The sequence below is a fragment of the Cygnus olor genome, chromosome 5 (assembly GCF_009769625.2).
Source record: "Cygnus olor isolate bCygOlo1 chromosome 5, bCygOlo1.pri.v2, whole genome shotgun sequence".
NCBI classification, from domain to species: domain Eukaryota; kingdom Metazoa; phylum Chordata; class Aves; order Anseriformes; family Anatidae; genus Cygnus; species Cygnus olor.
In genome coordinates, this window is record NC_049173.1 from 6999632 (window position 1) to 7241211 (window position 241580).

Genomic DNA, 241580 nt, shown 5'->3' on the forward strand with positions numbered 1-241580 from the left:
ACCCTGGCCTACTATATATGCAATGACTGATCAGTTAGTCTGTAAGGAATCTACACAGGCTTATTGTGTTTGCATATAGAAGTGAGAAAAAACAGGGCTGAATTATTGAAGGCAGCAAAACCCAAAGTTGTTTATCAGGTGGATCAATTCAAGGGGGAGTTGCAGCTAGCAATTCCATGTTTTGTTTTGTTTTAAGTCTATCCTTTTGTGCAGATTGCTGCACTTCACTGTCTTCTTCTAACCTGCAATACTTAAAAATTAATTTAGATTTCTTGTAAATCATTGCTGATAACAGCCACTGAGGTACTCTTTGCTGGTCTCTGTACATGGTACTGAAAGTAATCAACTCCATGTAGAAGTAATATACATGGAATCCAATGTTCCTTTGGGGAATAATTCATCTTCATGTGCTGTCTTGCCCATACACTTCAGGTATATTTTCTTTAGCTGCTATTGCTTTGCAAATAAGGATATTGGCTTTCATATTGCTGCATAAATGCTGCTGTGTATTATGTGTCTGGGGTGGCAGTTATTCCAATAGATTGCTTTAGTGATGAAACATTCTTTCAGACCAAAACCTGGAAGAAGTCCTCCCGTCCTTTACCTGCGCTCGAGAGCATGGAACAAGATTGGAGACTATGACCCTTTTGCATTTGATGTTGTTTTACTTAACCTTGTACATGAGGTGTGCAGGGATCTCTCTCTTAATTTAGAAATCCATTTGCTACTGTGAAGAGATCTTTGTGCCTAAGTTTGCTCTAATGTACTTCTGAAAGACATCCTTGATTGTCAGATATTTTTCCATAAATACCTAGAGACCTTTTCAGACACGAGAATGGGCAGGGACAAGCTGCACTGTGTGTACTCATAAATGCTCTTGCTAGCTCTTCATAGGAGTTGAGAGGTCCATCTGTCTAGAGGCTTCTTTGGCCCTCATTTTCCTGGTAGCAACTTGTAGTCTTCTCTGGAGTTCAGCCTTGCTAAGTCCTGCAAGGAAGAGAAGTGGAGTGATTGCCCCCACTTACAGTCAGGGAAGCTGAGATCCCAGGCAGATCCAGACAATTTATGTGAGTTTGTGCAGCCCATCCAGAGCTGAACTGTGATTTGAACTAGACCTCTGGAGTCTCCAAAAGCGTCTGGTTCTCTTGACACCAGTGAAGTCTTTCGCATTTCAAGAATCTTTTGTAACACAGAGAACAGCTACCATGCTGAAAGCTGTTCTCCTGGACTGGTCACATCTGTTTCCAGGTTTATATGGTCTTCGCTTGCCAGAATACGGAGCACTTTCCACCTGCCACCTCTGTTCTCCTGACCTTTCTCCAGCTGAAATTCAGGCTATGTAAGTTCAGACAAAGCACGATTTTTACCCATGCCAAACAGCATAGCATCACTGCATAATCTTGAGCTGGCCTGTTTCATGTTCCCATGTCTGCTCTGCATGGCTCTCCTCCTTTCCTGTTTTGTTAGGTGCTCATTCTCCCACTGAGTCATGGCCTCATCAGGGCTGCTTGCATGCTCTCTCTGCTTTTGAATGGGTGAGCCTTGAGCAGTGACAGGTGAATTCTTGGCTGCCATTGCTCGATGTGATAGTGATGTTCTGCACATCAACAGGGGGGAAAATCTGGAGTGAGGTAATGACTCCAAGGTTCAACGCGTTTTCTGTCCCATTTCTGAAGAATCAGAACCTGAGGGTGTTTCTTACACGAGGCTTGTTAATGAATAACAGCATATCCCAGAGCTGCTACTCTGCCCAACCTTTAATCAAACATCCTGGAGTTGAACTGCGTAGAATAACATGGGTGACTTGATAGCTGTTTCACTCTGCAAAGCCGAAGCATGAGTTAATCTGTGAATATGACTAATAGTACTCATAAAAAGGCAGGGGAAGTAAATTTCAGTCTCTGCACTGAAGAACTGATAGTAGGGCTGACTAACGGCAATTAATTATGTCCTGGAGTCTTGCATCAGAACCCCTTACAATTATTTTTCATTTTTTACACTGTGACAAAGAATGTATTGTGCATTCAATGTGCTATGCACTTTGAATGAATTCAGAGGAGATTGGCTCAGATTTCAAGGTAAAGAAATATGGGTTCTGCTTTTTTAGATTAAGTCCCAATAGATTTGAAAATCTTCCCCTGGTTTAAAGAGTTTTTATCTTTCTAGTTCCTCAGTATCCTGCCTGTACATAAGACATTCAAACCACCCTGTAAGGATGCCCAAGTTGCACTGGCACACTTGGACATTTCCTTTCTCTAGGCAAGTTCCACATTGCATGAAGAAACTAAAAGCACCTGGAAAATGTAAAGTGTGAACTGTGAAAATGGACAAATGGACTCAATAACAGCTCATCTGGAAAATGCACCCACTCCCAAAAGCCATTTAAATGCTGTCTGTCAGATGCTGGAAAGGCACCACAATGCTAATTCAGCAGGGATGGGATAGCCGTAACCAAAATGTTAAGTCAAAGGCGTTACAAACTGGAAATTTGGGCTTCTTAGTAATATAGACAGCCTTCTAGGATCTCTCTTGCCTTGAAAAAGTTTATAGGTTTTTAGGGAAATGGCTTTATTTCTCCACAATAGGGAAAATCCACTTAGGATTTTACCTAATATCTGGATGTGTAATGAAGCAGTGTTGAATACAGACACCAAGGAGTCAGGGCAGTAGAGGCAGGAGATTTCAGCATGAAAACCGTGCATCTTTTGTCACCTGAATAGCAAAAGCTATTCATTAAACAGAAATACCATAGCAGACTACTGCTATAACTTGCAGCCAGTTGCAAGCTTATTAAAGCAATGCACAGGTGTTCTGGCCTCTGTGCACACACTGCGTATTTGTTGTGATTTTATTGTGCCTCTCCTGAATTATAATAAAGGTTGATTGAGTTGCACTAGCTTCTTCTGGAAGTCATCTGACTCAGTGCACTATAAAACTAATATAACTCTGTAAACCTATTTAACTTTCCCATTTGGGAATGCATTTCATTGGATATAGCAGCTTGACGTTCATTAAAATTAAAGACAGAAAATAGTATTAGGTAATGCGGCGCTTTCCCCCGGCAATGCAGGACTGGCACCTCCTTTGTGTACCAGTGTGACCCTCTATGCTGTTATGCGAAGCAGTCATTTATTTTCACATGCTATTGGGATGTTTTCTCCCATTGCTCCGTGTGATTCTTGTACACAGTCGTCACTCAGTATCTCTTTCCTCATTCCTTTGGGAGCATGGATTACCTACATAAATAGTTTTATACCTATTGATGCTCTATCTAGCATATAACAATAGTCAATTCAGGGTATTGGACTCTATCATTTAACTCCATATCCTAAGCTAAAGAAAGGAGAGGTAGCTGTCAAGGTACAAATAGATATTTCTTACGTGGTGAACATCACTGCGGCTGTTTAAGTCTAAAATAATGTCAGTGACATTCATTTTGCAAAAACCACGTCTGTGAAAGCTGCAGAAGTCCGTTTCCAATGTTGTGCACACGGGCTGGCTGGTTCAGTAACTACAGTTTTTTTCAACCCAGCCCAAGTCTGATGTACCTCAAGTTCTGAACTGAAAAGGAACAACTGGAAATCAGTAGTGGTATTAGAAAAGTTGAACGTGGAAGATAGTGTTTATGAAGCTGTAGCCCCAGGGCTAGAACTATCACAGATGCAGAGAGGCAGTACTTAAATACTGACATGTAGAGACTCTTTACAGAACATCAGGATTAACATGGACCAAATGCGCCCTGGGTGTTAAGCTGGCTGATGGTGGGGTTGCACCAGAGATGCATCTGATGCATAACATGAAAGAAAGAAAAAATGCAATTTTGTTTTTCCTTTCTTTCTGGAGATTTGTTGCTAAGCAATTGAGGAAACAGTAAGGCGAAAGATATGAGAGCATAATTCACTTTGTAAACAATGAAAATCTTTGCAATTTTGGAAGCTGCAGCAATAATACATAGCATCAGAAAGGAGAAACTCTACAGAACATCAGTAGAACATTATGCAGGTGTTTTTTGTTTGTTTGTTTTGTTTTTAAGAGCACCGGAAGACTGACGACTATGCGGATGTGGAATTGAGTTACCATCACTGATATCAGTCATTTCCCCACCATGGCATGCGGGACCTATAACCACAATAAAGTTAGAGAGGTGAACACATGCACTCTCACAGCACAGATTTATTTCATCTGTGTAACTTTATCACATCAAAACTGGTGATAAAGTCTTACAATTTGCAGGGGGGGATATTTCTCTTAATCCAGTTTCTATGAAGTTAGCTCTTTGCAGGATGGCTTTTTTTTTTTTTTTTAAGAGTGTTGATAAACACATATGTTGTGGTGGCTTTTGCCTTTGAATTAGCATAGCAAGCACTGATTTTTCAAGGACAGCAGAAAATTAGTTACTGCTTGTCCCTACAGACAAATAGATTTGAGAGAAGAAAACAGTCACAGCTATTCTTTCCCAAACGTAGCGATAGCAATTTCTTGTTTATGACTTTTCCAAATGGTGTTGACACCCCACTGGGGCAATTCCAACTAAGCACCTACCTCGGGGACCTGCAGCATTCTGCTCAGTACCAATCTTAGTCCGATTAGAGTGACATTACTCTTTTGAAATCAATGAAATTAAGGCATTTTACACTGCCTGAGGAATGGTCCTAATGCAGAAATACTTCCTTTGCCATCAGTTCTGCAAGTTTCAGTGGAGTTTTCGTCTAGCTTGGAGCTGGGCCTTAAGACTGTAGTAAACTTTTGTCTTTTACATCCACTACCAGTACATCAAGAAAGGGTGGCAGAATGTGTTCTATTATCTTTACAAATATGATCCAATCCTTTCCTTTGAAACTCCTCATTTTGGGAGTTCAGATGTGCTCACTGCTTCTGGGTACTTTCAGGCAGGTTGCTCAAGCAAGACCATTCACGTTTCATACGTGGAGATATGGGAAGAACACATCTGGATATATGAAAATGATTGCACAGAAACTTCTTTCTGCTCATGCTTATGTTCAGCTGTGTCTCTCCATGAACTCTTCTCCTTCAGTAACTATAAGGGAGAAAACCCTAACCCATCTCTTTAAGTGTGGACTGCGGCACCCAGAAGGAGCTGTTTTATTTTAGATCAAAAACTTCTCTTGCTCACTTTTCTAAATTGGCCAAAGGACTTGGCTGTGAAAAACCTTTTCAGCAAACCGTATTAAGCCTTTTTAGCTGCCAAGAGAGTGGAAAGTTTTTGAGTTAACATTTTATCCTGCTTGCCAGCGTCTCTCATTTGCACTTAGCTGAGGAAAAAAAAAAAAAAAAAAAACATCCCAAAGCCACTCTAACCCTCCTGCGACACCTCTGGATTGCTGCCAGCTGATGCTGGCAAGTGCAGTGTTCCACAGCTTATCAGGTCTGTTGTCCACGTTATGAAAGCAAACACAACACAGTTAGTGCTCAGCACGCAGTGCCTCACCTGAGCAAGCCCACGTTGCTGCAGCTTTTTTCCTTTGCTCCGTTTCTGCATCAGCTTTCTCCAGCCATCTGCCACACCTCGGCAGGGTGGGATGCTGGACCTTGCTGATCTGGGCTCTCCTGGCATCTTCAGGAGAGCTTTTGTCTTCACAACAGCAGAAAGGAGAAGTGCAAACATGATCATAAATCGTTAGGAGAGCAGCAGCTTTCAGTGTCTGCTCTGAGCAATGGGACCTTTGGTGCTAAGCCCTTAATTAAATGTCTGAAACTAAATTCTAACAAGTTGCTAAGAAGCCTTGTGATCCTTTGAAATCAATGGCCTGAATCTTGTTGATTGCAGTGGATCTGGGCTTTGACCTGAGGTCTTTTTGCTTCATTTGCGTCCTCAGAAATGCTAAGGACTCCGTGGTGTTCTGTCCTTTTGTTGAAAAGCTCCGCAAGTTCATGGGGACATGTCTGAAAACATAGTGGGCATTTGACCTTCTGCAGAAAATACAATTTATTTATTTATTTATTTACAGTTTTGCTTTGGGTTTTACATTTTCATTAAACTGCAGCAATTCAGATTTTATTTCCCATGCAAGTCTGGTAATATAAAGAGCCTGCTTGATACGTAGCTGAACTCATCCATGACAAATTACATGGAAGCTATGGAAACACTCTGCTTAATGGGGAGCAAGGTCAGGCTGTCTAATGCTAAAAAATTAATAATTCCTCTGCTTTTTTGCATAGGGTTTCTTGGGAGATGAGGGAAAGAGATCCAGATTAGTAGGACGCTGGAAGACTAAATAATGGAATTGTTTGGAGTTAGTTGAATTAATCATTGAGAGCAAATTACCTGACAAATATAATCTTTTCTTTTTTAATTGCTTCCCCTTATGCAAGAGGAAGTGTTCATTTCTGTACATGTTGATCAAGTGATTTACCCAAACTGCAGCATACTGTTCTTCATTACACTACAAACATTAAGCTGGAGTTACATCTTTCTGTTTTGGTGCTGGTGTATACCAGCAACCCAAGTTGTTCTTTCCAAAACTGCATGCTTCAGACACCAGCCTTGAAAATGCATTTACCTTACTGGATTACTGCAGGAGAGGTCAGATTCTTTTCAACAGCCAGAAAGGTGTATAGATATACTGACAGGATCTGGACCTATTAAATTAATATTTACATAGTGGGTGCTTGGATTTTTTCTTACAATGAAATTTTGTATTTGCCTTCATGACAGCAATTAGCTTCTCTTTTCCAGGTAGACCTCATCACACCATCCAACATGTCTATATCCAGCAGGTGTCCTGGAATCATTGTTAGTTCTCAGTGGAACAAAGATAATCTTGGGTAGATCTTATCTTTGGGGATTTGATGAGACTTCTAGTTATTCCCCCTCTTCCCCCATACTATATTTCAGATTCTGATAAAAGTAAAAGGAAGTTCATTATTTTAAAACTGAGATAACCCAAATGTTTGTTATTTAATTTAGCATAATAACATACATTTGAACTCATATCACATGAAAATTATGTCTACTTTCTGTATTATTCTTGCTTGGTCTTTCTCTTGAGCAAAATGTGAAAACTCAGATCTGTTTAAAAGCATGAATCCTGAATGCTGAATGGGGAAGTCTTTTACAGATTTCAGAAAGAGGAGAAATGAGTTGCCAGACATATAAGCTTGTCACCCTTAGTCTAATTTTATTTAATGCAAATATTTAAGGTATTTCATGCAACAGTGTAGGCTGTACTGAGTAGTTTGACCTCAATACGATTTCAGCATCTACTTGAATGTTATGCTGATTTGAAATTCACAAATAGAGTTAATTTTGAACATTTTGATTAAATGGTATGCCTTCATAACTACAGCATACCATGGAGGTGAGTTATTTATAACGATATTTTCTTCTGAGAGGCAGAAAGGGAAGGAAGGACTAAGACTCCACAAACAGTAGTTGGGACTCTGGCTGAGCTGGAAGGGACCAGGTCTGTGCCCTGCCCAAGTCAGAGATCTCTCATGGGAGCAGCTGGGCTGAGAACCAGATGGACTCAGAGTGTTGAACCTCGATATTTTTTCATCCTTGCTTGAGAAGGATAAATAAGCAAACCAGTATTTCTGTGGCTACACTTGCATTCAGAAAATTTTCCCTATGGGTCTGTCATTATCGTTGTCCTTTATCCATGAAGATGAGTGACACAGCTTCTAGCACAGGCCCAGGTACCACCTTAGTGGCTCTGTGAAGTGCCAGGGCAGAAGATGTGTTCATAACTATTTCATGGCTCATTGAAGTTGCTGTATGGGTAGAGACAGAGCTCAGCTTGAAACAAGAGTTTGTCTATTCCTAAACATGCAAGGGGCAGAGGCTGATGGAACGGGGTTTGGTCTGTGTATTATGTCTCTCTGAACCATCAGCTTGGTTGCCATCTGGAGGGAGGCAATAAATAAATAAAACTTTTCATTTTTGAGCTTTCCCTTTTTTCACCATGTAGGAAAGATTGTGGCAGGCTCACCTGAGGCTTCTGTCACAACACTGCTAACTTCCTGTCTGGGAATTGTCATTTTTTGATAATGCTGAATGTTCTGCAGCTCCATAATGGTTCGTTGTTATTGTTGTTGTTTTTCTGACATTAATATCTCAGTTTTGTATTAGAACACTAATATTCCATTGAATATTTTGGACGGTCATTGGAAACATCATTTTCTCCATCAGTCGCTTCTGTGAATTTGGCTTCCTCTTCACCCTGCTCTTGTTCCTGCATGGTCTGTAATTGTGCATTCCTCAAGCTTGTGTTATATTTGGTATTCTCTGAGTGCTGACTGTGTGGAGACCATTGCTGTAAGGCCAGAAAACTTACAAAGATGTGATTCTTACTAGCCTTCCCCTTTTGGGTTATAGATGCAAGGGTGTTTGATGCTATTCTCTCTGACACTGCTTATACTGGGATGAATGATGCATACAGGGAAGGAATAACTTCAACCTGGGAATGAATCTTTGGTTGCAATTCAGGTTCCTACAATTAGACCCTCTGGCAGGAATACCTAGAAAGAGCATGAGTCATCTACTTCAGGCTTTTTGTAGCTGAAATTCACTTCCCTGCAGCTTTATTCAGTATTTCCACAGCCTTGTGAGGCAAGGCAAATGCTAACTTCCTTAGAGTGGGTTCACCCACCTTTTGTTCAATGAAAGGAAGCTCCTATTGAGTGGCATTAATAACTTCCCTCTGCTGGATTAGAAATGGGTCCACATTCACCCTACTCTCAAACTAAACCAAAGTCTTTCTGAAATACTGCACAAACTTGTTCTCCTTCTGCCACCTCCTTTACCTCCGTCTCAGCAACCTCCTTCTCCAGGCAGATGGTTACCACCCCCTCTCAGCCCCCCTTGACACCCTGCCAACACCATGCCCAATCACCCTTGTCATCCGTCTCTTGTCTCTAACCCAGTTCCCCAAGATATGACAGACTACGGTCTCCTCCTTTTCCCTAAAAAGAAACACTGAACTAGTATGCCAGTACCCAGCAAATCTGGTCAAACAAATATGGTCAGGGATCAGAGAGGGGGCGGAAGGGTTCCCTATGGAAGATTTTTGACTTTTCAGCCAATGAAACTAGAAACTGTCAATTCTGGGGCTATTTTTTTCTTTCTGTCCAAAAAAAGCAACCACGCCCTGCATACTTTCTTCCCGACTCCCCCAGTCTGGTGAGAAATGCTGCTGAGACACAATGTGGGAACTCTAGTTCAATGCCTTGTGCATCATTCTCCCTCCAGGTTTACTGATCTCGCCTCTTTCCAAAGTCTTCCTCCCCAAGCCTCCCTAATCCTGCCTCCGCACTTCCCATAGGAAACACAGCCCAGAGAAATGGAGAGAGCATGTGGCATTTTAACACCTTGCCAGTCACATGTCATTTTTTTGGCTGAAATCTTAGAACTTTTCAGAATACTAGTGCCTTGGTTTTCCATTTTCTCTAAAAAGTGGAAATTTTTCAGGGAAAGCAGATCTTCTCTTTTTAAGACATCCTCTCTCCCTAGATTTCTGCTTAAAAAGGTTTTGATCAGCTTCAGTAACAAGCTGTCTGCTGTAGTGTGTAAGGTAGCCATGAAAAGCAATTTTTCTTAAGACATATGTCTAAGAGCTGCTCACTCCAAACTCAACAGATGTTTTATCTTTGGTGAAACTGAAGTCATCTGATCATAGTACTCTGGTCAGGTTTTCTTTGCGTATTAAAGAACATTGTGTTCTCATCTCCCAGCATTAGGTTTGCACATAAACCTTTGTAAATTGGCCCCAGAAGAGTCTAGAGAATTTATAATCAGGATCATAACATAACTTCAGTAAAGCATCTTCAGATAAGATTTCATGTGTGAAGTTAGACACATGACTTGCTGATGTGGGGATCAAAATGGGACCATATCAGCTCCCAAGCTATTTGGCAACACCTTGTCCTTTCTCTGTGCTGATGCCTTGTTTAATGTATTTTGCATTTCTTACCACTATAGTAATGTTGTTCCTAGGCTGTGTTTGGGTAAATGATACTGGAGGTGACGTATTTAAGAAAAACTTCTGATTTTCCTTACATTTTTAACATCTGATTTTATATATGGAACCTCTGTCAGTAAGATAGGGCTAGTACTACTAAAGAAGAGCTTTAAGAAACTCTTGGAGGTTTCTCTGCCCTTAGTTATCATATATAGATAAAAAAGATACAGGCCTACATCTGATGCTTGGGTTGACATGGTTGTGGGGTGACAGTTGGTGTGTAGGGCAATAGAAAACTTCCTGCTTCTGCACAGATGTGTCTCATTTATGTGTTACAAAACAAAGCTTGTGGAAAGTTGCATCTTCTCACTATTTAATTCCAACTGCACTTCTCTACTTGTATTCTTACTCTACTCCTCAGTGTTATGGTGTCTGTGGGTATGGCTGTTCTCTGAGTTTTCATTTTGCTTTACTTTTATATCATTTGCACAGAGTTCTCAATGAGAAACACGAGCTTAGCTTTTGGTGATGAGTCTGTGGTAACTTTTGAAAACTTCACTAATTCCATTTAAAAGCTTAATAGAGGCCTTAGAAGTGGTCACTGGCAAACTGAGCGAGTTGCTTTCTTCTGAGACAATGAGCTGTTATCAAAGAGTGTGTATGGCTGGAAATCCCTTTGTGTAACAACACCAACATGCACTGTATGACTTTCAAAAGCAGCTTGGTGTCCTGGATGACAGCTGACACATTGAAAATTAGTGTGACTTTTGCTCTTAGGTCATTTAGGTAAAAACTTCTCTCCTGTATTTCATTTGATGCTAAAAGTAAGATGAGCAAGTTCATGAATGTGAGAAGTGAGTCAAGAAGACAGTACTGTTGCTGCCATGAAGCTGAAACAATGATTGACTAGGCTGGGTTCCCACTTTCTCTAGAACCACTGAAGGTCTGGAGGAGAGCACTGCATGACAGGTCTTAAAACATTTGCCTTTGTCTAATTCACCCAGAAAGACTTTCAAGATGTTTCTGTCTCCTGATGATTTTTACCACTGATTCTGGTTTTGCATTTGTTTCAGCATGGATAATGGAAATTTCATTGATCTGTTTCTAGCAACAGAAGAGTTTTGGTTATCAAGTTGCAGCCTAGCAATACCAGTGGGAATTCAGAAGAAATTTTAATTTACAGGACTTGATAAATCTGAGCAAACAAAACTGCTTGTGTTTCATATTTCAGTTGCCTAAAGGGGCACAAATCTGTCCTCCTTAGCTTTAACAAAAAATGTGTTAAGCATATTTCTTTCTTAACATAGGTGTAAAATCCAGAAAAAAAAAAAGAAGAAAAAGAAAATGGTATCTGTGGTCAGGGTCTTTATCTTTCCTGAACCTCTTTTCTGAAGAGTTAAGTGCACGATGCTGTTATAAAACAGGTGAATAAATAAGCACTATCTTTCAGCAGAAGCAGCTTCTTCTGGGATGCAGTCTAACCAGCTTTGTTTAGAAAGTTTCAGGCTCCGTGATGTAATTTTAATGACATTTAAATTTAGCATTCATATTGCAGAACAAAGAGAGTTGCCCCTGTGCAGCAAGGTTTCCCGTCTCCATGCAGGGGTGAAGTCAATAAGCATTCTGCTCATGGCACCAAGGATCGTGCCAGGGAGACAGTCGTGACTGGAAGTGAAAACAAGTCCCTGCTCACCACCCTGTCATTAAATAAATATTTGGCCAATTAAAAAGTGCTCATTATTTTGAGCCGTTAGGTTAGCATAAAAAAAAAGGAGAATAGAAATCAATTTGTGGTTGCTGGGAAAGCAAAGCCAATGACTACCTGAGTGTGATAGACAGCAAGGGCTGAAGAGGGAACAGACATTCACACTCATCCTCAAAGAGTGCAAGCATCCCTGAACCCATGTGGATAAAACATTCATTATTGTTCCACTGAGGAACCAGGGGGCCAAGAATTCAATGGGAATCAAGATTTAGGTAGTCTGTGGAGCTGGGGCCTGGTAAAGGGGTGACAGGGTGGCCTGAGGGCAGGAACAGGCAGCTGGGGCCTGTGGAGATGTGCTCCAGAGAGGTGGCTGTGGAGTCGCAGGCCAGGCGCAATGGTGACTCTGACCATTGGTATCAGTGGCATTAGTGAAATTGTCACTGGAATGTTCAGTTCTGGTGGCTGTCCTAAAAACTGAGGTGGGAAAACTTGGAAAAGAGCTGCAGAAAAGGGCCTAGGCCTGGGAAATGTGCCCTAGAGAGACCAAACTTGAAGGAGGCTTTGGTGTAGCAGCTCTATAAATGGGTCATCTCTGAAATTGAGGGGATGGTCTTCAAATTAGCAAAGAAAAAATGTGATCAAATGGGTGGAATGGGAAATTCAGCCAAGGCTGTGCTAGAAAAAGAGTGATTTTAACAGTGAGGATAATTCCCTACTGAAACGTCTTATGAGGAGATATATGAGATCTTATGAGATTTTCTCTGCCCTAGACTTAATGGAACAGACTTCTAAAACAGGGGCAAGAGATCCGAAGAAACTGGGTTTGGTGTTGGCATTGGGGCGTAGGACTGCTGGTCCACAAGCTGTAAGATGGTACAAGGCTGCGAACAATTCTGTGTGCTTCTTTAGAAGGGAGACTTTGGCCACAGTATTTTTTCTTTACATACCTGCGGTATTTCTCTTTGTCTTGGAATGAATAAAATGTTAATCTTCATGTTATGCTGTTTTTCATTTAAAATTGCAACATTTGAGAGTTTTTTTTTTTTTTTTCTCCTTAGAAACTTCTTCCCTTTCTCTGTTTTTATGGCCTGGAGGTTTTTTCTCTATTTTTTATTTATCATCTCATATTACTGTGGTTTGAAGATATATAGCAATGACGCAGGCTGCTGTTGAGTTTTGGTTCTTTGACTGTTTTCTATTTTTAGATTGTTCTTAGTTGAACTGAAAACAAGGAGCAGCAACTGTATTGGCCCCAATATACAACACGTGTTTTGTGTTGATTTTTCTTTTTCTTTTTTTTTTTTTTTGTCAGGAGATACAACGTGAATAAAATAACTTGCCCTATATTTGGGGACTATGCAGAACATGAGCCTTTTAAGGAACATACTCTACCTATATAAGTAACAGGTCTTGCTGTGACTGCCCAGATCTCCCCTGGATAATTGAAACCAGACTAAATAACCTTGTCTCGGTGTCCTCAGCAAGATACGGTGCTGTGGCCAGCTGCAGCGTGAGCACCCTACAGAGGGTGGTAAACTATAGCTCTTCTGCTGTTTGGCCATGAAACACTCAGTGGGTCTGGAGCACAGATGCCCCACTTTGCAGGTGGATGCAGCCCAGGGGATCAGTCTCCTGGTCTCTTCTGCCCAAAGTTTGATTGAAAAGTGGAACATCTCCTCCAAGACAGACAGGAATAGTCTGGCACTTACATCTTCAAAGCAATCAGAGGTGACAAGAACCAGGATTACTCCTTCAGTCTGAGTTGGCAGAGCAGTGCCTGTCACTCCGCCACCCCCGAGCCCAGTTGAGCATCCCTCGTGCAATTAGTTTGTCTCTCTTCTTTGCCATAGGAAAAAATGTTGAACACGAATTTTCTCCCAAGATATGTTGGCAACACTGAGTAGACCCCAAAATTTCCATGGGTCAGAATTAAAAAAGAAAAAAAAAAGATAAAAATCCTTGTTATAACTTTTTATCAGTGTTTGTACTTTAAGGGAATCAGGAATTCCAAGTTCTACCCTTTCATGTAGCCAACTCGTATCTAGCTCAAACTCCTTATAGAAAAAAAATCCATTTAGGACAAATAAAAGGAAGTATTCTTGTTTGCAGTTTCCTGTAACAATAGTCTGTGAAAGACTTGTTAAAATGTATTTTTCTGATATGTGATTTCCTTTTTTTTTTAGCTTGAGTTTCCTCTGAGGTATTGTCTCTATAATTTTGCCCGGATTACATGATGTATGAAAGTTTTAGCCGAGCTGCCTGAGCTGCTTTTGAGGAAGGAACACCACTATTAAGAAAGAGAGAGTCTGTGTGAGATTGTCATTTCTACCATTAAAAAATATTACTCAATTTTGCATTATAAAATCTTAACTGTGGTGTGCTGTTTGACTACATTAGAAAAGATGCCTTTTCCCAGTTAGTGTGAAAACATTACTCACGCCAAGCATTTAATGCTAAGGCACAATCCATTAACTATATAAAATTGCTTCAGGTAGGGTAAAGCTCTTGTATAAGCTACATTTTTTTTTTTCTCATAATTTCATTTGATTCCTTTTCCCAGTTGTGTTCCCCGGTCTTGCCTTCATAATGTAGATATTTTGACCAGTGAATACCACTGAGCAGACCGCGTCCATGCTGCAAGGTGCTGGCCCAAGCCCTCTCCTGGGCTTGAGCTGGTGGCCATCTGAGACTCCTCCAGTCAGCCACCACCAGATTTATCTGAAGAGAAAGCCTCAGCAGAGACACAGCTTTCTTCACACCACATGGATAAATCAGACACAGTCCAGGCAGTGAACTCTAGTGTCTGTCCCTAGCAGGTATCTTCATAACTGTTTTAAGTCAAACCTACTTAAATCTGGCAAGATCCAACTATGAGCTTAGCATTTTCATAGGGTGTGGCTCCTGATATGTTTTATTCTACTTGACATCTTGGTTTTATCATTCTTTCTCCCTCACAGACCAAGCCCATGGGCAGACATATACAAGGCAGAACCTTACTGTCTTATTTTCCATCTCAAATCAGGTCTTGTGAATATTTGCTTTGTGATTATTCTCAAGTATTTCTGTCTAGCATCTGATTTAAAAATATCTTAGTCAAAGTCAAGCTTCGTGTAAGATCATCTGTTCAAGGCAACACCTAAGCTGAACTGTAACTGTACACCCAGTGCTCCTGCTTGGTTCTGAGGAGGAGTGTGTTTGATCCAGGAATGGAAGGATTTCTGCACTTTCCGTATCCATTGCTCTACACTTTTAGCTTTGGATGTTTTCTTGACTTATCCTTGCAAAAACATGAGACCTCTTTAATTTTCCACCTGTCTGCAGTTTCCTTTATTAATTACTCCTTTTCGTTGCCCATCTTGAAATCAAAACGCTAAATGGCGATATAATTTGTCCTAACTAAGGACACTTTAAGAAGCTCTTGAAAGCTGTTTGGTCATGGTTTTGAAGCCCATGTTTTGGTGAGCCCCAAGAAGAAATTCTAAGTACCTGGAATTTCATGGAGAAACCCTTCTCTATACTACCTCCACATCATAAGCCTTTATGACTTGTAGCCAGTATTTTCCCTCTTCACATCAGTCTGCACCAGCTTGAATTGTTCATTTGGTTTTTTTGTTATTGTTTGTTTGTTTTCTCATATTCTTTCACATGCATCAGCAGTAGATGAACTTGATCCTGAAGTCAAGGACATGTTTTACTCTCTCCTGCCTGGGACCCCCTTCCGTAATGAAATCTGTTTTGAAGCTCCAGGGGAGTCTTCTGTTACCTGGAACGGGCACCACATGGGGTTAGGTATAGTAGTACCTTGGTAATCATCGAATAATTTGGATTGGAAGGGACCTCTGGAGGTCTTCTGTTCTGAAAATGGACCCAGCCCAGTCTCGCAGATGCTGAATAGAGGAGAAGGATGATTTCCCTTAACTTGTTGGCTATACTTAGCTGGTCTTTGCTGCAGGGAAAAACTGATGATAAGCTATGGCCAAATGTGATAAGAGGCTTACAAATAGCCCAAGAGGGTGAGGCAAACTGGTGCAAATGGTACTGAGATCTAAGAGTTTTCATAGCTCATACACCCATGGCCCCCGTGGATCTGAGTAGTCTGTGCATCCTGTGGTCTCCACAGAGACAACTGCATCCTCTCAGGCAGAGCTTGTGGGATTTACCACAATGTTACAGAGAAATTCCCAAGCGGATGTTAAAGGCACAGATGAGAGTGGGAAGTACTTGTATCCTGATGATGTACCAGATTGCAAATGAGTGCACAGCACAGACGTACTTCCAAGCAAAGGCAAGATGTGCCTGCTTAGCATGTCCTGTTATAAACATACCTCCCTTTTCTCTTTTCTTGGTGTGTCATGGGCGTCTCCTTTTCTTCTCTCCTAAGTAGCTTTTTTTGTTTGACCTTGCACTATGCAGGTACTCAGGGTCTGCTTGTATCATCCCTTATTTTGTCTTAGACCTGAGTTTAGTGCCCACCCTCTGTGTTGGTCACATCAGCTTCTGAGACATAAAGATTTGGGGCAGACACCCCGAGGGAGTGTGAGTGTGCAAAGGGAAGAAGCATCAGCGTTTCTTCCTTCTCCAGTGCTTTTGCTGTTGTGTAGAGCCACAAATGGCCAGGATGGGGTGTGATTGCATCTCTGCTGAGGAAGTTTATTTAATGCTTCCCTAGCCATAGGCTGGAGCTGTGGATCCAACAGAACACCCGAGAGCAGGGTAAAGGGTCAAAGCCTGTTCATCCTCCCTGGAGGCTGCATCCCTTGAGTCCTCACATGTGCAGGGAGATGAAGTTTGGACTGCCCTGCACAGGAAGGCAGTGGACCAGAAAGCCATAATTTAAGTCCAGAAGAGGCTGTTTATAATCCTCCATTCTCAGCTTCTGCCTAACACGGGCCAGAGAATTCCTCCCAGTAATTCCTGCTTTGTGTGTTGCATCCCAGCCTGTGTTTGAGCTAGAACAGATCTCTCAGATATAGGCATTTAGTCTTGTTTTAACAGCACTGAGATGCAGAATTTGCTGCTTTCCTTGGTAATCTTTTTAGTCTAACCATGCCCTTGAGTGGGAGAATAGGCCTCAGTCTGCTCCCTAATAAACTGGGAGTTTAAATCCTTTTATGAATTTTCCTTTTTTTTTTTTTTTTTTTTTTTTAATAGATTTTCTAACTACTAGGAGCTCAATCTTACAATTCTTCATCTGGATTTTTTTTTTTTTTTTTTTTTTTTTTTTTTTTTTTTTACGTCAGAAGCAGACCTGGCAGGCACTGTAAGTCCATTTCATTTCACCTTTTCCTCTGGATAGCTAAGGAATACTATTACTTATTGCTGCACTATATTAACATTATTCTTGCAGCCATTAGCTTTTCCAGTAATGCAAATATGTGACTGGTGTTGATGCTGTTAATTAATCATATTTATTATTTTTATCTTCTTTGGTAACATAGAGTCCAGCTGCTTATGCAGATGCCAGTCAGGCAATAAACCCCCCCGGCCCCACACGACAAATTGATGATGGATGGCTCTGTCTCACTGTGCTTATTGCGTATGCGTTTGCTGATAAATCCACTGCTTTTTCTGCATCGTTGACCAGCAGCTTGAGACTCCTGTTCTTTTTCATCAGTAGCTTGTAAAATGCCATTTCAACATTGCTTCCTCAACATGGCCTGTGAGCTGGGCGAGGCTTTGGCTGTCCGGGCAAAATAAATGACTGCTCTGAAATTTGGGAGCAGTTATGGAAGGGAGTCAAAATGCTGATAATGTCTTCCTGGGCCTGTCTGCCCAGCCACAGGATACTCTTCAGGGCTGTGTGAGGTATGAACACACTCAGCCCAGGCCACTTCAGGGCCAAGAATTTCACTTCTTGGCTCCCCTGAGAGCAAGGTCTGTACAGTTCAGGGGATCTCCAAATGAGTTACTGTGACTAGCAGGTCCTGTTGGTTATCAGGGTAACCTTGTTAAGCTCTGAACCTTGGGGATAATGTGCTGAAATTCCCCCTGCATTCAAGAGAAGCAGTATGGGGTTGAGGAGGTAGTAATTCATCAGTCCCAAGCAGCAGCAGCAATTACAAACAGCCAGGTGAAGGAGTTTCCTGAGAAGCTGTTGAGCTGAGGGGACAGGGTTAAGCCTGTTAGAAGGATTTCGTGAGCCTTGCCCAAATTTAGAGATCATTTACCGGTCCAGACATACTGCAAATGTGCTGATGCTGTTTTGTGTGTGTGGAGTTCAGCTGCATGACATGTGAATGCTGAACTCTGGGTGCTCCTGTGATTTATCTGTGCACCCACAGAAGTCAATCTCTGATCTCTTCCTGTCTGAGGTCTGAGCTCTGTGGGTCTGTGGCACAGAGCAGCACTGAGCCGGGCACAAGAACTGAGCAGTGCTTGAGCTGCATAAGCAAAGAGAAGGCAAGGGGTGGAAGGAAATTTTTGTACCCAGGTATAGCCCAGAGCCAGAGAAACCAGGGTTACTGTTCTTTTGGAGAGATTATTAAGTCCTCTGTAGTGTTTCAATCCCATGGCTGGTGTTTCATTGTAATTTCTGCTACATGTTGGCACAAAGCTGCTTGCTGTGAGCAGAGGGCTGGCTGCAGCACACCCACGATTGCACTGGGGAGCATGATGTCCACACCTACAAGAATCTTTCCACTTGAGTTAGCTGTATCCCTGTAAACTTCTGACCTCACATCTGGGAATTGCTCACGCCAAATTAAGATGTGGCTTGCAAGATTGCTGATGAGATCACAGCTGAAAAGCAGTGAATGTTTGCTTCTGGGGATAAGAGTGGGATCTGAGATGATACCAGGATCTCTGCAGTATCTGTTTCCTAGTGTAAGCTGTCATGGTGGTAGCAATTGCACCTCCGTGCTACATTATTTTTTCCACCTATTTTTAGGAACTCAAATGTTTAGTAATTTTTCCAGCACAGCCAACCTGGTTACAGAGTACGCCCTTGAATTATGGTACCTGAAGTATTTACAAGCAATGCCACAAGTGTTTCCCAGAGCCTCTGTCACTCCTGTAAGCCTGCATGTCTCTCCAGCTTTCTTACATTAAAATAACCCTCCCCAAGAACACTTCTTAAAAACACATTGCAATGATTTTGGAGGAAGCAGTTTGATCAAATAAGATCTATGCCTAACCTCCCCTTCCTAGTGACTTGTTCCTGGAGCTGCAGGATGGTCCCACAGCTGTTTCTGCTGCAGGGCCATGCCTGGTGCCACACGTCCTGCATGTCTGCCTGGGGAGAGGGAAGACAAATGTTCTAGCTCAGAAATCACTTCTGCAGGGTCTGTAACTTGTTTTGCAGCAGTAACATGCTGTGCAAGTCTTAGAGCAACCTCTAAACTTCATTGTGGATCTGGTTCAGAGCAAACCCTCCAAAATTTTTATACCTACTCATCTGTTAACCCAGAAGTGACATTCCACTCACAGCACCAAATTCACTCAGGTAAGTCCCACGCTCTCCAGTATGCAAAACTGGTCCAGCAAAGAGCATTTCCCATCAACATGTAGTATACATATCCTGACAACACATATATCCTGCTATGGCATCTCATTGAGTTTAAGCCATTGTAATTACCTGCTTTTGCCTTCTTCACAGAGAAGCTTATCCTTCTTGGAGCCAGATACTTTATGATTGAAATAGAGTATACATTTTAATAAAACATATAACTTTCACTTACAAAGGTCAGATAGATAATGATACACCATATTACCCTCTCCTTCACATTCTGCTCCAATGCTTAGTTATTTTTACTATTCAAAATATCTTATTCTGTATTTGGACTTTGTGGACTTAAGCATCCAAGCATTGGAAATTATCTTTGTTGGTTTAAAGGGTCTTTTGCACAGGGCGTGTTTCCACTCTTTCTGTCTCATGCTTTCATTTAAATCACATTTTAATTTTCTCTTGGATGAAGGAAATAGCATAAATGGAAATCAGAATTTCTGTTCCATAAAAGATAATGGATTGTGACATTTATTTTAATTGGGTCAGAGAACATCCTCAATTAAACTATATTGCAAAATGCAGGTAACATGTTGGAGTCACCTCAGACTGGAAAGTTCTGATATGAGTCAAATACTTAAGTCTGTGTGTTTTTGAGAGAAACTTCATTTAAAGTGACAATTTTGTGTTGAAAACTTTCTTTATTATGGAAGGATAGTTTTGGGTGTTGGATGACGCTCTTCAGTCTCGTCTTAGTCTCTTCTTTCAAGATATGTCTGTAAGACATGCAGTTGACCAACATCCTTTCAGAAGCGTGGACATTGCCTCATTGAGTTCATTATGCCACAATCAGGGGAGACATAAACAGAGTGTATGAGACCTCTTTATAAATATGTATAAAGATATTTTAGGAGTTTTTATTTTTATATTTTTCTCCTCTTATTTCATTTTCTTGCTCCACCTTCCTTTTCAATATTTTCCCTTATTATTTTGATCAGTTACACAAACAATTTGCTAAGAAAGACGTTTACTCTCTCCTCATGTCATTGCTGTGCATAGCTGGACTTGATTAGCTGTGCCATGCTCCTTTGCTTTGAATCTTTCTTCCAAATGCAACGCTAATCTATTTTTAATAAATGTAGTTTAGTGATCTTATTGTTGTCAATTTTATTAGACGATAAATCACCTCACAACTACTTGCTGCCTTCAGCTTCCTAATATGATCCACTTGGGAACCAAATTACTACTACTTAAAGAACTCTTATTTCTTTTACAAAACATAGACATCTGTATTTTCTGTATACTAGTATACATACACAGAGGTCAGACCATTCACTCAGCATGGAGCTGCTGAGAACTTTGTCCCAGATAAGTTCTCCCCTAAACTTTGTACACTTCCATTTCTACTTTTCTGGCTTTAACAATGACTCCCTCCTGAAAATGTTCAGGAAAACATTTATTTTCTTGTTGACTCACTGTTAAGCCTCCCTGTGGATGGAAATCTGCAGGGGATGATTCCAGTAGGAATTATCAGATGTGGATGCCAGGAAAGATGAGGTCTGCGCAGACCACGGAGTATTGAAGTGTTCTTTGCCCACAAATCTCATGTGTAGACTTTGGGAAGCTGAGGTGCATGACACATCATTGTGGTCTTCTTGTCGTGTCCCTCTGTTCTTGTGGTGGTTCTGCTGTCATGTGAGAGGCCCCACAGCCATATGTGCCCTATAAACAGGTGTACTGTGGTTACTGTTTTCTTTTGTAGGAAAACCTTGAAATTCCATTTGATAGTCATGCTTGCCTTATTATTGTATTTATGACCAAGGGGCAGAGCCTAAGGGCTAGGACTACTCTGCCCTACTGGGGCTGTGATCTTTGTTTCCTTCTGTTTTACATCCTAGACAAGGTTCATGTCCTTGTGGATAAAAAACAAATAAACAAACAAAAAGTACCTCAGTTCCTTGGGAAATCAAAATGTTTTGATTTGCAATTGCAGATGATAACTGTGAAGCGTCTGATCAGAGGGGAAAAGGACTCGGGATACTCAGGATAAAGCCATGACCATGAGACAGCATTCAGACCAAGAGCTTTTCCTGCTCCAGAGTGTATTTCTCTCTCTAGTTTTATTCCTCAGTTGAATTTATTCAATTTCTAAGTGACAAATGTTTACTTCCGGGTGGTTATTAGTTTCTTTTACATGCCTGCTCTTTTAGTGACATATAAACTTTAGTTTAGAGGAGAGTAAACTGTTCCCTATTCTTGGAGGTGAATGCCCTCCCTAAATGTCAGTCTGTAGAATTGCTGCCTTCCCCACTGCTCTTCATTTACAATGCAGAAGGGAAGAGCTCCAGCAGAAGTTATGTAGAAAAGAGATGGACTGTTGCAGTGACCCCAATACTGGATTGTAAGGGTATCTGCCTAGATTGTGGGATATCTGGGTTCAAAATCTTTACCAGTATTTAATACGTCTGTAACTGGCATAGTCCTGTTTGGGAATACTGTTCTTATTAGCAGCCCCTTTCCTATCTGGCTTGGGTGAAACACTGTGTCCCTTTTGAGTCCTTAGTTCTGTTCTGATTTTTATAAACCTCGTCTGACCAAGGTTGCCATTAAAATGTGTATATGTCCCTGAAAGGGTTTGCTTTCACTGAATCAGCAGTTTTTGATGGTCACTTAAACTATTTTGTTCCCTCCCCACTCCCCCCCCCCAAAAAAAAAAATCACTTTTTTTTAAATAGATTTTTTTTTTTGAAATCTCTTCGAAATCTATTTCAAAAAAGAGGCAGGCATACTAATTATATGTTCAGCAAAAAATTAAAAATAGGGTTAAATATGCAATAAGAGCAGACAAGCTCAGAAACTTTGAAAGCTCCTCTGTTCACCCAAGTATCAGGATGTATAGACAGGTATTGTATACGTTCATAGGTTATTGGTTCCAGAGAGCCTAAAATAGATAGAAATATGTCAAAAATTATATGTTAGCAAAATCATCTCCAAGCATATTTCAGAATTTTCCATCAGGGGATCTTTGACCTAAGCTCGGAAAATATATTCTGCTTTTCGTTATGTTTCTTAGTCACAGAGTGACACTTTAGGTTCGTTTCAGCAGCCAGTGCCATCAGAATCAGGCGTGAGTTCTCCTGTGACAGCATTAGATCAATCATGTTTTAAAGAATGCAAGTAATTGCTCCTACTCCTTCTTCCTAGATACTCCAAAACTGACACTTTGGGTTCGTGGCAACCTGAGTTGCTAACACGGGTTGAAAGGTGAGAGAAAAGTATCTCAAACTTGTGATTTTAATATTCTTTTCTAAAACAAGTTGGTTTCGAAGAAAAAAAGAAAAAAGAATATTTTGAAAAGTGCTACGAAACTTGGGGACTTGATTGAACTCGGAGCACTGTTGGTCCTTACTGAACATACACTAAGGTTATAATTTGAATAGGTAAGTCAGGATACTTGAAGTTCAGATGTCTGTAATAACCTCTGTGAGCCAGGTCTGTAAAGGGTATCTTTCCTACACTGATAGACCTAAATGGGCAGTAGAAAATGCCACGTAGGTGTGCCACCCTAGTAAATTCCTTATGAAGGGCTGGTACGTGTACTCTGTGAAAGAAATGAGTTACAAACCCAGTGAATGAGATTTTTTACATGCTGTAGGTGTTCCTAAAGGCAATCGTACTAAACTTTGCTAAACTTGCACTAAAATTCCTCTTCATAATCTCGTACGCAGGCACTGGAAATTCAAGCCAAGCTAAATCCAGACTAGAAACAGTCTGTGTGTTTTTCATAGCAATGGCAAGTAATCACCAGAGCAAATGTAAGGAGTTCTTGTCAGCTGTCTGTTGCTGGCATCTCTTAAACTGAGATTAGACATTTTTTTTCTAAAACAGAACTGCAGTTTAAATGGGGTGAAGTCCCAGGAAGTCCTAGGTTCTGCATTACACAGAAAGTCACACTAGACATTAGCAACATTTCCTCCTGACCCGGTAGCCTCAAGACATATTATTTACCACGTGGTAAAGCTGCACCACCAGAGAAGAAAGGCTGTGGGACAGTGGGAATTAAGACATTTTGTGCTATCAGTATGCATTCAGAGAGCATCCTCTCTAGCTTTACTGCTGCTGTCCTGCTAAGAGGAATGTCCTACACATTTCTCCTCTTCCAGTGTCCCTCAAGAGGCCTTGAGGAATGAGAAGGCCCTCTGAGGGCATCCTGTGGTGGCACATCCTGAAGGCTTAGCTGAATGCTCTTGTAGATGAGGGGGGATAAGAAATGCTAGGACAGCTCTCCCTCACTTCATGCTCAGATGAAGCTTATTGCTGGCATTTTGCTCAGGTGGCAGGAGGGTAGACATTGAAAGCAGTAAGGATTAAATCTTCTCCCTTCTTTGGGTTTCTTTCAGGTAGCAAGGCAGGATGGGCCAGCACAAATCCCACCAGACACAGATAGAGACACAAAAGGTGAGGGAGTGGTACAAGCACTGAACTTTCTCCCTCCTGCTTGAAAATGCTCCAACTAGCCCATCCCAGGCTTCATCCACAGGTAAACACTGATAATTGGTAGTCACTGTGTGTGATTAGGTCATGAGTGTAAGATCTGCTGCAAGGCTAGAGGTAGGGAAGATGTACCAGGACAGTTCTGTCTCTTTTCTGTGCCTGAAACCCTGCAGTGCTCTACAGAGAAATGAGAAGCGAAAGGTTATATTGATAAACTTAATCATCTGAATCTGTTTTTCATGTGCCCTTGATACTGTAAAATCAAAGCACCGCACCCCTGCCAGGCATTAAAATGCCAGATTTGAGGGTCATTAAAAGCAGCAGCACGCTTAATCAGGAGCCCTTACAGAGCAGCACAAAGCTGCTCCTCCCTTTCTATACATGATTTATTTTTTAATAAGGATGACCAAGATGGCAGCCCGTGCAATGCTGTGTGCTGTGCAAGCTCCTCGGCAGCAGGTTGTGATGATTTGCAAACTCTCTCTGCAGCATTAATGTCTATTCGAACAACTTGGAGGAAGCAGTGCCTTCTTATTGCTTTAAATGCTTTCCCCAATTATATGGGACTTTTGCATCCTTGGTTAAGAAGGGAGTTGCAGGACTCATTATGTAGATATGAATTTTTAAATGGTGTATCTTTATTACCTTCTGGTTTCCTCCACAGACTCCCAAGTACCCAAGGTACAAAAGCTCATTCCCTGGGTCTTTGCATTGCTGTCTGGCCATCACCAGAAGGTGCTAACTAGCCATTTTGGTAGGCCTGGACTATTAGCTTCATTCTCAAATAGCAAGGAGATTGGGTGTGGGACCAGATAAATCTTCAGCTGAGTTCTTAGGAAAAAAAATGCAATGCATTGGAGGCAGCAGAAAGTTGAGCCATTGTCCCAGCTCAGTGTAGCACCAGGAGACCCCCGGGGTGGGATTCAACTCCCAGGTAAAGTCTGGAGCCTTCTGGACAGGTGCTTTGGACCTCACAGTGTCAATGTATTCAGAGAGGCTTGGTAGTTAGCCCCACATGCCAGCTATCCACATGTTTTATACAGGAAAAGATGGCTTAATGTGTTCCCACCTGGGGAAAAAAAAAAAAAAAAGCCAAGTAACCAACCTACCCTGTGTGGCCTGGTAGTGGCTCTTCACCCTTTCAGACAAGACTCACCATCCCCATCCTCACCACCACAGCCTCCTTCCTTGGGGGTTGTCCCCTCTCCTGCTCTGCCATCTCCATGTGGAGCATTCAGCAGTCAGCTGGGGCTGCAGCCAGCAGAGCCCCAGTGGAGGGGGACTGGTGGTTGGCAGCACACAGCCCTCATAAGGGTGTACACCCAAACTATTTCTTCCTGCAGCAGAAATTCTGCATTTAGACCAAGCAGTTCAGGGCATAGACCTGTCACAGGTCAGGCTGGGATATGGCTAGCGTGTACCAGAGGATTGCAGATCCTCTGGCTTCCCACTTCTTTTCCTTTGGGAGACAAGGCTATTATGCTAACCTTTATGGAAAGGTGAGGTTTTAAAGTAGGAGAGGACAACCACAGGGAAGGCAGGCAACAATGTGTGAACAACACATGAGTGAGGAAGGCACCCGCTGTCCTGAAGCATTTTCAAATGTTAAGAAAATATAATTGGGGGCATAAGTTGAAAGAGTGCACAGGGAGCTTTTAAAGTGGAGGGCTGGTGCTTACATGAAGGATTGCCTTTTTGTCTCTCTGATCTTGGCAGCCTCCAGGAGTTGTCGTATTCAAATGGCTGAAGGATTAGGAAAAGAAGTTCCATGCAGTGGACAAAATAAGGATCACATTTACCCTTTCCTTTCAAGTCCTCATCTGTCATTCTGAGTCTGCTAAATAAACAAATCCTCACAATGTGAGCTACCATTTATTTGTCTGTATTTCAGACACAAACCTGCCTCTTTTATGTTCTATTTTGTGAGCCAGGGAGACCATTCTGAAACCCTGGGGAAATGCAATTGTGCATCTAATTTCCTACGTGGCGAAGGCAAAGGTTTTCAAACAGATCTGATGACTGTGGGCAACCACTTTGTGAGAAACATAAAGGGAACCTGCAACTCGGAAAATGCTGAGCCCTTTGAAAGCTGTCTGCTTAGACAGAACTTGATGGAGGGGGGAAAAAATAAAGGGTTGCTTGTTTTTTCCTTTTTTAAGCTTTGCAGATGGAGCTCAGCTCTTATGAGAGCAAGGGATGAGTAGCATGGATATGAGCCAGACGTAGGACTGGTAGGCTGTGTTGCGACTGCCCCAGATAGATGTGTTGATCCCTTGGCGTGAAGCATCCTCTGCTGTTCCCATCCTAAACAGCTCCTCATCACGGGCTAATGGTGGAGCTGTGGTGTTGATTATCCTAACACACAGGGAAGGTTATAAAGGAGCCTGGTTTTCATCAAAGATTGAACTGGGAGAGTTCATTTCCCACTAGTCAAGCCAAAGTTTTCAGACCAGTTGGGTGTGTTTTCCTGATGCTCTTGTACAAACTCACCCCACTTGTGTGGCCCTAAGACTGAAATATTTGAAGCCTGCCCTGTGTTTGCTAAGGGTGCATGAGCTGCTTCAAGGAGCAATGAAGACAGAAGCCTCAGATTCCTCTGCTTTTTGTGCTGAAGGATCGAAGGGCATCTCCCAAGTTACAAATACCCTCCACCACTGAAATGCTACCGTTTTTAGGATGCTACATGAATGTCCTGAGGGATGGAAAAGGCTAGGAGTGACATGTATTGTATAGCTTTGGGTACTGGGATAAGTAGCCAAAGGTCCATGTCCTTATGACAAGATGTTCTATGAACACCTGAATGACCATGTGGCATAAGCAGCATTTAGCTCTCATCTGAGGGACCAAAGTATTCCTTCTCTGTGTTTAGTAATACTGAAAGGCTCAACAGACCCTGAGAGGGTTTGAACTGCTGCCTAGAAGACATTGATAAACTTCAAATGTGAAGTTTTATAATGACACGGTATTTTGCCATATGTGACCTTGTGTAGTTAGAAAACAGATTTCGTGTTTCTGTCACTGTGGTAGTTCTTTCCCTGCTTCATCTCCTTTTTTTTTTTTTTTTTTTTAATTTATTATTATTATATATTTTTTTAAAGAAACTAATCCTGTCCCAAAATCAAGCCCATATCTCCAACAGACAGCACTGCCCACAGCATATGAGAAGCCTCCAAGGGAAATATTTTGAAAGTGTTGCAATTTGTTATCAAAAAAAAAAAAAAAAAGAAAAGAATATTCACTGTGCTTCAGCCAAGACTGCTTGGCTTGGCTTGGCTGTACTCCTCCTTTGTATGCTGATCCACAGCTCAGAAGGGAAACTGAGACCAGACAACCCAAGCCAGCAGTTCCCCATGCTCCCAGACATCACCTGCCCCACTGCAGGCACAATCTGGGGACATTGGCCCAGGGAGGCTGATGGCATGGAGGGCCATGAATGGGGAGTCCTTGTCTGGTCCCATCACCAGCTTACTTAGAATACTTTTGGCACGCAGCTCTATCTTTCTGTCCATATTGCACTACTAATGCAATGCAGGCAATAACCTGCAGTTTGTGAAGTGCTCTGAGCTCGGTTTATCTCATTATAAATGTGGTAAATGTGATTGTTTTCTCCCATGGAGATGAAGCTCAAGGTTTATCTCAAGGCAGTGAGATTACAAGGGGTGGTGTAGCAGATACAAGCTGTGTCTTGCTTTGATAGCTTCTCCTTGAAGAACACATGAAGAGGGCAGCCACTATCTGTTGAGAGTGTGTTTTTGGAAGGCTTAAAGGTGCTTTCTTCTCTCCCTCTTAGAAGCCATTAATTTCTCTGTTTTTTTCTAAATTCTGTATTGTTTGGCATCACTTATACTACAAACGTGTTTGTGTGTGTATTTTAAAGCATAATAAAAAAAGGGCAGATCGGTAATGTTGAGTAAAATAATTCAAAAGGATTTTTGACTGTGGTGAAGGTAGAAAATTTTAATTTTGTTTGGAATGGTCTTTGCATTTCATTAACTTATTCTGGACCTCCTCTTTATTGGCAATGCAAACATAAGCGGAAGAACATTGTTACGACTACAGAAGAGTTTTTCTTTGAATTAGTGCTGTTGCATGGCCTGAAACAGCACTAGCTTTATGCTTAAGACACAAAGCACCAGTGGGGATAAAAACAGACCAGCGTTTGCTCTAATGGACACAGAGAATATGCATATTCCCTGGAAGAAAATCTCCCAGCAAGGTCTGGCTCAGTGTAACATGTTCTGACTGTTCAAACAGCTTTTCATTATTTTCCAGATATTTTTTTTTCCCTTTACAATATTTCTGCTTCTTAAAGAGCCTGCTGTCGTGCTGCTGAGACCCTCCAAAACATGAGCACGTTGGCGCTAGCTGGCCTGTTTGATGCATATTCACAATTAATGAATACGCCATAATTCATATTCACTCAGCTGTCCCCTAGTATGGTGGCACCCGAGTGGATACAGAGGTTTTAAATGTGAAGGGCTGATTAAGAAGAGAGGGGAAGGCAAATTTCACACTTTGGTTAGTGCTTCTGAGTCAGTCCCTCTGCTGCAGATTGCCTAATGCAGTCGGCTGCTCCCCACAGCTGCTGCGAACACGAGAAGCAATCCTGCTTGCCCTGAAGTCTCTGGTTAACAGCAAAGGTCATGGGAAAGCAATATTGTGGTATTTGACAAGTTAACGCTGCAATTAAAGAGAGGTTAGGAAATAAAATCCTGCTGATGGTTGGCTTATAAACATTGGATCTCTGCATTCTGGGCGATATTCGGGACAGATGCCTATGAAAAGCAAATGAAATCCATCCCTCTTGCCCAGCCTGCAGAAGGAGTGTGTTTTCACACCAGGAAGGGCACAGACAGGATCCAGCACTGTTCAGCTGCTTGCCTCCAAGGTGGCACTTGGCCATTTGTTCTTTTCCTCCACCCCAAGGCTCACCCTTTTGGTCTCTTTCACACTGTCCAACTTCACCTCTCCCATTTCCTACCCAGTTTCAGCTCAGTTGTAACTCGGCAAGGAGACAGAAAGCACAGGCACTTTGCTGCCAGTGGCAGGATCTGCAGAGGGACAGGTAGCTCCATGCTGCGCAGAGGTGTGCGGGGTATGGAGGCAGGATGGGGACAGAAGGATATTGCGTGCACTGATGTTAGCGTGTTAGCAGCCACCTCTACTTTGGTCCCCCCAGAAGTTACCATTTGGATTTCATGGCAAGCAGCCCACTGCAGGGACTGAGTAGGATGCTGTGGCCTCTGGGGGCAGCAGAAGTCTTCACACAGCACTTTGGGGCTTTTACACCAATGGGGGGACAGAGGCCATGTAGGAGCAGCCTAGACCTCCCTGTTGTATCTCTCTCTTGGGGCAGGGCTGTGTGTGACAGCAAGGGGATCTATCTGGGTCCCAGCCCGATCCAAGACAGTTTTCTTATGGTGCTCAGTGGCTGGCGTGGAACAACAGCTCCTGGTTCTGCCCCAGTGCAGAGCTGTGCATCAGGGCCTGTGCATGTGCATGCCTCCTTCTCCCCCTTCTCTTACGAAAATGTCCTTGAAAAAAATTTCAAGCTGTGTGTGATGCTCATCCCTGGAACCCTCTGTGTTATTCCCCAGCTGAAAGACCAGACTTCTGAGATGTGACATTTATCAGGAAAAGGAAAAAAAAAAAAAAAAAAAAAGAAAGAAAGAAAAGAAAAAAGAAAGAGACATTTGAATGCCCTCAGATTGTGCAAGCCCTTGAGCATGTTGGAGAGAAGCAATTCCTCAGATAAAGCTCTCTGCAGAAATCCCCCAGGGTGCTTCATCTCTCTTGCTCCCACCACCCAGGTGGGGGGTGGAGAGCTTGTGCAGGCCAGAAGGGACCACAGAAATACCTGGTCTGATCTCTGCAGAAAAATACTTTCCAAAGTGCCTTCCCATAGGGTACAGGAGCATAATGCTGACCCTCCGAGAAAAGCAGCATCTGCTTAGGGAAGAAATGTGCACCGAGTAGGTGAGTGAAGGGGGTGCCTCTACACACAAACTAAAATTCCTAGAGGTGTCTCTTACCTTTCCTGCTCAGACACAGATCACTTTTTTTCCCTCTTTTTTCTTTTTCTCTCTTTTTGTCTTTCATTTTGAATTAGTGGAAGGTATGAGACGAAGTTACTTAAGTTACCAAGCACGGGGACAAAACATGCGTGACCCATTCTGTCTGCAAATTTTGTGTGAGACCCACTGAAGCCTGCAGTGGGTAAATGGATTCCCATAACTCTATCTCCCCTCCCTTTCTTCCCTTCTGCTGCTCTCTGAAATAGCTTTCCTTTTCTTTGGTTTATTAGATTTGCCTGAACCTGGCTTTGTAACATTTTGAAGTGGCCAAGACCTCTCCTGACCATTATTGCGGGCTGATGTGCTGTGCGCAGCTCACTGCTGCTGCCCACAAAATACTCCTGAGGGCTTGCAGTGTGGTTTTTGTAAGGCAAAAGGCCAGGAGAAAACTGGAGCAGTGCCCCATAGTGGTCTGTGACAATAGGTCCATTGTAGTCCTTCATATTAGATTTCAAATGCTGTTATTGAAGATGGCTGGTCAGAAAATGGAATTTTCATTCTGCAGAAAACTCACAATTTTAGTTTTCAACCTGGCTCAAGAAGTCAAAATTAAATACTAGCTGAAGTCTGGGAAATTTTTTGTTCCTGAAAAATTGAAATGGCTTTCTTGAAATGCTTCGTTATAGTAATTTAGAACATTTTGCTCTTATTTCTACTGTCATAATAGTAGCTAAAATTATTCTATTGAAACAAAATGATTTGAATGTATCACAATGAAATGTAATTTCTCAGTGAAAGCACTGATGGAATTTGATACTTTCCTGGAAAACTTCCCAATTTTGTCAAGAAAACCACCACTTACTGTTGTAAAACCGAATAAGCAGCCTTTTCGGACTTGTTTTTATTCCATTGTCATTTGAGATATTTTGTGTAAAAACAGCAAAAAATCAAAGCCAAAGAACAGAAAGTCAGATTTGGATGTTTTTGCTACAGATAACTAATGTGGAGAAAAGGGATCATAGTTTTTTTGGTCTGGGTTGCCTCTGACTTTCTGTTAGTTGCCCTAACAATTTAGTCCCATTGGGTTCTCTTGCTCCTTAGTGGTACTTGTCTAATCACGGAGACATCAGTCCAGCACCTGATGACAGGAAAATCCATTAAAGCCTTATGACGACCATCTTCTTTCTCTTTTTCCTTCTGAAATGGAAGATGCTGCATTACTGCAGCACCAGGCTGTACCAGACCTGAGAAGTCATCCTCCCTCGGTCCCTGCTGGACAGACGGCCACGTGTGCTGCACGCAGAGCAGTTGGCAGTGCCTCGTGTCTGCGTCTGCACAGGACACCTCCATTCCCTCTCTGCAACGTGCTTAATGTCTGCTGGATGCTCTGTGATACAGGCTGTGACTTTATTTATTTATTTTTGGAACAGAGCTTGAAGGGCTGTGATGGCTAGACAAAGATGTGTGTGGGGTGCAGGAGATGATAGGTATTAGATGCTGTCTCACAAACTGCTTCTCTTTCCGGATAAACACCTTCCCATCTGTGTTTTCTGAAGGCCAGTCATCCTTTGCACCACTTGGGGACTATAAATGACAGTCTTTTGCATCATGTATGCAGAGGGGCACCGTTAATGCTTACAGGGTCTCTCGGGTGGGAAGATCCCACCCACACTGAGTAATTCACAGCATGGCAGCTCCCTGTAACACCAATACTCCTATTGCTTCTAACATATCAGCTTTTAGGCAGGGGCATAAAGCCCACATTATTAGCATCCAAGACACATTTCTATTAATAGCTGTTCACTGGTTCTAAATTAGATCAGCATATATTAGAGCTATGTAACTGAATTAAACTAGACTGAATATAGAGCTACTATCAGAATTTCTACATTTTTAACTGGATTTTTCATTGTCTTCTTGTCTCTGTAACTACAACAAAATTTTCCTTAGGATGCTGCCTTGACAAAATACAGGGCTCTTACAGAGAGATAATAAATAACCTGGCATACATTTCCCCCCACCCCACTCCCTGCTGCATGATTGAATTTTTCAGCACCTAATAACAGTTCTTGCCAGCACAGCAATATAATTTCTAAATCTCAACACACAGGAAAAGAAAAAAAAAAAAGGTAAGTTTAGACAATATTGAAGTGAAGCAACTAAAAGTTGGAATTGAATTCTTGGCACTGAGTGTGAAGTCTGCCATTTATTCAACTTCTAAAACATCCCAGGCTCCATTTCAGAACAGGCTATTGTGGATATTTTAATTCAACGTCTGAGGACTTTGTGACTTCATTCCAGGCTTTTAAAAAGTCTATTAAATGTTCCAGTTGCTTTTGCAGAAATCACAATTGTCCTCTATGACTGACTGCTTTTTTGTTATTGGGTGTGTGTTTTTTTTTCCCCCAGCCTCAATAATTCAGACTTGTTAAGTGCTGACTTTTTTTTTTTCAGCATCTTGAAGACATAACACCAGCACTGAAATTTCAGCCAGGTTCTGTAGATAACCCTTTCTCACTATGAAAATTCATAGGATTTCCAAAAGACCCAGCTTGTTCCCACTCACAGTGCAACTGTGCCAACTAATTCTAACACTTTTGACAGAGATACGGTGATTGGTGAAGGCAGGCGAGGGAGAATAATGTATCACCAGAGTATAGGATCATTCAGCTTTAGCAACAACAACAAAATCCAGCAAAGCTGTCCTCAAACTGAAATAGAAAGTAATGTTTTCAAAAGTAGCCACACTCCTCCAGTGGGAGTCACTTGCTCAGGATGTCATATGCCCGCAGGTCCATGTACCTGATAGGGTTATCACAATATAAACTATATAGCCAACAGGTGCTTCTTTAGCACCCATTGCTATCTATAGCACCCACTGCTATTTATAGTACCCACGACCCTCTATAGCACTATCTACAGGACAATGCTGCAGAAATGCCTGCATGGCCATTAGCTGTACTTGGGCCAAGGGATTTTATTTGTTTTTCTTACTCACACTGGTCATTGAATTCACCTAAATGTGCCAAATCAGAAACACGGGAGTGAGTTTTCTTCCTGTCTCTTTGAGAGGTGCCCGCACCGAGCTGGGGACAGGAGGTTAGTGAGGAGGTTTGATGTGTCATTTACATTAACGAGAGGAAATGAATAATGAAGTGACTTGATGTCTGTGCTGTTAAAGTTAAATGCTGTGACCAGAAATGGAGAGTGCTGGAAGTGAAAACACAGTTCAGGAAATGGTCAAATACATGAAAAGAAAACTTGTCATTTGTCTGCAGGTATTGATTTTGGAAAAGCCTGGGTAGGTGGAGGTATGGTAGCCATTCTAGTGATAGACCATTAGACATGTAAAAGCAGTTCACCTAGTACCCAGCCTTTTAGTCATCTTCAATTAAATGTGTTACCATTCCTGTTGCATATCCTTCGTAATAAGGTTATCTGGGTTTCACAGTGCTGAATAGAGCACTGTCCTTGTGCAGCTAGCAAATGGAAGAGAGAGACGGGGCTTGTGTTGTTCAGCAGTCCAACAGCAGACCTGAAACTAGACAGCAGATCTTCTGTTTGTTTCCCTAACCACAAGGAACTGGTGCTTTTTTTTACTGCTTGCTATCTTAGGAGATTTACAGCCTAAAACACTAAGAAATTATACCATAATAAATGTACAAGTTGGTTTATTATATGGTAATACACAATGAATATTTTAAGACAACATTATTGATCATAAATAACTTAATATTATGAAGATACTCAGTTGCTCATGGACTCTCAGTTGTTTTAGTGCCAATCTGGATTAATTAAGCATATGAGAGAATTTGCCTCAAATTTATTGTGATGTAATTAAGCTTGATAGTTGTCCATTAATGCTGAATTCTTGCCTGAGTCTGCAGTGTTTGAAATACAGACTTTTACTCTGAAGCGGACCGCTGTATGCTACTCTTGGTACAGCTCTAGCAATGTACTAAAAATCAGTGTAAGTCTAGCTGGTATGTATTATTTTCTGAACAAGAAGATACAAAACTTGGAGCTGTAGTCCTGGTTGTTAGTTGTGAATTTGTTCCTAGCCTGGTGAAAAGAAAATAGCTGGGGTTGGCTGCCCACTCAGTCTATCTTTGTGGACAGCTAACAAATGCTGTTCTCCTTCAGCACATGTTCTTCAAACTTGGGGGGAATGTGCAATAGCGGAAAAGAGCATCTATAATTACAGTCCCAATTTCTTTTCTTCAGCAAGTGCATGGCCCAGTAGAACACCCTTGTCTAATGGGATCCATCTGCTTGAGAGCATTTTGGTTTTCTTTCAGAAGGATCTGAATATTACTCAGCATTGTATGTAACAGTGATGTTGGTGTAGTGAGTGTTCATTCAGACACATTGAGGTTTGTTTTTTTTTTTGATTTTTGAAATCCAAATGAATATGTGCCTGTTTAAAGTGGGATCAGTTCAAGAAAACTTTGGTACTGGTCTATGCAAGGACTCAAATGTTTGGATGTATGGCATGATGTATTAGCCTCTCAGCTTTAAGCCCTTTAGATCCTGGGAATTCATAGCATAGCATTGGGATACATGGAGAAGAACTAGATGTTTGCTAGAGTACACCATACAGTACTGAGGCCACCACTGATTTTCTGCTTGTGGCAAAATAAAAGGTTCTGCAGGTGTAATTTTGCTGGGGTGAGCTTGTTGCTCACCCCAACAAGCAACTTGCTCAGAGGATAGAAGGCTGCTGGTAAGGATTGCTGAAGTTTCTTAATTTCTTCTCTCCTGGTCTTTGATTAACAGACTGTCAAGGCTGTTCTTCATTTACAGCACTGCAGCAGTGGCAGGTATAAGCAAGACAAATGTTGCTTTGATTGAACTTGACTGGGACAATGCAGTCAATCGTGACCCCAAGAACTTATTGGATGTGTCATTGTCAATGTGTTTTCTCAGAGCATGAGCACTTCAATCCATCACGGTGGTAGCCCAAATCTAATGGAGGCAGAAGACCAAGTGGTGCCTTGCTACAGGATATTTTCAAAGACTGGAGACCAAATATTTTTAGTTTTTGTTCACTCTGGCTTCTGACTAGTAGTCCTTGAAAACACATGTGGAGTATGTCACCTACTGTGCAGAAAACAAACTCTTTGCTGACTACAGGGCCAGCTGGTTGAACTGATTTCTAGAGTGTTTCTCAGCCCTTCAGCTGGAATCTTAAATCATTTATTAAAGGAACAATTAATGAACTGTGGCCTGTCTGCTCTCAGGACAGCCCTGGCACAGCCAGTGGTCCACAGAGGATGAGCAATAGCACACACTGTTGTGACTGTTTTGCAGTCATGTTGTTTGGTTTGTCATTTCCACAGAGCTCAGTACTGGTAGGCTGGACAGGCAGGGGCTGAGCAAGGCAAAGGCAGACAGAGCTCTGCTAGACACAGCCCCTGAAGAGAACAGCCCAAGCACCAGAGGTGCCATTTTTACAGTGAGTAGCAGCTTGACCTAAACAGGACCTGTGATTCTTGTCTGACTGTCTCTTTGTCATTTAGTTATTTATTTGCTTCAGATTCTGTTTCTGAGCTGAGAAGCCTTGGACTAGGCCTTGAGGTCAAGACCAACTCACTTGGCTCCTCTCTTGCAGTAATACAGGGCAGCATTGTGCTGCTTCTGCTGCCCCTGGTCCTACTTGTCCTCTCCACTCTGACCAGAAAGGTGTGAGCAGCCCCACCTCAGCATCCCACATGCCAAGGAGATGTGTCCAAGGGTGTTTCCCAGCCACAACCTTACACTCCTGTCCTCAGGTGAGGGTTTCCTTGAAAGAAGAGACCTACAAAGACCCCTCCCAGTCTCCTTCCTGTGGTCATTGCCTTAGCTTTGGGCTTACTGACATCTGTCTGGGACACAGGTTTCAGCTTCACATGAAAATCTTGCCTACTGAAATGTCCTGTATGGTCTATGTTAGCTAGTAAAAAGCTATTAATGCTTGTCCACCTACTTACAGTGAGAGGTGAATACTCAGACTCTTAATGCTGTTTCAGCATACCCCTCTCCCTTAACCTATCTACCATGAATTAGGTACTTCCAACTGCAAAATGGAAAAGAATATACACCTGATTCAATACCTTTATTTTGTGACTGAAGGGTGTAAGTCACATCCTTGATACTACTTAAGTAGTATGGCATATATTTAATGGAGACGACATATATCCTGCCACTAAAATTCCAATATTATAACTAAGTACTTTGCGTTGATATTTATGTTTCCAGAGCATTAATATTTTATTTTCTACAGGGTTCAGACATTTGGAAAGATTCAAATAGTTGCTGGATTGTGTATAATTCAGCACCCAAGAACTATTCCCAATGCCTATTAACAAATCAATCCACCATGTTGGAGAGTATCTTCAAAATCAATTACTACAATATCTCAAGTCATCAAGGACATTTTCTTAAAAATCTTTCAGCTAAAATATAGTGATATAGTTAAAGAATTATTTTAAAGAAAATTTGTTAGTGTCTTAAGTGTGTGCATGTAAGAAAGTTTGTTCTATTATCTATGACATTAGTTTATCGTTAGTTAACAGTTCTAGGAAGATTTCAGTTATGGATCATAGATGATTCTCCTAGGCACTGGAGAAAGCATAGCAGAAAAGATTTTTAGAAGATGGTTGTTACCATGAGGAGCTACTCAATATATGTATATTGAAGTGTCACTACACCCACACACTGACCTCGTAGATGCAGTATGTATCCATACATGATACAAAAGCAAATGGAAATGTATCAGACTAAAAAGCCAACACTCTCACTGCACCATTTTTAAGTGCAAAACAAGTGAGACATTTTTCCATGCAATAGTTGTTCTTGTTTTCAGTGGCTGAAACTGAATTGCCTGTAAAGCACATTATGTAAACTGGCATTGCAACATTAGCCATTGCTCTAGAGAATCTGCAAGGTAGGAGGTGGTAATCAGGATGAGTGGGAAATAGTCCTCATAAAAGACCATTGCTCCTAAAAGTGGCTCTTTAACCACATGGTTAAAATGCTGCATGAAATTGCTCTTGTACTAGGGGAGGCCTGATGCTGCTAGCATGTCCTGAGGCGAACAGTATCTGGACATTTTTAGCTAAGGTTTTGCCCTCCTCCTCTCTCAACCCTCTGAGAATTCATGGGTTCACGGCACTGTCAGAAGAGAATGATCACAGGAAAAGCTTAGATATTATGGAGCATTTTTGTAATCCACAGAGCCCAGTTTTTAAGCAGGCTCACTTGATGTACTAGAATTGAAAGGTTCATGTATAGCTTCAGTATAATCTTTGTAGACTGATAACCTCTCAGCTGTGAATATTTTTTTGCATTTAATGAAGGATGAGTGAAATAAAACCTTTGTCTTGGAAGGGGTCATCCAAGGCATTGAATGCAGACATTTGCAAGAGCAGGATATCTAGCAGTAGACAGTTGGCTGAGAAAAGTCCACAGAACAGCTACTGTTCACACCAATAAGCACTGTAAAACATGTCCCATTTATGGTCGATGTAAGACCTGAAGTAAGTGAACAAATGCCACAAGCGTATGACAAAAAGAGGACAGAAGTTGTTGAGGGAACCACCAATGTCATACATCCCTGTGATGCCAGAACAATAAGTAAACAGATTTCCCTGAAGACTGTGGGAAAGAGAGAAGGTGCATGACAGAGGCAAGCCAGCAAAGCCTCAAAATTTCCTGCCAGTCCGACCTGGATGGAAAATTCCCTCCTAGCCCCAAACCTGGCAGTTGAGTGTAAGCACTGCACACTTCAGAGAGCAGAACGTCATTATGAGACTCAGAAAAGCACTCTCCCTCGTGTTGAAATTCAGTTGGAAAAGAAAAAAAAAAAAAGGAAAAAAGAAAAAAAAATCAACCAGAAAATACTCTGCATTGAAGGAAGAAAGAAATACGAAATCCTTGCTGTCCATAGTGTACAAGCAGCAGCAGCCCTGAAATATGAGATTTGTATCATGTGGGTACAGAGCTAAAAAAGAAGTCACCAGTCACCCTCTCTCCTTACGAACCTGCTCAGATGTATTAACAAATCAGACAAAATGCTTTATGCTCAGGGACGTTCCAGGGTGATGAAAATGGAGCACAAGGTAGTGCCTTAAGGTGGTATAAGGCAGAGACATCCTGGCTACTGTTTCAAGAAAGAATCTGCAAAACATTGCTGGTTCTGCTTTGTGTTAAGACAATCAAGTAATTGTCTTAATTACTTTTAATTTTACCCAGACTGTAACTTCCTCAGCGCAACTGTAATTAAGTAGATGTTCTGCTACCTGATTAGGACTGTCTGTCTTTTTTAGGCTGTTCTGTATTTTCTCCCTTTAACAGGAAATATTATGGGCCAGGCTGCAAGTCCAAGAAATTTGCCTGCTGGAGCTACTTCTTCCAAAAATAATTAATAGAAGATTGGTTACAGTCAGCCATAGCTTCTGCAAAAAAATCCCCTCAAATGGAATGGGAGCCCTCACGTGTCTGCTTGGAGGTTTTAATCCCAGCATAAGGTTTTGGACCTGCATTCGTGACTTCAACCACCAAATACTGCAAAAGTCCAGTCAGACTCCCTGTGGTTGAGGTCTGCTTTCAGCTGCGCTACAAGAAGCACTTCTTCTCCAGGCCTTTTACAAAGAAGAGTGAGATTCAATGTGGAAAACAGTATTGCATTATACGTCCCCTGGGAATACAATTTTCCTTTCATACTTGAATAATAAAACTGCAACAGGGCTTCTTTCTAAGACAGGTTGTCCCACTCCTCCAGCAACCACACTGCAGAGAACAGCTTCATTTTCTCACAGCTGTCATCTTTTAACCTCTTTGGTAATAAGCACCTGCTCCTTTAGCAGCTCCTGTCAGTGGGCTTCAGGCAGAGCCAGGGGGTACATCTGCCTGGCTTCCAAATTTGCAGATAGATTGGCAGCAACTGTATCAGCTGGTCCTTGGATTTTGGTATAGATACCAATAACCCTGGCTTTCTTCAAATCTTCCCATTTGTAACAGACTTGCTCGAAGCCATATTTGATATGGTCAGCTGTTTTTCTTTTGGGTAACTGAAATCCCTAATGCTTCCTTTGGGCAGCACAGGGCAAGAAGTGATCGACTAACCTACATTGTTTAGAGCCAAGCAACTTGGCAGATGCTTGTGTCTTCAGCACCTTCACTCTTTTTGTGGTCTGTGTTGGATAACTTCAGCCTCTCAACAGCCCCATAGGTGATTTATCAGCGGAGCTTCCTTAGCACCCAGCTCCTTGTTTCCCTGCAGGGGCTTTGTGGTGAAACCTATGAAGAATGGCATTGCTTCTGCCACCTTTGCCTGTAAGAAAGTAGCTAAAATGGGGAGAGATCGTGCCATTGGGGTGACTGCACATGTAGCCTTTGCTCTACCCATGTCAGAGATGACAGAAGGGGAGCTGAGGGCCACTCCTATGAGAGCAGCTATTGGACTCACAGATGCTTCAAACAGATGTCAGAGGTGTTCAGGACCCTCTTGCCCAACACCCATCCACTGTACAGCAGTTACCTGTTAGGCTTGTACTCAGACATCCAACTCAATAAAGGCTGGATTGGACCCAGGAGGAGTCTTCAGTTTAGAATACAGCCCATGCAAAACCTACCTTCCATGGCAAGTGTTTGATAGCCCCAAGGGGCAAGATTTTAGTGTAACTTAGTTTTAGCCACAGCTGTGAACTATGGCAAAAGTACAGAAGAGTGAGTAATGCTCGAGGTGAAACAAGACTGAGTGGCTGAAGCAGCAGGGCACAGCACAAGTTGATGCGCTGAATGGTGAACTTTACACACCTCGATTGAAAAATCTGAAAAATTTAATATATAAAACTTAGCCCTAGGTTTTTTTTTTTTTCTTCTGGTCTAGGATTAATCCCTGTTGAAATAGCCTTCTCGTTTGAAAATGAAAAATACACTTGCTGGTGTCACCTTATAAAAATTGCATTGGAAAAGGCATAGATCCAATTTAGAGGCCTCTGGCTGAATTCATCAGTACCCAGCCTGACTTTATGGCCAATACAGGCAGGGAGCCAAAACAATATGAGATGTGTATCCTCTTTGTTTGTCCTGGACTTGGAAGGGGCATACAAAAAGACATTGAATCCGGGACCCTCAGACTACATTCATATGAGCAGATTTGGCCTTTTGGTGGTGTTTCTGTTTCACTTCCTTTCCCTCTTTCTCCCCCTACCTCTGTGCCCTTCGCTGTGAAATCTCACCTCCTACTGCTGTCTCACTGGTGTCATAACGTACGCTCATTATTTAGGCTGAGTATCCAAAAGTGGCTGCTAGGTGGTTGCAGGATCACAAGCTTGCTTTCAAGGTGGATATCTGAAAGAGAAGACAGCATCTGAATGGTAGAGGAATTGGCCCCATCTCCCACTGTTGTGGTTTAGCCCGGCTGGCAGTCAAACACCACACAGCCGTTCGCTCACCCTCCCCCCTCCCTCTCCGGGATGGGGGAGAGAAACGGGAAAGTGAAGCCTGTGAGTTGAGATAAAGACAGTTTATTAAGACAGGGAAAAGAATAACAACAATAATAATAATAATAATAGTATTAATAGTAATAATGTGTACGAAATAAGTGATGCACAATGCAATTGCTCACCACCCGTTGACCGATGCCCAGCCTATCCCCGAGCAGCCGGCCACCCCTCCACCCCGGCTAGCCACCCCTATATATTGTTCAGCATGACGTCAGATGGTATGGAATACCCCTTTGGCCAGTTTGGGTCAGCTGTCCTGGGTCTGTCCCCTCCCAGCTTCTGCTGCATCCCTAGCCTGCTCGCTAGCAGGACAGAGAGAGGCTGAAAAGTCCTTGGCTTGGTGTAAGCACTGCTCTACAACAATTAAAACATCAGCATGTTATCAGCGCTGTTCTCATCCTAATCCAAAACATAGCACCCTGCCAGCTACTAGGAGGAAAATTAACTCTGTCCTAACTGAAACCAGGACACCCACTCACTGAGAAATGGATTTTCTTTAATGAAAATCTGACTCCTTTGTGCTAAGAATTTTAAATGTTTTCCATTTACATAAGCAATAGGCTAAATCTTGAAAGTTAACGATTTTTCTAAAAGGGAGAAGAAGAATCAGCACCTAAAGTTTGGAAACCAAGCCAGACAGCTTGGTTATGGGGAGAGGGATGGCTGGTAAGTGATTAGAAGGAAAGTGAGGCATCAAGACTTGCAAGTTCAATACCCAGCTCTGATTCGGTTGGTAATGCATGAAAAGTTGCTTAACCTCTTTAAGCTTAGGTTACCATAATGGTACACCATAGTACTTAGTTGTCTTCTGGGCATTTGAAAGATTTATGAATACGAGGCTTGAAAAGTACATTGCCATCAGAGGATGAGGAATATCACTATCTACAGATGCCAAGAAGTACTTGTAGTCTCAGCACTTCTGTTAAAGGCTGAACAGAGGAAGTGTTCAAAAATAACAGCAGAAAAAGGAAGCTGTTAGACTTTCCTGAATCTCCAGCAACACGTGGTGCTCATCCTTGTAGGATTTATTTTACTGGTGCTGGAGAACAACCATATATTATTATCTCTTGTTATACGCCATTTGCAATGCAAGTGCACAGAAACGCAGCACATGGCGAGGTGCCATGCAAATCCCATCGGAGCCCCTGGAACAAGAGATGGGGGAGCAGCACTACTTGCCTCACAAGACAAGCTTGACCCTCAGCAACCTGAGCTAAAGAATTACATGTTCAAGTCTAAAAGTCTTTAAATGAAAAACCATCCCTTTAAAGCTTAGAATTTTAGGCTCTAATTTTAGGTTTGACTGACTTTAGTCAGTACAGTACTCCGATTTTAGGTACTGCAGATATTGTAAGTCCTATACTCTTCTAACACCCTGTTGCTAGGAAAAGCTGCATTTGATTTCTTTTCAGACAGTTCAGATTGCAGTGAACAAAGTCAAGCAAGAACCAGATGCTTACAAAGCAGAACTTAACTGAGAAACATTTCCTGAGTCGAACTTGTGCTCTCTGTCCTTTTTTGACTCATAGAAGTGGGGAACAAGCCTAGCTTGGGCTGCAATGGGAGAGTGAAGTAACAAAGAATAATGTGTGGCTTTGATTACTGCTGGCTGAACAGTACAGATGTTCAGGCCTGACTGTCTGCACAGCAGCAGGCTGCTACTGCAATACGAACAGTTCCTCTTCCAAAGCGGGCAGGTGGAGAAACACACAGACCTGCAGGCAGGTAGGTGTGCAAGAACAGATCCACTGCTGTAATGGTCCTGCAGCTCTAGGCTACCAAACAAATCTGGGAAGGCAGGACTGCCTCCCAGTTCCCATGGAGAGATCTCCTCTCAGGATGCAGGCAGGCAGCCCAGGTGGTCGAGCAGACCACAGCCTGGCACACAGAATTCATGCTGCACGAGCTAACTGAGCATGGTGGAAATTCTGCTGACATTAATAATGTAATGCAGCGTTAAGGGAAGCTTTTGGCATAATCCTCCTCATAGGTAGACACCAGAGACATGGAAATAAAAACACACATGGAAAAGTCAGAAATTTCTTGTTGCTTTAGACTTATTTTAATTTGTTTCTTGGTAAGGGATGTACCAGCCCTTCATTTTGCTGGTGTAACTAAAATTACTAGTTCCTCAGCTTTTTTTTTTTTTTTTTTTTTTTTTTTTTTTTGTGGTGGCTCTGGGGCTGAGGAACTTAAAATAATGAATGTGCCATCTGTTAGCAAGTTTAACTACTATTATTTAGATTATAAACAGGAGTGTATGTGACAAAATGAAACAGTCTTCCTAAAAAGGAAGGGGTGGAAGGGATGGAAAAATTGAGCAGTGCAACAAAAAGAAATAGGACACAGAAGTTGCAGATCCTCTGAGCAAGGGGAGATGCTAAAGTTTTTAAACAAAGATGAGTGTTTGCTTCCTGCATTTACCCTGGTGCAAGGCATGTGTCCCAGCAGGCTGCTTGTGAAGGGATTTTTTCCATCACACAAACTTACGTGAAGCCCACGTGTCCATCATGTAAGTTGATACTCATTATGCACCAGAAGACACTCTTCTCCCTTCCCTCCCCTGGGACAAGTCAGCCCCAGGGCCCATTAATCCTCTCTTACCCCATACTGAGAAAACGAACAGCATGAGAAGGGAGGGAGGGGGAAAATCTTAAGTCTTGCTTCAGGAATCCAGGAACAGAGATCATGTTATAAAGAATATGTTTGTGAACAGGAGTGTCACCAAATCCCTATACACGCCACTTATCAGATCTCAGTTTTTCTCCCTATTTCAACCTGTCAGCTCCACCATTCCCAGAGGTGATCTCTCACCATGCTGTGTCAGGCAATGATCCAGCAGTCACCCAGCAGCTCTGGCTTTTGGTCCTCTGGAAGCGCTAGACAAATGTTCACGGTGCGCACACAGCAGAAATTCTACAAGCAAGGAGAGATTGGTGCTTCGGGCTCTCTTCTCATGGCACAAAGCCAACCTGTGCAGAGCAGCAAGTGGGGCTAAACCAGCAGCACGTGCAGAGGTGGTCTGCAGCACAAATGGCAGCAAATCTGACATTCCTCATAGCCAATGTATTACCTACAAGCTTCTCCAGTAGCGTCAACTGGCTAAATCAATTAGTGTCCAGCTAAATCAACATCCTCTAGTGCTTCTCTTTCCAGTTTGTGCAGTGAAAATCAGTCTGTGTTTCTTCTTTGTGTTCTTGGAGAGCAAATTGCTTTATGCATTATAATTGCAGAGGACCTCTGGCTGAGTAGCAGAATATTGAGGGTGATTTGCTAAAGAGCTGGGGCTGTCAGTTCAGGCTTTGCACCAGACTGGGTGGTCATTTGGGCTAGGAAGCCAAAAGTGGCTTGGTTATCATGCAACCTATTTCCCTCCCTCATGTCCCATCAGCTTCAGGACACAGGAGACATAATTGCACTGTTGTGATGAACTGGCTCAAGTTGATCTTGTTGTATCATTAGTGCTGAGGGCCATTCAGAGGGGAAAAAAATAAAAAGGTGTGAAGCAGAGGAAGCAGGGACTTGATGAGCTGATATCCAGATCAGTAACTGATAGTTTGGGACCACCTGCCCGTCTGCTTTTTTCTCCAAGACCAAGGAGCTTGGTGAACATGTTTGCAATGGGAGAAGGTGATTTGACTTTGATGCAATTCCATGTAATTGATGATGTTTTACCTTCTGTAATTCTGGAGAGCGAAACATCTCATCTGGCTGCTGTGCCCTGCTCTTAAACGTCTCCCTGAGAGACCTCATTCCTTAGATCCAGGAATGTGTGTCTGGAATCAGAAACAAGACAAACCCAAGGGCTAGTTTGGGCCTCTGGGTTGCTGGAAACCAGGCCCAGGCTTGTCATCTCTGCTGCATATCTTCTTGATTTGTAGAAGGAAAGATCAGTCTTAGGTGCACACTTGTCTGTTTATTCCTTGACAAAGCCTTTCTCAAGTGCCCATACATTTTGTATTTGGTGTGTTTGTGCATTTCCAGCAGACTCTCCCTGGCTTCTCTTGTCTGGAACAGGCTTTTCAAATTCCTCTGCTCCTGCAGTCATCTTTTAGAGTAAACACGGGTTTTGTGTTAATGTTGTTCACTAGGCAAATAGTGCACAACTTACATGCTCCCTTCCTGCCTCTGGTAGTGGACATCTCTTCATGTACTCCTTTCCCATTCTACTGGGGGCCACAAGCTTCCCGAGAAGGTACTACAGCTGGAAGTGGTTTAACCACATCAGGATGATGCTTCAAGGACCAGAACTTGCTGGCTGGGAAATGACGATGTGCCAATGCAGCTCCTAGTTGACGTCTCCGTGTGGTGCTGCCCTGTGACTGTAACAGTGTAAGGCCCCAGTGCCACTCTGCCTGGTGACTGCACTGGCTCTTCACACAGTGGGGTCTGACCCTGGGTAGCAGACCACAGTGCTGCTGACTCTCTCCAGGCCTAGACGATGAGCACCTTTTCAGAGCAACTTTGACTTCGGACAATGTCTACCATCTACAGGTCTACCAAAGCCTCTGGGCTAGGTGTCATCAATCTGTCCATCCCTGCATCATGTCAGCTCCCACAGATCTCCTTCCCTTCCCATCCTATTATGTCTCCCAGAACATCCTCAGTCCTGCAAGGGTATTGAAGCACATTAGGAATACTGGAGCTGAAAAAACACCATGGATTGGAAAAAGAGCATAAGGTATCTTATTTGTATCTCGTTATTGATTTACGCTGTCACTTCAACAAAAACTTTTTTTTTTTCCTCCACTGATCCACTTATTTTAGTGGTGCTGGGAAGCCATTAAAAAGAAAATTAATTCAGTTTAATGTATTTGATGCATTTGTTAGAAAACCCATCACTGAGTTTTTGAATAATTAGAAATAATTCATTTTATCACCTCTTTCAGGTCTTGACTCTATCAATATGAGTCGATTATAGAAATCTAAAGGTAAAGTTTAAGCCAGTATTGGGCTATATTCTTGTTGGAGCCAAAGCTTGGTGATAAATTGTTCATAAACTGCATCACAGAAGACTGCTTATTATGTCTTTGAGTTACATCACTGTCTCCCTAATTGGCTTTGATATTGCTGTGCTTATTTTAGGACACTTCTGATGAGTGAAGAATATTCTTTCTTCCACTTTGATACAAATGTTCTATCTGAAGATCTTTTTGCACTCTGTTCAAATTTTATTCTGATGCTGCATAGGACATTAAACCAATTCCATTGCGTTAATTTTTGCCTGTCAGATTGCCGCCCGATTTCTGTGGGCATGAGGCGAATCATTAGTCAAGATTAAAATGAATAAATTTAACTTATGTGTTAAAACGTGCTGAAAATAAACATCAGGTTCGTACAGCTATTTTGCCCTCATCTGGTTCAGTGGACTCTGCTCCCCTGAACAGTGAGGTTTGGCCTGGCACCAGCCAAAGATGTGGTTCAGCTGTCAGCATCTGACACAAGGCCTTCATGGACTGGATTAAACGCAGCCAGGAGAAGATTCGACTTGATCGGTTCCAGACCACACACATCCATCTGAGTGCCTGCACTGGGAAGTTGCAGGCTCTTTCCCTCTAAGGTGCTCCTTGGCTGCTCTGTAATTCCTCTGCTCCTGGCTACAGAATGTCCCAGGGAAATCAGCCAAGTGTCCCCACAACCTCACCCCACGAGTGACCCCATCCCACGGTAGCCAGGTGGCTCTGGGACTCTTTCACAGGCAGCCGAGACGGACTGAAAGCCCTTCAAGCAAAGTCCTACACTTGAGGTTATTTCAGGTTAAGTCCTCTGGCTGTTAGGCTGTTATGTTATAAAGAAAGTGACAACTGTCCTACTGTGAGCGTGTCTTTCACTGAGCATAAAAGTCTGAACCCCTGCAAGCCCAGACATGATAGTTTAGCCGAGAAAGTGTTGTCTTTTCCTGTGGAAGCCCAAGGAACTCGCTGGTCACCTCAGAAGACACCAATTTAAGGACTAAGCAGTGCTGGAGAGCAGACAAACTACATCAATACTGGGACCTGAGCCTGGCTGTCACCTGGAGGATCTGATTAAGGAGATAAAAGAAGTGTGCTCCCCATCCATCTCCGCCTCTTCCAGGAGCAAATGCCTTCCACTGGGTCATGGGAGGCGATGACTGAAGTCTCAGTGTACTTCAGAGTATTTGGGGATTGAGTCATCGCATGGCAAAGAGATAAAATATTCAAAAATGAACATAAAAAACATAAAATAATACTGAAACTACTGCAGCCAACAAGACAGCTGCATCCAACAACTCCTTAAAAGTTACGGGAAAGTAAGAAAATCCTTCTTGTGTCTGGCTGAAAGTGAGGATGTTCTGGAGACAGCTCAGCCTGCTGAGTTTAGCAAACAACAGAGACCAAGGAGGGAGCAAGGAGGCAGGAAACCCATGGGTGCCTGAGTTCAATAAGAATCTCCTCTGTCCTGTTGCTTTTGTCACCATTTTCTATGGTCGATGGAGAGCATGGCTACCTTAGCTCTTAGTCTGTGGTGCCCCCTGTCCTCACTCTTTCACCTGCTGATTCACTGCAGGGTTTTACATGTGCTTTATGTCTTTTAAGGCAATTTGAACTCCTAAATATGGAGAGCAGTCCTATTCTCCTGAGCCTATTTGGCTCAAATGGTTTGGACAACTTGGTCTGGTGGGAAGTGTCCCTGACCACAGGAGGTGGGTTGGAGTTAGGTGATATTTAAGGTCCCTTCCAACACAAACCATTCTGTGATTCTGTCATTTTATAATTCTATGATTCTTGGTTTTATGTGATGTTTTGTGAAAGGACAGGAACAGGCTCTTGCACTGTTTCCTGCTACCTTTAACATCCCTGCATTACAGATGCTGCAGCTCATGAAAAGCTGAAGAGATGTCCAGTAGCCCACCAAAGGGACAAATGTTGTCATACCTTGCATTAACCAAGGCCAATGAAACGTGAGCAGGTTTTAGAGCCCAAAAATGAGTGGGCAATTGGGAAAGTGAGAGCAAAGTGGGACAAAAGATAATTCTCCAGGGGGCCAGGAATAACATTTCTCTTCGCTCTCTAGAAGAGTAGCATGTCTGTTATGTTCATAGTGCTTTTCTTCATTAAACTGGTATTCTGGCTTCCAAACACCCTCTGTAAATTGAATCTGTGCTGATGTGTGCCCTAGGAAAGCACTCGGGATAATAAATAGGTGGTTTTCAGTGCATTCTTCCCTGTAAATACAGACATCCTGCATTTTCCTTCTGAAAATGATATAGAGTTCAATAGTTCAAATGAATCACAGTGACACTCTCAAATTATTTCTTTCAGCGATGTGAGATGAGCTTGACACAAGATATTAATTACTGAGATATATCTTCATGTCAAACACATAATCAACAAAGAAATCTGACAAGGGAAAAATGGAAACCATTTCTGGACTGCTCCTCCTCAAGCTGCCTCCCATGGTGGTTTATGGATGTCATTTCCAGTCTGCGTTTCTCACAGCCTCCAAAACTTTCTGGTCAAAAATTCTTGATTATAAGGAGAGTGTAGTTAGGGACAGTTCCAACCCATCACTCTTTGTGGGGAATGGTGTCTCACTGAGGAAAAAAACCTGGGGACACAAAAGTGTGTTGAGAGCCATGGCCATTTCAGGGAGTGTTGAGGATCTCAGCCTTCTCGCTGTATTTTAAGATGTACAGAACATTGCAGCACTGCCTGTGTCGTCCACTCTTTCATAACTGTAACATATGACTACTTATTGCACAAGCTAGTCCATGAAGATGTTGTACAGGTCATTTCTTGAGCTACAGAGACAGGAAGAAGAATGAGAGAAGCTGGTTTCATTATGCTCAGGCTCCTAGCTTTGAGGGAGCACTTCAGTAAGCTATTTATTTTAGTTTTCTTTTTTGCACTGCCATGTCACTAGACAGACAGCCAACAGACCCTTAGATTAGCTCCTGGTGAAATTTGTGTTACAGCTGTGAGCCGTTAGCTTGCGGCACTCTGGAGGTCTGCTCTGTGTCATCGCAGAGTGATTAATGCACCTCTTGGGCACCTCCCATTCTGAAATTCTGGTGGAGTTTTGCTTGGAGAGGGGGAATCTCACAGACCAAACTGTGGTTACATTTGGTCAATGCCAGGTAGGACTCTGTATGGCATTTCCTGCTCTCTGTCTCCACTAATTGGCTATGCATGTTGATAGGAAGTTTTAGCAAGGATTTTGATGTGAGAAGTTATAACGTAAACATTTGCAGGGAAGTTGTCACACATCCTGGACTCTAATGAAATACCTGTGTGCCTTCCTGATGCCTCTGGGTGGAAAACTGGAGCATATCGAGTAAATAAATTACTTTCCACAATTGCCTTCAAGTCTATCTCCTTTAAATGAGCATGGACAAGAAACACAGCTGTGAACCTATGCCACAACATTTTCTTTTTAATTTGTGATATAATCCAAAGCAGTAGTCTTCTGGAAGCTGGCTTCATCTCTGTTCAGAGGTATTCAGCAGAACATTAGCTCTTGCTAGTGTAACTTGTCAGGTTTTCAGCTTGCTGGGAGAGCTGCCTGTTGCTGTTTTGCATTCAGGGCTGCTCAGGCTCATTCCACTTCCTCCAAGATTCATATTTAAGTGGGGTGATCTCTCAGGAGGAATGCTAAGTTGACTTGCTGAAAAAGCAGAGATTTCTTTTGTTAGAACGAATTGCAAGTCTCCTTCCATCTCAGCTGTTACACCAGGTGGACACCTGATTTACAGTGCTGCCTGATTTACAACTCACTGAGATCATATTTAGCCCAAAGACTTTCTTGACTTAAAGCAAGTGGAAACATAGCTAAAAAAAGACAATGGAAATGGAAGTCCAGTGTAAGGTTGCTAATGAGAGGAGTAATTAAGGGTAACTGTCAATTCAGGACACAACATGAATGAAGTAAAACATTGACATTTAGATTTGCTAGGAGGTACACTGTGCCTAGGTACAGCAAAGAGAGAAGGGATGTACTCACCTTTAGATGTGTGCTGTGCTCTCTGCTACAAGCTAAGATCCATGAAACCAGGTTGTCCTTTTGTAGTGTCATGAAAAACTTGGCAGTCAAGTACAAACACACCTCCTTTCATGTTGGTAACCTGATGAGAGAAAGGGAAATTCTGTAGTTCCGAAGCTGGGTAATTCTTGCCTTTCATTGTTGCTTAAGATTACAGTGAATTGGCACTAAAACCATGATGTTGGGATTCCCAAATTAAGCAAATACATACACTTCAAACACTTTTGTCAAATTTTACTTAACAAAGTCTTCTGCAAATATGTTTTTCTATGAGAACAGATGGTTTCATCTTTCCTGCTTCTGCAGAATGTTTTGTTTTGGTAAGACATAGGCATTGTCTTGGTTGTTTTTTTAAGCTTTTGCTTTATGTCTGTTTTCACCCTTACCAAATCTCTGGGTGCATTAGAACCCAACTCTGTAACTGCAATAAGGAGAAAGTAGCTTTACCAATTATTTTCATAATTTCTTAAAGTAATTGTTTTTCATTCCAATTTGGAAAAAAATATCACAGTTTCCTGTCCCTAGAGCTTCTAGTCAACTTTAATTTTAAAGTGAGAGGGCAAGGGACACAGTTTAAAGTGCTAGATGAATAACCTGCATGCACTGCATGCACTGAAAGAAGATGGATTGCATGTAGTTCCCTGTCTTACCTTTCTCTTGTAGACCATCTTGTTTGATGGACAGCCAAGCAAAGGCTGAAATGTGCTAAGGATAGGCTTCAATACTATTTTTTTTTTTCCTCCTTCCTGACCAGTGGGATTTAACTTGCAATGTTTAGCATGGAACTGTACAGTCTGGTACAAATTCAACAGCACAATAATTACAGAAATAAATCACCAATATCTGCTCAGTGCTTGTAGAAATTAAGATTATAAAGCACTAGAGAGCTCTAAGTACTAGCAGCTGGAGAAGACGGTGCTGGAAAGTAGTTTGTCTCTAAAGTTACCTCCCTAAGGAAGAAAGTTAATTATCTTAATAATATTCCTATTCTTTGGGAACCAAAACTTTGGAAATGGGTCTGAACTGAGGTATAGGTAGAGAAATCAAGATATGTCCATGAATATCAAAACTGCAGTCTTATATAGGGCATTACCTTCCAAAGAGAGGAAGAGATACTCTTCAGGCACCTTTGAATCTTGATCTTCAAAAATATTCCAGCTTTTGTTTTTTTTTGGAAAACATCTTGGCTCTATGGTAAGCTTATTATAGAAAGTCTCTGCATCTTGTGGGATGCAGAAACCTGCAAGTTTGACCAAGAAGTCTTCAATGTTCTCCGTCCTTAATGCTGGAAATGTCTCCAGCACAGTTCTTTGACCTGCTTGCCCGTCCTTTTCTTTGTGAAGGGTGCAGTGACATCTCTCCACCCATGGGCTTTCTGGTCTAGTTGAACATTCTGCCCTTTGGGACAACCTGGCTGCTCCCAGTACCTGTGAAGAGTCTCCCACAATAAGGTCCTGTGTCAGACAGTCTCCAGAGATTAGCAAAAACCAAACCAACCATGCTCTTCTTCTGCAAGGGCTGAGGCTAAGGCAAGACATGGAGTTAAGTATATCCTCGTCCTCTTCCCAACCCTCTTTATCTTGTCCTAGATATAAGCATGGCAATACTCAGTATTACAGCAATACACATTTGTGTACACTGTCTCCCATGTTGCAGCTCCATACTGTATATAAACAAAGAGCTTTGCAAAAAAAGACTTTCTAATGTGTATACAGACACTGAAACACTGTGTTTTTTTTTGTTGTTGTTGTTTGTTTTTTTTTGTTTATTTTGTTTTTGGCTTGACATGCACTAAAGCAAGTGGGAGCCCAGCTATTGAGGAGAGGCAAGTTTGTTACAGACAGTTGTTGAGTTCAAGTGCATCACTTCATCAAGCTTGAAGGTTTTTGGAATAGATCCACATTTCCCCACCATTTCTTGGAAGTCCTCCCAAAAGGATGAACCATAGGTCCTGCCAGCCCCTGTATGTGGTCTGACCTTGGTGCTGACCAAGAACTGAGGGTCAGGGTGATAGCTAATAAGGCACAATCGTAAATGAGATACCTGGGGAGTTTTTAAGCAGTTCTTGAGTGTAAGGATTAAGTTTCTGCAGCCTTCAGTTGACTTTCACCACATGAGTAGTGCAAATATCTTATTGGTATTGATTTAGATTATTTTGCTAAGGAAAGTCTTCTTACCTAGGTGGAAGCCTATATTCTGCGAGTAAAACATTTCATAAATGAGAGCAACTGTCTAATATTTATATTAGCAGGCTGGCTTTTTTTTTTTTTCTGTGCTAAATGCAGATGTTGAAAGGAAACAAGCAGAATCCTTTCCATTCTTCAGAATTTTGGGTAATAGGGATTCCAAACCATTTAAATTTGGAACCACTGAAATGCTAAAAAAAATACCACCCACGATCAAAAGCAATACAAAATATTTTATAAATATGCTTCAACACCACTCATTCATTTTGCTTTGATTAAAGCAAGAACAAATCACTTCTGACATTTTCAAAACAAAATGGGACAACCTCAATAAGTCATTTATATTTTTTTCTATCTAATAATAGTTTGAAAAAGGTATCCAGAGAAACATTTCATGTTCAGTGAAACTTCAAGGAAGTTCTCTTCTGGCTAAAACAGTTCCATCTGCCCTGGGATTTAGAATATCCTGGGTTAACATTTATTTTACAGACAGATCTATTTCCTGGCAAGACCACCTGGCTGGTGATTACCAGAAACTAAAGCCAACATACACAAGTCTCAGGATAAAGGTTTCTGTCACAGATAAATCAGTGTCCCAGCAGTACATAAGCAGAAAGTAGGAGAGGAGAGACTGTAAAGCTGTGATCATGTGAATTTATTAGAATTCAGGTCATGCTGATGTATGAAAAAGACTGTCAGGGAACAGTAATTCACTTTTATTTTGGACTAGATAGGTTAGGAAATGTGGTATCTTGCCTTCGTTTTCAGAGCTGGTAACTCATATGCATGGGAAATGTGAAATTCACTATTGGTGAGGAATGAATCTGTAGTGGAGAGAAAATCTGAGGCTTAGCCAAAACTTTCAAAGTGACTAGTGGCACCAGATTACTTAATGGAGTCTTATTTTTGGAACAGTAGTCTAGAAACATCTGTATCTGTTTGATGTCTCTTCAAACCTGGACACCTAATAATTGAGAAACACAACCTAACTTAATAAATCTTGGTCTTAGTGATTAATTTTAGACTCTCTCTGGAAAAGAGAACTGGTACCAATAATTCTGTGGACAAAAAGAACTGTGTATTTGTAAGTAATTTAGCAGTTGTCAACACTGGTTTGCAAGAATTGTAGGCAAACCTGAAAAAATTAAATATGATCTTTTCATAGGACTTTTTTAGCATCTTGGTTTCCCATTTTCAGACACCCTATTCTAAGAACATTTGTTTATTGCCCAGAAGTGGGCTTGATCAAGTTTATTAGCATGGTGTCAAGTGACATCAAGTGGTCATTTGAAGAAATCATTCAGAGCAGTGGCCATAAAGAGTTCTGCAAACCCCAAAGGGCTGAGGTGCGCAGACCCGTAGTAAGAGCTCAGTATTGGTCCATGCTGCTGTACGAAAAACATTAATAAATGTGTCATTGTCATCTCTGAGCAATCACCTTTTACAATCCATGAAAGACTAAAGTCTTCCCATGATGCCAGTAAATCAGATATTTGAGAAACAAAGTCTTGAAAATTACTTTTTCAGTCAGCTGTATCTACTGGTATCGGTCAATGCATTCCTTAAATATATTGAAACAGAGCTAGTTTCAAGAAATATTGTATTTGAACCTTAACAAATCCACGGTCCTGACCATCAATGGTCATCTCACAAGCATCCGAAAACTTTTGTAAAATGCAGGTGGGCCATGTTCTTGGAGAATGGATGAGTGGAGAACGACAGGTGTATGCTATCTCCCATTGCATTAGGAGACACACCTGGAGCAGATCAAAGCAGGCAGGTGATCCTTACCCTCTGCTCAGGACTGGTGAGACACATCTGGAGTTCTGGCTCCAGCTCAGTGCACACCAGCATGATGGAAATGTGGACATACTGGTGCAAGTCCAATGAAGGACCACAAAAATATTGAAGGACTGGTGCATCTGTAATATGAGGAGGGGCTGGGACTCAGCCTGCAGAAGAGAAGGCTTGCTGGGATCTTATCAATGTTTATAAATACATTATGAGTAGGAGTAAAGATGGAGCCACATTTTTCTCTGGTTCTCAGTGAAGGAACAAGAAGCAATGGGCACAAACTGAAACATGGGAAGTACCACTAAAACATAAGATTTATTTATTTATTTATTACTGCAAATGTTGTCAAGCACTGGAACAGGCTGCCCGGAGATCTTGTGGAGTCTCCTTCTCTGGGGATATTCAAAGCCCAATTGGAAATGGCCAAGTAACCTGCTCTAGTGGACTCCGCTTGAGCATGGGCAAGGACCAGATGGGTGGAACTAGATGATCTCCAGGGGTCCCTTCCAGCCTCATCCATTCTGTGAGCCTGCAGCTCTCTTTGATTGCACCAGTATTGAAATACTTGTTTTGAAAACACTTTCATCTGTTGTTTTGTTTTAGTTTGGTTTGTGTTGTTTGTTTTCCCTCAGTTTGTTCCAGTCTTCTAGGATGTAATTTTCTAGTCTAAAGCCATTCTTTCACAAAACTTTCAATTGGCTGTAGTTCCCAGAGTTGCTGTGTGAAAAAAAATAAATAAATTCCAAATCCATAATTATTGGCCTGGCTTTGGGGGCAGAAACACCAGTACTTGAAACCTTTTAGTCTAGACTAGTTCTAGATTCCTACCAGGTCTGATGTATTGCTAATAGATGCACAGATTATGTACCTGAGGACAACACAAGTGCTGTAAATTCAGCTCAATTATTCTTATGCAGGTTGCTGCAGCCTCGAAGTCTCAGAGTTCTGTTGATATTGAATTACAGAAACTTTAAAATTTTCATCTCTACTCTCAGGAAGTACTTTAGATTTTAAAAAATTAACTAGATTAATGTCATCTCATCCACTTCTCTGGCTAGCCTTTTGATGCTCTGGTGGGATTATGCAGCTTCAATCTTTTTTCTGTTGCTAAGGCTGTATTGATAAATATTGTTCACAGAAGTGAATGGTGTACTAAATGTGTTGTAAAGAAGTTGTAAATCAAGATCACTTATAGTACCTGTTGGACTATAAGTTTGATCTGTTCAAAGTGATTTGTTTTTCCTCAGCATTTCAGTTAAGGAATACTGAAATCTTTTTAGTTATAACTATCAGACAAGAAACATCTCTCTCCCTTTAGAGGTATTTACATACAGAGAGACAGACAAAAAAAAAAAATCTGTTTTCCTCAGTAGGAATATGGACACATTCAGACAGCATTTGTTACTTCATAATGTTCATTTTTATGTGCCTGAAAATTTAAAAGAAATGAAGGCAAAAATTTCCCACAAATTTGCAAAAAAAGTATGACAGAGTTTGTTTAATGTTCTGTGGTGATGGCACGGCACTAAGCCCATCATAAAAAAGTGTTTATACCTTTCTACTGGACCTTGCTTCCAGGCCCTGTGAGAGGGACTCATAAGTGTGAGAGGCTAGAGGCAAGTCATAATGTTCTTATAATATCCCATGATAGAGTCTGTTTCCATCATACCAACGTACCTTCTCAATCTTACTATCCTATAGTGATGATCAAGAACATCAGAGGATGAAAGAGCTTAATTCCCTCCTTGCAGTGGAGTTAGCTATGACAACTCCCCGGTTCCTAACATGTTACAGATTAAAAATAATAATAATAATAATAATAATGATAAATTGTTTTATTTAAAGGAAAAACAAAAAATGGCCAGAGAATTATAGAATGGATCGGGTTGGAAGGGACCTTAAAGATCATCTAGTTCCAGCCCACCTGCCATAGGCAGGGACGCCACCCACCAGACCAGGTTGCTCAGGGCCTAATCTAACGTGGTCTTGAACACCTCCAGGGATGAGGCACCCACAGCTTCTCTGGACAGCCTGTGCCAATGCCTCACCACCCTCTGAGTGAAGAAGCCATGCCTGGAAGTATGTGTTAGGTGTGGTTCTGAACATAGCAGGTCTTTCCGGAAAGAGTCACTACCCCCACCTAATTTCAAGATACCTCTTCTAGGTATTTCAGTCTTTGGTAGGATTGAGAAGTCCAGCAGTGAGAAGAGTAGTTTTGGTACTGGGCAGAAGATGTGTCAGAAGGTACCTGGAAGAGGCTGACAGCATGGGGTTGCTGCTGAGCAGAACTTTTCTGACTTCCAATTTTGGACTTTGGCACAGCTTTGAATTTGTCTCCTGCTCTGCTCACCCTCTCCCATAGGAAAGAAGCAACTTTAGAGGTTATTTGAAAACTAGCAAACTCACTTGAGAAATTTCCTTCTTTTACACCATGCAGATTCAGACTGTGGGAAGCTTTGGGTCTGTCCCAATGCTACAGTATGTTTTCATACATCAGTACTTTTATTGCATCTCATCCCATTTCAACGTGGGTAACCAGCTACTGAATCAAAACTCCATAATGTTCCTGCAGTGTTTCCTGTACTGGTGTACACATATTTCCACGTAAAATTATATTTGTATCAGTCATTGAACACTCAAAATATCACTGTCATTTAACATTTTTACATGGTCTCTCTCCTGCGTATTTTCCCTTCCCATCCTTCTCAGACATGAAATCAATGAAACCTTTAGAGGTGCGAAAGGTTCCAGACCTTTCGATCTCTTTGTTTTTACAGCAGTGGTAGTGCTTTTCCCTACAGGTAAAACTATTGCCATTCTAGGAATGTATTTGCCAAGCAGTTAATGACTACATCCTAAAAGTCAAATGACCTAGAGCTTTCTGAAAAGCAATGGAAACTTCTTCATCAGTGAGAATGTGTCAGTATTTTCATTAAATGCAAAATAATACTCATTACATCTAACAATGCAAGTAGAAGAGGTTTACATTTTATCCAAATAAATGAGCAAACAGACCAAGTTCTGAAAGCAACAGGATGAAATGGAATTAAGCTGCCTGAAAAAGTTTCTCCCCTAAAATAATCATTCCTGGCCACTGTATCTCAGGTGCTTCCGTTTTTCAATTTATTTCTTAATTACATTTTCCTATCAGAATTTTCTTTCTCACTTCAAGTGCCATAATTCATCTATCTCTTTTCCTTCCTTTCTAAAAGTTACCTTAGATTCAGTCAGAAATGAAAGTGGAGGAGCAAACTGGAACACTGATTGAAATGGAAAATAGCATAATTTTATCAAGGTACAAAATAACAAATGGAAAAGTTTCCAAAAGGTAAAGAAAAACAAAACCAAAAGCCGGCCATGTAAAAAATTGCCGTCAAAATATGCATGGTTGAGACAATTTTGTCCTATACTTTAAAACATTTCTACAGAAGGGTCACCAAAAGGACTGGCATGTGAAGGGGGTTTGACATGCTTTCAAAGCACAAGGGGATGCATGACAGAGCACTGCTGCATGGGACTGGTGAGCTGCCCAAGAAGGGGGATCCAGGCTCTGAGATCCAGCCTGCTGGCACCTGGTCGGGGCTGCAGGCAGAGGATCCACAGCCAGAAATTCTCTTCTGCAAGTGGAGTCCTGCAGCAGCCCTATGCCATGCCACCACCCTGTGCAGAGGCTTTGCATCACAAGGCACTCTGTGTTTTTGGAGTAATCCCACCACACAGGAGCAGCTTATCAGTTTATCCCTTGCCAGGATTCTAGGGTATATCTATGCTGGTAAATGGAAGATAGCCAGGGAGCCAACTTAAATCCTGGACCCCTATCATCCACACTGCTTAGCTGATAGCTCACTCTCCAACTCTGTCATAGACCTCTTCAACTCATTTCTAGACAAATCTGGGACAGGGAAGGAGAGCTCTAAACAACACAGATGTGAGCCAGCTCATTTCCCTTGGTCTAGCTGTCTGAGGCTGTCGCCTTTGCCAGTGCAGATGTGGCCCAGGCAGCCCTCCGGAGGAGCAGCATGGCTGGTGTTTGATCCTCAGGTAGTGCCTGTAGTTCTGCAGGTTGAACAGTTACTGGTGAGGCATTGAGTTTGGGATCTCTGTCAATTCAATGGCTTCACAAGGTGATGTGCGGAATAACTTCTGGTGTCAAAAGGGCCTGGAATGATTGAAGTGAGTGGGAGAACTTTCCCAGGCTCCAGGGTCCCCGTGTCTGACCAGGGTCGCAGAGCAGCGCCAGGGACTGCTGTGGAGACCAGTGGTGGGCTGGCTGTGCACGTGTTTCTAGGAAAGTGACCTCAAGGTTTCTCTACATCAGCAACGGACTTCTGTGAGCTGGCTGTGTTCTGGCCAGTGGGAGGAAAGCAGAGTTTCCGAGCAGTCCGTCATAATGTGTTAGTGCCCCTGCTGTCTTGTTTGCATCCCATAGGCGCTGTGCTCTATTAAGATGTATTTTTGCTAACAAAATCTGAAAGCCTATTAGGAGTGAGTTTTGTGTCTTTATCAGCAAAAATGCAGATTTAATCTGATATGAAAACTACAAATCCATTAGGACTTGGACATTTCATTAGCATGGAGAGAAGCTTTTATGGCCTGCTCAAGCTCATAAACTTGTCTCCGACTGGAAGGGAATGGCATGTAGTTTGAAATCCCAGAGTTGCGTAGTACTTCTACCGAGGTGCCATGTCAATCTCACCGGCCCCAGGGGATGCTTGCAGCAGTTGAAGTCTATGCTTAAAGGTTGCATGAGGAGAGGCTGCTGCTCATCATGTGGCTCTGCAGGCAGGAGCTTTGCCTCTGCAGTCACTGTGCTGGGAGCTGAGAGGTTTCTTGGGAAAGTGCTACTTGAATAGGGATAGTCATTAAGCTACTGGCCAGCCAGCCAAGTTATCCCTGTGCAAGGAAAGGAAAAGTCATTTATTGAGAGTCATAGGTGAGGACTTGTATGGGATTTCCACTCAACAGCATCAATTCCTGTCTTAGAAGGATGAAATAGTGAATGACTCACTGGAAGATGTCCTGCATCCTTTCTTCCCAGTGTCACTCTGTACTGTCTCACCATGCTCTGCTAATGGTCCCTTTGGCTCCATATTACCCTCATCAGTGCTCTGCCTCCCTGTCTTCCCCTTTCCCCTTCTCTCTCTGCCTCTGTATATACTGAACTGGACTTTCCTACTCCAGTACTCTTCTTCCATGGTTAAGCTAGGCTGGTCCTCCCTTTCCTTTTTCCCAGGCTTAGGAAGAGTATTTCTGTGCTAGCTCTTCTTCATAAGCTGTCAACAGAATAGATTTGAGCCTTGGATGATGGCATCTCTTCAAATTGCTCCTGGAGGGGACAAGAACATTTCAGGATGACTCTACTGAAAACAAAAATTCAGTTTACTGTTTTCTTCCCCTGAACCTGAAATTTCACCCAACATTAGAAAAGATTATACATAGGCTATTACTGTCACAAACATGGTGTAGATCTGCTGCAGGAAAAATGTTGCATAGTATAGGTATAAAGTAGCAAGAAGTGGTCCCTTCTGCATCTTCTGCCACTATTACTCGGGTGATGGAACTGCATTTAGGCTGGCAGGGGAATTTTTATGAATATTGGTGCAACCCCACCACATCAAAATCTAAATATTTATGCTCTAAGAGCCCCAAGGATGAAAGGTTATTCAGAGAACCATGCATTAAGCCCCTAGATTTGAAGTCCTGTCCCCTGTATTGCCAGTATCCCTGTACTGCCAATGAAGAGACATTTCCTCCCCTTGAAAGAAATCCACGGAGCTGATGTTACCCCTAAAGACCTGCCAAACCCCTGCTTACTATCAGAATGGAAACTGAGAGTTGTCTGTTGTCTCTCAGCCTTGTAACTGACTGCCTCATAAATTGAACTTTTAACTTGTCTGCTGAGCAATCTGATAGCTGAAATATGTCACTGAAGTAAAACTCAGTAACCTGATACAGCAAAAAATGGTCCTGGACCACAATATATGATTCATTAGAAGAAAGACAAAATAATCAGTGTGTTTATCTGACCACTTCAGCTGTTACACAATAGCTATTTGCAAATCCAGGGTTATGTCTCACAGCTGGCACAGCCTGGCTTAGATAAATATAAAACTTGCTGTAAGGGAATAGCTCGTAATTGGGTTATGCACAATGTTTTAATTAGATTTACGTAAATGCATACAATGCATTGCAGAAATCAATAGCTTGAAGAGCTTCTTTGCTTTTATTGTTTCATTCAGCAACATCAAGTCAGCTGAATTTAATAGCGTGCTTACACTTACCCCAGCCCTTCAAAATCTGCACTCCTGATATGACTGATGCTATGCTTGAAATGCTCAGTGCTGTGCTGCACAATCAGCTCCATGGAGCGGGTCCATTGCACGGTGCCTTTTTATTTAACCGTCTGGGCACTTGCAGACGGTACCTCTCCAGTACAAAGGGAGGAGGTAGGAAATACTTTAATTCTAGGAGGAATTTAAGAATGAAGCAAAAGCTGTGCCATGCAATACAGTACAGGTTAACAGTAATTCATCTGACTTGGTTGCCTGACATGGGCTTGCCAGGTGTTGAAGCCACGAGCATCTCTGCAAATGGTAAAAGTGGTGGAGAATGAAGCCAGGCTTTTTGTTGTGACTAGAAGAGCCTATGAGCTGCACATACATTTCATACTCCATGCCAGTTACGTGTAAGAAGGATCACACGCCTCAGAGACTGTGCAGTCTTCTGAGACTGAAGCTGCAGCCTTCAACAAAGTCAGAGAAATCCACTAAATTGGGTGTTATAACTTGGTGGATTTCACAGCAACAGGAAATGGCAGAGAAGAGGTCACCCCTTCATTAAACTCTAATATGCTTGTTGTTTCTACCGAAACTAAGCAAAACAAAACAAAACAAAACTCAAAGGGTTGCCAATATTATTTTAAGAGAGCAAAAGAAATATGTTTCCTGTACTCTTTTATCCTTGTTTTGGAATTATAAACCTTGTTCCCAAATGGTTTTGACCAAAAAAAAAAAGAGAGAGAGAAAGAAGAGATGAAGCCTAGGCAATCCCTGCCTCATACGAATTCTCAGAACGGAAAAATTTAGTTATGGTGTGGCAAAGCTATAAACAATTGAAAACAGGTTCTTTTAAAGGAAGTGTTTTTTAATCAGGCCTTGGGTGCCTGCACACACATATCCTAAATGGCTCTAAGAGTATCTTGCTTTCAGTAAGTAAACAATGGAAGTTGGTGTTGATAAATGTATACCATTAACTGAATTCAAAAAACAAAACCATGTCTATCCTGAACAATTTTGGATGCTAACACTGATGTGTACCATCGTAAAAGTTAAATTAGAAATTGATGAAAGGATAGAAACCGTCATTATCGAGGGCTAAAGCTTTCATTCTGTCAGGAGTATAGTTAGAGGGACAACAGTGGCACATTTATCCTTACACAGCCTGAAAAATGGACTATAAAAGGTCTATGAAAGAAGTACTTGTCAATAGAAATAAAACCTTTTGACCAGCTAATTTGTGAGTTTCCATGCTTTCTGTTTATTTCAGTTCATTTTTTGTTCTCTTACCTTCTTTTCGCTTGTCCTTCATCTGGTAGTGCTATCCACAGCAGCACTGTGGTTCCAGAAAAAAATGGTGTGGTCTGACAGATCTGGTGAGACCTGTCTTCGTGTGAAACTTGGGTAAAAGGACCAACAGCAGAGCCAGAAGTATCCAAGTAAATACTGTTTTCAAACAAAAAATCCCATGATAAAAACAGCTAATAGAGTTCTGTCCTTGAGCATCTTCGTCAGCCATATCCTGAATATTATCTTGGTTGTTTCCATGGATTGAGAACTGGGTGACCAAAAGATGTTTTCCAGCAAGGAAGGTATAAGGTGACATTTATACCAGTCCACAATCCTGTGCTAACCAAGAAAAGTTACAGTCGCTAGGGCTGTGTAGATCACACTTTAAACCTTTTTCAATTAAACAGATTTAAATCAAGGGTGACATAATTAAAATACATGCCGTCACTTTGGCTCTATAAAGAGGACTTGGATCATGACCTGGTCATAGATGCAGAATTTGCATATAACAAGAAACATGCATAAATGCTAATAAAATATTTAAAATCAAATCAAAAACCACTAGGATTTAAAATAATAATAATTCAGTCTCTGAACTGTAATCTCCAAAATAACCTGGTTCAATATTTGCCAGACAGGGAATGAGGAAGAAAAGCTGAATGTTCAATAAAAGCATTGCCTGTATTCACAAGAGTGATATAGGCCAGAGTAAGGCAGTGTGAAACATCACAAAGGAACAAACAGGAAGATGGAGCAAAAGACAGTCAAAACCACAAGAAATGATAAATAAGGGTCACTGCTGTGTGGACTTGACAGATCCCCTGAACAAAAAAAAAAAAAGAATTTGGTTCTGCAGGGCAAGTAGGAGCCAATAACAAGTGAATGATGGGGACAGGAGACTGCAGAAGAGACCAGAATAAAAAGGTCCTTGCACAAAGGAATGGATGCTGGACAGCGTCGCCTACTTATAGCTTTGTTTACTTGAAGTAGTTGGGAAGCATAAGTAGTGTGTCTTCTCATCCTTAAAAATAAAGTCACGTGTTGGGTGACTGGTTGGCCTGGTGTATGACTCCTTTTGTGATTAGTTTTGTGGTGAGAAGAACAAGTATTTACACTGCTGGTGAGGTTTCATTAGCCCACCTCCTTTGAGCCATGGCTGATGCATAGACACAAGGTGTTCTTTCAGCTGACCAGTGTCGGGGGGGGGGTGAACTTTCCCTCCAGCTGGCCAAAGAGCTGTAGTGGCCCCAAAGTGCAGCAGTACACCACGGACAGAGCTATCCAAATCTTTCAGCCTCCTACTGTCCTTTTCATAGTTCGTTATTCAGCCCTGGCTCCTTCCAGCTGAAACTGTTCTGACTGTATCGTAGGGCTAGATTTTTCTGTTATATATCTCGTGGAAAATCAAAAGGCAGAATTTTCAGAAGAAATGCTATTGGCTTCTAAATTAGACCCTTGAGACTCTAAATGAATCTGAGGACAATACTTTTCTTATGAAATGTTGCCAAGAAAGGAGCCCATATTTCAGTGCTTTTTTTCTTTCTCTCTCTTTTTTTTTTTTTTTTTTCTATTTTAAGAACTCACATAGAAAGTGTTATCAGGCTTTGTGCAGTCATCTGGGTCTGATGGGTTATTCTTGATGCTGGTCTTGTCAGCTAAGAATGCCCTCAGGAGATGTCTTCTTCCAGGTTTCCAGTGCCATGGAAACAGAAGCTGCAGGTAACGCTGTGGCTAGTGGCTCTTCCCAGGTGTGTTTGCTGTAGGAGTTGCATTCATGTAGTCTGTCAGATGAACCCAGACTTGGGAAAATTAATTCATGGGAAAGGCTGACCACGTATCCAGGGCTGGAAGTGCCCCTTTGCAAGAGGGAGTCTGCCACCCTTTATTCCAATATTAAACCTTTTATTTAATGCCAGTTATTTCAGTGAAACTATCTGCACAGTAAGGTACTCATAAATGTTCAGAAAAGTGATGGAATCCATCTCTACCTCATTATCACGGCTGTAGTGAAATGGTAAAGGCGGAATAAATTGCCTGGTATAATTATGTATATGCCAGATGTTCTTAATCATTCCACTTCAAGCCTCCTTTGCTAACTGCAATTTTGCGCCTTTTCCAAATCTATAGGAATTGGTAAACATACATAATTAAGAAGAAATTAAATGGATTTTAGAAGTGAATTACTGTAGTTCCTGCAGTATTATATTATATAATTGGCACCTCTAAGATCAATCTGGGCTCTAACATGGGCTTTATGTGGCACAATGGCTGTTTTGTTTGTGACTTGCACTAAAAATATAGTCATTTTGTTAGTGTGGTTAAACATCTCAGCAGAACCACACAAAGCTAGGAGAAATTCTTACAGCAGATTTATTAAAATAGAAACAGAAAGCTATATCTCAGCTGGTGTAAATCACAATATTTGCACTGACTGTTGCATGCTGAACGTGCACCAGCTGAGCCTGTGGCCCATCCTTCATTTGGATTCATGCAAGTGAAGGTCCGTTGCTAACCCTATTCATAATAAATGATTTTCGGGTCTGTAGCTAGAAGTCCTCCTTCAAAGTTCCTGTAGCTGAAAACAGAAGATACCCTATTATTGGTTCTTGTATTTTTTTTGTTTGCTTGTTTGTTTTTGTTTGTTTTGTTTTTTTATCCTGTTGCTATGTTTTTGCTTTCCACAATTCGGAACGTATGAAGAAAACAGCACACCTGTAGCACAGATTGTCCCTGAGAAAATAGATTTTAATACAAGGGCTGCACATTTCTGATCAGTTTCCTTAGAATCCTCAATAACACCTGTGCTTTGTCAGCATGTGACAAAACCTGCATTTATCTGGGATAATATGGGTATTACTGACAGAGGAAGTATGTAAGCATGGGAGATCTGTTGGTGGAATCACAGGCATAGCGGTGTTGGTTGGGAAGGACCACTGGAGGTCTGTAGACAAATCACCTATGGGTTTGTCTGACTGTGTCCTGAAAACCTCCAAGGATGGAGATTATCAGGGAGATAGCATCTCCCTGAGCAGTTTGCTCTAGAGTTTCAGCACCCTCCTGATGAAAAAGCTTCACCTGAACTTCCCAAAAGACAATGTAATTGTTTTTTCCAGTGTAATATTGCCTGCCCCTACTAAGTTTGGCTCTGTATTTTTTGTAACTGTACTTCAGGTAGTTGTAGGGTGCCACCTGATCATGCCTTAGCCTCCTATCTGCTAGATTAAACATGCCCAGTCCTCTCACCATCTCATTGTAGGTCACGTACACTAATAACTCATATTTAACTCATATTAAATCCGGTTTTCACCATAACCCTTCCATCCCCTTCAGCAGGACTGCTGCTCATTTAGGCAGATCCAAACCTGCACCAGTGAGTGGGATTAATTCCAAATGCAGAACATTGCATGCCTGTTGACTTCCAAGAGGCTTCTGTTGTCCCATTCACGTTTCTCAAGTTCTCTCTGAATTGAAGAGAAGCATCAAAAGAGGTAAGAATCCATTTCTGTATATTTTGTGCTAAATACAAGGCACATCCTTGATTTACTCCCAGAAAATTTTTTGCTTGCGCTTAATATCTTCATCCCAAACTATAAACCATTTATCACAAACTGGGAAGAAAGCAACAGTATTTTTGTTATTAAATACACAAGATTTGTCAGAAGCTAGGGTAAACACCTAGTTTGCAGAGACCTTTAGATATACATACAGTTGGTACTTACTGTGTCTGCTGCCCGCCTTCTGACCGTCACAGCCAAAAAATGGGTATTTGCCTCCTTTCAACAGTTTGAAGGGTGCTTCAACCATCCATATGTTAGAAGTATGCACTCTGCAAAAGGAAGCTGCTTGTATCATAATGATGGGATGCTCATCTGCTTCTTTTCAAACATGGTGGACCAGATCTGCTGCTACTAAATTGCCTTTCACGACATTGAAGATATGGAGTTATGCCAGTTGACAACATAGTCAGAGCAAGAGCATTTTAATGGGTTTGGTCTTATTTAAATATTGCTTTTTGTTACAGGATTCTTCATTGGGTGCAGCGTGAAGTACAACTATTTTTGTTGGGTTTTCAGCTTTCCTCTCATGTTAGAAGAAGGTTCCACTTTCAAATGAATATTAGAAGAACCTTAAAGTCTTAGCTGTCCCTAATCTTTATGGCTTCACTGGAGTTTTAAATGTAGCTTTTGGTTTATCCTATGAGCTGGGAGCTATCTGTTTGAGGGACTTAGTGCAAAGATACAGTATAAGCAGATAGTTTGGTTAAGCTGATTTTTGCAATTCAAGTGGATCTAATGCATATCATGCCTGGGATTATCTTTATACTTCTGGTTAAATTGACAGAATTTGAGCATTCTCTGTGTATTGCAAAGAACAGCTTGGAAAATAAAAGGGAGCCAAGTTAGTGGCTTATATATAAAGGAATATTTGCACTTTGTGTAGATCATCTAAATTTTCATTCTTTTGTACATCACTCAGGGAGAAAGCAAATATTCTGGCAGCTTGGATCATGTGAAAGGGAAACAAGAGACCTCATTAATTCAGATATTTCAGATTCAACAACAGCAGAAAGGAGGGATTATAACTGCCCAATTTGATCCAACTGGAAAAATCTAAATCTAGACCAAGGTCAGGTACCTCACAAATGATGGAACAATATCAAGTGTATTTAATTTCCTGAGAGCTGTGATAAAATTAAGGTAGAAGTCCTGGGAAAAGAGTCTAATATATCACTCTGCCCTATCAAGCCTGACATGTTTACTAGGTGTGTCATAGCTAATTTGAAAAGATGATCTCTAAAAAAACCTTCAGCATTTTCTTTTTTTTTCCATTCTTTTAAGTGTTCTTGTCTTCTTCAGTAACAGTATTCCTAGAGCCAAATGGTATTCAATTGTGCAAAATTGTTTAGCAGAAGTGTTTGTACCCTTCATCAGTAAATGGGGACGGGACCACACTTCCATTTCTTCAGTCATTGCAAAATTCTGCCAGAAGCTGTCCTTTCCCTCCCATGTGTTTGCAAACCACTGCACTGCAGTGGGCTTTCCCATCATAGATTTGACATTTGCCCTTCACAGAGTAGAGCTGCTCACGGCAGAGGAGACCCTTCTTGTCAAATAAACAGGGTTATGGAGTTGGCTTTCAACATTGATGCTGAGAAATATTTTCTTCAGCTTGGTTTGCTCCACAGAGGACATAAAGGGGGGAGCAGCACAAGCCAGGGTTGTAACAAAGGCAGTGGAAACATTACTTCTTTACGCTGTCATCTTGGTGGTTTTTCTAAGAACAGCTTTTACTTCAGTGGGTGAAACTTGCCATCTTCCTCTTCCTTTTGTTTTTATTCTGTCTTCTGTCCACCTCTTTAATAATTTAATTTTCATGCACATGGGAACGTGTGTGTGTGTGAGGGTGCATGTGTATATATATATATTCTTATACAGGGGTGTGTGTATTCTGTGATTTGTACTGAAATTTTATGGTTGTCTCTCTACAAGGCTCTGTTCTAAACAGTAGGTGTCATGCACTCGCTCCTGCTTGAAAATAACACACAGCATTTTCTTAGCCCTTATTAAATCAGACCTAGGTAACACTGGGAAGGAATTTGAATTGTCCCCCACTCCAGGTTCTCTTTCCCGATTTCACAAAGGTTAAGCAAGTCTCCGAATGCTGCTCATTGTGTTCTGCCCACTATTTTGTTCTCTTCACCCAGGTAATGAAAAGTCCTCTGTCCCTGTCCAAAGGCCACTTGGTAACAGCTGGCTCTTCAGCTCAAGTAACCACAGTCAAGAGCAGAAGCATTTGTGGCTGAGAGTACAATCGATGAAAGGGGAGGATGGCAAAATACCTGCAGACCACTGAACATTTCCCAGCAATTCAGCTATGGCCAGCTGTGATTGCTAATTAGAGACACTGCATAGTTGACTTGCTATTAAAGGAATGGAAACGGGCATATTTCCTTTTGTTGTATTTATCACAGAATCACAGAATCATTAAGATTGGAAAAGACCTCCCAGATCACCTGGTCCAACCATCCTTCAACCACCAATGTCACCACTAAACCATGTCCCTAAGCACCATGTCCAACCTTTCCTTGAACACCCCCAGGGATGGTGACTCCACCACCTCCCTGGGCAACCCGTTCCGATGCCTGACTGCTCTTTCTGAGAAGAAATTTCTCCTAATTTATTTCGGCTTACTAAAGGAGTGACTGCCTCTCTGGAGTGTGAGAGGCATCCTAGTTTTGCAGCGTTTTGCATGTTTGATGCTGCATGCAGAGCGTGGCTCTGGCAGCAAGTGAGAGGATGCAGCATTGCCAGAGAGCAATGAGGCATCAGCAGTGAGCAGATAACTCAGCTGGACTTTGAGAACGCAATGTTGCTATATAAATGTAGTCAGCGTCCCTCTCACACACACATACATACCATAACCAGATTAAATCCATGTTTAAAAAAGCAATGGAGTCCAAGGTGCTCTCAGAACACCATGTTTGGTGTCACTGCTCAGCAGCCAGCACCGTTAGCACTGCCTGATCAGAAATCATGGGCCAGGTTTGCCCTGCAGTTCTTGCAGGTATAAAGGAGGAATATGCAGCGGTTTGATATTGTAACATCATGTGCAAGTTGGCATGTTATTCTCAAGGGTTGGTAAGACACACAATTGCATTAAAAAGCTAAGCGATGGCTCTGATATGCTCCTATGGCTGTAGGGTCTAATGGTCTTACGTCTGCCAGGTGTCAAGAAATTTTACATAATAATAGTCATAGTAATAAAAAATTATTAGTTTCTGTAACCCTCAGCCTCAGCAGTTCTTTGGGCTAGATTAAGCCCCATCTCTCCTCTTTATTCCTGTGTGTCAAAAGCTGCTTCCAAGGTATGGAATTTAAATTTAAAATCTTCAATTATCTTGCCTGATTCTGCAATAGTAAGTCCAGAAGGGGAGAAAGAGCTGTCACCCCAAACACTGTCCCCTTTCCCCTTCCTCTGCTCTCAGGCATCAGAATAAATGAGAGCAATCATTTCTCATCTCATGTCATCAACAGAGACACCCTGGGTAGTTCATCTCACCCTAATGCCAACCCCTCAAATGGATCAGCAGATGAGGTGGTCCCATTGAGGCTCTCAGAACTGTGGGACCAGCAAACAGAGACAAGATGTAAGAATTATATTTTCAGATTAAAACAACAACAAAAAAAAAAAAAAACAGACAAACACAGGATGCTAGAACTCCTGATAATTTCATGTTAGCGATATTGATTTAGCTTTTTTGGGGGTTGTGTTTGAGGTCACTCTCCATCTTGTCCCTTTGTTTGGGTGGTGCACACTTCTCTTTTCCCATTGCCCTGGTTCTTTGGATTCAAACGGGCAAGACCAGTGTTATGAGCAGTGCTGGGCATTGGGTCAGAGCTGATGAGCCTGGGGTGGAGCAGGACATATCCTGAAACAGAAATGGAAGCCCAGGGGAGCCTTTTGGGGTGAAGCCCCAGCTCAGCAGGTTGTGGGGATGCTAGCACTGGCAGCATGATGGATGTAGGTACTGGCCCCTCTTTGTGACTCCAGCCCAGAGCCTGACATCGATTTTTTAAGTATTTGAGAGCACTGAAAGGTTCTCTGCACCTTGCTGTTAATGAGATTTCAATGTAAGATAAAAGGAACCGTGTCTAACCCAGATTAAACTTGCTCCTGAGTTATTTTTAGCTTGCCTAAACTCTTTCAACCCTTTTGGTAAAACTCATCAAAATTCATCTGTACTAAAAGGATGTAACTTCAAAGAAGTCATATGCATTAAATGTCAACATACTTTACTCATTATAAATCACAGTATCATTAAATCTAACATGAGTTAAAATGAGAAAGATTTAATTTCATCATCTTTAAAATGACTGTTTTTTAGCAAGGGAACAAACTTTGCTTTTAAAATGATCTTCAAAGTAAAAGTTGGTATAGAAGCTTTATTTTACATTGCATCATATTTATATATAATAACAAAGGCTAAAATGTAACCCTCTACACTTCTTAAGAAGATGTGGGAATAGTAGCTTACTTCTGCTCATTTTACAATCCTCTTTTTGGATGCACTTCTAATTTAAACTGTGGAAACTGAAAAGGTTCATTTAAAACTGGTTGTCATGGTTATAAAATCCCAAAAGAAATGATGTGCGTCTGCACCTGCTGAGGGAAACATTTATGGTATGATTTAGCAGGAAAAAAAATAATAAAAAGCTACCACCCACCACAACCCATTTTCAGGCTTGCTTATTACATTACTTGGTAATAATTCATCACCCTCCCCAAAAAGCTACATAAAGCATTCTTACACATTTTTCACTGCATGGAGTTCATTAGCAAATACCATAGGGTGAGGGGTTAGTTCTGTTAAGTTCTAACAGGTTGGGATTTTTTTTGTTTGTTTTCTTTTGTTGTCTTTGTTTTAAACAAGCTTATCTGGAAATACAGAGTGTGCTAGACTACTAGTGTATATTCACTGTCACAATCAATACGGATACCTTGGGTTCCCTCTTTTTTTTTTTTTTTTTCCTTCCTCTTCCTGCTACAGTTAGAAAGGTGTCTGGCCAAAATGAAAAGCCATCCTCGAAACTGCGGGTCAAACAGGCCAGAACAAAAGACTGAATTTCTTGATAGAGCTCAAAAGCATAAAAAAAAGGAAAAGGGGAAAAAAAAAAAAGAGAGAGAGAGAGACAAAAGGGAAAGGGAAAGGAAAAGGGGGAAAGGGAAAGGGAAAGGCGAAGGCAAAGGCAAAAAGGAAAGGGAAAGAAGGGAAAGAGAATGGGAAGGGGAAAGGGAAGGGCGGAAAGGGAAAGGGAAGGGGAAAGGGAAGGGGAAAGGGAAAGGGGAAGGGGAAGGGGAAGGGGAAGGGAAGGGGAAGGGGAAGGGGAAGGGGAAGGGGAAGGGGAAGGGAAGGGGAAGGGGAAGGGGAAGGGGAAGGGGAAGGGGAAAGGGAAGGGAAAGGGAAAGGGAAAGGGAAAGGGAAAGGGAAAGGGAAAGGGAAAGGGAAAGGGAAAGGGAAAGGGAAAGGGAAAGGGAAAGGGAAAGGGAAAGGAAAAGGGAAAGGGAAAGGGAAAGGGAAAAGCTAGAGGAACATCACCCTACTAAGGGAGAATGGAGTCTTTGTAAAGCTGTAACACCTTCATACATGCCCTGGATGAAATTTCCCTACCTTTTGAAGCTGTAGGTTTGTTAGGAATGGGTCTACACTGGGCCAGTCCTTCTCTCTTACAGGGATGCAGAAGACAGCACATGTCTTGGAAACCATTGCTTGGCATTCTTAATTTTTCACTCAGAAAAGCTGACTATATATGCAGTTAAAAAATTACACTGTAAGACTGGGGTAGCATTTTTTTAATATTTAGAAGGAAGGGGAAAAAACAACAGGTGGGTGATCTATTGGCTGGAGGAAATCACTGCAGCTCCTGGCTCTGCTTCACAAAGTAAATAGAAGATAAGGAGGATAGTATGCTCTGTGTTATCAGATCGTGAACCAGAAATGGGATTCAGCCAGGAGGGTCAACCGTATCCTGGGGTGCATCAAGCACGGCATCGCTAGTCGGTCGAGGGAAGGGATTGTCCCGCTCTACGCTGCGCTGGTGTGGCCTCACCTCGAGTACTGTGTGCAGTTCTGGGCACCACAGTACAAAAAGGACATGAAACTGTTGGAGAGTGTCCAGAGGAGGGCTACGGAGATGGTGAAGGGCCTAGAGGGGAAGACGTACGAGGAGCAGCTGAGGTCACTGGGCCTGTTCAGCCTGGAGAAGAGGAGGCTGAGGGGGGACCTCATCGCAGCCTACAACTTCCTTGCGAGGGGGAGTGGAGGGGCAGGCGCTGACCTATTCTCTGTAATCACCAGTGATAGGACCCACGGGAACGGCGTCAAGCTGAGGCAGGGGAGGTTTAGGCTGGACATCAGGAAGAGGTTCTTCACTGAGAGGATGGTCGCATACTGGAACAGGCTCCCCAGAGGCACAGTCATGGCACCAAGCCTGTCTGAATTTAAGAAGTGATTGGACTGTGCACTTAGTCACATGGTCTAAAATTTTGGGTAGACCTGTGTGGTGCCAGGAGTTGGACTTGATGATCCTTACGGGTCCCTTCCAACTTGGGATATTCTATGATTCTATGATTTAAAGTGTCTGCTTATACTCATTGATCCCAGGATTCTCCTGTTCAAAAAACTGCTGCTGGAGAAGGAAGTTTGGTGTCCTGAGCACAAAGCAGAGCTCTTCTGAGAAAGTTTGGAAAATCACAGCAGGCTGAGCTACTTCTGAGAGGCTGTGGATTTTTCCAGACCCTTTGACCTTCCTCCACCAATGAAACCTGGGATGACATTTTTCACTGTTCTGTTTCAGTGGAAAATTATTTCTAATCAATATTCTCTGCATTCCCAAGAGAATCCAGTAATTTATAACATCTGAAAGGAATAATATAAGAAATTGGATGAGAAGGACGGAATTATGCTTCTTCAATTCCCATCTCAGCAAATGGCTGGAATAAATGCGATAAAAGCGACCAGGCAGCAGTGCTGTGTCCATCCAGCTCTCCACAGCTGGTCCCACAGGTACCTTCCGTCTTGCTGCAGGGTGCTGCCAAGTTGTGGCACGGTGGAGCTGGGTTTTTGGGTGTTACAACACATAAACACATGAAAAGCAGACAAATGCTGTGAAATTCTCCTCCTGTGTGGAATAGCCCCTGTGCTGCAGTCATAGATCTTGCACACCGGTGTGCTATTCTTCGAGTAGTGTCTGTAGCACTGATCAGCGATGTCAGCCTAATGTCTGCTTTCAAGCAGATGGCAAGATTGATTAATCCATCAAGTCTGTCCATCTACTTCTCGTCTCCCTTCGTTTCTTGCCTGCGCTTTATTTACCTATCAGGCAATAAGTTGATTCAGTCTATCTCCTTTCCCATCTTTCCTCATTCCCCTGCTAATTTATAGCAGACCTGGTGGCCTCTCAGAGGTTCCCCATGCCATGGGGCACTGCTCTCCTCTGCTGTCAGCTGGGCTGCACCATCGCCCCTCTCCGCTGCTGCCAGCGAAGCCCTGCTGTCTCCAGGGGCTGGCGACAGGCTGCTCCACTGCAATCAGATTAATTTGGAAGTACGCTACTTTCCTGGAGAAAATGTCACAGAATTACAGAGGCGAGAGATGGAAGAGGTTTATTAAAGCGGCCAGTCCATCTTCCTGCCAATCAATGGCAGCTCCCACAGAGCACACTCCAGGCTTTGTTCCAGCGATGTTTTAGAAATGCCTGGTGATGTGCTGCCCGCCCCTGCCCTTGAGGACTCTTCCCGTGCCCTCTGGTGGGACACGCTTCGCTGGTTATCAGGAAGGGCACCTCAATGGCTTAGTGGCCAGCTTCCAGCTTCCAGCTGATGCAGCCATGCTTTCTACCATGCCAGTGGGGAAGGCAACATGCAGACCCTTTACTGCAATGTTTAGCCTGCCACAGACTTTACTTTCTAACCCTCTCAGTGAGAGCATATTTTAAAATAACAATTTAAGTTGGGCTGGTCTAATGAGAAACAAACCTTTTGTATGCCCTGTTTAAGCTGCCAATTCCCCCCAGATACCTATGCTGTTTGGGCAGCTTTGAAAGTGGAAGTCAGGCACTTATCTGCCCTTTTGGGACCGTCATTTACAATAGACACGGTTTGTTACTAGTTCTGGCTTTCCCAGCCAGCCCAGTGGTGGTTCACCTCTAGCAACCAGTGACCAGTCTTATGCAAATTGCCTGGATTTGGGTTTATGTGAAAACAACAGCAGTTTGTAACACCCGAAATGCCTGAAATCACTGCCAACACTGTGTTTTGGCTAGTGCAGCGGGAAAGAGCTCCTAAAAGAGAACATACTCAGATACTCTGAATCATCACTGAGTTTATTCAGAGCAGTTAGAGTAGAGGCAATCTCTGTCTCCATAAGGCCTCCTTGGCTTATCTGGGCCATCTGAACAGAAATAGAGTCTCTAGACTGGGACTTGCTGTGCCACCCTTCTGGGACCAGGCAGCTGGGAGTGGTACGGAGCTAACTGGGTACCACCAGCATCAGTCTGAATGTGATCTGGCCAGCATAGGCAGCTCAGCAGCTGAACTAAGGGGCCTGGCCAAAAACCAGGACACGCTACTCCCAGCACAGCACTGGGCTAACGTGGCCAGCTGTGGCCTGAGCTGAGCATGAGTCATTTTGGTGGTGGGTTTCTGTGAGATGCTCCATAAATTGTTGGTGTCTCCTAAGGTTGCTTTTCCTTCCTGCGAGCAAGAGATGAGCCTTCCCAAAGCGGCAGCCTGCTTGGTTTCAGGCACCTTCATCCTTATTTTAGAATCTCTGAAAAATCTGAAGCAAACAGATTTCTAGAGAGAGTTCAGATTTGGGATCCCTTTAACTATCTGTCTCTTATGGCTATTTAAAAGCCCTGCTGTCGGTCGTGGGATCTGTTCGGAGGGAGTCAAGCCTAGGACCCTGGATGGAGACAGTATATATATATATACATATATTCTCTATATATAATGTGTGTGTGTATATATATATATATAGTGTGTGTGTGTATATATATATAATATATATAGTGCATGTGTTGCTCTTGAGGGACCTGCGTGATGACTCTAACTACCCCAGTTCACCTGCAGGACTCTGCATGTCCATTTTTGATGGCATAGAAGTTATTATTGCAGGTATTTTGCTAGTGTCTCTATTTACTAATTCTTTATACAGCACAATTTATTGATGTTTAATTCCATAAATATATATTTCTACTTCCTTGTTTGGGAGCCTTCAAAGAGAAGTGGTTATGAATAGAAGTCACTGATGAATGGATTGAAAAGCAAAGCTCCATCGCCCACATCTGGGCTGGGCAATCAGGACTTTTCTCTGTCTTTCTGCCTAACCAAGGGCAGAAGGACGCCTGCAGAAAGTCGTGGCGGGGCTGCTGAGCAGCTGCTGGTGCTGGCAGTCAAAAGCACTCAGCAGTGCTACCACAGAGGTGTTTGCAGAGGCATGTTGGTCTGTGTGAGGTCAGTGTGGCTTTTTCAACATCTTTGCCCGATGTTGCCCAAAATGCTTCGAACGCTCTGCCCTCAGGTAGTCATTGAGCTGGCCTCCACGGTAGCTGACATCAGTGGCATACCTCTCTTTACCCATTTTCTAAGCCTCCACTTAACACATTCAGATAGCTTTTGAAGCCTGGCACAATTTGTGCTCTGAAGGGAGCAGATGTTTTATTTCCATGCAGCAAAGTTAGCCACGGAAGGATTTCCAGCATTAAAGAACTTGCTCACTCTGTCTTCATTACTTTGCCTAACCAGAGGTGTAAGACGATCATTTTAGCCTCAGTCCCTTCCACATAACATCACAGTGGACAAATTATAACAGAACATTTGTAAGAAGCAGCCTGTCAAAGAGTGTGCTGGTGTGTGCTGAAGGAGCCAGGCTGCGCTGAGCCTCGGTCCCTGTCCTGTGCTCCTGGCCCCTGTTGCTTGCACACATTTTTTATAGCTGGATCCTAAATTACTGGGAGCAAGAGCCCTGGAGAATAAATCTTCAGCCCAGTGTGCTGAATGGTGTGTGCGCAAAGCAAATGAGATGTGCATATATATTAACTTGTTTCCCTGGCTCCCAGGGCTCATTTTGGCGGAGGTAATAAGCACAGGTAAATCAATCTGCAAAGTGACATGGGTGCTTCGTCTCCCTGGGGTCTTGGCAGTGTTGGGGACTGAGCCCAGGTCTCATCCTGCATCCTTGCTGCTTGCAGGGCTTACACCGAGCCCTGTCTGGGGGTGCAAGGAGTTTGGGATGCTGGCGAGGACCAGCCCCAGGGATAAGGACAGAAGCTGCCCACCTGCCCAGGCACAGCTGCACGAGCAACCAGCGCCGTCAGACAAACAAACGAGCAAAGACATCAGCTCTCCCCTCACCTCCTGGCAGCTCCCCACTCCCGGGGCTGGGAAGCATGCCCTCGACATGGTCCCAAACACCCACTTGGAAATGCTGCTGCTCTGCTGCTGCCAGCTTCCCATCTGGTGAGAGCCAGCCCTAATTACAACAAAAGACGAGCAGTGGGAGCAGGTTCCATCGTTTTTCAGTGATGAAAATTATGGCCTCTCCCACAGAGCCTGCCATGGAGGTTTTAGGCTGTCCTCTCTCTCTTATGCTGAGCTTTGGTCTTGCTGCCACAGCTGAGAATGCTCAGACTAAGCTCAGAGTGTCAAGGAAAAGAGGAAAGGTCAGCGATGGGTATTTTTCATCATAAAGAGGAAGCATTTTCTCCCCAGAGAGGTTGTTCATATGGACAACAAAACCTGTGGACAGCTAGGCTTGGATGCTTTACCCTTAGACTGAATCCCTTCCACTGTCTGTCACAGCCAAAATTTCCCCTCTCGCACCATGGTATTGTCACTGGACAAAGGCTGTAGGATCTGGGTCAAAGCCATTGCAGGGAACAGAAAACAAACAAACAAACAACAAAAAAAACTCCACTGATTTCCACAGGTCTTGTTCTCTGAGCTGAAGAGTGCCAAAACAGCCATGGTTTCAAGAACATGTCACCAATGCTGTGTTTAACTGTGTCAGAAGAATCCCTGGCACCTTGGCACAGGTGGCCCCCTGGGGAATGCCACTTGTGACAAAGCTAATGATGTAAGAAACACAGAGAGGAATGCCTCCAAAGTTATTGGAACATGCCATTTCCAAGAGAAACACTGCCTCTATCCCATCCTCCCAATCTCCATTTTTCTTTTGGCATGGAGTTAACATAGGGAATTTTTGGGAAGCAAAGTTATGCGTTTACATTAATCCAAATGGGATGTTTTATGAGTAAAAGGCGACAAGCAAATACTTCTTATCCATCTAGATTAAGTATTCGCTCTTCCTCCCAGTTTGCTATGGGGTTGGGGGAGAATTAAATGCTACAAAGTTTTATGGATGAGATCTGTGCCCAGCTCAGCTTGACTTATTTCCTATTGCCTTGAGGTTAATGAGGAGGAAGGCCAAACATTGTACCTCTTGTTCCATATTCAAGCTCTCTTCTAACAACAGATCTATGTGTCATCCCCACCCCCAAGCCTCCTAAAAATAAGATTACATTTTGCTCATTAATCCCAACAAACCATGTTCTGCTTTGGCCAGGAAAACAGGAGCTATCTTTTGTGGTGCCAGAGCTCATGAGAAGCAGCAACGCAGGAAGACAAGGTCAATAAAATGCACTTTTTATTCTGTATCAATGAAAATATAGCCACATGTAAATAAAGACGTGTGGAAAAAAAAATCAAAGTTGATCCTCCCTGAAGAAGTACAGTTCATTGTGCTAAAACCCATAATCCTTTGGGTTAGAAACAGTTGTCTGCCAATGCTTTTAAAGTGACCCACGTTTTCCTTGGATTGAAATTCAGCAAAACAGAAAAGTGCAACGAGAAACTTGCTGCGGATTCACCCAGTTCGGCCGACTGCCCGTGGCAGTGTCGGGAAGTGACGGGGCAGCCACGTCCCACACCTTCCTCCTCGGTCAAGGCAGCATCCGCTCCGTGTGGGCTGATGTGAGGTGTCCAGCAGGGAGGGAGATGGGCCTTCATGCTGCTCGTGATTGCTTCACGGATTTCAGATATGGTAGCAGAGGTGCATTCCTTTTATAGCTATTCAGTTTCAGATGCCTTTTTTTTTTTTTCCTCTAGGTTTTTATAAGCTTTCTGCTGTCAAAATACAGTTCTTAATTGCTTTTGTAGAAATAATCCTGAAAGGCAGAGGCATTTAAAATCTCCCTAAATCCTCAGTATATTAACAACAGCAAAAAAGAGAGCTGGGCTGTTCAAAAGTCTCGTCGGTAACATGAGTGCTGTTTGCATTGGCTAGTGTACGAAGAGCAGCAAGTAGTAACAAAAAATAATAATTATTATCCGAGCAATAACCCTTTCCCCCAATTTCTCCCTTGCAAAAAAAGTTTTCCCAAAATATTTCTCCCCTCAGTCCAGTGTCTGTGAATCACATACATTCAAAAGCTGCAGTTACTCTGTAAAAGGAGGTTTTAAAGCCCATGATGCCCCTCTGACTAACTCTCACTCGGGAAGAAAGTCCTGCTAATTTGAATGGAGCTGTTCACACAAATCAGGGATTAGCGTTGCAGGACCGGCCAGTTGGGTGCCCAAGGGTGCTGAGCGAGTCAGTGAACACTGGGCTGGCAATGCACAGCTCCCAAGGACAGGAAGAAAAAAAAAAAATCCACATCTTGGCTATGTGGCTGCATTTCAGCACAGAAGGAGATGGGGAAGGCAGGTTACGGCTAGGATGGGTGCTCAGCATGGACCATGGGGTGCCTGGTGAGGCTGGGCTGGGCTGGTTTTTGGGTTCTGCCTTTTTCCCCGTGTAGGTGAGTGGTGTAGCAGCTCCTGGCTCAGTTTAGTTCTCAGCTGTCATCCAAGGGGAGGAGGGGGGGAGCCTAGGGGAAAAGAAGCTAGGAAGAATGTACAATGTTCTGAAGGTAGTGAGGTCCTCTGAGATGACAGTGGTTAGTTAGAAAAGTCTCCACCTGCCACCAAAGGGGAGGACAGCCTGAGCGAGCCTTACGTGGATGCTGTCACCAGGCACCACCGGGGAGCCGGGGGTGCACAGAGACAAAGGAATGTGCCCACCCCTCGTTCCCCTCTCCTCCCAGTACCTATTTCCCAGATCTTTCTTCCTTTAAGAGCCTGGGATGACTAGTTGCCTAAACATGAGTGGGAACTCATAAGCATTTCAAAAGGATGGCGGAGGCAGGGGAAGAATCCTAAAATCCGTGCCAAAACTCCTGTGGCATCTCCTGGAGCTGGGAATTCGCCTTTCAAAGCCTGGTTTGGGGAGGGGGCCACACTTCATGAGGTCCTACCCCTCCCCTGCATGATGCTCTGCTCCACTCCAGGTGTGGCTGGACATGAGGAAATGCACCAGGACCAAAAGTTGAGCACTTTGGACCACTTTGAGCCAGCAGCACTGGATACAGAGGAGGCTGGGCAGGATTCAAAGCCTCCCAGCACCGGGTGCACAACCTCCTGCCTTCGTCATTGGCCCTCTCTGTGGCGGAAATAATAACTTTATTTTTATCTGGGCTTCTCCCCAGAGAGAGTTTGCACAGCTGATCTACATACCTAGCATGTGCGAGGATATTTTAGACAGTCATGAATTTTGAGCAGTTAATTTGGATGGAGATTACTGACAGTTCAGACACCGAGAATTTGGATTCAAATATGTATTAATTAAAAAGTGCCCTTTCCCTGATCGGTTCAGCTGATTTTATGGCAATTTACCTAGCTGTCCCAAGCTTCAAACACATCCTCTCCATTTCTGCCTGCATTTGGCATGCAGCATTTTGTAGGGCATGGAAACATGGACCTATTTGCATTAAGCAATGGCCTGAAATTAAAATTCTGGTACCAGCAGTTCTGGGCTTTCAGAAAGCTCAGCCCACACCACAACTCCCCGCCTCAGTGCTTCAAACCTGGCTTAGAGAAATTAACAGAAAGATTTCCACTGACCTTAATAAAAATTCTTGCACGGGATGCTTGAAGCCTCAAAATATTTACCTCCCAAACGAAGAGCATCATTTAGAACAGCTGCTGAGGCCACTTTACTGAGCCACTGGGCCACCGGCTGGTATTTAAGCAGGACATTAACAAATCAGCCCTGACTGCAGCTCCTATTAGCACATTATTTCTTCTGAACACAAATAGCAAAACAGATAATTATCTCATTAGATCTGCTGGGGCAGCATAACTTATTCAATCTTCCCGTTGCTACAAGTTGACAGATAGCCCTATAATCAAGGCAAGAAAAGAAAAAGAAAAGGGTCAAGGTAGGGAGGAGGGAAAAACAAAGAAAGAAAGAGAAAAAAAGGAGAGCACGGGCAATATTTTTACTACTGGGATGTTTTCCTTAAAACTGTTGTGAATCCTCATCTCCACTGCACCCCTGCAAGCTGCAGGTTTCCCGTTGGCTCCCACTTCCCTTATGGGGCCCCAGATTTCTTGAAGAACAAATAATCGACCACCAGTGTCAAGTGAGGAAGGGAACAAACCTGCCTACGAGAAACACCACGGTACCATCTGCAGGAACAGCTCTGAATCACTGTCAGACTAGCGGCAGGGGAAGTAGGTTGAGGTTATTTGTGGAATTCGTCTACGCTAGTGAAACAGGGCTAACTACTCCATTTGGGGAGTCGTTCTGTGTGCGAAATTTTTTGGGAAAGCTGATTAGCCGATTCTGCACTGCACAGCAACAAAGCCTCAGCTCCCCTCCTCTGAGTACAGGGATATTATTGGGACAGTTGAAAAGTACATTTACGGAGTTGCTCTGCACTTTAACGCTAATGAGCTTTTTCATTGGTATCAATAAATTCTCCCGCTTGCATGTTTAGCGTTCCTTTGGCATGCGTTGCCAGATAAATCTTTTATTGTCTTTCTGGTAGCTTGCCCAATTCCCACAAGGCAGATTTTTAAAACCCAAATCCTGCCTTATTGCGAGCTGCTGCCTCTCCCACTCGATAAATTGAATTTACCACTTGATAGAATTATGCAGTCAGTGGCACTCGGCCCTTCTCTTAAGTCAAAAAACAAGGCTGGGAACCTATAGAGCATCAACTGGCAGTAGCAAGAGCTGGAAGGAGCCATCGCATCCTCGCACCCACAGTCCTTTCCTAAGAGCCACATCATGGAACAACCACAAAGAACAAAAATACACTTTTGCTCTTGGTTTCAGGAGGACATTCACACATTTACGGCATTTCAAACACTGATATGCTGGTGATCCCAAAGCCATGAGATTTGAACATGCGGTGCTGTTTTTGGTATTCAAAGGACAGGTGTAAGCTACCCATTTAGGTGAGGTTTCATCTCTGTAATTTTTAAGTACCACCAAACAGAGCTTGTTTTAATGCCAGGACTCCTAATTATACCAAAAAAAAAAAAAAAAAAGAAGAAGAAAAGAAAAAAGCAAAAAGAAGCTGTGTCCAAACAACATTTGATGATACAAGTGAAGGCAGCAGTAATTAATCCTGCAGGGACACCAGAGGACTAATTAAAAGCAGAGCACAAATTTTGTTTTGCTTTAGGAAAAAAAACACACCACAACACAAAAACAAACACACTTTCCATGAGAGCTTGGGTAATACACCCAATTTACAAACTGAACTGTGACCCTGGAGTAATGGTCCTGACAGCAGCCTCGAAATGCTGCTGGATTCTCAGATATCATCCCAAAAGCACAGGGTATGGAACCACTGCTCCTCTCCTGCCCCACCAGCTGGAGGAGCTGGACGCCAGCACAAAATATATATTTTTTTTCTCTAGGAAAACCAAATGATGGTAGAGAGATGAGGTGCAACAACTCGGGAGATTCTTCTGAAACCGAGCCCAGGACAGGAAAGGGCCTGAGTGTCCTGGCGTAACACACATGGAAATGTTGAGCGGAGTCCTTGGGTCTGCTGGGGGAAATGAAGAGGACTCTTACTAGAGCTATGGGGCATCAGTTCAAAGTGCCACTGGTGCTGCACTTCACCTTAGGTGTAATTGGATGAGGAAAACAGAAAACAGTCACATGTGGCAGGTGCTGGATTGACTGTGCAGCTAATGTCTCATTGGAGTTCCCCTTACCATTAAAAGGACTCAATAAAAAACACAAACGCTCTAGTCCTTGCTATCCTTACGGGACACTACAATATTCAAGATAGTACACAAGAGCCAAAAATATATAAATCCAAAAAAAAAAGTTTCTTTAATAAAATAATGCACTGAGATGTGTAGAATGTTTGCCCTGGTGTTCCTGATTTATCTGGGGACTTGCTGCTAAGTTACCATTTGGAAAGGAGTTTTTGAGTAACCCTGTGAGCCATCATGGCCATGCAGGAGGTTAGAGTCAAAAAAAAACAGTTTTCCAGTTAAATCTAACAGGGCCAGGTGTAAACCTTGGAATGTGGCTGTAATATTACCCTAGGAAAACAGGGGATGAGTCTGGGAGTGGGGCTGGAGCAGCCTGCAGGGATATGCATGGGCTCAAAGATTCACTCAGACCCTATGGACAAACCCAGCCTGTTTGAGCAATGGTGTCCACACACCGACAGTGAGAGGAGCAGACTGAACCTGGGGGGGTAAGAATAACCCCCAGATCCAGCTGCTTAGGAGAAACCCCCCCCCCCCCACTGCCCTTCACACATTCGCAATAACCTTGGATGTGCATCCCTGCCAGTGCAATGCTGAAAACCAGCTCAAATGCTATTGATTTTTACGGCGTTGTCAGACACTGTAATCACCTTTCTGTGGGCTGGGGAAGAGGCTGGAAGAGGGAGTGGGTGTTGCTGATGTGTCTGTATTAGCCCACCGCTTCCAGAAACTGCATGGTCACCGAGACATCTTTCTCAGCCTTTGGCACCAAGTGTGGATGTTAGCTGATACCAGTGAAGGGCTTAATTCATTTATCTGCCGTAGTTTTAGACTATGCCAAATTTCTCTGGTGTCTGCTTGATAATTATCAGCTCTCAGAAACATTCTTTATCCTGAAAACTGTTAACACATTCCTCAGTATGCTATTTAAATTGAAAACCGGAAAATAATGAGACATAGCTAAGAACCTTCAACCTTCATCTCCTATTTGTGCGATTAAAACCTCCAGAAGCACCAAATGATATACCACCACAGCTCAGAAGGGACCTGTTGGCAATCCTTTGGTCCAAGCCCCTGCTCAAAGCAAGGCCAACGTCAAGGACAGGTCCATTCACTGTGATGCTGCACAGTCCAGACAATGTATGCCCCCTTCCAGCAGGCTCTGGCAAGCCTCCACTGAATCCTCTACTTTCCCCTGTGGACATCTCTCTCTATATCCACATTTAAACAAATTGCATAGCACAAATGGCCACTATATAGAGACTAGCAAATACTGACTTCAGCAGAATATTGCTACTAGTTTTGCACCCTCATTCTTTATGCCCTTTCTTCTCCCCTCCCGCTGCCCAGCTCAGAGCCAGGGCTCTGCTGCAGTCTGGGCAATCACCTGATGGCTGGTCATTCTCCACCTTGGAAGCTCTCTGCTAAAACTTTGGAAGATCTCCACCACATTTTTTCCCTTCGTTGGACATTGCCAAGCCTTGGCATCTTTCCACAGCATGACACAGCTCAGCTATGAGACTCTTGACATCCTTGGTGTCCCACAGGAGCCAAACATCCCAAATAGGTGGCAGCCTTTCACTGTCCAGAAGGTGACGGGTGATTCCTGTCCATGCCTTGCCATTGTGCAAGACATCATGATTGCCATATACCCATGGAAGCTGGGGACCCTGGACTATCATGCCATGGTATTGGGGTAAGAAGTTAAAAAAATGGTCATCACAGGCCAAGAACTGAGCATCTGAGTGTCCTTAGGGAGCTGTCTTAAGCAGTTTAGGAGTTGCACACTTTGTTTCGGGCTGCATGCTGAGAAATTTCAATCTTCCCTGTGATGGTCACATCTGTAAAAAGTGCTCTTGTGCTGGAAAGATGGTAAGCAGTACTTTTTCAGGGCACCTTTTTATACAAGCAGGATCAGGCTTGAGTTGTGGGTTGAATTCACTTCACTTACCCTCCAGCAGTCTACAAATCAAATGTCTAATCTAAAGGCATTAGTCTACAGTAAATGATGAGAGACTGACGCCTCCGGAGCACGATTTATCCCATCTGCCTGAAACACCTGTCTTAAACGGGCCAGCTCTGAGTCCCCATTCCAAACGAGCAGGTATATACACGCAAGATGTGTGTACACATCCTTCGCAGGCAGGCAGAAATATGTAGTCTGACATTGCTTGGTCTGAATTGAATCTGCTCTGGACTTGATAACATACTGTCATGTCACTGGGGTGGCTGATCCCAACCTAATACAAAGTCCTTTTTATAGGGCTTTTAATTATGGCTAATTGACATATTCATGGAGGACAGCCAGATACAAAGTTGGTGTACACCAATAGTCTCAGACTGTGGGTCAAGCATGCTTACATCTCCAAGCAGAAAATCATGAAATGCACTTATATTTAGAGACGACAGATAGAAAAGTTTGTGAGAATATTGCCCCAGATGCCTGGCTCCACCTGTCTTGCAACAAAAGGTTGATTAACATAACATAATAAATTAATTTAATGTATTTGTTACAGGCTGGACAAGCACTTTTTGAGTGGTTATATCATCTGAGTGTTCAAAATCAATATCGGCAGATATCTTGTCCCACAGTGAAACACAATGTCAATTTTCTGTACGACTAAATGCACCCTCAGTAAGGATGATTTTATTTTGTTTGTCATTTGTTAAGTATCACAAAGCTGATCTTTGTACAATATTCTTGATGTCAGTAAAAAAATGCCTTGCTTTTCTGCCAAAAGTAATGTGGACTTCTTGTCTCCATCCAGCAATTTGCTTTAAGAATTTACTTCATTTTGAAATATAAACTATAGCATATTAAAACCAATGAAAACATTTAGAGATATTGTTAGCTGCTTGAAAAAATGGAGGGGGAAATTAGAAAGACTGTTCTCAGATGTGGAAATCCAGCCTGATCAAACCTTTCTTCCCTGTGGGCCCCACAGGAACATGCTGCTCTGGCAGCACAGACACAGGTGAAGGACTGGGGCCATCTGGGAAAACTGACAGCATCAACTTTTCTATTTCCATCCTTAAATTTCCTGAAGGAAATCAGTGCAGATACAGAAGTGCCAAGAAAAATGTGAACTAATGTAAACTACCGCTGTTTGATGCCCACAGCTCTGGTTGCAGCTCAGGATTGGAGAGTCACGGAGCGCAGGCTACCACGAAGAGATGCTTTTCTCCAAAGGAACCCCACTTCTCTAACAAGTATGTCAGCAGCAAGACTATAAAGCACTACAGATCCTATAGACCTGAAGATATGTGTTCACAGAGAAGCTTTTGCTACAAAAAAAAAAAAAAAAAAAAAAGAATTGATGAATCGAATAAAGCCTTTAGATACAGACTGTTAAAAATGATATCAAAATCTGTTGAAACTCTTTTCTGTAGCAAAATGGCCTTTGAATGCATTTTTTTTTTAAATGGGTATCACTGATGCCACCTCACTTACAAAAAAAAAATTATTTATTTTAACAAACAATCATCTGTCCGCTTCTGACATCCAAAAAGATAGGTTTGGGTTTTCTAAATGCTCAAAATCCAAGTAAAAAAGTGCCAAGTCATCATGATATATCCCACGTCCTCCTCCTCCCTCACAAATTGCATATGAAACCTTTGGCTTTTTTTTTTTCTTCAGCTCAGGATGTCTTTTCCCCCAAAAGCCTCCAAGCTATTTTGTGATCACAGTATCTGTTTTCTGACCCGTGCAAATGATGATGTCTGCTTAGCGGTCTCAGTTACTTCCAGAGTGACTGCCCGTGGCTTGCAAATAGTGCAACATTAATTCTGCAGCTGCCAGTTCTCTAAAATTGTCCTGGAATCCAAAATACACTTTAAGGTCCAATATGTTCATCAGATTCAAGCTTCAGTTCACACCTGTGTAACAGGGTTGCTTTCCGCATGGTGGTAAATGAAGACTGAATTTGGAGCTAGCAGAGCCCAAACTTCAGTGCCAGCAGCATCAAGTCCCTACGGTTGTGCTACTTCTGCAGAACAGGGAAAAGAAAAGTTGGCAAAGCTTAAGTTTGTCACTTCCAAAGTCAGCTCTGCTCTAACCCCTGTCCCATGGCAAAGACAGAAAGATGGAAAACAGGACTTACAAATACAAAATTGGAAGAACTGAGGGGTATTCCCTTCTATATCTTCACTACAATATTTTCAGCTATTATCCTGAAGTGCTGTTCTATCTCGTATAGGTAATATTACACAAAAATGCTATTCAAGGTACTCTAGTTCGCTTGCTCCGGAAAGTGTTTACTTTTCTGTACACATTTTATTTCTATTTGTATCTTGTCCAGAAAGATAAAATCCACTTGTGTATGGGTAAAATGCTTTGAACACACAGCGCACAAGGTAAGTGCTATGACCGCATTACCAGGTGTTGCAGGAATGTCTGTCCTGGCACGCAGCTCCTAAAGGAAAGGGAAGCATGCAGCCGAGAGCTCCGTCCACGCGGCACATAGCTGCTTCAGTGCTGGCTCAGCTGGAAGAGGCGCATTTGTTCCCCTATTGCATTTACAGCTGTGGGTGGTTGCTTTCAGTCAACCCTGAACTGCACCACGAGGACTCCTGCTTCTTTGACAGAGAAGGATTGCCCCAGCTGGCAGCACGCTTGATCGCATCATGCACAGCCACGAGGACAGGGGAAAGCTGAAAGTGCCCCGGTAACAACTCCATGAAACAACGTGTAATGAAATTTTGGAGGCAAAGCGCTTCACAATTGTACAAGCTGAATTTTCAGAGCAGTTGCCATCAGAGTTGATCGTGCAAATTGGGCCTCCAGCTGCACCCCCAGCACACAGATGTGGGGGGGGAGCCCATCTGCAGCGCGAGTTTATCGCGTTTGTTTGCAAGACACCATCGCACTGATCCCACTGCTGCCTGGTGCCAGGCCCCAGCTGGTCCCACTGACCTTGCGAGGGTCAACACCAGTGTCAAGGCAGCACCAGGACCAGAGAGCTTGGAAACGCTGTGTTTGTTTCATGAACTTGCTATTTTATGTTATTTATAGCTTTTAGCCAGTACTCATTTTAACCAGTACAGTTGCACTTGAACCGCAATAAATGTTCTGGACTTGAATAATTTTCAAGTTCAGATGAATCCTGTTACATGTTCTCATGTTGTAAGGTGGTACAAAGTTACACCTGACTGGCAAGGTGAACCTAAACAGAGATCCCTTTGCATGCCATTCAGTTCTATCTAGAATTAACATCAGTCACAGAGAAAGAAAAAAAAGTCCTTGACAAAGGCAGAGGAATGCCATTAAGGCTAAAGCTGTCTAACAGTCACCCCACCACCCTGCTGGCTCTTTTGCAGCACCACCTCATGGCACAGTCCTGCACCAAGGAACTTCACCAAGCCCCAGCCCAGACAGCCTGCAGGGCTCAGCAATTGACTGGGCAGTGGGGTAAGGTGCTGTGTGTCTGTCTGAGCCAGCGACCCCAGCCAGGCAAGAACAGTCAAATCTTCAAAACTTGGCACTTAAGGTCTACCCACAAGGTCCGTGCATACTCCAGCAGCCTGCAGCAACCCTGCGACTCCTTAACCCCATAACCCTTGACTCTTTCAGAGTCCCGGGGTAGGGTTTAGAGCAGGACCCCGAAGGTTTTGCTGTTGTGCAGTTTGTCCCTGCAGACCACAGCAGGGCTGCGCGCTTGCAGATTTGTATTCCTGTCAGAAGAGCAGCTGCAAAGCACAGCTGCCTAATTTGACAGTGGCAACTGCAGCTGCAGAAAGCTATAATGAGCAGGCAGCCTCACCGCCCGTCTTTGGGAAGAGTTGTCCCTTTCGGTGACTTTTTATTCTTATTTTTTCGTCTGTAATTTCCTGAAGAAAGGGACTGAAAGAGAGGCAGAAATGGGCCCAAAAGGAAAAGCAAATTGGAAAGATCACTGTCTTCTCTCCACGAACAGACACAACAGAAGCAATGACTTCTTTGGCTTTCTTGTGATCTTTTGGGAGTTTATGGGATTGGATTTCACAGTAGGAGATACAATCACCCTAAGATGCAGGTTACTAATTGCCACTACTACAAATGTTGCTTTTTGTTGTTGTTTGATTTTTATTTTTATTTTTTGGTTTCTGAGGAATTTATTTAGTTTAGCTTAGCTTCCTAATATGAAATGAAATGTCTGGCATTGGTGTCTGGTAAGGATACCCACTAATTATAAACATGCCTTTTGTTTACCTGATTGATAGCGATGCCTTGTTGTACACATATGTTTTACTCAAGGCACTTTTGAAGACACGGGACCTTGATGCAAGAGGCCATTGATGTGTGGTGGGGATATCCTTCTCTGAAGAAGCCAGTGAACTCTGCTGTGCCAGCCTCCAGCTGTACCGGCAGCGGCTCCGAAGCCACAATGGCCATTTCTGCCATAAGAAACATGTGCCTGGATTCTCACTCGCTGCAAATGGAGAAGTAAATAACCCACCACACTCAAGTGCAGACCCAGGCTGTGTCCAAAATCTCAGCTTCCAAGAGCAGAAGAATCAGGGGCCCATGCAAAAGCCTGTCTTGCTGCAGCCCTGCAGAGCCATCATGAGGGACAACACACCAGCCCAGCTGCTGGAGGTGGGATCGTGGTTCAGGAGGGGGAGATGCTGATGGGAGCCAGCCAAGAGGAGGGCCAGAGCACCTGACACAGACCTAAGGGCCTTAATGTGCCCAACGACTGATGGTGTGGACACTGAGAGCTGGCATTCGGATCACAACACCCCAGCCACTGAAACCTTCAACGCATCCAAGGTATGAACAGCAGGCAGTGCCCGAGGAAGGACTTCATCTCCACAAAACACTCTCCCACCCAAACATCACCATCCAATGCCTCAGGCTAAAGGGTAATTCACCATCACCAACTTCACATCCTGACTGGTAATTTTCTCTTTCTCAAAGGTAGTTTCAGACTGATAAACAGCCTCAGAAAAGAGTGGAGGGGGATTAACTGCAGCCTTTTAACTTCAGCCTTCCAAATCTGCTCACAGGCTCCTGAGGAGCTGAAGCACAATTGCTCTCTCCCTTGCTCAGATCTCGTGCAAAGTTTTTCTGCCAGGGGCAATGGGGGGGACAGCCAGAGAGCAACCTCAGCTCTGCAAAAAACGGGACATCCTAACGAGGATACTGACAGAAGCGGACACTGTCGCTAAGTGCTGCAAAGAGATTCTGCATAATGTCACACTAACAGATCAGTAAAAATGCCACCCGTAAAAAGAAGGCTTTCGAGAAAGACATTACCCCCAAATACACAGTGCGTGCAGCTGAGAGATGTTCTGTTTGTTTCATTTCGTTTTATAAATCATCGCTACTATGTCTTACTTACGATGTTAAAAGAGCAGGAGGATACTCGAAAGAAAAGGCTGTGCATGCACAACACCCACACAAATCAATTCCAGTGATCTACCCCAGCACCTGACACGGTGCCCTTCCCTGGCGACTGAGCTGAGCCCTCCCTTCAAGAGGAGTGGGGGAATTTATCACCAAATATACAGTATATTGTAATGGAATGATACGAGGAAACAGTACTACTTGGAGTCTGAACATGTCAACCACGTCATGTTAACCTACTGTCTAACTCGGCAGAAGACAGTGATGAAGTAAAAGCTCAATTCACCCAGCCTGAGATCAAAACTGTCATGGCAATATTGGCAGGTTAGACCCTGATTCTTTAAATAGTACATTGCCTTTGTTAAACAAAAGTCATTCTTTTATTACATAATAGAGATTATAAATAAATGTAAAGTGTGCATGCAGTCAACTGCATATTATACAAGCAATATCTATGTTAATAATTGTTTTCTTTGGCAGGCCAGAATCCAGCTGGACATGCAAATATTTACATATCAAAATCCTTGGTGTGTTCAAGTCATATTGGATGCAAGTGAAAATATATATGTATATATATTTACCTTATACACACACATATATATGTATAAAGGTATATATACACCTCTGCATATATACTGTATACATATATACACATAGGTATATGCTAAAAGTGGATTTCATCTTTTTCTGATTCAGGTGATGCAGGCCTTGAAACGCTAAAAATATCCTGGCAGGGTATCTGGGGGGGCCGCTGGGGTGATAAATGAGACTTGGGGGAAGAGACCTGGGGTACGTTCTTTTCAGACAATATTTTTAAAATTTCTGCCACCTGCTTCTCAAGGGCAGCCATCCTGCTGCTTAGCAGCTGGATATCTTCTTTGAGTTCGTGCTTGACTTCCTGCAGCGTGGTTTGTAAGGCCTGCTCAGGAATAGGGTAGAAAGGATGCCTAGCATCAGCCTGAATGGGGCTGTGCTCCAGGGGGCTGCGAGTCTCACCAGCTTTATCCAAGCGAAGGTCACTTTTTGTTATTCCACTGTCACAAGAGTCTGTTTTCCTCAGTGGGTTTTTATTTACACCGTTCTCCGCGTCGTTGCACTTGGGGTCCTCCGAGAGCAGCCCCATCGACTCAGCCTTTGTGACGTTATTCCAGTCTTCCTTCTTCTCCTCGTGGGTCCCCATCGTGTTCTTCAGCCGAAGCCACCCTTTCCCGTTCCCGTTTTTCATCCGCATGGGGCTGTTCACTTTGAGACATTTTTGGTCTCCATTTCCATTGGGCTTTAGCTCCATTGCATCCCTGTTGTTCTGCTTCACAGCCTCGCTGGTTTTCACGTAAGCCAGGGATGTCTGGATGGGGGTGATCTGAGACACGGTGACCACACTGGTGCCCGTGATGGAGGCCCCGTTCTGCACGCTCCGGCTTTCCACCTGAAGCTGGTTCCTTTCCGGGTCGATGTGGGTTGAGCCTTGATTACGCATCTCCTTTTGCTGTTTGAATTTCTGGAAGAGTTTCCGCACGGGGTGGTCCACAGGGATGCTCAGTGTCACCTCGTTCTTCTGGCGCAGGCGCTCCTCTTCCTCCTTCTTGACATCACTGATTTTCCGGAAGATGATCTAAGGGGGATAAGTCCAAAACAGTCAATCACTGGACATCAAATACAACAGTACGGCAAATGTTACTGGAGGATGGGGAAACAGAAAGGTCCCTAAGGGTAATCAGGCATTTCTCCTTCCTCTCTGTCTCAGTTTCTGACAGTGAATTCAAATGGAACTGAACACAGCATTGTAACCTTTGATATATGCCACTGCATAGATGGTGTACATACATACATACGTACAAATGCTTTTTTAAAGGTATAGATTAAAAGTGTTTTTTACCTGTGTTTTTGATGCAGAAGACATAGCCCTGAAGAACTAAAATTACCCCAACAATGCCAGAAAGAAAGAAACTGAACAAAGAGAAGAAAGCAAGCGAGCGAGAACCCAAACACAGTGATACGCACCTACCCATTACTCACACTCATAGCTGCTCCTTTGCTATCTTTAGTACAGATCAAAAGGAAACAGCAATTCAGCAAAGACTGCATGGCTGTAACTTTAACTCAATGCACACACCCTTCCAGAGGCTGGAAAATCCAAATGCGTGCACTACTTTTTAGCTCTGCTTATTGTTGTAGCAGTGGCTGGAGGGTGCAATTACGTTCCCCGTGTGCTGTGTTGTGTGGCTTCACACGGCAGCACAACAGTTTTTATGTCTAACATGTGGAGGAAGGCATTTGGTGCTGCAGTTATTTCACCCTTCAGAATCTCTCTGTAGCAAAAGGAATTCGAGCCTCAAGCTGTGGAAGGATCCGCAGAATTAAAACCTTTCTGTTGATTTTATGCATGTTACTCCCAAATAATCTTTGGTCCTTTTTTAAAAAACGTTTTGTTCCATTTTCTTGAATGTGGGACTGAGGCAGGATAGGATAACTCTCTGTCTCTCTGGATGATGGTACTAAATTGAAAAGGAACACATGATAAGATGCAAATATGGGCAGTGTAGGGACAGTGTTGGTAACAAAAGTAAAAGAAAGCCCCCGCAATACACAAACAAAACGCTGTGACAGTCAGATGTGGATTTTGAAGTATCCATTTGAGTACACATATTTCAGTATCGATTTTCTTTAAGAGAGGCTTCTCACACCTGTCCCTATTTGCAAAGAAATAGTTGCTTTCAAGTCTCACATCTTCAGAAGCTGGCAGAGGAATGTCGCTACATCTCCTTCCCCGCATGAATCTGGGATGAGCTGGACTTCAAAGCTTCATTAGAGAGCTTTAAAATGCCCTAAGTAATATTCTTGTGTGCTGCTGATAGATTCAGCTGCTTATAATAATTTGGAAAGTTAACGTGTTTATTAGAAGCCCAGTTTAAAAAAAAAAAATGCAGGGAAACATGGAAGATACTTTCATCTGACTCTCTGACCTAGATGCAGCAACACGTACACTCATTTGGCAGCTCCTCTTCATTAGTGCCTACCCTCATGGAGCAACTCTCTCGGGCAAGCCACAGGGGACAGCAAAGAAATGCAAGAGAAGTTGCCCTTGATTCGAAAAAGTACGTAATTAGATTGAGTTGAAGCCACATTTTCTAAATGAAGGTTCGGTTGCTTTGTTTGTGTCTTCCTCTCCCTGAAGGGCATTGTGGCACCTCTGGCAGATGACAAGGCTGTGTCCCCAAGCCGTGTCCTGGGGAAGATGCTCGGTTCCCCTGCTGGTCTCCCATCCTACAGTGCTCCTCTGTGCCAGGCCAACATGCTTGGGTCCCTGGAAACATCTAGGGTGAGGAAAACATCCTCTACCCAATTTTTCCCTGCTCTGTGGCCACGGCCGTGTTTCATACTTTGAGCAACCTCCTCTTCCCAGCCAGCTCGTGCCCGGCTGGAGGTGGCTGGAGGTGGCCAGGGATGCTGCAGGGCTGGCAGCTGCCTACAGCCTGGCCGTGCTCCCATGTCCCACACACCAGTGAATACATGGTCAGGAGAGCATCGAGGTAACTTCGATAGCTTCCACCCTGCCAGCTGTTTGTAAAGACCAGAGTGGTAACAACAAAACCCACAGCAGTGGTTTTTAATTTCTTCTCCAAACACTTGCATTTCACTGAAAACTATCCTCATCTCCCTTTCTTTTCCCCCAGCCTACTCTTGTTTTTTCATTTCTCCCTTTCCTCCTCTCTGTTCAAAACGTCTCTATCCAGAGGCTATCTCCCTGCACAGAATATAATTGCCCGTGACTGCTGCTGCTGCCTTCTGCAAAAGAAAAGCCAAGACTTTGCTAATTTGACACAGTCTGTACTTCATACTCCTGAAACGGGCCCTTCTGAAAGCCAGGAAATTGCTATGTATTTCTGTGCCAGAGCCTCACCCCAGAACCACTGAGCTGGATGTCACTCGGATTAGCTGAGCCCAGAGGCACGGGGGTCTGCAGCCCAGCGCTGCAGCCCCTCAGCACCGGGGAAGCTAAATGCATCCATGTCGTGGGGACGGGTGGCCGAGGTGACACCCTGCTGTCACCTCCTTCAGCCTCTGCTAGGACCAAGGGGGGAGCCTGGCAGAGCTCTTTGGTAAATCTTTTCTTCTTTCTCTGCTTGCAATAGCAATTGCTACACCCTGGAACGATACCAGCAGCCCCTTTGAAGAAGCAAGCCTGCTGAACTCTGCAGCAGCCCAGGGACTGGGTGATCCTGGGGATAGCTGGGACTCGTGAACTCAGGACTGACCTTGCTGGAGCTGTATTTCCAATGCAGACATATTTTCAAGGCAGCAGTGGCTGGTGGATTCACAGCCCTCAGCTTCCCGATGAAAACTGGATGTGTCCATAGGTGATTGCTATTTGCTTTTTCACTCTGAAATGCATTAACAGGCAGACCATATCCCTCCGTGTTTGGACTGGATATAAGGCAGACAGATTTTACATTGAGGATGGTGGGACCCTTGAACAGGTCACCCAGAGAAGCTGTGGATGCCCCATCAGTGAAAGAGCTCAGTCAGGTAGGATAGGGCTTTGAGCAACCTGATCTAGGGAAAGATGTCCCTGCCCATGCTGGGGGTATTGGACTAGATGATCTTTAAGGGTCCCGCCCAACCCAAGCCATCCAGTGATTCTATGATTCCACAGTCCCAGCAGACAGTGTGAGATTACAGCACGTTGGTGCCCAGGGTCTTGGTCCTCATCCATTTGTTGAACCGCTGTCACCAGGAGGAAACCATTTCACCCCTGCGTTGCCCCATGGAGACTGTCCCTATTCCAGGATGTCCACCCCTAATGAAGGGAGTGCCAAGCCTAGCACAGCAGAAATCCAGTCTTAGTCAGGACTACTCAGTATCAATATCATTAGAATACGTACAAGTAAAAGAAAAGAAAGTTCTGCTTATGCAGGCAAAGAACTGGGAAAAAAGCTAGGATCTGAATTCTAGCAATGATAGTTATTCTGCACTACATTTTTCCATATTAGGAATGTTTTCTTGTGGTTGGATTTAATCCACTTCTACAGTGGTTTAACTGAAGCCAAATCAGGATTAAATGTGTTTACACAGAGACTTAATTCTATTAATTGTCTATTAATTGTATTAATTGTCTAATAACTATTGGTGGCTATTTTTCTCTATAAATAAGACCAGAAAAACACCTCCTGCAATCTGACATTTCTCAGTGATTTGAGTGAGACTTATTTTCAAATCTGTAATTGGATGAGCTATTTCAGTTGTCCCTGACCCTTTTCAGAGAGGTTACACATAGGCCTGTCGAAACATATATCCTGGGAACAGACACAAACCCCAAAGGAATTAATCAGAAAAAACTGAATTAACTGTGAGCAGAGCACATCTCAAGGAGTAAAGAGCCACACTCGGGTCTCCTGGCAAGGGCTAAATTCATTAATGTGACAGGGACTCAGCGTAAGACTTTACTTCCTTTACGGATGGGATTGTGAAAGAAGGCCCCAATGTATCACAAATCCGTTTCCTTGAGACCAGGTTCCTGTTTTTCTTTCTTTTAATGTATTTATTTGAGGTGGGAATTTGAGGGGAATGGGGATGACAGTAGTAATTGAGCTGTCAAAGGTTAAGTAAAAGTTAACTAATGGTTGGCCCTGGGAACTGCAGTGGTTACCTATGAGGCAGGCAGAGAGGAGACAATGGTGATCTGAGATTCTTGGTTTGATCTTAACCCCAATCTCCCTTCTCTGCACACCTCACTGAGAAGTAACTCGCCATGTTGGTGACCCCAGCCCATCATCACTTCCAAAGACGCACTTTACCAGATGTCAGAAAGTGGAAGCGACGGGCACGTTCCCACTGGAGCCATTCCCGTGGGGTGCTGACTTGTGTACATGCAGAGGTGGGCAGCAGCAATGAGAGGCTGTGCAGCCAGCTTAAGGCTGAGATGTGCACAAGTCCTCTCATCCCCATCTACTGTGGACTTAATTGGTAAATCTGTGGCTTTTTCAGATGTTTTGAAAAGCACCTGTCTTCAGTTGCCTTTTTTGTACCACTAATGCAAAAATCCTCTCTCCACAACCTTGTTCAATTTGCAAAGACCTCTTAGTAAGTCAGCCCAAGGACAAATTAATTAAAGTACATGAATTAATTAATATTGAAGAATTACAGTAAGTTCATAAAAGTGGCAAATGTTTGAGCACAGATCATTGTCCCATTCCTAAAAGGTCCAACTGCTGCTGTTAGTGGTGTACATGCATTCCTCCTCATGGAAACCTGTACAAAAGGGCACACAATTGTGATGGTGATGAACATAGCAGGTGTGCACTGAGGGAAGGAGAGGGGAAGCCACACAAAAGCCATCAATGTAAAGATTTTCCCAGTGACTAATAAACTCTGGGTGCCCAGACTGAGGCATCCTACAAAGGTACCCGATTGGGAAGGGAGGTCAAAATCCTGCAGCAAGGGGACACCTTGTCCCGTGAGAAATGGCCTGACTCAGCTCCAGAAACTGGAACTCAAGGAAGACATCACATTTCAGCACCCCACAGCTACATATGGCCATGTAAAGCAAGACGGGGAGCCCCACCATTCAGCTGCATTGGGGCCACAGTTGTTAATGGGCAGGATGAGGTGGGTGCTGGTCACCACTGAAATATCTCTTCCAGAGGTAACTATCCTGTCTGTATTTAATGTCTTGTAGAAGTCCTCACATCTCGTTACTCACGACCCTATGTATTTACGTAGAACACTCTGATTTTATTCTTATTTAACACAAGAGCATCCTGGAAGGCACTTTAATTCAATATTGTGGCCCTGGAGACAACTATTCACTGTTCCCCTCCCCTGCAGCACTGCAAATCAGATTAGTGAAATGATCCAGGTTAATAAATTTGAAGAAATAAATAGGGCTGTTTGTAACCTGGACCATGCCAACAATCCATCTGACAGCACAGCTCCAGAGCGGAACTGGAAAATGCTGGAGAGGGAACGCGTGGCGTGAATGAGCAGAAACTTTCCAAGATATCTTCAGCAACACAGACTGTGTTATGGAAATACGCCCATTTTCTGACCACACTGAAGAGCTCAAGGCTTGCTTGCAGCTGGCTGAGGCCCACAGAGCAGCTCCTTGACCAGTGTTCAGATCCCACTGGAGGGATTTGAACTGGTCCACATCCTAAACAACCACCTAATTCCCATAAAAAGGGTCAGTGTCCTCACCAGGTGTGTAGGCTGTGACACTCTTTTCTAGAGGTTCATTTCTGGAAATAGAAGAGCTGTCCTCCATTGCCACTCTGACCTGAGATTATTCAGAAGAATTCCCCATTTCTCAGTGTCTGTCCCCCTCTTGTCCTCCAGAACATGGTAACTACAAGTCCAAAGCTTGGCAGTGAGCAGGGTGCCTCACCCTTCTTTCTGAGATGGTTTCTCAGCTCAAAAAATGAAGGTAAAATCATGGAAAGTGGTTACAAGACAATATTACTCCTTCCTTCGATATCGTATTTGTATTTTATATTACGTTCCCAACACAAAAACATTTATTTCTGTATATTAACAGCCAAACCAAGATAGCTGTGCAACACAGTAAAGCATGTTTTCAAATGTATATCACTTGCCCTTTCTGTATGCAAGCACCATAATAAGCCCTGCGCCCTCCCACAGGGCAATCCCACTCGGCAGGAGCTGCATGCTGAGATCATACAGGAATGCGAGCACAGCCAGGTGATCCCCACTGACCAGCCACTCCCAAACACACTGCAAGAACAGCTGAGATCTACTTGATTTTTCCTTGATGGAAGCAGCAATTTAGATCTCTTCTTCTTTACCCAGCAACCGGGTTTCTTTTTGGAATTTAATTATCCTTGAGATTTCCTCCATATCATAAGCTTAGCTGAAGCAGGCAAGTGGAATTGAAAGTTCCTGATGATACAACCAATAACAGACAAACACCGCAATCACATATACCTCATTCTCTGTGGGAACAATGGTTGAAAAAAACAGCAACAAATACAATTGAAAATAACACAAATGAATGCTTAATTCATGCCTAGGCTGATCAACATAAAACAAACTTCTGCAAAGATGTTTAAAAGAAAAACACTATTAACTCACATTTTGGAGTGCATTGTAGAACAGTAATTGCCATTTTTTCTCATGCTAACGAGGGAGGCGAATTTGTGTCAGACCTAGGATTTGGACATAGGACAACCTAATCCATGCTGTGCTCAGACAACTGTGCTATTTTCCTGCTTCTAAGAACAAAGTACAAAACGCACCAAGCTTCCAGAGCACGGACCCTCCGACCAGGGTTCACCTAACAAAGCCAGTGTCTGCCACTGAGCTCATCCATCCTCTGGCAGCCACGCACAGCCTAAGGAAAGAAAACTTGGAGGCTGTGAGTCATTTCACCTGCAGCTCGATGCTAAAACAGGTCAGACACACTGTACCCTGAAATGCCTGTTTGTCTCCTGTGTCTAAAAAGGGAGCTTTGTCCAAGTCACTTGGATTCAGACACCTTCCATGTGATGCTGGGTAAGAAGCATCTGAACCCCTGCCTCTAGCAGCACAAATGTCAGGGTTCAGAGCAGGCTTTTCAAAAAGCCTTCCCTTAAAGCTTTTGTGTGTGTGTGTGTGTGTGTGTGCATTATACCCTTCATCTGATGCTATTTTTATTCCCTCCAGCATGCTGGGGTATTGCCAGTTCCCAGCTGGGATGCATTCCCCACCCAGCCCCAGCCACCAGCCAGTCCTTCCAGATAAGCACTATTATTTTAAAAGCTGCAGAGGGAGGATGAGCGATGACTGCACGGAGGACCAGGCTGGCAGATCCAAAAGCAAAGTGTTTTTTAAACCTAGGCAGGTCACAGAGAACACGATACACTGTTGATACTTCCAGGGTAAAATGTTCTTAATTTTTTTTTTTCAGAAATTAAATATTTTTTTAGAATGTTACTTTTTAAGATGTTATTTTTTTTCCTTTTATTTTACATGAACTTATATTTTAAAAGTTTAACTGTAGAAAGAAGGGAAAGAAATGAATACACACGAAATAACCTAACATGAGTCCTTCTGTTTGTAGTTCAACAGAAAACAGACCCCTGGGCTAGCAGAGCTGTGAAATGCAGCTCTGTCTGATAGAAGACCATGGGCCTTCTGTATTTGTCCTTCATCTGAAAGTCTGGCCTGTGAGCCTCGTATCACGCCAGAGAAGCCTGAACAGGCAGTGTTAATTCAAATGTTCCTTTGGGCAGGATGTAAAAACTGCTGGAACGCACTGTGGATGGATCCTCTTTCTGGTCTGGTTCTCTGCCTTGAAAACCTATTTCATTGCAGGCTTCCTACCTTTCCAAAATGGAGAGGTCAATGGCAGCATTGCCCACAAGATGCATTTTTGGCTCTTAACACCAGGGTAGACTTTGGAGCAATGCCTCCTCCTAGGTCAAGGCAAAGCAAGGAGGTTTGAGCAGACAGCCCCAATGGGAAGACCAAGCCAGCAAGGCCAGCTAACACCAGCAAAGAGCCAGCAAGGAGCACTGGCTCCAACCCATCTTCAATTAACATCTTTTGGGTGTGGCTTGTGCATAAGAACAGCCTCTGACCGTGGTGTCCTGTGCTGGCCGGAGTCTCTGCAACCAAGAAGCATGGTCAGAAACTCTCTGCTGAGGCTGACAGCGATGAAAAACCTGGCAGAAATGGAGGGCAGCAGAAGCTGGAATAAGCGAGAGCAAGCAGAGATCAAAGCCAGAGCACCTCTTTCCAAATGTAAACTGCATTTAGGATGCCTCACCTAATTTACTCCTGTAAATCTCCCTGTCCTCTTAGCTCACTTTATTAATCTGCACTCCGACCGAGGATGCAGAATGGATGGCCTGAAATGATGGCTTTATTGTTCTGCTCTATACACTCCTCAGACAGATAGCTTTACTGTGATGTGAAATTCAGCCTCAAAAACAAATTGCTCTAACAACGGTTTTAATTGCTCTGCAGTAAATTCTCCTTAATCCTCCTGTCCCAGGAACTGCTTTTTGTTAAACCACTGCTCCATCTGCATGTGGGAAAGGAATCACTGTCCTTGGCTGTGCAGTGAAAATGACTGACTGTTGAGCAATTAGTTAATCTCTGGGATAGGAATGTTTCACTAAACAGTCTTTCATGCTGGATTTTGAAGGAAAAGAAGATTTCTGTAGGTTGGTCTGCTGGCTGCTTGAAAGAAACAGTAAATAATAACCCTTCTGCAAATTTCTATTGATCTTGACTTCACAGATATGGTAGCATGCAAAAGCAAAAGCTTGCTACCAAGCACATTTTAATTTTCCTATGGAGAAACTGTATTCATGTAGTTTCCTCCTAACTGATTATTGAATTGACTTGTAAGAGAGGTGAGTATTTCCAATACAAATGACAAAGTGATGTCATTTCAGGGCAAGAAGAATTATTTCTGTGAAGCTGAAAAAGCCCTTTCAAGGGAAATTTAATCACATTTTATGGGCAAGAAAAAGGTTGATCCTTTCATCATTACTTAATATAGACCTGTGTTCCCCAAGCTGCTCATCTGAAAAAAAAGCTGGGTACATAGCGAGGGAGAGGCTCTTCAGAAGAACCCCAAAACAGCCAATTAGCAATTTCCCAGAGCCCAGAACATCCATCCCCTCGCTACTGTTTGCTCCATGCTTTAGAAATTGAATATTGTAGGTCAAATTTTAACCTGGTTCCATTTTGTGTTCGCAACCAATTTGCACGGCACCCAACTACTCTTGCAGAGAGACATCTGTGCATGCTGACAGTCAATTAGGCTGATCTGCATTTGTGAACAAGCATGCATATTAAAAAGAGAGTGGTTGAGAGTTCGCCCCATCTATTTCATATGGATCTGAAGTCATCCTGCTTTACTTCACAAGTCTGGATTGAAGAAGAAAGAGGAGAGAAGCAGGAAGAGATCCAAGTCCCATTCGTCACCTCCCAAGAACATCATGGCCCGACACATACGGCACCAGACTGGGATTCGGGAGAATAGATTATTCCACTGGTCCAGCCTTTGGCCAAGTAGGAGGTCTTGTGCAAATCACACTGTCACTTTGTGTATCCATCCCTCCCGGCGTAAGAGAGGATAATGATCCTGCCATCATTTCTGCAGTAAATTGGAAATCTCTATATCACGGCTAACTATTTACAACTGAGAGACTAGAATTCATAGCTGGTAACAGAGAGAGACCAATGTTTTGGCTTCTTGCCAAAATTGAGGCAGTTCATTAACAAAAGAAGCCATAAAAAATAGACATTGGTGTTCGGATTTCAGTTCAGGAAGAAGACCTTAAGTCTCTGCTGTGCTAGGGCAGCGCACAACAAATGTGCAGTGGTACATGTGGGCCTTTCCAATGCCCTGATACATCTGTCTGACCTTGATTCACGGTAGCACTGACACCTGCTTAGCAAGGAGAGATTAGGCAAGTCGCACAGCTTGAGTGATGGGCACTGATTCTGCAAAATGATGTGATTACACATTTAACTAAGTGTATGCTGAGCTTTGAGGCTAAGGAGTCAGATTTCCAAAAGAAACATCAAAGCTCCTTATCCCATTTGCACAACCACATACATTCACACCGTCCACAAGAGCACTTTCTGAGAACAGGTAAGCCTCCTGGATCAGGAGCCTGTCAAGACACCGAGAACCTGAGCACCTTCAGTCCATACGTTTGGCACTTACGGAGGCTCCCCTTTCTTTGTACGCTGGGGGAAAACAATGCAGGGATTTTCTGCTGCTGCAGGCACAGCTGCTATATCTGATGCCTGCTGGGCTCTGTGTTCCTGCTAGGAAAAGGATGCTGAAGAATGGCACTGAGCACCTTTGGATGTGGGCAGCTTTGCTACGGGTTTTAAACAAGGCCCTGGAATTGAAACTAATCACTTTTTTTCCTGCTTTGCCCTCACTGTTTTCATTGCTGTAACCAAACAGCAGATGTCTTAGCACGTTGCAGAACAGCCAGACTCAGATCTATTCCTCCAAAGACAGCAAAATGCCTCTTCCACATACAGAAAGTTATTTTAAACAATGAACCAGCAAGACTGCTTTATTTATGCATTAAGGTATGCTTCAACTAGGACCTACTGCAGGCATAGTTTAGGGTCAGTCTGTTGCAGACAAGAATATGGGTCTGTGCTGCCTCTGAAGAGACTTACCTGTGACTGTGATCCAAAAAGTCACAGTCCCTTCTATAGGGTTCTCATCACAACTCAGGGGCAATGAAACCCTGCTTTAGCCTCCTAATTCCTTTCCAGGACCTCAAATCCTAGACTGAGCTCGGTACAAAGACTAAATTCCAAAGAGCTGAAATATTTTGTTGAATCAGCACCTAGTTCATTTTCTGTATAAAATACAGCAGCCTTAGTGCCTAGCTCTTCCACTAGATCTGGAGGAGAACCAGGGCAAAGACCACCCCACACCAAAACCCTCCCACAACTTTTTGGAGTCCATATTGATGTAAATAACTGGTGACACATCACCAAGTGGAGCACCATGACCACGTTGCTGCCACCAATCCTGCCAGCACATCACCAGCAGGAGCCCCAGGGCTCAGGAGCTGAAGGGAGCTTCCCATTGCCTCCCAGCCTGGCTGTGGGGCGCTGTGCTCACCGGCAGGCAGTGCCTCTTCAAGAGGACAGCTTCCATCGAGATCAGGCAGACCTGGTCCTCACAAACTTATACTGGCCACTGGATCAATACCTGCTATTGGCAACGACCTAGTGAAATGTCAGCATGCAGCACTGTCAATTGATTCAGGCTTTGCTGTGCTGCAAATGGGTTACGGTCTGTACATTTTAGTACAGATGATTACAGAAAGAAACTCCTCAAAGAAAGCAGCTTTCCCTTTGCCCAGCACAGTATCTCCTAAGAGTGATATGCTTCTGAGCATAAACAGGGAAAGATAGTTCAAAGCCTCCGGATGACAGCAGGGTGGTTTGAGCTCGGGGTGGACTGCAGAAATGGTGCTCTCTGGGATGGGGAAAAGTGCCAAAAGACTTTTCAAGCTGCTCTTCAGCCTGATTTAGCTTGGAACAGAAAATCAATCATCAATAATAATATGCAGTACTAATCCACCACTCTTCTTTCCCTATATGGGAGAGGATTCATGTTGCTCTGTCTTTTGCCAGATGCCAAAACCAGGGCACAGAGAGGTCATATCACTTGCCCAGGGTCATTGAGCTCCTTGGTGGACGTGAGGGGGATGGAGCAAAAGTTTGCAGCCCAGAGACCCCACAGTAGGAAAATCCATGCTTCAAAAAGATTAAATAAACAAATATAAGGGTCCATATGGTCAATATTGAAACTAAATAAAATACTTAATATAACAATAGACTTTCTTTTCACTGCTGTCCAATTTGGGAATTACAGACCTAGATTTCAAATAGCTGAGAGTTGGAAGGGGTTAACTTTAATTGCAGTTAAATCCAGTCCAGGACAACTTTACTGCTGTTCAGCTTTGTGTTGGAAGCAGGAAGGGGGGCAGGCAGCACTATCTCTGTTTCTTTACTGAACATTTTCTGAAGGTCTTGCTTCTATTACAATGAAAAATGTCAAAATCTTCATGTTTGGCTTCTGGCCAGCCTTACTTGTGACAGACCCAGTATTCCTGCATATTCCAAGCACAAAGCCACACAGAATATAAGCCCATAGAATCTGCAGAATTCGTATATTTTTCTCTGTGTTTTTGCCTTTTACTGGTTTTTGTCTGAAGACCAGTCTCAATAAATGCGTTAAGAGAGTGTCTCCTTTCACAAAGTAACGCATCAGCAAAAGAACAGCATTTGCTTCCTTCCACCTTAAGTGGAAATTTAAATTAATTGGAATCATTATTTTTCCCCTAAATATTACTTTAACAGACTAGAAAGTACTTGAAATTTAATCTGAAGTCTTCAGACCTGAAAAAGGGTTTTGTGACTGAAAGCTTGTGGATTTTTTCAGCTATATCACTTGGTCTAAAAAAATATACTGTCCCTCCCTATCAGCCTTGTTTCTGACAGTGAAGACATTCTAACTGGCTTTCAGAAACTTTGGTTTTATAGGGAATGTACTACTAGCTACCCTATCCATTCACTTCATCATTCTCAAGGTTTTGTTAATTTATTGAAAAGCTTTTACAGTAGGAGCTACAATTAAAACGATGTATTTCCAATGACATGCATTGTAGAACACCATCAGTTTTGTTTGGAAACGATGAGTCAGAAATGAAGAAATAATTTTAAAGGGCAGAACATACGAACAACAGACCCGAATGAAAAGGACAATGGGAAGCCTATGTACCTCAAAAAGCCAAGGCATCAGACCTTATTGCATCTATCCATATTACGAAACAGAGACATCAAATGTGCTGCTTTGTCACTGTTAGACATTCCTCGCCTGAGCCAGATCCAATAGTGGAGGCTAGTTTTATGGGGAAAGCCACTGGTTCCAGATTCAAGCTAATTCACAGACATGGTAATACTCTTGAGTGGAGCAGATTTAGGCTGGTGGCTGGGCAATCGTTTGCTTGTTTCTGTTCTGCTTCTAGAACCCAGTCAAGGACCTGATCTTTTAAACACTTGTAGGGTTGAAGGGAGTGTAACTATGCCACCTGACAGAGAAGGGTACAAAGATCCCTGGTGTAGCATAGTAGTATCTGTCCTGAGGAAGGGCAGGATAAATTAGCTTCAGTGAAGATCTGCTCTAATCTGCTTTCAGGTCCAAATCTCACGGTGGTTCTGCTTTCAGACAGCCAGACATTACTTTTTTTCCTTCTTGACCCATAAATACAGCCTATTGCTCTACCAGAGATGACTGAATCTGCCAGTCAACCAAGTCTAGCTGTTGGGTAGTGGAAGGAAAGTGGTACCAGTGCTTACTCCCTTTCCACAGATCTTTGGATGAAGCCCAAGCTCAAATGACTGCTGGACATATCCCCATGGTGACCTCTCCCATGGGACACCCTGCAAATGAAGCCACAGGGACACTGCAAGGGAGAATGAGTTGGGCAATTCACCAGCCCATGCTTCTGCTTCTCCATTCAGAGATGCCAGAATGAAACAAAATGCACTGCCAGTGTGACCTGGCAATTCTTTTAAGCTGAAATCAAGACTCAGCAAAGATGAACACCCCTGGCAGATCATTCACTAACTGAAAGACGGGTCAGCCCACTGCATAACAGACACAAAATAACTTACTTAAGCCACTGGGAAATCTCAATTTAACAGAAAAAAAAAAAGACCAAAAGGTTATTTAAACTTTTAATATCTACCTCGTTTAACTACAAAATGCTCTCTGAAATAACCTTAACAAGTATCCCTGGGATTCTTCAAGTGAAACATCTCACTCAGCAAGAGCTAAAATTTTCCCAGCTGAGAGCTCTCAGTTGGCAGCGTGTGAGTAAGGAGTGCTGGTTGTTGAAACATGCTGTAATTGCCTTTAATATGCTCCCAGCCAGTGCTTCAGTGGGGAGGAATCTCTTGGGGAGAAAAAAAGACCCAAGACATAAGCACACAAACATTGAAGAGTATCCAGCCAAGAAGAAATATTCTATGAGGAGGATGCACAGCCTACACCAAGGATAAAATCTCCCTTCAGCCAAAAGTGGTTGGTGTTGAGAGGCCACTGAAAGTGTTTTAGCTCAAGAGATTAAAGGAAACGGTTTTTCAGAGACATCTGTAATCATCAGCAGACCAGGGGCCTACAATTTATGGCATAAGCAAACAAAAACTTTTTAAAGAGCAAATACTCCATTTTGATGATTTGGTAATGTTTCTTGGTACCTGAATCTGAATGAAGTTGCTGATGACAGTCATATCAGAGCTTCCTGCAGGCAAACCCAGCGGGTTGCCTACATGACAAACACCCAGGGAGGACCAACTGCTCCGACGATCCCCAAAGGGACCATTTCTAACCTCAGAAGATGTGACTGAGGAACACAACAAGTGGTGACTCTTATGAGCTTTGTATTTATTTCTGAACATTATGAGCAAAAGGAAGAGACAGCACAAAAGAGTTAACTAGTGGGGGTATGGGGATGGGATAAACAGATGGTGTGGTGAAGAGCCATTTCCTTCCCATTTACATGCTGACTGCATTAAATCAATCCCTGGGCTTTCATGTCAGTAAGCTAAGGCTCTGCTGGGGAGGATTTTAATGATCTGGCTATATCCTACTTGTGGGTATCATTCTATTGTGTCCCAGCATTTAGCTTATTTCTCAGGGAAAAGTTCCTTCAGATTTCTTCGTGTGATTCTTGGTGATCTTCCCTAATACCAACATCACAGTCACTGCCTCTTTTCTAGATGTGGATCTCTGCAAAGCTCATCAACACTGTTTTACACTCCTATCCATGCATTTAGGTACTAACACAGGATGCTCCTTAGGGGCTGAGCCTGCTGTTTTTGCAGCCTTAGCTTATCTCATTGCTCCAGACCCAAACAAATTAGTTTATAATCCTCAGTATTGTATACTTTGGCAAATCTGGCTTTAAAAGTGATCAGAAATGACCTCCTCCTGTAAAATTGGAGTCAGTCCAGTTGATTTGTCCCCTATCCCTGTCTGGGACTAGTAAAAAAAAAATACAACTGTACTTGGACAAATAACAGGTCTTTTCAATCAATAACATTGATGATTCTGTTGTTCCCCATTAGTGACTATGCTGCACCCTGTTTACACACTGTTTGTATCCTTTCTACCACTCCCTGTGCACACACAATTAACAAAACACCAGCTGCTACACGATAAATGCTGCTGCAATGATGCGGAGCGACACCAGACAGAAGAAGTACAGATCTCTGGCTCTGTTACCTTTTCATCTCAGATGCTGCATTCATTTCCCGGTGCTCCTTGTGACCTCTGGGACCTTGGCTAAAGCATCCTCTCTGTTCTCCTCTGAGTTGATATTTCTCTGGCACCTGAAAATGCAGCTATCCCCTAATCTCCCACACTAGACACCAGTTCTTCAGTCATCTTCTTCCAGGAAGATCTTGCTCAGACACTACTAGGAGGCTGAACCTTCTCAGTGGGGTCTGACACATGCCCTTGGGTGCTGGAGAATGCCTAAAGATGTGCAGCTGTGCCAGATATTCCACCCATGGGGCAGGGCTGATCCATGGGACACAAGCATCTGCCCACAAGCAGGTTAACAAGGTTAAACGAAGCCGTTGGGGATTTTGCAAGGTCAATCTCTGTCTCAACAGAGTCCTTACCTATTAGCAGCTATCTGACACGTTGGGCTGAATTTGAGCACAACCGGTCTGAGAGGAAGCTCTTCACAGGGACGCGTTACTGATGGACCACAGGGCAAGCAGTGCCTTGGTTCAAACTCTGTGACAAACGCTTTAAGTTACAGCTTTACGGTTCGTGTTGATCAGTCAGGCATCTGTTTGGTATATTAATGCATGGCTGCGTTGTGCTTGTAAATTATTATTCATATACTTTTGTAGAACATCTTGAAGTTATTGGCCAAGTCTTTTTACAAATGGAAACAGGGACAATTAATAACACATGAAAAGCATGCATGATTCAGTTCCTCCATTTACCTTTCTACTGCAGCCTTCTTTGGCAGGAGGGCTAATACAGCCTGGGAGAAGGATGGAGGTCATTCATAATTGAGCTGCTCTGAACTACCAACAACTGTTCCGTTTAAAAATGGATTTGCCTTAGACACATGGTGGAGATGGACATTCATTACAATGGCAGGAGTCAAGGAAGGCAGAATCGGTGAAAATGGTGGGCTAGACCTAGAAATGAAGTGCTGAGGAGCCAGGATGCTCTGATAAGGAACATGGAGAAGGAAACCTGGATGCCCATGCACCAAGGGACAGGTGATCGGTACAAATGGAAAAGCAAAGCTTATCTTGATAAAAATGCTACACTTCAGCTGACCAAAAGAAATATCCCACTTAGAAAGTCTTCTGGGCTGTCAGACAAAGCCAAAGCCTACTCCTGTGGGAACAGGAGCATCCTCCATAAAAAAACAAAGCAGAGGCCAACAGACTGTTTCCAAGAGGGCTGTGTATTCAGAGTGCGCGGAGAGGTAAGCTGCCTGCCCCAGATATACAGTAGACCAATAGAAATATTTAGGTAGGAAGCTCTGTACAAAATCTTTCCATCAGCTGAAATGTCTTCTGCAGAATACCAATAAAACAATCTAACCATCAGCTGGAAGTCCAAGGGGAGGCCCAAAGTTCAAAAGATCACTGACAGTCTAATTAATGGAGTTAAAAGAAACAAAGACTTTAATCACTGAGTATGCTATGCTCTAACAGTGTCTTACATCCGAAAACTGTATTCCGTTTTGTTGCCTTTAAGAAGGGAAACAAATTAAGACCAGGGGCTGTGGAAACTGAGAAGTGAAAATAGGAGGAAAAAACATGGATTAGTAATAAGTATTCTTTCCTAAATTCACTAAACTTTCTTTTGCCTTTCAGCAAATTGCTCGGAAGTGCAATAACAGGGGACTCAGCTTATTTCAGGTTCTTCCCAGAATACCCCTGTCCCTACTGACAACCATTCCCACCACCTCTGGCATATATGTAAATCAGCTCCTCAAAGAATCGCTCTTCCAGACTTCCTTTTCACAAGACCTTAACCAAGGCAGCTTGCTAATCACAGCGACTGGCTGACAATTAGAAAAGGCAAAGTCAATCAACTATCATTAAGTTGAAAGTGACAGGCTGGGGGTTATTTTTAACTAAAACAAGTGGGATTCATAATTCTCCACCAAGTTCCTCTTGCCCTCTGTGTACAATTTAACTCCTACCTACAGGCAAAGTTTCCTTGCCGTCGAAGGTAGCCCCAAAATAGCATTTAAAGCAAGGTAAATCTAGGAACTGCAGTCCTGCAATGATTATCACATGCTGAACCAGCATGTTTGGGTATTATCGCATTTGTGAAGTGTTTGCTGAAAAACAATAAATGGATGGATTTATAATTGCACAGAAAAGAAAGACCTTATGCAGGGAGTTTTATTTAGCATTTCACAGCATTTCAGGGGCTTCATGGGGAGCCTTTTTGTGCAAGCCAAGACAAAAACCTGTTTGGATAAGGGGAGGCAAAAATAAAATTAGTGCTATCTCCGGTGCAAAACAGCTGTGACATTATTATTGTTATTTCTAGACTGGACGAAACTGATCCCATTTTGGGCTAGGAGAGAAAACTCCCTCTTGGGTGAGTGCTAAAACTCTGCCTGCTCCCTGTGAAGCCTATGGGCATCCATTCATATGATCCCAATGAACTGGCAGAGGTTCTCTCTACCCAGCTATGGCTTTGGGTGCTTTGCAGCTGGCATCCCCAGTCTTGACAAAGAAAGATTTGAGGGAGTGAGAATTCAGGTGCAGAAACTCGTTTTGGTATTTGAAAGTCATGCTGAGTTACTGAAACATCTGGCAGTCAGCTCCAGCAAGCAATGATGGAAGCCACCAGAGAACTTGGGGTTCAACATCTCAGCTTTGTAACACTTCACCCTCTTTCTGCAGTTGTTGTGTTGGAGAAGATGTAGATCTATGTGGTAATTAAGCTCAGCAACTCACGCAAGAAATCCATTGGTCTGGGTGAGCTAATTGGAGGGTGTGAGAGATAACACAACAAAGTCTCCCCACTTTCTGTACAAATCCCACTTGCTAGAGGTTACCTGCAGTGGCTACCTGCAGCAGCAACAGCTCCCAGGACACACTGAGGACATCATGGAATAAACTGGCTACTCTCAGCAGTACCACAAATACGATACTCCCAGTCAGCCCGTGGCTGGGCTCATGGCTTATTAGGCACCAGGGGAGCCATACAAAGCCATGGGGAGAGCAGCTTCATTAGGACGCCTGCCCAAGAGAGCCTGCTGCAGAGCTAAGCCCAGCAAAGCAACAGCCCACGAGGGAAACTCAGGCACTTAGGGACGGTGATCAGCTCAGGTCTGCTGCGGGCTGAGCTCCCATGCCTATGTTCATCACATCAAAGCTCACAAGGGCTGATGATAAAAACTTTCCTAACTGGCAACTGAAAATGACATGGCAGTGTTGTTCCTTGTTGCACCATGCACATTCCCTCCCTTTCTTTAGCGGTTGGAAGAGATTAGAAGCATCAAATTTAATCGATGAAGGGATGTGAACACAAAATATTTTTTAATATTTACAAGATTAAACATAGTAAACCTTTGATTTATTTTTATCATCATTCAAGTCCTGTGCAAGCAACACTACCCTGAATCAATATTAACAGACAGCCTGCAGAAAGCTTTCTGAGTGAACTAAGGAGAGTCTCTTAATTATGGCAGCTTTCTAAACAAGAAAATGGTATTAATCCACAAAGAGCACATTAGCAAATCACTCTCAGTCTAGATCTTCCCTCTAACATAGCCAGTTTACACTTTTGTTTTCCTATGGATGCTGCCCATCCCTGACATTTCCTGATGAACGATCTGTCTGCACACAAATAAATCACTCAATCTGCATTTCCCTGGCTGCACGAAGAAGAGATGCCTGTACATTTAGCTGGGGTAAATCAGCAGAGTGCCTTGTGTAACAGCTGCTGAGTCTCTGTGCGCAAAAAGCAACACATCAGCACATACAATTTTCTTCTGCAGCCGTACTGTACTGTTCAAAGATCCTTGAACGAAAAGTATACTAAATTGCCTTGCATTTCCCAACAAAAAAAAAACAGTTAAATAATGGTCTGACAAATGAGATCTAAGCTATTTTGATTTAGATTTAGACAGAGAAAGTAGCTGCATGCCCATGAAAAAATAATTCTACCTCTGTAATGCCAAAGGATTATTAGGATTGGGCTCAATCCCACTTCTAACAGAGTTAGTGGTGCTTTGCCTCTTGTTCTTTACAGAAGCACAACCAGGACCTCAGAGAAAGGTACTTAACTTAGAGATTATATTCAAAATAGAATAGGGGTCTACTGGTACCTTGCGGGATTAACGTGGCTCTGAAACACTATTAAAGTGTTGGTTAATCTCTGCTTTTGCCTTCAGTCTGAAAATCCAGACTGTGCCATAAATCTGCACTACCCCACACATCCCAGAGACCCCAGGTGGTGCACAGTGCCCTATTTTCAGGTAAGTATTTAAATGCTCACTAAGACGCCCGAGCCCTTGAGGTGGTAGGGAGAGGAGAGATTTCAGGTTTATCATCCACTCCCCCACCATCTACAAACACGGTCGCAGCCACGGGAGGATGCAGAGAAAACCCCTGTGCTCCCTCTGTGCCTGCAGGGAAGGTCTCAGCAGTGCAGTTGCTCCCACACCCCCAATTCCCCCCCAACTGCATGACCCAGGCTGCGCCCAGAAGCAAGCCCTGTAAGGGAGATGATGAAGTGGCAAACAGGAAAGGGAAGGGAGTGAGGCACGCAGGAAAGTCAAGTTCACAGCTACCATGAAAAGTGAGAGAGCAAACCCCCCGACAGCTTCTGCTCAGGGACAGCCATCCCATGCCGGCTGACAGAGAGGCACGGAGGGGTAAAGTTAATGCTGCTGCAGCTTTCTCTCCGAATTTTTTCTCTGCTCTTCTACCTAGCAAAATCATGCACGGCTCTCCAAGGACTTACTTCCCTGCTGTGACCGCCTCAAATTCACATCCCTGTGCCCCTGAAGAGGAGACCAAGGAATGACTCGGGGGAGCAGGAGACAGGAGCAAGGAGCAGCAGAAAAACTCTGAAGCTGAGGTCTGGCATCCCTCCACCCATGGGAGCATGTGGGTTTTTCTGGAGCAGGAGGGGCAGCATGGGTGCACTGTTGAGGCCACGCTGGGTCCCGCGCACATCCAATACACACCTGGACACCTGCAGAGGTGGTGCCAAATCTACATCAGTGAAACAGTCCTTTAGGAAATACAGCAATGGAATAATAGCATATCTGGAGATAACTGAATACAATAAGGTCAAACAATAAAAAAAAAGAAAATTGTCTTACACGAAAGCTTCTTAGAGCATAATGGAGGCTGCAAGGTCTGCTAAGATGCCAACAAAATGAAACCGTATTGATTTTGGAGGGTGTAACTTACTTGGTCTGTGATCGTGCTAAACTGTAGCTACAGCTAAACTATAGCTATAGGACTTCATTTTCTGGAACAACACACTCACATAAAAAGAAGAAAAAATACAACTAACAAAAGACCAAAGAGGGCTTGCAGATGCTTTGAGTCCCCCGGAAGGGCACAGAAAAGAAACATGCCATATGCTTTGCCATCAAGAAGTGGATCAAATTAATTTCCAATAAGCTTGAGCAAGCCACTGAGTTGCAAACAAAACTCCGAGTTAACAGTCATGCCAAAAGCCTGCTGGCTATATAAGCCGTAATAGAAATTGATCTGTTGGATCTGCCCTTCCAGAGGCTTGATCCCGAGCTCACTGGGACCCTTGCCACTGGCTTGAACCAGCAAAGGAATAAGCTCTACACACAGAAGAAAAGTACCAGGACTGAGAGATGGATGAGGCTTGGGGGTGGACACGTTCCCCAGCACAGGACAGGGGCCCAGGGCCCCACTGGAGCCCCCCCCCAGCTGATCTGATCTCCATTACTAGTCATGGCTGCTCCCTAAGCAGCACATTCTTCTCCCTGCTTCTCTTCAGCAATAACGACAGAAAAACTTGTTTTGCCCAGATAGGTTTTGTCACCACTGCTGTCTGCTGTCCCCACATGGGGGAAGATCCCAGTGACAATGCAAAAAGGGGTGGCAATGGATGATGGACTTACCAGTGCAGATGGACATGGGGCACAGGAGGTGCTCAGCATGCTCTGCTCCACAGTTACCCCTCAGTTCTGTTTGCCAGTGTTACCCAAGGACCATGGTCTGATCCCGTCCTATGTGAGCAAGTCAGGACTGAGCAGAAACACCATCTGGCAAAGTGCAAACAGCTCTGAGAGAAGCTGCCTTAATTGGAAATGGCTTTCAGAGCTCAAAACTGGTGAAAAATCTGCAAGTTCACCAGCACAAGTGCAACCTTCAGGAGCAGGGGCCAATGCACAGAGCAACACCTTCTGCCTTTGATATTGCTTCTGCATCAGGACACTCGCTAATGTAGCATGACATCCAAGGAGTCTTAAAGCTGACAAAGTGAGGGATCCCAAATGAGCCTTGGTACAACCTTCACTTTTAGGAGACACGAACGCAGAATTCAAATTGAAATAAAGCTTTTTCAAAAATTATGTGACACAGAAATGATGTGTGATTCACTCAAGAAACAACATATGATTCATTAAAACCTCAAGCAAAAACAGAAAGCCAATTTAAAAAGAAATTATTCTGACCTGAAATGGAAAGACAAACAGGACGTTTGTATTAAGAGAGTGTGATGGCCTCACCTGCTTTTTCGCCTCAGAGCTTCACACTGTGCTGGAGGAATTAGATAACATCAGTCAGTCACAGTGTTGTTCCTGGCTTTAAGAATATCACTGGGAAGAGAACTGAACCTCTCCAGAGGGTATTTCACTGCCTTAAAGGCACTTGTTTCTCTTCGCATTTCCTTGGCTCATTCCTAGCACACCTTCCAGGAGCAAATGCGCCAGAGACCCTCTATGGCCAATTGTCCTCTTCCTTGGCTGCTCCAGGTTCATTTAACACAGCTCATTTTGCTCACAGTAGTATGTGAGCATATGAGGGGAAAATGCTTACTTTACTTAAGCACAGGAGAATTTCAGTTTGGATTTCAGAAAGGCGAAATTTCAGTTTGATTTTTTCCTGCACTTCCACAGACTGCGGTGGTCTAGCAGTTAGCTGGAGATGGTGCATTAGTTGGTGTAAATGGAAGAAACGATGAGAAAAGGAAAAAAAAAAAATTAAAAATATCTCAGCTGAAGACTTGTATTCTGTGGAAACACAACTGGTAGCTCAATGCAATCTTTCCTTCCTGATTTTGACCATCAATATAATGTACATATATTTGTATGGGTTTGGGTCTCTTGGAAATCTGTCTTGGCTCCCCTTCCTTATGCCAAGCTCCATGGCTGACGCTTGTAGAGGCCCTCACTCCAGCTGTGTGAAATCTTGAAAGGCACTTAATGAATTAGGCATTATTAATATTCTCTTCCAACATCAGAAGGCAGTAATTAACTCTTTGAAGACTCATCCCAAACTCTGCTTTATAACTTCCAGTCTTCAGAGGCAGCTATGTAATCTCATTGTGATTTTATAGAATAACTTTCCAGATTAATTATTTTCCCTATTTGGAAAAAAAAGTTCAAAGTCCTGGTTCTGCCTTGGAGTGTACATTAGTGATGTTAGATGTGCCATAAAGATTTCAGAGCATGAAACAAGATACGCTGCAATACTTTGCAATTACAGATTAAAAGTCACTTCGTCACCCTGAGCAGGAGAGAAGACTGCGGGCTGAAAAGCTAGCAAGCATGCTCACTTTATGGGCTCATAAATGCAGTGTGATGGCTGAGCTACCTAATGCACGGAAAAAGAAAACAAAAATCCAGAGTTGATAATAGCATGCTGAGAAGATGCCTTAAGTAGGTCATTCAACATGCCAAGCCTCTAAATGTTATTCGGGAGTGAGAAAACATTATTTTCCCACTTCAGTGTGACTTTCTCTTCCCTGTCATGTGGAACTAACCTTTCCTGCTCAGTACTATTATTAATTTATTAGCCTTTTGAACGTTTAAATAGTTTCACAGTCTATAGACTACACCTAAGTGCTTGTTGAGGGACAATGCAACACAAATACACGTGTGTGTATGCACCCACACGCACGCATGCATATTTGGAAGAGCAGACCTGATGAAAGAGCAATTCTCTCTGTCTATATATTTTTGACAGTGAGAACAAACAGCCATTTTCTTGAGCACAGAACTGCAAGGAGCGTATTTTTGTTATAATTAAATGTCAAACCTTACAAGTGATGACTACGTAGGAAAAGCATTAAGTATATTTCTATTGAAATCAATTAAAGGAGACAATGATTTTCTTTCCATTTAGATTACGTGACTTCAGCACAAATTGCTGCAGTACAGTCAGCCCGCTCTCACTGCTTTCTGTTTGCCTGATGAAACTGTCCTGGATGGCATGGCTTTTACTAAAAGATGAACTCACAGTCAAACACTTCTGAGCCCAACTAGTAATCACATATACTTTCCGCAGATATAAGGTTTGAAACAATCTCCTGAATAATTTTATGTAACAGGACTTGGGTTGCATCCCCGGTGTTGAAAGTAGTATGACCTATTTTGTATCTATGAACAGTACCCAAAATTTCTGCAAAGCAGGCTCTGGCTCAGCACAACGTACTGCAATACTGGGAGTAAGACTTTTCCTGAAATAGCTCTTGAGTAACACTACAGGAGATATCATAGGTGGAGTTCATCTTATGTATCCTAGGTATTTAAAAGTTAGCAATCGAGGACTCCCTCAAAACCCAACATAAAGGGGATGATCCCACACTAGGGATCATCACTGAAGAGGAACCAGATGATTGCCCTCTAGAAGAACCACTCCACACGGGCTATAAAGGTGATGTGATTACCTTGAATCACTGCCAGCATGGCACAATCCATGTACCCAACACTGAGCTGTGCACTGGGGATCTGAACTCCCTGAGTGTTTTTCCACTTGTGTGACTCTCTCTGCCAGGGCCCTGCAGGAAACCAAATTGCCCAAAACAAGGAGCATGGTAGAGAAGAAAATCCATGGAAAAACAGCCAGGTGATTATTCCCCATATGCATCCCAGGACTGTAGACTTGGACTCCAGCACATTGACCTGTCAGGAAAAGCTATCTGTGTGTTTTTTGCTGTGCACAACCTTGTCATGCTAATGTGGGCAGGGGATTCCCAGGAAGCTAGCTGAAGTGACAGGTTCATAGTTTTAAGAAAGAAAGAATACATTCTGGCAGCGTATGTGGCATTGTCTTGTCCCATGAAATCACAGTCAGGAAGGCCTGAGCAGAATTGTCATCTTGGGACTGGAGCTGGTGGCTTGTCACAGGTAGGTGAGATGGCAAGGGAAGGATGTTGATGTCACAGCTTGGACAACATCTTATCAACAGAGAAGCAAAAAGCTAGAAACCCCAAATGAGCTTTCAAGCCCCAAAGCCCTTCCTCAGGTCTGAAGCAGAGTTAACAAGCTTCAAGTCAGAGGTAAGCTGACAAGCTGGAACCAAACCTGATTATAATTCAGCTCTTTCAGACTCCTGCACAGGCAGAGTGGGACTGTAATCCCATTGCATCTGCTTTTTGCCAAGGGTATTTCGTGCCATACTTGGTATATTAATGAACACAAGGAATGCACCAAAAAAGGAATCTCCTTTGAAAGAAGCATTTGTAAGATGCTCCAGTGACCAGGGAGAAACTATACTCAGAAAAGTACAATTCTAGTTCTGTTTAAGTCCTGTTTCTTCAGAGGCTGACATTATCTTGTAAAATACCAAGGTAGCCTCAATACATTATTAGGTGAGATGCCCTTAGGTACAGCTGTAGAAAAATGTTTCAGCAGCTAGAGGATCTCAGTTAATGCTCAATAATCTATAAATCATTGTTATGAGATTTCTCTATGCAAATTAAATTTATATAACACCCATCAATCTTAAAAAAAACATCATAAAGATTAAATTTTGCAGCCGCAATGCGAATTAAAGAATCCCTTAACCTGTTTTCAAGATACGTCCTTATAGCTAATTAATTTTTAGATGGAGTGCTCTTTGAAAGGACTAATGGATAGTGAGCATTGCTGATTGATTATAAAATGAGCAGGAGGATTTAAAAAGTGAGCTGTGAATGTAAAATTGCTACCAAGCTTTATTAACCTTGCCATATTAAAATTTTCAACTACGCAAGTGAGAGAAGCAGGTATTAAAATAATACTTTTGCTGAGTACATTTTATTTATTTAACATCAATAAATTTCTCTTAGTTGGTCTGTGCCATGCAGATCCATCAGGCTGTTCTCTTCTGACCTATATCTTGGCAGGTGAGAGACTGAACCTCACCTCTGAGGAATCTAGAATCTAGATTCTCTCATACTGTAACATATAACTTCATACATTATGTAACAGAAAGAAAAAAAAAAAAGAAAGAAAAAAAGGCAGAGAAAATGAAAAGAAAGAGTAATTCATGTCACCCTGCCTGGACTGCTTCTCAGGGCTGCAAATCTATGGCTAACTTTTATTGAGCAATCATTAACAAAGAGCTACAACATTTATTGAAAGGCCAGTTAATCTGCAATGACCTGAAAACATCAAGAGTAAATTGGGGGTTGTTCAGCACTGCAAACAGTCTGCAGGAGTGCGCAATCTCTTGGTGGAAGAAATGGGAAAACAAGAGCAGCTGCCTTACCCGTTTCCTCAAATTGCAGGTGAGTGTGAGATTCCTTGAGAATGAGTTTGCGAAAGCAGTGTAAAAGTCCAACACTTTTAGCAAGGCTTCTCGTTTAATAATATGTAAATCGCAGTATGTCAGAGCCCGCACATTGGCACACGCATGGGCCAGACTGGTTTCCTTCCAGAAGATATCACCAAACACATCGCCTTTACCTGAAAAACAGCAGCACAAATTTGTTAAAAGGTAACACTTACATGGTGTTCTTCAGCACATGCATGATTTCTTCCTGAACTCTCTTATGCTTTTGATTAAGCTAACATCAGCTCCCAGCTGTGAAAACTAATAAAAGTTTTAAAAATATCTGAGGTACTTGAGCATCCTTAGCAATAGCCCCAGGTTTTTAACTTATTTATAGACTGCCCTGAGAAGTGACACAAAGCATAAAAGCCAGATTGTAAAGGTCTTGGTGCAGCTGAAGATGCTGGTAATGGATTTTCCAAAAGTTCCTGAACTTAGAAGTACTTAACTAATGGTCAGGTTACTAAATATTTCTGAGGATCTTTCCTAAATTATATAGGAGCTCCACTCTCACTGAAAGCTGATGCCATTTAGTTTTGTTTTTTTTTTTATCACCATGGCTTTGCAGTGCTGTGTAAGAGCCAGCTTCCAGGGACCGAGGATCACATTTTAAAGACAGTTTAAACACTTCTACTTCAGCGTGAAAGGCAACGTTCCTTCAGAAAATGCACCCAAAATTTCCCGAGACTTTTAACCTCTAAATACCTGGCTCTAAATCTTGAGCAGATCCAAAAGCCTGTTTCTAAATCCAAACACATCAACTTAAGTAGAGGGTTATGCTTATGTCTGTATTTAAATATTTTCTGACTACGAAAGGGTTTGACCCCTTAGACATCTGCATATTTAAATAGCTACAACCAGATGGGAGGTGAGGCCCTGGCTGAGGGCCACGATGTGTGGTTGGTGGCTGGCACCTCAAATTCTGAAGCATGGTACATGGAAAGACATTTGCTTCAGTTCCCAATGATATTCAAGCCCTTTATTTCAGTAGTTATTAAGAGGAAATGAAAATCAATCGGTCAGTGGTATTATCTTTATTGATTTCAGGTACCTCAAGCAGCCCCTTGGTGAAGGTTAGTGATTTTATAGTTTGGGGATAGAAAAGGTAATATATATTTTCGTACTTCTTCCTTTAAGGACTAGCAACATTTCACTCTGCTCTATTTCGGGAACACAGACTGGAGTTATAATTTATCCATCTTAATACTCTTCGGGGTCAGAGACTATTTCCCTATTTTTGCCCCTGGTATCATACTCAGTTAATCAGGACCAACATTTCTCATGTAGAGTAACATGTGATCTGCGAGTCTCTATCTTCATTTCCTTGTTTTCATTTTGTGACAGAAGTCTGTACAGCAGAATCATCCCTCAGAAAGGTTATAGCATTTTCATTGAATTGCTTTTGAATAATTCCACATATTTGGATGTAATTAAAATTAACTGCAATACATAATATTGCTGATAAAATTTATAAAACAAGTTGCCTTAAAATGCTCTCCTTATCACAGAGCATTTCTTGCTAACATATAATTTATCTAATGTACTGTTTTGAACCCCTTTGCTGTTAATTGTCCTTGTCTATACCCACAGTTCAAAACCTGGTTTACAGGCATACTCAGCACAGTTACATAATTTATAGAAAATAGACCATTTCTGAAGTGCACAAAAATTGCGTAATGGATTTGCTCTCTGAGGTGGACACAGGACGGAACCGAGTCCTGCTTTCAGCAGCTGTGGACGACTACAGTTAAAAAGACAGAATTCAATAACAGGGACTACTATGATTTTTCCACTGAAATGAGAGCAAAATACTTGTTTTCTTTCTAAATTTAAAGTAATATATAACTAATTTAAGCCAAGAAGGTGGAAGCAGTGGATGCTGACTCAGAAACTCCGTAGGATGTTGTGCTACAGAATATACCCAAATTACATACAGATAAAATCACCATTCATAAAACTGAGATCTCCTCATTTTCTGCAGTTCAGTGAGGCAGGAATGATACTGGGTTCCTCTGAAAGAGTCTGAGTCAAGATAAACTGTACCTCTTCCCTCTTTCATGGGTCATCACTCAGTGGACTTGAATGGTGAAATGGTTACTTGAAGAGACAACTTAAAAGGTAAAGCTGGTATTTTGTCTGCTGCCAATGCTCATTGATTCGCAGGAGGTGACTATAAGAGGCCCATAAGCTCCCTTTATGTTGCAGTTTATTCTCTTCAGCGAGTATAAAATCTTGGAAGCACTCGAGGCTTTTTGAATTTGATGTTTCCCCACACACTTCCAAGTCTCATTTGCCTGCTATAAATGTGCTAAGGAACGTCCTGAATGAAAACAAAACCAACCAGATTCTCCAAAACAATGTGCGTTTCCTCATAAACACAGAGATTAATGTACTATACTTTGTCCGGATGAGCTGTAGCTCACTGTGTGGAGAGCAGTAATTATTCATTCAAGTTTTATTTAACACAGTGCAACTAATTGGAAAAAAAAATCTTAGAATTACAATAAAAAATGTACCTGGTAGGTCTTAAACCCCAGTTACTTGGAGGCACATCTGCAGTGCACACCGGCACGATGCGCACATATCTCCAGGGACAGCCCAGGGCTGGGCTGGTGATGCAGAGGCACTTGGGGCTGACACAGCCCCAACAGGGTGTTGGTCACGAGCATAATTTTTGCTGAAATAGCTCTACTGGTATCACCCTAAGGACAGACAAAAATTTCCAGGTGTATTATGCTTACATGCCTGTACATGAAAACATACATACGGATCCATGCATGTGTGTGTGTGTGTATATATATATATATATATATATATATATATATTTAGAGAGAATTATACAGCATGTAACTATATAATGGATAATTATATTCCTATATATTATTCTAAATTTTATATTCTGGGTAACTCTCCCACACAGAAGGGGGGGGAGGCCTGATGCTCTCCACAGCCTCGCACCATGGACTGAGTTGCCAGTTTGTGAAACAGCAGCTCATGGTTGGACCTCTCAGGCAGAAAAAAATCTTATGGGCCTTATGAAAGTCCCCAGGGGCTCGGAATGGGAATGAAAAAGTCCTTGGATTCACAGAGAGGAAACACCCTTGTAAAACAGAACCCCTCAGAACCCGTTATCTATGAAAAGAAAAAGAAAATATATCTTTCTCCAGATAGGGAAAGAAACAGCTAAAAAATATCCTAGTACACATGATAACCTGAGAGGGCTTTTGGAGAAGGTTTGGACAGGCAATGAGGGAATGAATTCCTGGTGGAAAACAGCACTGGGCAGAAAAACATATAAAAGGGGCCCAGGCTTTTTCTTAAGGTGATAGCTCTTGTGGATGAGAGCAAATTTGGAAAATATATTCTGTGCAGTCTTAGCAAATAGGCCAGCTACCCTACCCCCCATTTTAAAACATCTCCCAAGACCCATCAGTCACACTAGCAAAAGCCAGACACAATGAATAATGTAGGCTTTCCATCAGGATATGCCTAAATCTTCTGTTGCTTATGAAACACAGAGGCAATACAAAACAATTTTGTTGCAGAATCAGTAGAACTGTATTACACACAGAAAATGTTCACCTAATTTGCCCAGGTACAAATAGCCATGAAGGATGCACAGACATGGAGGTCAGGAACCAAATATCAAGTCCCTGTAGCCATAATTACATTGCTACTGGTACAAGTATTCATACGCATACATTTGTCTGTGTGTATACATCTGCAGTGAAAGCTCTGGCTGCCAGACAGACGTATCTCAGGCTGATGTAGATCTCTAACGAGCAAGGAGAGAACCTGCTCCCTTACTCACAGCAGCCCACAGCTCTGTAATGGTTTGGCAAATAGGCCAGCTCTGCAGCTCCTTGCCACAGGACATCAGGGTTGCAGAGGTTTACAAAATAACAGCATGGATTTGTGGAATAAAACCCACCTGTGGCTACTAAACACAAGAATTTCCCTTTGGGTGAGGGAGATCTTGAAGCACAATTTAATGGAGGGTTGGAGAATGTTGGTTGCTTCATCTTCCTACTTTCTCCTGCACATCTGCTATTGCCCAGTTTTGGAGACAGGGTACTGGGCTGGCTGGATTTGTGGATTTAGCTGATCCAGGTGCCTATACCCAAAGAAGGGGTCCGGAGTGAAGCAAGCTCACCAGCTGTCTCCTGCCCTCCGGGACATCACTGCTGCCTGTAAGCACAACCTACCAGACCAAGAGAGGGCTCCTTGACTCTGGAGGTTTTAGCCAAAACTTCAGCCTTCCCTAGGGCATACCAAAGAGCCAGAACTCCCTTGAAAACCACTTAACACTAGTCAGACATCCAACTTGACTGTACATTAACCTGTGAAGGGGTAGAATGAGCAGAGAAAACAGCATTTTTAGCGTCTGAAAGACTGTCAAAATAGCCAGCAAAGAAACAATAACAAGCGACTGTGCCAAAGATTCAAGTCCATGCTTGCAAAAGCACTTTGCATTATTAAATACAGTGCAACCTTCCCCATCTGCACCTAAATACTGGAAATAAATTTACCTTTCTTCCAGCACTCAGGACTGCTGCAAGAAGAGGGAAAGATCTGTAGAGATATTCTCCTGTTAGTGAAGGCTTAGTGGTCCCCATCTCTCACACTTCAAACACAAGTCGCCTAATACTTCATATTTTTCTAGAAGCCCCAGCTCCTCATGATTGGAAACCTCAGTTTTGATTTGATACAAAAATAAGTATCCATCCTTCCCGACTGAAGGAATAAATGTGAAAGCATGACCATTCCCACCATCTTCAATATTCGTAAGGCAAATCAGATTGCCTCAAACTGTTAGTGTGATTTAAAAGAAATATATCACATTATTTTAAAATATTTTTTCTTTTCTTGCACTGCCAACACTTTTGAGCTCCTGGGTTTGGCAGTGAAGCGAGCAGGTCTAATTCAAAACCATTTCAATTCAGTGGAAGGAATCTTTCTGACATTGGAGGCTGCAGATCACATCTATAACACACCAGCTGGCACTAAATTAAGATTGATGCTTCTTATTATAGTTAACCATGGTGCAGATAGAGAGAGACAAAAATATTTTAAACTTACAAAATAACGTGAAAAAATGAACATTCCCTTTAATTCTGTCAGTGGGAGATAACACCTTTGAACACACATCAGTAGGACTAAACTTTACATGGTGCTATGCGTGTTAACCCCAACGTGTAAGACAGGACTCATTCCAAGGAACGCGTTTAGGCGTACTGCACAGTGCAAAGCTGCATCTCACTGGGTCTCAGATCAGTACTCTGAGTATTTTGCAAAATACTTTGAGATTCAGCACTTAAAAAACAGCCTACATCACCTTAATTATTGCAGTCCTGCTAACTGAAAAAAACAGCTTTCCTTTATGAATCATTTCCCTGTGAGTTAATTTGGAGCTTTAACTCACTGCAACAAAGGAGACTTCCTGCAGATGCAACAGGACATAGGCTGTTCTACAAATTCCTGCCAGCTGCACGTTACTAAGCTGGGGAAACTCTCACAGCTAGTTTGCCTTGGTTTACTTCACATGAAAAACAAACAAACAAACAAAGTTCACTACACAGTATCAAGCTGATTTTATGTGAAGACAAATTCTGCCACCTTCCTTCCACTTGAGAAGTGACCCAAGCTGTGATTACATTAATTAAAATCAAGGAATGAGGTACTAATACTATGAGATGGAATTGGACTGCCAGTTTTTCACATCATGCAGTGCATCACACACAGTCAGTCTTGCCCTGCACAAAGCATACGTCCACCTGTGTGCCACCATGGGAATTCAAAGTTTTGATGAATGGATCCCAAATACCAAATTACAAACACCCATGGATGAGAGCGATGGAGCCCGGGATTCCTGCTCACCTAAACGGGAGCTGCTTCTTGCTCAGCTCATAAAGAACTTTTCCCTGTGTGATATGGTAGGAGACTTAACCTTTTGACCTTCAAACACATGTAAAATTTAGGAGTAGAAAGATACTCTTCCTTGTTTTCATTTGAATTACCAAATTAGAGAAGACATGCCACTTGTGCTCCTGCTTTCCTTAGCTCCTCTGTCACAGTGTAATGCTCTCTTCACAGCCCAAATCTTTAGAAACAAACTCATGAAGGAGACCAGTAATAAGTGAAACTCTGGCTTGCCTAAGAACAATAAATCCAATAAACAACACCATTGCACTGGGACTATATGCAGAACATGCTGAGAATTAACGTGCAACACAAAGACAAAGAACAACTTGATTGAATACATATGGGATCAAGACCCTAAGTGTGGCTGAAACATGAGCTGTTAAATCTATATTCAGCCTGGCTTGACTATCAAAATTGAATTCGTTCAGCAGCAGCCCCCCACTAGGAATTCACTGCTCAATATATTTTTATCGCTACACAGTTTGAGCAATATTTTTGATCAATTCCTACAATCAACATTTGAACACCACGAGTCATTAGTTTTCTGCTGGCAAAAGGACTTCTCTCAGCCTTGCTAATCAATCTGCCCGGTTTAAGTTATTGTACAACTTCCGTGGTCAGCTGTGCTAATTGCAAGAGCTGCAAAGCAGCTTCCAGAGACACTGGGTCAGCATCGCCCCTCACACCAAACTCCTCTCCAGGAGCAAAACTCAGGCTAACTGTGGCAGGGTGAGTCGCTAGGTGCCCTCTGCTAGCAGACGACTTCTTTCATTATGCTGGGGGATTTCAAGCCCTGAGTGTTTCCTAAGACATCTGCACTGATACTGCCTTCCCATGCAGTGCAGTGGCAGATTGTTTACTCCTGCTTGAGGTGGTGGAAAATTACTGATGTGCCTTCCGAGGGTCACCTCCCTGCCTAAGAAAGTTTTGATAATTAGAGAGAAGACAGTTTGCCCTTCTCCATTATCATGGCAACTACATATGAGCTACATTAAAATGACCAGATCTTGTTTTTCCCTTCACACCAACTCTGAGAGCACTGCGTGGTATGCTAGAGTTGGCACCTGTGAAAGGGGGGAGGTTGTCCCCAAGAAATGAAGACACCTAATGAGGGGAACATAATGGGGCAGCTGGGTACCTTCATTAATGAGTCCTATAAACTGCAGCTCTCTAGGCTCAATTGGATTCATTCTCTTACTTTACCGATTTCTGTAATGCTGATTACTGCAGCAGATGTGCATTTAATAACACACAAATGAGAACAAAACCAAACCAGGGGAGAACAAAAACGTCATGGCGTGGCAAGTTGCCCTGTCAGTCACTGGGTTTCGCCTGTTTTCAAGCACAATAAATGCCAAGGCCTTTGATCCAGCAAAACTGATACTATGCAAAAGGATGTTTTTCTCCCCAGTGTAGCCCATGGAGAGCAGCTGGGTGGGATGTTCAAGCTCCTGAGGACACTATTTCAGCAGGCAGGGAGGCTGGCCGCACCAACCTGCTCTGGCTGCAAGGGAGAGAGATGTGGTAAGGGAAGACAGAGAAAGAAAGAGCAGAAACATCACAGAACGATTCACTCTGGGACCTGAGGGAGGATGAAGCCATGCCCTTTGGACAGAAGCATGAATGCAAGCGATGGAAGATGCATGCTCTTAACCCATTTTGGTGTCCCCTCCTGCTGATTTTTAAGAACACAACAAAAATCCTCTCTACAGGCAAGCATGGACAAAAAACCCCCCTCTCTCTCTCTCTCTGCAATGCAAATAACACTACCCTTGGATGAAAACAACTATTAAAATATTAACTGCAAAATGCCAAGCTTAGGAAACAGATAACTCTGCAAGGAGCTAAGGCTGGCAGACAGTGTATCCTGCTATCCTCCTGCTCCCACAGCAGAAGTTAATGAGGACCAGTTCCAAATGACGCTTATCCCATTTCCACTACAGATTACTGCTGGGGGAAGGGGAGGATGGACAGACTGGCAGTACAACCCCATAAGTCATCTTTTCCTAGGAAAAACAGTGTGAAGGTAGTTGCTTGGAGTATTCGAAGTAGTCTATATGGGTTTTCATGTTTGGAAGAAGTTTTTAAACCTGGTCTCCACCTTATGCAGAATCATTTTCCTTGTGCTTGAACTTCTCAGGGCAGAACAGGTTGATGAAAATGATGCTCTCCACCATCTGATATGCAGTTGGTATTTCAGGGGCAATAGCTGTCACTATAAATGTCTCTGCAACTACATCCGAGAGAGATTTCCTTCCATGAGTGAATTTTTAGGATACGACATCTCATAATTACTCAGTTCACTATTCTGTTAAATAACCTGTCAGAACATGAGAAAACTCTTCGGTGTGCCTATGACTAAAAGAAGCAGTTTATCTCACTCTAAGTCAGCTTTACACATTCTGCCAGTCCCTGTAATACACAGTGAACATCTCTCCTAGTCCCTGGATCGCCTGTCAACAGCCATGGCAGAATCAAAATCACTTCTGGTAATTCATTTTAACTAGATACGGCTAAAGGTCTCTCTAGCCAAATGGAGAATAACATAGGTACTGGGTTTACAGTATATACAAGTTAGAAACAAAAAGTTCTCGCTGTTATTCCAAATACAATATTCATTAGTAAATACAATAAGGTTTGGCATGTAATCCACTTAGTGATGTCTTGCAGTTTAGTTAATTACATATTTATTGTTTCATTGTAGTACCCTGAAAACCATTTATTTGGTTAAATGCTGCTACTTACTCTTAAAGCTTTTCTTATTTTTAAATAGCTGTAAGCAAACATAAGAGATCCTTTCGTCACTGAGATTAATAATAAAAACAAAATGGCCCAGTGAGCTGAAGTACAAGGAGCATTTTGCTATGGAAATTACAGATTTAGGAGCTTTCACCATAATGATTTCTCATCTGAATATGAAAACAGATTCATTCTTACATTAAATCTCCTTTGTTAAAAACTTTAATGTATTCCAGAGTACTAAAAGCTGCAGAAGGTAGCTTGAAAGAGTGTCGATGTGCATAACGTGAGTACACACACTCCAGCTGGGAGCACTAGAGTTACGCCCTCAGAAAGCCTCCCCCAGCAGTCCCATACACACCTGGACATTAGTCCAGTCCCTCCCCAGGGTGGTGTACGTGTACAGACTGTCTCCTTCCACATGCTTGTCCTAATTTCTCCTCTCCTCCCTCTCACTGCCAGCTGGGAAAGAGGCGAAGCACTGAACCACGATCAGTAGTGACTCCCCGTATCTGCCCTGTTCCCGCATGCTGGCACAATTCCCAAGTGCAGTCATGACCCTCATTTCTCAGCAGTCGTCCTCATGAGGCACAAGAGGGACCCAAGGAGCCCTCTGGATTTGCCCTTATAGGGAAGAAGTAGTACAGAGGTCCAGTGACATGAATGGCCATCTAGGACAGGGCCAGAACCCACGTCTGCCTTCAGAGCCTCGCCTCCAGTTTAAGAGAAGGCAAATAGTTGATGTGAAACCAGAGATGAATTCTACAATTGACAGGTCTATTATAGACAGGTATGATGGACTCTGAATGATTTTCAAGGAGAGTCACCCATTTTCATTTATCTTGTCTTGCCTTTGAGGATGATTCCTGCCTCAGCACTGGTGCTGACCACCCAGTCCCACCATCTGCTACACAATTCCCAATCCCACACAAGTTAGTGAGGGGTCTGCATGAGGCTCCTTCCCACCTACTGCTGGCAAACCAGACACGGCAGCAGGGTGGTGGTGGGATTAACCTGGAGCTCCCCCAGTACTCAGATTTCTTATGACTCAGGCTGGAATAAATGGTGCATCCCTATCACTTCACATACTCAGATTGAACCATTTATTTTCTGTAGAGCAACTTCACTAAAAGCAACAGTTTTGCTTCCTTGAAGACACTGTTTGCAAGTATTCTGGGCTAGAATACAGACAACTGAAAAACTCAGAGCAAAGGTTAATGTGGAAATCCTCCCGAGAGACTGATATAAAAGTGTGCATTTCTTCTAGCAGACTATTTAAAAGATGTCAAGCTCACATTCTCTTCTGCTCAGGGACACTGGAACCGTAACCAGTGAGCCATACTAGGCAGAAAGAGCATTCTCAATTGAATAAAAGATGAAGCATTTCCTCCTAGAGTGGTATCTCTGGAAATGTGACATCCTCATCTTATGAAAACCACTAGCCTACTGTAGTCCCAGCTGATGTTAGGCAAGACTAGTTAATATTCAAACCTCCGCAGAAGGCTAATATATCCCAAGCACCACCATTTCAATAGAGATCACAGTACCTAAAATAGCCACCACCTCGTCGTCCTGGATGACTTCTAGGGATCCTGAGACCACAAAGCAAAGCGCATCAACACTTTCCCCAGCATGATAGATGAGGTCCCCCGGGGCACAATGGATGGTCTGAAACTCCACAGCCAGGGCTCGCAGGCAGCCGTCGCTGGCCAGCCGGAAGGCAGGGTGCTCATTAAAAACTTTCCGGTTTAGGTGCACGCAAATATCTGCTCTCATGTCCTTTGGGCAAATTGAGAGAACCTGAAGGAAAGAAAGATGAAAAATAATCAGCTAAGAACATGACACCGCAGCAGTGCGTGCTTTATGAAATAAGTGAACGGGTGGTTTCGCCTGGGTGGATCTTAAGCTTCTGGTGGGAGTTTTATCTTGAAATGGGGTAGTATTATTTTTCTACCCATCTATCACTTTGAGAACAGGTGGAAGGGTGATGTGGAACAGAGGGACTATTCTGTTATTCTTTCACACTTGCTTTCCAGAATTGCAGGTGGCACTACCGTGTCCCTTTTGTGGGTATCCCTCCAGACTCGGTGCCCAGACCATCCGCCCACTGCTATGCTCGGTCCCTGCAGGAGCACAGGATGGACACTCAGAGCTGAAGAAGCTTGAAGACATGCAAAGGCAGACCGCTCACAATCAAAACCACCAGATTTTGATTTCCCATCTGGAAACCTAGTCTTCAGAAGCGCTGATGTAGGTGACCACTTACCAACGCGTATCCGAACACACGTAGGGTTTAGTTTCAGCACTGTACAGACAAACAATAAGTAACCTGCCCTGGAGGGCTTACAGACTAGAAAATCCAAAGAGTTTGAGATTAGAGTAAAAAGAAAGTACTAGGAAACCGTACGAAACGCAAAGTAAAGGTGAGTGAAAACTGCCCTGTGAAGGTGAATATGTCTTTACCACAGATCAATTAAATAAGGCCTTTAATTAAGTTCTTACCTTAAATAGCTTTCCCTATTGAAACAGTAACACAAATACACCTGAAGAAAGAAAGTGAAAACCTGTGGATCTCATTAGACATGTAAAATGAGTGTTTAATATTTGCACACCAACCTAAACACACTAGTGTCCTTATAATCCTAGAACGCATGTCCCTCGCTGTGTGGTAGCTAATTTCACTGTGAAACATATAAAGCCTTGTAAAGTTTTGCTAAGATAAATAATGGAAAAAGGAATAAGATGAAGAGCGCTTGGAAGACTCATGTAAAGAAGAATGTAGATCAATCATACTGATTAATTTCTTACTGTATGGAATTAATCTGGCAGCTTGCTCTGCAGACAGTCTGGAAGAGAGGGACATTGGGTCAATGCACTGGCTACCACTGAATAATAGCACGTAGAGGGAGACTCTCATAACCCTGAATAAGCTTTGAGGCGAATGGTCATATTAACTCAGAAGTAAAGCCATGACTTTCATTTCTGTTTAATGCAGAAGAGGTATAAAACATATTATGGTAATGTATTACTTAGAGATCTGAAAGCATAGAATGAGAAAATAATAAACAATTTCTAGTTTAATTAATAACCTTTAGTCTCTTTCTTATCTCTATAGATCAATAGACAACCCAAGTACCTGTTTGCACATAGATGCACAGATTCCCAGGCTAGAAGGGGTTACTGCAACTATCTGCACTAACCTCTTGCATTACGGGTCAACTCAGACTTTTCATATCAATCCCAGAATACCTGGTAAAATTATAGCCTAGTAGGCCTTGATTTAATGCCTTCAAATTATATAGGTTAGTTGTTCCAATGGAGAGCTACCCTCTCTTTTCAAACGTGCTGTTTCTAAACTGATTTTATTTTTTTTCATCTAACAGCCAGAGGACCATATCATATTGTTCTGATAAAAGGCTTGCAAACACCAGAAATCTTTTCCACATTCAGTTGTTTATAGAATCCGGCCAAGTTATCTTGAAATCTTATCTTGAATAAACAAGAGAGACGATGCTTCCTGTATCTAACACTGTGAAGCACAGTATCTCTTTGGAAACTTCCCCATAGCATGAGGTTTTCTCACTTAAAACAACCTTCCCAGATCTAACAGCTAATTAGTTCACATTTCCTTTGATAGAGACTAGGTTAATTTTGCTTAACGCTATTTTTCTGTAATCAAATGGTATAAAGAATAAGTTCAAATACCCTGCCTACATCTGTTTTATCATAAAAACTAGTAATAAACACATCTGACAAGACATATTCTCCATAAACCATTATTTGCATTAGTAATAATGTCTTGTCTGAGTCACTGGTGACCATATCCCTTATCATCTTTTCCATAATATTATTAGGGGCAAATGTCAGTTTTACAAGCTTACACTTACCTGAGTCATTCCATTTACCATGAGAAATATGGAGACACCTTAGTTTTTTCAGATAAAAAAAATATTTTGGATACTTCTGGATCAAACAGAAAGTTCATCTTTGTTTTAAAATATAAAAATGCCACCTTTCTTCTTAATAATAATTGCATGAAAAAATGTGCTTTCTTTGGCATAATGATGGATGATTTTTAACATTTTTATCTACTGTTGGGCCTAAATCATTTTTAGGAATGTTTTCACTAATGTAACTGCTTTTGACTTAACAAGGCCATGAACCATGAATTCTCAAACACTGCTCTTAGGAAAAAATATGTGTATTTGATTTACAAATTCTGTCTTTTAAGCTTCCAAACTGCAGGAATAATAGTTGAAAATTTTCTTAAATGCATCCAAAATTGATTAACCGTTGCGGAGGATGTTACTGTAAAGTCCAGACATGTTCCAGGACCCTTTATTTTTTAAGTGTAAATTAACTGTGTTCCTGAAGAATAAAAGCCACTTGGATGCGAAGTAGCATACTGTTTCCTCACAAATACAGAGGTAAGTACAGGGAACTAGAAGTGAGCACTCAAAGCATTACTCTTTTTGTAGCTACAGCAAACGTATTCATCATCACATCTTGTAAAAGGAAGAGTCAGAAAAAAAAAATCCATTGCACAGAAAAAGCCAGTCTTAGCATACTTCAGGAATTCACTGATGTCATGATGAAGTGATTCTCCTAATGACATATTACTGTATGGAGATATAACTTATCAACAAGTACAACAGTAAATGAGAAATGACCCAAGAGTTAGCCACAGATGAATAGTTTTTATTTCAGTTCTATTGTCTGCTACTCTGCTAGTACTGAGATCTGAGAATGAAATGGATGACAACTAAAGAAATATTTAATATTGAAAGACTTGGCAAAGGGGCTTTGACTGATCAAGACAAATGTAGATATACACAGGGGGCAGGGGAGCAGGACAAAGAAAGACAATCTCAATATTAAGTTATGTGTTTTCTGTATGCTCCAAGGACAGGACTTCATGAGCTCCAACCTGACTTTGCAGCACTACTTTTTATGTTTACAAATACCAACATCATGAATTCAGGAGAATACTCACAGACACCATCAGCTTCTCTGATATGACTATTAGCTATACTGTAAAAAGGGATCGTGGGTGACACAGATTAGGAGTAATTTTCTTGCTTCCATAAAAGACATAATGTGATATAGGATCACACACAAGCATTTGGAAGCTAATGATAAACATTCCAAAGATCCTAAGAGCAGAAAATGATAAAATGAGCACCTCAATTTCAGATAAACATTCTTCTGAAAATGATCCTTTATTGGTAACACAAGAATTAGACATTCCCCTTGTGAAATGCTTACTAAAATCTCAGCATTTTTAAGTCAGCATGCAGCTAAAAAGACACAAACTAGTAGCAACTTGGTTGTAGGTGAGTCTATATGGTGAAACAAATGCAACACATGGGTGTAAAGAAAAATTCAGTTTAAGGGAGAAGATAAACTGTAATGCCCAGTTGATCGTTTCACTATTAGGGAAATGTCTCTGGCATTTATGTTAGCAGAGGGAAAGTTCATCTGGGACATTTGCTCAAGTCTGTGTATTCTTTCAGCAGCATATCAAAAAACCACCAAGACAAGTTTCTGAAGAGAAAATTTCCTTAGAGGTTTCAAGACCTTTCTCAGTGAAAGCTGTAGTTTATAAGTAAGGAAGGATACGAAGGTTGCTGACTGCAATGCTTTTACTAACTGATGGTTTTGGAGCACACGACTTGGAGCAGGCTGCCTGCAGGGACCAGATGCTTGTGCTGCTACAGAAATTGCTCCATAATAAATCTGTAGCCACAGACTTTGCAGTCAGCTTTCCCATATGCATCCAACCATCATAAAAGAACAGAACCTGCTATGTTTTGAAGCAAAATCAGAGGAGAAAGCTGAAGCCTCCCCAGAGGAAAACCTTCTCTGTCTGCATAAGCTGCATGTATTTCTAACTGAAAAGAAGCCAGGCTTCATGCCACATGTGAACAGTGCACATGTATCCACAAAGATCTGAACCATTATAAAGCTGAGAGAAGAGAAAGCAAAGCACAGAATAACACTTATTACATCCCTTATCTGTGTAGAAAATCAAGCCTCCTCGAAGTCAGTATAAAACAACTGCTGGGCTTTGCCACCAGCACTCTCCTGCCTGGCACCCAGTTGATACAAACCCCAGCACAAGGGGACTCAGTGCAGAGATTCAGCACTGGCATCATCTCCAGAACACCCTACAGAGTTTGTAAAATGCTGGTGGTGAGTGAAAAGCTTGTGGTTGATGCAAGAGATGGGGAAAAGCAGTAACCAGCTCTGGAAGACACAGGAATTGGCACAAAATGTCTCACTATCTTTTCTACTTAAGATCTGGAAGGGGGTGGGGTGTTAAAATTCCAAAGGAAGTTCAATCTGATTTTTTTCCTCTCCCATCCATTTCCTCAGCATGCTCAGGCAGTTTAAGATAAGCCCCTTGAACAGTTCAAAGAACTCTACAGGGAGCAGAGCTTATGAAGAACTCAAAGAAAAGCAAATGAATCGAAACAAAAACTGTACAGATTAAGAATGTGTCCAAATAATAGATTTTAAGAAGGGTTTAAGTATTTTTTTTAAACCTTCCCCAGCTAGAAAACACTACGGGATGGCTTAAACAAATATTACAGAATCTGTTAAGACTTGTTAACAAAGAGGACAGAGGCCAGTGAATCATGAATGATATCTATTTGCAATTCTCTTTCAGCACACAAAATTCTCACTTTCTCGGGGTTGTAGCTAGGGGATATATTGACTGATGTTCAAATGAAGAGCTTAGGCAGTCTTAGCAGAAGAATAACAAGGACCATTTCTTAAATGAGTAACAGTAGCAAGTATTGGAGACATTTCGCAATGTCAACTTCAATAATAAACTCTTCTGACTTCTAACCTGCTATATATTCCACAGATCTCTCTTTTTATTTTGTGGAGAAAGGCCATTCTGGGTTCTCAGACATATTCAGCACTTATAATCAAGGTCAGATCTTTAAGAAAGAAAAAAAAAAGAAAGAAAAAAAAAGCACTATTTTCTAGGCACCTGAACGAATTATTCAGATTTTTAGAAGGTTTTGGCTCATTTGAGCATTGAATTCTTTTGCAGACATGGCTAAAAGTGTTACATTTGGCACTGAACTGGAGCCAAAGAGACAAAGGTAAGAAAACAGCTGATGAGCAAATCACAGAACATTTTCCTGTAATGATCAGATAATTTTGGAAGTAGATCAAAGGTGATGTATGCAACTGAGCAGTTATTAACCCTGCATGCATTGGGGTAATCTTTAATACATCATTGAATATCTTGGCACTAAGAATTGAATCTAAGCAGCAATGGTGTGTTCCATTTTAAATGCACTGCCTAACATCCAAGGTCACTTGGATTTAACTGCTCAGATCTGAAAATCAAGCCTAGTAAGGTCCACTTGTTTTTCTTATTGATGATACATGACCTGAACCAGTGATCAAAATGCTTAGATTTAGTACTACAGGAATAAAATTAACCACATTTTAACTGAGTAAGAAGTTAGAGACATTCAAAAAGTCCTAGAAACTGCTCTAGATCATGTTAAATTCAATATTGTCAACACAGATGGAGTCTGACTAAAGGTCTGAAAAAACATGGAAGGATGAGAAGCAGCACAATGTGCTTTAAGAATTCAACTGGTTCACCAAGACAGTACCTGTTGTATAATGCACTGAGAAATGTAGCAAGAAGCACACTAAAAACATCCATTGATGACACAGTAGCAGATCCCAGGTTGTCTAAGTTTCAGAACAGTTAAGGATTTTATTGTGTTCAGTTTTGCTGTAACACAATAGTTACATGACCTTCTGATGGGGCAAAGGATAGCAGACTAAAGGGCTTTATCATTACAAATGTGCTTTTTGGGTAACAGAAAGCAAAATAAACATCAAAAAGAATATGGCTTACATCAAAGCATCTCTCAAGATCTTCAAGATTGTTTGGATTGACAACTTTTGGCACAAAGGTCACCCTTGGAAGAACGGAGCTGATCAATGGGTTTTATTTCATGCTTCTGCTGACAGTGGCTTAATTTTTTAACATGCAGCATTATGTAAAGATATCATTCAAGGGTAAAAGTATTAAGAAAACAGATCAGAAGAAGACAGAATCACAGGACGGTTGAGGTTGGAAGGGACGTCTGGAAGTCCCTTAGATGTGGTCATTCCCCTAAGATGTGGTCTCTGGAACTGACAGCCCCTCTGTCAGTTCCATCCCCTTGGTGGCCATGCTTAGGAAAACATCCGACCCATCCAGGCAGGTATTTCTTCCCCCAGGCAAAAAGTTCATGAGCTGCTCTACAGCCATGGTTTATAGACTTGGTGTTTCCTCAAGTATGAGAGGTTCATAGTTTAATCTCTGTCAACCCAAACTCAACACATCCAAGAGGAAGAGATCATTGTGGATAATCTTTCCTGGCTCTGCACAGTGCATGCTCTATGTAAATGATCCATACCATCCATTAAGGTGAAACAGAAAGCCCCACTGGTGCACAGGCCATGCACTTGGACCTGTGTGAAGAACAGTGAGACCCTGACCATCTCTCCTGCAGCCCGCTCTCCAAAGAATTGTGGATTGCAACTGTACCTGGTCCTAGCTCAGCTCTGTGAGGTGAAGGGAGACTTCTTGTTCACCTCGTCCCGATCTGCAAGGAACGACCAACAACCCCGCCTCTACAACGAAACAAAAATACTTGTCCAAATGGTTTTTACCTTCCCTCTTCAGCAGGGGATTGTATGTAGCTGTCACACCTAATTTTGTAGAAGTTCTCTTTGGCCATGAAGCTTGGAAGCCTTCTACCCCGGTCATCCAGGAGAAAATCCAGCCAGCACTTACAGACACCTCTGTGATGGGGCACTGTAGGAATGGCAGCCTCATTCCACTAGTTTTCTCAGGGTAATGTTAATTCTTACTACAGCTCTTGAAGATCCTATTAACAGCAAACACAACTAAACTGCACTGTTCTTATGTAGATTAAATGTTTAATAAAGTTACAACCTGCGTCTATTTACCATAAACCTATCCCTCCTGAATGAAAGCTTAGCGGGCCAGCAATGAATAGTTTTAACACTTATTTTCCCATGATTTCTATTTCAGTCATTTCAATGTGGAATTGGCTCTCATTTGAATCGACACTGATGCTTAGGTTCATACTAAATAGAACCTTTTTTTTTTATTTCAACCTATGGCTTTTCTGAACAAATTGACTGTTAAAACATGACAGACATTTATTTAATTGCTTTCTGAGTAAATCCTAAGCCATACAACAGCATGGAGGTCAAGAAGGGAAAATCTTTGGGTTTTACTGACATTTCAGAACATTATCATTAGATGAGACCTTGAGACATCTGCATGTAAGTTAATGGTTGTTCTGCTTTCATGTATAATGACCTATTTCTCACAGAAGAGCTAATACCTATAAATTTTTGATTTGCTGCCTAGTAGATTTCAATAAAAACTTAAGAGGTTTGAATTCAGTGTGTGTTTCATAGATTAGTACTGTATAGAATTTTTTCCTGCTAAAAATTGGCCATATACAGAGAATGCACTGGTTCCTTTTATAACTCTCTCTCAAAAAACATATTCTGCTGTGTGATAAATACTGTTTAAGTATATAAAGGCATCTTAGTTTTCTCATGTTCTTAGTTCTGCTCATTATTAGATGAATAACCCTGAAACCTGTAGCATTAAACATAAAAATAAACTCCATCTTGTCTGAGCCACTGTTACTCCAGGAGATAGAGTCCATGTGCATGTACTACATACATCATCCCAGCTGTCACAGGAGGGCTCTAATGTTTAAGTGATTTAAGATTATGGATCATAGGCCACTTGCTTCCTCTTAAGTAATAATAATAAATACACTAATGCTTTTAGTGTCATTGTTAATTCCTTATTTGTGAACACCCAGAGACACGCTGAAGTGCTGTGGTTTGAAGATGGGATTTGAAGATGAGCTATTCCCAAGAGGAACAGGGAAGCCTATGCTTAAGGCACCGTTGCCCCAGTGTGGGAGAACAAGACCTCTTCCACGTAATGACAACCAACGGGGGCTTTAAAACAAAGTTCTGTTTGGGACAGCCTGTTCTCATGAGCAGCAAGGACTAGATCCTCATTAAACTTTCTCCATGTGTAACTTCTGCTTTGCCTTCAGTGCATATCTGATAAAGGATTCATCCTTCCTGGTTTTAGCCAAGATCGTCTTTGGGACTACACACTGAATGTGTCGTTCAAAGATAGATATTTGAGTTCTGACGCAAGAAATCTACACACGTTAAATGGTAGTAATTCCAATTAAGTTATGAACTATATTTTAATTTCAAGCATATGAATTTAAAATCTTTAGTTATCAAAGAAACACATACATGTATCTATTTTTAGTCCTTCAAATTGCTAGGATGGTTCATCACCATAGGAACCTACTGTAACACTCGTACAAGAAATTTCATTCTTGCGTACGTTAATCTTCTTGTCCTTTGAATTTGGATTTCAAAACAAAGCCATTTCAACATGCTGAGTGACTGAATGAAATGTGTTATAAATTTGTGGCAAATGATGTTGCAAAACACCTTCCATTGTGACAACGCAGATGTATTTGGAACAATTTAGGATGTAATAATGTATGTTAGGTTGAAAAACATCCATTGATGGTGGAAACTGTCTGAGCTGTCTGATAGAAGCTGAAAAGTTTAGAAATTCCTCACTAATTACAATGTGTCATGAGCACACATGTTTTGCAGCGTAATACGAAGCTTATTGAAAGGTTCGTAAAAATTAAGGAGAATGGGAAATCATTTGATGCAAAAATATCCAGACACAGACAGGTCAGAATCTCATTATTGGAGCTTTGAAATCCAGACTGGAAGGAGCCCCTAAGGTCGTGTCCAGGCTGTCAGACAAAGCAGTGCAGAGAAGCTACTCAAGACCTTGGGGCAGTAATCCGCTTTTCCAACATACACTGAAGCACTGTCTGCAGCTGAGCTGCAGGTAAAGTGTAGTCCTGCTAGCCCCACTGTGTCTATGGGAATAAATCTGACTCTACGCCTGTGTACCCTGGGGGTCCCTATAGTGTGCTCCCATCCCCTTTTGCTGCTCTAGGGATTGCACAGATGGTTTCAACTTAAATGCAGAGGGCTTTGCAACAGGCTTGAAGGGCTAATGAAGGAACTAATGCGAGAGGAAGGATCCACTCTACATGACTAGTCTCTGGAATTGTATCAATGTTCCCATCATTTCTCAGCTAGGATTTACAACATTTTCTAATTTGTTTTGGTGAAGCACATCACAACACTGTCCTGAGTGGAGATAAACATAGGAAAGCTGCCCTATTACTTAACAGCCTTCTTTCTACCCTTACCCTAAAACAAATCCTCACTTTGACTAATGTTCTGAAGTCAAAAGCAAACTGCTACACTTGTACAGACTTGGGGATGCTCAGTGCGGGCACTAAAGGCTGCTGGTGCTGTTGCTTTTGCAGACTTGCAGGCTGTAGGGGATACAAAATACCAACATATTCAAACCGGTGCTCAAGTTCTTACGTTTATCTTGTCTCTGTTCTTCTGTAACATGGCTTTTCTGGGAAGTTCGATTAGATGCAACTATTGATGTCCAGATGCAGAAGTTCCTGAAATCCTTCCACTGTTATAAATAGGTTTTGGATCCACGCCTAAGCTTAGGCAAGTCTTTACCAAGGGAAAATTGTTAAAAACCTAAGTCACAGATTTTACAGCCATATTAATTATCTAGCTAAGCAGCCATTACTATCTTACAGACCAGAGAACACTGCTTACCACAAGCTGAAGATTATGGCTCTAACTGCATTTTTATAATCTATAAAACCGGACATGCGGAAACTATGGAAGGAAATTTCAGTAATTAAAGCATAGGTTTTCCTCATTAACTGCAAAGCATCATTAAAATCTAATGAAACTGTAGCAGAATAATACAGTATACTGGCTCAACTGCAAGGAGATAAATGCAAATGAGAGTTGAATTTTCACGTTTTTGAGTTTACACAAAAAGGCTGAATGCATTTACAGTAGTTTAAAATAGAAAAGCTCACTGTTAACATTGTATGAATCAGCATTTGGAAGTTAGGGTATTAGTGTATAAGAAATTAACATATTAAAGAATGTGGTACACTGAAGTACAAGAACCAAAGAAATCAAAATCTGTGTTGCTTAACATTTTTATATTTGCAATGGTAAACTGAATTTCATTGCAGAAAATGAGTATGATAACTGTCGTTGCATCAGTATGATGTAAGACTAAATTTGTCAGTGTAGCAACTTATCTTGGCATATCCAAACAAGCTGCATCATCATCCCACATTATACAAGAGATTCGCCAAAGCAAGAACTTCAAAGCTCTGTGAACACTATTCATTTTAGGACATTAATGTGCTATGACACTTCCTTGCCCTCCCTCGGAATATTGCCTTGTAAGTTCTCAGATGTTAAATCTTCATGGAAACTGGAGCATGAATGCCTACTTTCGGCTGATGTGTATCAGCTCCATGGAAGTCAAAGGAGGATCCCCAATCTCCACTGAACAAAAAGCTAGACTTAGAACTGTCATATCTTACCTACATTCAAGGTATTGCAGGTGGAAACCCTCCCATCTGACTTCACCTCTCTAAAATATCCAGTCCAAGGCTAGACATACTCCACTACACACGTCTTGGAGACAGAGGCCCTGAGGACAATTCACTAGGTCTGTCCTGGAACAGAATGGATGAATCACTCTGAAGACAACCTTTTCCTTTACTTGACTTTTGATGACACCTAAATGACCAGTCCTTTCTGAAGGCTAAAGTCAAGTAGGACCCAGCACAGATGTCAGCAGTAACACGTTTTTAGTATCTCCCTACCAAAGGCCTTAAGTTCTAGGTGAGAGATTTCAGCTCAAGAAGATCAATCACTACTGCCATTAAATCCTATACTAATTAGGTTGATGACGATGTCCTGGGCATCAGCAACAGGTCCAAGCCAATCAAACATTTCATTGCAACTCACAGATACCAGTACTTTTCAGAATAATACTGATGTAGGTTTGACATTAAATTATGTCCTCAGACTAATTTGAAGACCAATTTCCTGTTGATTTCAATAGTTAAGTACATTAAAATTGTTTAGTATTTTGGTAAAGTCAAACTAGAAGACAGAAAACATTTACCATAATGAAAAATAAAGGCATATTTCCAAAACAGCACAACTTTTCTTAAAACATCCATTTTTTGATTCAATGACAACCACAATAATGGAGTAGCATGCAGTTAAGACTTTGTTAGTAAGTTATATGCTGTTATACAGTTCTGTTTCTAAGGAAGTATACAATGGACACAAACTCTTGCTATCCAAATTGTTACCTCATGCACTCATACCTTCTCTGTGTCAATTCCTTTAGACATGGACCAGGTTGAGACAATATAATCCATGACTCTTTCACTAAGGCCTTTTGGGACTTGATATAATTTCAGGAAATCTCTCACATTGTTAAGCATCTCATGGTATCGGTTGGTGTTGGCATACATCTGCTGGAAAATGGTTGTGACATTTCCAAAAATAGTTGCATAAAGAAGAGCTGAAAAAAAAAACACAAAGATAATTAAAAATAAATATGCATGCTCCAGGAAAATGCTATTCATAATTAAAGAATAATTTCAAATAAATTGATGCATGGTTACAAATTAATATAAATGTGTAGGAGTGAAGGTGTAAACTGAAGATTTCAGTTTATGGACACGGTCTCACATGTGTACACATACAGAGTTATTTATTGAACCTACCCATAGAACTCATATAGCCAGTCAAAGCGTGTTAACTTACAAAATCAATCACAAACAAAATGTCGACAAAAGGAGTTATTCAAAAACAGCTAGCACATTTTAACTCTACACCCTGTACTAATCCAAACTGATTTTGAAGTGTAGCTGAAGCCTGCCAATAACCTTGATGGCATCATCTAATCAACGTGGCTCTCATGTGAGATCAGCTAGCACATGCCACGTGTGGAGTGGCCTCAGTTCCAAAAAAAAAAGAAATGAAATGGAGGAGGAAGGAACCTGGGAAGCCTTGCAATGGGATACTTATAGAAACAGGCCCTCTGTCAATAGCCGAGGGGTACACAAGACAGACTCAGAGTTGCACTTCATAGTCCAATTTTACAGCCAGCCCCAAGCAGATGACTTGGGTATGTCATGTCAACTCCAGATGTCAGAAAATAATTATTTCAAAAGGAGAAAAATGAGATTAGCAAACAATGGGAAGTCGCATGTGTACCTCACTGCCACTAAGGCAGGAGGAGGACACAGTAAAGTAGGAACCAGTACTTCAAACCCACTCCTGGCACTGCCTCTTCTGGTTTGATTCTCCCTTTTCCAGCTGTGCCACCGTAACTGTCAAGCTCAGCCAGCCGAGCTGTGCAACACCAAAGAATGACATGCCATATTCAAGAAAACCACACGTTTTGAGTAAGCCTTTCCAACTGATAAGGCATCGTACTCTGTATCTCATTACAAGTGTGATGCACTGAAACACTGTTTGATGTAGAATGGTTAATTTCTGAAACCTAAATTTGACAAAGCATTCAAGCAAAAACTTAAACGTACACCTTTGCTTGTATAGTGGTGAATTGAAAGACATTCTTAAAACCAAGCAGGTTTAAAGTTTCTTTTTGAGTCACAATATAATTACCCTTGCAAGAAAGCCCAAAATGACATTCTTCCATTAGGTAATACAGGTTTTGCAAAAAAGAGAATTATTCTGATTTCTCAAAATGCCAATGCATGGCACTTTATTTCTGCTCTTGACGTTATCAAATACAAAGAAGTATGCCTGTCATTTTTAATAATCCTTGCTCAGAGGTACTGTATAGTAGAGTGCAGCTATGCATTTTCATATTGCTTTTTTAAAAAACAACCACAGCCTACAAATGGCAAGAAATAACCCTCTGTGAAAGGAAAAATGCCTTCTTTCTCTCAGCGCATAATGTCTTCCCTCTACACATTTCTGCCTCGTTCCAGAAAACTCACTTTGTTTCATACTCATTTACTATTGTTTATCACCCCTATTTAAGAGGTGACATTTTTAAAGAAACATGGTGCTTTCCTAAAACCTATCTAATAGAAAAATTGTACTTCCATTTCTCACTGTGCTTTTTACCATGTCAATATAAAAATTAGACGATCGAGTTAATCAGAAATAAAACGTTCATTGTTTCATCAAAGTCAAAAGGTTTTTTTTCATCTCAACAGACAAGATTGTATTGAACAAAGTCACACAGCGTGAAGTATGGATGAACATGAGGCTTCAGTTTTAGAAAGCACAGCAGATTAATACTCTATGTGATGACCAAAATAAAGCTCTTTGCAAGGGTTTGGTCCTCCACCCCCCCCAACCCCTTTGCTTTACCGATTGTTGTCTCATATCTGCTAGCCACTAAAAGGTTTTCTGTACCTCTGTGCCCACTTGGATATATAGCAACACTCACATAGAGAATAAAAACTTAAGGATTATAAAAAGTGTAGATGGAAGAATGCCACATGACTTTTTTTTTTTTCCAAGCTTTCTCTGCTCCTTTGGACTTCATAGGAAGACATTGTTGATGAAGTGTCACTTCTGTTAAGTCTGACATCCCTCACCCTTCTGAAGAACGCTTGGTGATTTATCTTGAACTCAGCTCAACAGATGTGTGAGTGCAGAGTATCTCCTTTCTTGCCCTCTGATGTCAGATGCAACGTGAAAACAACCGTGACTACAAAGGTAAAGAGAGGTCAGGACTGGCCCCACAACCCTGCCTTTCTGCATGAATAAAATGTACACACTCCTGTAACTACACCTGGACTGCATATGCAATTGCTGTGCACACAACCCAACTGGACATGCAAACCTACACAGAACACAGGGGCTGACCGAAAACGTGACATAGTGGCCTATCACACTGGGGAAACAAAGAGATTCAACTCTGACACTTGCCAGGTTGGAAACAGCTAAGAATGCCATGGCAAAAACAGCTTGTTCTGAAGCAACCAGCATACATTTCCTCCTCTACAAACAAACAAAAAAAAAACAACTCATTGGCAGAGACAATATATAGAAAATACTCATCCAGAAGAGAAATTCTGTCTCTGTGCATCTTAATATAGGGCCCTAGAAAGTTGTACCTAAAAAGAGTATGTCTGTTCAAGAAATTAAGAATAGAATAAATCACTGGATCAAGATTACAAAATTGTTGGAAACATTACCCCGCAGTACCTCACTAAGCCAGAACTCACAAGCCTACACGACACAGTCTGCACAGACAAAACTGGCATTATCCTTCTGTTGGAAATCAAAGCTTTCCACCAACTCCTATTGGAAATGGTAAAGACACACAGCTGAGTTCATCTAAATATCCCACTTCTCTTACAGATTACTGCATGGCAGAGCAGTGGCAAACATGTAAGGGGAACCTATGAAGATCTTCAGAGCTTTGAAGCTGTGCCTCAAAGACTACTTGCTCATGGTGCTTCCCTATGCCAGCACTGACCACCGCTGCAGTGAGTTTGAATAGTTTTGGTGGAGAGCACATTTTTCATAATTTGGTACAAATAATCCACCTCTCTCTGGAAAGCAGCTCCCCATCCCCAGATGATACCTTAAAAAAAAAAGGGGGGGTAGGGGGGGCACGACACACGACATTTAAATAGCTAATATTTATATTTTAGCAGGTCTCAGTGTGCAACAAAATGACTTTATGCTGATAAAGAAATCATTTTCACTGTGTTTTTAAACCTGCTGGGGCATTGTCCTCTACAGGGAAAAGCCTGCTTGTCAGCGTGTAACGGGACAAGGTTAATTCCCCTTAAAACCACAAGTTACCTGCCTTTGGTCTTCTGCACCCAACTTCTTTAGGCTGGGGTGGTTGCATCAGTGGCAAACACAAAAGGGACAGGCCAGAACAGGGAGATGAGCTGGGCAAGCTCCTCAGCTGGCAGAAATGCCTCCGCTCAGGGAAGCCTCAGGGCCTCTGGCACCCTATGGATTCCCCTGTGCAGAGATGCACACCTGTGGGCTTCTCTAACAGGCAGCTAACGTTGCCTTCCCCTCTCAGCCTGTGAGGGTTTAAGGTATCCTCAGCACCTGTAATTAACGAAGATTTCTCCAAGCACCCTTGGAGGCAAACGCCGCAGTGCCAGGTGTGAACCTCACCCCTCACCTTTCAAAAACAAAGGCAGAGGAGCACTACCGAGGGCCTTTCTCTTTTTGCTGGATTTTAATTACTTTTGGAGGGGGGAACTTACAGTAAAGATCATTTACAAAAGGTTTTGAAGATTATGAAAATACTGTGCCTCTTTTGATGGCAAGAGGATTTAAACAATCTGTAAAGAAATCTCTAGAAGTATACACATACCTCAATAGTTTTAATTTAGTCTCTCCTTTTACAAGAAGCTCAGGGGAAACAAGGAAAATGATGCTACACAGGCTGAAGGGGAAATTACTTTACCCAATTTCTTGAGATGACTGGTTAGGTCAGACTACATTTATTCATCTTCTACTTAATGAATCGCACATCTCCAGAATTTTTCTGTTTCCTACAGTCATGCAGCGCTCACCTAATTGTCCTGTGTGTGTAAATCTCATTCTTCACTAGATTTCATGGTGATCAATTTAAAATAATGATGTAGAAATATTTCTTCTCTGTCCCAAAACTGGTTCAACTGCTATTTTAATTTCTATTTTTTACTCTTCAGTGTTTAAAATAAAAACTCCCCTAAATCAAATACAAGGATCTAAGTGGTATATATTTTTATATCTAAAATGTGTGTTGGTATACCGTATTTGTACATACATAAAATATTTTTGAACGATTTAGCATAAAATATTTTGAATTATTTAAATAAACCCTTAGGCCTGTTTAAAAACAAGGAATTTTCTTTAAAAAGACTCAGAGTTACCTAAATTATCCCAAAGCATTTCAGATCTCATATTATCCTGACTGCATGCTAAATAGGTCCAAATAGGGACATCTGCCTTTAGGAACTGAAGGCTTGATTGAGAGATCTAATTTTCCCTACAGTCTGCTCCATGCTAGAGTATTATTTAATCTAAGCATACGCAATATACCTTTAAACTAATTGTAAAGAAGAAGATGAGGCCTTGATCCCGGAAAAATACAGATACTTATTTTTGCATGCTGAGGCTACCTGCACCTTCTTCAACAAATTTTTGGAATTAGGCATGCATGTAATAATATTTGATTAATGTTCTTCAAGCTACATCTTTCAATAGAGAAATTAGATATAAACCCAGCTATGTAGATAGAAGATAAAATTAGATATAAGCTCAAAATGCAAATGTGTGATTTATTTTAAGTCTGAGCAGTTTTCTGTTATACTTTTCCATGTCACCTTCACGCATTGGATCATACTGCAAGATGGCTGCAGGTGCTATTCGATGCAACACTTGGCAGCACAGTGCAGTGTCTATCTCCCAGCTGAGCCTGCCTCTGCTACCACAAACACCTTCTTTAAATCCATCAGCATTATTCAACGAAGTTTGTTACATGGAGAAGAAAAGTCCCTCTAAGCCCCCTCTCCCACCAGTCCCGCCATCTTATGGCAGTTTTTGTATGCCTGCCCCATCCTGTCCTGAAGACCCAGCCCTCCACCTCCACCCCGTGTCAATGCTCCTGCCAGCCAGTTCTGGCAGTGAAGTCACCGACACAGCCCCATGGTTCCTCCAGTCTGCAAAAGGCCAAAGTTGATTTTGTATCCTTGGCCCTTACAAAAATTATGCTGTTAAAATACACTCCCCCATGCCTGCCGTGCTGATGCCAGTTTTACAGCAGTGTTCAATCAGTGTCCTAAATGCAATTGCTTCTGCTTTACAGGGAAGAGACATCAACAGCAGAGCACACTGTCTTTCAAATTTTATTCCCAAAATAACTTAGTCCAAAGTAAATAAATAAATAAATAAATCTTTCCTCCTATTACACCTGTAGCCATATCATTGCAATTTCTCATGCCACATAATCCAATACATTTATCCTCTCATAAGCCCCACCAAAGCATTGTCACCTCCAGTAACACCTTAATTACTGCACTAGCCTGAATCCATCAGCCCTATAGCCTATATGCTCTACAGACAGTGCCTGCATCCAGATGTATGTTCCACATTGCCAATGCAGGGAGGTGGTGGCCCTCGAACATACCTCTAGCCCTCGCTGCCGTTACAGAAGATGCACAGCTCCTCTGCAGGGCCAGGTGATGTTCACCCCTGTTTTTCCAACTCAACATCTTCCTGATACTGTAGTCATGCGAACTCTAAACTAAGAGGATAATGATAATAATGATAGATCTGTAAAATCCCTGTTCACACTGATGTGATAGTTGTTTGACAGAAATTAAATAATTATGTAATTACAAGGATCATCAGTAGTAAACTATAGGAACTGATACTTGCTGTTCTTCCCTTTATAGGGGACACTGTTTGCACAGCAGAGTGGAACAGCTGTTTTGGATGCAGTTATGCATTCTGCATACTTTACGCATAAATCCGTATAAAAATAAGGGATTTCAACTGCACTTGTACAGTCACGAATTTTTAAATGGTGGAACTGGGAGCATTTTTGTTTATAAGAGCACTTAGAAAAAGGAAAATATTTACTTTAGAGCTCCGATGCCTCTTCACCATGCAAATGTGATGAGTTATAATTTGGCACCCAGTTACAATCTAAGACTGGCCAAATTGGTACAAAACACAGTACCATGCTTTTACTGAGTCTTAAATGAAGGCTACCATTGTCCATAGCTATCAGTATGTTCATCTTCCAGCCCTGAGGAAGCGATGGACATTAGCAGAAGCTGGCTAATGTTACCTGGCAGCAAAGAGAAAAAACTCCTGAGGATAAGAGGCCAAGAGCTGCCGGGGTATGATGATGCAGATGCCTAACCAGCTTGAAGTCACAGCTCACAGACAACATCTTCCCTGCTCAGCATCCCCTACCACAGCTACCCCATGCTATTAGACCACTTTGTGCTGGACATCAGACATACAGCCTTGCACGGGTTCAGTGGTCTTCTCTTGGCATTTATACACAATTTCCTGCATTTTCTTTCATCTGGAAAGTGTTGTATGTCTTGGGTCTGCTGCTCCCTCATTGTATTATTCAAGGGTGGTAAGTGCCACATGGGCAGGCACAGCCTGAAAAACAGCTGTGGGTGGTTACACTGCAACAGGCAACAGGGCAAACAGCATTACCCTTTGTTAACTGAGTGGAAAAACTTCACATCACCTGAAAAATCCATGTCTTGTAGTGAAGGGGCCTTAATTGTGGAAGATTCTTCCTTGAGAGCTCTAGTGTAAGAGGCCGAGAGTTAAGCCTTTTCTACATATTTGATATGCAGTGGAAGTCGCATCTAGTGGGTCATAGCTTTTGGTGGTGATAAACAAAGGTTGTGACAAGTTTCCATTTATGGTAAGAGTATGACATAAATACAGAGAAGAATTACTAAAACGAACCAGACCATTTCTTATACTAATACTTCACTATTCTTATTTCTCCAGAAATTCATCACCTACGCATGACACATCTAGCATTTGACACACTGGATAAAGTCCTGTGCCATGGTAAATGTTAATTGCAATGCAATTGCTTCCCTAAAGGCATTACAGTAGGTGCAGAAGGAAAGTAGAGAGGAAGATGATGACCAAATTCATGAGAATTATGTTCACCATGAATGCTAGCACTCTATGCCTCCAGCACTTTGCCCCCTTCCTTATTTATCATTTTCTTTATATCGAATATTATTAACATTGCCTCACTTCCATGCAAATCCCTCCAGTATTTCCAAAAAAAAAACCTCATTTGTGTCTGTCAAACAATCACCTACCCATCACAGCAATTTTTCTCATTCCTTTCTCCATCAAAGAAAGAAAGAAGCTTCTTTTCCAGAGTGATTGGTCCTTAGTGTTAGTACTAGCCTGCACTGACACCTGTGGATCAAAACCATCCCATGTGCCCTCCTCTGCCTGCCTCGCTGTGTCAGATCTGTCACCAGGAACAAGCATAAGATACACACAGTCTCCCACACTACTGCATGGAAGCATGGGGACCAACAGCACCTCAGAAATGATCATTTCGAGAAAAAAAGTTCTCTGAGTAAAGTAGGCAGCTGTCAGTATTAGCATCTGAAACAAACTGACAGCTTGTTGCTAGATTGGGCCTTTTTTTTTTCTTGCTTTTTTTTATTCCTTTCTTTAACATTTTTAAGGGAATTTTTTAGTGGGACACCAAGTTCTTGTCACATTAAGATGAACTCAGGATAGCAATATTGCCGGAGGCACGATGCCAGAACATCACTTGTGCACTGAGGAACACCACCTAAATTGCCTGTCTTGTTAAAATATAATAGGAAATTTGTAAACACACCTTCAAAGTATTGGACTGTGCTGGAAGATGTTTCTAGCTCTTTCCTCCCAGGCTCTTTTTTTTTCCCCCCCACGTGTCAGTGTAAAAAAAATTGTACTGTATAGACACGATGTATATTAGACTCACAAAGACAAATACATATCCACATGTACAAATATGTATCCACATATATGTATGCACAGGTACAACTGTATTCAAAAGTAAGGTGAACGCACGATATGAATGGGCTCAGACTTTCTGCAGCTGTTAATTTTCCTTTCAGTCTTCTAATTTGCTCTTTCTTTCTACTTCTCCCAAATCTAACTTTGTTTATTCATTTAATTAGATGTTCAATTTTATCTCAACACAATTAATAAGAATGGGTTTGGAACAATTAGACAAATGATCTCAGCTATAAAACACAGACCATGCACAGCCTTGAGAGGTAAGGAAAACACAGCTGTTAGCATAACAAGAGTATCGCTTACACAATATCTACCTGAAAACACTAATGAGACAGAGTTCAGGTAAAGCAGTGCTGCTTCTATGTGGCAGTTCCCTCTTTCTGTATTTTAATTCATCAATCTGAACTCTGTGAGGATAGATTCTGTATGTAATTATATGGTATTTTTAGAAGGAACAAAATAAAGCACTTAATACCGTTAATATTAAAAGCCTCCAATTTGGAGATGACGCTTACATCCCATTATTTTCAGAATAATTCTGCTCTGCAAAATGACCACAAAACTGGCTTAATTGAACCAAATTATGTTTCTCACTTGTGCAAGTCATCTGCAAAGACTCCTTCCCTCAAATTTTCCCTCCTGCACAGAAATGAGCAAAATTTTGTATCCAACATCTTCTATGGTGATGCTGAAAGTCTGTCTCAAATTAAATGTGCCTTCCCTCAAAAAAGCAAGAGGGAAGAAAAAAAGAAATTCACAAAGAAGTTTAAATAATTCACCTTCAGGTTTTACAATGCTAAAATAACATATCAAAACATTTTTCCTCCTGTCTTTTTGATTTGAAACCTTTGGAATCTGAACAATGGAAGAAAATTCCATTTTGATGCAAAAAATGTATTAAGACCATAAGACAAAATGGAGCATTCACTACCTTCGTCACCCCCTCCCAAAAACTTATCATATCATAGAATCATAGAATATCCCGAGTTGGAAGGGACCCATAAGGATCCCTTCTCCTGGCACTGCACAGGTCTACCCAAAAATTCAGACCATATGACTAAGAGCACAGCCCAAACACTTCTTAAACTCTGACAGGCTTGGTGCTGTGACTACGTCCCTGGGGAGCAATGTAATATTTTCCACAAAATGCAAACCCTGAGCTCCTAGCCCACTGCTGCCTATCAGGGCCAAGGCCAAACCCTCTCTCCTGTAGGTTTCCACTTTATCAAAACATTTGTTCCGAAGACTGATGTGACACCTGCTCCTTGCTTCCACTAAGGCCATGCCTGCATAGGCCGCGGAGCAGGGCTAGGCCTCAGCTCCACTCCAGATTTGCTGGAATCATTCTGGTTCCATCCAAAAAATTCACACTAACATTAGCAGGCTTTAACCGTGAAGTCTCTTTGCTATGCTTTGATTATCCACTTTGGGAGCCTGTCCTTTACTGCAGTATTGATCTAGCTGTGGCAGATGCTGAACTGTCCCTGGGCCCAACAGCTTCTTCAGGGCCTTTCTGCTGGTTGGAAAGCAGTCAATAGCCCAGTGAAGCCTAGCTGCAAAAATGAGCACATTTTCCCCTTTTACAGTCTACATTGCCCTTTGCCACTACCACAAACAGTTCCACTGAAGAATAACAGCATGGTAAAATGGCAGGCAATACCCTAAACATATTTTTCTATTTTCCATCGGTGGAACACAAAGCCAGACAGCAATGTATATGCAGAAGTGGACATCAGCACTCCAAAGGTCACAGACAGGTCTGTTCTCAGACAAAGCAAAAGCTGTCTAAACACTACATCAAGCACATTTTCTCCACTATTTCCACCAGTCCACCAGCTCTCCAGAGCTCCTTTCTCCACAATACCAAGCAAATTGACACTGCTGGAAATACTAGTAGCCATTGACACCATCCTGGTACAAGGGTTTTACGAATATTCAACAGAACAGCAAGAGATTGCATACACTAGCCAACCAAAAGAAACAAAACAAGTCTGGCTTTTCACTTCAACCGTTGTGCACAAATTGCCAAACTCTGCATGACTATGTGAGACGGGAAAAGCGTCTGTATTTCCTGGCAGCCTCTCCTGGAGCGCTCCTCTTCCCTGCTCAGCTCCTTCTGATCAGCACTTGTTCCTATCTGATTACCTCTCTGTTTTCTTGCTTGCTATTCCAGGAAGGAGATGTGGGAATTAAATTTGCTGCATTTCCATTCCAACATTAACACTAATTTCACTGAAGTCAATGAAATTACATTGACGTCTGGAGAGTATCAGAAAGGAATAATTTTATCACTTTCCTTTGACTTTTTTTGCGGTTGTTTCATAGCATTTTAAACGTCCCATTTCACTAAAACCCATTGCTCTCGGATCCTGCAATAAAGTTACTCTCTTCAGGACAATGGTGTGCTCACTGTAAAGCTCCAGAAGCTGTGTGGAAGATGCTTGAGATGCACATGGCCCAAGGAGCTGTGTACAGAGACAGAAGTAACCCATAGCATCACACCAACTGCCCACTGAGGCCGAAATCCTTCCCCTGACTGCAGCCCCTTATGGATACTTAGGTTAAAACTACAAGAAAGAAGGTTGTGCAGGGCATTTCCTTGATTTCCATGAACCCAGAGTCCAGGGACTTTCTAAACTGCCCATTGCATCCAAACTGGGTATTTAATAGCCACTGACCAGACTTTTGCACTGAGAATACCTAATTCCTTTCCAAAAATCTATTTTTTTTTTCTCTCACCAAAACATTACATGATGAGGTATTTTGTCATGCCATTCTGCAAGTACTGCTGCCCCAACCTTGATATCAGCCACCCCCAGCTCCCCTTGCAAGAAACAGGGAGCAATTGCTCCTCTGCACATTTTGTGCACCACTCCTGGTTTATGTAAGCCTTTTCCTGTTTTGTTTTTTTCCATCATGAAGAGCCCTCATCTATTTGATCTCTCCTTCTGAGGAAGTCATTCCATGCTTCATTCTTGCCACCTTTTAGATACCCTTTCCAGTCTTACAGAATCTTGTTGCAGAACAGTGCAGTGTGGTGCAGTGTTTTCCACTTCCATTGCAGTTACTTGCCTAGAAATACTATTTGCCTTTTTTTGACCAGTAGTGAATATTGCACTGATATTTTCAAGGAACTATCTGCAGTAACAGTCAGATTTCTTTCCCGAGTGGCAATAGCTAATTTAGAAACCATTATTATATAGGTATAGCTAGCTATTTTTTGCCTACATGTATTAATTCACATGCATTGACATTGAATTTCATCTGTCCTTTTCACAATTGCTTCTGTGGTGGAATTTATATATCAAAAGGGAAACCCTAATTTCAGGATTAAGCAGAAGAAAGACCTGCTGAACAAGAGAGAAAAGCTGCACTTAAGTAAGACTATGAGGGAAAGAATTAAAAAAAGAAATCAGTAAAATTTAAATTGTTTCTTAGATTTTGTTTTTAGGCTTATACTAGTATCATGGCTTAGATCCCACTAGTTAGGAAGATGTTATCATCTTGCTACTACAAGCACTATTTACTATTTCCCAGAGCAGGGCAAATGCAAGTAAAGCTGTTCTTTTTTGAATTTTATCCAACAGTGACTAAGCCAATCCTAAAAGTCCATTGAAAATAAAGGAGAGATTTGACTGAATAAAAACATCAAGATGTGACCTAAGCATTTACCAGCTAGGGGATGTCTCTTGAACATTAACTCTTTAGCAGCAAGTAAGCCGTTCGTTTCTAAAATACATGTTCAACCCTCCAGTTTGGCAGGCCCAGTTTCACACCACTTTACCTCCTATTAAGAAAGATGCTAAATAGCCATATATTCAAGTAGAAATGAGATTAGTTACGAATACAATGGATTAATTTAAGTAATCTTGATGCTTTCAATGGTTTTGTTCATATGCTGATGAAATATTTATTACTTCAGGGTCTCTTCTCATGCATTTTTTGCCAATACATTTAGCATTCTCAGTTACTTCTCAGCTATTACAAGGCACTAATAGCTGGGCAAGTATTCTATTAAACTCCTTTTTAGGGGCAATGACATTTTGAATTACACACAAAGTATGGAATATATGTGGAATGGGGGAGTTTGACAGTATTTTGAGGTGTCTTTTATTTTTTGTCCCTCTGTGTTAATGACCAAATCCTGTTAGTGCTACTAACACCTGCAGGTATCATTCATGTTCAATTCTCCCTCCCACAAACTACTTCTGTGAGTAAGAAGGTGCCATAAGTCTTGCAGGATGAAGTCTACAAACCCAATGAATTTAAAATTCAACAACTCATTTATTAGAGCAACTTCTCAGGCCTTCCAGCCTGCTTGTTCCCAAGCCTTTGTAGAATGGTACATCAATTTTATACTGAACTATTAATTGTAGTTGACTTTGCAAAGCTGTTTTCTTCACATTCTTTTTCAGTCTTGCAAAACCAATCCCAACTGAGTTAATGTTATTCCCCAGTTTCTTTGATCAAATTGCAAATATTTCCTTTAATCTTTTAAGACATAGAAATGTATTATCTGAGGAGCAGAGTCTCCTCATTTCCTGTAGTGATGGCTTGGGAGAAACAATCTTTCACATATTTCTCATTTTATGCAAGTGATTATTCCTGTAAGTACATATTAGTAAGCATAACATTAAAACACATTAACCTAACCTAAATAAAAACACTTTGCACCAAATTTGCAAGCTAACCTGCCTTGGTTCTTAATGATATTAATCTGAACACATTTTTCCCAGAGGTCATGATCCAAAATTCACTGAGGTCAATAGAAAATATGTGCTGATGTTTGTGAGCTTTAGGGTTGGCAATAACACATACATTTATCTTTTCCTTCAAGAAACTGTATGTGAAATTTCCCAAAGACAGTACGAAAGGCCTTTGGGAACTTTTTGATTTTTTTTAAGCATCTATTCACAGTAAATACATTGCAACATGGACACTGCATAAAGAAGGATAGATATTGTTACTAAAGAAAGAGGGAACTTAAAATAAGAATTAGCTCTCCTCAAAATGATGTTAATAATAATGTCACAGCCACCACATATTTGACATTTATACAAATATTTTACAAAGAAAGATAAATGATTTAATTTTGTTCCATATCTGTCATTTACTACAGGTCTCCCTGTTCAGAACTGAATGTTCAGAATTGAACAGGGAGAATTCAGAATTAAATATCACATAGTATTGAGACATTTACTCTTTTAAAAATTATCCTATTTTATTATTCAGCTTTTTTAAATTGTGATATAGGGTAAAGTTTAGCAAAATAACAGAAAATAACATCTTTGGGTTTTCTTAATCTGAATTTGTAGTAGTAAGTGTTTTAAAGTGAAAGAAGTACAAATCTAATATCTTTTTTCTTTATTCTAATTCTTCCACCATAAAAGTGAAAAGCTTTTTAAAAATCGAAGTAACACTTCCGCTCATTTTTAAAACCTTTTGAACAGAAATCAAAGGGAAGGATTTTTCTGCAGTATATTTCTAGTGTAAGAAAAGAGCTGAAAAGGAGAGAAAGAACGAGCAAAAGAGAACTCTTCTGCTACCTTGGAAACAAAGACACATGCAGTTGGAAAGTAAAACAAACAAAGAAACCCCAACAACTTACGTATATTAATTCTTTTTTGCAAAATCTATGTCAATAAAAACGCATTTTTCAACAAAACTCAGGTTTTGCCTAAATACTTTCCATGTTATCTGAATAAGTTTCCACCATAAGCTTTTTTTTCCGTTATCTTGTTAATTCCTTCCATTTTCTTCTCTCCTCAAAGTCTCTTTTCAGCCTCTGCTGAAGTCCTCCAGCAGTGAAACAGCATATTATTTTGCTGAGAAGCTTAGCTGCCTCCTACCCAACATTCTTGTTTTTCTTCACTTTACTCACTGTTGTTCCTAATTATTTAATGTAATTGATAAGATGCCACCTCTGGATAGAGCTGGTTGCCATGACACTGTAAGAAATCACTCCGTACTTCTCTATCCCTGGATCTTGCTAAAGAATTTATGTAGAATATCTTTCACCAACTTCCAAGCTTCACTCACATCTGTAAAAAAAATAATTAACAATCTAACCCTTGCAGCCAGGTTTTATCAGAGTAATGGGGATAAAAATGTTTCTTCCATAAATAAAGTTTTCTTTTTTTCTGCTAAAACTGGCTGAGATCCCACAGCTGTAACTCTCTGCCACAGCACCGCATACCTTTGACATACAAAGTGCCATCAGTTTGGCTGCCAAATGGCAATCTGTCATCACTGGGGCCTTGTTCCACCAAAGTAACCATAATTAACAGCCTTGTCAGCTTCTGTCCTGTGACGCCTGCTGGAGTTTCTTGGCTTTGGTCTAAGACGTGGGACTTGAAGCATCACTCACAGAGCACCTGAGGGTATTAGCCCAGCTGCTACAAAACACACACAGACAACTTGCATGCACGCACACACCACCTGCATGCTTCTCAAATTCAGACAAAACTCACCTTTATCTACCATCATCTTCCACCTGCAACAACAATCACATGTCCAGTGGAGCAGAATGGACTGCTCCCACAGCACGAGAGCTGTAACTGCCCAAATGCTACCCCGACTCCTGCCAGAGCTGTGTCTACACCTGTGCTGCAACATCGGAGTAGCAGCACTGCAAGGCGCAGGCACACTTCCTCCACAACCGTCCAGACAACAAAACTCAAGGAATCAACACAACAGCACTGACTAACCCAAAAGAATGCTTGCTTCTCCCTAGCAGCATGTTTTGAAGGCACTCATGAAGAAGGGAAGTTTTCAGGTGTTCTTCTAGTACATTTGTGACCACGTGTAAACCTCAAAACACACAGAACAACATCAGGAATCTTCAGAACATAAGGACCAGCATGGAAGGCAGTACTTCTTTGAAAATTTAACGAATGGCTGCTGCAGGTAGAGGTACAAGCTGCTCGGAGTAGGACCACCCTGACAGCTCCTGGTCTTAGAAATAAATGTAGGGTACATGCAATGCAACAATGCACTCCGTGGAGAGCAATAAACAGTAGGGTGGCATCAGACTTGAACTGTTGACACTCCTACCACTGACTTACATCAAGTCAGCGTCTGGAAAGCTGGTGCCTATCCCTGAGGTTTCAGGCAATCTTCTAATTACAGCAACATGCTTTGAGACAGTGAATTACAGAACAGATGCTAATAGCTTGAGATGTTTTAAGAGTCTTGCAACTCACCAAGAGCTTTACAGTCACAGAAAAAGCAGTGCATCGAGGGAACTTTTGGAGGAACACGACTTCACTAGGGAAGAGCTTATACTATTTCAAACATGAGCTCTGGAGGCATTTTCTGTGCTGTTGAATACAAGTGACTAAGCAGCTGGTCTAGATCCATCCATCAAGTCTGGATGGAAATGCACTTGGGGAAGTGTAAAAATGGAAAGCACCCTTATTTGCACTGGCCAGAAATGCCTAGGAGCAACCAAAGGATATTAAAAACATATGCTCCTGGGCTGAGGTTCTCTTCTTCCCCTATTTTTTAAGCACCCAGCACACAAGGTCTCGCAGGGATTTTTTTTTTCATGTTTTCATGACGCACGAATCAGTTAGATTATGCTACCTAATAATTTCAAATGAAATTTTACAGCTTGTTTTCTGGAGTGTTGGAAAACACTGTTTATATCACATTACCCTGGACAATTAGAAACAATTTAGAGGACCACACTTCATACCTAATGCAGTCTGAAAAGCATGCCACAGACAACCCACACAGTGCATTTGTCTCTGTAAATGTTATTAAGGAAACACAGTATTAGCCCTATCAGTTATTTTTATTTATACAGACTACCAGAGCTTCCTTGCTCTTTAAAACTGTGTATTTAATATTGCAGAACTGGTAAAGACTGAGAATAGCAAAGCTTCTTATCCTAAGAAAACATTCATTTATTTTCATTTTTACACTATTAAAAAATTTGTTGTTTAAAACATGCTTTTCTTGTTGGTGATAATTCACCAGCAAGGTGAGGGTAACAATGGTGGAAGAAGCTAATGAAATCTTAATTAATGAGTTAGATACAACAACAACTTTGCTGCTGAAGTCCTTGATGGTATCTCTATTTCACACTTCATAAGGCATAAGGCTATTATTAAACTTCAATGTTTTTATTAATATTTTGGGCAGATTCATGCCAGATTCAAGGACTGATTTATGTACTTGATGTATTTGTTTTAATTTGCAAAAGACATTTCCAAGTTCTTTAACCAAAATAACAACATGTAAAATTCTCAAAAGCTACGCTTTTCCAATTATAATTAATCAGAACTTGCCCATCTCCCATCTCATTTACACAAAATGAATGTACAGTTCACTTCTCAGGTTCATCCTCTACAAGCAATCAGCAAACTCTGATGCTTTACAGAACATATACTGAGATGGACTGAGTAGAGGATGAGAAATGATCCTTTCAACCCTCCACAGAGCCCACAGACAATTTCCCTTAAACCCAGGATAGTTAGTGACAACACTGATATGTCAGTTTGCCCTATACCAAACTTATCAGGACATGATGGAAGGAAAAGAACACACAGTGCTAACAAAACTTTAAAGGATGTTTTGGCAAGATCAGTTAAATGCTTCCCCTTTGACAAATTAGAATCTGCTACTGAAATAATGTTCTCCTTTAAAAAATTTAAGTAGCTTTTACAATATACCAACTTACTTGCTAATACAACATGCCATTGGTATTTACATTCCAGGCATTCAGTCTGAAAAGGGCAACATTGAATACCCTCGTATTGAAATTCATGAGGATGTTCAGACAAGCTACTGTGGTGACACAATCTAGTACTAGATTATTACAAAGGATTTGTAAGTAATTGCTCATATAGTGTTTTGATTTTTCTTAGTTATTGGAAGAAAATTCTTTTATTTTTGATCTCATTATCCTCACATAGGCCGAGATGACGTTTAGGAAAGGCTATTGTACACGTCTACATGATGGATCCTTCCACACGATGTATTTCATTTTCCTTCAGAGAAAAATAAAAAATAGTATTTCTAGTAAAAAAAAAAAAAAAAAAAAAGGAAAAAAATATTTACTAAAATATACATATATATCACTGTCCTTCAGAAGCAGGTTTATTTCTCACTATATTTCACCTATTGTAGTTCAAATAGAAACTGAATCATTCAAATTCCCTTTTGTTAAAATCATGACAAGGGCAGTATACTCTACCCTTGGGTGGAGAAGCAGTGACTTTTCCTCTGCATGGAAATAAAATATGACTTAATACCATACTGTTGCCAGTAAACTAGTGGCTCTCTAGGCTGTTTCACTAGGTCTTTGACCATAACTTTTTCAGAATAGACCAGCACTTTTTCAGGATAGATCAGACCCATGGGAACTTGGAAGATACGGCCAGGACATGCTAGACCTTCCAGGCAGTTTTCTGAGCCAGGGAAGACAGGGATCATCACTAGTGAAGAAATAAGGTTCTCTTCTGGAAATAAAATGAAATATTTTCCATGAAAGCAACCTAACTGTATTTGTGCACAGCTGTGTATCTGAATTGTATTTTGCATTATTTAATAACAGTGAGGTTTTTGTGATGAATTCTCCTGTAAGCCTATAGCACAACCACAAGCTAAGTAACAGCAAAAATTGTCAGAATTTTAATTAGTCTGGCAATATGCATCTCACATAATTTGCAATAGAAAGGCCTTGAGGAAAAAAAAATAAAAAGTACTTCAGAAAACGTTATCTTCATACAATGAGAAAGGAGAAGGGAAAAAAAGAACATTACCCAGCACTTTATTTTCCTAACTAAAAAAAAAATAAAAAATTAACAGGTTCTAAATTTATGGGTAGTATATTTGAATGACAAAAAGATGAAGAGAATCTATATTAGATGCACTGTCTTCTATTTAGAGAAAAGTGACAATAGACGTTCTGGAGATGTACATTATATAAAGCTGCTATCAGAAAAATCAAGCTCCAACAATTGCAAAAGCCAGCCTCTATAAGCTGACTGAACTTCTTTTCAACAGTCCATTGAAAAGGCAGAAAGAAAAGGTAGACAAAAGATGAGGAATAAGAACTGAGGTTTAATTGGCAATACATAATTTTTCCAGTTGTTGGTAAAACAATGCTGTTTTAGAATACTTTTATCTTCATTACATAAACATTTCATGATCCACTTGTAATCAATACAGAAAAGCTGCCACCTATTTCCAGAAACAGAAAACTGTCTAAATTGGGCCATTCCACATTATCTGGCATTACTGTAGGTGCTGAATTAACATTGTTCTGACAGCAAACCTGCAGACTGATTCCTTTGCCTCAAGCAACTTCAGAGACATATTTTGGAGATGGGTATTGATTTGCGCACCGGCAGAAGTAAATAGGGAATGACAGGGAAAACCGAAAGAATTTAAGCAATGGTTTGCTTTGTTACCCTAACACTATTTTTGACTGAGGAAGATTAAAAGTGGGGTGATGTAAGATTCAGGAGTGTGGACAGTAGCCTAACCCAAACACCACATCTCAGCCACAGGCCCACCACAAAAAACGCCAACAGTTCCCTCGCTGCAGATCACTGTAGAGGTAACCAAAATAAAGGATCTACTTTCTGTCCTTTGCCTTAGTACAAAAAGAAAATGGAACAAACAAATGCTCCCTAAATCATTTAGAAAGGAAAAGTGATTACAAATGCAGTAATATCCTCTCAGTTCTCCATAAAACTGATGGTGCTTTTAAGTCAGTTGCACCAGGACGGGAAATGCAGGTGCAACCTCCTCCTCTTCTCCCAGATCCCCAATAACTACTCAAGACCTGCCCATTTTCAGATTCTCTTCTCAAGAAAGAAACTCTAGCTACTCCTTTTCCCACTTAAATATAAATTAGCTTACACTGGAAGCCATTTGAGAAATAAAAGCCTTTTACATACACTATAAAGTATACCTTTTCTAAATATAAAATATTCTCATCAGTATCTCCTCTCTTCATAAGAAATACAAAATGGCTAACAAAATGGCTACAGAAGTTTCAGATTTTTATAATTACACATTAATGTACTCAACAGCTTTTGCAAAAGTGGAAAAAAAAATCAAAAGTAGCAAGCATTCGCATAAATAATACAATTTTGATTATTTGAATTTTTCAAGAAGGAAGACATCTAAAATACTAATTTTGGAAGAAACGTTCCATTTAAAAATGTACTTTTCCTCATAATTTGATTATGTAATTATGTTAAATGCTCTTAGTCATTAACATTTTTGGGAAAAAAAAAGGAGAAGGTACTGAAGATGAAACTGGTCTGTACACACTTTGTACACACAGCTTCACTTTGCTGCCAGAGTATTTCAGCATAAACAGTCAGAACAGAGAATTTCACTTGGTTGAGTGCTTTGCAAAGTGAAAAATGGACCACTGTTAGGGTCTTTGGAAATCATAGAACAGATCCAAAGAAGCACCACTAGCAAAAAACAAAGGTTAAGCAAATTCAGATGCCTTCATCCTTGTGTTGCAATGAGAATTAACCCTAGAATTCCACAGTATGATCTGCTGCTTCTCTTTTTAATCTAAATATTCCTAAGTCACTTTCCATGTTGCTTTTTTCTGCTTGCCCAGAAGTGAACGGTTTCTTATAACATGGCAGTAGTCTCCCACCCCAGACGTACAGGGACCCAGAAACACATCTGGGTAGTCGTTGGATGCCAACAGACCACCAGACTTGGCAAGGATGTAGGAGGGACTGGGAAGAAGCATCTGCAAACAACAGAGTTTGCTGAAGTAGGAGGATGTGGGGAATAGTTTAGGATGGCTAGGCTTGGTCATAGTTAAGGATTGGTCAGGCTTGGTGGTGAGCGATGCAGGCCTGAAATGCCTCAGGCTGTGCAGAGTTGCCCAGGCCCTACGGAAATATTCAGACAACCATTTTCTCCTCAAATACTCAGGTGAGGGCAGCCACCCTGCCATGGTGAACCTCTCTTGGCTCCTTTCAGAGAGTAACTAACTACTGGCTCCCAACTGCATTGGTGGTGGTGGGTCTCAAATGTGCAAAGGACCTTGGTAGCCAGCCTGCCTTATAACCATCTGTTATGGGATTTCCAACACTTGGATACTTGTTGTGTTCAACAAGTATCTCACTAGACTATGGCCAACTCATTTGGCTATTTCCGTTACTCCTGTCCTGCACTCCCATCTAGGATGCAGGTAAAAAGCATCTAGAATGGATAAGGAGGTTTGTAGCTTCAGCTACTGCTTTGAAGATTTGTTATGAGTGACGGGGCATTTTTGTAACCTCTGGTGTTCACCACCCAAAGCAAACTCTAGCAGAAGAACCTGTGGATCCACTTGAGCAGAGCATGTTTCCTCACACTTGTAACAGAAAAATGGTTATTTATTTTCTGTCTTCAGACAACACTTTAAAGTGGGTTTCCTTTCACTAATACACATTTATTAAATTTCTCTGCTAATTAAAGAAGCCAAAACAATAGCTAAGGAATTGGAAAGCGCTCTAATGGAATTACTACTTTGAGGTGGCTTGAATGTCATCATTTCCCTCTCCAACATAGCAAAATCTTGACAATCACGTTAAAGATAAAAGCTAGAATAAATGCTGCTGGCTTTTTCAGAGGAAACATCATTATGGATATTAACACCTTCTGTGTTAACAGTAATACATAGATTAAATATAGCAGCTTGAGTGACTGAAATGCCTATAAAGCATCTGCCACAAGATAAAGCGTAAAGAAAACTCGGAGGTGAGAAACACCCTGGAGAAATTGAATTAAAACAAGATCTCAAGCATATGTATACTATGACTTCCATCAGACTACATATACAGTCCATTTCAATTTACCTTCATATTTAAGCAATTATCTAAGCTATTTGGACATGAGGCTATGCAGCATTTATGGCTTTGTCATCGTATCGCAGCTCTCACTGTAACATCCCTATGCTCCAGAGACACAGGCTTTCCATTTCCTATTGTGCCGTTCCAGGGGAGAGGTTAAGTGTTCTCTCTGCTCTTCACAGTGGAAAAACTTCCCCCCAGGCCAGGGAACATGTGGAAAGAGCCAGCCTCCCCACACATGCATGGATAGCATCTGTATAAACACTACATACAGCGTCAAATGCATACATCATCTATTATTTTATGAAAGATACATATATGTCCTTTCCTGCCAGTAAAGACAGCTCAGCCCTCCTCCTACAAGCCTAGAGCCCATGGTCATGCAACACATCCTTAATCCAGGACAGCCACAGTGTCAGCATGGGGCATACAAACAGCACCAGGTTCCCATGAACCTCAAGCATCTTCTAAGCACCATTTTCCCCATTCCAGCTTTTACATACAATGCACATAATACTCTTTTCCTGCTCAAGCCTTCTCCATGTGGCAATTTCAAAACGGCAAACAAATCAAGCATCCACAACGTGCAACTTTGCCAAAGAACTCTACAACACAGCTGAACCATTGGTATTTGCTTGCCACACAGTAATAGCATGAGACTCCTTCAAGGAGCTCACTGTGCTTGCAGTAACAAAGAACATGTGGGCAGTTTTGTCAGCAGATGAGACCTCTGACTTTAAAAAGTAAATAAATAAACAAACAAACTCTGACACCATTGCTGCTTTGGCATTTAACAGATGAAACACAACTAAGATTAAGACCAAAACACAGGAAGCACTAACATCCCTGATTTTGGCTAGCTCTTCCAAGGTTTTTTGCATTACAGCTGTTTCAATGCATCATCTTAGAACTTTAATATTTAAATTGCTGAGACTGTTGAGAAGATCCAGAGTTGACAGCTAATTTTTTTTAAAAAGAGAGGAAAAAAGGAGAGGCGGAGGCACAGCAGACAGAATCTGCCTTTTAATTAAATGGTGTTATTTAAATAATAATGGTAATGATAATTTCCACTGGTAAGTTTTTACTTAGGATGGGTGAGGTAGCTACTTGGGAATTGAGTCATTGGAACACAGCAGAAAGGAAGGAGAAGGTGTTCAGAAACAATTTCAGCAATATATTTCTTCCTGTCTTTTGTCCTGTACTCCTTACGACCTTTTTGCCAGTCTTTTCACCGTGTAGCTATACTGCTTATGAATAACTGGGATAAACAAACAGAAGAGCTGTAAAACAGTCATCTGTGGTTTTGCAGACAAAATGAGGGTAAAAAAAAAAAAACAGCATTTCAAAAATCCCTTCCTGCTGCCTACAGGAATAATTGCTCAGCAGAAGTTGAGCATCAAACCCCACATTTACTCACAATATCCTTTTTCCTCTATGTCTTATCCACACGGTGGAACATGAGCTTGATAATTAAAGGGCATAGTAAACATGGTTCTGCAAAGCCCTTAGCTCAAGGCTACCCTGAAAACCATCTCTAAGCCACAGCTGCACAACTGCACATCACTGCAACACTGCTCATGTGGATGCTGGGAATCAGCACTGTTCCCAGCTGCCTGTGCTTGTCTCTGCCCTTGGTAAATCAAATCTTAATGTCAAGTGCACAAGGCAAAATAGACATGCCTACATGCCTTACTGTAGCAGCCAGCCAAAGGACTTACCACAGACAAATGCGAGCAACTTTCAAGCAAACTTCCCAAATAACATGATTATTTCGGCCGAGTAGCTCGCAGAAAAGAACAAGAATAAAGAAAGGAAGTGAGCACAAAGTGACAAAAAGTAAGCAGCAGATGGTTTTACATAACTGGCAAAATGGAAAAAGTAAGGAAAAAAATCCCTTCATGAAAGGGGATAAAATGTTGTAGATTAGTCTCGGTTTAAAAATTAATGCACTGTAGGATGCTGAATAGTTCAAAAGAAGAAAAATGATGGGATGCAAGTCTTTCATCTCCCCATCCTTGGCCTGTGCTAAGTGCCGGTCAGTAACTCTACATTCCTAGCTGGGTTCATATACAAGCAAAGTGCACTCAAACCCTCCTCTTGCTCTGTGAGCCTGCAGACACCTCAACATCCACCCATTTGCAAATCCTCCTATCTTACATCCTCCCTGAGGACCTAATTGCGATGATAAGGTAATCAAGTTCACAAGACTCATCTTAGAGTATTTTAACGTTCATCTAAGAAGCTGATACCTCCATCAACGTAACTTGCAACTGTTTGCGTACCTTTCCTACCCCAAATATCCCACAGTTTTGGGTCATATAAATAACTGACTGTCCTTCAGAATATATATGGCTATGTGCTTAAGGAGCATCATATAAATTCTCTTCCCACCACTACAGCCTTTAACCAGAAACAAACCAAGAAGGGCCAATAACAGAGGTCCACTGCTGATTTTAAAGTACCAGATTCAAAGATATGCTTACACACACACCCCCCCCCCCATGCGTACACACACTCAAATGCTCAGGAGTAGAATTAGCAAAAGGATTAGAACCAGGAGGTCAAGGAATAAAATTTGTGATGGGATTAGAACCAAGAGGTCAAGGAATAAAATTCTCAAGGAGATTAGCAGTATGAGGTCAAAGAACCAAAGAATTACTGAAGGGATTAAGATCACTCCCTAGCTATTGCTATAGATGCTTCTTCCCCAAAGCATTTTCTCTTCTGCACTTCAAAATAAAACTGCTATAAAGAAAGCAGGAAGTTAGAAAATCTGATCAGTGGCACTAGCAATCACAAAGCAGCATATTCTCCTTACCCCAGGTGGTTTCTTCACCTACCAAGATGCTGAGAATATGCTTCGAAATACCTGCGGTTTGTTTTTTTGTTTTTTTTTTTTACTGTTCAGAGAAACAAATTCTATTCTTTTTTACAGTGAGCATTAAGACAAACCCAGTGACTGGATCTCAGTGTAATCTGGAGAATGCCTGAAATGACTAAACTGTCCTCAAAGTGACCACAGACAATGTAGCCCCTGAACAAAATGAAAAGGTCAGTTGCTGTTTGGTTCCTGTCTTCTTGTCCTCCATAAAGATAGCTCTAACTGTTTAGAACATATTTAATTAGAAAGAGAAAAAAAGATTCCATATTGTACTGAAATCACGTTTTACTGTACATTTAAATTTTCAAGAGGCGATCAAACTACTTTGCAGTTTATGATTTTCCTAATGACCTCATTTCCCTGCTTAGTTCTGTTGAACAAACTTTTCAACATGCTACAGCATCTGTGGATTACTTTACGCAAATCAAACTTTATAGCAAAGGGATTTGGCAACTGCCCTTCCTTTCACCACAAACATTTGTGAAAAAAAAAATCATTAAATTCTTCAAGATCTGCATGTGACCACTTAACGCACTATAAAGCACTCTCCTGACGTATTCGGGAGACTCGAGCACTAGACATTTGAAACATCGTTATTCTGAAGTAAAATAGCATGTTACTTCAATCAACTGTTCTTCCAATGGAGAAAGTCAAGTGGAGGAGGCCGGAGACGTCCTACGTGGGCAGCAGCCACCCAGACATTGCGGTAGTAGCACCATATGCCATGGTGAGGAGTTCCTCTCATACACATTACCTTCAGGCAGCAGCAAGTGTCAAGTGACAACACTTTCCAAAAGCTATTTTTTGCTTATTCCCAGGAGGATTCAGCTGATCATTTTTCCATATTGCATCTCAGCACATGGGGGGAAAAGGGGGGACAAAAAAAAAAGAGAGAGATCCAATGCCTTAGTGGGTGGGTAATGCAGTATGGAGGCCATCTGTCCAAGGCTGACTCTTGCCGTATCTCCAGTAACCAAGCACCGTTACAATCTGATTACACATCTCAGGTATCTCTTCTTTCAAAGACCTAGAATTTCCTTTGTTGCAAACCACAGCGATAATCCTTCATTTTTATGATTGAAAGGTATTTATCAGAAAATTCTTGAAATTACAGAAAGGGTTAGGTGCTTAGAGGAAGTGAAACTGCAGTAACGTAAGTCTCCTGAATCTATTTTTATTTGTGCTTTTTATTTTTTTGATTCTTTGTCAAGCACATTTGGTCTTGGCAGGCTGAAAAATGAGTTGGTGGTAGAGAAGTACGCATGTACTCAGTCTGTTATATGTTGGATAACCAAAAAAAAATCACGTTTTCTATTTGAAAATTCTATTGCTATTGAAAAAATATGCAAACATTTGCAGGGAACTACCTATAACACTTGTACAAATAAGTGGTGTTTTATGTTTATTGCTGCAATGCAACACAACATGCAGGATAATATGGTGCAATGTGAATAATGGTATTCAAATAAGAAAAACTTAATCATATTTTTATAGGGGAACAAAGCATATAAAATACTAGAAAAGTGACCTATATCATTTGGTATTTCACAGCTCAATTCATCCTGGAAAAGAATGTTTTTAATTTTATTTGAAAGCAAGCAGGCTTTGCTGGATTATGATTGCATTGATCGTGCCTTCTGAAGGTGCAGCCCAGAGCACAAACCACAGGTATTGCCTCCGCAAGCGGCAAAACACAATTACTCAGAAAGGTCCTTATTGCAGGTTTCATGCCTCCACTCTCCACCCTTTGGAGTGTATTTATATAACAATTTAAATCAAACACTTCCATACTTCTGTAATTTTAAACTAGTCTCCAGCTCTTTCCGTTCACTCCCCGTGATCTAACAGCCTGTATGGGAGACTGACTGGGACCATTACAGGCATTATAGGAACCCAGTTAATAAACTCTAACAAAGCCATGCTGCCACAAGCGTTGACAGCACTGACATCAAGTGCCACACATATACAACCTATTCCACAACCTGGAGAGCTAAATGCTGTTTAAAGGAGATACACCCACCAGCCAGCACATGAACAAGCCGCAAGCAGCCAAGCCGTGTAAGGTAATGCTCGCCAGAACTGATGAAACTCATGGCGTTTGGGAGCAGCATGATTTGAGGGGGCTCTGCTGAATTGAAAGGATAGTTATCAATTCCGCATTCACTCCCAAGGCATTTATCGGCTCCTCCTTAAGCTGTTCTCCTCCCAAGTACACGGCAGTTCCAACAGCCCCATTTGCCTGCAGGAATTAGGCTGGTGGTTGTTGTGCAAGGCAGCACACTCAGCGCTCAGTCATATTTACCATTTCTTAGGAGATTACCGAGTAACAAAGGAAAACATGGGCAAGGCAGGAATTTATCACCATTCTGCAAATCTGCTAAGGGAGCTCAGCTGCAGCTCTTAATTTCTGTGCCCGCCTTGTGTGATCTGGTTAAAACGAAGCTATTGATTACGAAGGTGCTATCCGCAGGCTGCACTGCGCAACTCAGTGCATCCTTTCAAGAGCGGATAAAATAAAGTAGGTTTCCAGCAACACTGAACTACTTCAATTTTCAGGTTTTTGAATGCTCAGAGTAATCTCTCTGAATCACGATTTTATAACAAATGAACCTAATCCAACTCAAAACTGTTGCACTGGTACATACAGAGTAAGCACATCTCAGGCGTGGCCAAGGGGACTCACTTCTGCTCATAGTTTAGACAATTTTAGGCAAAGTGCTTTCATAACGGAAAGCACAACCACAGCAATTAATACAGCCCACTCGTGGGGATGGGCTGCACATAAATACACAGAATGGAAAACGAAAGATTCACCTACGATTGAAGGAATGATAAAAGCACAGCAATTATAAAAACAAAGCATCCAGACATTTACGCCAAGTTTATATATAAATTCACACCCACCCACATGCATTCAATATACATACAAAGAGAAACAGTCCTTTTTGCTTTCTCCTCCTTCCTTTTCCACAAAAATACACTGTTTCAGTTCCACAAACTTTTATGACAAATATTTACTGGCAATGCGCAAACTCCCATGCTTCATGAAATGCTTTTATCTAAGCACAGCTGCGTAGTACTTACAAAGTTGTATCCGTGTTTCTAAAAAAATGTGGGATACAGATATCTACATTTAAGGTATTTTTACAATCAGACTCTTTAAGTTACATCTCATTTTAAAGTCCAGATACCTACAATGGGCCAGATATATTGTGCCCTTAAAGCACCCATTTCTTCTAAATTAGTCTAGAAGAAAGCTAAAGGGGCCTAGGAAAAATCAGTAATTTTTTATATCGTACATGTTCTCAGGCGAGATGAATTCTAGCCACAGGGACCATTTTTAAAGCATTCTGCACAACCCACTAAAATTAATATTTTCTTATAAGGAACAATGTGCTTTTTTAAGATGACAGAGAATCCAAGTTTACAGCCCCCCATGATACTGCTTTTTACTAGGAAAGTATGCAACCTGATGGCTGTTAAAATAAGAAAAGTCCCACAGCACACTGAAAAACCACAGCCTGAAGTCAAAAAAGAAAATCACATAACTTTAATTAAAAAAGATTATTGCTAAATCGCTGAATTATGGATGTACTTTGAGCCTCTCAAGGGATAGACTCACTTCCTACCTCCACCTAACCCCGTCCTTATACGACATCCATAAGTGACTGAGTCCTGAATTAGCAGAAAAACCACCAGTGGGACAAAACAGAAGCACTAATAGGGCATATTTTTATGGCACAGACGAAAATGAAGGTCAAATTTTGTGCTGACAGTAGAAATGATTGTCTACAGCTATTACCATAATACATCAGAAACTTTTTGTTGTTGTTGTTCAGTTTATTAGCCATTAAGAAAAAAGAGGTTTCTCATTAAGGGCAACTTAGAAACAGCAGCATGGCTTCCACTACATGGTTTAATCAGTTCTCTGAATCCCTGGGAAAAATAATCAGCTTGAACAGACATTCATATTGGTTTTGGTAAATTTAACTCTAAAATTAAGAAGAAAAAAGGCAGAAGGATGAAAGTCCAAAATCATTTTCTTCTGTTATTCTTCATAGACCTACTGACAAGAGGGACCTTCAAACTCCCCTCTTGCATACTCTAAGCAGAGAATTCTCTCCTCTCTTTTACAAACATCCCCCCTCCCCCAGTTTTTTCAGGCCAAGAAAGGAACTGACAGAATAAAAGCTCGGGTATAGCATTTCTGTCTGACTATATTGCTTATTTCACTTCACAGAATTTCTCCAAGACCTAAAATAAATAAATAAAAAGTGCCCTGCCTTCTGTGCAGACGTTTCCACTGCAACCAAGCCCCTAGCATAGAACAACTGCTCCACACTTTCACTCCAAGTTTTAACATGAACCCAGGTTCCTAGTGACATCCCCAAAGCCATGCCCTTCTTCTTCCAATAGGTCTGGATGAGAAGAGCCACACGTGTCTGCCATTTCACCCCCAGACCATCTCTGCCTTCAGTTTTGCTCACGTAGCCTTTCCAAGGCAGCCTTGAGAGTCTTTACAGAGATGGAGCCTCTGGGATCCACCCAAAGCACGCAGATATGGGCTCTGCTGGTGCAGTCCCCAGGAGGAAGAGGCAAGCTGGGTCTTCCTCCTTGGAGGATTTAGTGCAGAGATTTAGCATTTCTGGTGTTGCCTTAATCCTTAGAGATTTGTCAAATGGGACACCTTGCATTTTTGGAATAACTTTGCTGCACTCTCTGCTAAGTGCTTGATTAAAGGACAGCCGCGTAGGTACCGATTCTGAAAAGGTGGGAGTCTCTCCTTTCCTTGGAAGCATGCATCACATTTTCCAGTGAAAAATGGGAAAGATTAAATCAGAAGCAAACAGAATAAATGCTATGAAATGGGCCCAAAGTGCTTTTTGAATATATTTTTAAATGTCTGCAATATTCTGTACTTAAAGACCTTGACAACATAATTCTGCACAAAAGCTTATCTATCCTGCAGAAAGAACACAGAGCACTAACCTCCCAAAGGAAAGAAAATACTTATGCCTATTGTGGTGATAAATGTTTCAGAAGACAGCAGAAAATCTCTTTTCTAGTAGCACGAAGAAACACAGGGATCAAACCTCACTGCCAGCCCTCAGCCCAGCCCTTTACATACCCCAGGTTGGAAAAGAGGCAGCAGAATTCCTGACTATAATTAATTTCAACCTTTTCTAATTTCAGCATGATCCATGCTTATAAATATTTTCATTAACTACTCCATACAACACTCAGCTACGTACTTAGCCTAATTAGATTATGAAGATGTTTTTAATTCGGGTTTAATTAGCAGCAATTATTTCACACGTTATTTCTACTATGTTATGGGATGGCATGGATAATTTTGTAATGAAACAAAAAAACATTTTTCTTACAATTTCACATTCTACTGTGATGCACAACACCGGCTTCACATTCTGCATGTACAAATTGATGCTACCAATGGCCACAAAAAACCCTGAGCTGATATATACTTGCTTTCATGTCTCAACAGTGTAACTACACCCTGACTTAAGCCAGCTTGGCTTTCACATTAAAAAGAAATTAAAAAAAAAAAAAAAAGATGGGGGCTGAAGTTTTCCCTGATTTAATGAAAAGATGCCATGTATCCTCCAAGATATTGTGCTCCACGCTCTATCTTGTCACAAAGAGCCAGCTGAAATTAGTATCAGCAAGACATTGCATGGTTGAGCCTATAGATCCTGCAGGTCTCCCTCGCTGTCAAAACAGCAGGGGTAAAACTCTGGCTGCATGGAAATAAGCAAAAAAAATGATGTCAGGAGTTTACCCTGGGACAACTTAGATGGCCTTATTCCAATTATAGCTGCAAGTAACTATCTAGCTGTATGCCAGGTCAACAGAGTTGTGCCACTTCAGCAATCTTTCAGGGAAAGACTAGGAAAAAAATACATTACCATCTTCATGGAAACCGTTTCAAGAAAAACAGTGTATGAGGATAGAGTCACTGAGGATAACAATGGGGTAATTGTCAAAACATCTTTATCCAACGTATCAGGTAACCAGACTGCATAAACACAATTTAGGGAAGTGTGTTGTTTTATATTTGGTTTTAAAAAGAAGTAACAGGATCAAACCCTAAGAGACTGATTTGTCAAAAACTACCTTTGTCCTCATTTCATGACATTTTTCCAAGGGTATATTCTGCCTAGAATATTAACTTTCTTGGTATTTTTAGTTAGGTTTTTTGAATGTGAAGCAAAGGAATAAAACAAAGGAAAGAGAATATTACAAATATAAAACTGATCATAAAATTTTATTTGGGGCAGGAAATGGAAGTAAGGTAATACTGTGTCCCACAAATGTATATTCAGCGGGTTTTTGCCAAAATAAGGAAATTTAGTTTAAAGTAAGAAAGGGAGTTAAAATGTTTTTGCAGAGTGAGCAGTGCGTTCCCCGGCCAAAATGGAGTTTCACCTCCTACTTTAAACTTCCTTCCTTTCCTTAGCCTAATTTGTTTTGGCCTGATATTTTTCAGCCTCAAGGTGAATGTTTTTAGGAAACTTGAGGGAAAGTGAGTCCAGCTGTTTTTCATTTGTTGTGGTTGTGAAAAATACATTTTTTTCATTAAATTCTGGAAGTACATGTAAGAGTAACAGCAGTTATAGTCAGAAGTATCAAATTCAATGTAATTATTGATCACATTAGGATAAAGCATACATGCAGACTTCAAAAATAAGCTTTCAATATTAAAAGCAATCAACACATTTTTTTGATTTATTTATGGTTGAGTTGAATTAATAATGCTTTTGTCTTAGATTACTCCAAAATTTTGTAGGCAGAAACAGGTTGCAAGAACAAACATGCAATGAGATCTGGTGCAGAAAGCTCAAACCAAGAACAAGGCATCAAAATTTTAATTAAAAAATTTAGTAAGTAGTTTTAATTGGTTGATTTATTATTTTTTTTTGGGGGGGGTGCAAAAAGTAGATGTATACAATATTAATCTACTATTAAAATTTAGCTTTTAAACTAGCACTCAGGGAACTAAACTACTACTCAGGGAATTCAAGGTAAGGGCTTAATGGTTTTCCTTTTTTTTTTTTTTAAGCAGTTTTTACCTCAGATCTCCTATTATAATTAGTATTTGAGGGTTTTGGAGGGGAGGGTGAAAGGGAGCAGGGAGCAGATCCTAAGCTAGTTTAAAATGTCATATGTTGTTTGAATGGAAAAGGCGTTCAAGATAATAAACGTGCTGCAAAAACCTAGATCTCTCCGAAGATGAGCGAGATAAAAACTCCCCGAAGTTGTACCAGTGTTTTGAATATGATGTCTGATGTCCTAAATAACTCATATTTCCAGTGTCTATAATGGGGATTCCAAACCTTGTGCAGATTTGTAACAGACAACTGTTGTGGCTTTGTCAAGTTGGCAATGTAAGTCTCGACATTCTTTAGAGTATTGACTCTGCCTTTAACCTGTTGGACTGTTGTGCTTAGGCCTACATACGTTCATCACATCCTTATCAGAGAGACAACAATTTCAGCACAGTTCTGGCACTAATTTCAGCACAACTGTGACCTTTTTCCATGTGCCCTTGCTATGTTAATCCTGGAACTATTTACCATTGAACATCCTGCATATGGTAAAAAGAACTGCCTCCTGTCCTATTTGGTAGGCTGCATCCCCCAGAGTAAAAGAACATATATTTTAATTCAGAGTGAATTATGAGGTTCATCTGATTTCTTCCCACCTATGCTGTGGCTCAGATCCACATGAACTTTTGGCTATCCTGAAATATCCTGACTGCAGGCTATTACACTGGCCAGCACAGAGGACAGCATGTTGCATTTACCTGTGCCTTCACCTGAGCTTTTAATATGTAGATTGGTAAAAATTAAATGCTCCTGCACTCTCTGAATTTGACCTGAGGTCTGAACAGTCCACCAGTTACATAAACTGGAGTCCACTACTGGAATTCAGACTAATGCAGTGCAGACTTTTTTTTTTTTTTGTGATCCCTGGAAGATTTTCTTTTGTTTTTGTTGGCTCCCTCTAACTTGGAATGTGGTTTGGTAGCCACTGCCCAAAAACACGGGGAGTTCCTGCCCCAGACCGTTTAACATTTAAACCAATAAATCAGGCATAGGTTTGGAGGTGAAAAAAGAACCACAAAAATTATCGAATGCCAAAGCTCGTGATTCTACCAAATGTCAGACCTGGAAATGAAACTAAGGGTTTCGTATTCCTAGGTGAGAGCCCTAACCTTTTGATATCTCTACCCAATAGCTCTTGTTCCTCTGTTAAATGCTACCAGTTAAAAGAGAGCACAACCGACTCCTTCTCCTTTTCATCTATAGATGAAAGCATGTTAGTTAACAACCTCCACATGCTGCCATTACACTGGTACACAAAGTTGCTTTGTTTCTACAATTATAACCTGAAAGACAATCAACTATGAGAAAGTCTGATTCATTCTGACATTCTCATTGTAGTAACATAAAAACCATTAAAAATGTCATGCCACTGCAGAGATATCTGTGTCATATTGACACAATAACGTGCCTTTATCCACAACATAAATTTGGTTAGAAATATTTGTGCGGCACACAAAGGAGAAAAGGAATAAATATCTTGTGCAGAGATAAAGAACACAGGACTCTGTTCCCTTTGAATTTATAATCACAAAGTGATATATTTCAGCAAACATCCTCTTTGTTGCTTTCTCAGCTGGCTGAAAATGGATTATAAGGTGAGGATGCGTAACTTCTCTACGGTCCATTATTTCTTATTATCATCCAGATGGAGCTTGGTTATTAGAGCACCACTAAAAACTCTAATGAAGTGAAGTGTTTTAGATTACTAAATCTTCAACAGTGTGTTTGTATATCAATAACAGACTGTAAAAACAACAACAACGTGACTAATTAAGCTAGATCAAATCTGTTCAACTCTGCTTCCCATTCCCCCTATTCTGTGTGTCCATGGGGTGTTTGCTACTCATGAGGTTTCCATCTTCCAAAGCCTCTAACCACTCCCTACAATACACCAAACATTTAGAAGTCTTTAGTGGCTTCTGTTGCATATTTGAGGTGTTTAAACAAAAACACATCCATGTTTAAACCATATGAATGCTTTTCTAGCTATTCTGTCTATAATGCAGGGGAGTTTAAGTCTTTCTCCCCTAAGCTGGCTAGAGAGTGTTCTACTTGGGAAGACTCCAGTATTCATCATTAAGGCCTCAGTTTAGCAAAGCACTTTAGGATCTCATTCATTAACACTTTATGATATTCCTCTTTGTGTTTTTGTGTTTGTTTGTTTTTCCCAACAGGTTACACAGAAACTTGATTTAAGTACATGCTTTCCTGGATTGGTCCAGGAATATTGGTTACAGAATATGTAATCCACCTGCAGCACTGGGCCTCACTCTGAAGCTTGGAAAAATATATATCTATTTCAAAAACAGCCAAAGCGGGCTGTGGGATCTATGAAGTCACTAGCTTCCTAAAACTGTAATCCTGCTCCAAAGCCTGTTAACCTAGTGTAGGTAATGTGCATCTGCTACAATCCATGAAAAATATTAAGGAAGTCCTGCCAACGAAAATTTATTATTTTGAAATGAAGACTAATGCTTCAGATAAATCTCCCTAACTCACTCAGCCATATAAAATTTCATTTAACAGAAATGCTACCCCTCAGCTTCCCAGAAGAGTCAGCAGAGCAGCCCTGACATCAGGGCAACCATGGGCACCTGCCTGTTCCTACCCTAGGGATATAAAAGGGGATGCAGAGCTCAGTGGCACCAATGCCACCAGGTCCCACAGGACACCAGGAGGGTCACCTGTGTTTCACTTCTCAGCAGGACCGGTTTTCAGCCCCTGCTAGAAGTGAAGCCTCAGCAAACTGTCACTCATGCTCAAGCACATGCACAGTACTGCACGTCACCAAACAGACCTCTTCTGCTAAAACGACATAGTGCATGGGGAAAAGGGACGTTGGCCAAGGTTGGCCAAAGTCCTCCAAGGGTTGTTACCATACCACGAGTGCTACATGCATCTCATATACTTGTTTTCCTCCTCAGTCCTCCTTCCCCTCATTCATCTTCAGACAACAAGGCTTAATTACAAGCTTTCTTGCATGACCAATCTTCACCCACATTTAATCATTCACATCCTCCAGCTCTTTCAATATTTCCTGACGTGGCACTGATGCCAACAGCTCATTCTGCACTTCTTACCTTATTGACTTGCTTTGTTGCTTTTTTTTTCCCCTTCCAAGTGTTAATGCAGAAAGATTTTGTTTGATTAACTAGAAAGTTACATTTCCTTTTGGTAAGGTGGGCTATCAATTTGGGCAGGAAATGTCTGCATTAATGAATCACAGTAGTGAGCTTCTTCATGCCTTAATTTCCTATTCAGAAATAATGGAGTGGAAACATCCATCTGATTTTGTGTTTTAAAACGTTTCTGGTCAAGAAAACAAGAACAAAGGGCAAAGTCAGTCTTTTCACTGTATAAAGAAATGACAGTGCCCCCAGCTCTTCCAAACAGGTGATCATTCTAACACGTCACGTAACAAATAATTTTCATACGTCGGACCTCGCGGAGATAGATGGTGGCAGTTTACAATGTACCTACACAAATTTTAGGCTCGAGTCCTAGTGACCTTCAGACAGGACTTAGGCTCTTAATTCCCTCTCAACTAGATTTGGAAGTTCAACCCATAAATGTTAAATACCGGAAATGATCCTTTCATTATGGCTTGTGGCCAAAAGAACACTTAAAAGGTAAGCTCACATTAAGCAACAATGAGGTCAGTGGGACTATTTCTGTGCTTAAAACACATCACATGTTTAAGGTCCCAGTTCAGGAAAGCACTGGAGGGCCTGACTGAATGTTTTTATAAAACAGGTAAGAATTTATCTTAAAAAAATAAAGACAAGGGAGAGGAAAAATAAAATTACCAATATAAAATTAATATTTTCTCTTTCTTCAGTGCAACGTTTTATTTTTTTAACGAAAGCACCCTGATGAAAACACCCATACAAGAACATTTAGCTGAGAACTATGCTTCTGTAACAAAAACTTTTAAAGCAAGAAAAAGTCAAACTCCTCTACTGAAATTAATTTTCCTGTTTCCTGCAGATAGACTTGATTCAGACAAGAGGTTCTTCTTCCAAAAATAATTGAATCAAGATTTGTCAGCTCAAAATGATACCTTCCAAAACCGTTAGAGAATATGAACACTAATGCACAGCCCTTGTACTCAGGAAAAAGAATCCACTAAAACATCATTTTAGTGTTGGACACCCTCATTCATGTGTCAGTGCCTTGCACAATTTGGATGACAGCATTTCCAGGGACAACTGCACACCAGTGTGTGCATGCATTCTTTATAGTTTAAGTATGCAATATAGCATGAATGTGAAGTGCAAACACGTAGCCACTACATCACTGACCACCAAGCTTCAATAAATGTTAAAAGATGGTCAACTACTTGGAGAAAGTGAGCTTTGCTAGCTTTGCCTTGCAGTATCTCAGAGATGTTGGTTGAGAGGGACCTCAAGGAACTGCCCTGGTTCAATTGCCATACTGAGGCATGAGCAAGTATGCCTGAGGCAAGCCTGAGAGATACTTGTCAATAAAGTGGAGTCTACCAAATCCGGTGGTGGCTTTGCCAGGGTCTGAAATCTCCAACAACTGAAATTTTTTGCCACATTCACAAACCTAGTCCTTCTTTCCTAACTGACTTGATTATCCCCCAGAAAACACAAGGGAACAACCATTTTTCCCTTTCAAGTGCATTCTTTCCATGGTAGAGGTCAATCTTCGTGTTCCCCTTCAGCTTCCATCAACTTAAACCAAGCAAATAGTTCCCTCAACTGTTCCCCTGAGATCCTGTCTTGTAACAGATTTTTATTGATCTACTCTATCTCCAGATGGCCTACAACTTTCTTAAAACCCCATATCAAAAAGATACCTCACCAGCCCTAATCCCAGGAGAATAAACGCTTTCTTCAGCTTGCCTATTATACTGCTCCTGATGCTTCCCTGAATAAGATTTACTGGTAGTAGCCCAGTGCTGCATTACATTCACTGTGCAGGTGCGTATCACTCTCCTTCGCCCTTATCCTCCAAGATCCTCTCCAGCCTCACTGCAGCAGAGCCAGTTATTCCCTGTACTGTGCTTACGCATTTGATTTGCCCTCCTTACACATGGCGTATTGCTCTTGCCTTGACTGACATTCACCTTGCTGCTTTCAGGATGCCTCTCCCATTTATTGGGATCATTATGGATTCTGATGCTGTCATGTAAGTCACTTGCAACCCTTCCCATAACTCTCCTGATGTACCCCTCTCTGTTCTGCCACTCAACTCTGCTAATGAAAGCGTTGAATTAAAAATCACACATGGGACAAAGACATTCCCGGCAATTCCTCCTGCGTTTGACAGTGAAGCCCTTGATTACTTTTGAGAAAGATTTTTCAATCAGTTGTCGTTAACTTTGCTATGATTGTGTTGAGATCATCTTTCACTCGTTTACTATGAGACTGCCATGCAAAAAAAGTGTCAGAAGCCTCTTAAAATGCTCAGATGCATCTTATCTACTAGATACTTCTTATTCAATAGGCAGTTATCTTGTCAGAAAGAGAAATCATATTAAGTTGCCATGAACTGAACTCTTCTTGACAAATCCATGCTGGCTGCTGGCCAGCAGAAAACTATTTTTAGTCATTCGTGACCAAAATATTCCTATTGAAGCACAGCGGGATTTTTTGACTCAGCATGGGGCGGGAGGGGTACACGCAGCAGGTACCCACGGGAGAGGGGCCATTCGGGATGCTATCCTGTCCTTCCTCCAAATCACAGTGAAAGGGGTAAACGTCTTTAAGGAGGAACCTGCAGTCATACTCCCACATTGTGTATGCTTCATCCAGTGGAAAAAGTCTTCCTGATTCTAACAAGGTTCTTGCCAAAAAAAGCTGCAGGAAAGATGAATGAAGGAGAAAGATGTGCTGGCTCAGCCTCAGTGCTCTTAGTATTTTCGAGAGAAACACGACATCGTACTGCTTCAGACTACGGAAATGAAGCAATGAGAAACCAACAGCTAGTATCTGTCATCTTTTATACAATTACCTGACATCTCTTAGTACCACCAAACATGTTACATTACCACAAGCAGCAGTGCAATAATGAAATCTCCCGGAAATCTGGGCTTTTTATTTTTATTGTTAAAAAAAAAAAAAAGGAAAGAAAGAAAAATAACAGCTCCTTCAGCCTCTCTGGACATGAAATTTCATCACCTTTTTTCAGTTCTGAAATTCAACACAAGAAAATTTGGGTAAGAAAATCTTTTGACTGAGATTAAAAATAATTGTATTTTAAGGCCTGATTCACTGGCATGATTCAATTTCTCCATAGTGGGACATTTCCTAAAACGACTTATATCCTCAGTTCACCCCCCTTCCCAACAACTTTCTGTACCCTCTGGTTGATAAACCAAAGGTGTTCACTAGGACTCAAGCTAGGCCAATAGTAAGGAGATTTAACTGCAAACATCTGTTTTACTGACTGAAAAGCAGTGCCCACCAAGAAGCAGAGCTCCACTGAAATCGGGCAAGATCTGCTTGGATCAGCGGCCTGAGCCCTTGCAGAGAACCATTTACACATACTGCAGAGTGCATTTATGCAGCTCTCCCTTTTGAACACCAACCACACCTCTGTAAGTACAAAATCAAGCCCTGCAGATTTGTAAGGATCTCAGTGAGGACACAGGTCTAGATCACTCATTTGTCTTTCTGAAACACAATCTCTTCAGCCTCCTTGGGGGTTATCTTTTATCTAGGATTTGTTTACCCCTCTGGCATGACGTGCTATAAAGCTGTGCTGTGTTATGATCTATTTGGATGTATTTGCTGATCTAGTTGGATTAATTAAAACTTTTTGCTTCCTGAGAAATACAGATGTTATAAGTAATCTGGGACAATTTGATAATCCCCCGAGACAATCTCAGGTGGTTACTTGCACTACGTGAAAGCAAAAGCACAGTAGAAAGGTTGATTTTCCACATTTATGTATTTATCTAATAGCAATTTTCAGTTATTTTAAATAACAGAGTTCAATAGCACTAAATAACAGTTCTTCAGTCTTACCTCTCCCACTCACTGCCCCTTCTCTCTTGATACCATAAATTCATTTAAATACATCAAGCCAATAATAATAAAAGTGAAGTTTATATAAACACATGCTAGATATAACCTTGCAAAAATTCCCATAAAGCTTCCCAACAAGGCTGTTTTACAGTTTTAAAGCTGTTTATATAAGACACGGTCTTGCCATAAGCTGAGTATCTCAAAATCTTACTGCTATGTCAGAGTTAAAGCAAAATAAGGCATCTGTGCCCCCCATGGTGCTTCTGTCAATTAAACTCATTGCTTCTACCATAACCTACCTCTTTGCATCTACCAAACTCTTAGATTGAAGTTCATGAAAAAGTATGTGATGCTACATCTTTTACTAGTTAGTTGGGTTTTTCTTCCTCCCTTTTATTCTTTTTTTTTTTTTCCCTATAGGCTACTGATATGTTTATACTATAAGCCTTTTCTATGCAGCTGCTTACAGAAAAGGAAGATTGCCAAGTTTGGATGCTGCACTGAGACCATTACCCTGCCTGCTCCTGCTGTGAGAAACCACCGAGACTGCAAATAATTAAGAGAGATCACACAAAAACCTTGATATTCTTGCTTTGTAGAGCTAATAGTGTTTGGACTGTGGTCCAGCAGTCCAAAAATGCCAAAAAGCTTTTTCACTGTCACTCAAAAGGGCAGATTTCCATTGAAAGTCAACTTAATTTTACTTTGTGTCACTTCCTTCTTTGTGCACTGATGTGCAACCGTGGATAAACAATTTTACTTTCTTCTGATCCCAAAGTAAAAGAATTTATCACCTTTCTCATTGCCTCATCTGAAACAGCAGACAAGTGAATTTAACCCGATGTCCGCATCGTATTGCTGACTTAGCTGTGCAGAAAGCTTTACCCCTGGTTTTGTAGGTGACCTGCAGCCTTTTGAAAACCTTCCCTCAAGCTCTGAAATATCAAGATATGCTCACTTCAAAGGCAAGGTGTAGTGGGGAAGCACAGCTTTACTGTTGGCATTTCATCCAGTGGGATAAAGGTGATGAAGCCAAATGCCAACCTGCCCAGAAGACGACAGAAATAATCCAACTCAATCCTTCTGAGAAAAATCTTTGGCACCCAGTCTCAATGAAGAATTGGGAGGGGACTCCTTTGCTGCCAAGGAACTTGATATGTTTTATTTTACAGAGTTCCTAGTACCTAGTTCCTAGCAAACACACCACAGTATCATCTGCTTAAAACCATGTGGGATCAAGCACTCCTTTACTGCAAGGCCATCCCCACATCAACACCTCCTCCTCCATTAGCCCCATGTCTCTTACAAGGCCAATTAGAAACTGATGATTTCCTCTAGACAACCTCTGCCTCCTCTAAACAAAATACTCTGTCTTTGAGCCATAGTCATTAATGCGCACTTGAGTTTACAGCTTTCTGGGTAGGTGCATGCTTGTACAGAGGAAAAGGAGGGAAGCAGTCACACACAGAAGAGCTCCTCATTTGGAAGCATCCTCGTGCCCTCCTCTGAGTGAACCTTGAAACGGACCCATTTTGCCAAACCATGTAGTAGGTGCAGGTTGTACAATGTGAAAGACCATGAAGGTGTGAGAAGCTGCTTCACTCCTTCACTGGTCCAAATTGTGTAGAACACTCAAAACTTTGCTGAGACAACCCCGGCAATAACCTGCAAGCAATCCCTCCCAGGGGTGCAGGCTGTGGCCCAGCCACCCCACCTCACTGCTGCAGCAGCATCCTGCACCATCCTCTGGTTTGGGGGTTACATCTGTAGGTAATCAAAGCAATTATAGCTCACTAGCAGGGCTGTGCTGTTGTTCAAACACACGTTTCCCCTCACTGGCTCACATTTTATGAAAATGTAAGGAGCAAGCTCAAAAATCAACGCAGGTCCTCTACTTCCAAGAAGGATGAACCCTCCTGCAGCTCCTGGGTGGTTGCTGCGTCCCTCCCATGTCCCACATCCCTGTAGGAAAAGGAAACACCCTCGCCCAGCACTGACTCTTGTAGGCCACCCTTAGAGCACAGCTGGATTACAGTCAAACACTCAAGACGATGAATTCCTACAGATGTAAATAAAGGCTTCTCACATTACTATCTTCTGCTGTGCAAAATATGATTTCATCTACGCTACTGGTAACGATTTTTGCTAGAAGGTGCTGTCTTACACATACATTTTTCCTTGGGATCAAAAATTAAATCCTATGGACCCTTGGGATTGCTTTGCCTGGAGGTCTGCCAGATAAGCGCTTTCCTACAATTATACACTGTTGTGTCAGTGTGTGGGTTTAGCCACTGCTTAACAAATTTACTAGATAAACCTCCGTGATTCATACAAACAGCACTCAAATGGCTAACTGCCACATATTGGCAGGGAACTGACTAATGTTACTTGAACAATGAAAGAAACCATTTGAATAATGAATTGGGCTTTGGCAATCAATGGAGAGATGACTGACAGTCAGTGTCACCACTCCAAAACAAGAGCTGAACAACAGCAAAGGGGGTGCCATGAGCACTCGGCAGCCTTTCACTCGCCCGTTGCTCACTATGGGAGGGTTTTGCAACCCCTTTGTGCACCTGATCTCAACAGGAATGAGCATGTCCTGCTCTCTCCATTTAGCAAAATTAAAAGAGCCAAGCAGGGTCTCAAGAGGAACTCACCCACGCTCTCCTTCATCAGCTCTCCCCTGAACAACAACAACTCGGGGTCAAAGCTACGGCAGTCGCGTCTGTTTTCTTTTCCAACCTGCAAATTGCTATCATGAGTACTTTTAAGATGAAAACAAGAAGTCAGCATTTCAAGCCATGAAATTAGCAACTGAGTTTTGGAACAAGCTGCTTGGAAATTGTTCCAATAGCTGGCAGGAAGGACCAATTTTCCAGAGAAGGTACCCTGTACAACCACAATAACAAATCCTTCTGCTCATACACAAAACCCATTTGTATTAACAAACCTGTCTTCACCATAATTTAAAACCAGTCATTGAAAAATAACTCCCCCCAAACCACCCCCACATAAATCTGAAAGTAAACAGAAGCCAAAGCAAGCTATGTATATAATAGATTTCAGTATCTCCCTAAAGCAAGAACAAAGCACCATTCCTGAGCTCTTCTGGGGATGGACAAACGACTAAGAGATTTTTCTGGGTCTTTCACATCCTGAGAAATAGTGAAGTATTCAATGTTCATCAAATCAATGTTTTTGCCTTCATTATCTTGTTCTGACCTTCCCATGCAGAGAGAATCATCACAGAATTTCAACCATTGCAGAGTGGAATACACTGCATTTCTGTTGTCGCTGAGAAGAAATATGCTGTGGGGTTTGGCACACTCAACTGGACAACCAACCTCATGTAAATGCCGCATTTATGGGGCTAGACTGACTGTGCAATCTGCACTATGTCTTCCAGAGCTATTTCAATATATTGTTGCACATGGTCAGGGCCAAACTCATCGCTCTAGGCTACACACGAAGCACAAAGCTTAACAGCGACCTTTGGAGTTGCAAACTGGAAATCTGGCCACTTTTCTCCCACTGGAGCCACAGGAGGGAAGAAGGCATATAGTAGTACACAGACTCCTATGGTTTAAACATTCACACTTGTTTCTTCAGAAAAACTCATCTCTCCCAAGATTTCATCCTGCCACATTACCACCTTCCCCAAGATCACTGTTACCTTTTACAGACTTTTGCTCACTGAAGTGCTTTGTGATGTATTATGAGACAGTAATGGTCTATGAACCAAAAGATTTTTTCTAGCTTCTTCCACAATATATTCCTTTTTGTGAAAGGCACAAAAACAGTTAGTTTCACATCTACATCTATGGCTGCGTTGCAGAAGCCTAAAGCCTGCCTGTGAACTGAAACTAGAGCAAAATGCAACAGAAGAGACTGACTTTCTTCCTAGAGATGGTGAGCTGACAGGAGCTAATGGCAGCTTTACAATAAAGGTCCTTCCTGAATGATAAATGATTCCTTGGCCATTCAAAGGATCTGACTGACCTACCCATTTCTTCTGTTCTGTGCAGCAGAGGGGATGAAATGACCTATATCAACACAAAAGGAGCTACAACAAATCAGATTCTCAATGCATATTCAGCAACTCTAAGCAACAAATGCAGAATAGGTATTTAAACAGTAACCCTCTCCATGGGATGCTTTATGTTTATTTTTAGCTTTTCAAAGTGCCAAAAAGCAACAGAAAAAATACTGCTGAATAGCACTGGACGCTGAGAAATGGAAGGTAGGGTGAAAAGAAAGCTGAAATAAGCTCCACAGGATGAGGTTAAGTTATTCAAAGCCCTCTTTCCTGCAAGACACAAGGTGATATATCACAGTCTAAATATTCCACCTGGTTCTCTCCTCAACGAACAACCAAGTGACAAAATGCCTATCAAACAGAAAAGCATCCGCATTCATCTAGGTTTCCCCCACCAACGCCCTGCATCGTGAAGTGCTGTATCAGCAGCTACAGAGTCCTAATCTGTCTCTTTTTAACAAGCACACCAGTGTGCAGCCCTACCCACCAGAACGATTTGCAAACCTCTCCAAACCCTCCTACTCCCAAGTCCCGATAACTTTGCCAGTGTGAATAGGAAGCTTCTGGCGTGCAGAATAAGCCACTGCTAGTTGACAACGCAGCAAAGAATTTCTTTCATATCTGAAGTTTGCATGTGTAGGCAGCTGGGACTGTGATGAATTACTATCTCTGATTCCAGTGCTAAGTATTAGACATTTATTTGGCAGAGTCTGTTAGGAAAGACACTGCCAATATCAACTACTGGTATTAGTAAGCTTCTTCAGAAGAGCTACCAAAGGTGCTTCAGTCTCTTGCTGCTTACAAAAGCAGTTCAGGGACCAGTGTTTTTGCATTGATTGAACTGTAATTGATTTTTGCTGAATTTTTAAAATTAAAAAAAAAAGTTTCAAAAGAAAAACAACCCCCTTTTTTTTTTTTTTTTTGACAACAACTCAAATGAATAATTTTCCATTCTTATTTACATCTTTTCGTGGGGCCAAAACCTCTTCCCAGTCCCACTGGCCACTTTGCCTGAGAAATAGCATTTTCCATCAGTTATTTCTTGTATTTTCCTGCCCTGTTTTGGTGTTCCACTGTCATATTTTCAGCAGCTGGCACTGCAAAGCATGTTTACACAATCCTGCAGGTCTGATTTCTCTGCAGAAATATTCCAAGTAAAATAGTATCCACCTGGAAGGTGGCTTATTTCCTAACTAGTATTCAAACAACCAAGCAACTCCTTTATATTTCAGGAGCAGTTAATTCATACATATCACTATGATGAAAATCTTCAAACCTTCATTTATATGGTTATGAAAGATTCAACCATTTGATCACAATTGGGTATATTTACACTTTCAAATAATCTAAAACAACAACAACAAAAGGCAAAAAATGGTGTCTTCCGCTTGTATCATTCTTGCATGCCCCAAATAAGCATGGTGATGGCAGAATTAACGTGCAATAAGTAAACTCAGTTTAGTCCTTAACTGTCCTTTTGCCCTGCTTCTTGAATTTCAGACTCTAATCTTGACTTTGCCCAGATGTTTATAAGCTTACTCATGATTTTCCAACCACTAGACTTACAAGTACTGCTTATAAACTGGACATGTTCATGGGCTAATAGATTTGCAGGTAACAACGGACATCTATTAAAATCAGGCAGTGGCTTTAATATTGGTTGCTGTCAATGTCAACTTTGATACTGCCATGTAATGTGGGATCGAGTGCACTCTCAGCACGTTTGCTGGTGACACCAAGCTGTGGGAAGGGCTGCCATCCAGAGGGGCCTGGGCAGGCCTGAGAGCTGGGCCTGTGCAAACCTCATGAGGTTCAACAAGGCCAAATGCAAGATCCTGCACCTGGGCCAGGGCAATCCCAAACCCAAACACAGGCTAGGCAGAGAATGGACTGAGAGTAGCCCTGAGGAGAAGGACTGGGATGAGATGAGAAGCTCGACATGATCCGGCAATGTGCCCCTGCAGTCCAGAAAGCCACCCATGTCCTGGGCTGCATCAAAAGCAGCATGGGCAGCAGGGCAAGGGAGGGAATTGTCCCCCTCTGCTCTGCTCTTGTGAGACCCCACCTAAAGTACTGCATTCAGGTCAGGGGCCCTCAACACAAGAAGGACGTGGAAGTATAAGAACAAGTCCAGGGGAAGGCCACAAAGATGATCAAGGGGCTGGAGCACCTCTGCTGTGGAAACAGGCTGAGGGATTTGGGGGTGTTCAGTCTGGAGAAGAGAAGGCTCCAGGGAGACCTTACAGCAGCCTTCCCATAGCTAAAGAGGGCTACAGGAAAGCTGAGGGACTCTGTCAGGGGGTAGAGGGATAGGGCAAGGAGTAACATTTTTAAACTGAAAGAGATTTAGATTAGAAATTAGGAAGACATTATTTACTCTGAGGGCGGTGAGGCCCTGGCACAGGCTGCCCAGAGAAGCTGTGGCTGCCCCATCCCTGGCAGTGCCCAAGGCCAGGCTGGATGGGGCTTCGGGCAGCCTTGGCTGGGGGCAGGGGTCCCTGCCCATGGCAGGGGCTGGAATTAGTTGGGTTGTGAGGTCCCTTCCAAACCAAACTATCCTGTGATTCTGATTCCATTCCACATCTTTGGCATGTGCTTCAGAGACAAAAAAATACAAGAACATAACATAGAACAAATACAAAGCAGGTTACAAGCTTGGTTTCCCTTCACTTACTGATGCCATGTTACTATTTTGTTATTACTACAACATTATTGTTATTATGTTAAAGCTCTGACCTCACCTTAAATCATTTACCACTGCTGTTGGGACACTCCTCTGCAAGGCAACAGAAGTATCCCAAAAAGCCAGAGGAATAGAGATCATCACATTTTAAATGTTCTAAATGCACCATATTCTCCAAATCCCCAGACTTCTGTGAATACCACCAACCACCTTCAACAAATAACCAATCAGCACCTACAGGTTTTCCATAGCCCAGCTGCAATAGCTCGTTAATGATCTAGCTTGGGGATTTGTTTTTTTATGGACTTTGTAATGTTTTGAAGCACACCAAGCCATCATGTAACAATGCTGTTCAGCACAAATTTCATTGCACCACACCGCAAGCAGAGTCCTAAAACCACAACCGTGTTTTTAAATAAGTATTTAAAAATCGCAAAATAAATAGCTTTAATCTTCTGAAGATCTAGAAAGACTTCAGCAAGAAAACTTCCTTTTTATGGTTCAGTATTTCTCTGAGATGAGCTCAGAGTGTTAGCAGAGATAATTATCAGAGAGATTATGCAGATCTTATTTTCAAAAGGTTTTGTTTGCTCTCATTACATATTGCTAAGTACTCGTATGAAACTTAGAAAACGGAAAGCATCAGAGAAACACCAAGCACTATTTATTTAAAAGAAAAATAATTTTCCCAAACAATGTTAACATTTTCAGCATTCTTTTCTATACTTTGAAATGTTCTGTTAACCTCTAGAGCTTCTCAATCACCTAACCTTGGCAGCACTGGAAATCAGAAATGTGCCTTACTGAAGGCACACACAACATGGACTCCTGATGGCTCTTGAACAGCAGGACCTTTATTGCCATTTTTCACCACTACATATACTTTCCCTGTAGCCCCACACATTGTCCACGTGCCCGAACCTGTCTTACAATTGGTTAGAGACCCTCAGACACACGCCTTGAGCCAGCCATCAATTGGCTACTGCCCAAAACTCATCTTTAACACTTTAGCCAATTTACTTTATCTCGTCCTTGCTCAAGTTTTTGGTTCTACCACTGTTTTCCTCATTATCTCTAACTTAGGGATGTGTGAAACAGCATGAAGCCACCTGCGAATTCCCTTCCCACAAAACAGCACAAAGCTCCCTGCGAATTCTTCTCCCACACCTTACCACTATTGTTTTTGGACTATTTCAGAAGAGCTGAGAAACAGAAAGAAGCAGGGGAAAGGTGCAATATAGCATCTTGTGAGTTCTTTCACTTCTAGACTTGCTGGTGACAAAGGTCACCACAGTCTGGAGACAAAAACAGGTTTGTTTGAAGTCAAACCAGTGCAATAAAGTACACAGTCACTGTGGAATCACTAAATGTTTTTTGAGAACTGGATGAATCCACTTCAAGCACTTCCAAGCCCGTTCAAGTCTACAAGCAAAACTCAGTCATGCTGCATGATTTTGAGCATTGTAACTTTTAACCAAATTCCAGTCAAGGCCTTTTCAATGTGATAGAAACCATCTTTAAAATATATAGAAGAAGCCCTGTGGTTAAGTAGCTCTTGCTCCAGTTTAGCTACAGTTCAAGATTAAAGTTACATCATCCCTCTATTGTCAATAGGCAACAGGCATATCAGGTGAGTACGAACAGACACTCCCTGATCACGCCTCAGACCTTATGGCCTGGATCATAGCCCAGTCTGAGAAGTACCAGAACTGTACATTCTGGAAGATACCGTAATGGCACAGTTCATATAAATACAAGTATTGCCATATCTGAATTGTAGCCAGGATGGAAATGTACCGATTCATAGTCGACTGTCTCACGGTACCACAAATAATGGTCCTGAGTGAAGAGCCCCTTAGGCTTTCTGGGATCGCAGCGGGCTTTGACCCAGTGACTCCCCCTGAGCTGGGACACCTCGAAGACAAACTTCTCATGGTACACGATCACCCACTAACTAATGCCAACACAAAGGGTAATTCACTAAGGGGGAAATCCTTAGGCACGCAACTCACTGCAGTAAGTTTCATGTGAACCTTGCCATTCTCGAATCTTTAATTAAGTCGCTGTTTTAATCATAACTAATTTTTGTTAAATTGCTATATCATATCAATAAACCTTAAGAGCTCTTAGACATCACATAAATCCAATTTATATCAATATATTAAATTGGCAGATCATTAAGTGCTGTTAAAATTCTCAAAATCTAATCTCATGATTTATTAACAAATCCTACTTCCTGTTAAGTTCAAGTTTGTCTAAATTAATTCACAACAGGCCCTAGACTCAATATACAATTACCATTGGACACACTTTTGTACCTACTACACTTAGTCTTGCAAACAAATTAAAAGCTACAACAAGCACATAGTTTCAACTTCTGTTTTCAGTGATAATTCCAAGTTCATTTCATGATTATTTACAGGTACTTCAGTTTTTCTACGGTGTCAAGAAAGGTTACCACATGTATTCTATTCAACCATCATACTGCTTATGCAATTATCTTCGGCTTAAGCGCAATAAAATCAAATTCTACTTACAGCCAACCATCATCATGGCCACCGAAAAAATCTTCTCTCCGTCAGTGGTTGGTGCAATGTTTCCAAATCCTATCGTTGTAAGGCTTGTCATGGTAAAGTAGAGAGAGGATATGTACAAGGAGTCTTTACTGGGTCCTCCTTCCCACTGCCCTGAGCCAGTGGTGTTGTATCGATATGGTGTCCCGATACTCAGTGCCAACTGGTAGAGCCAGCTATCTGTTTTGATTGTATTAGTGACTTCGTCTATAACTTCATAGTCCCCAATGCTGTACCATATGCAGGCTAGCCAATGGGCCACCAGCCCAAACACACACACCAACAGTACCAGTACAGCAGCACCATATTCCAGATAATGGTCCAACTTCCTGGCAACTCGACCAAGTCGGAGAAGACGCACCACTTTTAAGGAACTGAAGAGGCTACTGATCCCCTAGAAAAGAATAAAAATAATTAATTCATCAGAAATATCCTGGTGGTTAACAGAGAAAGCTGTGCAGTGATTTCTGCAGCTGCTATAAACCTTTCTGCGCAATTTTTAAGCGTCCCGGATGACAGATAAGAACAAACTGTTCTCCCCCTCCAGTACTTTTGGCCTCATCAGGGTAAATCAAGTTTGGCATTCAATAGGTGAATAAATTACTTCAATCAAGCTCAGTCTTTCAAAGCAACAAAAGAATCCTGTGAAATCCAAAGTGAGAAATGGCATGCTTGTTACTAAAAGGAGAGAGTTGATACTTTGTCAATTTGAAGTAAATGGTAAATTCTGCTTTGACCTCAAAGAGGTCAAATGCAGTAGAGGAGCAGTCATAGAACACCATCCAAGTGGGGTTTTCTCCAAACTTCTCAAAAAACAACAGCTATATATTAAAATTAAAGCCAAGGAGAGGATTGCCACTCTAACCAAAATGGGAGTCCACCTACTTCAACAGCCTGCAGCATTATCCAATGCTCAACTGAAATCTCAGAAAATAATTTTAAGTGGTAAAGAGAGAAATGCGTGTACTGCTCTTCTTGTCTATCAGAGAATAGCTGGGTAACGTCCTCTGGTCCAATAGTCTCCATCTCATAGTGTGCTTCGCTACAGCTAATATCTTTATAAATAACAAAATTTCCAGTTATATCTCACTGACTGAGCATGGACCTAACATCTGTAGGCACATCACCTCTCTGACTGAGCATAATGTAGACCAAAAAGCACTGGCAAGAAAGCTGCATGCCTTTGCATATAGAATTAATTTCCTTGCCTATCAAGAGACATAGTAGATATTTTCCTAAAGCAAGTATTTGAGCATTTTTTTCATGCAAGATAAATGAAGTACAAATAAGTGGAAGCACAAATATTTAGGGAATAGAAGTACAGGGACCATTAAAAAGTTAATGGAAACATCTGAGAGGGACCAAGAAATATGTATGTCCTCCTCAGCACACAAACCATTGGCAATGTATTTTAATAGAGTGTATAGATGCAGAAAGAGAAGAAAAATATGTTCCTGATCTATTGCAATCCCATGATATACCTAACTTGTGCATTAAATTAATTAGTGACTCAAAATAGAAACTTTGGAAAGGAAGGTTTCTAACATAAAACATTCAGAAGCTGAAGACATTTAATTTAAAGTAGAAATTAAGACATAGAAAGCAATGAGGCAAACATTCCTAGTTACTGTGCCAAGATTAAATTGCCCTTTTCTATGCATCATTATCAAATCAGTCTAGTCAAAACACTGGCTAATTATATTATCAAACAGTAAAAGACTGGAGTTTCTGGAGTTTTCCATACCAGAAAAACATTTCTTGCTTTTGCACCTCTGTTTCTTTTCACAACTAACGTTTGAAGGGTAACGTGCATCTGATATTTTTAGATGTAATCTGTTCAACAAAGTTCTTGTATGCTTTTCAAATCCTGTTGGAATTTGTTTCAGATCCCCAAATCCCTAATAAATTGAAGTTCCATATTTGCATTGAAGCTGTCATGATGACTAAAACCATGGAGGGAAGTGGAATTTTCCCATTTTGATTTCTGTATTTTGCCTTTACACAAGACATGGGTCTTATTTATTGTTCTTATTTTCACCTAAATGTATACCTACTTAATTGGTTTGGGATATATGTCTGTGAGCTACTCTGCATGGCCCACTTGTCCAATAACTTGGGAAGTTCCTTTTAGGGTTCATTATGCAACAGATTGGGTCCAGTAGACTACTGCATGAGTCAGAAACAGTATCTACATTAAATAATAATAATAAACCAACTATAGAGTAGTTTAATGATCTATTTCACTAAATTAATTTGCAGTGTGTTTCAGTGAACGTACCCCAATTCTGAAAGTTAACAAAAGTTTGCTAGGAAATCAGAGGGAGAAAAAAAGGGCATAAGGGTTTTTTTTGTAGGATCAGGTCCTCTTGTTTTGGTCAAGGAGATAAGCATTGCTTCCATTTTACTTAGAGAGACGCTGCTTATTATCAGGAGTATGGGTAGGGAAGGAGTTAGAGATCTGGAATCTACACTTGGGAGTTTTTATACCCAGTAGTTTACATTCAACCCAGTGGCAAGGCTTACTTACACTGCACTTTCTACTGTACAAACCCAAGCCAAGAATCAATTCCTGACCAGGAGAGTTTATAACCTGACACTCTGTTTTCCATCCTTATTACATCTTCTCTCCCTAAATTACATGAGCAGTTTAGCAGTTGTATAACTAATATAAAAATACAGCATTTATTTGAAAGTCTGGGAGAAAGTTCTGTTTGCTTTTTTTTTTTGTATGTGTTTTTTTTTTCTAAGCACAGACAACAGTCATATATCTTATGTATAAAACAAAGAGAACATTTCAGCTGACATTCAAGCATATTTTTTCCAAAAAGTAATTGAGTAAAACTTACTTAGAAGTCCTGCAAGTCTTAAAGCCTGTTCAGTCTGACCGACTGCTTTATGGCTAAAATAATCAGAGATGTACTTACTGAGCATTCACATTTCATATCTAATCTTGCAAAATATAAAGACAATGTTGGGAGCTTTAAAAGCCTATTCCATAAAACACTACCAAGGAAAGGGCAATTAAACACATACTAAATGAACATGTGATGCATTGCACTATTAAATACTGAGTGCCTAAAGCTGGTAAGCTGGTATCTTTATACTTAAATTATATCTTGACAATAAAGCCTCAACTGTTAAATACACAAAGTTCTTTCCAAGATTCAGCAGCACTCTCTTTGGTTGAAATTATACTAAAGACTAACTGCTTTGAATTACATTTGAGCTATTAAGAAACTCAGTTTCTTTAATTCATCTGATTACTGGCTGCCTTTAATTTCATTTTTCTTTTAACTGTATTTATGCTTTACAGTGAATGTTTTTGAAACCCTTCTAATAAAGGGCGAACATCTGTGGTAAATGAAGTAACCTCAGCACTCAAGGAACAGAGAGGTGATTAGAAACCTGAAATGGAACATGTAATCTGGTTTGGTGCTAGCATCATTTAAGTAATGAGTGGTTTTGCTACTGAAATCCAACCTTCTGAGAGAGGCACGTGTTGCTTTATTGCCATATTTAGTCAATTGGGCCAATAATGTATAGTATTTGCTGCTCTGTGTGTTCTCTGACTGAGAATATCTCATTATGTTATGAACTATCCAAACCTGGCCCTTGAGGTTTTGGCCAATGTATGGGATCACGTCTTAATCAAATGAGGACATTCATTCAGCTTACCCTTCAACCATCTCAGTCACAGAAATCTTATAAGTGGAAAACCAGAAAACTCCAGAACTCCCTTTTGTGTGTCAAGTTTGGAACCTGAAGTCCCAAACCAAATTCCTATCTGATACACACCATCAACTTAGAAGTGTGGGTCATACATCACTGCAGTCAATGGAGACTTTCCCCGTGATTTCTGAAGCCACTGGATCAGGAGAGGACACAAGCAATAGCTGTGAACCAGCCATCTTTAAACTATCACTATTTAGCAGACAGCTGAAGCCACTGCAGAGGAAGTGAACAATGTCATGTTTACCCACAAGGATGAATTTGGGGAAAGGATGTTCAGCTTTGCAATTAGATTATCCATTCATGATTAAACAAAGTCCAAGTTTATTGACTTAAGCATCTTGCAAAACCTGTTTTCTCAATTTTCTTGATATACTAAGAAAGAAAATTCAGTTTGATAGTGGGAGGCACAAGTGGGGATAGCACTCAGTTTGAAATGCAGAGGGGCCCACTCCTTCCTGATACAGTTACCTGTATCTTACCATTTCAGATCCTAAATGTCCACATTGTCAAACTCCAGTCTTCCAGGATAAAAGAAGTCTCTAAGCTGTGTGGCTGCTTCTGGCTAAACTTTTTTTCTAACCAAAAACTGAGCAAACCCTTTTCTGGAATTGCAATACGGGCACTAGGAACAGACCTCTGGACCTTGAGCAAGTACAGGGAGCTAAAGCTCTCCTGCACTTAATGAATCCCTGATAAGCCAGGCAATAGGAAGGATAAAGCTTTCAAAGTTACATTATACAGAGGTCACGAGTCAGACATGCAAGAGGATAAAGGGAACATTGTCACCAAAGGAAAATGCAGGTCAACAAGTGCAGGAAATCATTCAAGTTAGCATTAGTGCTAGAGATGTCCTCCTAAACTAGAAAACAGAGCAGTAGGGTCTGTTGTACACTAAAGGAGAAATTCTCAGCACAGCAGAGCTGCATCTTTGTAAAAGATATAAAAGATTTAATCAGCTAGTTACTTGTTAATCTAATAAATCTTTTCTGCAGTAGGAAATTATTGCATAAATGTTTTAAAATGTAAAATAAAAGCATAAATAGTCATTAGTTTCTATCATCTAAATATACTAAAATCTGCTCAAACCACAAAATTAAATCCCAGTATACTGAAATGGTAAATTCATGCATAGATTTTTTTTTTCCCCCCTATTAGGAAACAATGTGTTTTTAACTCTAGGCACTTTTTTGATTAGATTTCACTCCATGATTTTTTATTTATATGTTGTTAGCTGTGGGTATATATGCAACAGCAACAAAAAAAATGAAACATGCAAATTAAATGTGTTCCAAAACTGAAATCCTTCCAGCTCTGAAAACAGGGATTGGTACTGCACCATTTAACAGAAAACACTGTCTTAGAAAAGGCCAAAGGAAAAAAGGAAGACTTTTCACTATGCTTTGATGTTCAACACTTTGCAGTTTTGAAGAATTTATGGAGTGGCCCAGAACCAGAGCTGAGAGCCCTTCTATGAAAATGTTTTAGGGCATCTCGCCACTGCAAAGGTGAGACCGCAGCACATGCAGACCTTAAGCTAAATTTAAGCTAATAAGCTTAGAGTTGCTGGATGCAAAGCAATTATAGCAACCTGCATTCAGCAAAACTAGCTATTAAAGCCTGATCGAATCTTCTGAGGAGTCTGCAGCCCAGGCTGAGCTCTTTATCTCCGTGCAAGAGCAAAATGGTTTCATGGAAGTTGAGCTCGGGTACACCCACAAAAGCCACAGCCACACCGTGACCAAGCTCTAACCAGCCTCCTGGTGTGGAATCCACCTGCTGTAATGCTGCAACCTTGCGGCCGCCACCCAGTCTATGTTAATTGTCTAGCATTCCACCCCGGTGTATGAGGACAGGCATGTCAGAAAAGTGATTCACCCAATCCATCTCAGGCAGCCGACAGTGGGATGAATCACCTCCTGGAGCTGCCTCTCTCCCCTCCCACCGAATACAAAGAGGCTGAAGCCTATCACTTACACAGCTTACGGGAGGAGAAATTAAACCCATCCTCAGAAATCCGGATAGCCCAGATCTGGGCAGCGTCCAAACCTGTATTATGTTATTACGGAGATGGATATTACAGAGCACTGCCTCACAATGTGAGACTTAACTTTCTCACTATGAACTTGGAGAATAAGTGCTATTAATAACAGTAGGACAAGATTTTCTGCAGATGCAGTAGCATGCTTATTTCTTCATTGAATGGCCAATTACTCCACAGAAAGTGATGCTACACTACATTTGGTTCTGATAGGATTTTGCAGAAGTCCCCATTGGCTTGAAAAAAGGAATTGAATCAGTTCATAGAAAATGAACAATCACAAAGTAAACTGGACTAGGGTTCTTGATTTCCAAAGTGCAATAGCTGATAAATTATAAATGATTTTATATTGAATTGCAGACAATAATAAGTGAAGACAACTGGAGTGGGAGAGATAGGGGAGTCAGACACCTGGCAGCAGGGGACACTTGGAGGGTCCTTATGTCAAAAAGTACCACTGGTACAAAAACATCCAGAGGTTGCTTCTCAAGCAGAGGAAAAACTTGTAGAGTTTGGCATCTGTTCTAAACACGAAAATCATTGTCCCAAAGAAGAAAAGTGTAATTTAGAACTGACAATATATGAAAAATAAAAAAATGATGAACAGAAAATTACATCTTAGTGGATAAAATGGATGAAGTGAGAATTGCCAAATGTCAGGTCGAACCTTTTCTTGCAAAGAACATTAAAACAAATATCCAAAGATTCTTCGCACTCATAAATGAAGAAAAAAAAAAAGGAACAAAAAAGAGATCAGGCTACAATGAAGTAAAAATAATCCAGACCTGGGCTAAAAATTAAATTATTTCTTAGCTTTAGTTTTCAAAGATGATGTTAATGTTTTCCAGAAAACCTAATGCATCAAGAAGGAAACAAACAGATACATTACCTGAACAAATGTTAAGGGAAAGGGTAATTAGAAACATTGAGATAAATCAAAATGCAATCAATGCAGCAGTGCAGGTTTGCTAAGCTTAGGTTAGCTGGGGTCCTGCCAAGTTTGCCTGATAGCTTTCCCTGATAAACCTGATTTTCTAAAGAAAATACATGCAGTATTTCAGTAAGGCAAGGGGTGAAAATGTTAGGAAACAGAGAAACAAGAGACTAAAAGAGGAATTGTAAGGTGACTGAGGAACTTGGGAAAAGCATGGCAAAACGGAGACCACTCAGAAGGAAATCTAGTAAGGACTACAAGCCAAAACTCTGATATTTTTTTTTGTTTTCTTTCTCGATGCAAGCAGAAACATTATATGCTCATGAAATCTTCTGGAGGCACAAATTTGGAAGACACTGCCAGTGTAAAGAAGGAGGGGGAATAACTGGGTGGGAATAAAACAAAAATGATAAAGCTAAACAATACAGAGACTAACAGAATCCATTACAGGGAAAAATAATCTAAATTCCTGTTACTAAGAAGTTCTTCAGCTGAAAATGACAGAAAATGAAATATTTAGGTACCCCAGCTAAACACACAGTGATTCAGAGCAATCAGTGGGTTGTGCACTCACAAAAAAAGGTTAATTCAGCTCCAGGATGTATCAGGTGAGTGTTTCGACAGGCAAGAGGAAAAGCCAAACCCCATCACATGGCAGCGATGGATCCCCCAATTAATACATACAGCTCTGCTCTAAAGAGATGCATTCAAACATAACGCCACGCAGGAAAAACCTCATAAAACCTCTTTCATTAAAAAAAAAAAAAAAAAAGGGTTTCTAGACAAGATCAGTTTGCTTAGACTAAGGAAAGGAAAATTGATGTGTGTGTGCGGGAGGGTGACTGTTCTTTCTATGCACATCAAGGAGATAAACGTGAGGGAAAAAAGAAATATTTAAAGTAACCATGGAGGGTGGCACAGGGACAAATAAGCAGACTGCAAATTAAGACAGATCTGCAGACAACATGAGTTAAGGCAGATTTTGATCAGTTTATGGGAAGAACGATATTATGAACCTGCCCACCAAAGGCATAAGTCAATGATTAAAAAGGTCTCCGTGATTTTTACCCCCCTCCCCCTTATTTTTTCCCATTTGCTTTTGTTTTTATCCTTTGAGCAGTTGAATTGAGGTGAATAGAGCCCCAAGGGCAGGCTGCATCTCAACTCAATCTAAACTACACCGTGGAGGGGTCCACATCACAACAAGTCACTCTAGTGTGCCATTACTGACAATGGTGAGAAATGGGCATTTTAGGGCAGGTTGACTCCTCAGATCTACTTTGAAGACACGTTGTTAGGACATTAAGAATCATACCCTGAAAGTGCCGGTATATCCTTGTGGAGCGTGCCTAGCTCTGGGTTTCACAGCAAAACATTCATTACCCTTCTCTCACCAAAAGTAACTGCATACAAGAAAAAAATCGCTCAAACCAACTACTTACTTGCTTCTGTAAAGTCAGGGTATAGCTCGAGATTTGCCACTGAAGCAGTAAAGCATGCATCGTTTTTGTAAACCTTAGGCAATCTTCATCGAACAGTTGTTACATGGCACACAATGAAAAAAGAAGACAAAGTGCCTACAGATTTGGGGAACAAGTGAAATGGTGAGCTCTTGTCTACACGAGCAGGTGAGCCCGCAGGCACATCTCCAGAAGTTATGGCTCTGTGTAGCACAGAGGAGTATCCAGAAGGACGTACAGGCTGTTTGAAATTTAACCAGCAAATCATTCCCAAAAGAAATTTTCAAGCTGAGCTACTTAAATAAAGCTTAGCTCTAAAATCCCTGGTTAGCTCCTTAATGCATCTTTACTGGAGTTAATGTTAAAATAAGTCTTCCAACATACCTCAGAAACTTTTTTTTTTCTTTAAGGTAATCAATTAACGCAATAAAGTTGCATATGTACAAATCAAAATGCTGGAATGAGAAAAATAAAGAAGTAATTTTTCTGATTTATCACCACTTCAAGAACTGAATTTAGGGTTGGATTCAATTATGTAAATCCACACAAGAGTAAGGGGCATTGCTTCTGAACAAGCTATCTAGTTCATGGCTCCAGGTAGAGGCAGAATCCATTTAGTGCCTGATCTTGCACCACTGGCAGCAGTGGGAGTAGTAACTGCAGTGAGCAGAAAATTGAGCCCTTACAGCACAACGAAAGCAAGTAGGTTTTCTCATGCAGTCTCTGAAAGCACCTCCAAATTTACACTCACGACTTTATTTTTCTATGAGGATTTGGAGCTTTTGCTGTGTTATGGCGTGTCCGTGTCCCCCAATTAGCTCAATAAACTAGAACTTTATAAATGCACTTCCAGGTAATTGTTGTTAATTGTTTATGGCAGAACCATACAGTGCAATACATTTCAAACACAGAATAACTGAGATTACAAGAAGAAGGAAGACTTCAAAATATTTAAATATTTTAGATTTAATCTGATGGGTATGCGAAATTTTGTACTTTTTTGTTGTATTGCAGGGTGCCTAACTGGGGAACAATATCATTGTCAAAAAAATACTATAATTTTCACTTAGGGAAGGTGGATGGAGGATGAAATGGGAGGGAGAGGAAGGTATGTCCCATTGGTCAGGACAGTATCTGAGAAGGATACTGAACATAGATGATAGTTTAACGCCAGCAACAAACTACACATTTTCTGTCCCAAATATAGAAAGGAAAAGAGAAGAAATATCTGGATAGAGTAACCTGAGCTGCAATGTTTCTTCAAGTACTTCTGGATCTACACATAGCCTTGATGCTGAGGGATATATGCAACACAGTCTTCAGGATTCAACAAAACAAAGACTCACACCAAGTTAAAAGCTCGCGCTCTCTCTCTCGCGCTCGCTCGCTCGCTCTCTCTCTCTCTCGGAAAACATGGGTAATGCTGCTATCAGCCATGCATTTGGTTTCTCCAAGGCTGTATCTGGGATCCATTTTATGCAGATCAACTGCCTGCATCCGTAAGTCTGCGAGTCTTCCTTCAACTCGTGCATTCAGCAATCTCAATAACGTGGATTTGTGCTATTCTCATCAGCATTATTTAATTCAGTATCTGACCGAATTACTTCATTTGCCTTGTCTCCTTCCTAAGCCTCTCCTCCTTTGCAAGAGAGGGCATCTGCAGAACGCGAAGTTTCCCTTGAAAGTACTCCACATACAACTTGCCTCAATTAGATTCTTCATTACTTAGTATGGCTCTGACTAAAGATTTGAGTTAAATGGCTTGTACCCAACATCTGCTTCCCAGTGTCATATACAAAACAAAACAAACAAACAAAAAACACACTACACTGAAACATATAATTAAAGTTTAGTATTCCACAATCCAGATCACGGACTCCCAGACCACATCCAGCTGGTGAGATAACTCCGCCTGCCCCCTCACCACCCTTGGCATTGTCTCAGGTTCAGGGATTTCCTATTGCAAGTTTCCCCGCACATCAAGATGACCCTTTTGAATTTTCAGGGAAGAAGCTGTAGAAATACACCAAAACTGCCATCATCTTACAGCAGTTACAAAGTTAAGAATTAAAGAATGGCAGAACTTGAATAAAACCATAGCTCGAATAAAAGATAAAGACAAATGGTGCAATTTTGCACCTAAGTGCAGGAACATAAGTGACAGGGGTGAATATGGTTAGCCATCTATATATCATGCATGCCTAGGGTGGCTAAATTTATATTTGGACATCCTAACCAAGACATTGTATTATTATATTGCAGTAACAGTGTTCTTCATATTTAATTGTCTTCCCACTGCGTAACAAAGGGGAAAATGCCAGGTCTCAGGCTTAGCACGTCTGTCATTATGTTGCTAGGAGCTTTCATCATAGTTTTACACTTGGCTGCATCAGGGATTTAGCTCTGGGAATTATTTTCTCCATGTCAGCCACCGAGATTTAGGAAAGGCAGCTAGCAATAGACTGTATTTCAGAGCCAGAGCTACATTCTTGCGACTTGCTGATTCATCTCCTCTTTGCTTATACCACTCAGACTGGGGTCCATAAACCCTTCTTCAAATAGCTTTGGGAAAAAGCAATGTTTCCAGAAAAGCACTGCAGGTGTGAATATGGCTAAACTGATTGTCCTAGCTTGCATTTGCTTTCGTTTTACAGACATTGCTGTTTTAGCTAATATCAGTGATGCAAAAAAGTTTCTGCCAATGCTGAACAGATCAATAATAGTAATTAAAAGTCGATTACACTTACAAGGATTCCATGCCTTAATATGTCCTGCACAGACCACTAAATTTTAAAGGCCACTGGGTCATGTAGTCTTACATTATTAAACAACAGACAGGATTTCAGAGTTTTAGCTCATTTAAATTTGTCTGCTTTCACTTCCAGCCAGTGGCTCATGAGAATTAATTTCTGCAGGAAGGATGATCTTGTATACAACTCATTTGAAAACCATTTGTTTGGCTATCTATGTGTATTATCCCAATATCCCATCCCATTCTTTGCAATACTTGCCATGTCATTCTAGGGCCATATCTTTGGCAGAGATGAACTAAAAGTTCTGAGTTTTCTTTCATTATGAACTCATAAATTCATGAAACTAGGGGAAAATTGCCAGGAAAAAAAAAAATATAGTGCACCAATATTTTCCAAATATCAAGATGGGAAGTTTGAGGAAGCAGTTTCCACTCAGCCAAGAGCCTGTCCATCCACCTAGTCTTGGAACTACTTATGCTGTGCACTAAATTTCAGAAGCTCAAATGCAGCCCTCAGCAGCAGCGTATTGGAGTGCCCTTATGTGGTAGCACCTGGGGTGCTTCCAGCTCCAGGGCACTCTCCTAATTGCATGGTTTCATGTGGGACCAAGAGCCAAACACTTGCACAATATCCTCGTTTCCCTGGGAAGTAAATCCACTCATCCAGTCCCAAAGGGAATTGCAGCATGGCTTGACCACATCTGAACAAACAAAAGGGGCCAGCATCATTGGGCACACCGTAGATCCAACCATTACAAATTCAGCCCAGCCTGACTCTGATAAATATTGTGGCTTGTATGGAATGAGTGGTTGCCCACACTGTAACCAACCTTTTGGTAGCACAGGCTGAGAGAGGCTGGATAGTAATCTCTTAAACAGGAAGACCACACAAAAAGGCTAAGCTTCAAGGTAACTTCATCATCTAGCTTCAGAAGTAGGGAGTCATGAGTTTAGAAATATAAGCGACTGTACACACACCAATGGAAAGAATTGTTACATACAGTTAAATACTGAGGAAAAAAAGATAGCATTCTTTCATATGACATAGAACTCCAAGACTCCAAGCAAATGGACCAGACTTCCAACTTCTACAGGCTTCAAATCAGCGTTGTAACAACAAGGATTTCACATGACCAAAATCTTGGAATCTAAATGCCTCATCTCCCCTGTTAACCCAAACTCCACCCCCGACCCCCCCCCCTTTTTTTTTTTTTTACGCAAAATAAGAGCCAGACAGATAAGAACTTTCAAACTAAACCTGAATTTTCACACAACTCTTTTTCTTTCAAAAAGAAGAAGAAAAAATATGGCCTAGTTTCAGAGACTCTGAGCACACACACCTCATTCTGGTTCATATCTTGAAAACTAGCTGGATTCCTCAGCATGTACCCCTGTATGTGAGAAGTTTTCTGTATGGCTTTGCTTTAGCCAGCATGTATTTCAGTGCAAGTAATGTTTCCCAGTTAGAAAAGATACCATGCATTTTTCAGATTTCTACTACTATCTCATCCTACCAATTTTCTTAAATAAGGCATGTATCCAACTAAGGCTTCCACTTTCCTCACTCTTAGCTTATTTTTCTCTAACCTATTCTACCCTGTTCTCCTACCCTCTCAATACCACTTAGCCACTTAATTCCTTACCCATCACATCAATTTATACCACTCTAAATTGTGCAAGGTATCTCTCTCTCTCATTACCTTACCTTTTCCCTTCTTTGTCATGCATCTAAATCCCTCGAAGCAGAATATAACAGCCTGGCTCTGTAGCTCTAGGCATGGGAACCTCCACCTCTAATTCCGCATCAAATCAACATCATTCCCTCGATTCTCAATATGTGTGTCATAATCCTTTCCATCATATCCACCTACTAAGACTCTATGTCCACTCAACAGCAAAATAACTTTGATTTGCAGTCATGTTTACCTCAGTTGGAAATTTCACAAGACTCCAGCTTTGGCCTAATGTTCATGATGGGAATGACACTGCTCCTACCCTGGCCAAGACTTTATTTGGAAAACTCCAACCCTCAAGCAAGGAAACTCACTTTTTTTTTCCCCCACACTCATTTGTTTAAACTTTCTATTTCTTTCCCTAATTCCGACTTTATAAAATAGCACTTGAGTGCATCAGGCACCTTATACAATGACCCAGCTTCTGCACGACAAACTTCAAGCACATATACATGAGCACACACTAGCAAACATGTACTCTGAAGTAGCTGATACTGAACTAGCAGCTTATGTTTTATTATGTCTGGGCCAAAGCCAAATTCACAGGCGCTGCGAACTGAGAGTGCTACAACAGAGCCACAAACCTCAGCATCCTTGCTGTATCTTCCCTTATGCATTACAGACCTGCTCATGGGGAAGAGAAGCAGCTGACCATAGTGGTGGCCCCCTACCCAGCTGGTTCCTTAACAACTCACACAAGTGCATTTGATGTCTTATGTGAAAAAACAGGAGGGTCTGGTGGTGGGATACACAAGTGGAGCAAATCTGGCAAGTCATCTTTCACTCAGCTGGCTTTTAGGGCAAATCACACTGATTTGGGGCCATCCTTCACCACCACACCAAAAGCTCAAAGACCACCAGAACCTGTCCACAAGATCTGATTTTCCATTAACTTTTTTTGAAGTGCCACAACCACCAACTTTAATGCTGAAGACAAATTCCCTTATCCAACTCACAGTGCCAAGATAAAGTGCACAAATCTACCAGAATCAAGAGCTAAAAGAACTTCTCTCTCTGACTTGCCTTGAGGAGGAAACACTCACCTTCTAATGAGAAACACTCTCCTTTTAATCAATTTGAATATTTCTTCCAAATTAAGCTTATCAATTTACTTATTCTCTGAATAGCAAGCAAATTGCTGCTAGCAGGCCAAGAATTTAAGTCCCACAAAAGAAGTAACAGTTAAAATAAATGGTAAAAGCCACACAAAGATAAAGAGCATAACAACTACAACCATCCAGAGCTCACCAACCAGCTTAAAGGACTTAAATGTCACAAATGAAGACATACCACCTTAAAAACCTGCTCTGAACAAAAAAAAAAAAAAAAAAAAAAAATGTAGAGCAAGGAAGAAAGACTGGCTGTTTACATACCTGTTCTCAAAATCACTTCTTTTCAGGTGCTAGGGAAAATCGGGGCTGAAGGGCATTGAAATCAAAGACACAAGCAGTTAGGCTCCAGTGTCTGGTGTCTGCTAGAGACCCCAGGGCCATAACACACCCTTTCAGAAGAGAGAAAAGTTGCTGGTGGCTCTCTTATAAAAAGGAGCTGATATTTCATTTTTTTGAAGGTAAAATCATAGCAGCTCCAGGATCACCTTTTTATTGTTACTACATTTTGGTTAAAGTTTGCCACTTGAAATGTGCCTCAATTATAATCCACAATGCCAATGATTCTTTGCTGCCACAAATCTCGCAGATGGTTTACCTCCCATGGATGTTAGAGAAAGAGTTTAAACTTGTCGTTTAAATCTGTACTGCTTGGGCACAGAAATTTTTTGTTTTACATATTAAAACATGAAAATCTGGAGGTAACACTGCATTTTTATAAAAATCAGGTTCCTGTTCATGTGAAACTTAAAAAGGTATCTTAAAAAGCTGTATTATTACAACCTTGGTAATACCACCTCCTTACAATCCTGACTGTACAACCTGATTCCAGACGGGCAGCCCTCATATGATCTTGAATTTAAGCTGCAAGTATTATAACTTCTGTCATATTTGCTATAAATAAAATGGAACAATGTCAAAAGAAGGTACTCGGCACACAGACAGGGACAGAATTTTAAGAGCTCTACAACACCTGCACCAAAGTTTGTATTAAAAAATACTAATGTGGATTTTATAAAGCAAGGATATACAACTGCAGATTTTTTTTTTAAGAATTTAAAAACAGGATTCTAAGAAAAAAATGTTTAAAATGTTTTAAAAAGAAATGAACAAAGGCTTTTTCATCTGTTTATGGCCCTAAAGATAAAAGGCTCTAGAGAAAAATTAAAACAAGCTCTAATGCCATTATACTTGCATTTTAATAATGAATTTTCTCTGCATTGACTTGTGCCTATATTATTTGTCTTAGTTATTGCTTGTTTCCTCTATTATCTTAGGCTGCAAGCCCAATTTATTAAACATTTATATATTTAGCAGTTAAAAAGCGTTAATTCAGTGTCCCTTTAAGATGTGTTTGTCTCTCCTCACAGTTTCTAAAATTCCAGCACTAACTCAAGACTGTTTAAAAAATGGAGATAAGCCTCCCTCTCAATCAGACATTTAAAAACACAACACAAGAAAAAGAAAATTACAGGATGCTTCGAAAAGTAATCCTAGGACAGGATTTTAAAAATGCTTGTTCAGAGGCATTCTCTAATTTTGTAAAAGTCAGTGGCAAATTTGCCACCCACTTCAGCCAGAGCAGAGACAGGGTTTTGATTATTTACGTAAAGCCGCTTCAGGCTGTCCTGCAATGGATTAGGAGTGCTTAAAGGCAATCCCTGGGTCTGAGCTGAAAAGGGAGGCTTGGGGGGGGACACCCCAACTGGTTCAGCCCATTGGGAAATGGATGTGAGATGATGCTTCTGGAGGAAAAGGAAGTGACTGTGAGAACCATGTTCATTAATGTTCATGGCTGAATGCAACACTGAAATTTTAAGACACCTCTTCTTCTCTAACATGGGAACATCACATAGTAAAGCCCAGCAGCATAATGCCATCCCCACATTTGCACAGGGCTTCCATTGCCTGTTGTTGCTGCCAGATGTCTGGAAGCACGCTCCTAAATTAATTCCTAATTAAAACAACACTTCTGAGGTGGACTACAACAGCTTACCTCATCGACATTCTCAAAGGCATTGATGATGTCATACGGTAAACAGGACAGAAGATCAATCACAAACCACGTTTTCAGGTAGTTCATCCTTATGAGTTTGGGATCAGATATAACCTCTCCACCAGGGCCAACAAAGGTTGTGTGAAAGTTCAAAACAATGTCAACGAGAAAAATAACGTCCACGACACTGTCCAGCACGAGCCAGGCAATGTTGTTCTGTTTCGTCTTGAAGGAGACGTTATATGGAACCATAATTGCTGTGTAGAAGGTTAGAATTAAGATGACCCAGTCCCAAGTGGTCTTAAAAGCACAATAATGTAGTATAATGTGTGGTGGAGTCTTTGGAGCTTCTTGCTTGTACTGAGGAAGAATATCAGATCCCAGCTGGAGAACCTACAACAGACAGAAAAGCAAATGTTACTGGTTTCAATTAACACGATCCAATTAGGGGTCTCACAGATCTCTGTAAGGAAAAGCAAAAAGATGGGACTGTATTCATTGGATATTCCAAGTCAACCCACGGTTTCTAAATTATTTGGGTTATTAACCAGTGAGCTCACCACTGTGTAAGTCACATAAGAAAGAGTGGAGATACATATAAGGAGAGCGTACAAGGATAATTTTGCATAAAGGCAGATCTTTGCAGATGTACTCAGGGGAAACCATGCCCATAGCAAGAGCAGAAAGGCTCCGTACCAACAGGTTGTGGGTACTGCTGCACTGTCTCATGCCTTGCAGTTACGAACATGAATATTCATTCACATTTGGAAGTTTTACAAGGTTAATTTCATGCTTGATCTCCATTTTAAACCATTGTTTAGCCAAAGCAATACCTATCAAACCAGTCTTCAGCCTTCCTGGCTGACCTCCTTCTAAAATGAAGTATTATGTGCACAACTTCTGCCCTAACTCCTTGGCAATACCATGCTTCCTTTCCATTTACTTCAAAACGCTGTTGCCCTTACAATCTCAGTATCACCAGTGGGTTCTCTTTTATTTTTTGTAATTACTTTTTTTTGCATATGACTGTAATCTCCTGCACACGCACTTTTGTAAAATGTGGAACTGGAAATGTTGCAAAGGAACCAAGCCAAATTCATTCAAGACATTCTTCCCAGCTAATCTAATTACCTCTTATCTCAGTCCACCACAAGAAACAAAAGCACAAAGGAACACACAGCATGGTAATATATTGCACTGACAACTGAAAGATTCATGTGTGTTTTCAAACTAATAACACCTTTAAAATTTAGGGATTGAAGTGCGTAGAGAATAAAATAACTAATTTCAGCAACTTTAAAACTCATTTCAGCCCTATGACTGCCCCATATTGGAGCCAATACAACACATTTGCAGGACAGTTAGATGGTAAAGAGCAGCACCTTACATGTAAAAACAAACAAAAGCAGTATGCTTGCTCAATGAAGAGGAGCGAATGGCTGAATAAATAGCACAACAACTAAGAATACAAACTGAAGGATCACAGATATAGATTCTCCCTTAATTCTTTACAGTCTTATTTTTAAGATGAGAAAGCTGTTACTGAGATCAGACAGTAAAAGTCTGGCTCTACTAGAAAAATGTTATTCAGAAATCACCAAGGGACAACAACAGCAGCCTCTCTCACTCCATGCTGGAGGATGTGGTTTCCCACTATGTCTGGCTCAGTGTTATTCTGTAACCTGATGTAACACAAACCTGCTTGTGCCTACCTGTGCCCATCCTCCCTAATGTCAGACTTAGCAATCACAACCTGTAAGGAAAATCAGTTAAGCTGATACAATGAAAAATTAACTCATCCTTACATTAGTTAGCCATTTGTTTTCTATACCATCAGCTGAGTTGAAGGTCAGAAAACCACTCAACACAATACCTGGGAAGCAGTGAAAGTGCAGCAGAAACCTCCATGAGACCATGACTGTCCCCTTTGCCAGCAGCTCTGGCATAACACAAAGCCACGTATTGAGCTCTGGCTGACCACCAACGCCCACCGAGCAGCCTGGTCCCAGCGGCACTCACCAGAAACCATTACAGACACCAAACTCCTGGTGAGACCCAAAAAGGTGTCAGCCTCCAGGTGTTCCTTCTCCAGTGCCCGGGACAATACCCACGTACAGCACTCCTCTAACTACCCAACGGGCAAGGTTCAAATGGCCATTGTGGCACACTTAACTTGCTCATGGATCAACATGTCCTTCCCAGAATAATAAAAAAAAAAAGCCCAAAACATTTGTTTTTTTTTTTTTTTCCACAGTGGTCTCCTTTGTGCAAGCCCATGAAACTTCTTCTAATGCCAAAATTATCCCCTGCATTTAACACACCATTTTGATTTTGAGACATAATCTGGTGAATATCTCCACTCATCTCTTCTTTTTGCTCTCATCTGTGGACAAGACAGTTCTACGCCTCACTGGCATGATACACCAGGACAGGATCTTCCATTCTTGGTATCTCCAGGCCTATTTGTTCCCTGTCCTGTCCACTGGGGCAGGAGCTAGGAACAGCCTCACAACAGCTGGAGTAATAAGTTTCTTAGGGCTCAAGCCGAATGCAATGAACATATGCTTGATAGTTCCCTATGCCTCTGGTGGTGAAGTGCTGAGGAGATCCCATGGTACTGTAAAGGCATAATTATTATTCTTAACATAATATCATGCTGAGTTTGACATGGTGTGTGGGTGACAAATGGCTGTGGAGACCACTGAACTATAATGATTATTTCTTTCATGCTGCATGAATTTTTAATTTTAAACCACTAAAGAATACACAATATCTTGTTAGTCAGCTGCATTCATCACAGACCCTCTGAATTACTCTTGTATACAACTAACAGGCATGGCTGACAGTGGGTAAGTCTGGTAAAGCCGAGCAGTATGTTCTGCCAGTGATGAGGTGGGATGAAAATGCTCCTCCTCAGACACAGGAGTATGGAAAATGGGTCCTGGATGGAAATGGCATACCGCCACCTGGGAAATGCAACCCATTCTGAATTCCTGACAGCACTTTGTCTCTAAAGCACTTCGCAGCTTTAAACAACTTGTAAGAGAGGAGATTGCATGCTCCCCAAAGAACCTATCCCCAGCTACAACCTTATACTTCACCTGAGTTTGTCCTGCTGCCCAATCCACATCTTCCTTGCAGTGACTGAATTTCACTAGTTTTTCCTCTAGCTACAGAGGAGATGGTGAACAATTTCCTTCCTCCTTCTGTGCAGGTGCTTTAGATATGATTGAATATTGTTGCCCTATCTTTTCCAGTCTTCCCTTCTCTAGACTAAACCATTAACGGATATAACTGGATTTACAGAACGCTGAAATGCCATGAATCAGACAGCAAGAAGTGAGAGTAATTCAGCAGTCAGCCAAGCTACTGGTATGGGATAATTCATGGAAAATGTCACACTGCCAACACATGAAAATTGTAAGCTTCCATTCTGATCTCATTTTAAGCGGAGCTTATATTATAGATTGCCACTAAAACAAGAAAGAAAACAAAACAACAAAAACATTTAAAACTGCTGCCAGTTCTTAGCATCAGACACAGGACAAGCTCTCTGGCACAAGCTAGCTAGGGCTGTCATTTTTAGGAGCCTGTGTATTCTGACCATATACTTTTGACCCGTATATTTTTCATTACCAATGGACATGAAGACGAAAGCAGTACCTCTGTTTCATCAGTTAACCTGAAGGCATTCACTTGTTGCACCATCTGCACTGTTAAGGAGATGTTTGCAACCTGCCAAAGAGTTTATTTCATCAGTTCTGAAGAAGAAAATGATGTGCAAAACACTTCAGGAATGACTTTTACAAGGAAGTGGAGGTTAAGGTCTATGTATAGTCATTGTGCCTGTACAATCCCAAGGACCCAGGCAGGGATACTTCCAAAGAAGAGCACCTGGCTTCTCAAACAACCCATCCATGATCTCAGCAACCATCCACAGGGCTCAGAACATCGAGCCTGGTTCCAGGTCTCTATGAGACAGCAAGTAGAGGAGCATACCGGGCACCCCAAGTTAAGCAGCAATGAGAAAACTGAGACTTGCATGCAGAAATGGGGCCATGTAAGAGTGACCTAGAGACTATTTCCATAACTGAAAGACCATGACCTGTCCTGGAAACATGCTCTTGGCACACAGTGCTTATTAAGAATGAGCAGAAAAGAGGTTGGAAAAAATCAGAGAATGGGCAATGTTTCACCCTAAAAATAATATTTATTGATGTGAATGTTGGTATTCCCCCCTCCCACCTCTTCGTGCCTTATGAAGGGCTGGTGCCTGTCCCACTTACCTCAGCCAGGCGGGAGTGCTTGTGCACCACCTCAGCTTTGTTCATCGGCGTCAGCTGCTGCAGGACGCTCCGGCTGTTCGTCAGGGCCCGCGTCAGCCGCGCAAACTTCGTCCAACCTGTAGAGAAGGAGGAAACAGTGTGAGAAGCACTTACGGCCTGTTCACCGCCAGTAAATCTCTTTCATGTTTACTGGTATTAAGTCTCAGGCTTGAGTCGTTTCTCCAAATCGCTGCACAGAACAAGTTCTGGCTCCAGGCTCAAAGGCATTGCAATAGAGGAAAAATACCACTGCTTTAAGGCAACCACCAGCAAAATGGAGTAAAATTAAAATGCTCTGGCTTGTCCTTTCTTCTGGCTTTTGGAGACATTATGTTAGAGGGATAATGTTGTGCTTTCAGCCTCCTGGGGAGTTGCTCTGATGCTAAAATATAAACCCTCCTGAAGTGAAATCCTGGCCAGCTACAGAAAGGCTCTGGCTGATTCAGGACTGCTGGAGCAGCCCCAAAAGTCAGATCCTTAAGTTTTTACTGTTCCTTGCTCTAACTACAATTCAGGGAAATAAAAACTAATAAATAAATAAATAAATCAGCAAAACACATCAACAACTGTGTTTCAAACTAAAATAATTGGAAGACTTTACAGACAGATTTAGCACTGGATTTTAAATGGCATTAAGCAATACATTTAGCTGTTAAACTAATGACCAACAGCTGCCCACATGGTAGCTTGAGACCCACACACTGGGCCAGCCCTGGGGAATGCTTTTTTGCAGCATTCAGAAAGGAGCAGTCAGGAGTTTGTTGGTGACAGCAGTGCAGAGCAGGGAACGTGACATTAAGCCACTGCCTTTGGAACAATGCCCATAGGTGACAGCTGGTACGGATGCATCACGGGATGAGGTAGAGCAGAGGTAGCAAAGAAAAAGCAAGGGGTTTCACCGGGGTAGCACCACAAAGCAAGAGAATTAAAAATTCAAATGTTTGCAGGAAGGAAACACCTCCACGTGAGCACTGAAGTAGATTTGACTTCACGTCTTTAATCCTTGTTGTGACATAACTTTGTTTTATTGTGGCATTGCCCGCAATCCCATCTGCTCAATGTTCAGTTCAGCCAGGTATAGCCTGCTATTTTACTATAGAGGTGTGCATAAAATATCAAACAAGCCATGGACGGGAAATGCGTTCAGGTGAAGGTTATATTTTTACCTAACTTGAATGCTGAAAAGGTGAAAAAATAGAATGAATGTCACATCTGAGAAAGGAAACACAACATTTTTATGTTAGCTCGGTTTATTTTTAAATACATGTTGTCTGATAGGAGTCAGGGACTCGAAGAGCTAAAGGAAGCCCTGAGGCAGACAAAATAAAGAGCAGAGACCAGTCCAGGCAATAAAACTTCAAGAAAAAAAAATCACTTACCGCTTGGCCTTGCAATACACCACTTATATATCACATTCACCCAAATGTAAATCCATTGTTCATCATTTAGCAATCAGAATGGACCTCAATATCCCAATACACTACCAGCACAGCACAAACCATGTGTGTCTGGTTATTTATGTATGACCTCAAAAATACACATTAAAATGCACTGTAAAAAGATAAAATATAGAAGCGTTTTTATTAACTTTTCAAATCTAAACCTTAAATGTGAACTTCAGCTTTGTCTCATCCATCTCAAGCTTACCGGAATATTCAATTAGGAATATGCACTTTCTGTATTAAATGATATCAAGAGACTACAGTGATCCAAGTATGAACTGTTAACTTCCAGACATTTTTTCTTAGTTATCTATAAAACTGCATCAGGGTGAAGTTTCAAACATTTTCAGCATCCTGCTGCAACACCCAGAGAAGAAGAGAAGCTCTCCTTCAGGAAGTGGTCATCCACCTCCAGACCCTGGGCAGGTGCCTCAACACACAGCATCCTCTTCCCCTGGAAAGAGGCTTCATTGGGGTCCGTGGGGATAGATTAAAGCCAGCCTCTGAGCTTCTGTTTGTCACCTTGCACCACAGAGCTGATACGAGAAGGATGGAAAGATGCTCAGCAAAGCCAAAACCACCACAGCCAAGCTGTTGGATTCAGTCCCAAACACCCTTGTTTGTCACATCAAATTCACTATTCTGACCTTCCTGATGGCAGACAGCTAATGAGTCAAGGTTTACTTTATTTTCTGAGGTTAGGGCATTGATCAATGCAGTGATTAGATGAGGATTAGAAGAGTCTAGGGCTGGCAAAGATAGGAGATGATCCTTGTTACTGTCTTGCTTCTCTTCCCCACAGCACTTCAAAGGTGTAGAGATTCCATTCATAAAAACATGGATGTTAAAAATGCTTCTCCTCTTATAAAATCAAAAGTAGTAAGAAAGCCCTCGTCATCATCTTAGGTAAGAAGAATACCTTTCTGACATTTACCACAAGTATAGAAAGCCTGGGGAAGTTGGGAAAGATGTACCACAACACGTTGAAGAAGCAATGTAAGACAGGCAGCAAACAACAGTGACACATCTGCTGTAAAAATAAAAAGCAAGGATGAACTATGACTTTTTCAAATACTTCTTTTCCACTTTGGTGAGACCACACGAAAGAGAGAGCCACATAATTTAGCATTCAGGTTTACCACTCCGGTTGTTATTTGGCCTGACCTCTTCTCTTAAGGGCACAAACTATTTCATTGTGTCCTTGCTCCACCAAGAGCAAAGCTTTGCATTGAGCTAGAGCAGACCTTCCACAAAAACCCTTCCAGCCTCATTTAGGGGCTTCACATTTATACATTTCCTTCTGTCCCATGAAGGCCATGATTCTGGAAATTGGAAGTGCATAATACACTAACATGACTTTTTTTTCCCCGCTAAAAAAAAAGCTCCAGTGTCTTTGTCCTTCAGCACAAAGTCCATCATTATTCTACCCTATCTAACCAATCTGTCTGCAATAGCGTGAAAAAGTACCAAGTTCTTTTGTTTCCTATTTACAACCCAACAGAAAAACATAGCAACAGCAAAATGCTAGGATATGAGTGCGAAGGTGAAAATGTATACAGGCTGCCTCGTGTCTGAAACAATCCGTAGAGGATACATTTCTGCATTCCTTGACCTTGTTATAAACTTGCTAAATTCAGAATTATATTTAAAACCAATTTGTATGTTTAAATAGACCAGACAAAATTTGCATAGCTACCTAATGCTGTCAATGTTTCTTCAAATGATTCCTTCCTTTCTTTTCCTCTATAAATGCTTAAAATGAACGATAATTCTACCACGTCTATTAGTGACCTCCTGTCCTCACAGATATTTTCAGTCTGGAAGGAGTGAAGGAATGGCACAAACAGCAGGTGTAAGATGGAAGAAAACCTACTTGCAACAAAAAGCAACACTTCTGATGCTCTCTTCAGCTCATCTGGACTGTGTCTTTCTTCCATGGTTCCACCTGAAAAATAATACCCTGAACTTGCACTGTCACACTCAAATTCTCAGGGACAAAGGCATCATGGTACCAAATCCCACCAGCAGCTGCTTTCAAAGAAGCCAAACTGGGTATTTCAGAGGAAGATGTGAACTACCGAGATGGAAAATTCTGAATAATGCACACATAAAATGATTGTTTCCCCTGGTTCTCTTTGATTAATTGACAAAAACAGAACTTATATCCCTGCTTTTAAGAAACCTCATGATCTCCATTCATTCTTATGATTCAAAACAAAGGTCAGTTCTTAAATGGAAAGCTACCAAAATAGTTCACCGGCCCTATCCATTACTAAAATTGAAATTCTTGCATTCTCAAGAAAGCAAAGATGCAGGTTTAACACCTCTATACAGTTATTAAAACAGGACGTGAACAAGACAAGCATGCTGGTAAACAAGAACTAAACTAGTCTCTGCCTTTGCCCTGCTGTAGTGTTGTTCTTCCAAGCATCTAACTTTCTCTCCTCCTCCGTGGTTTTAGTCACAATTCAATGCTTTACATCAGCAAAATATTCTCCATGTCCTTTGCTCTAATTAGGACCGCTGATTTGACAGTCCTCTGAGTTTGGAGTTAAATGCAGCAGGGATGGTCTGTTGTTGTCCCTCAGATAACAGCTGAGCCAAAGGTTTCTTGGAGGAGAAAAAAGAACTTTTATTTTAATTAGTATTTCTTTTTAATCTTAGCTACTACGACAAAGTGACACTGTTAACGTTGTGCCAGGATGCTTGAAGGAGAGCAGGACCACATGCAGGGGTAGGCACTAGTCAAGCAAGGCAGAGAACCCAAACACCTCCTGGCCTTGGAGGGTGAAAAGCTTTCCAGACAGGTCCAGGATGCTTACTCAGCCTCTCATGCACATAGATGCATACACCACTTCAGAACTGATGTAGAGACTAAGTGGGAAATGGTATTTCAAGTTTTCTTGTTAATGACCCCATAAGCAGGGATGATACCTCGGAGAGAGGTAATGTAAGGTTACCACCTTAGAACTTGAGCCCATGGCCCTTCCACAGTTGGAAAGTCCAAACTATATTAACTGAAACCTCTTACCAATTATAGCATGTGCCTTTTCATCAGCTACTACTCCAACAAGAGTAGTATTATGCTCACACATCTTTCTTCCTGAGATCCTAAATCAATCATTATGTTTTATTTTGGACAGCTGGGATGGGAACAGCTCTGTGGCAGCTGCTGTTGTGGCAGCTCTACTACACAGCCATACTCACTGCTTAATCTGCATTCAGGGACCTTCTGTGAACTGCAGCCTTGCACTGCCATAGGGACCTCTATTCCTGCCCTTTTGGTCACCCATCTTCTTCCCATTATCAGACTACACAGATGCATCCAGTATACAAATACTCTCCTCCATCTGCAACACCTGCTCCTCTTTTCTGCTGCCTTCTCTGAGTCAGAAGAAACGTCATCCAGGTCAAAGATGCTGTTGCAGCATTCAGCAAAGCAAAAAAAAAGGACCAGGATAAAAGGTGTCCAAAGAGAGTACAATAAGGGAGGCTTCCCTTTCTCCTTTCAAACAACTTGCCTCCTGAGAGAAGCACCAGCCTTCCTTTTAGACAATTCTTCAGAAGTGATAGGATACAATCACCATTTCCTGATGGCTATCTGGAGACCAAACCTTTAAATCTCTGATTCCTCCCGAGGCCACAAAGCAGGCACAGAATTGCCTACATCCCACCCCAAACTGTGAGCCACCTGCCTGCTAGCACACCCCAAGGAATGGCTCCTGGTACCCATCACACATGGACACTCCTATCAAGAGGCTGGACGAAACTCAGGCAGGTCCCTCCGCCAGGGTGGGATCCCCCTGCAGGAGAGGGCTAAGGAGCAAAGATGGCTTTGGGTCTCCTGCCCCCTTAGTGGTTAAACCACCAGAGAGTTTGTGGAATCTCCTTCTTTGGAGATATTCAAAACCCACCTGGATGCAATCCTGTGTAACATGCTCTAGGTGACCCTGCTCGAGCAGGGGCGTTGGACAGGGTGATCTCTGAAGCTCCTTTCCAACCTTAACCATTCTGTGATTCTGCTCAGATCTCAGCAATCAATAAGCTTATCCACTGCCTTCAAAGATGACAACAAATATTTACAAATATAAGTATCTGCAAGTGAGAAAGCCCTTCCAATTCTCCTCCTAGTTTAATTAGGAGTCAAAATTTTGCAATATCTGACTGGATTTGTGTACAGGTCCCAATATTGGTTTGGCCACCCATCTCAGATGCACTGAAAAAATATATAATATCTAGTTCATAAATTGCATTATGTTATTTTAAAGCTAAATTTGTACATCGGGGATTATGAAGACTTTAAAAATTTCAAGGGAATATGTTAACGTTGTCTATTGTGCACTTGCTCTGAAAAATCTAGACATGACTATTTCCCCCTAATAAAATATTAGTGTAGCTCTACTGGGTTGCAATTAACCTTTTTGTCAAGGTTTGTCTGATCTTAAAAGGAACAGAAATAATGAAGGCTTTTAAATCAGTGTTTCAGGAAACTACTCAATATTTTAGACTTCAGTGAAAACACCTGGGTTAACAATGATATTCTGTGTTTAAAAAAAAAAAAGTGTAATTACAGCAACACTTGTGTAGATTTCTGCCTGCAGGAGTGTACGTAACACCTCCAGACCATGGAAAGGTCATTCTTCTCTTGCTGTGGAGCATGAAACAGTTAACAAAGAATGTTTAAATAATATATACTCTATGCCTTACCCACAAAGCAAAGAGCTAGCATTGCTGTTAGGCACTTTGGATGTCAATTGATAACATCGATCGTCCTTGTACATCAATAGTTAGCATCTACAAATCCCAACTATTTATAGACGTTCAGACTGTAAGATCATAGCAATGGCTGTCTATCTGCTCTTTATTGCAGGTAAAATGTGGCTGGAAGAGCTCAATCTCTCTTCAGAAAACTTAATCATCCTGCTGTTGCTTTGCTAGAGACAGAGGGATAAATGGGATTCCTGAATAAATAGCATAATAGTCAAACAAACCTAAATCACTCCCATGATACAGTAAAACTATTCATGAACTGAAGAACCACACTACCCATGCAAATGTAATTCAAAATACTAGGATAAATTTCCCTACTTGAAATTCTGCGCCTTCCATTGTCTGCCAGTTCACTGCACTCTTGGGATAATTTTTACACCTGACCTCCGTTCTTGCTCAATTTTGCACTCCCGGTTAGCATCCACCCACCACAACTACTGGGGAGCTCGAAATGGATGAATTGCCACCAGGTAATCTTGGTCATATCACTTCAGCTTTCTGAGCTTCAGTTTCCTCTCCATAAAATGGAGATAATGCTAATGACCTACTTTGCAAGCCATTTTGAGATCTACTGATGAGAATTGGTAAGATTTATAAACCACTAGGCTACATTTGGTACACAATGTATTTTTTAATTTAATTCTGACATAGCTATAAATTCACAGTGCACAACTACTTAAATTTCGTGTTTCTGCAACTAAAACTAAACTTTTTACACATACACAAACGGCCACCAGGGACTTATTTCCCATAACTACATAAAAACAAATGTAATTTTAGGAAAAAAGCCTGAATACTGTAAACGTCAGTCATCTGGCTTCTAGGAGTTCATCAGATAGCAAAATGATGCCATTAAATGGTCAAGGAAAAGGACTACACCAGCCAAAGGCTCAGGGTCAAAAGGAAGGCAGCGGCTAGAAATGGAAAAGCAACATACAATAAAACACACACGGATAGGAAGAAAGAGGGAACAATTAAGTATGTGCATGAGAAATTATGGCTTATGAAATGGACACTGAAAGCTCAGTACGTATGGAAAAAAATCCTTCAATGGCTGGATTTATTACAACAATGATAAAGTTGTTAGAGAACTTCCAGAGTATGACCAAAAGGCTTTCCGCATCCAAAAGCAGAAAGGGCAGAGAGGATGATCCAGGTACTACAGGTTGCTTAGCTTGATCTCAGTGCCAGCCAAAATAACAAAATAGCCAAACCAACTTTAAACACGTTTAATAACGAAGGAAAAGAACATAATGAATGGCTGTCAATACGGAATGATGTAAAATGCCCCGTAATGTATATTTCATTATCTGATAAGAGTATAAATTTGGTCCAGAAAGATGGCCAAACTCCTTGGCAGAACAAGCTGCAGGACAAATGCAGCAGCCAGACGGCGCCACAGCACACAGTAAATGTCTACCAGAGAGGCATGAGCCAGGCCAGCTCCATGTACCAGTGCTCCCCTGCTTCAGGCTAGGCTGGGCTGCAACGTGGACCATTGGCTTGATGATGGCCACAGGAGTTGCTCCCTCCTGCAGCCAAGGAGCTTCCTCCCAACAGCTCCCAGATCCACATGGCCACAGCGCCCATCGTACAGCATCACCTCATCCCATTGCTGTATTTGAACCACCCAAGCATCACAGGTTTCCCAAATCCTCTTGTGCGGTAATCATTCCTGAACTGACACGGCATGACACTCTTGACTAAATGTTAAGGCTATGCAGTTCAATAAATTGCAGGTTACATGGATGAAAAATTGGTACCTGTGAGATATCAAGCAAGGAGTTGAGAGTAGTGGAAAGTAGCAAAAACAAAAAATATTACTGAGAGCCTTTCAGACTCCAGTGGGCAGAAAGATTAGAGGTATGTTTAAAAAGTAATGAGGGGAGTCACACAGGATGATGTGTTTGATAACTGGGCGTGTGCCAATAAAATGTTTTCTATGAAAATCAGATATGTAAAGTGAAAGTAATGCAAACCATATCTACATCACGGGAAGGGGAAAATTTCCAAGCAAGAACAGTTCTGAAAAGGATCTAGAAGTCTTAGATGCGCAATTCAACGTGTGGTTTGCTCTGGCAAAAAGTCACCTACTCCTGAGATATACAATAGTCAGAGGTAGGCTTGGAGAGGCTAAGCAACAGACAGCATTGACAAATAAGCTCTGAACCCAACAAGCTACAATATCAGTTGCAGAAACGTGTATTTGGGACCCAGCAGGCTGAAATCCCTACTGCTGCTAATGAGCTGGATTAAAGTGCAGCCCAAATGTTGGTATCTGCCATCACCAGACATCCAAATTCAGGCTAGACAGAGCTTTAATGAGCTCAGCTCATTTACTTTATCAAAAGGAGGTTGAGTGATGGTTTGATTACATCCGTAAGTGCCTTAACAGGACTTTTTTTTTTTTTTTTTAATACAGTGGAAAAAATGTGTAAGTAGATGCCAGTTCAAGAAGCTGAAGCCAGGTTAATTTAAATCTGATACTTTCTTTAAAGCCATAAAGTGTAATGAAAAATTGAAAAGAATATGAAGGGATGTGGAAGATCCTCAGTCTCTGTTCAGACTTCTAAATCAGTACTGGCTGTTGGTCTGGACAGGTTGGTTTAGTTAAACACAAGTTCATGGGTTCAACAGAGGAGTAACTTAGAAAAAAGTAATGGCCTGTGATATACAGACTAGAGTCAAACTCCCTAACTTTACTGTATTTATCGTTATTATTTTATATACGGCTTATGAGTGTTCAGTTTTCTACATAAAAAGTGTATCCATCTACAAACAGTTACTGCTTTAAAGATCAAATTCCAGTTTAATTCAATCTCTTGGAAGGTTAGATTTGATTTTAGTGGATTTTTTTTTTTATTGCACATTAAACTCTAGAAATTTACAGACACTTCATATGTTTTCTGGGTTGCTGATGGAGCACACACAGGCAATACCAGATTCAGAAAAGTACTTGATTTCTGGGAAGAAAACTAAACAGTCCTGGATGTGGAAATTTTCCATTCTTCACCACAGCAGGTCTCTGACAGTGGCATGCAAGAACAGGGGGCAGAAGTAAATCCTGAGAGCAACACAAGTAGGAGTGAATTTAAAATTGTTAAACTCTAAACATCTCTGTGACTTCTCAACCTTTGCACTGTCTGCTAAGATTGCCACTGACATGTCACCAAAGGCAATAATGGGGATGCCTGTCCCACGCGAACAGGAACAAGGGCACCTCAGGAGGTCTTCCTGCTTACTAGCAGGCTATGTGCTTCTGAAATGGATAGTTTCAAACACCAAGAGACTGTATCATAGCACCACTCCCCTGAGTTGTCTACTCTTCCCACCAGAAACCTACCCAGTGTCCAGGCAAATAACCACTTCTCCCATTACCCTGCACAGAGTCCTTCCTCAAGGGGCAGGTGTCCCTGGATGCTGCACAGTGGACCCAGGGGAAAACAGAGAGATGGAGGCAATTTCCTGAGTGCCCAAAGGCATTTGGAGGATGCAACTCTGCAGATCAGAGCAATTGGAAACAGCACCAGAACAAAACTGCAACCAGGTCTCTGTAGCACCAAAACCCTTGATATTATAGCCATGGAGAAGTGCAATGAAAACATGGGAAGGATATCCAAATTGTGACCTATTAAATTACTGGTATGGATTACTGTCAAGGCGATATATTCAACAGGGTACACTGTGCTTCAGCTAAAGGTAGAAACCTCATTTTCATGCTCTAATCCCTCCACCCACTTCTATTATCACCAGGATTGATACCCCCTCAAGAAAAAAAGTTCCCATGTGCAACTAGTTATATATGCTTAATAACTTGCACTTATTAAAGATAAAAAGGATCAGAATTATAGGCTTAGCAAGGATTAGCAAGCATAAGTGCGTATTTCTGCAACTACCACACTTTTTATAGCCCTGTCACACTCCAAGATAGAGTTGTATCATTATATAGAGTTATATAACCATAAAGAGTTATATCACTGGAAGCAGTACAGCATTGTCCCAGACAGTCTTGATTATCAAAGTCTGGCTGTACCAAGTGAAGAAAAACCTTTAGGATACTGCTGTGCTGTCTCCTGGTCCCATCTGTTAACAGCACACTGTCCTGAGTTGTAGAAACCTCATCAGCACATCGTTGCATCCTAATCCAGTCTTCCACCAGTATTCACAGGAACTTCCCAACCACTTCCAGCTGCAGAAAAGTCTGATATTTCACTCCAAAGAGACTCAAGACAACCAGTGAGAATCCCAGGAAAATAAGCTTTCAAGTTTACCTGGAGGCCACATTTTTTCTTCACTGGTGATAACAAAGGAAATAAAACCATCGTATAACTGGGTGGTGTTTCACTATTATCCCAAAAATGCCAGTCTTTTTTCCATCCTTAAGCTTTCAGTTTAGTATAATCTACAGCACTCTTGGCTTCAAATCGTGTTAAAATTTTAAGTGGCCCAGTTTGCCCTCCTAATAGTTAGGGCCCAGAAAAGTGGCTTCATTTCTTTTCTGGTAAATAAACATAAGATTATTACCACTGTGTGTCTTTGGAGGGACTGAATGCCTTCAGATGCTTTTGAGACAGAATAAAAACACAGCGAGCTGATAAAAGCATCCAACTGTGACCCTACAATGGTACAAACATAAAAGAGAAGATTCTCTGGGTTTTATTCTCTGGAAGAAAATACCTTCATGTGCTTGTAACGGCCTTCCACCTCTGCTGTGTAAAGCATTCAGGCAGGACGCCTGGAGAGCTGGCCCTCCACCACCACAGGTACAACCTGGTACTGAATCCAGGTCAGACAAGTGTTTGTGTCACCAAAGAGGAACAGGAAAAGCAAAGAAAAACCAGAGAAAACACAGCACAGCTCCTTCAGTGGAAAATAAGGCTTTGTCCCAGTGACCACCAGGTGCAGCCAGCAGCTCCTGCAGCACCTCCTGCCCCACCACTGGCTCTCAATTTCTCCTTCCACACCAGGCTGCTACAAGCCATAAAGCAAATCAACAGAGGGATGTTCTCCCTTCTCTCTGCACCTGCACAACTGTCGGTGGCATCTCCATCCAGGCACACACCAAGCACGTGGCTGATGTCTCCTTCCATTATCATGGCTTTCACTGCTTCTGCCTGAGATGCTGGTTTTGCAGACTTGCATGGTTAGACAGTTTTAAAGTACTTTTCCAGTTAAGAGGATACAACAGTACTTCTTGGTCACTGTAGCTGCTTGTTATACCCAAGCTAACATATTGCTTGGGTAATTGAGTCTTGTTTGCGCTTCTTGTACCTCTTCAGAGCTGTATGCACACTGTTGGCAAGGTGGGGGGAGAGTCAGGAGGAATCCACGGCACTTAACAGCTCTATATCAATGGGATTAACAGAATAACAAATAAAATTCTCTGTGTTTTACAGCAATGTATCATAGGTTTCCTGCACATCACTCAACAATAACAGATACCAGCACAGGTAACAAGAAAACATGCCAGTCAGATCTTCAGTGTCACCCTGCCTATCCCCTCCCTAAACACAAGGCTTTTGATTTATCTTTGACAGTGTATTTTATCTGAGGAGGATAAATATCCCTTTTCTCCATTCTTGCTTCGTAAACTTCAGCAGCCTTCTGGACTAAAATAAAATCACAGCCTCCTGGGTGACCTGGGAAAATTTTTCACCGCTTTTGCTCCCTCCTGCAAGCAAAGCCCCCTCTGCCTGCTCCTCCTCCTGCTTTCTGACAGCATTAACGCAGCCAACAGTCAGCACACAGGTAAGCAAACACATACACCATCTGTCACGGAGCCCCAGCCCTCTCTAGCTCCCCTTGCTCCCACGGGGCCAGTCCCTGTGATGCCAACTAGATTTTTGATACCAAGCCTCTCAGCAAGCATGTTTCTGAGCCCATGTTGGGCAAAAATCCCACTCCTCCCTTGCAACATGCTTTGCAGTACGAAAAATATATTCTTTTATTTTAATGCCCTCTTTTCACACACGTAACAAGCTCCCCAACACTTCTGAGCAGATCTGAGTCCCCTGTGCAAAGCCGGCACAAGATGCCAACAGCGTCACAGCCACCGCAAGTGGGCCCAGCAAACACAACCATTTCTTCACAGAAGCCAGGACACGCAGACATCCTGCAGCCTAGCTACACCCATCGTTATGATTTAAATACCAAACCCTTGTACCTCGTAGGAGCGTGATATACTGCAGCTTCACAACAAAGCTGCATACTTTCAAACAGTGCAGAATACATCAGTATGGAGAGATTATTGCATAATGGCATCAATATTTTATTTCTGCTGAATTTTTTATCTCAAATTTACTGCTCCCATAAGTAATAGACAGTAACTCATCTACACCATAGTTACTTACGTATTATGTATTGCATGGGCCTGGCAGAATTTCTGAAGAAAAAAATCTTTTTTTTTTCTTTTTTAAATAGCCCTTTCAATGACAAATCCCAGCAGTATTTTACTGAAATGCTTTTTACAAAAGTTTAAAAATTCTCCCCTAAATTCTAATATATATGTTTACCAATCTCGTAATTCAAGAAGCAAGTGGCCTGACAGCTTCTAAGCACATTGTAATGTTATCTGCAAGGACAATGAATTATGCATGTCTCATAGCACTACGTCTGACAAAACAGTGCTCTGATCCCAGTGCAGTGGGATCCTGCAGATCCACCCAGCTGAGATGCAGAGAATAATGCAACAGTGCTGTTCTTCCATCCTTGTAGTAAAATGCTGCTAATATTTGGTTATGTGGTGTTTTTTGTTTCTTACTATTTTATCAATATAAAAAAAAACAAACTCAGATCTACACAAAAGGAAAAGGAGAAACATCAGGTCAATGGTTTGTAATTATGGAGCTTGCTGGATGTATTGATCAATGTTAATCCATGCTCTAATCAAAGCATCCTGAGGAAATTCTTAAGACTCCAGTCATATGCCTTGAAAAGAGATGTGGCTGGTTTTTTGGTTGTTTTTTTTGCTTTAAGTATGACTTTGACAGAAGTAAGTACTCCTTAAACATGCAGTCAAACCTCTCTCGGCTGCTGACAACAATATTTTGTGGTGTTCACAGTTAATACTTGGCATTGTAACTAACAGTTCCCTTCACCGGAGGACAGCAGTACATGCATTACTCACTTTGCAGCTGTTGCTCTTTCCCATAGGAACAGGTATTGTTCCTATAGTGGATGTCAGGAGGATCCTGCTCCTCCTCAGATGGGGAGAGGGCGAGCTCAGCTCCCCCAGCACATCCCTCCATCCTCAAAGTACAAATCTCCTAGGCTGTGAATCCAAAGGAACATTTGCAGGACACCAGCTGAATTGTAGAGGCAGAGAGGCTTATGGTGGCTGAGAAGGTTCTCCTACATCACGATCTTACAACTTCACAGATAATACTCTGGAGGCAAAAAAAATCTCATATTTGATGTCAGCCCAAAGAGAGGCCTTTCATTTTATTTGAAGTCTGCCTTTATAAATCTACTTGTCATTTATCCAAGCACATAAGCGTTATCTATATCATTGGAAAGTAGTTTAAATCCTGTTTGCATTCAAATGACACTGAGTTTTATTCTACACAAGATGGCTTAGAGGGCACATTGCTCTCAGTGACAAATCAAGCCTTCTCCAAGCAGGAACAGAAAAACAGAGCAAGGAATAAATTACCAGAAGGCAACTTCCTACAGAAGATGGATATGGATCCCATAGGATAGATGTCTTTCTTTATGGAAACATGCATTATTTTACCCAAAGCAATATACATGTGAACCTGACACCAAAGACATCCTACAATCAAAGGCGAGAATGCTGCTGGATCCTTTCCCTACCAATTCTCCCTGTGCAGCACAGGTCATCAGGTGATGAGAGCATTGCATACCTCAGCAAACACCACCAGCAGCAGCTGCTAAATACTAGGCAGAACATCCATTGCCATGCAGACATCACTGCTGGCCAGTAAGAAGAGACCCAGCTGGGCTGTTCTTTCCCATCTCATCTCCAAGAAAGAGAAACGGAGTAAAGACCAACACCTCAGTACAAAGGAGCTGAAATTAGTTTTGATAAATAAAAGACACCAGTCCTGCAGAAGAAAGGTCTCCCAATACAACACAGTATTATAATGACTGAAAACCATGCTATTTTTAGCAAATATCAGCTGTAGTGAAGAAATAGTGATATTACAAAGGAAAATGAAGGTTTGTTGCTCTGACAAAGCACTGTAAGGGAATATTCCACTCCTAGTTCTTTATTTTTTAATCAATAATTTGGAAAAGTGGCATCAAAATTCCAACAAAACATTTCCTGATAGCAAGATCACAGCCACGACACCTCCCTGTCACTGGACTCAGCTTGAATATACGATTTATCATTTACAAAAAAATATTAGTATATTTCATATTTACCTTTTGTTGAATCATCTTCAATTGGTTGCTTGAACAAAGTGATATCCTTAAAAGTGCACAGGAACAAAACCACTTTTTCATGCTCATTTCTTATAGGAGCAATTTGCATGTAGAACCAAACTGGGGTTCCTGGAGCAGAGAAAAAGGTGACGCTGGAGTGTGGTGCAGCACAACCCTTCCCCAGCCCATACACAGAATACTTCATACATCATATGATATGCACATTGTTTAGGACCACATCGAAGTATTTCCACATGTCCCAGACCTTTAATTTCACTTACTCAAGAGAAAACAACATTCTTATTTTTTACAGATTCATTAAAATGGGGAAGTGCTACCAAACTGACAAGCTGATAACCAGAGAGAGAACACCCTGTGATAACTGTATTACTCGTCCCCTCTTGCTCTTGGTTTTACCATTATGTCTCACAAACCTGGTATCTGCAGGGTAGTCAGGTGAGAAAAAATAGACTGAGGATATCTTTGAATCCTTCTTCACATAATATGGAGCTATCAAAACCAAAATTGCTAGACTGTACTGTCAAATGCTCCAAATTTGATGCTACTCTGTTATTTAAGAGGGCCTGAACTAATTCAGACATAAAATTTAAATGTCCTATCTGGACAAATATGCAGATAGGATTTCCTGTTGTGTTTCAGGTCATACCCTCCATCTCCTCATTGTCTTGCCGAGTGGAACAAATTTGCAATGCATTTATCTATACTTAGGTTTTGAACTAAATAGAAAATAATTTTCAGATTATACCATTCATCAAATGAACAGCCAGAAAACTGCTTACAGTGTCAGAGTGGTTAGAATGGTTTTATGGTAAAGCCTCACTGCCCACAGAGGGCTCCTGCAAGTGCTCAGCAGCTAAAAACTGGGCTTTCTACCGAGACATTGAAACAAGCTGCTCACCCACTGCTATCCCAGGGCACAGCTGGCCCCTCCAAATCTCCTCTAACACACCGCATCTGGGAGCTGCGCCAGGGATGGATGCCCGGAGGGCAACGAAACCCATTTGGAGCAGGGCTACTGTAGGGAAGGTCAAAATCCACAGGGGTTCATGGCAAAACTCAGCAGTGCTCTGCTGGAATTAAAGCAGTAACTCACTGGACTGGAGAGGTGGGGGAGATGGGGGACTGCTTTCAGTGGTAATTCCAGAGCCATTATGCTGATCACTTGATTATCTCAATTCCCAGTTGCTAACCCAAGATAAAAGGCTCTTTTCATAACTTCTAAGAAAGAGTGCTGCAGCTCTCAGGAGTGATACTGTGCTTTCACTTGTACCTGGCAACTCATCAGCACCCTTTGAAAAGCTCCACATGTAAGTAGGCAAAATAACCTGTACAACAGCCCTGAGAAAAATCAAAGAGAGAGGCAAGGTGGACAGTGCTGTAGAAACAGCAATCTGGACAGGGGCTCAAAAGCAGGCAAAGAGGTTTCCTGAGTATTACCCACACATTTATGCATGTCTACGTGGGTGCTAAATAGCTGGGTGGGTAGAGCTGAGGACCGTATGTGAGGGAATGCAGTAAAGCAGCAGAAATTCATAGCAAACTTGCAGGTCTGAACTTAAAATCAGCTAACTGGGTTAGAGTGCCAAGGGAGCGTGTGAAGCCAGCAGCCACATGGATGCTGCTTGGGAACAGCAGCTCTTAAACATCATCCCTAGGCCGAAAGAAAGGAGGATGGGAAAGCAACCTGAAAATCTCAAGATCTAAATTTGCTGAAAGCATAAAGGAATGAGTGAGAAAGAAAAGGTTGCGATAAAATAACAAAATACCCAGCACCTCTGGAGCTACAGCTTGGAGGTGTGGGTGGAAGTGTGCTCTGCAAGCTCCGTGCAGGAGAGAAGCAGCATGCAGGGTGATAAACGCTAGCCTTTCTACAGAATAACTCCACATTTTTCACAAGTATATTCATACCAACAGACACTATTCTTCATTTCCTTATCTGCTCCAATATTCAGCCTGGATGATAAGCATGCAGTTTCTATAAGAAGCTTCTTTCACAAGTACCAGCGTATGACAAATGGAAGCAAACCCAAGGCAAACCAGCTGCTGAACTGGAGCCAAAAGGTGAGGCTGTTAATGTTAGCAAGAGGCTGAAGTGCTGGGCTACAGGTGATGGAGATGAAAGCTGGCAACATGTTATGGATGGGAACTGGCTCAAGACTGAAAAGAAAAATGAGTACTTTTCCATGAACTCCTTCTATAATCCTGCGTATCTTACAGAAAGTACAGACTTGGAGATCTGGGCAAAGGTGAAGATTTTATTAAGGCAACTGCAGCTCAATAAATCTCTGAAACACCATCAAGCTCAAGCGGGCAATCCACAGCCCAAAACAAAAAAAAGCAACTGGCTAGTTACAGAACAGTGACAAAGATAAGGCTTTCCTCTTTTTAATATTTAAATAAAATGGAAAGAAATTTAGTTTAGGACTGGCCCATGCCAAGCAGGAACTACCAGCCCATTTAAAAAGGGAAGCCAGGGTAGGGAAAATCCCTGAGTCTCTGGGATCTTCTGCAATCACCTGGACATAAGGGGGGTGCTGAGCACCACCACCTACAAAGATACAGAACAAAGGTCTGTCCCAGGAAGCCTCCCCACTGCGAGGGTGTGCGCAGATCACCTGTACAGGAACAGGGGAGAGAGGCAGCAAATCCAGAGAACATCCGCCTGCTGCGCGACCAAAAGGAGGACTAAGGTTTGGAGGGCTATCACGGGCACCTGCAGGAACAGCTGGACTTCAGAGGCACTCTTACTTCTCTTTTTAATTAGTGTTTACCAAAATGCTTTGAAGCAGGCAGAATTGGAGAAATCTGAAGACAATCCCAATTGTTTAACTGCACATACAGGAAAATCTAGGCAACAAAGGGGAAGTGGAAATAAAGCATAAGCGTATGAGTACTTTTCCAGACGCTGAGGTATCCTGAATGCTCTCTTCAATGTCATGAAGGGTTTATGTGAGCTTGCAGTGAGAAGGGGCAGTCAAGTATAGTCAGCATCTCCCCCAGGGCTCACCAGTGCTTACCACAGGCACACATTGCTGCTGCTGGGAGTAACCACTCACAAATCAGGGTGTGCGTTCTCACCTGCAGACATTTGGGGATGTTTCCTGAGGGGAAATTTCATTCAGAATTTCTTTTCACTTAACCCAGTCAAGATTCCCTTCAGGAATACAACTCCTCAAAATTATTTTTTTTTTGGAAGGAGGGATTCAGACCTGAGACACCAGGAAACACCTACTAGCTTTGGCAATCTGAACAGTTGTCCTGAAACATAAGCTCTTTTCTTGATCAGTGGTGAGCAAAATACCCATTTCTTCTCCACAATTTGCTCCAAAGTTTACCCATATGTCAAAATGAACATCTTAGTCTATTAAGTACTTATATAGAGAATCATTAAGGTTGGAAAAGACCTCCAAAATCATCTGGTCCAACCACCCCCTACCACCAATGTCACCCACTAAACCGTGTCCCTAAACACCATGTCCAACATTTCCTTGAACACCCCAGGGATGGTGACTCCACCACCTCCCTGGGCAACCCGCTCCAATGCCTGACTGCTCTTTCAGGGAAAAAAATTCTCCTAACTTCCAACCTGAAATATATATGTACCTATATACTTATAGTATAGAGTTATAATAATATATTACATTTAATACATATAGTGTAATAAAAGACATATATAATATGGTATAATACATAATATGTATATACACTATATATAATGTTTATAGCGTACTATAATATATAATAAATACGCATTATCACTCCCAACATCATAAACTAATATATACATACTGTTTTTCTTGTAGAGGAGAATTTCAAAGCAGTTTGACTCGTAGTTGTCGAAAGTCTGTCTGACTTTTTCAATGGTCTTCTTGTCTGTCAGCTCACCGTACATAAAACTGAAAAAGAAAAAAACATTTTTCTCTTTTTGCTAGACAAGCAACAGCTTGTTACAGTCACCTTAGACTGCATAACCAACGGGGATGCTATTCACAGTCATTTACCAAAGTTTAACTATGATTTACACTTCATTTAAATATTCCGAATGTCACAAGGCTGTTATGAAACCTACAATAGTAATAACCATGGCTGCCTTTTTTCTGTAAAGTAGATGTATTTGCTGTCATCTAACGTTTCATTAAGTGCTTTTCTGAACATATCTTTAAAGGCATATTGTTAGAAAAAGAGCTGATATCCTATAAAGCCATTATTGCCACAGCTGCAGGCCATGAGAATATTGCTGTGAAAATGGAGAATATTAAGCAAAACCTCCAAAACCTCCCAAATTTCATTCAATTCTCCTGAAAAGGCTGCTGGAGGAAGAACAGAACTTGCTACAGGTAAGGGCTGTTGGCTGAATCAATGGATGCAAATCTAATCTTGTCAAGATGCATCTGACAAGATATTCTGAATCCTTCTTCTCAAAAAGCAATTAGAATTGAGGTAGGATTTAACCAGTGAGAACTAATGACTGGAATTCTCTGAAAAATCACACAGAAAGCAAGTGAATGAGTTGGCCCACTGTGTCTGCACTACCACCAAAGATAACCAAATTCACCCTCATTTTCCTTACTGTATGTCACATTTCTTTGATACCCCACTGAAAATACGGAAAGCATTAAAATACTTTTGAAGGCTCGTCCCTTTCCAGACAGAGATTACAAAAGACTAATTTTAACTCCACTGTTTCTCGCTGCTTGACCATTTCATCACCTTTGCACTCTTTTCCAGGTCAGACTTTCAGCTGGCGCAAGTGAACCCAACACCCCGACCTTATTTTTGAAAGCCTTTGTAAGAAAACAGCTAGGCTTTTCTCGTCATTCTTCCCTGGATTAAAAATAGGTGACGACTGCCCTGTGCAAATTCCCAATTATAGAACCGAAGGAAAATGGAGCAAGGGATAAAAGCTTTCAGACACTTGGATGAATACACTTTTAATTGATCAGGCTTCTCCCCCACCCCGTTTTCTTTGTTCACAAACAGTTTGAGCTCCGGCTGAAACCTACAACAGACAACCCTGAGAATAAGAAAGAGAAAAAGAAAAGCTATCGGTGCCTCCGTGGTTTAAATCCAGCTTCTCTTTTATCGATCCACAGACCTCCAAAGGTTCAATAAACATTTATTTTACGTCTACTGTTCTGAAAGAAACAATAAAACAGCACAGTGGTTAGTGACTTGGCAAGCATTAAAATACTCAATGAAGGCTGGGCGGTGAATCTTTCCTTTACACAAGCGACCGAGGGAGGCGATGGGGCTGCTCCCAAAATAAGGTGCTGGCCAGGCAGACACAGGCCCTGGGACCAGTCACAGCACTTGCATGTCTCATTGGGCACCTTGCTGCTCATTTTCATATGGCCTGCCTTTCATTCCCTATAGCCTCGTCTACATTTACACGTGAGCTGAAAACAAACAACAGTTTGAATACTATTTTTTTAATCTAACCCTTTTTTTTAGTGCACTGATGAGGTAAAACAGACTGCTCAAGTCTGCAAGACAAAATAAGAGCTGGTGTTTTAGTTATTCAATTCAATTGAACTCTCTTTTTGTGGTCCTGAGACTTAAAAACAATGCTTCTCTTAGTCCTGAAGGAAAAAATAATTAAAATTTGTTAAAGTGCATGACTTTACATGGCTTATAATACAGAAAGTCATCATTAATTAGCATTAAAATGACAAACCATACTCAACAGTGGTTGACTATAGCAGTTAGCTCTGCTGAATACAATCAATAAGCTTTACGCTTTAAAGTCAGCTTACTAGTGCAGTAAACCTGTAAAACTCAAATCTTGCATTATTTTCACATATAAACAGACATTTTAAAAGCTTGTGGAAAGATACAAATGTTTTTCAGGGGGTGATTTTTACTAGCAGGCACCAAAGGGACCTCCAAGCCACTCACTGTATAAGTTATATAAGATCTCTGCTTATCACAGGTTTAATTTAATTTAGTCTGTCCTATTTTGTACACATGGAGGGGCTCCTACTTCTTCAGTCAATCACTTTGTCTTTTTCTGCCTCATGTTTTTGTTATTTATTGCTTGTCAAGTGCCTTCAGTGCAAACTGTACACGACATAAATATCAAAACCAGCCTGCTACTGGGGATCTTACTACCTAGAAAATAGACTTATCAAAGAGAAACAAGACTTACTGAAACACGCAGAGAAAGGCACAATCTTAGATAATTTCCCCATCCCTGCAACAGACCATCCGTCATTTCAGACGCCTATGCTCCTGCCTCCTTCTGAAAGCACTCCTTGGCACAGAAAAGCCACATCTAAAGCTTTGCATCACTCTCTCCTGTCCTTTGACAGGATCCAAAAAAGTGCCACCACAGCAGCTCCGGGTCTGCAGCACGTGCCAGAGAAGTGTTTGTGGCTGTTTGTGAGGCTTTAGCCAGGTTAGGGGGCAGATAAAGCACGAAAGGCATACGATCCCACATCCAGTTAACAGCTCTGTTTATCCAAAAGCGTTGGATGAAAAGGCATCAGTTACAACTGACCAGCTACCCAGGAGGAACAGCAAATGCTGATCTACGTGCCAGTAGCTCCAAATCTTTGCAAGCACAGCAGCAGGCACCCCTTCGAGGCAGCACGGGGCAGCTCCCTGGGTCCCACTGGCATGCAGCAAGACTCCTTTGCACAGCTTTGGCAGTGCAAAGGGGTCTTCTCGTACAGGAAAATATCGTCACAGAGTTAACATCCTGGTACCAAATTTAACTTGTCTCAAGTCTAGCACTCTGTACCCACCACGCAAAACACCATTTCATTGAGCATGGTGGGGATTTTGCCATGATCTTCACTGGGGCCAGGGCTCTTGGACGTTTTCATCCCGCTCGCAGTGGCAGTAAATCAAAACAAGGGAGAAGGGAGATGCTGAGCGCAGCGCTGCAAGTGTTTCAGTGGAAACACAACCTGTACACAACTTCAGCCAGCAGATCCAATTCCCTCCCTCTGTACAGCTGGAAGGCAACACAAAAACAGGGCTCCAAAGCAGGTTTCCTCTTTAAAAACAAAACCAGCACCCAGCTACTCCCAGCCTGGTGCAAGGAAGGGTAAGGAGAGCAAAGCCTGGAGCAAACAGCAAGTGCAAAATGGTACTAGGTCTACTACCCAGCCACCAAAGGGTGCCTGCTCTGCTGAGGGCTTGCCCAGAAGACTGAACTTACTGGTAAGAAACAATTTTAAACAATGCTGATATTATTTGCAACATTAAACAGGGTTTTAATGGTTTGGAGATGTTTATTCTTGCAATGTATTCATCAAGACAAATTGTCTTGACTGTGGGCAACTGGGCATGAAACAAGTGTTTTTCCTAGGCACTGGTTAATCTATCGGTGCATCTCCAGGCAGGGGCTTTTGCACGGTTAATTGAATGTCAGAGGTGCAGCAATTGCAGATGCCCTCCCTGCTCCCTCCGTACTGTCAGCTCATTTTCATTTGGCACAGCAACGCTGCACAAGCATGCAAGTTCTTCCACCTAAAAATCTTGTGCATTTTAGCACTCACTTGTGCCACTTACTCTGTGGATCGGCTGCAGCCACACGTGCAATTTTTGGTGTCGTGCACACCCACGTTTTCCATTCCACACACCAACATTTTCCCTCCCACACAGCTGCAAAGCTCTTCATTAGAGAGCAGCCCCAAAGACACCTCTCCAGAAGGGTACATCAGATCACGCTGGGCACCTCTCCAGCTCTGCTCTAACCTGTGAAGACCAGGGTGAGCCCTAAGAGGCAGGAAATATCACACTGCGAATATAACTCCACCAGCTAAGATCCACACAGAACAAGTGCTGGCCATGCTTTCAATGGAGAGAGGTACCTCCAAAATCCAGAGCTGGATATGTAGAATGAAGACAAATAAATAAATTTAAATCTTTGCTACCAGCCTCGTTTTCCACAATAACTTCTCCTTAGATTTGCATCCATATGATTCACTTGAGTGTGGTCAAAACAGGATGCTTACAAATATCAACCAGAGTCCATCACGTTCATAAAAGACACTCTGACGTACTAAACCTTTTGGTCCCCTCAGTATTTAAGGCACAGGAGAATTATTAACAGTGAGGTATTGCTAAACCTTCATCTCCCCAACATTTCCCTATAATCCCATTCTGTATATGTAATGACTTAAACATGCACAGACTATAAAAGCGCTGGCTCACAGGGTAACACATCCAACTCAACATGCAGCACAACAGAGAGCAAAGGGGGAAGCATGCAAGCATATTTGGGAATACTGAGATAACGCTGTTTCTTCCAGCCCCACCTAGTACTTTGACTTTGTTGCTACCATGTGAGTTAATATTTCCTGTCAGCTGCATGTGCCCATCTCTTTTCCACTGCCGATCAGAGGACACCTGGTTGCGCAGAGCAACCTCAGACCCCCAGGGCTTTCCCCTTTCGGCAGACAAGAGCAGCGACCACACATCAGCATTTCAGCCCTGTAGGTGTGCAGCCCTGGAGTTGGTCACTGCCTGATTGCGTGAAGGCAAAACTTACACAAACTTGTATCTTGGCCATTTCTTGCTGCCCCTATCCCTGGTTTACTTTGTCCACACACCCACACATGCATTAGGGATTTAGTCTCCCTCCACAGCATCTCCTTTTAAAGGATGCAGCAGAGCAGGCGCAGATGCACATCTAACCATAAATCACAGCTGCCTGCTCCTGAAAGACCACCAGCAAAAGGAAAAAGCCATAAAGCTGCAATGCTCAGAGTAAATACATCATCAGCCTAATCGCCTTCTTGGGAATAAAGATGCAGTTTGCACATTACTGTGCTCTGTGTGTGTGTGTGTGTAAGAACAGGGACCAATATGGGCTCCAGGATAGCACGCTGCAGACCTCCTGGCATGGTAAACAGGAGAATTCATGAAAATCTATCAAATAAAAAAAGCTTTTGAAATGTATCACCTAAATATCCCACTTTCTTTATTGAATTGTTAGAGCACATTCATACTGATAGTAACGGGGATAAATTTCAAATGAGAGAATAAGGAATAAACCCTCAAAATATTTAAACACACACACCACACCACTCTTTGGGAACACCTCTAGTTCATCCTCATTCATTACTAAAACTTTTAAAAAGTTTTTCCACTGAACAGTCTTTATTCCTGAAACGCTCATTGCATTTATGGAATTACCAGAGGACAGCAGGAACTGCAAAACCAGGCAGACTTGACTTGCTTTCAAAAAATATTTGAGTGAAATATATTAAATTTGTAGATGTTCTAAATAAAAAACAAAAACAAACAAGAAATCTGGAATTTAGCTTTTTATTATTTAGGATTAAGTCTTGCAGGACTTTAAACACTACCCCAGATTTAGCAAAGGACTTAACATTAAGTATCTGAATAGTCTGTTAATCCTGGTGGAACTAACCATTGATACTACTGGATGATAGTCAGCTATGCGCTAAACTGAATGCACATGGTTAAGTGCTTTGCTATGTCCTAGGTAAGTTGCTGGTTTTATTCATTTAAAGCCTGCTTTAATACTTTAATTTCTGCAAAACAATGCTTTCCTTATATCAATCCTTTTTTTTAAAACCTAATTTTTCTTGCCAGCAGATTATAATTTTGGAAGTGCATCAAGTGGCAATGAAGAGACAGTCGACCTACCTGCAAGTGCTACTTTTCTGCATGACGTCAGCGCGATGATATCCAGAGAGTTTACAAAAACCGTCATTACTATAAACTACAGGCCAGTCCACAATCTGGGCATTTCCCAACAAAAAACTGGATTCTAAAAAGAAAAAGAGAGGAGAGAGAAAGAGCTGCTGTCAGAGGCACAGTACATTTACATCCTTTATGTTACACAGCAGATGTAGAGTGTTACACACAATGGTAACTTCCATCGTGAAATTTCAGAGAGCACTGAAATCAAAACGGCCATCAGAAAGGAAATCATGATGAAACAGGAGAGCTTTAGAAAAACAACATGCTGATATAAGCACCAACTAGTTCACAATTTAGAAAGGATTCATTTATTTGCAACATCTGGACAAGCTATCATGTTTGATTTTCATTTTCATTTTATGTGCATATAAACATATTTATCTTGAAACCAACCTTAAATTAACTTAAAAATTGAGCTTTAAATGCTGAGCCATATGTTTCTGTAAGACTGTTGATGACACTATTGTATCAGATAAGTAAAATTTTCCTGTTGGCAGGTCCCTGTACATTCTGCAGGATGCAGCCCTCCCTGGGATGAGGGACAGCCAGCGCCAGGAGCTTGGCAGGGGGGAGATGTCCTACTGCACCCGGTGGTACACCATGAGCCACGTTACACCCAGGAGGGTAGGTATGAGGTGACCCATGCAGAATTTGGTACCAGAACTGATGAATGCCAAAGGGACTTACACGCTGAAATTACACAAAATGCATCAAACTTCAGGTGCGGTCTACATCAAAATGCAAAAAGGTGGCTTTGGTTCATCCCACTAACATTTTTCTGTACCAATTGCCGTAAACACACAAATATGGGCAGGGTGTATTTTTAGGAGGCTGAACTCAGGCTTAAATATTGCTTCAATCATATGTTCTTTCATTCAGTGCCTACAGTTTATACACACGGACTGGCACCAACATGTTATGAGTTAGTCCTAAAATAGTTTTATTCACTAGTTTGGAAGGATTCTTCCATCCCTGATTTTAGCAAGGCTTTTCTGAGGAAAGAAATACCAATTTTGTCAAACATGTTGTGGGATTTTATCTTAATCAACACTGTGAATGTTTCTAATGTTGCTTCAAAAATAATATTCTCACTTAGTATATTGCTTAGTAGAGGTTCTCAAGCTGTAGTCTGTGATGATCTTCAGAGCTTTTTTATTTTGCTTCGCTTATTTTTACTTATAATTTTCAGTTTATTTTGATGGTAGCTGTGGAGCTAACTGGTAACACTTGACACTAAAAAGCCATCACAACTATATAAAATATATTAAAATCACTGCTGTATAGAAATGATAGAAAAGGTTCCTTTCAGCAGTTTTCATGGGTAAAAAAAAAAAAGAGAGAATTTTTGCAAATCTCATAATAGCTGAAGAATTATTAGGTTATGTCAATTACTTGAGACATACACTCAGGTGCATGCATTATTTTTACATAAATGTGACACTGGGTTTCTATGAGCTATATGTGCCCTTTGCAGGATATTTATAACCATGACTGCAGTGTATATTACTCAAACATTATCCTATCGAACAAGAAAAGTGTACTGAAAAAAGAAGTATTTTCTATCTTTTTTCTTTATAAGCCTGAATTTGGAAAATAATAATCTGTAAATTAATAGATTTTCTGCAGAAAAGCAGATTGAAAAATATTTTAAAGCCACCCAATGTGAGATATAGTTTAGATTTTGTGAAGTCTTACACTTCCAAACTCAAAGAATTTATTTGCATTCATCACAAACAGTCTTAAACCTACATGCCAACTTTAAAAATTTGTTTTTCTGCCCAAAGGGAGATTCAGTCACTACAGCCAGCAACAGACATGGATTACAGTATCTGCTGGAAACAACTACTATTAGCCCTCTGGTCAAACCAAGGTTTGATTTGGAAAGTGACTTCTTTATAGGGTTATCTTTCACCACAGTTTTGCTCGCATACCCAGATACACTGGGCACAAGGTGGGTGATTACAGGCAGCAGATATCCAAACTCACTCGTGGATGCTGTGCACATCTGGGTGCTCCCAGAGGACCACAGTTCATAAGCAGGTTTTGAAACCTCTCTGTCCAACATAATCATCTTGATTGTGTATCCCCACTGCAGAACCCTGTTTCAGGACACAGAGTATACTGCAGAAGATACACGTTGCAGCCACCAGCAGACATTCAGCATTTATTGGTCATCATCTATGGATTTTCTACTTCCTTACACCTAAGGGTCTCAAAATAATTGCTAAGGCATTCATTAAGCTGATCAAATCCAAGATGTTGGGAGAAGATACAACAAAGCCAAACTACTGATCTTTCAAGAAAAAAAATTCATCATAAAGCAAGAAAAAAAGATACTAGAATTATGTTGATAGATACTAGTACTTATAAAGTTAGATCACATATATATATATATACACATAGCATATGTACTAGTAACTTGACCAAATATTAGAATATGTTTTCCTGTGTCCCCACGAATACTCTATTACTTGACTTCTTTTTTTACTTGTCTTCTAAGCAAATAAGGCTTACTCATCCATGCTGAGCATGTGAATACGAACGCGTGTGTCCTGTTCCACCTGAACAAAAATCTTGAATCAACGTTTGCATCTTGTTAGAGACCAATGAATCTAACTGCAGGCACAAAGCTATAGGAATCCATGTTTCATTAATGCCTCTGTTCAGTGAGCAGCTTGATAAAATTTAAGGATGAATAGGTCAGCATCTGACCCTGGGGTTTTATTGTGTGCCCAAGTCTCAGCATCTGCAGGACTCTGTGCCTACCCTACATTTTATAGGTAGTCATGTTATTTTCCCCAGGACATGCATTATTTCTTCCCTATTTCTAAAATTTGTCCAGATCAAAAACTCCAGATGACTTAACTTCACAGTGGCCAGTCTATAACCAGAATCCTCTGCTTTGACTCGTGTATAGTCTCTAATATGTCCCCATTTTGGAGTCTAATTTTGGTCAACAACAGTAGAGAAGAGCTTCCATTAGTTTTGGGTAGTTTGAGGAGAGACTGCCTTATAGCACATCATCACCACTTACCACTTGTGAAAGTCCATTTCTGCAGTCACTTCCTCTAGAGTTGGGCCCTAACAGCCAGTCCTGGGCTAAAATCATCTTCATGCCCAACTTCCATACTTCTATAACCCACTTACATGGTTTTCTTGTTTAAAAAATTTCAATTATAGTTGTGCCTCAAATTAAGATTTCTATTAATTTGACTATGGTGAATTCCACTCCATCGGATTTGCTGACAGGGTGCACCTCCATCATCAAACCCCAGGATCCCTCCCGTTCCTCCACTTGCCCCAGTGGCCCACACTCTGCAATGGTTGGTTGGCACCAAAGCTCTTGTTTGGAGTGAGCCAAAAGACTTCTCCACAACCATTTTTTTTTTGCGTATGGGCATGAGCTCTTCATCGCAGCATACCGAGGACTGCCTTCCGCAAGGTAGGCCCAGGCTCAGCCTCCCTCCACGGGAGAGGCAAGTTGTCAACCCACTCGGGCCTTCCACAGAGCAGACTGGTGTTCTGCACCTTCTTCAGAAGGAAAAGACAAAAAGAAGCCAACAAAAGGTCTGACAATTGTAGATGCAAGGACAGCAGCACTGGGATGTCCACAGTTGGACATGCTGTTAGATTCAATACGTACGAGCTATATTCTGAACGTTACATTTTTTTTAAAGATTATATTGGAGGTATTCTCAAGGATAAGTCTGTACAGAGTTTAGCTAGTAAATGGACAACAGAGACTTGAGCCAGTATGTCTACACCTGAAGAGAAGAATTTCCTCACTTTTTAAGTGTACCATGATTTCACTGAAAGACCAGTATTGCAAGAGGGACTGTCCAGTACAGCTGACATTACAGATGGCAGTGCATAAACGCAGCTCACATTCCACATCCAGTAAGATACGAGCAACTGAAACTTGTGCAGTGTCAGTGCTACAGCCCAGAAAGGAAAATCTTCTCCTTCCATGTACGGCAGCACCCGTTCTCACAAGTACTTCATGGTGGAGGCTGGGAACTTCTTCCCAATCCACCAGGTACTGACCATTGCTGAAAGCAGTACAGCGAATCTGACAGACCAACAGTTTGATCTGATGTATGAAACAGTATGAACCTGTAAGCCAAATTATCGTGTGGTTATGTATCACACACTGAAGAGATCAACATGCAGCTAACTTCAAAACTTCCATAGTAAGGATTAGCCTGAAGTGTCTAGTAATGCATTCATTCTTGGATTTCTTCAATGCCCTGAAAATGCATATCTACTTTCCATTTGCTTAGAGATAAAAGTCTTTTTTTTATTTTTTATTATTTCTAAGCTTGTCCTGATGTCACTGCCTCCATCCATCATTTTCTCTGCCCCATCCCGCTTTCTGATCTATCACACAGAGCCCCCAGCACAAATCCATAAGGTGCATGCATTCTTCTACTAGACCCATCTAAACACCGGTGTCTGCAAGAGAGCAGGGAAGCAGGGCTTAGACAGCAGACATGCCCTTCTCAGAGCTGCTAGATTCCTCTTAGGAAGTCAGCAGGCTTTTTATTAGCTAATATCACTCTCCTATTTACAAAGTTTAATACAGATGGCAAAGAATTTAGATATTAAAGTCATACCGTTAGCTGAATTTCAGATTTGGAAAACACAATTGAGGTAAACAATTGTTACAGGCACTATATTTGCCATTCCTGTGCTTCTACTTTGCAAAAAGACTCTTCTGTATAAAGGCAGCCTGTGCTTTAAGCAGCAAGCCTTTAATCTTTGTCTATCTTGCACTAGCTAATACTCAACACAGCACTGAGCCTTGTTTTGCTGTTTAAAAAAAAAATGACCACTGTGTGCAAGCAATTTTTTCTTAACCAGTAAAATGCCCAAAGCAGTGTAAAATTCATGTTATGTAATCACAGGAGAGCAAGAACAGCTAAATCATTCCAGGAGATATGTTTAGCCAAGTGAGAAAAGTTGTCTCTAATCATCTTTCCTCAAGAATGCTTGGGTACCACTTGTAAACAAAATTGCTTAAATCACCATTTCAGAATTCCATCCCTTCCCAAGAAAATACCCAACTAATCATTTTAGAAAAGTCACCATTGAAAACATGCTTAAAAAAATGAAGCAGTAGCAGAACACAAATAATAAGAAGCAGCAGCAGTGTTTCCATCTCGGAATAAATTCCTAACTCAAGCAATTTCACACAGAGCTGTCCTTCAGAATTACTGCCCTTCCTACGTGGAGCAAGTGCAGCACAGACCAGACAGGCTCTGTGAAAAGCCTGGAATTTGCCTTTTTTTTGTTTTTTTGGTTTTTTTTTCCTAATGCTGTCTTTTAAAAGCCTCAAACCACTTGAACTGCTGTCAGGCTGCTCTCCTTATAGAGATCCTGTAGTTACACGGCATCAGTATACTGCTGCAATCTGTTTCAGACCACCTTGGAAAACTCGTGGGTCTCCTGGGTAGGTGTGTTTTGAAGGGGGAATTCTACAAAATATTCTTGGGTGTTGTTTCTTGTAGCTCTTCTAAGCCCTGATACTATGCATTTCCAATGACATTTGCATACAGCAAATCCAGCTACATGCTCAAGACATCCCTATAGAATACGACAAAACCCTAAGTCCTCTGGCAGACCTGCATGGGCACTGCCCTCCGAAATCAGCCTCGGCAGGCACCAACATCCCTCCAGCTTTGGGGTCGGCTGCAGGCAGACTGCTGTGCTTGAAGCAGCAAACTCCGCCAGCACTTTGTGCTCCTCACTACAAAACCACATTGCTGTTTTCTAACACAGCTATTATTTCCCTGGTGTCTTTAAAGCATGCAAAACATCAGTGTCATCCAATTTATCCAGCACATCCAATTTATCCAGCACATTAAGTGTTGCTTGCCTGAAAAAACTCTCAAAGGACAAACTCTTTACGTCACCTTTCTGTACCACTGTTGTTTTTATTTAATACTTGTATTATGAAAATGCATGGAGGACTAAACCTAGGGCAAGATATCATACTAACAATGCAAAAATGTTCTAATTCCTGCCCCAATTCGCTTCTCCTCTGATAAAACAAAATCTAAGTAATCTAATGCTGGCTGAGATACTAAATCCAAGTGTAAGTCACTTAGCTAGGAGCACAGCAGCTTTCAGCAATTTAGCAAGCGAGCCCAAGAAGAAAGATTAGAGTCTGCCTCGAATTTATCTTTAAAAAAAAAAAAAAAAAAACACTTTAAAATGTAACCTTAATCATTCTGAATGTGAAATCCCACAGACACCCTGGTCCTCCTCCTTTACTGCAGCACAACTTCACTGACTTCAGGAAGAGTTTCAGATCAATACGGACAAGAGAGCGTCCCTATGAGCTGCCTGAGAAATGGCATTTCGTTCAGTTCTGATCACAGGTTCTCCCCCACACATTCCCTTATCCTAGAGTTAAACCAATCCCCACCTATCCTGGTTATCTTCTAAATGATGATGCTGAAGATGTTCTCTATTAAAATTATGCAGAGCACAACGTAGATGTAGCGGGACTGAATTTAAACTGGAGCTGTAGCTCTCACCACAGGCACACCGGCACCCTCAGGGAGTAACCAAAAAACAGACTTCTAGCTATAGACAAACAAGAGCACTTCCTTCACACTCCCATATGAGAAAATCGTGCCAAGGGTAGATATTCAGACACGGGGGCTCGCCTTGCAAACGCACAGCCTGGAGCTAGCCATGGCTGCGGCTTCACAGAGCTTGGCCAAATTTCCCCAAACCTGTTTTGGCAGAGAATCGTGCAGCACTGCTTGTGCAAGCATCCAGCAAGGGGCTGAAGCAAAACATGTCAGCAGAACGGGTCCCAGCCCCACAGCAAGGTGCTGCTTCAGGCTTGTAAGGGGCTACGCACAAGGCAACATTCAGATGCCACCAGCACCAAGCGCGGGTGCAGAACTGGGTCCTGGCTGTCTGGGTTAGGCAGGGCTTCTCAATCAAAACTGCCAGTCACTGAACGTGCTCAATAAACAAGGGGTTTAGACTGACTTTTTTCTGCAAAGAAGGTTATTAGGGCACCGACTCCAAAATCTTCTCCTATTACTTAATTTTGCCAAACCAAAAACATGCTATTTTCTTAGCTCACCAGGAGAATAACTTAAAATCCAGGCTAATCACCAAGCAGCATGCTGTTAAACAGGCTAATTAAATGTACTTCCACAGCTCACTTAACTTCCTGACATTAGTCTTTGGCTGTATACTCCTTCCAACGGCAATAAAAAAAAAAAAAAAAAAAAAAAAAAAACTAGATGTTTATTCTAAAAATCAATAATTTCATTTTGCTCTTCTCTATCAGATTTCAACATTAACCTGGAAACGCCACAACACTTACACTGACCTCTTGTGGCAAGTGCTCGGCAGCGCTCAGACATCCCAGGGAACATCTCTCCCACCCCATCCCGCTCCCAACGAGATGCACAGAAAGAAATATTAAGAAGATAACACACAAATTTGACAAAGCTGTAAATGAGATCAAGGAGCAGCTTGTAAAGATCCAGTTATTCCTTTAACTAATGATACACCTTTATTTGGGGGGGGGTGTCTACATTAACATGATGGTATGGAGCTGTTGTAATTAAAAACTTAAAAATTTAAAAATTTAAATTAAACCACCTAAATCTCCCCCGACTTCAGCAGGCATCAGATTTACCTAATTTCCAGGATTTGGCCAAACTGACTGAAGGAGTAAACAAAACGAGGCCCTTGCAATTGAAAACTACTCACAAATGTCATCTAGTAATGCTTCTTAGTGTAACACTCCACTTTGCATTGATTTACATATCAGCGGGTCCCCTGCAGCCACAGAAATTGCAAAATCAACCTTGCACCCAAGAAAGCCCCAATAATTTAAGCTCCTTAGTCATCCCTTCACTAACTTCCCCGCAGCCAACAGAATTGGAGGATGGAAACTTTTGCCCCAAGATTTAGCATCTTTAAGTAGAGATTTAAGCAAGTGCTGAGGTCCAGATTTCTTTGCAGAGGATCCCTAATGACAGACACCCTGTAAATTTGAAATAACTTGCTTTAAAGAGCTTTTTTTTTCTGCTCCAAATGTAATTTGGCTTGGAGCTGTTGAAAAAGCAGCTTGTTTTAATTTGAGGGAAAGAAGCCTACATGTGTCCTGTCCAGTGAGAACAACGTTTTTGTAACCCTGTCTACAAGAAATCAGGTATGCTACATGGGGTAGTAGGAAGGATGGGAGAGAGAGCAAACACCTATTTTGTCAGTAATACCAGTCTAATAAAAATGAAGAGGTGTCTTAGTGCTATAGGTGTGATGTTCACGTCCCCTCCTTCCTGGGGGACCTGCCTTGCCAACGCAGTCACCTGGGAACTGGGCTGATCCTTTCCCCATCAAACCCAACAGGGTATAAAGCTCTGTCTGGAGGAGATGATTTGCAGGAACACGGTGCTAAGCCGTGCAAGACCTGGAATTAAATGCTAGCTTCATTAAAGCTTATGGTAAAATTCCTTACAGAGCCAAGATTTCAGCTCAAGTGTCAAAAACATTTGCGAAAGACCTGAAAGACGCCTTTTTGCAAGGAAGCTTCTAAGAGTTATTGCAATAGAAACAATAACCAGTAATGATGGCTGCTATCATATTTGTCTTTCGCTAAATTATGCCCCGCTTCCACGCCATTAGCACATTTTATTGTATATCGCCACAGAGTCCCAGAGTTAACCTTTTTCCAACCTCAACCAAATTACATCCAAAGCAAATTACGCTGGTAATGCAAGCTTCATGCTTTTGCTGCTACAAGACGCGAAAGTTGAAGGCAGATGGGCAAGACAGACACTTATCTCTGCCCCACGCCTGCGGCTCAACTCGCCGTGTCCCTTCTGCAGGCAGGGCAGGACCACGAAGCCCAGCCCTGCTCTAGGGATTTGCCCAAATTCCCATTCCACCTCCACGATACTGAGCCGAGGTCAGTGCCAGCAGGAGCTCTGACTACACTGAAGGAGCAACCCATAATAATAATAGTAATAACAGGCACAGAGTGCTGAGAACATCTTAGGAGAGAACATTGCCCTAAGCAAGGGCTTTATTAAAAGCCCAAAATACTAATGGCAGTAGAAAGCAGTCACCTTAATGCGATTTAACCCACTGCTCCCACAAAACACTTTTTCTTTCAGCTTAGCGAAACACCTGGTGTTCTCAAGATCAGTGTACAGCCGAGGCTGGAGAGAGATCGCATCAACCTGCGGCTCCCAACGAGAAGGACTTTACTCCATGCATTTTCACCGTGCTTTAAAAAAGAACAAATTTTTATTGCGCAGAGTGCACTGATCACCCCGAAGATAGGCCTGTGTGCCCGGAGGGCTTGTCAACGTAGACCAAGAGCAGCAGTGGGGCTAAGGAGGGACCCTGTTCCTTCCTGAAGATTCTGTCTGCTGGGAGCGGAGCACAGTTATGGGGTGGCCGGACAACCTGCAAAGCAGCTCAGAGGTTACTGTCCACCCCAAAATTATTTGGAAGCCTCCTGCAAGGTGCTGCCATCCGTAAAGCAGCGTCAGCCGCTGCTCTACAGCACTTGGTAAGCTCCAAGGTCTGAAGTTGCCTTCAAAAGAGTGACCCCCAGGCAGAGAGCACCCCGGGTCCCCCAGACATCCCACCCTGTGCCACGGCCACCCCGGCTCCTTCTGCACCACTCCTTGACGCTTCGCTCACAGCTGAACCACAAGGAGCATTTCCCTCACAATTTTAACCTCATCTGTAGCCAAAGCTGGGGCAAAAAGGAAATGTTCACGACATTCCTGAACAGCAAATCCCTAAATAATGCCGAAAATGAAACATAGGGCTGCTTTTAACACCAGGCCGGCCATCACACTCTCTGCGCACACAGCTCCCGCTAGGTCCATTCTGACTTTCTACACTTTAAAGATACTGCAACTTTGTCTGTAAATGCTTTGTTGTTCGGATCCATCTCTGCCAGCTCTGAATAATTTGTCTGCACCTGCGTTTCATTTTTGAAATCCACCGCTTCCATTTCAGACCTGAAGAAGAGCCTGTCTGTCAAAATACCTAATTTTTCCAGCTGTGCCTGTTAGCCTAATAGAAGATATTACCTCTATCTACAAGCCTTCTCCTGGTTGTTGAGAAAAGATTTATGGACAAGAAGTGTGATGGGATTGTGTAAGCATGAGAAATCTCAAAAGAGAGTGTTCTTTAACTAGGACAGACGATGGAAAGGCTTTTTTTGAGGATGCTAAAGATGTATTTTAAAGAACTATCATCCTTCTTTCCTTTATCCTGTTCCTCAACTTGATGATGAAAAATCTCTCTGAAACTGGTGAATCCAAGTATAAAAACAAAACCCAGCACACAGTCAGCAGATCAAATCCTTGCCTTCTACCAAGCACTGGCAGGAGATACTTGAACCAGATTTGCTCTAGTGGATACCATTAAGTTCGGATTAAACAGTGCAGAATCCAATGAAAATTACTATTTCTATAAAGGACAAATACGGCTATGACCTGGATGACAAAAATAAAAACTAAATCATGTTCCAGGGCACAACACTGACCGCTAACATGAGTTAAAAACAGATTCCCAATCCACTTTTTGCTTCATTGTCCAATGGGACAGATTTGACTCCATAACATCACACTTAGGCAGAGAAAAAGCAGAATGAGTGACCAGATCAGCACCATTTATGCACCCAAATTAGGCCAGGTTAAAACCTGAGGGGGGCTAATGTGTTTTTAAAGTATAATGTTCAAAAGCCTGCTGAGGTTTTCTGGGTTTTGACATCTCAAAGCTTTACTGAGCTTTCACCAGGGAGGACATGTGGTTCAATCAGAGCACGATACAAAAGCACAGCGCTCCCACACCGTGGTCCCAGCTCTGCCCCCGACTTGCCACAAGACCCTGGGAGAACAACTGCGATGCCCCGAGCCCCTGTTACACCAGTTTTAAGAACATGTTGGCAACACCTTTGTGTGCCCTCTTCCACAAGGAGCTGTAAAGTGTAATTAAGTTCCACTTTGAAACTATCAGAGGTAAAGTGCTATATAAAACCCTATTAATTAAGCTTGCATTCAATATTCTGGTAAATAAATACACTATTGCAGGAAATTTGCTTCTAGTGATTGTGCAGCTACAGAGCCTGACAGAGCTGATGGGGTCAATCAAAAGTTGATGCCTTAATGCAAAGTTTTAAATTCCAGGTCCTCAGCCCACTGCTGCTTCCGTGGAAGTCAGTGGCTCACGAATTCACTACTTGCCATCAAAACCCACTCAAGCTAGCACACCAGACTACATTAGTATGAACGAGAGGTAAATCCAGACCAGTGCAGTGGAAAGGTGGAAGGAAACACTTTTCGGCAGCATTTCACATCACATTAGTGTCTCGATTAATAATGCATACAGAAACTTCTTTCCACGCTCTGTTCTGCCCACCTTTCCCATTCCCACTCTCATGCATGGCAGGGTCGGGCTGCCCAAGAAGAAACCTTTCAGCAGATGCAAAGTTGAGGTCTTTTACCAGACTTCATTCGCACAAGCACTCACATTTCAGTAGTTCCGTGCCAGTACAAAAACTAGCTAAAACCAGAAGGTAAGCAGCACAAGACTTGCCTAAAGCCGCGTGTACATTCACACACCTCTAGAGATGCCTGCAGCCACACCGTAACTTTGACGGAGCTGCGTGCAGCACTCTTGGCCACTGCTTCGCAATGGGCTGGAAGGGGAAAGCGAGCCCCAACAGCAGGGAATTATTTTCTACCCGTGTGGTTCTGAACCAGTCCCGTAACTGCTCGCCCAGCAGAGGAGCGGCACAGCAGTGACTGCAGGCACTTCTTACAGGTTCCTCCAGGCACAGGATTTTACCATCGCCCCAGCCACAGGCACTGCCTCGTCCTCTCTCCCGGCACCGTCACCACACGCTTTAAAGCGAGACAGAATTGCAAAGACTTCAAAACGCCGAATGAGACAATGCAAACCCGAACACTGGGGAACCAACGAACGAGAAAGAGGGAAAAAAAAACACCCGGCGAGTGGAGAGAAATGAAAAGGGGGAACCCTGACTCCCAGAAGAGGCTCACACCAACACCTGCTAGAGACCCGCTGCCTGCAGCACCGACGGCGGGGTGAGAAGGGAACGAGGGGACAGGGCAGGGAAAGGCTGGGGCAGGGAGCTTCAGGGAAGGATGGAAGGAGGGATGGATGGATGGACGGAGGGATGGATGGACAGAGGGAAAGATGGACGGATGGAAGGATGGACGGCCGGATAAAAACGGGGACGCTCCTTCTCACCGCTGGAGCGCCGGACGATGTTCTCCAGGAAGGTGTTCTGCGGTGCCACCAGCCCTCTCTTGCCCCCCGGCATCCTGCAGCGCCGGGCTCGGGGGCCGGGGGTGCGCGGCAGCGGCTGCAGCGGCGGCGGCAGCAGCGGCGGGGGGGGGCCGGCGGCGGCTGCTGCGCCCGGTGCCCGTGAGTCGCGCAGGGGCGGCCGCGGCCGCTCATGGTAGTGGCGCCCCCGCGGCGGCTGCAGCGCGGACTGGGGCCGCGCCGCGCACGGCGCCGCCGAGCGCCGCCGCCCGCCCCCCGATCTCCCCCCCCTCCTTCGGTTGTGTCCCCCCCCCCCCCGCGCCGGCGCCGCCCGCCCGGGCCGCCCCGGGCCCGGTATGGATGGGAGGAGCCGTGCCGAGGCGAGCCGAGCCGCCCTGGGATACCCCCCGTGGGGTGTCCTCGCCCTTTGCTCTCCAAACCCCCCCCCCCGTCCAAGTTTTGCCCCTGAGCAAAACCCCCCAAAATCAAGCAAACCTAACACTAAATCCCCGATTTTTCTACTCTCACATATTTATTAAGACGGCGTTTTGGGGAAACAGGATCACAAAGTGCCACATCGCATAATTTGTGCGCAAATAATAACCATAAAGTGCACTGAAACGTGTTAAACGCCAGCCTTGCATGAAGGCATCAACCGTTTTGGGAGGATTCGTCCCTTTTCCAGGGAGAGCTGGTGTGAGGGGGAGGCAACAGGAGGTGGATTTGGGGCTG

At 41.8% G+C, this 241580-nt stretch overlaps 1 protein-coding gene across 2 annotated transcripts; it reads right to left on the minus strand.

Annotated features, from left to right (window-relative positions):
- Positions 1-84378: 84378 nt before the first annotated feature.
- KCNH5 (potassium voltage-gated channel subfamily H member 5) lies at positions 84379-240969 on the minus strand. Of its 2 annotated transcripts, none has more exons than XM_040558987.1 (11): positions 240834-240969; positions 228507-228630; positions 222675-222781; positions 218865-218993; positions 204229-204344; positions 199943-200335; positions 184153-184582; positions 136879-137078; positions 125062-125314; positions 114791-114987; positions 84379-89159 (listed from the first exon to the last, which is right to left on the minus strand). In XM_040558987.1, the coding sequence occupies exons 1-11, from the start codon at positions 240904-240906 to the stop codon at positions 88212-88214; spliced, it is 2970 nt and encodes a 989-aa protein (XP_040414921.1). In that variant the 5' UTR covers positions 240907-240969; the 3' UTR covers positions 84379-88211. The 2 variants fall into 2 exon arrangements, with proteins under 2 accessions (XP_040414921.1, XP_040414923.1); XM_040558989.1 differs by lacking the exon at positions 84379-89159 and adding an exon at positions 108725-109301.
- Positions 240970-241580: the final 611 nt, after the last annotated feature.

Excerpts from the sequence above, each read along its gene's own strand:
- KCNH5 (XM_040558987.1), bottom strand. The coding sequence starts at position 240,906 with ATGCCGGGGGGCAAGAGAGGGCTGGTGGCACCGCAGAACACCTTCCTG. Across the intron at positions 228,631-240,833 it reads CATCGTCCGGCGCTCCAGCG|AATCCAGTTTTTTGTTGGGA; the intron begins GTGAGAAGGAGC and ends TTTTCTTTTTAG. Across the intron at positions 204,345-218,864 it reads TGAAGATGATTCAACAAAAG|GTTGGACGAAGTTTGCGCGG; the intron begins GTAAATATGAAA and ends CCTTCTCTACAG.